Source organism: Opisthocomus hoazin, chromosome Z, assembly GCF_030867145.1.
Source record: "Opisthocomus hoazin isolate bOpiHoa1 chromosome Z, bOpiHoa1.hap1, whole genome shotgun sequence".
Taxonomy (NCBI): Eukaryota; Metazoa; Chordata; class Aves; order Opisthocomiformes; family Opisthocomidae; genus Opisthocomus; species Opisthocomus hoazin.
Genome location: NC_134454.1, coordinates 63,296,703 through 63,526,508, shown reverse-complemented (window position 1 = coordinate 63,526,508; position 229,806 = coordinate 63,296,703). Strand labels below are relative to the sequence as shown.

The 229,806-nt window shown below is 42.5% G+C and overlaps 6 protein-coding genes across 8 annotated transcripts; 1 reads left to right on the top strand and 5 right to left on the bottom strand.

The window, feature by feature from the left end:
- Nucleotides 1–1,301: 1,301 nt before the first annotated feature.
- On the bottom strand, nucleotides 1,302–10,363 carry CRHBP (corticotropin releasing hormone binding protein). Its single transcript, XM_009941826.2, has 7 exons — nucleotides 10,220–10,363; nucleotides 9,697–9,790; nucleotides 8,900–9,057; nucleotides 6,607–6,817; nucleotides 5,139–5,287; nucleotides 3,678–3,795; nucleotides 1,302–2,145 (listed from the first exon to the last, which is right to left on the bottom strand). Exons 1-7 carry the CDS (start codon nucleotides 10,298–10,300, stop codon nucleotides 1,988–1,990), a joined length of 969 nt encoding a protein of 322 aa, XP_009940128.1. The 5' UTR covers nucleotides 10,301–10,363; the 3' UTR covers nucleotides 1,302–1,987.
- A 12,903-nt stretch (nucleotides 10,364–23,266) lies between these two features.
- Nucleotides 23,267–24,695, bottom strand: S100Z (S100 calcium binding protein Z). Its single transcript, XM_009941827.1, is given in 2 exon segments — nucleotides 23,267–23,425; nucleotides 24,555–24,695. Coding segments are annotated over 2 exon segments (300 nt in total).
- A 21,847-nt stretch (nucleotides 24,696–46,542) lies between these two features.
- On the bottom strand, nucleotides 46,543–53,125 carry F2RL1 (F2R like trypsin receptor 1). Its single transcript, XM_075410841.1, has 2 exons — nucleotides 53,039–53,125; nucleotides 46,543–48,551 (listed from the first exon to the last, which is right to left on the bottom strand). Exons 1-2 carry the CDS (start codon nucleotides 53,106–53,108, stop codon nucleotides 47,446–47,448), a joined length of 1,176 nt encoding a protein of 391 aa, XP_075266956.1. The 5' UTR covers nucleotides 53,109–53,125; the 3' UTR covers nucleotides 46,543–47,445.
- A 33,019-nt stretch (nucleotides 53,126–86,144) lies between these two features.
- F2R (coagulation factor II thrombin receptor) lies at nucleotides 86,145–95,768 on the bottom strand. The gene is made up of 2 exons (XM_075410764.1): nucleotides 95,681–95,768; nucleotides 86,145–87,619 (listed from the first exon to the last, which is right to left on the bottom strand). Exons 1-2 carry the CDS (start codon nucleotides 95,766–95,768, stop codon nucleotides 86,424–86,426), a joined length of 1,284 nt encoding a protein of 427 aa, XP_075266879.1. The 3' UTR covers nucleotides 86,145–86,423.
- Nucleotides 95,769–99,792: 4,024 nt separating this feature from the next.
- IQGAP2 (IQ motif containing GTPase activating protein 2) lies at nucleotides 99,793–228,609 on the bottom strand. Of its 3 annotated transcripts, XM_075411839.1 has the most exons (38): nucleotides 228,556–228,609; nucleotides 207,613–207,712; nucleotides 161,834–161,990; nucleotides 160,496–160,573; nucleotides 158,623–158,699; nucleotides 155,169–155,236; nucleotides 154,690–154,803; nucleotides 150,597–150,775; nucleotides 149,923–150,010; nucleotides 149,204–149,367; nucleotides 148,596–148,683; nucleotides 145,958–146,121; nucleotides 145,266–145,426; nucleotides 142,783–142,907; nucleotides 140,555–140,718; nucleotides 131,977–132,067; nucleotides 127,349–127,510; nucleotides 125,986–126,128; nucleotides 124,817–124,987; nucleotides 123,401–123,484; nucleotides 122,624–122,695; nucleotides 122,392–122,461; nucleotides 121,850–122,058; nucleotides 121,017–121,166; nucleotides 120,062–120,225; nucleotides 119,200–119,424; nucleotides 118,457–118,597; nucleotides 118,055–118,139; nucleotides 116,202–116,434; nucleotides 114,058–114,190; nucleotides 110,299–110,401; nucleotides 109,319–109,460; nucleotides 105,826–105,913; nucleotides 104,759–104,971; nucleotides 103,205–103,365; nucleotides 102,195–102,338; nucleotides 101,203–101,311; nucleotides 99,793–100,719 (listed from the first exon to the last, which is right to left on the bottom strand). In XM_075411839.1, exons 1-38 carry the CDS (start codon nucleotides 228,599–228,601, stop codon nucleotides 100,606–100,608), a joined length of 4,980 nt encoding a protein of 1,659 aa, XP_075267954.1. In that variant the 5' UTR covers nucleotides 228,602–228,609; the 3' UTR covers nucleotides 99,793–100,605. The 3 variants fall into 3 exon arrangements, with proteins under 3 accessions (XP_075267954.1, XP_075267955.1, XP_075267956.1); XM_075411840.1 differs by lacking the exons at nucleotides 148,596–148,683; nucleotides 149,204–149,367; XM_075411841.1 differs by lacking the exons at nucleotides 142,783–142,907; nucleotides 145,266–145,426; nucleotides 145,958–146,121; nucleotides 148,596–148,683; nucleotides 149,204–149,367.
- F2RL2 (coagulation factor II thrombin receptor like 2) lies at nucleotides 134,056–138,123 on the top strand. The gene is made up of 2 exons (XM_009941832.2): nucleotides 134,056–134,279; nucleotides 135,967–138,123. The coding sequence occupies exons 1-2, from the start codon at nucleotides 134,222–134,224 to the stop codon at nucleotides 137,052–137,054; spliced, it is 1,146 nt and encodes a 381-aa protein (XP_009940134.1). The 5' UTR covers nucleotides 134,056–134,221; the 3' UTR covers nucleotides 137,055–138,123.
- Nucleotides 228,610–229,806: the final 1,197 nt, after the last annotated feature.

Genomic DNA, 229,806 nt, shown 5'->3' with positions numbered 1-229,806 from the left:
GAAGGTGCACTAAGCAAGAGGTTGTGAGTTTGTCTTCATTGGTGATTCCTGAGCTGTTGAACCTGAAATCCGCTGATATTTCAACTCCTCCCATGTTTCTTCGTGATCAAGGAGCAGACCTCTTCCTCTCCCCAGTTTGAAGGTAGGCATGTGAATAGGTATGGTCTGATAGAGAAGCCCCTGAGCTTGTTCCCAAGCTTCCCAGCCCAGAAACCTTCCTGGGTTCACCAAAGGGTGCCCAGAAAAGGCACCAGGTGGGGTTGGACATGGTTAGGGCTGCCCTGACAGTGACAGACACGCAGAAAGGATGAGCTGATGAGGATGGTGGGGCACAGAGATCCTCTATCCCTGCAAGTTTCCTCAGGAAAAAAGCTGTTTCATGGAGTCCTGATTTTTTTTTTCCTGATTTGATGTCTCTGGTGCTGGGTGGCCATGCCAGAGCTGCCAGCATCACACTGGGGGCCCAGGAAGTCCACGGTGGGTTGCACAGGGCTGGAGGAGGGATGTGGCGGCCAAGGACCTCCCACTCAGAGCCCTGAGCCAGGGCTGCTCCATGCCTTGGCGTAGTCAGCAGTGTTTTTGTCTGATTTTTTTTTGGAACAACGCGAAACATTTCCACAATCCCCAACTTGTCCATAAACACAGCCCTGCAGAGTGGACATGCTCGCCTGAGTCTGAACAGGCTGCCAAACACATCCCTCTTGATGAGTCAGTCACCAAAACTGGGGTCCCAAAACCCTGAAGAGTAAGAGTCTGAGGTCTCCTGTATTTTCCACCCATGTCAGATGGGGGGGGGGGGAGGGGGGGGAGAGGGAATTAACTTCACGGCTGCTGAATACTCAAGGCACTCCATCTTTGGTGACTGACTATGAGATGAAAAGCTACAAATCAGTGCTGAAGATCTCAGGTGTGCAGCTGGCCTAGTCAGTTTTGACCATTAATTGAACATCAGAAGAGGACCAGTTTGCTCTCATTATTGCCAGGTGGCACTCCCAGAAAAGATACAAATCAGTCCATGTGCTCTCCAATCTAGGACACAACTCTGGTTCTCTGCTGAGCTGTGCTTCCTAGAGGCTTCCAGGCTTACACTCTTCTTCTGGGTCACCAAAGGTCTGGAAAAAATTAATCTACATTTCTATATCCCTGCCTCCATGCCTCAGCAGGACACCTGACCAAATAGAGGGAATGTTCCAGTAAGTGTACAGCTGGAACTTACTCTGTGTGAAGCTGTGTGCAACATTGGCAAACCAAACTTCTTCCCATCATGCTACTTTAATAGTCCCTAGTTTTACAGCAATGTGTGTTCAAAATTTTCATTTCCAGGAAACTGCACAAGACTTAGGAAGTTTAACCAGAATGTTTAAAGAGCTCTTCAGAAAAATACAACATAATAGTGTTTTGCCAACTCTTTGAATGTATTTATTTATGTTTGGATTTGTGTAAGGAATTTTCCATGCTATAAATTTTTATTAAAAACATGTCATTAGAAATAAATAGTACCTTTATAATCATAAACAAACCAGTGCTTTTTACACACACTAATGTTGGGTTTCCTCTTACAAAACTGGACATGTGTTCCACCATCTATTTTTTTTGTTTATACCTGATATAAAAGGATAAAGTTGCTGCATGAACTTATACTTATTATGGATTTCTTATGTCTTCAGATGAGATACACAGAGGGTTTGTGTCTATATCCCTAATAATATTTGTATGGGAAACTTAGCCTTCTGTTCTTGCTATTGATTTTCGATGTGCTAGATGAGCTTAAATACTGCAGAAGAAATGTAATTGTAATAACAAAGATTAAAATATTGGTTGCTTTTTCCTGCTTGCTCAGGGGAATTACTGATCTGTATGAAAAAAGAAATATGCTTGTACCATAGAAAGGCTCGATAATACTGGCTGGTTAAAGGAAAAATACATTTTGTTTAGTTCACCAGAACCTTGTTTTCATTTGCTATGTGAAAATGTGTGGTCTGGTTTCTCAGATAGTAGGAAAGCAGAATTCCTCAATGCTGTTCTCCTTTCTGTTTTCTGTTTCCTGCAGATCAAGTTGACGATACTCAAATGTCACGCGGTTGATGTGTTTGCCACTGGAGACCATTCGCAGCACGGTGTTGTCACAGCCAATCTTCATTTGGGCTGGTTAGGGAAAAGAGATATAAAGATACACTTATATGAGAGAGATGGAAAAGAGATATAGAGTGTTGGGAATTACAAAGAACCAATACATATAATCTTGGAAACAAGGCAAATTTGTGTGTAGTAATGACCAGCCAGTGGCAGTATTGCTGACTAAATACCTTCTTTTGAATTTGTTAGTTTGATGTTACAATGGCTTGGGCATTTAATCAAGTGTTGTAACCTTTGCTCATGCAAATGCCAGGCACTTCCCATCCCCCTGCAGTCTCCTGTACACATAGATAGACGTGATGCAGAGGTCTGTACATGTTCGCACTTTGGAAGGTATGCTGTTAGGTACCACAAGTGGTGGGTATGGGTAATGGCACCCTGCCCTGCAGATATCCAAAATTCACAGTATTGAAACGTTTTCTGCTAGAGGAATGAAAGATTTTGTGCGTAAGGAAGTTCTTCACAGTAACAAAGGCATGTAAGAGAACCACCAAGACAGACAGAAATGGCATTGCCCAGCATATAGATACAGTCTGGGGGAAATCAAGCTGCTGCTTTAGGTGAGCCATATGATTGGGGATTTAGCAAAGCCGGTTTCATCTGGTGAACCTGGAGCACCCTCCTCACTGGAGGAGAAACCTGGTGGGTCATTGGGAGAGTGGGGGCTGCAGAGATGGGATTTCCCTGCTTTCACATGGCTAGGAAAACACATTTTAATCTCAGCGCAGTGCTTAGTATTCACTCAGCACCAGTGCTTGCTGGTTAAAACTTCGAACAATGCCTGGACCATGAAGTTGTGGTGTGATGAAAGGCAAGGGAGACCACAGGGGCGAAGTGCCAGTCACGTTCCCACTCTCCACCCTGTGGAAACACTGCTTCTCCGGTGCACCTGTTCATACTCCTGAAGTACAACACATGTCCCACAGGGGCTAGTCTGTCACATCATTGCAACGCTTCATACTCTGCTGTACTGAATATCAGGGAAAATAGGAATTCTTATTTTTGTGGGGAGAAAGAGGTCACTGACCTGACATTATAGTGAAACAGGTTCAGAGCTCCTCCAAGGTTCAAAGCAGAGAGCGGGAGCTCTGAGACTTTTGGAGTATGTGTTACTCCTGCAGCAGAAAAGGAGGCTTTGGAAACACTGAACAGGTGAGAAAAACCTCCTTAACTGAGAATGTAACCTTTCTGCCTTCATTTATTATGAATTTCCAACTCATTTATCTGTTGACACTCTAATAATCATATGTGCCATAGGACAAGCATTTTAAAAATATGTATAACTTAACCTTGTTATAATGATATAACATAACAAGGGGTAAGTGAAGGTGGTCGTGGGCACGCTGAATCACACAGCCCAGCTGCAGGCTTGAATAGCTTTAGCTGTCATGTTCTGCTACTTGTGAAGCTCACCAGTCTAGCAGGAAATCCACGTTCTGTCGGGGGGGGGGGGGGGGGGGGGGGGGGGGGCGGCGCTCTGCATGACTCCCTGTGGTTAATTATTTTATAATGTGCAGGTAAGTGGAAGAAGGAGATCTTACCAGACCCATGAAAGGAGTGACAGAGATCAGCTAGTGGAAACATCTTGGAGGGGTCTAAGCCAGTTCCTCCTAAAAGCTCTACAAAATCTCCCACTCCTGCACAGCCTGCTGATGGTTTCTAAAAAGGCAGAGATTAAAAGTTTTTTATCATTTATCTTTAAAAGGTAGCAGTTCTCTAGACATGACTGCAGCCAACAGTAGGTTTTACAAGTCCTGTGTGCTCAAACCTGTGTGAAATCAGGCTGTTCCCATCCTGAGCAGCACTACTTCAATTTGACTTTAGTCAGTTAATTTCCTTAAGGGATTCCAAAAAGAGACCTAAGAAGGCACTGAAAACTACTGACAAGTAGTTAAGGTGTTGATTCAACTGATTCTAGTGCAGATAAGTAATCTGATTCTGGATGCTTAGACATGTAATCAAATTAACACAGGCATGGGCTGCACGTGTGCCCACACGCAGCTGGCAGGCAGGAACTTCAGTTCCACTATACCATACATATTCCTAAGCAATAAGTGTTGCTAAAATGAGCTATTCTGGCAAAGTTTAGTTAAAGTAGGATTTCACCTAAAGGGCAGTTTTGTATGACAACAATGGCTCACTGTGTGTTAGACTCAAAAGTGTTCTTTTCCTGAAAATTAATGCTTTTTGTCAAATACATCTTGCATGGACACCTTGTGCACCTTTGGGCTGTCACCCATATGCTGCTGTTTAAGTGCTTGATTTCTTTATCATTCTCCTGCTGTTGTCCCTTTTCTGCCCAATGCTGAATAAATAAACTCGGACACTGGCAGTCCCCATGAAGGACCTAGGCTGCCAGATTCACTGGCAGCAGAAAACAAACTTTCTTGCTCTTATCCTTCTGGCTATTTTCGAATTCGCACCTTCTTAGGCCTCCGAGGCACAGTGTGCCACCAACAGCTCTTGTCCTTTCCTGCCTAGTTATCACCAAGCACCAAATGCTGTGGCCAAACCCAGCCCTGTGATATGCATCAGAGCAGATGGAGCAGAGGATGCTCAGCAGGCTGAGCAGGGAATCAGTTGTGAGCATGTCTCTATTTTCTCCATGCTAATTCCTCACTATCTAACCCATGTCTCCTTTCTCTGTTCAGCATGGTTGCTGCTTTCATTAGTTTAAATACAGACAGATAGCTCTTCAGGAGAGCAATCCTTTCTTTCTAATGAAATTCTTACCCTTTGTTGTGGCAAGCAATATTTACAGGCATTAAAAATACTTGGCATAGTTTGATTGCCTCTTCAACATTACAGAGACAATATCAACAGAGACAGACCCAGCCCTCATCTCTGGGGGGAAACCAGAGCCCCCAGCGTACGCGCACATGGTCTGGAGCACAGATGTCCTAGAAGCCAGTGCCACAGGCTACCCCTGCTTCACGTCCTTCCTTCTCCCATGCCCAGGAAAACTGCATGTGGTTGTATTTTTTTGGAAACAAATAACTCACCTTTAAAAAGAGGCCATTTAGATGTCCCAGAATAAGATCAGATATTTTTATCACCACTGGGTAGATTATGGAGAAGCTGCAGTTTCTGTGCTGATGAGGAATGACCATGGTAAACCTTCCTGAGGGAGTCTGAGAGATGACATTGCAAGCTGGGACACGGGAGAAGATACAAGAGTTACTTGTGCAGTCCTCACTGCATGTAGCAAAATGATGTACTTTCAGCACTAACAGAGTATTTAATTACTGAGAGTTACAGCCAAACACTGAAAAATATGCATATGGCATTTTCTGGGGTTCTTGCACAGCATTTGTTCCCTAAAAATTCCCTGCCCATTCTTTACTGTGTAGCGCAAGGCAGAACTTCAGCGTGAAGCGGTCAACGGGAGAACTCACACCCCACATCCGTACATCAGAGGCTCATGTTGTTGGGGGCTCATACTGTTTGCCAGTTTGAAGGGGGCTAAAGACAGATGCAGGGATTTTTTTTTAGCTTTGACAGGTTATCACCCAATATTGCCAGCAAACACCTATGTCCTATTCTGCTTCTCTTAACGGGAGTGCTTTACGCTGCAAAACGTCCCATTGAAACTAGAACAAGTACATGCTGATTTCATCTTGAAGTTCAAACTTAACAGTTCAGGTAAGCGAGCAGTTTATCATCTGCGTGTGCAACCCAAAGGATCCTCCACACAGACCTGGGCACCAGCAGCTGCTTCAGCACACCGGTGAAGGACACCAGCCACCTCCAGCAGCTGCACACAATAATCATGTCCATGGGCATGAAGCCACGTCAGCGTGGAGACCCAGCTTGCAGGCTTGTGTCTGAACAACTTGGAGTAAGGACAGGGCAGACATGCCATCATCTTCATACTTTGCATGGTGAGGCAGATAAATCAGACTGGCCTGAACAGTAACTGTTAAATGTCCTTCCCCTCTTGGAAAAGCGATGCAAGTGACCATTAATTGTACCTTGCCAGCCCACAACCTTAGGGAAATAACTTGCAAATAGATTCTCGGGATCATGTATCACTCATAACTATCACAGAACTATTCAAGACTCTTTTTTTGCTGTTGAACTTTTTCAAATATTTTTTCCTCATTGTTGACCCAGATCTAGAAATTTCTGAGATTAAACTCTCTAAATTATTACTATGTGTTGTAGCCAAATGTATTGAAACATGACAGACTGGAAGAGATCTTCTTTGAAAGAAAGAGCCTTCTGGTCCTGAGTGAGGCTTTAGCCATGCCTAAGTTATCTCTTACATTTCACTGTCTTATTTTTTCCTTGAGGCACACACTGTCCCTGAGTCAAATCTTCAGGTGTGCAGGTGTATGTGGCTCCACTGGCATTACTGGAGCCATGTCAGTACAGATAATGCCCGCAAGAAAATTCAGTGAAAACCAACACATTCATTTTGCTTCCTGCCCCAAATGCAAGCCCGTTTGACAGTATAAAACACAGACTTACGAAAGAAGTTGGTAGTTTTCTTGACTGTGATGGCAAATCCTTTGCCTGGCTGGTGAATCCTGAAGAAGATCATTGCCACGTTCTGTGATGACTTGATGCTCCCCTGAATACTGCCACTTTCACAGAAGTCTACATATCTTTGGGAAGTGGGAAGGGCATGGTCCAAGGAACTGGGAAATTTCTCTCCTTTGAGTATCCAACCATCAAATACCTACAGGCATTCAATAATTGAAAACAAGGATTTTTCTTATCGCAGAGAGAACAGAAACATGAAGTATTACAGACACTGTTTTATTTTGACACCAGATGGCCTGTTCCAAGCCACCAATTAAAAACAAAAGTTCTTTGTATTTATTGATTTCCTATCATTTAACTAATTATACATGCTTCAGTCTGTATTTAGGAAAGGGATACGTATAAATTTTAACATTGTCTTTATTTCCTTCAGGTGACAATTTTCGTGACCTTTTTTTGAGGGAAGCAGTTCTTCTTGGTCCAGCATCATTACATTTACATCCTTATTTTTATTTCTTACTATTGCAATTTCATTGTTACTATGAGAAGTTTTTGACCAGATTGATTTGGACGCCACATGAAACATAAGCCGCCCTCTCAAACTCTGGCATTAAATTCATTGATCTGGCCTGTAATTTTCTGCCATCCATGTTTTGCAGCTTGTCATTAATGGGCCCAGAGGCCTTCCAGAGGTGTTGGAATACCATAAACTTCAGGAAGAAATTATTGGCAGAGGCATTGCTCTCTCCTGCATCTGTTCTTTCAGCTTGTCCTAACCACTAGAAAGCAGAACAAATGCTGCCTACTTGGCTGGACCTTAAGCAGCAACCTCCACAAATCTTTCCTTCACAACAAAAATAGCAAAAAATGGCCCTCACTATCTTCAGGGAAGTGTGTCAGAAATGTGTCAGAACTGGAAATCTGTATTGTGTCTAGCATAGCTGTGCAGTTGCCTGCCTTGTTGTTTCAATTCCCTCCTAGCTACTCTCACCTAGTAATTCCTTCTACACTCCAGTCAATACTTTGAAATTACAAGGACCGGATCCTGCCATTGCTTTGGTGAGTAATCCTAATGTGAGTATGTGTGGGACTTCCTCACAGAAAAGCTGAAGAATCAGTCTCTGGATTTGCCAGGACTGTGAATTTTCTGAAGCAATGAGATGTGTGTGCCCAAATTTCACCAGGGAAAAGTTGCCTGTATAAATACAGTAGTATAATGCAGAAACCGGGGACCCCGTGATCAAAGGAAAGAAACCTCTATAAAGCCTCAAAGATCTCTTGGCATTTTTCTAGTCTCCATAAGTGGCTGTAAGTCTAGATACAAAATCCTGGGACCCACAAGAGGCCGAAATCAGCTTCACTGTAGCAACGTGGGGAGACATCCTAGACAGGGGTGTGGGATGAAGGGACAGGATTCCCCAGGGCAAAGCGAGCAGGCAGACAGCATGTCTCCAAGAGAAGGAGACAAAGAAAGGGCTGAAGGGAAGCTTTGCTCCTCGTCCCTGGAGCTCAGCTCACCACTGGACAGGATGGGGTCTGTGCTGTACACAGCCATGGCAGCACAAAGGGCAGAGCGCAAGGTGAGGGGAGCAGCCAGCGGCTCTTGAGCCTCCCCTTCTCTCCTGGAATGAGTTTGGTTCTGGGTCAATGCTTCTGTCTGCCAGCAAAACGCGCTAGTAAAGTTTTTTGATACTAGAATATAAATGGCTCTGAGCCATGCACCTCTTTCTCTTCAGAGCCAACATTGTAAAAAGCTCTAGCAGGGCCATTTGAAAGAAAGCCTGCAATGATCCACTCATTAATAAGCTGATGCTAAGTGACCTGCGAGCGGAGGTCCTGGAGCAGTAACAGCCATTCAGAGAGCCATATCATTATCTGCATGGCTTGGGTGATTCATGGTGTAGTGAGAAAACCTTCCTAACGGGGCTGAGGGACTCGTACTGACCAGACTTTGATTTCAGTCCCCCAGGTATAGAAAGTCAGTAGAGCTGCTGCTGGAAAAGTTCAGAAGAGCCAGTGTTGCATTTTGGTGAATGATCCTCAGCCTGCATCCAACTTTGCTTTTGGAGGTTGATGGTGGTGGGGACATACCCAAAGTGCCTCAGGGAGGAGGAACCACTGTCCCAGAGATGGCTGCTTTGTGAAAGCCTGTTCTGCACACACAAACACACACTTGCGCACACACATGTTTGCTTGCCCCTTACACACGTAGCAAATACCTCACACATCAGATGAGAGCAGGGAAGGGGAACTGCAGCAGGACTTGCAAGTTTCTTACCTTCAGGAAATCGCCCGCTTGGCAGTCAATGTTTATGAAGTTGTAATCTATTGTAATGAGCTCCTCAGGCTCCCCAATAAAGAAGGTTGCACAGTGCAGCTGTGGTTGGTCTGCGGTGAAGGTGAACTGCCCCTCTATACTCAGCATGTCGATGCACCCTGCAGAAACAGAGACATGGGGCTGCTGCCTCAGCCTGCTGGGGACGGAGACTCAGCACCAGTTCCCGCAGCGCAGGGAAGGAGGGCACGAGGAGAGAACCCCACGCAGAGACCCAGCTGGTGGTGGGGAGAGAAAGAACCAGCTGAAGCAATTAGGAGCCTGGTGAGCATTGGAGGATGAATAGTAATTCACAGATGTGAGAACAAGCGTGTGATGAGGGGGTGCAGGGGGGATGACATGTCAAAGCATCTCTGGGCAGAAAACTCTGTGTGTGTGTGTGCACAAGTGCACAAACACCCCGCTCCTTCAGCTTTCTCTCTAATCGTAGCTTCTCCACCCCTGCCACTTCCCCTGGAGATGTGACTCTGCCCAGGGACATGAGTGGACAATCCTCATCCTCCTCCCACTGTTGAGGAACCTCAACTCTGAGCCCCAATCTCTTTTCAGAGCCCCATTTCGATCTGTCTGCCTTAGTCACAGTTTTTCTGAGATTAGAACACTTTGTCTTTCTTCTCTCCGCCCTTGCAAAAGGCATTTGCAGCTCTACCATGCTCAAATATCCTCTTTCTCTTCCCTGAGCTCCCTCTAGGACTCTCCCACCCACAGATGATCCCCAGCAGAGCATCAGAGAAACTCACGGAGCGACCGCCGGTAAATCTGCCCTGCAGACAGCTCTCTCTTCAGATCTTCACTGAGGAGTAGGAAGGGCTCATCTTCACTGGCATCCCTCACCTGGTGAAGAGGTTAAGAAGAGGCTGAGGCAAGGAGAAATGCAGCCCCCTCCCTGCATGTCTCAAGAACAGGCACCAGATTAAATCCCTCCTCCAAGAACAGTGCAGCTGTAGAAGAGCTGGGTCAGAAAGCTGCCAACCTGCAGCAGAAGGGAGCAAACCTGGCACCTAAGAGGTGAGCCCAGCAGCTCAGTGAACAGCAAGTTTCTTAAATCCTCAGCAAAAATGCAGGTTTGATAAAAGGGGAGGGGGGGAGGAGATGGGGATGGGATGGTTGCATTAGTGTAACCCAGGTGTAGGTTAATGCAGGAGGAGTGGGAACAGGAGGGGAGAGAAGAAAAAGCGCAGTGCTTGAAAGCTGAGAGTACAAGTTAGAAGACAGCAGCTAAAAGCCCAGTGAAGTGCTTTAGTCATCAGCCCCATTGCTCACCTCTAGGTATCTGGTTTCCCCCTTGGAGGCTGCCAGGAAGATGAGAACAAAGTGGCATTGAAACTGGAAAGCAGACGGCATGCTGACAGCTCCTCCGGCGGCCCTCCCTCTCTTCCCGCGGCCAAGTTTCTCCCAGTCTGCGCTGGTAGGCAGGAGCCACTGGGCTATCTTGGAGAGACTCTTTTTATAGAGCTGTTGGGAGGGGAGGCACTTGGTCCCCGTACTGATAGGGTAACCCATGGTAACTGAATTCCTCTCTCAGTGACACAATACGTGGGCATGACAAGGGTCCAAATCACAGTCGCAAATTTTCAAGCCAGTCGAACTCCCCTCACTGGCAGATGTCTTTTCTACTTATCTGTCTGGCAGAGCTGAAAAGCTCTGGGGAGGAGAGCTTGTCCCTGTGCAGCCAGGGCACTTGTGCAGTGTGTTTATTTCAAGTTACCCCAAAGTGAGGAACGAGGAGTAACCCTCCATCCTCCTCCTCTTCTGCTTTCCAGCCCCAGGGCATTTTGGACCTGCAGAACTCCCTGCCTCCCTCCTGCTACTCTGCGACAAGCAACCCTCTACAACCCCGGTGCCAGGTGCTTCCCACCAGCCAGGGCTGGGTGAGTGCCCCTGCATCCCAGCCGGGCTTGTACTGTGGAGCCAGCATACCCCTGGGGCTGGTGGACCTGCTGGCTTCCAGGTCCTGCGCCTGCAGCTGGGGCACGAGGGCTCTGCAGCAAGTACACAGGCAACAACCAGAGACCTCTCCCCGCCAGACACAGCTTTTGTACAGAAATTAGGAAAACTTGGGGTTCTCTAGGGCATATTCCCCACAGAACAGCTGATACTGCTCCAGCCCTGGTCCTCAAGGGAAACCTGAGACAGACCTTCAAAAGATGAACCTGGGAATGAAAATTCGTAACTCTGCAGAGTACTAAAAATCAGGAATTTAGTGGAGATACTAGTTTTAGGATATATTATTTTCCCCTGACCCAGGATGAACCATCAATACTCTGCAATATATACAGCATACAATAACTACTCTTTCCCCACCTCAGGCTTCTTGCTAATGTCTCCTTCTGCTCTATGCTTCCCAGTCAAATTGTCACTTTTGTTCAGTAAAATTCAGCAACAATGTCATCCAGACTTGCAAAGCTTTAAGTTTGCTGCTTCTGATTTCATTGTTAGGGCTTGTGGACAGAAACATTTTCTTGCTGTTTCACCCAACTTGTTGGCTGAACAATAAATAAATAAATCTTAATTTTATTCTGTCTGTAAACCTGTGGTTCTGACCTTATTATGCTCTAATTCTTATTCTTACAGTTTACTTTAATGTAAATTTCTCAATATCTGCACGGCACTTCTGTGAATTTGTTGTATCTGTGTGAGTTTCAGGAGCATTAAAAATACCAAGGAAGTGGAAAATATGTTTTTTTGAACTTTGACATCAAGTTGCATTCCAGGGTTTCTAAAGTTGCTTTGGAGAACTTGAGTAGGCTGAATTAATTAATCTTCATGTACTTGCCTTGAATTGTTTAAATACTGTGATATTAGGCAAGGATTATCAGAAGATTATCCAAGGGAGTTCAGAATCTGAAATCCAATCAAGTTCTTTGGCAATTATAAGTTTTGTTGGAAAACTCTAGGGTTTAGTCCCAACTTGCATTAGAGGATGTCTGGGAGTTTAATCAGGGTTAATTCCTGGAGACTACTGGGATCCTGCTGTACTAGGAGGTGCTGTAGGGAAGCCCAGCCTCATTTGCTTTTCTTATCACACATTCACTTTCTGAAGAGATGAAGAAAGAATTACAACATGACCTCTCCACTCCCCATGTTTGAGGCACTTTGCAGAACTCAGTCCCAGTTCTGGCTGGGGTGTCCCGGTTTGCCCTGCTGGTGCCTAGCCTAGACCTCAGATGCTGAGTCCTTGAATATCTTGAGTAAAGGAGAGAGAATGTTTGACTGTGTGAGAATTTGACAAGTTACTGAAGATTTGGTTAAATTCAGCTCCAAAAATGAGTGAAGGACAAATGGCACTGCAGCTAAATCTATATGACTGTCTGTTAAACCAGCTGTGAGGTGATCTATTTGGAACAAAACATGCTATCAATAATGTCAGCCTCTTTTAAACTCTTGCCCATGAATAGTTGAGGTCAGGGTTAGCGTACCACACTGGTGGAGGTGCCCAGACAAGAAGGTAACTTCAGATGCTGGAGGATATCCCAGCAGATGTCGTGTGGGGACTGTCCTTCTCCAAACAACAAGGTGGTGGGAGGGAGGATAGGAGCCACCTCCACATCTGTTGCAATTCCTTACTCACACAGGACCTATGGTGGCTTTGTGTTTCCCCTGCAGGAGTTTGCTTTGAGCATTACAAATGTTCTGTATAACATTAATGCAAAAGCTAAACTCAGATGCCCCTTGCTGTGGATGTGGAGCATGGTATTAACAGAGATGCTAAGACAACCTGTCATCTACTCTGCATGATCTTCCACTTTACATTTCAGCTCTGGGCTCGGCAGGAGCCGATGAAACATGAGGACATCCTGCCCAGCCTCATCGCAAAACCTCCGAGTGCCTGGGGTGATTCCCAGGGTTGCCTTCAGCCCCCGAACTCTTATAGAGTGCACTTTGTGCAGCTCTAATGCCAGTGGAAGGCAAATATTTGGGATGGGGATAGGAAACCACATACAGAGGTGCAGCTGCTACTGCTGGCAGGGCCTCTGCCCTGCAGTGCCTCCACACCTGACTGAGGTGGAGCCTGGGCAGACAGACCTCCAAAGGGGACCAGTCCCAGGGGAAGAAGGCGGCTCATCTCCCAGCCATACATCCTGGCTGTGAGAGAGTGAGAGAGCAAGGGGGACCACCTCCTCATCCAACTCTGCCGCCTCCTTGCAGGGTACCATAGGTCCCCTTCCCCTCTGCACCTCCTTTTGCCTGCTGCAGCACTGTTTTGCTTAAGGCCATTGACAGAGACTGAGCTCGTCAGGAGATGAGATTGTGACTAACAAAACAAAGAAAAATCAGCAGTTTAAACAGGGTTCAAAATATCCCTGCAGCATTTCAGAAAGGAAGAGCACCTTCAATGTGATATAAACTCTTGGGTGAATGAGGACGGTGTCATTTTTCTTTCATGGGATTGAGACATGTTAACAGTTTGTAGGACAATTTTTTTTTTCATTAATATTGGATTAAATAACACAAAAAAATGCATTCCCAGTCTGACCCTTTTAGGCGCTAGATAATCCCGTTTCTCTCATGCTATGACACCTTGACCCTGCTAGCAACCATAACTCATGCTGGGAGCAGCCCCTTTTCCTGGCAGAAGCGATGGCATGCAGTCGTGCTGGTGAGGGGCCAGGCTGCATGCAGGGTGTCACCCACCCCGCTCTGCTGTGTCTCAGGGGGTATTGCTAGGGCACCCCAGACTTTGCAGAGCCTCAGGTTGTTAAAGCAGTGCTCATGGGTGAGTTTTTTATGCTGTTCAACTACATGCTTGGGAGGACCTGCCTGCCCCGCGGTGGAAATCCTCCACCTCATGCTCAGAGCTTGTAGGTGTCTTGTCAGCTATTGTAGCGGAGAATAGATCCCAGCTGTAGCGAGAGGTGGAGAAAATACAGCTGAATAAATAGAGTAGTGAAACAAAACCTGTTTACCCTCCCCCGTGGCGATCAAGCGATGCTCTGTGCTATAATATAGGTGGTAAATGCAGTTTTGTCTCCTCAAAGGTAAGGTAGTTGGTACAGAAAGATTGTGGATTATGACCTTAGTAGTGCGATTTCTTAGTGAGCAGTACTTGAGCTACAGACACTCCTTAGCTATCCCTCCCTGAAGCGAAAAGAAGCCAGTGTTATGAACCCTTTCTGCTCTCCAAAATGGTCCCTTGAGTCTCCAGCTCATTAACACAGCATCTTGCCATGCCTTAAGTCCTGCAAAAGATTATTTTCTTTCAGCACTCACTTCACCACAAACCCACTGAAGGCTGTGGCCCCCATTCCCTCCACTCAGTGTGGAAATTTCACCTGCAGCACATGTCACCCTGCACCCAGGTGCTGCATGTCACATGGGGGCTCCTCTGCTTGTCTGTGCCCGGTGGTTTCTTGAAGTGATAGGACTAGCAGTGAATCCACAGTGCTACATCACCAACTGCTCAAACAAAGAGAATTTCTCCTCCCTTGGGCACTCCATCCTCCACTGTTGATGCTGTTTTCTCACTGCTGCCCAGCGCTGGCTGAAGAGATGCGGTGTGGAGTGATGCACAGTGTGAGACATCTGACCGGACTTTAAACTTCCTATCATGTCAGCTGCTAAACATTTTGCAAAGTTAAATTTATTTCCCTTACACTCATCACCCCTCTAACTTAGAATTAATTCAGGGACTAGCTTTTCCTTTCCCCCATGGTGTCTGGGAGACGTAGTACTAGCCAGTCCTTGCTTTTTATCGTGTGGCTGCAGGTCTCACATGGATGTCCGTGTGTTTGCAGGGTAGACAATTGCTGCACATCACTTGTATTTTATTATACTGGTAAGCCATTCAACAGGCTGCAAATCCTTCAGTATATTAATCCTGAACAGTGGGATCAGTTAGCTCAGATTAAGGCAAAAAAAGAAATCTAGTGGCTCTGAAGGGTCATAAATGCTACAGCGAGGCCTAAATTTTTGATCCCATCCTTGCTAAATTACATGTTAGCAATCAGTAATTGCTCTGAAATAATGCTACAGAAAAGTAAGCAAAGGGGGTTCTGTACAGCATATTGCAGCCCTGGAGGTCATTAGGATATCATATTCTCAATACAAACTTACACAAGACTCTGCTTCAAAACCGGAGAGATGGAGAAGCTAGAGCCAAACACGTATGGAGCTCCTGCTTCTGGTCCAGTTCCCTCATCCCATACATCACCACGGAAAACACTGGGGTAACTAAATCCACACTCAGTACTCACTCACCGTTACCAAATACTTCATGTCAGTCCTGAGGAACTTTACAGCCACATCCTGTCAATCAACCATCAGGTGTCCTCTCCACTTAGAGGTTGCATCATGCTTCATGTTATCATTGGTGATAAGGGCAAATTCAGTATCAAGATACCTGCTGCCAAATCACCTTGTGTATCCAGCACAGACTCACCACCACATGCCATTGCAAAGGGTCATGGCCCCGCCCAGGACTCACCCAGGAGGCAAACGACAGCACAGACTCAGAAAAATAGATGCAGAGGTTTATTCGCATCTCCACAGCTCCCGTTGGCTGGGGCACCCAAACTGCGATGGCCAGATCGCTCAGGACTGTAACTGTGGCTGTGATCATGACTACATTTGGGGACTGTTTGTGGCATATAGGAAATTAGTTCAATTGCTGTCATGGCAGTTATTGATATGTAACTGCCCACTCTATAAAACTCATCAGCTAACTACTGGAAACAGTTTGAGCAGCTAGGCTGTGGACATACAATAGGAAAGGCAGAGCTCAACATGACTGGAGTAACTAAATTGACCCTGTTAATGGCTTGATAATTTCCTTTTACAGGAACCCAATCAGAGTTGCAATGACAGCTGAAGGAGCGCATTCCCAGCAGCAGAAATACCAAGTCTGAGATCACATTTTGTGCTTCATTGCTTTACTCTTGTGTTGGTTTCAGCATCAGGCAGGTTTCCCAACAGTCCCTGATCCAGCCTGCACACAGGACTCCTCCCTCTGAGGTCAGTGGATATCTCCATCACTGACTTCGGTCGCTACCTGTCTCCCTCGGCTCTGTGCTGGGTACAGCAAGCCTCTTCTGAGCCTGACCATACATCTCCCTCTAATGACACTTCCATTACTTCTTTGTGTGTGTCTCAGTTGGCTTTAAATAGAGCTGAACTTTCCATAAGGTGAAGTAAACGTAGATTGTTAACTCTGGGCAGTTTGACACAAGAGATGTGTGATTTTTCATGTTGAGTGGTTTAGAGAAATGACAAATTCATGCGATTTATGAACTGAAAACCTATCAGCATCATGCAGGCTTGATGATAAGTGTTGCATTAACACTATTTATGGCATTGAATAAGAGCAAAGACTGTGAAGCTCGCAATTTAGCGGGTTACAAATAATCGAGCAAACATTATATTCAGACACCGAGATTACCCTGAGGGCGGTTATCACTACCAGCTCTGCCTGTGACTCAACCCAGCGTCTACACAAAGCATTCAGGGCCAAGAAGTGGGAGTGGAGAAAAGTTTTCACCCAGGAAGGAGAGAAGAGCTGTAGGAGGGGGTGACCAGTGAAGGCTCGTGCCATTGTTCTGGCATCAGGAGAGGAGCCGGACATTTGCCAAGCTGTTTAATTTTAGCCTGGGCCTGCCTCCTCTGTGGATCCCCCTTGTGGTACCTCCCCTCTTGAGGGCTGGTGCAGGAAGACCTCAATACCAGAGCCACACGCGTGGCTCCCAGGCAAGGGATCTTGGCAGATCCCTCTTTTTGGTCCATGTCTACAGACAAAAGTGAGCCATGTTTGCCTTCACCAATTGCAGCAGCTGCTCTGATCAGTCCCAGTGCCCTTGCAGAAGAACAATCTCCTTTCCAAAACACAACAGTTATTGCAGCTGGACTTTGCTTGGAGGTGTACCCGTCATGGCCCAGGTCAGGTCCTGTGCTGGATCTGCAGAGGACACAGTGCTACAGCCTCTTCCACTGCTGCAGCCTTCTCGCAGTGACTCTGCCCCAGGCAACAGCTCCTGTTCCTCTTCTCCCAGTTTTCCCATTCAGCTCTGGGGTACTAGAACATTCGTCACTGTATTTTCAATGCTGACGTCACTTTATTATATAGAATATAATTTTCAGATGTATTGAGAAAGTATTTCATACATGTCATGTTCCAAAATTCATTAGCTCTGGATCACTATGAAGAACAAACTTTATCTTTGACAAAGCACCACTTTGATATTTTAAAATATTTTTCCTATCCAAGGACAAGTATTTCTCAGCTGAAGTGACTATCTCCCTGATTGAGTCTCTTCTCTGGGAAAAAAGAGATTCAACACAATCGTTTCTGGTAGTGTTAGACATCACAATAATGGGCCCATTTCACAAACACCGTGGAGTATTACACAATTCAGCTAGTCAATATGAGTCAGAAAAGAGATGCTAGCATACCCAATGTAATGGCGTATTTATCCTGTCAACTGCTCCTATCACTTAGTCCTTTATTTTTCACATGCATGTGATTGCTTACCAGTTATCCTTCGTACTGTACCGGCTGCAGTGCCAAACACTTTAATCACTTAGACTCCAAACACTTTTAGGTGAAAGTACTGGAATATTTTGTGTCAGTGTAAAAATCATAAACATTGAAGGACTTTGAGATCACCTGGTCAGCATTTGTCAACCTCCTGAAGTCTAAAGACAGCTTCACCTTTGACAGCAATGTCACAGACCATCTTCACCTAGGGTGTGCCAACAGCTGTTTTCATTTCAAACAGAAACTGTACTTAGCTTTCAAAGGCTGGTGATTCTCCTTCACATAATATTATTCCTGGAGCACCAGAAATGACAAAAAAATTTTCCCTGAGTGAAAACTGTAGAATTAAGTCATTAGTGCAAGGGCAAAAAGAACTTTGGTTTCACCTAGCCAAGGCCTTTATGGTTTAATAGGATGCAGTTCTCCAACCCTGCACTTCATCCAGCCATCCAGCCACGGGACTTGTTTGCTGCTGCCACTTGATGTCCCCAGATAGAGCTGGAGAACCTGCATCTGTTTGCAGCATTCTCAACTTCTTTCCGTTTTTCAGCTCCCAAAACACAACATTAACTAATGCTCTGTGTGGTTCAGTTCTTCTGCTCTTTGCAACATGTTCTACCCATGTTTTCTTTCCTGCTGTAGCTTTATTCTGTTTTCACAGAGTGCGTTTTTGGGTTCACGCAAATGCTGGAAAGGTAGAGTCAGAGCAATACATGGAGTTTTAATGCAGACTCCACAGATAGGTATTTGCGAGCTACACTATGACAATTTGCTCTGCAACCCATGAAGTCAACCAGGACTTGCGAGAACAGCTTAGAATTTAAAGTAGATATATCACAGGAGCATTTTCCACTAATTTTCCCCCAAATACCTGTGCTCTGAGTAACCACTCCTCCTGTCTTCCTCTTAACTGCCTTGTTGCAACTTTTGCAGTTTTACAGACATGTCCTTATTTAGCCAGCCCACTAACAGAAACACAGATTTCCATTCAAGGCTAATTTAAAGTCTCAAGAACATGTACTCAGCTGTTGCAAAATTATGCCACTAAGAGCAATAGGCTCTGTTGTTTTACATCAGCTGAGGATCTACTTGGAGGGCAAAATAAGTGGATGCAGCTGCAGTTCTCTTCCTTGGGAATTGCCCCTCATGCGCAACTGATTGCAGGTGGCTGAGAGTTGGTATTTAGAAAGGACAAGGTTGCGGGTTTGTAGGGTTGGTTTTTTTTAATGTATCTGATGAAGTTCATTCACGTGCTCTCTGATTGCTGCCCAGGGCCTGTAACCCACCATACACCAATGCAGAGGAAAGGATGTGGGTGGAGCAAGCTTAGAAAACAGATTACCTCATCATAAATAAAACATTATCTCTTTGCCTTATCATCTGGCAGAAGAAATATAGAACTGAAAATGTGACCCCTTTTTTCTTCAAATAATACAGTGCCATTCAACAGACTTAATAACCCATAAAGACACATCTAATAATTGTTGGTCTGTCAATCAAAACTCTTATTAGACATGCACATGACGTCACATCACAGTCTAACAAATCCTCCTGCCAGTCAAAAACCTTTATATAGATTAATATGATTTCAGAGGCAAGTTTTGTGTTTGACCTTTCATTCAGCTTCTTTGGGGCTGAAATTGGAGAGAGCACGTTGCCTGGAAGGATTCTTTGCCTTGGATGGCTGAGTGACCTGGAATGGATCTGCAGTGCTACAGGAGAGCTCTTCTCCCCCTTATTCTGGTCTGTCTGTACCACAGCATTAATTCCCTGGCTGCTTGGGATATCACAAAGCTGTGCTTCACTGAAGTAGCTGCAGTGGGTTTTGAGATGATACAGCCCACCCTATGCACCTTGCTGTGGCCATGCACCCATGGCAGTGATTGCTGTGGTTTGCTAAGGGAAAAGTGTGTGAGCCTGAACAGGGAGGCATCGTGCTGACAGCCCGGGCAGTTTGTCAGCCGGTGTGTCAAGGCGCCGAGAGTGAGAAGTAAGTGCCCTAACTCACTTCACTACCACGATTTGAAAAGCAGCCCCGTCCAGATTTTCCAGACCAAACAGTGGGTATATCAAACTGCTGCGCTGTTGTGCCACCCTCAGCAGCTCTGGGCTGCATTGCACATGCTGCATGCGCAGCTTTGCGCCTGCCCAGCAGTTGTGACAGGCTCTGGAGATGCCAGATTGCCTTTGCTAGAGAGTGCAGATTAACACGGATACTCCATGTATTCAAGGCATCCCTGCAAGTGCAGCACTGGATTCCTATCTGTAAATATAACATCGTCACTGACAATAACTTTCAGTTCCTTCTCAAATGGCATTTAGTAGAAAGCAATTAATGACATTTCTGACTTCTGGAAAGATCACCTCTTCTGTTGGGGTCTCCTAGTGTCACTTCTCTCTCGCCTCCCACAACCCCATGCAACTTTGTTTCTCACCTTTATGAGGAGGAACTAATGCAAGATGATGATTATCCCATTGCACTCGACACCCTCTACAGTGCTGTAGCGTGAAAAAGGTGGTGCCTTCCCAGTGGGCTTGGCTGGCAAGTCAAAGCTCAGAGGGACTGATCCATCACAAAGCACTTGTGATCATGGTAGTGTCATATGCAGCCCTTCAAGATCTGTAGTTTGATACCAAATCTGAAGAGGTTATAATTTATCAATAGTGCATCAGACTTCATGTACCCAGTTGCACTGGCACTTCAAGTCTCTTTTGAACTGAAATAAAAGCAAATGGCAGAGACTGAAGCTTTCAAGATAATATCATTTATCTTCTGAAAATCTGCTTTTTAGGTGTCAGCCAAAACAACTTCACAATAGCTTGAGAAGATCTTGTCTGGCATTGCTGTATTTTTATTGGTCTTTAATGTAACTTGAAAATATTAGGCCTTATGGTGGTGTTCAATTTTCTATAGATTTTCAAACAGTCTGATAACACAAATGAAAAAAATGCCTGTAATTAAACATCACTCCAAAAGCTGAGACACTTTGGAGAAACCCACACAACAAGCTTCCTCTGCATGTAAAACTTCAAAGTGCTTGCTAGATTCATGAACTACAGGCAAACTCTACTGAGCAGGAAAAGTGTCAGTAAACAAAGAGAAAATATACTGCCTTCATATTTGAAGGATATTTTTCCCTGCTCAGAGGAGCTAAAACCAAAATATTCACATCTGCAGGACAAAGTGGCCGTAGTGAGGTTGACTGTGCAAGCACGACCTTCTGCAGCCAGTGTAATGGCCTCAATGCAGTTGTCTCTCCTGAGGATTGCTTTAAAGAAAAGAGGATTGCTCACAGCTTTTTCAGGTTCAAAGGCAGTTCAAAACTTTCAGATGAGCTTCAGGTATCTTCCTCAGAAGTGGTACCTACTAATGCAGATCTAGCTAGCTCCTGTGGGAAAGGAATGGCAGAGGAAGGACCCACTAGTGCAGTGGGTCAGCCCACGGTTAGCCCAAGATTAGGATGGCAGGATACCCCAGGATCCTAAATTGTGCCAAGGCTTTGTGTTTTTGAGCATCTGAATGTGCTTCGAAGCATTTTCTTCATTTTCTGCTTTGTCTCCAGTCTTTGTGCAAAAATATTTCTTCCTTAAAGCTGATATATAGTTTAACAGTTGTCCTTGAAGATAAGGCAGCGATAAGAAAAACATAACCAGCAAAGCCAAAAAGGGTGATACATGAGGTTTTATAAAACATTTGCTGGAATACAGATCATTTGAGTCATTCTCCTCTGATTCACCCATAGCTTGCAAGAAAGCTCTTTCTGCAGAGGAATTAGGCTGCACTCAATCCCTAATAAATTCAGCTGATGAGATGGCTCTACTGATCCTCTCCATCATGGCACCAGCTCTCTCTGCCTGACTCTTGGGGCATGTTGCTGCTACCAGCTGTGACAGCATAATTCTGCTCGGCACATGGGCTGTTATGTGTCCAGGGGCTCATCAGGGATGAACAGAGGGTTTATGAACTTTCTGGAGCTCATTTCCAAAAAGCCTCTTCCTCAACAGTCATAATGAAGAAACTGGGCCTTACGGGGACACTCCTTTTCGCTTGGGGTTGAAGGTTTAAACTGCTTTTCTCTCCCTTCCCTTTGGAGGAAGGGGAAAGGCTTGGAGATTAGCAACAGTCTTCAGGACCTATGGGAAACCATAAAAGCAGTCTTACTTTTTCTGGCTGATACTCCTGGCAACGGGGTCCAACAACTGCAATGATACTGAGGTGTACGACACTGCAGGGAGCAAAAAGTTGTGCAATTGTTGTCAGTTTTACTTCAATATTTTTTCTGCTGTGTTGGCCTAGGATCTTCTGTGAATCCTACCTAACGTCTGCCTCTGAAGAGTTAAAGAGGCAGCACATTGTGGCTCTGCCACCACCGAAAATTCTCCTTTTTTCTGGGATAACGTCATCTGGTGGTGGTGCCCCTTGCTTAGGATGATGCCTGACCCTTGTTATATTTATTAGAATATTTATTAGACCCTACAGAATCCCCTTCTTGTAATAAATTATATCCTCTTAATGATATATGATTTTATACAAATATTATAGTCTTTACTGAATTATGTCCAAGGGTCTGGGGAGAAGAGACAAGTGAAATGCATTCTTCAAATGTTGCCTAGAAGGGCACATCTTCATTGGGGGAAGTTTTTTTATTAACCCCTTACACAAACAGAAAATCACCATTTAATTCAGATGCCTTTTATTATAGTTTGAAGATGCCAACAAAATAATAAGGAACAAAAGGAGTTCTTTGTGCAAGAAAAAAGAAACGACACCCTGCCACTGAGGATTCAGAGGGCTTTGGAAGTGTGTTTCATTCAAACAGGAGTGTAGAAGTACTCTTAATTCAGCCCAAGAGCAGGTTAGCACTGAAAGTGATTGTCCTACTCTCTCCGTGCCTGGCCATGGGGTCCCACTGCTTCCACACAGTGGGTTGGATCAGTATGAGATGAAGTCATTGTTCTGTAAGATGACTCACATTACAAAGCTGTACCCTGGGATCCTGTCATTAAATCCCCCACAAGTGATCCTCTAAAAGCCTGCCTCTTAAGGGTGTCAGCATAGTGAAAGCAGAAGGCATTTACATTTCCCCTGAAGACTCAGTCCTTCCATCAGCCCTCAGACCAGTTTGCTGACTAAATTTTCTGTGTATTTGAATAATTTATCATACAAATAAACTGATTTATGCCAAGTGAAGAGGTGGACTACTGGGATGCAGTAGTGCCAACACAACAAAATTGAAGCTGGGGAGGTGGGGATAATGAACCCTTAACAATGGCAAGTGATACCGTCTGCTCAGGCAGCAGGAGACAGCTGTGACCACATCTGAAATAGGAGAGTGTGGGGAGGTACGGAGCAGCATCTAAACAGGGCTTTAGACTAAACAGAGCTGAGCGAAAAACAAGTTGCTCTTTTTGAACTGCAAAAATATGGTGGTTATAAAATGACTGAAAACTAAATAGCAAGTTCTATGTCTCATTCAAAATTTTCCAGTTCAGAAAGTATATAAGTAACATTCCTGTGCCTTTTACTTCCCACTGATATTTAGGAAATAGAAGCCTCAACTTCAGCCAAACAATCTGTCACCCCAAACCATTGACCTGGGCAATTGATGAATGCATGTTACAGATGCATGCAGAGCAAAAACTGAAAATTTTAAAAGCCAGATCTCAAGTAGTGTAAAGTAGCTTTGCTCCAACTTAACACCAGATGCTGATCTGCCCCGTGTCTTACACCAGTAACAGCTGGAGGAATGATGATTTGCATTCACTAAACCCTGATGAAGTCTACCTAACTAGGCATGATTTGCTCACATTTGTGGCCAGGAGATCGATTGTACCAAGCATTTTTAAAATCCCTCATTCTTTAGCTGTTCTTTGAAGAAATCATTACATGCCACAGTCAAAGCAGCGACCAGAATGACAAATTAATTAAAATCCACTTCATTGTCTTTATTGGAGTCCAGATCTTTCATAATCTCATCAACCAGAAGGGGGTCCTTTTGGCCCTAAAGAGAAAGAAAAGTGACTTAGCTGTGCAGATCTTGAATGCATAGCTCTGACACACCCAGCGCAATCCACCGCTATGTCACAAGCTCTGCTTCTATTAAACAAATGGCTGCATGGAATATGCATCTGAATATTAATATACCTCTAGCCACAGCATTAAAAATATAGGTCTGGAGTGCACAGCAATAGAAACCAAAGACAGTGCAGCTCTTAGAAGGAATACAGGTACTAAATGTGCACTGAAATGAATCTAACAGGTTTCAGTAGCTGTATTTAGATTTTCAACAGGCTATTCATAAGTGGTCATATTATTCATCTATTCATCACATTCAGAAGATCTCTACTTAGCAAACAATACATCCTATTCAGTGGGAGTAAGAACAGTGAACTTCATGATAATAAATCAATAGCAAGATTAAAAGAAAATGCAATTCAAGGAAATGGATACAATGTAAAAAAAAATCCTGCTGGTGGTGTTAGGGTCCACAACAATTTTTACAATTAAGAAGATCCAGAAAAACATCTATGAATCTGGTCATTATTCCATAAAAAGCATCCATGCTGTGTAATGCAGAACATAACAAATGTACAAAGTGGTACTCAGATCAGCAGCTTATTGCTGAAAGAATTTTCTTATCATCTCTCTGTAGCGCACACAAGCAGCTGTGCTGTATCTGTGGCCAATGTGCACAAGGTACTTTCTTGTCTCATGAGAACTAGTTGCTGTATTTAATTCTTCAAAGGACTTATCTATGTCCTGTTGTTAAAAATGAACAAACAAACAAAAAACTGATTAAACCTTGATTTAACATGTATTTTTCTACTGCTTCTAGGCTGCCCTTGCCCTCCTGCTCAAAAACACAGAGGAATAAGTTGAGCACAGGTACCTGGCTCTGCTGCTGGTGGCACGCAGCCTGGCACCGGGGCTGGACCACCCTGTGAAAACACAATTCTCACATGGGATATTTGATCTCATCTCCTTCTATACGGCTCCACAAAGACAGCTGTTATCTGAGAGGCTGTGGCAGCATGTGCCTTGCAGAAAGAGATGCTATTCCTGACCACCTAAATAGCTGCTTATCCCACCCGTGAAACAATAACTCAAGAGGTTCAGGAGCTGCACCTAACTGAAAGGAAGTCAGTGAGCTCACTGGTGAGGAGTTCCTTGAGTTCTCCTTTACTGAGCTTGTATCTGTCTCTTTCTTTGCCAGAGTAGTGATGGAAAACCCTGATCAAGGTGTCCATCGCCTCCTCCAGTGGTGTGGACATAGCAGTGAGTGGGAGAACTGCAGAGCAAAGATCCAGAGTCATAGAGATTGCACAGACGCCAAACAAAAGGCTGTTCTCGGGTAAGGGACGGAGAGCTAGCTGAGGAAAGAAATTGTTACCAGGGCTGAAAAAATGGGGTTTCAGTTGATCCATCCTGTTGGCTGTGTGTGGGTAAGGTTAGACTGTTATAAGATAAAACATTGTCCCGAACTCACTAGTGATTACTTTAAAAATTTCAATGGAAAGGAAGGCCTTCTTTAAGAAGGAAGGCAAAGCTACTGTAAAAGGAAGTCTCTTGTACCTATAGTTGAAAACACAGGCAAAATGAAGGCACACCCTGCTACCTGTTCATTCAAAAGTTCTCTCAAGAAAATGAGAACAACAAGGAACAGCAGTCAAAGTGGATGCTCATTTATACAGAAGGCTCTGCATCAGTTTCTTAGGTGGTTAGAGAAAAGTCACCAAAGCAAAGTTGCCAGTAATAAGGATAGAAGCATCAGCTTTTGATTTGTTGGTTCACGTTTGCTTGAGTTGATTCTTTTTTCCTGTAAACTACCTGGAATAAACAAATGTGAGCTAGGCACCCCCAAGGGTTTGCTTCGTCAGGCATGCAGTAAGGAGGTACAGAGGAAAGCACTACCAAGAAAAAAGACGGAAATGCAATTAGTTGCTGAGTAGCTGACTCAAAAAATAACTCAAAGCAGAAATGAGGTGAAAGGGAAACCTTGTGTTGATTAAGCCCTGGGAGACAGATTAAAAATCCACAATGAAATTCAAGGTAAGACTGGAGTCCTGAACAGTATCTCCGTGCAAAGGGTAAGACTTATCTGCTTTACAGGTTAGCTGAGGCGTATGCAAGAAAATACTCAGATCACAGAAGGTGATGGTCACCTGCCTTTCAAAACCCATGCACAGGCTCCTGTTTATCAGGCTGAGAGGGTGGATTTCACAAATAGAGACAGACGTATAATTGTCTCAAGGATGACGAGTCTTCTGTTTCCCTCTGCATTTGCCTGCTCTGTTCAATAAAAGCCACTTGCTGAAAATGGGTCACTAAAATATTCACTAGGCAGAGCAGAGGGCTGTGTGTGGAACATACGAGATATTTTTTGTCATTTGACCTTTTACAAATGTGTCCATCTGGGAGCCTCAAGGTCAAAACTAGAAAATGCTAACAATCTCCAAGTCAGTAGAAAACAATTTTCCCCCATTTTCAAAAGAACTCTTTTGAATCCTCCTCTCTGCACTTCTATAGCTGAGAGTCTAAATGCCTCAGTGCTGGAAGCCAGTGTTCAAAGATACTTCGAACCCCATTGTACCTAGGAGTAGGCTTGTAGATGAGTTTACCACAAATCCCCTGAGACATCTACCTTTATGGTCAGATGTGTCCGTTGGCTCGTGCTGAGTGATATTCTCGCTGTAGTACATGTGTCCTCGGGAGGAAATGAGGAAACCAGTTTTAGAGGAAAGTGTGCCTGAAATTACGGTGTGCACTGATCAACAGGCTTGGCTTCATTTTTACTAGTCATGCACAACAACGGCAGATCAGCATCTGTCTTATAATAAGTGATCTTCTTCCAGGAGGCCTTCCCCTGCCCTGGGCCCAGGGACTTGCTGGCCCCAGGGGCAATAGATGGGGGACACAAGAAACAGCAACTTCACCATGGTAGGGCCTACTTACCATGCAAAACACCAGACAACCACAGTTTTCATGACAGCCACATGAAATGGAAAACTGTCCAGCGAGCACAATTATGCAGATAATCAGCAAGAGGGCACACAGCTGCAGCTCTTTCTTTTATTCCAGCCAGGGGGAAAGCGAATGAAATGGCCGTTGTTTTTGGCTCTGAAAGCCTCCAGGCACTCGTAATGTTGAGTGCCACAGTAGATCTCAGCCCACAACTCTGCCTGCCTCCTATGCCTCCAGACATGATGTTTCTTCTGTCATCGTGACAAGTTGCCACAACCTGAAGGGTCTTGACTGTGCCTCTGTGAGAAGGAGAAGGGAAGGGGGGCCAACATAAAAATGCTGGATCCCAAAGGTACGGGAGGTGATGGTGTGTAAAACTGTTTCCGAGACAGTAGGCAAGCCCTTCTGGTTAGAGGTTCCTGTGGACATGTACAATACTGCGTGCAGGGTGTACACCTTCACCTCCTTCCATTGTGGTTGTGGTTGTGAGTGCTCACCAGGAATGGGGAGAGACAATGCTCAGGTAAATTTTAGAAAAGGTCCAAGCGGAAACCAGCCTGAAAATCTTGATATGCAACAAGAGGAACCTAATTCCTCCTGGAGTCAGAGGAGAGCTGGGAAGGAGAGTTGCTGTCCATACTGTATTTGGGGACAGCTAATGGGTGCCCAGTTTTGTTCAGTGGGAGTCACTGTGCTACAGCAAGCACAGCAATCTAGCTGGACCATATGCAGCACGTGGGAGAAAAACATGGTTGGTGTCAGGCACAGCACAGCTCTCCCACTCAGATCCTGGGCATTCTCTGTCTTTGCAGATACTAGCTACAGCCATGTGGGGCTATGTCTTCCCTGTGATAACTATTGCATAGAAATATTAATCACATAAATATGAAAATATTGAGGGTTTTTTGCCATTTATTCAACAACAGTTTCACCCACAATAAGAAAAAAACCCACAGCAGAGCCAAAATGTAAGTACAAAATCTTTCTGTTTATCTATACATTACATTAATACTCTGGCTGGTGAATATTGCAAATTAATTATCTAAGCAGAGTCTACAGGAGGTACAACTTCCAGGAAGCAGGTATAAACTTTAAGAGCTGCCATCCTCAGGACAGAAGAAAGAAGGGTTTCCTCTGCCATCTCCAAGATATCAGCTCAATAATTTATACAGTGATATAATCTATGCATTCTCTTTCAGTAGCCACTTTCACTCCAGCTAATTGTGTAAGAAACTCTGTGTTCCATGCTGTGTTCCATGCTAGTGGTTCCACACAGGAAATGGCTGCACTGAGCTAGTTTGTTAAGAGGTCCATCCAATTTGCTGTGTCCATCTCTTTCCTCCCTGGCTAGTAAAATCCTGCCAGTGTCTCCAGTGACAGCAGCGATCTCTAACTCCTGTGAGGACAGGTCCCAGAGACTACTCAAAATTCATGATTATCAATCAACTGTTTATGATCCTTCATCCAAAACTCCAGCACAATCTGGTTTTGTATGATATCTGATAGGTACTGAAGATAACTAAAGTCAATGCAGCCTGCAAGCACTTCTGTATCAGGGCAAGACCCAACTCCATGTCAGCAACCACCATTCCCCTATCAATCCTCCCCTGCACTCTGGTTTCCACCAGGCTAAACACAGGAGCAGCACCAGACATTGGTGACAGAGGGAGTAGGACTGCAGCATGACTGTAGACGTGGTGAAGATTGGTACCTTCCTCACTCATGACCAAACTCTGTTTAATCACAACCTGCCAAATCATGGCAGTGTTGTTGGGAAGGCACCTCTGGAGGTGCCTAGTCCCAGCTTCTGCTGAAAGTGGCATGATCACCAGTGCCAGACCAGGTCAGCCATGGCTTTGTCTAGCTAAATCTTGAAAACTGTCAAAGACAGAGGTTTCACAAGTTCTTTGGTAACCTGATCTAGTGCTGCACTACCTCCCTGGGGAATATGTTTACCCTAATATCCAGTTTGAGCATCCCAAGCTGCAATCATGGCCGTTGGCCCTTTTTGCACCATCTACTACTACTACAAAGAGTTTGACTTCATTGACTTTATAAATTCCCTTCAAATAGTCTTGGTTTCTCACTCAAACTCAAAAATAAACTTGAAAGCAGCCTGTCCCCTGACTCACCCAATCTAGTTCCATGTTTTGGAGTCCCTTTCAAAAGCGTGCGCTGCAAAATCAATACCTGTCAGAAGTAGAAGGGCAGATTTTTCACCTGGCATGGCACAAATACTGTATAGGGATGAATTCTGCCATCATTGCTCAAGCAGTAAGAGATGCTAGGCTTACAGAATGAGTCAGGCATCTGATTTCCCCGGAGGCTGCTAAGAGAGGCAAAGGTTGTTCCTTGCCCTTTAAACGTAAGAAAGGACCCAGTCAGCTACAACTTCTTCCTTTAATTTTAGTTGGGGTAATGTAGAGGTACACCCAGCTGGAAGTCTCTGTAGAACTGCTCCTCCCTTCCTACATGGAGATGGGGCAGTCAGATCACAGGCAGAAAATCTTGTCGCTGGTCTCTGCTCCTCAAAAAAATGATCAGAATTCTGCCCTGTGTGAAAGCAGTCAGCCCTTGACATAGGCCAGTAGTCTTCTTCCTCCACAGCCAGGAAGGAGAAGCTTTGGCTTCCTCACCAGGATTTTTCCTTTGTCTCTTCTTGACACAACATAACACAGGCTGCCTTTAAGCCAGAGCAGCCCATAAAGTGACAGTCTAAGCCACAGTAAAATACTGCTCAGCTTAAGTAGGAGGATCTCATACTTAGGGCATCTGGTTTTCAGCATTTGCCAGAATGCACATGAGGAACATTTTCTCACAAATAATTATTGCGCTGGGAAAGTCAAGTGAGCCTCCCACCCACATCCTATCATTATTTATTTTTCACAAACTCATACTGTTCTTAGCATGCACATCTTTTGAATCAATGTTGTACCCCCAAAGTGGCAAAAGGTGTGATGGGAAGCAACAGGGAACACTGCAAGGCTCAGAAGGACGTATATACTACACACTAAAGGGCTTACATTAGATCAGAGCCTAGATTAGACTAAAGAGCATAATAATATAGACTAAAGAGCTTATGAGAGACTTGTATTTGAACCAGTATTTCTTGTTAAGTTATAAAGAGTATTTTTACACTTTTAGGATTGTTAGCATTTTCATTTGTGTTTTATTTCCATATCTGGGTGGTTGATTGATTTATCCCTTTACGTAGGTGTGTCCCACTTCCCCACAGGTTCCGGTTCACATCTTCAAGACTCTTTTAACTGCCGTGATATCACAGGCAGCAGAATAGCAAAAAGCTATTAAAGCTCTTGCTAATAGCTTTTACCACCTTCCTCTGTAGGCATCTTTTTTTAATGGGTTACACTTCAAACGCTGCCCAGCTGAAGTGTATCCTGATCTCATTCTCTGCTGAGTCCTGTTTTGTACAAGATTGTACACTTCTTTTCCAAATACATAAATGACTTTTTCATTGAAATGTCCAGGTCATTGAAGTCTGCTTGTTCCCACAGTGGCCATTTCTCATATGATACTCATATAGGACAGAAGTTGGAGAATTGTCTGTACTTGAGGTACTGACTGGGGCTACCACCTACTGCTCCCTTCTCCTCCTCCCAGAAAGTCAGCCACTATTTCCTCCCTCTGTGAGCAACCACCTGCTACTGGCCTGTGATGGCAACAAGTTGTATAGGAATGTATTGTTACCTAGAAAATCGCCTAACAAGCATTCATTAGTCCTAAACTGGAGTTTTGAAGTGATATTCTGGCTATACAATCCTTTCTTCATACAATCCTTTATTCCTTGTAAGCTTCTGAAGCAGATGTATTCATCCAGATGTGTACCAGCCAAGCCATTTATTACTTTAATGCAGTCCATCTACACCAAGGAAGGATATTGAAATAGTGTAAAACATGCCGGTGTAGACACAAAGTCGAACCCAGCTCTGCCTCAGGTAGTGGCAGGGGGTCCCATTGACAAAGCAGCTCTCCCCCACCCCGTACCCAGAGAACACGCAGCCAGTGCCAGCTGGCTTTGATAGCTCACTTTCCAGCTAGTATTTGGCAATATGTCACCTTCTGAACACAGTCAAGATAGTAATTCCCTTTGTGTTAAATCCTCTGATCAATAAGGCAAATTCATTCTTTTGACACATGCTGGTTCTGGCTGACTCGTGTCTTCCTAATTCAAACCTGTATTATCATGCAGCAGTCTTCATCCCAATTCACTTCAACCCCCAGTTCCTTCCACAAGGTTTTCGTAGCTAGGTTCAGGTTATGTTTCATGACTATTGGGATCCCTCCTTGAAGGGGGTGATTCTGTGTCACAGGATGGTGGCCAAGTCACCTACCAGGTTGTAGTGACAGGAAAACCTTCCATGGGTTTTCCCTGGACCTGGGTGGACTGTTGAGTGCCTCCTGCCTCCTTCCTACTCTCTAACTATCCACACAGCAGCTATAACTTTGGGAATGGGTTCGTAAGGCTGGTGTGACTAGCTGTCTGGTGGCAAGGAACACCTCTGAGCAGCAAAGGCCCCTGGTGTGTACAGCTGTGTGCTTGCACATGCACTTGGCCATGACATGATGCACAGCTGGCCACCAAGGCTCCAGAATCAGAGCTAGCTGCATCTTTTCCATCTTCTCTGCTCTGTCTGTGAGCCGTATGCTCAAGTGGGCTTGTCTTGAGATAACTGGCAAATAAACCTATCTTCCTTATCACCAGTACCAAAATAAATACCTACCAAAAGATGCAACATAAAGAACCCACTCCAGACCAACTTGGTTCAATATTACTTGGCACTGCTGATGTTAAATCAATATAGAAAAATGAGGCAAATAAAGTTTTCTCTTAGTATGTATGTATAGTAAAAAAATGAGAAAAACGTCTTTTGGTCTGGGGTTGCCCCTTAGTGTTCTACATAAGAACTGCTGCTTCGAGATCTCAAGCTAGCAAAGACTACCAAAGTTGCAGGTCCCAAGGCAGACAGACTCCCATCTGACTGCTCCAGAACACACACAGATATTTCACCACTGCGTGACTACGGCAAGCTCCGCATAAGGGTCTGCATTATCAACAACAAGCCAAAAGAGAAGTAATATAATTAAAAATTACAGAGAAAAGAAATACCTGTTGCCCACAGCTTGTTATCTATAAATTCTGCAGAGAATTTAAGTGCTTAACACAGGTCAGTGTTAAAATAATAGGATTTATGCACACGGCTTGCTGAATTCAGGCTGCATATTCCACTAATGGCCCTTAAAAATGCATCCCAAACTAATCACCTGCTGTGGGAAAAAGAAAGTTCAGAAGCACATAAAACAATTGCCACCATTTGGAGAGTAAATGGAAGAAAAGACCAGAGCTCCTCCAGAGCTGTTGCAGAACGCTGCAAACAGCCATGAATTCCTGTCCAAATGCAATGGGATCAAGAAGCCTGAAGAGGGCATTGAGAGCCAGTAGATGGTTAGGGTATACAAGGAGTGCTTAAAGAAGATAAGGCCATAGCAGAAAACCTAAAGAAGTATTTTGCATGTGTTTGCACTATGGTAGAGCCTGGGGAGGTTCCTACAGGATGGAGAAAGGGACATGCTAAAGGATCTCTCTCAGACTGAAATGTAGGTAGAAGATGTCGTAGGGAGGAACCTCAAAATAAGCAACAATAAGCCAGGTCTGTGTAGTATCGACCCCTGGAGCTCTAGAGGAACTTGAGGTGGGTGAACAATGGGAGTGGCTGGCTCAAATCTGCCTCAGGACCACAGAAACCTGGCAGGTACAATGCCAAGTGGAGAGGTGCAGTATCCAGAGAGCTGCTTAACATGAAGTCTGCCATCCATATTGGGTAAAGAGGTAGAGACCAGCCTGAAAACCAGAAGGGTGGGAATATGACAAAACACAGTGCACTGGGGACAAGTAAAGAAGAGTCATAACGCAAACCTACTGGTGTTCCCTGAAGGAGTCCATGGTGGGTGACCTCCCTGATTACTGTCCACCTTGTTCCCAGAAAGCGTTCCTCACTCTTAATGAAACTAGGCTGCCATGGGATACAAGGAAGAGGCTCACATAGTAAATGGCTAACTGAAAGATAGGAAATAAAGAATGAATTACTGGGTTTTACAAGTGAACTGACACCACCAGTGGGGTCCCACAGGAATCTGCCCTGGGGCCAGTACTATTCAACATACTCATCAGTGATCTGGGAAAAGGATTGAATAATGAATGGGATAACATTTTTTTTGTTGGTAGAAAGCTATACAGAGAGAGGAAGTTAAAGTCCAGCTGTGAAGAACGCAGAAAGGCCTCATGGAACTGAGCAATACAGTGTCAGATAAATTCAGCATAGATAAACACAAAGTGATGTGGGGAAAATCAGTTTTTAGTACACAGCTGTGAGCTTTGAGTTGGTGATTAGGATTCATGAATGAGATCTTGGGATTACTGCAAGGTAAAATGTTGGTTCAGTATGAAACACACAGGATTAGGAAAGAAATAGAAAAGAGAAAAAAAGAAGTGTTTTTGTGCCATTGAGTAAGGCCAAGGGAAGCCCACTTCTTCAATATCATGGTGGTCCTCCTACCTTCATCTTACAAACAGAACAGCAGGATTAGAAGAGATAAGGAGAAGAGCAGCAAAGAAACAGCTTCCATCTCAGAAACAGCTAAATACACAAGGAATCTCGGTATGCAGAAGGACGTAACTGGAGATAAGAAAAAAGTCCATACCTTCTAGAGCAGCATGGAGCAGGCAAGCAATTATTCACAGTCTTTTCCAATACAAAAACAAGGCGGGGGGAACCCCAACCTAGTACAAAGCAAGCAGAAGAACGTTTTTAAGCTGATAAACTGCTTGCTGTGACAAATTCCTAGGAAATACTTGTTGAGAGCTACTAAATACAAAAGCTTGTCTCATCAAGACACCTCCAAAACACAAATCAGAACAGACTGTGTTAGTATTCTGGGGAAGTACCAGCCTTGTCCCACTCTATTCTTCTTTCATACATACCTGCATCAGCCACTGTTCCTAGCATGTTACTAGGTGAGAACTACCTTTTACCTGACAAGAAAAGCTGGTTATATTCTTACATTATCTGAAAAAAAGTATCTCTCTCACTACAATATTGTGGGACCAGCACTCGTTCTGACAAACAGTCTCTGCTTTCCTAGAGGACTATGAGGTTTAAATAGCTATTCCAGTAATATTGGAATAGGAAGAAAATTCATTAAAAAGTGCAAGGTAGACAAAATGTTAATTTCCAGGACAAGGCTATAGGAAAGCAAAACTCTGAAAGCAGAAAGTGCTTGCAGTCCTCTCTGGATGTCCTCATCGCTATTACAGCTGCAGTTGCTCTGAGGGATCTAGAAAAGTCAGTTTTTGATGATACTAGGAATGGAGCTGGACCAACACTACAGGAGCAACACGTGTCAGCAGGAGCCAGACTGAGTGTTAAAAACTGATGTAAATTAAGAGCCAGGGGCAGACGTTGTTAAGGTACAATTGGTTTATTATTTGTCTTTAAAAGACAAGGAAATTAGGTGGTTGTCCATGTTTAATGAACACCATAAATGGCCTAGAGACATGTTGCACGCATATGCAAATGAAGAACATCTGAAATGGTAGGAGGAACAGAGAAAGCCAATGGGAATAATTTCCTCTTCACATCTTTGAGTTTACTTCAGACTTGTGGCTGCATATTTTCTCTCTGGAGCAGAAACTGGGAATACACTGAGCTGTGCAGATACGCTCAAGTGTATTAGCAAGGTACAGCACCTTACTGTGATGCCTCCATCCTCACTTTTGCAGGGCAGTAACAGGGGCTGCTGGCTGCACCAGCCCTGGAAGGTACCTTGTCCAAGCCACTGGCCAGCGGTGGGGTTCCTTCGTGTTGTGTTTGGCTTCATGTTGGTCTCCTGGCTCACACCCCAGTCACACAATCCCCTGTCTCATACCACAGTCCTGTGTCACCTGGCATGCCAGATGCTGAGAGGCTAGATGTAAGCAGAGAGTGGTGACAGAGAATACGCTTGCACTTATGTGTCCCTGGACACAGCTCACACAACAGCAAAACCCATTCTCCAGCCTTTGCCAGCCCTTGCTGTGGAGTGTTGTCCTGATCTCTCTGTTTCACGTCTCCTTGCTGCTTTTATCCTCGCTTCTGCACCTTCCAAGCATAACACTCATGCAGCTTTTCAGCCCCTGTGTTTGCAGGAAGGGACTCCCTCAGCTGCAACACACCTCACCGGGTCTCAATCGGCAGCATGAGGTTCTCTTAAGAGGTTGTGCATCATTTCCCATGGTCTTGCTATAGGAAGCCTGTTTTTTGTGGCTGATCACGTAGTTCAATTTCAAGTCCACTGTATTAGGTGCACAGAAGTAGTCTGAATGGAACTGGTTTCAGCAAACATCTCTAGTGTGTAAAAACAAAGACATTAAGGTAGATGTTGGAACAGAAGAAGTAGACACAAGTGACCGCAGAACTATTACTCAACCAATACACATTGCAGTTTAAATATGTTATCAAAATCTGGAAATAAACTGGAATAAAATCACCAAGTGAGTTAAAATGGGTGAGTAAAAGTTTTGACAGAGAGAAAGCCCTCAAAGCAATTATCTATTTTGTCTATGTGCCACTAAAAATAGTCATCATGTCTGCTGCAGAAAACAGTGATCGTGCATGAATCCACTCAGAAATTTACTGCTCTGTTGCCTTCTAAAAGGATGAACAATGTTTTATTGCTCTTACCCCATTTTCCAAGTACCCCAATAACAAAGCCTTGAAAGAGCTGGTGTTATGGTGTTGCATTCACAGAGCTTTCTTCTCAACTCCTCCCTGCCATGCCAAACAATATTCCACCTTTGATCAGTGGGTCTTCTCTTTACTTCAAAGAGCCATAAAACACCGTTGAAAGCCTTTTTTAGCCACAGAATGTTGTATAGGTTGCCTTCAAACTCTTTGATTCTGGTGAGCTTTCCACATTTGTTATCCCTAAGAGTTTAATAACACTTCTATTGTACCTTCTAAGAGGTGTATATCTCTGTGAAAAGAAATTCCTTCATAATCAGAAATATATGAATTTCTGTTGTTGGCTTTTCAGATATTTGACCAAAGACCCTGAGCTATGAAAAGGAGACTGTCAGTAACGGATATAATGTGTAACATTTTTTCAACTAAGCTTTTCTTTCGTCTTCAAGTATTTTTCTGGTTTTTTTTACAGCAATTTTAGAGTGAAATCAGATTTTACCTTTACAGAAAGTCTTTTCCAAACTAACTCTTTTGCCATTGTTTAAAGGTTGTTCAAAAGTTCATCATCCCTGTAGTATTTCCAGAGAAATCAGGACAATACCCTGACACAAACACTGAGACTGGTATTAAATGAGATTTCAGATGTACATTTGATAATACAAAGCACTGCCGTCCCTGAACTAAAAAGTGTGATGATGATGTCACCATCCTTCCTTGCTCTCTTTGTCTACAGAATTTCTGTTTCTTGGGGTAACTGGCAGATAAAAAAGGCTGACAGGTTTTCAGGAGCTATCATCTTGTTTCCATTGTGTTGAGTTGGATGTTTAAATATGTTCATTTTGGTACAAAAGTGTAAGTATCCTTGTGTTCAGATAGAAAGATGCAATCTGAAACACCTTAGGCTGTTAAGACTCCTTGGAGTCATACTGTGGCAGCAGTATGGCAGAAACCAGTACCATAGCAGTAGTGATTTCTGCCTTAAGCATACAGCCCTCTAATTATGGTACCTTTATTAGTTACACACACATGTTGTGTCTTCTAGTGGTCGTTGAAACAACAAGTGTAAAAGGCATTGATGTCTTATATTTTAAGGGTTATCTAAGTAAACATGCCACTTACACAGCAAATGAACAATTACTTTCCAACAACCAAAATTACAGATGTTGGTGAACCATGGAAAGCTCCTAAATGATGATATTACAAAGTATTTACATTTTTTTGTCAGGGGACTGAGTCCAGGCATTCCCTATTCTTCATTCTTCAGTTCACTGTCTTCAAGAAGAAGTTCACGAACTTCAGGAGAATTTTGCAGTAAAATGTTTGGGATTTTTTTTTTGCTTTTTGCTTTCACATCCTGCTTAGTTCTAATGACACACTCAATTCATGGAGGGGGGAGATTTTTTGTCTGATTCTAGTCTTTCCTTGCAATATGCTGTATGCTTACCCAGGGAAGTGGTTGAGTCTCCATCCCTGGAGGTAGAAGTGGTGTTTGGGGACATGGTTTAGTGGTGGACTTGGCAGTGTTAGGTTTACGGTTGAACTCGATGATCTTAAAGGTCTTTTCCAACCGAAATGATTCTATGAATTTAAATGCTCTCACCACCTCCTCTAACGATGCAGCCCCACTGATGGGACAGGTCCAGGACTCTAAGCTGTTCCTGACTCACCTGACATGGCGGGTTGCAGCTCAGGAGCTGCATCCCAGCCTCAGTCCTGCCTTTGATACCAAACAGAAGTGTGCTTGCAGCATCTTGCAAGAGTATTACAATTCCTCACTGAGGAAAATGAAAGGCTGGTAAAAAACGGTACAAATTGGACTCTGCCTTTTCTCGAAGAGTGGAGAAGATTCATTCCTTACTTAAAAAATACATTTACGTCTTATCTGAGTCCACTCTTGTGAAGCAGCCTGAGTCACCACCCACACCAGCACAAAGTTATTCATAGCTACAATAGCCATGGTAAATACAGATTAAGCTACAGCCAGACATTTGCCAGTGAAGCAACATTTCCATGACTGCAAACTTCATGTGGGCTCAGACACTGCGAAAATAATGAAACAACTCAGCTATCACTGACGATAAACTTCTGCATGTCATACTACTTCCGAAACCTGGGAATTACAGGAGATGAACAACACCACCTCTTCTTGTTCAGATAAGATCATGTTTGGAAGACTTCATTTTAACAGTGGTTTAGATCCAAGAAAAAATGGGCAAGACTGAAAGATACCGTGAGAATATCCTGCTTCAAAAGATATTCTGCAGCAGCCCCATATCTCTCCTGCTTCCCTGATCCCAAGCATAGCAGGGATATAAGATCATCTGTTAAGTCCTTCTCCGTCTCTAACATCAGATATATGAGGGTGTTTTGAAACGGGGAATTACAAAACTATTTGCACAGCACAAGAAAACTTGGATTAAGTTTTTCACAGTTGTGTTACAGAAAATGTGCAATAGCAGCTAGAAACAGAAGAGGGAGCCTTTAATCACAGTTTCAGCTCTTTTTGCAGTTTTTCAGAAAACGAAACAAAACATGATTCTGTCTATAAAACTCTTCCCCAGCTGATGAATAGAGTCCTCAGCCAGCTCCTGAATACCATCAATCTCCAGGCCCTTTGGCAGAGAGTTTGGTAGGTATATGACACATACCTCTGCCCCTATGCTGAGAAGCCACGCTCGTCCTTCACTGTGCCCTTTGTGTGCTGAGATTGTGCCATTTCGTTGTACCGCCAGTCTCCTGAAGCTAGGATTTTTGTATGTAAAAGTCAGGATGTGAAATCAAGGTGGATGCTCTACTCCATGGAAACACCAAGAGCCAAGGAGATGCTTGCATCTCAGACTTTAATGAAGCGATGTTGGCTCCTTGTGTAAATGGTGGAGAAGTGGATGCTCTGGGAGGAAGGAGGGAGGCTGCTAGGTTAGACATGCTGAACTACCCTCTGCAGATGTCTACCAACCCATAAAGGATGCTTAGACATCAAAGCAGAGATGTGTGTCTTGGCTGCCCTCCTAAGTGCAAGTTAACTGTGAGGAGCTCTCTCTCCTTTGAAGAGGGAATGAACTACCTAGCAGAAAGGCACCATGAGTCCATGCTAAGGGAAGTTGTGCATTAGCTGGCATAGGATACATGCCACGTGCACACTACAGTGACACCACAAAGTGGACAAGCCCCCAGAATGGTCTTCAGGCCACAGCAGCCTGTGGAGCCGTTGTTCTTCCTGATCATGTCTGACAGGTCTGGTTCAGTGTCTTTCGGTGCCTGTGACCACCAGTGACTCTAGGGTTGGTATTTGTACCAAGGGTAGTTTCAGCTTAAATCACACATAGAAGACAAAAGTATCTTGAGACAACAGGGCTGCTGACATCTCTCTTGTCTAAAGTCCTGTTATCTTGTTTTGAGGTGTAGGCAGTGGAAACTGTGACCTTAGCAGCAGAGTCAGGCACTGCCATTTCCCTGCTTCTGGCAGAGGTATCTCCACTCCATGCTGTCCTGTGTCCAAGAGCCAGGACCTTCCCGATGCACCTGCCCACGTCCTGCCATACCACAGATACCAAAGTGAAGGTAGCTGTGGGAGGAATCTGTCTCTCCTCTCTCTGCTGCCATCTCTCCTTCTCCAGCCCCTTCTCGTCTCCTGCCGCAGAATTTAATCCTGCAGATGTCAGTGTTGAAGCCACCTCTACATCCTTCAACTATCAAACTCGAACAAAGTGATCTGCAATCTTCAAAGACATCAGACCAAACAGCCACCTGATGAACCAGCCATTGCCTTTAGCAACCTCCTTTGCCATCTCCATCATTGGCCATGCTAACCAAAAACTCGTGGGAGCTGAGCGAGGGTCCTTGGTCTTTGCTGCTTACCTGGGGTCTGGCAGCAACTCGGACATGAGGATTGTCTTACCAGCTACTATTGTATTCATGACTCTACCAAGTTAGCCACACGTAGTGACATGGGGAGCTTCCAGGCGACCAGCCTAACACGCACAACACAGTCTTCATAAATTATGACAGAGCAGTTCCATAATTTCCTTTTAGCGCTGCATTTTACAACCAAATCACTCTTCAAACCAATGGCACCCTCCACACCAGCTCACAAATAGCATTATCACAATACAGCCATCTCCAGCATTTCCAGTTGTACTCCTGAAGTTAACAGAGAAACACTAGTGATTTTGCCCCAAAGGAGGCAAATTCATTTGAATGTGATACAGAACCACTTGCTCCAACATGTCCCGAATTAGTGCCAAGGGCTCGCCCTCAGTATTTTCACTCTGTGAACCTTAATGTTCAGTTCATCAACTCACAGAAAGCCAGACAGGTTTGCCTGACTGGGATTTGAAGATGAAATGTCAAAGGGTCATGATGTGTCAGACTGGAAGTATGCGCTAGTCCTGAGTCACCACCAGCTAAATCCAGCGAGCAGCCGAGCATGGTGCTCCCTCCCCAGCCGACACTGCCATTTTGACTCCTCAATTGCTTCTTGTGTTTTCTTCCTAGACCCCTGGCTTTTGTAAATGCATGACACAGGAGACTCTTCAGGACTCTCAGGAAACTCCCTCTACCCATTGCATCTTACTTTTTAAATTTATGTTCAAGTAAATTATTTCTTTCTTTCCCTTTTATTCAGTGGGTGAGCCTCTCCAAAGAAGCAACATATCCCTTGTTTTCCCATGTTAAATTGCTCCACTATCCCAGGTGCTCAGAAATACAGACACAGGCCATATGCACATGGACTCTACCTCCCCGCATCCTGCAGTGCACAGGATTGTGTGACAGCGCAGTCCTTGTCACAGATATTCAGCCAGGGGAAGCATGGGCCCAGCTGCTAAACCACAGCACCAGGAGTACATACCGTTCTGAATTTAGACTCTGTACGGAGAAAGCATGAATGCTGATAGCGTTCACCACTGCATCATGTCCATGCGTTACGTGCTTCCAGCAGCTGAGAGCTGGCAAGCGCTGGGCAAGGGGGCGGGATCAAATTAACTGCACGAAAGGTTCAGTCTCAAACATGCTGAACATTGAATTCCCAGCACTTTGCTGCTTGAAATTGAGGTACAAGGTTGAAGTGCAGTCACCAAACAAAATGTAGCTGTTAACTGCAATAGAGAGACATCCACTCGTGCCAGCTCATGCTCGTTCTCAGCCAGAGCACTTGTCACTTGATGCATGCAAGGTTTGGCTATTACAATCCTGCCAACCTTAAGAAGTACTATACATCAATTTTTATAACTGCCATAAAATACAGAAAACATCACTCTTGTCTGCTGTTTCCACAGAGCTGTCTGCGTTAACTGACACGTCATGGGGGCTGCAATACTTGGAGGTGACCAATTGATATACCTGAGAGTTGTTTCTGGGGCATTTCTCTTAACTCCCAAATGTAGGTCAAATGTAGGCTTTTCTTCTTCTCCCACACTTTGTTGTCTTGTTTCATTACAGAAGTGCTCATTGGTAAAGCACTCCAAATGCAAACAGAACTTCAAGAGCGGGACTGTGCTTTACAATCAGTGTAATAATCCCATGGAGACCAGACAGAGCAAGTTTTGCAAGCAAGATGCAGTCTCTGGGTTACAACTACATTAAGGCTCTTGCTGACATGGCTCTGGCAATCAGAGATTGCATCAGTTCTCTCCTGTGGGCACTCTATGCGGTGGCAAAATGCAATACCCAGGTAAGCATGAAGCCGACACAGGTAGCACACAGCTTTCAACAGCTGGCACTGTAAGTGACAGGGAAGCAGGGTACGCAGAGAGATGGGAGTGGACTCATTCTAATTATCTTTGCATTTGGGAACGCAGCCTCTATATTCAAGTGCACACTGTGGAGCTTGGCTCTGGCAGAATTTCATCAGAGACAATCCCAGGTAGACCATGGTACCCTTGAGCTGGTTCTGTTCTGGTGTTTGCACCACATGAGCAATCCCAGGTGGTTTACAAACTCCAGTGCAGCTATGAACCTACCTACCTCCATGTACGCATGAACAGGTACGCCTTTCCCCCTTTCCTTGGCCACCAAAGTGCCGTCTGAACCACCAGGGAAGCTGGCTGCTGACACACTTCAATGACTGTGAAGCCCAGGTCACACAAGCTGAATCAGTGGATCCTGATGGATCCAAGGAAGTTGTCACATTGTCTCTGCATGGCACTCAATGCATCCTTCACAATCATTAGTTTTTTTCCATTATCTGAAACATCTCCACCTCCTTCGGCCTAGATGACAGAGAGCTGACTATGTAGTCAGCCTGTTGTACACGTCCTGCCAGCAAACAGTGCCTGGAGAATGTTTATCTGCAAGCCTACAGAAGGTTATCACTCCTGAGAAAAAAATGTAGGTAACACATACTCTCCTGGCTGTTTTTCAGTCAAAATGACCATGACTACTGTGTTCATGCTGAATTTAACATTCATGCTGTATATTAACCATGTTCAAAGTGCCCACGACAGATCAAACACATCTGTAATGAAACTCAGGTCCCAAAGGTCTGTTATGGTAGGTAGGCATTCCGCTGCTTGATTCTCAGCACAGCTACATATCTAGCCATGTTCTACATGTCTTCAGTGATCACACCACAGTTAGACAAAATTAATGCTAAACTTGGTGGGCCCAGATCGCATTTGTTGAGGAGTTCTGAGAGAACTCAGGGATTAAATAGATGAACTAGTAACAGAAGTGTGTAACCTCTTGCCAAAATTATACTTTAATACTAGCAGCCAATGCTTTAATCAATCATTAAAAGAAAGTTCTGAGATGTCCAGGGAAATAAGGGCCTGTGAGCCCAATATCTGTACTGAGCAATTAGTGAAGAGTCTCAGCAGGGACGTCACTAAGGAACTTCTGGACCTCTCTGGGAAAAGCCACCACAGCTTTTGTAAAGAGAAGTCTGGGTTTAACAGCCTTGTGGAGTTCTGGGAAGAGACCACACACAAATGGAGGAAAGGGTGATCCAGTGGATTCAGTCTACCTTGATTTCGAAAAGGCTTTTGGCAAAATTCCTGAGCAAAGGCTTTTAAAGAAAACTGGGCAGCCATGGAATAAGAGGGAAGGTCCTCTTGTGGAGAAATAACTGATTACAAGAAAAGGAACACCGGGTAGCAGAAAAAATAGTCCATTTTCAAAATGCCAGTTACTCAGCAGTGTGGTGCTGGGTCTGTAATGTTCTGTATATCCATGAATGGTCTAAAGAGGAACAATAGGTTGCTGATAACATAAAGAGTCAAGACAGCAAGGACTTAGGCAGGCTGCAAAGAATTGGAGAAGAACCTTGTAAGACTGCCTGAGCAATGTACTGGTGGATGAATTGAGTATAAATAACTGCCATGTGAGTATAAATAACTGCATTGTGAGGTGCATGAGGGAAAACCATCCTAGCTTGATATACAGAGCTATGGCTTGCAAAATGACTGTAATAACTCAGGAGAGAGACACAGTTACAAGCAACTGCATGAAAACATCAACTCAATGGTCAGGAGTAGGAAAAAGTAAAATAATATAAAAGTCAATCTTAGGGGCTATTGGGAAAGTAACAGGGAGTAAAACAGAAGTCATCACTATACCATCCATGGCTTGAACACTGTGTAGCTTAGTGACCATGTATGGGAATGGGAAGGTCTCAGAGAAAGGAAACAGGATTATCACATGTTGGATAGTGGCTGTACTGAAAGGACTGAATCAGCTAGGACTCTGCAACCAGGAAAGCAGCTGTGGGAGAGGGCATATGGCACTGGCCTACAAAACTGCAAGTGGCTGGACAAGTCAGGGACTTGTTCACATCCCCTTCTCCTTTAAGAATGAGGGGCCACAAAATGAGGATAGTGGATCTTGGTTCAAAGCAAATAAAATGAGGCTAATTTTCACAGCGAGATACCCAACAGGTGTTACTAATTAGACCAGCCAAATCAGACCTAAAGAAACTCTCATGCTGAAAATAGCTGGATGTTGGGAGAGTACTGTGGGGGATATCACATGTGTCTGCACTGTTTTTACTCCTCCCTGGGTAGCTGCCTGTACTTACTATTGTTGCTGTTATACATGCTCTGAGTTACAGATTAGTCCTTCTCAGCAGCAGTTTCTTCACAGCTGACAATGAGTTTAGCTTCCCCAGCCTTCATTTGTCTCCTTTCTTTCTGAACTTCAGAGCACATTTCAACGGTCCCAACAGCAGAGCACTCACATGGTGCAAAGTGACAAACTTCCCTGGCCACATCTTCTGTGCATCTGGTATGTTGGCCAAGTGGCTTGTGCAACAGTCCTACAGTTTTTTGACATGTCTCTTGACACCCTGCTGACTTGTTGACCTCCAAAGATACAGGTGAGCAGTTTTCCCTGGCTGAACTGGATGGACCCTCGGTCTGAGCCAGCAAAGCCATTCATAGTCATGGGTAGAGGCTTGCTCCCTGCTGCTTAGGTTAGGGCAGAGGCTTCGGAGCTCCTGTGCTTCCACTTGCCTCGTTTCTGGTGAAAGACGCAGTTTGACCCTCTCCCTTGTGTTGAGCCAAGAGCCCATCTAGCAAACCAGGCAAACGCTGCTCCAAGTCAAAAGTGAACTTTCCTTTTTCCTCCTGGTTTAACTTCAACCTGGGACTGATCCAATCCACTCCAAGGTCACACATGGTCGTCACAGTATGAGGGAACAGTGTGACCAAGCAGTTGGGGCAGGGGAAAGACTAGTCTGCATCTCTTAGCTGCAGCCCATGCTTGAGCTGTTTGTGAAACCACGACGCTGTGCACAGAAATTACACTGATTTCCAACTCCCGATGTTTTCATGGATGTTGCACTGATTATTTTTGTAGCATCTAAACCTAAAGTCAGCCATATTTTTTTTTTTTGTATCTCTTGATGTTTGAATTGCAAGTTGGCACTGTTCAGGAATATATTTATTGTTAGCTGAAGACGACCACCTTTATACCAGTCAATCCTGCCTGAGGGTACAGTCCCCAAAAAGGTTAAGCAGCCAGCTCCACCCTGCTGGACTACATGTTCTTGCCCCTTCACTACCTGGCCGCACAGGCACACAACTGTCAATTCAAGCAATTAATTCAAATTGATTGAACAACTGCTCCAGTCTACCTGCTCTGTTAATTGGAGCAAAATAATTCATACTAAATACAAGATGAAGATTTGCAATGCAGCTACAGATAGGAAAAATTTCCCACAATTTGTACTTGTTTCAAGGACAAATAAAACAAGAAAGCAAAAGAATTCTTATAAAAGTTCCTCCTCTTTATCTGCAGATTGGTGTCGTCTTCATTGCACTTGGATTGCGGCAAAGACAGATACGCTTGCAGTGTTGTGTATCTAGAAGATACGGATTGTAAAAGCAATTGGATGCCTGATTAAATTCAGAGTACCAGTTCTCTTCCTCCCCTCCTAACCAAACAACAGTTAGAGGCAGAAGAAGATGCCTCTCCCTACCTTCCCCCTAAAGATAGGAATCCAGATAGTACCATTAAAAAAGCAAAGGAAAAGCAAAAAGGGTATTAGAGATTTTTAATCACAAAAAGAAACTAGACTTAAAAGATATTCTCAGCTCTCAGTGAGCATAGTTTGACGGAATAAGTGTCACTTAGATGACTGTGGGGCTCCTTGCACAGTGTTCTCCAAAGTTTGTCACACATAGTACAAACTCCTTTTAAAACGGATAATTTTATTAATTAAAACTTTTCCTCAGAAAGCTTTCAACAACACTGCAGTAACATCTAACTCTGACCTGTGTCATTGGCAGACCTCTGCTGCTGCTGCAGGCAAGAGATGAAAGATTCTTCCTTGCACCCTGCTTTGGCAAGCCAGGGATGAAGAAGCCTACACGCGAGAAGAGTTCAAGAGGATCAGCACTCCCCTTCACATGAGCTGCAGTGGAGTGGTCCGACATTGCTTGATACTCCCCAACTCTGATGCCATCAAAGATGGGAAAGGAAGAACAACGAATAAATGAGAGTATAAATACAAGCATTATTTGGTGTACTTCTGATTAAGTAACAACCACAAACAAATCTTGTCCCCCAAAAGACTGACTATATTAAGCATATTATTTTTCAGCAATTTAACAGTCATCCATGAATCACAAGCTGTATCTTTGTGGTATTATATCGACAAACACAGACAATTCATCATCTTTACAACATACAGCCTGTAACCCTTGGACTCCTGGCAGAACACTGGTAGTGCTGTAATCACATGAACTGGATGCCCTTCCTTCGTGTTATTCACTACCGTACACAGAGCAGAAAGCACACTGGGCTGTTCAGCAAGATAAAGGACATTCTCATATTCTGGTGGTCACACACAGGCTAAGGGAAGAGTTCAGATACCAGTTTGTAAAGATGGTGCAACCCTCTTCTTCCCAAATCCTTCCAGTGAACTATGGCATCTTACATACAGTTTTTTTCCAGTCATGATGCTGCATTACATCTTCAGTTCAGTAGTAAATAAGCATTTATTTCCCTGCATTTTTGTCAGGAAACAGGAAGAGCAAACTGTTTATGCCTGAGAAGCATTTGTGTTCCATGTCATCTAAAGAGCTGTAAACTCTCTGCTCCTCAATGAAACATTCGTTAATATGAGCTGCTATTTTAGCCCGGACCTCTGAAATACCACCCCAAGACGTCCTACCTTCACACTAAGCACCTGCTAAGAGTTAGTAGACAAGACTGCAGCAGTCAAAAGGAGACCTAGAGCTTAATTAATCCTTCAGATTAGAGACCAAACATATTAAACAAACCTCTTAGTCTTTATTATGTATGGGGAAAAAAACCCTTGTTACTCAAGTAGGGGGAGAATGCGGAAACCAAAGAAAGAGACAAGCAAAGGAACAGACCAGCACACACACACACAAAATTATACAAACACTTACGGCCTTTAATCTGTACAAGACTGCTCAAATTCTTGCTGCAGTTCAATCTACCCCCTTCCTTACTCTCTGTATTTGAAATGGTGAATATTTCTTATCTACATACCAGCTGTCTCAGAGTACTTTTTGGACCAAGGGCTTTTCCACTTGCTTGTGTTTGTAGGTACCCAGCTATGCCTAAGTCTCAGATAGGTCACTTGGATGCGAGTTCAATGTACAATTTGGTGAAACATATCAGCACTGCAAGGTTTGAAAAAAGTGCATTTAAATCCTACCACCAAACATATACCGATCAGCTTTTCAGATTAAGAGTAAATGTGATTCCATATTCCTTAGTGGTCACAAATATTCTGGGTAAGGGAAGAGGACTTAATGTATTTCAGAAATCTGCTGGGGCTGAAGTTTGCTGTCTTACTAATGTGTTTGTTTATATCTCATTATTCCCCCACAGTTCTGAATCATTTGGTTTTAGTTATCTGCTAATAAGATAAGGAAACAGATTCACTCTAATGAAAGGCGTCATTAGGTAAATTTTACTTAATCCATTTAGACATCACAGCTACAGTTGTCAGACTTTTAATTCACTGTTAGGAATAATACCTTTGTTACCTGAAACCAGGCAAATTGAACTACTCAGCAATTTGAAGAGCATGTAAAAGCATAAAAGAAAGCACCCAACTCAAATGTGTTATATTAAAAACAAAAAATCTTATTTTGATATCTTAAAAAATACAAGGCACATTACATAAAAATCAAATAGCTATTCATCAAAGCTTTGTTAAATATCCCCATTAAGATCATGTACTGGCAAGCACTAAGTAACGGTGTATAATCTCAACTAACATTTTATCACAGTGCTAGCTGATAACAAGTTCAGCTTGTCAACTCAAGGATAAGCTTACAGGCTTCAGTCATGTTAGCATTTACAGCATGATAACTTCGAAAACAATTCAATATTACATTATACTAAAGATAATATGCAGTCTACACAAAGATGGTAAAATGGATTCCCCTTTCCTTCTCTCTATGGTTTCAAATCATGTTCAGTGTAAGTACACAGAGCAAGGTCCTACATACACAATCTGTTCAGCTATTTAATACATTACAGTTAAAGACAAACGAAACAGATTTCTCTGTTAACTAAGTATACCAGCAACACTACGGAACATTTCAGTGACATTTTGCTTTTTAACAACTTTGATATTAACAAAAACGTCTTCAGTCACAACTCACTTCTGGGTCAACAGCATTTTTGCAGAGCATCTGAAATGTCATGATTTTTTTCCCAGTCTAGTGGGAAGATTTATCTGCTTACGATTTCTACCCATGGTAAGCAGCTTGCAGTTCCAAAATCCAGGCTTCAATGTAATAAAAAAGCAGAGACATCTCTTTATAGTCTCTCCTACAAAATAACTGTCCTGTCACTTACATCCTTTCAGGAGTAGGAATAAAAGTTAACTTCTCTAGGATCAAACTCAGTAGGTTGATTTAGTGGACCCATTTGATTTTGAAGAATAAGAATTTGATTTCTTGGGGTATCTGCTTGACGAGAGAGACACTTGCATCCTCTGTGTAGTTCGCACACTTCGGCAAAGAAGAGCATTTTTAAGGTTGTCTCTGAAGTCTTTTGAAACATAGTAATAGATGAATGGGTCAATACAACTGTTCAAAGTAGAAAGACACAGTGCAGTTATGTATGACACATACAGATGGCTCTCGTTCTGGGTTTTGAGGAGCAAATAGTGCACAACTAGCAGCACATTGCTAGGTGTAAAACAGATCAGATACATGGACAGGACAGCAATAATGAGCTTGATCGCTCTTTTTCGTTTCTTCTCAGTACTTACAACTAAGATGGAAGCATTCAGAGTCTTAATCATTAGTATGTAAGCGACAGCAGTGAGAAGAGCTGGGATTAAGAAGAGTCCAACTGCAAGTGAGAGGAAATAACTGAACATATAATGAGCCAAGACATTTTCAGGCAACACATCATGACAGGTAGTAATGTTAAGATTTGAAATATATGCCGTCTGATTAACAAGATACAATGGAATGGTGCCCAACAGAATCAGTATCCAGATAGCAAGGGAGATGCCCAAGGCAGTTTCAGATTTCTTTCTTGAATGCACTACGGGGTTCACTACAACCCAATACCGCTGCACACTGAGACATGTTGTAAAGAGAATGGAACAGTACATATTTCCATAGAAAAATCCAACAAGTACTTTGCAGAGACCTTCACCGAATAGCCAATTATTGCCGTTTACATGGTATGCAATCTTCAGCGGAAACCAGACAACAAAAAGAAGGTCTGCCAGTGCCAAGTTAACCATATAAATCACAGCTGGATGTTTCTTCTTTGTTCGGAAAAAAAATACCCAGAGGGCCACAGCATTGCTGGGCAAACCAATGATAAAGACAATTACATAGACAATGGGAAGAAAAACTGTAGTCAGCTTTCCTGTGAGGGCTTTTGCTGCAAATTCATCCACCTTGTATAACTCTTCAGAGTCATTATTTGTATTTGGAACTTTCTGGCCAGCAAAACTTCTTCCTTTTGAACTGCTGGTTCCACTGCTCTCTAAAATTAAAAAAAAAAAAAAGAAAAAAATTAAGAAGTTACTGAAGTACAGACTTTTTGTCCTTTTCAATAATAAACTAGACATCATGATTTACTCTGAAGAATTACAGAGGGGCTCATCAACAGAAAAATTAAGACTGGTTTGCAAACACTTTACAATTTTTATTACCTTTATTTTATTATCCAAAAGACAACCTATACCGCTATTCACGGATTGTATGAGCAACCAAAATGCTTTTCCACATCACCAGTGATATTAAAATATCTTGTTAAGATGGCTGTCAGGTGCTCCTACCATCTGAACAGTTTTACAGTAAGAACTACCTCAAGTACCCCAGGGCACCATTCTCCTTTCACATGGCAGTGCCAGATCATCCATGTGCTGGGACTCCTAAAACTTTGCAGCAGGCTCATGTAACTGCAGTAGAAGTTTCTTCAGTTTAGATGGTCTGAAAATCAGGTATGCAATAAGAAAGAGCATGCTGCCCTCAGACGAGCTAGAACTGAAACTCGCAATGTCATGCCAAAAGCTATACACAAGTGATCTCTAGGGAAAGGAAGATGTGTGTTACACCGTACCTGAACTGAAACTTGAACAGACTAACGTTGTGCATGAAGGTGCAACAGGGCCAGTGCTCTCGTACCTCCTTCCAATTCATGGGCAAGATGGTCAGACAATCTCTGCAGTTTCCATGCAAAGTGCTAGGCAGTAGAGCTGACAGCTACGGTTACTTCATACACAAGACAGCTATCACTTCTAGTTTTGCTCTGCCTCTTCGAACATCACAGGAACTTACAAATCATACAGGCAAGCCAGACATTCCTGACAGCTCTGCCTTGTACGACAGCCTTCTGACAGCTCAGTTCAGAACCCCTCCAGATCCAACACAGTCCTCTTACGCTAACAAGTTTAACTGTATAAGCAGATACTGTCCATGAACTCACACTGTTCCAGAAAGGTCAGACATCCACCAAGCTAAACTGTATGGATGTGGAACTTGATTGTTTGTAGGAGAATTATTTTTAACCTTATCTCAGTTTCTATCAGTATTTGTGGATTATATTAGCCACACTCCCTCCCACCCCCCCTCTGGAGTATAAAGGAGGGTATTCTTGAGCAAGCAGGTTTGTGTACAACAAGCCATGAACAGCCTTGAACATGAATAAGGATGAGTGAGTTGGGGTGATTGGCCTGGAGTAGAGACGGCTGTGGGGAGACCCGACTGCAGCCTTTCAGTACTTAAAGGCGGCTTGTAAGAAAGATGGTGGACAGACTTTTTACGTGGGCCCTTAGTAACAGGACAGGGATAACATTTTTAAATTAAAAGAGGGTAGATTTAGACTAGATATAAGGACGAAATTCTTTACTATGAGGGTAGTTAGGCACTGGCACAGGTTGCCCAGAGAAGCTGTGGCTGCCCCCTCCCTGGCAGTGTCAAGGTCAGGTTGGATGGGGCTCTGAGCAACCTGGTCTAGTGGAAGGTGTCCCTGCCCATAGCAGGGGGTTGGAACTAGGTGACCTTTCAAGGCCGCTTCCAACCTGAACAATTCTATGATTCTATGAACAGTGCTGAAGGATGGCCCCTTTGTTATTCAATAGAGTTTTGATACAGTTCCAGAATTAATAATGCTTACACCTTACATTTTAAGAAAATAATTTTCACTCAAGAAATATGTAAATACACAAATATGTGTTTTCCAGTATAGATTCTCAGAAGTAGCACAACTTTGGATAGCTGTTCCTTTCAAGTTATTACCGCAAAAGTCTGATGTACAGCATTAGCGTCCTGTCTAGACTGTGTGACCTCCTAAAGAGGTGTACAGAAATACAATACAGCATATATTGATGCTCTTTAAGAGTTTTGAATTAAGTTACCCTAGCTCCACTTAAGTATTTGACAAGCTCCAGGCACAGGCAGGCTTCACTGGGAAACAGAGGTGTAAGAAAACTTTTTGCCAGTACAACGACATGAACTAATCTTTGCAGCAGACTGCATGAAGACTTATGCCTAAATTATACCAACAAAACAACAGTCTTAAAGAAAATTAATTCAAATGCCAAACAGTCATTTTGGCCTGTATGTGGTGTAATTACAACAAGGCAGAATTACACAAATCCTACTCTCAGATCTTCAAGCCACATGATTATATCAGCAACACTGTTAAAGACTGCGAAGTTTACTTGTATAATACAGAAATCCCAGATCCCTAACCCAGGCTGTGAATAATAGAAGCCATGAAACCAGCTTGAAGAACATAGCTTACATAGATACCAGACAATGTAAATGTGTAACTAGCTAAGGCTTATAGCTTAGCTGAGAAAGATCCCAGAGATGCTTGGAAGCAGACCTTTTATTCTAAGCTGACAGCAGTTCTCAGAGTAATAAAGCGCCGTGTTCAGTGCTATGTTAAGCACATCTCCATCAGTAAGTAGTTGATAGTATCAAGTTGCTGTCATACTATTTGTATCCCATTCCAAAGACTTAAATTATTGTAGAAAACTGGAAAAGCAAATAATACCACTTTGTTCTTATTAATGTTCTGTGATCAGATATAAAAGCAATGCTTTGCAATTGATGTTCACAGGTTGCGCTGAAATAAAAAATGCTCACCAAAAAGCCCATAAAGTGTTAGGGTGACACATTAGAGTAAGAGCCATAACAAAGTGGATTGAAGGATGTGTGAACCACAGACAGGACTCAGCATGGCAGAGCAGAGACAAAGGTTTGTTCTACTGTATTTTTTGAGACATAGCCAAGCTTAATGGCTAATTTCAGAGACCAAGTCTTGCTTTTATGCTGACTTCAAGTAGTTTCAGCTCAAACGTTCTGACTGCAGATAGTGGAAGCTTTTGTTAGCCCAACTGGCACCTACATAGGGAGCCAGTTCAGTACCCCGGCTGCCTTTGCAGTTAACAGTCCCCTCATCGAGCAGCCAATTCTTTGTTAGGTATGTGCATTTTCCACATCCTTTTCTTACTCTTTCTGTGCTTGCAGTTTTCCATAACAATTCAGTTCTTTTCCAAGCCGAGTTTCACCCTGCCTGACTCACATACAGAGAATGCAGTTGACTTGCTAATCTGCCCACGGGGAAAAAAGGCTTCCTTGGCATCACGGGGAAAAACATACTCCCCTCCAACAACAAAAGACGGTTTCAACACCTTTACCATTTGTACAGAAGATACAACCTACTGTATGCCGAACGACTATGCCTACCCTGCAGACACAAAAGTGACAGCAACAGTGTATCCACATTAACTAGCTTAGGTCATTATAGTAATACTCACACAGGACCAAGGTTAAGTTTACCCTGGTTCTTGGTATCTGGTACCCAGATTCACCACAACCCCGTAACGGCATTAGCTTGTTGGAAAACCGCCACAAGAAGATCCTGGCTTCTAGTGCATCTCCCTTGGTAGGCACGGGATCACACTTCACAGTTGATTTCACCTCCCCACTCCACAAGATCAAGCACCCAGCTAGAACTTTTAAGCATACTACTCCTCTACGCCCTGAAAAGTATTCCAAATTCCTCTCCCCTCGCCAGGCCAGGCAACTAGGCTATTTAATTTCAGAAACTCAGCTCTGAACAACACAATTATTTGCAGCTGTCTAGTAACTATTTGTTGAGAAAATCGGATCTCCCATAAGCTTAGCTTCAATATTTACAGTCTTTATGCATATAGTTTTATTATCTAAACAAACCCGGGATGAACAAACACAGAAAGACACAGGGCAAAGCCACGCACAGATATGGCAGTGGGGTTTACTGCAACAGGCAATGAAACATGAACTTCAAGGCAGTAAAATATTAACATGAGTGTTTTCCCCAAACTGCACTTACGTTCAATAACCAATAATATAAACTAACAAAGACAAGAATTAGGATTGAAAAGCTAGCGCTTTTTTTTGTTTCAGAGTTGGGTAAAAAGCGACAACACGGACTTCAAGGTTTCTTGTGTTTACATACAGCTTTTAGGCAGGTCGCTAGCCGAGAGCCGGATGAGGTACTGCACAGACGCGGGCGAGGCCAGGCCCGGCGTGCCGGGTGCCCCGAACCCCCGCGGCCCTTCCCGCCGCTCCGGGCGCCCCAGCAGCCCAAGGCAGGCTGGAAGCCGAGCCCAGCCGCTGGCCCGTCGAGCCGCCCTGCCGCGACACCCTCCGCGCGGGCCCCGAGAGCTCCACGGGCGCCGGCCCGAGCCTCCCGAACCCGTTCGACCCCGCGGGAACCTCGCCCACAACCCCGCTCAGGGCTCCCCGCACCCCAGCCGGGGGCCAGAGACCTGCTCCTCGGAGCGGTTCGACCCCGCAGAGAGCCCACACGTGCCCCCCGCGCCGCCTCCCGCCTGAAGCTACGCGGCCCGCAGCCCATCCCGCAACCAGCGCGGCACCCGCGGAGCCCTGGGAGGGCTCGGCCGCCCCTGGCCGATGCCAGCCGAGCCGGCGGCTCTGGCACCCGTCGGCGGCAGCCCGCACGCCTCCTCTCACCTGCGGGAGCAGCGGCTCCCAGCAGCACACAGAGCAGCAGCAGCCACCGCAGCCCGCGGCGTCCAGCCATGGCCCCGCCGCGCTCCGGCCACCACCACCTCTCCCGCACGCCCAACCGGTTTCACCCGATACCTGAGATAGGAGGGGGCAGCCAGGCCGGTACCAGCCTGGCGGCGGGCGGAGCCGAGCCAGGCCGCGCCCCCCACCCCCAAAGGGCTGCGGGGCTGCCCCTCAAATGGCGGGTACGCCTCACCGCTGGGACCTCTGTGTCCGCCTCAAAATGGGGGGGGGACCTCCTCCGCCCTCGAAGGGGCTGCTAGGTCCCGCGCGTCGCCGCACGCCCCGTGTCCCCGCTCCTTGGCTGTGGGGGCTGAGCGGGAGCCGCGGGCCTCGGCTCTCGGCTCTCCCTCCCGCCCTCTCAGGCTGGCCCTCCGGTGTGTGCTCGCGGCAGGTGCCCTGTTACCGGCTTGTCACGGAATAAAGCTGAGGCGCAGCGCTTGGGCGGCCGCGAACTAGGAGGTGGTCGCGGTTGACGCCGAGCTGCTGCTGGTTCTGGGGCCGGGGGCAAGCGGGCGGGGAAGCGGGCTGGAGGGGTCCTCCGTGTGACAGCGTTGGTGCCGTCGGCTCGTAAGGTGCTGCTTTGAGCCTGCCGGGTTTCCTGTTCCCCCTCCTCACGCTGTGTGACGGGCGGGCAGCGAAATGTGTCGTGGCCGCTGAACCCGAGTGCGCTGTGCTGGCATGACCCCAAGCAGGAAAGGGGTGTTTTCGCTTGTCAGCCCCGCTTAAAACTCAGAGTACACCGGCTGTCTTTTGTTTTTGCAAGCAGGGATTTCAGTAACAAAAAGGCACAATGCAATGCCAGCCGTGTTTTCTATTTATCCATACCAATATGAATTTGAGAAATGTTTTTAGGTTTGTGAAATCAAGCACACAACTTGTCAAATTCCAAAATTAAAACCACATGTCCAATCCTGGTTGGCACCTCTAGACCAGTTCTCCAGTTGCATCAGTAATGCTCCCTCCGCCTCAGTCTGCAAAGTGCTCAGTGTTCAGTTGGTGATAAGATTGTTAGGCTTTTTCTTTTTGTTTCTTGGAGTATGTTGTGAATATACTCTGTTCTGTGTTGTTCTGAAGAGAAGACGTTTCCTTCTGTAGGCTTTCTGTGGTGGTCATGAAACGGCTGTGAGTTGAGGAGGTCTGCATTGTTCCCATTTTACAGGTGGAAAATGAAGAACAGAGAGATGAAGGTAAATGCTCGTGGAAGTTTTGGGTGTCTGAGTCAATGTCAAGGGCCTCTCTTTTTTGAGTCTTTGTTATAAGTTACTCCATACTCCAAGCACAGTTCCTGTTCGTCATCCATCCAGCTAAGACTGTTTACAGATTTGTCATCTGGGTCTCGGCCTGCTTGCTGAGCACCGGGAAAGCCATAGCCCATCCCTCCAACTCCCTCCCGGTCTCTTTCTGTCTCACTTGTGATGCTGTTTTGTTTACTTTACCATTACAAACCGCTTCATGGGTACTTAATTTCCTGCTCCTAACCACCTTGTCCAGTGAGCTGTAGTCTTTTCATCTGGCATTTTATCTAATCTCACATTCAAACAGGCATGTACATATGTGCTGGCTACCGGTCTCTACAGTGTTTTCCGTCTCAGATCTCTAGTACTAAGGAGTGGTCAGTCCTTCTCTCATCTGGTGCTGCTGTAGTTGGTGCTCTCCTGCCAGCACCCAGTCCCAGTTTTCACTGTTTGTTTTCTCTTGATTTATTCCATCCAGTCTCTCTTTTTGTCCCTTTTACACTCAAAGCAGACAGCTCCTTCCCTCGTTTGCTTGCATCCAGCAACAGTGGAAGGGACTGAGAACGCAGAGGAAAGGGGTTCATTGCTGTCACTAAGCAAAATCTGCCCTAGGCTGTCCCATGACAGGTCAGAGCTGTAACCGGAGAAGTTCTGTGGCTGTGTGTAGAAGCACGTCACCGCAGGTGCATCTGCTGGAAATGCAGCTCTGGACTTAGCCTCTGCTGAGTGTAAGGAAACCATGTTAACAGAGGTTTATAATTTGTCTAGGTTTTCATAGAGATGTCAGAAACAAGTAATTGATGTGAAGATTATCTCCCTTCAAAATCTTCATTAGATTCCCAAGCAATTATTAAAAATGGAGCTTCTAAGAGGGAGTGTCAGGCGACTTTAATACATGAGAAATCTATCAACCTGCCTTATAAGAGAGATCTTACTACGGCCTTTCATTATCTGAAAGGGAGCTTACGAGAAAGATGGGGACAGACTTTTTAGCAGGGCCTGTTGCGATACAACAAAGGGTAACATGTCTAAATTAAACGAGGGTAGATTTAGATAAGATATAAGGAAGAAATTCTTTACTATGAGGGTGGTGAGATACTGGAACAGGTTTCCCAGACAAGTTGTGAATGCCCCGTCACTGGAAGTGTTCAGGGTCAGACTGGATGTGGCTTTGAGCAACCTGACCTAGTCAAAGGTGTCCCTGCCTATGGCAGGCAGGTTGGACTAGGTGATCTTTAAAGGTCCCTTCCAACCCAAACCACACTCTGATTCTATAACAAACTAATTGTAAGCAGTAGTTCTGGTGCTCTGTCTGCACCTTGCTAACAAGGCTTTTGTTCTGGTTTTGTTCTATTTACTTTTATTGAGAAGTTGGTGTTCCTAGCTAACATCTTCGGCAGGAATAATATTGGCTAGGAACATTCCCTGTATATAGTCCACAAATGAGTTCTGCCTCATGACTTAAAAAACATTTAATAGAAAGTAGAAACGGTCTTGCCCCTGTTCAAGCCACTGGGACCTCTGTATAGAGCCATGTCAAGCCTTTATGATTTTTAGTTGCCTTTATTGAAGACAACTGTTTTGTCAAACCTATTACAGTTCTAGTTTGCCTTTTATCAAATGGTTTGGAAAGAAAATTTAATGATTTATAAATAATGACAAAATAATGATGTTTTTCTTCACATGTCTTTATCATTGGAAAATAATTGCAATGAATGCAACTGCTATAGGAAGAATAAGTACATGACAATAGATGCTTATTAAACCCCAATTCTCCTTTACAAATTGGTAGTTTCTTAGTTTTTCCGCTGTACACTTTTTTTCTGCTGCAAATACATATATATGTGTGTATATGTATGCTGCTATATTGTACTGTAATCAGTTGGGAAGAATCATCTTGCAATCAAGTGGCTTGAAGGGAGCTTTGAACTTGCACATCATTGGTTACTGATTATGAAAGCACACCCCAAGCTGACAAGAACGTAAGTAAGCATTGGCTCCTAATTCCCTGCTCTGGCAATTTTTGTCTGGGGCACATTATCAGGAAAGTCTTGTGCTACTTTGGGCAAAGGGCATTGTTGGAAATGTGCTCTTCCTTGCACTTTGAGTAGCTGGTGGGTGTGGTGGTATTAACAGAGTTTAGTGCAGGGGCTCCAGAGGAGGCTTTCCAGGGTATACCCGTTAAGTCTTGATTCATTTTTAGCAGGATAATGATGTGATGTAATAATGAAGATGTATGTGACTTCATTGCAAGGCACTGTGAGTGCTCATGCAGTTTGTGCTAGCATAAATGGGTGAGAACATTTTCAATATACGGAGCTTGTTTTGTGTGCTTTGTGTCTCCTTGGGAATTTGTGAAATCAGATGGCAAATGTGTTTTCAGTGTGTGGCTTATTGTGATCATACCACATGTCTGTTGGGAGAGAAGGTAAGGGATGGCTGTTTTGCTGTATGTCTTACACAAATATATGGATTTTCTTTTAAGGCACAAGAAGAGCTTCGTTTTGGAAGGGAAAGGAAATAAAAATCAGTGCTAACTTTAAAAATCACCATGTCTTCTAGGGGTGGCACAAGCACATAAAATATCATTTAAATATTGCAGTTAATGTGAGAGTTGAAGTAGGGAGAGTGAAGTTTGGTTCAAATAAAACAATGTGAATCATTTACATTTTAAAACGGACATAGTTTTTGATTCAGAAGAAGCTGATGCATCATCTCTTGGTGCTTTAGCCTGCCCTCAGGGTAGCAACCTGGCATCACAGAAACTAGGAGAGTACCTGGGTATGAAATTACTGCCAGGCTGTGCTTTCACAGTGCAAGACCAGGTCTCTGGGTATAATAAGCCTTTTTGATAACTCATTTCAACACAATGAAGCCCTCTATCCTTCCTCATTGTTTTTCTCATGCATAAAAGCCCCTGTGCCATCTTACACAGTCTCTCTCGCTTGTTTTCCTGAGCCTTTGAACAGGTCTTTGTATTTCCTGCTCAGTTCTTGTTGGTCTTGCTGGCAGGCTTGTTAGGTACCACGTAATGGTTGTCGCTAATGACCTTGATGTTCTATGTGTGTCCAGGAAGGATCCTAGGAAACAAGAGGGGTTACAGGCAGCAGCTGTATATTGTTCTGTTGCTTTGGTAGCAAAGATCCATTTTATTTTACTTTGTATTTAGGAAGTCATTTCCATTCCCTTTTGTACCAAATCTATGCCAAGATTCTTGCAGTTTTTTGGAAATTCTGGCCATGGCAAATAAGTGCTTTATGAGCATGTCGTGCTGATATACTCTGGTGTTGTTACTGCTAGGTGTGCCAGTGTGTGCAACATATTAATTCATGGCATTTTGGAGTCACTGCATTGCGAGGAGGGATAGGTAGTATGGATTGTTTAAGGCAGTCTCTTAATGGTTATTTGGTGTCATCCTGGTGTTTCTGACCTTCTGTCAGCAGTGTACTGTGTTTGTTCCTGCTGTTTGGCCTTTAAGTCTTCCTGTGTTTTGCTTTTCTCAAAAGCAAGGAGATCCAGGGCTTGGGCTGGAGGCATGACAAAGAGAAGTGGCAAAAGTCTAGAACATAAAGTTAGGTGTGCCCAGTGCCTGGGGGGGAAGAAACACAGTTGGCCCAAACCTGACTCCACACTGACGTGGAAGTACAGCTGTGACTCCTGTTCACCATGACCTTGCAGAAACAGAGGACATGCAAGTTTAACAAAACAACTTGGTCTAAGGAGAACATAAAGCAGTGCTTCTGCACTTGTGTTGACAGTTGCTTAACTTGTGGTACGTCTGTCTTCAAGTGTGCCTACAGTTACATGACTAAAAAGCATGTTAAGGTGCTAAAATCAAACAATTGAAAGTCAGGAAATACTACAGTTTGGGCTTCTTATGCAATCTTAATTCAGTGTGCTTGTGCATATACATTTTGAAAAGGGTTTAGTTATGACATCCTGTCCAATCTTTTCATGGTGCACTGCATGCAGTGTGCTCATGAATAAACAGATAATCTTGTACTCAACACCTCTACTTACATGTATAGATATAGTCAAGGTACCACCATTTAGCTAGTGCTGACTGCTTATCCTGCTACTGTTGTAAACTGCGGAAGTACTCTCTCTGCATAGATAGGAATGCAGAGAAAGGGATGTGCAGGTTGCTTGCAACTCATCAGTGCAGCCATGAGTTTAGGCTGAGTTTGTATCTGTCTGATGTATGTAGTGTTACCTGTGCTGAGGAAATGAAACAATGGATCAGTATTAAGCTAGGGTAAAAGTATGTAATAGCTCAACATAATGAAACATTCTTATGTGTTGGCATGTTTGTTAGAGTGGGTGTTACTGTGCCCTTTTTAATAGCCAGCTAGTCTTCAGAGCAAACCAACTGCAAGCAGGCAATGATAAATGGGAGCTTGCATCAACACATGGAGTATAAAATAAGGTCAGCTTTACAACAGAGGAAAGAAGATTATTAATGACCTGTACGTTTAGATACACAACCTACTTGCAGTAGAAATATAGTGGACTAGATGATCCACAGAGGTCCCTTCCGACCCCTACGATTCTGTGATTCTGTGGGGAAGGTTGTGGTGTACAATTAATCACAGTATTAGTTGCAATGAACTGGGTAAGGATTTTCCACATCTTTCTTTTCCAGAATTTTGTTGGTCCATCTCCCATAGGAAGTTTATTGATGGGTTATCACGCAGGTAACTTGGTTTGTATTGACACTATGAGACTATCCAAACACCAGATTACTTTTAGGAATAAATCTTTATTATGTATCCATTAAATGTAATAACTGAAAATGGTGAAAACATTCTGAGACATCTTAAAAGCCCATAACATTTCTCAGATAATTTCTACTCTCTGTATTCCGTGTAGTAACATAACTAAACCACACTGGTTCCAAGGAGAGCTTTAACTTAATTTTTACAACAAAATCTATCAGATACCAGGAAAAGGTTGCAAAGTCTGATGAGTGTAGTGAAATGTTAATCCTAGCCACTGAGAAGAAGTAAACAGTTTTTCCTCCTGGAGATTAATTACATGAATGTTGGGATACATTGACCAAACTGAGGAGGGATTTCTGTTTCCTTTTTTGCCTTCCATTTCAGCTGACCTACTTGGTGTATGTACTAGTTTGTAAAACTGTTTTGCAGGGAGTTTGGTTTGGTTTGGCCTGGATAAATGCCAGGTGCCTACCAAAACCGGTCCATCACTTCCTCTCCCCAACTGCACAGGGGAGAGGAAATACGATGAAAGACTCATGGGTTGAGATAAGGACAGGGAGACATCATGCATGAATTACCATCATGGACAAAACAGACTGAACTTGGGGAGAAAAGTAAATTTAATTTATCACCAATCGAATCAGAGTAGGATAATAAGAAATAAAACTGAATCTTAAAACACCTTCCCCTCACCCCTCTCTTGTTCCTGGGCTCAGCTTCACTTCCGTTTCTCTGCCTGCTCCCCCTGAGCAGCGCAGGGGGACGGGGAATGGGGGTTGCGATCAGTCCATCACACGTTGTCTTTGCCACTCCTTCCTCCTCAGGGGGAGGACTCCTCACACTCTTCCCTGGCTCCAGCGTGAGGTCCCTCTCATGGGAGACAGTTCTGCACAAACTTCTCCAGTGTCAGTCCTTCCCAGGGGGTGCAGTCCTTCACAAACTGCCCCAGCATGGGTCCCTTCAATGGGGCGCAGTCCTCCAGGAACAGGCTGCTCCAGCGTGGGTCCCCCATGGGGTCACAAGCCCTGCCAGCAAACCTGCTCTGGTGTGGGCTCCTCTCTCCACGGGTCCACAGGTCCTGCCAGGAGCCTGCTCCAGAGTGGCCTCCCCATGGGGTCACAGCTTCCTTCAGGCATCCACCTGCTCCAATGTAGGGTCCCTTCCATGGGCTACAGGTGGAGATCTGCTCCACCATGGACCTCTATGGGCTGCAGGGGGACAGCCTGCCTCACCATGGTCTTCATCATGGGCTGCAGGGGAAAACTCTCTGCTCCGGTGCCTGGAGCACCTCCTCCCCCTCCTTATTCACTGACCTTGGTGTCTGCAGGGTTGTTTCTCTCACATCGTCTCACTCCTCTCTCTTGACTGCTGTTTCACTGCCATTTTTCCCCCCTTCTTAAATATGTTATCACAGAGGCACTACCACTGTCGCTGATTGGCTTGACCTTGGCCAGTGGTGGGTCTGTTTTAGAGCTGGCTGGCACTGGCTTTATCACACATGGGGGAAGCTTCTCGCAGCTTCTCACGGAAGCCACCCCTATAGCCCCCCGCTACCAAAACTTTGGCAAACAAACCTATAACAGAGTTGAAAGTTATTTTCATTATGGGTCTATTACAATTCTGGTCTAGTTTTCCTACACCTGCACTGGAGGGAATGGTGGAGTGTATAAAATAGCAATTCCTCTTAAGGTAATCTGAATCATTACAGTGAATCATAAATGCAATGGGAGTTAACAGTATTGTCTTGCAGCAAAGAGGGTTGTTGTCTGTAATGTATGTGAAGAAGTCTCTGCTTCATTCAGCATCAGTAAGTTATTTGTCGGAGGATATTTTTAACTCAGTGCATATCTTTCTTAAAGAAAACTGGACAAAGTCCAGAGAAGATGTGAACAAGTGGAACAATCTGGGGAATGTTTGGAGCAATTAATTTTGTTTGGTCTAAAGAAGATCATGGAGTGATGTGATGACATACTCAAAGTATGTCAGAAGCTGCAGCATGTTTTCCATGTTCACTGAGCAGGCTGAAATGTTAGTAAAGTTAAGCATTAGGAAAAAGGTTCTAACAATAGGCACGAGTTTTACTGAGCTCTCATTTTCTAGGGAATCTGTAGGACCTCCATCACTGGTAGTTTTGAAGTGGTTTAGACAAACAGAAATTATGTAGGTATGTATCGTTCATCCTGGCAGGAGAAGAAGGTGATGCCTTGAGTAACTCTTCCAGCCTAGCTGTTAGTGACTTTACAACAATGTTCCTAGCAGAATAAAAACCCAGTCCTTTATTACACTGACATCAGTGGTTTTACTGTTGTGTGGGATCTGAATACAGTAACATTTGACATGGTATTCTAAGTTGCTAGTCAAGCTCAGTGGTTTTATGCTTGTGTATCTCTGTTCAAAAACAAATACTACTGAAATGCTATCTAGGCCCTGTCTTACCTGATTCTAGCTGGGAAGAGTTGAGATCCTTAGGTCATGCTCATCATTACTGAGCAATCATAACTCAGGCGACAGCAAGGTCTCCTGCTGAGATCTATCATGTTTTTGCCTCTGGGGAGAGGAGCTTGTTCAAGCCTCCCTGCATTCTTGCTTCCTTGCCACACAGATGACAGCAGTTTTCCAACCAAATGAAGGGCCAGGAGCCCAGAGGGAGAAGCATCCCTGTGGGGCACTGAGTGAGCAGAACACCAGCTAGGTTTTAGGGTAGCAGTGGACCTCTGGGAAACCCCATGGAATTTGTATCCATTTTGAAGAGCTAGACAACAGGTGTGGAAAAATGCTGATCATGAACCCAAAGTTTGGTGGATGCCAGGGAGGACTGTGCTTTGTGAGTCTGAGATAAAGAGAATGGAGTGACACTGAACCATACACCTGGTCACCTTGAAAGAGCAGCATCAAGACGCGGCCTCAGAGACTTGGGAGCTGACTAAATCATAGCCAGATTTTGGAAGGTGGGGAGGCACAACCCAAAATCTGGGTAGGGGGCCATGGGCGGTCAGTGATGGATATTTCAGTAGTCCCCTGACAAGAAAGAGCTTTGTAAGAAATTAATCCTGTGTACAAAACAGATGCAATCATAGTCATGTGTGACTTATGTTTTTCCCCAGAGGGACAGGCACTGTATTGGGGGGGGTTAACCACTGAAAAACAAAATTTTTTTAGTGTTTGTTTATTTTACTTCTGCGTTTAAAACACAGAAATCTCTAAAAAAATACGTGGTTCTTAGACACTGCAGGGATACTATAACCTCTCCTCTCTCCTTCTGGGCAGTAGGATTAAATGTGTAAATAATTCTTTGGTTAAGCAATGCAATTCCAAAACAATCTCTAAGGATTGGTGATTTTGCCTATGTTGAGGTACTCCAGGTTGGGAGAACACCATACAAGCAAACTGGAGTAGGACAGTTTCCTTGTTTTATCATGGCCTTTTTGAACTGATTCCTTCTCTGCCTTGTGGGTGTGTGTCTCAGATTATTAGCAATCTGAGACACACAATCTAAGTAGTAACAGTAACCCACAGTAGAAATAACCTACAGATATGCTAATGCAGTTACTAGTCTGATTATTGATTTCCCTGCTGCCTTTGTTTGTTTGCATTGTTTTTCCTGCTCCTGTCAGCCTGCAGAATGGGATTGCCTATCTCGTGCATCTGCTTTCATGACCCCTTCTGTGTTTCCTGGTTTAGTGGAAGCATGCATATTTTTCTTGTGTTGTTCTGCTACTACACAGTTACTACTCCTTACACCACAGTTCCCAGAATGCTCTCAGAAGAGGATATTTTTTCCTCCATCTTCTAGCTCACCTCTGGGGGATGCCTATGGAAAAGGAATCCACAAATGAAGGAAAAAAGCAGTGACTTGGAAATACTTTTTTCTTTCCCCCTCAAGATCCCTTCATCTGCTGAGGTCTTGCCAGAATTACAACATACTGTGCATGGCAAATCTGCAGACGAGAAAAATGTAGGTGGAGATTTAGGGATGGGTGGAGGAAGAGTTGTGTGAAAGGAATAACAGTCTTCCTCAGAACAGTCTCACAAAGTTAAAGCTGTAGGCTTGCTCTAGCCTAACCATAGTCAACAAAAGCCAAGTGGTGCTTTCACACATGTGGAACTGCTGAAGTGAACAGGCAATAGAATTTGAGCTGTGATTTGGCCAGTAAATTCTGCCTCTCTCAGTTTCAGAAGGTGTTGGTTTCGATTACCTCAGTTTTATTGACATTATGTAAACATCTTGGTGTAGGTAAAGCCTGGGACAGTTTTAGGGTTGGATGAACTCTGGCTAAGAACTGTTGATGGCTCTCAAGGAACTTAGGATTTGCCTAGGCAGTAATGCTATTCTCAGTTGTGAATGGATGCCCAGAGTCAGCATCCAGGAAGTTATTTAACAGCAGCAGTGAGGTCCCATCTCACCATTAAGCACTTGTTAATGCTGGGATTCATCTAATCGGAGTGTCTTTTTAGATTCCAGTTGATATTTGCAAAAAACAGAATGGAAATGAATTCTGAGAGCTTCACAGAAGGTTTCTATGCCAAGCTTTTAGTTCAATTGAACAGATAGAAATGTGACATTCACAACAGTGCCAGGCTGATGTAAGGATTATGTGAACACTTACAACTTTGTAAAGTAAAGGAGGACTTGAGAACAAACTATCTAGATCTGAAAACCTTCTCACTCTAAACAGAACTTGTGTTTGTGATTTTGTAATTGCTTAATCAAATTTCTATTTTTAGGACCTGTCTCTTACTCTTCCTTGAAAATTGATACTTGTAATAAATAATAAAAGTCATATCTGCTTTAATAGATAAAAAATATGATTTGTTGAAACACAATATCATTTTCCTAACTGGAAAATGAACTTACTGTAAGGTTTGTGCAGTATCCATCCGTGACCCCTTTTTTATTCTGCAGTCCTTGGAATTTTATGGTATGCTGCTAGTCTGAATTGCTCTCTAAGTTACATGTATGAAATATAGCATTTTGACCACATTTCCTGACTAACTGTGGAAATTTTAACAGAATCATGCATTTATTAACTTCTGTCCATGAATTCCATTTGACCTGACTGTTTAGCTGACCTGTCTATATCTGTGATGTGTTCTGGAGTCTCATCTATGTTACGTCCATATGTTCTTAATTTATCAGTGATCTAATTAATACACAAAGAATTACAACATTGCTAGTCATCACAATAGTGAAATATTGCAATAGCCATCTGATGAGAGTATGGGGGAAAAAGATAAATACTTCTGAGGCTATAGCTTTTTTCCTCACCATGTGAATGGACCTGCACAATCCCACTCCACCCCTGTGTGCTAGCGCATAGGTTGGTACAACCACACAAGGACCACGGGATACTTATCCCAAGAGGCAGACTTTTAACAGGATCAGTTCTCTAGTGGATGGCATGCCTGTGTTGATGTAAAAGAAAGCGTGTTTTAGAGACATGCACAAAAGTTCAAGGGCATTGAGTGGGTTGGGCAGTTCCTGTGGCAGCAGTCCTGGCTTATGACATTTAAATAGTATATGGCATTAGAGTTCAAAAGGCAGCATGGCAAATGGAAGGAATTATTGTTCTGGCATTGCCTGGTTTGGCAGGGAATAATATCTTGCCTGTTGCACTTTTGTGCTGATAAATTGAAATGAAGGAAATTAAGCAACAGACATACAAACGTCTCTTAAAAGCTAGATTGTATGGGATTTACGTTATACAGCTGGGAATAATAGACAATATGGTGATGCAGTCACATTACCAATTTATGCTCTGATAGAACCCAACAACATTTATGGCACATGGTTGAAAGTATTGACTAACTTCTGTATGAGACCTGACTAAGCAGCTAAGAACACTTCAGTCTGCCTGTGCATGTCCTCTGCTACACAACTAGGGGCTGGGGCCATCCAGTCAAATACAGGGAGCCAAGTTCAAACATAAAAAACATTGCACAAAGGACACCCAGCAGGTAGGAGACCTGTGGAGCTCCTTACCAAAGGATGCTGAGGATACAAGAGATTTCCATTAGTTCCCATGAAGACTGGGCAACACTTGCAAGAGAGATCTCTCTACTAAAGAGACAAAGCATAACAGACTTGGGAATTTCCTTGACCAGAGTATAGTGTAAGAGTGAGAGCATAACTGTGGAAATACCATTTACGTTTGTCCTCCTCTTTTCTGTGCATCTGCTTATGGTCACTGTTGTGGCCGGCATCCAGGTCAGTGGGCCTGCTTTTGAAGAGTGTGGTCATTTGCCCTGGTTCTCAGGCTCTTCTGACATGTGGGTTAAACTTGAGTTAGCCAGTTCATCAGCTGCGAATGTGGACATGTGGCATTATGGATGCCATTTGGGTCCCACTCTGACGTCCTCCAGTGCTTTTCTGTGTTTTCTCCTCCACGTCTGTCAGAGACAGTTTGTTAACAGAGAGGACTCCTGGAGCAGCTCCATGTTCTCCAGGGAGAACAACCGTGTCATGCATTGGCAGGACCTGTGGACTTGGCTGGGCAAGCACAGCTGTGTCCTGCAGCAGCGGACTGCAGTAAAGCTCACAATTCGAGGGAGGTGCTGGCACTTCTTAACTTGCCTTTGCAGACCTCCCTGCATCATAAGTTATCTGAGGAAGAGCAGGGCAGGTCTGTCCGTGCTACCTTGTGACATACCGTACCACTGGTTTGAGAACAGATACTGTTAGTTGTGGCCTGGGGATGGGAGAAATAGAAAAGTTGAAGGAGAAAATATATCTGTGCTAGAAACTGGGCATCTCCCAGCACTCTAGCATGGAAAGGATGTGTCTGGTTTTGAGCGTATATGGTCTTTTCATAGTTTCAGTGTCACCCTAGCTCTAATAGACACTGTTTTACCATAGTTCAAATGGTTTGCAAATTTAGGGAATTCCTGCCATCATTGTCACTGAGGTGAAAGGGGAGTGCTTTTGTCCTACTTAGGGATATTTGTTAAAAAGCACAGAGATTGGAACCATTTATGTGATTATTTTATCAGCGAGATTGTGGTCTGTCTGGAAGCAGAGGTCCACAAAGAAATTAGTTTAATGGAAAAGGTATGCCGGTTTGCCATGACTCCAGAAAATTATTTGGAAACTCCCTATGCTAAGAATGGACATGAGGAGGAGATCCATGCAGCTGTGCTGAGTCACACGCTTCCCACACAGTCATCCTGTCTGTTCTTGCAGTGTTTATTCAGTGTGTCAGTATCCAGCCTCGTCCCCTCCTAGCATCTCAGCCCACCTCCCACTGTCTGCACGATCAGGGGAAAACCACAAAATCTTTATCAGATCCAGTACAGTTACTTCACCCCAAATTGAGGACTACCACACCATCAAAAAAAGCTAGCATTGTGACCAAAAATAATTTTATTATTTGATCATTTCCTTTTGCAGGGGGAGTTCTATTTTTGTAAAATAACTTTTGTGATTTAATTATTTAATTTGCAATTGGATTGCTGAATTTATTTTGAAATTTAGTGAACTACATAGCCATAATTATTATTCATATTTAGAAAAATAGTTCTTCTACTTAGCTGAAACCTGTCAAACATTTAAACTCCAGATGCATACATCTCATATGATCTAGGTGCTGACTATGAAAATGCTTAGAAGTAGAAGTGAACTGAACAGAGCTGTTAGGATTTGCATGTTATTTGCTGCACATGCACAGCAGCCACTCTCACCATTAAAAAGGTGAAAGTGAAAGACCACAAGAGCATGAGAAGGACAGAAAAAGGTGCTTCCTTCTGCCTTGCTGCAGGGCCATGTAGGAACTTTGCTGCAGCCTCCAAATACCACGTTGTCTTGTCCCTGCTCCTCCCCAGGCTTGTTTTGAGGGTGGCAGGGGAAAGCGATTCCATACAATACTGTAACCCAACAGCCCTACTCTGATCTTCTGAGCACAGCACATCAGTAGAGGTGCCCACCGCAAATGTGGGGCTATTGCTGCAAACCATTCATTGTCCCCTCTTTCTGCCTAAAACTGTTCAGTGTCTGCGATGGATGCGCAAGGTGAAAGCAGGCTTTGGATAGTTAATCAGCGCCTAATGCAACGAGTAAGCAGTTAATTCCTTCATGAGGGGTGAAATATTTTCTTCTGACAGTTGTGCTTATTCCAGTTATGCTGGATTGCACCAGTTCCAGGCAATTTTCAGCCCGTTGGTGGCCAGATGACTGCTCCTTGCAGAGAGATGCTTCACCCCAAGCCACAGGCAAAACAACGCTCAGGAAGAGCCAGTCCTTCACCTGCTAGTAGCGAGGGGAAATTCTCCTTCTGTGCTGGCCAGTTGTTCCCAGTTCCCAGTTCCCGGGTGGTGGTTCCCTGGCAGCAGCCAGGACCTCTTACAGAGGCTCCTGGTCCCTGCTCTTGTGGAGGTCCTGGCTCAGTATCCACTGTAAGCCTGGGCTTGGCTTCCTCAGGCACAGCTCCTCCAAGGTCCCCCTTTCTGCTGGGCTTAGGGTGACTAAGCTCCCAATTCTGTCTCTTGCTGAGGGAGGAACAGTTTTGCCCTTTCCCTTCCTCTCTCCCAGCTGAGCATTGCTGCAGCGGGGTGAGATCAGAGATCTCCTGCCAGATTCCCCCACCGGTGGGGAAAGCTCCCTCAGGCTTGGTCATGAACTCACACTCACCAGCTTCCTTTGCTAAATCCCAGTAAATCTTTTTACTTAATTATTATTATTAAATTAATCGACTAGTCATTTTACATTTAAACAAAGTCATCTTACCTCTGCATAGTCTTCTTGCAGTTGACAAATGTCTTTTTTTGCAAAACAGTATAAAAGACTGAGGTGCAAGAGCAGCAGTACTTGCATTTTAATTGTGTGAAAACTCTGCGTGGTTGTTACCAATATTCATTTTATAAGCTGTCGTTGCTGGGTTTGATGACAAATTAACTAGGAGTGTGGGCGTGAGAATTAAGAAAGTCTAAATGTTCCACAGATGTTTGCGCAGTGAAAGCTATGTTCCTAGGGTTGCAAAGGTTAATTCCCCATATTTAATTCAATGTATCACTCGATGATGACACCTTCAACACTAGCCTTATTGCTGTGCGTTTTCTGCAAAACTAAGTGCAATACTTTTCTACCTATTCTTGATCTACTTCAGTACCAGGAATTTGAAACAATGAAAATTATGGATTTTATTCTCCCACTGTGTTTAGGTTTGTTTATGCTCTGGCATGAAAGCTGGTTGATCTAGTTTTTCTAGGATGGAGTCATTACTGTATTACCTTTCCTGACTTGGTGAAAGATCTCTTTTTATTCTATAGCATGTATATCATGGCCTACAGACAGAAGTAATTGAAATATGATTAAATTACCTCTACTTATACAGATAAATTACATTTAAGATACGTAATTAAATACTCAGTACAGGTCATAGGAGACTACAGTGTTGTATGAAAATCTGGAGGTTTTATGAAAAGTAACTAGGTGGTTCAGGGTTACAAAGAGCTAAAACTCATGGTATCTGGCCTCTGACTCCCTGCAAGGAGTATAGCCTTGTTCCTGCCAGTCTCCCAGGAGGCAGCCCCTGCGAGCTTAGGCATGAGCGCTGGTAACCTCTGGGTGAACTGCAAGCGCAGGCTGTCCCTGCTGCCAAAAACCAGCTTCCTCTGGCCTTATCAGGAGTTAACTGCATCCTCTTGTGGAAGAAGAGAGGTCAAGACAAGCCATGTGAGTGGAGCTGTGGGACAAAATGTCCTGCTGTCTCTGCTCTGTAAGAGCCTGGTACCAGGGTAAACACGCTGATGGCCAAGAATCCCAGTGGAAAAAACATCTCTGCTTTGGAACAGGATTCCTGCAGGCATTAAGCCTCGATGCCTAGGGGCTGAGGCGGCAGCTGCTGAGAGGAAGGGTGCAGCCTGCCCCATGCCTAAGAGGCATCAGGTGTCTAACCCAGAAAACCCTGTTTCTGCTTTACAGCACTGGATGTGGCAAAACAGAGTTCTTCCTTGCTCTCAACCTTCTTCTCCCCAGAAGAAAACCTACAAAGGAAAGAAGGAAGAGGACCAGTGCTCTTTTTTACCCATTACCTTAAGGATTGTGAAAATCTAGGATCAATGCATGAAGGGTATTTCAGGTCAAGTATCTCCTTATTGCAAGACACACCTCCTACCTCCAAATGAAAAGATACTATAGTGCCTGGACATTTTCACTTTCTCCTAGTGAAACGTCCACTTTGATTAAGGCACTCAGGTGTTCATTTGGCACATTTGCATCCTACATCCTGTTTATTAACAATGACATGGCAGGATATGACGTAACAACACAAAACCTTTAAAAATCTGAAATAAAACCATGAAGGGACAATCTCTGCATTGTTTTCCGTGTGCTCAGTGCCTATAACAATGACGTGAACAATTAACATGCAGCAAAACTTCACAACGTTTTCAGGTTCCTCCCCAAGAGAATTCCTGTTTCATCATTCATTTCCTAACATAATGGCAAATATGACATCGCCATGCAGAACCAGCCTTTCTTAAGAGTGCTTGGTTGTGGAGCTGTAAAACAGTGCTTGACTTTCATCTGAGCTTGATAGTTTATGGCTTTTTAACTAGTGTGTATTTTCACTTTCTTAAAGCCTCTCTCTGTAGTTCCCAAAACGCTACCCTGTACCAGGCAACTGGAAAAAAATCAAGTCTGTTGAAAACTAGGCAGTGGTAACAGTGCGTCTGTAATCAAGAGTTACAAAGAATGTGTTGACAGTCCCCACCCAGGTTCATATTACTTTGCAAGTAATAAGCATCAGCTTTTCATTTATTGTCTGTAGCTTGAGCTATTAAAATATACACAAGTTGCATTTTTAAAGGACTTTTGTTTCTTCTGGGAAAATCAGGACCTTTTTATTTTAAACAAAATCTGGATTCTCATGTAACTAAAATAAGCATTAAAACTTTAAGAAAAAGGCACTAATTATTATAATCCGCATAATAAATCCTCTTGGATGGTAATTGTCAGCTCTTCAGGACAAGGATAGCATAGCAGCTTACTTAGTAGCTGTACTGTTGTTGCTTGAGTTTTCTAGGTACTAACAAAATATACGTTCAGCTCACTTATAAGGAAAAACACAGCCTGAAGTGAAGAAACAAGGAGGTGGCCTGGAGCAATGCCAGTGTGTGCCTATGCCAACTCTGAGCTGGTGGTACAAGAGCTCACTGTGCACAGAAGGCAACTGGGATACGCATTGCTGTGTATACCTTTCTCTCTTCTGTTTTCTGTTCCCCACCCATGTGTAAGTATTCCTGTTACAGTAAAATGAGTCAGACGATACTATGCCATATCTTCCTTTCTACAGGACACAGGAACTCTTCCCCATTGGACAGTGCTAAAGGAAAGGACTATAGTTCTCTCAGTTCACCCAGTAAACCTGTGCCTGAGTACACTGTCTGCCTCTTCTGATGATTTCCAGCAGTGAAATAGGACTAAATGATAGGCAATTATTTTATTTATATTCGTAAATTATTAGATTTAAAAGAACAATTAGTTGTTTGTAGTTAGTGTTATTCCTCAGAATGGTTTATTATCTCACTGTTTTTGTCATAATGAAGGTAAGGTTCCAGTAGATGTCAACAGATAGTTTCAATCATCTGCATTTCCTGTAGTCCATATATTCTCAGTTCATCATAACTGTGTTTGAAATTGGGATTGAGAACCTGGCTAATGGGAGCTTTTGCTCTAATTTATAAGCGATGAAAATATTTCACTTGATCCTTTACTGGTGTTGGCCTCTAAGGAACTGAGGCTTATGTATTAAGTGGCACACATTGTACCTATTAATTGCTTTCAAAGGACTTGAAAAACATACTGGAAGACAATTATCTCAAAGTGCTTCACCAAATAAAATACTAAATTTCAGATAATTCAGAAAAACCTTTCCTTACTAGATTTGGATATATGACATGATAAAAATTGTGATGAATTATTTTGGGGGATTGAATGGATCTCATTTCATCATATGCTTTATTAGAGTGACCAGTTATGACTAGAACCATTTTTTTTAAAAAAAAAAGGACAGACTTTTGAATTTGGCTGGGAAACATAAGCCTGAATATGATACTTATAGAACAAAAAAAGGAAAACCTTGAACAGTAGCTCCAGTTTATGCACCCTTAGTCTGTTGTCCTCCCAGAAGTTCAAAGGGACAGATATCTGTCTTTCTGCATATGTTTTTTTTAATGCTTGTGAAATGTTAAATCCAAACATAGAGATTAAGATATTTTAACTAGTCAGTTAAGATACACTACAGGTTTTCCCACTGTTTCTTTCCCACCACTATTTTTAAGCCTGTGGTGTGCTCAGTCTGAGTAGTGTAGTGGCCACTGGAATACAGTTACAGTGGTAAAAATATCTTAGTCCCAGTAATACTAGTCACTGTTGTTGCAACAAGTAGAATGGCAAGACAGAGAACTTAAGTAACTAGTTTTTGCTGGTAAACAAGTGCCAAGCGTAGTTTGGTTCCTCTCTTTGATCACTGGCAACACACACAAAGGCCATTACGAAGTACTGTGTATCTGCTTTCTTCTAAGGCAGGTTAATTAAGAAAATCTGTAGAATTGATGTTTAATTTGGGTCTGGGTGCTACTACAGCTGGATTTCCCATACTGGTGCTTGTAAGTAAGAAATTTAGGCTACAGAGCTGCTTATCAAAAGGGCTGTCTATAGTGAACCAGTTCTTCCCCCACTGAGCTTCCAGGTCCCAGTTACCATCATCTCCAATGTGGAATGCAGAGGAACAAAAGCTGATTATCAGTCAGCTATTATCATGCTGTTACAAAAAAAAAAGAAAAAAAAAACAACTAAACAAAACCCCCCCACCTTACCAGGTATAGCAAGAAGAGCACAAACTGTAAAATGAACCATACCAATATATTTAGCAGCAACAAAGCCTCAGCTGGCGTATGGTGCCAGCACCACATTTCAGGAAAGATGTGGACAGAACAGAGCGTCCAGTGAAGGAGAATGCAAGATCTAGAGAACAATCTGTTAAAGACAGTTTGAAAGGTTGGGAATTGTTTAATCTAGAAATAAGAAGACAACTAGAAATCTTTATATACAAAAAAGATAACTGGGGGGAGTGGGAGGAAGGAAAATAAAGAGGCCAGCATCAGATGCTGAGGGAGATCGTGGAGTCCCTCATCACTGAAGTTTTCTGGAAACAGGTTAGATAAGCATCGATGAGGACTAATGTAGGGACAGCTGATCCTGTCTTGTGGCAAACCAATAGACAAATGCTTTCCTGAAGAGCCTTCCTTCTACCCTGTTTTTAGTGACACTACCACATGAACACTACTGTTCCTCTACACTCCATAACTTATGAGATGGGCATATTGACATGAAATGCTAGAATAGTCTTTGCGAACTCTATCTGTCTCCTAATTTTGTTCCTTGTGCTTCTTTTTGGCCATACAAACTACAGAAGTAGAATAGCTGAACATATCCCCTGGCTATAACAGGACTGCGTAACTCCTGACCCTGCTCAAAGCACATACCTAGCTATGGATCCATTTGTTCTCTTATAGCAATTAGACATTTCTAAAACAGCTGGGCTCCAGAGCTGGGAATCAATGTGCCTAGAACTGGGGTGGCTAAGTATTTATTAGAGGAAAAGGTTTTCATGGCTATTAACTTTGTTGTGTTGCTGTATGTGTGATTCATAGCTTTTCTGACTCATTAGGACAACTGCCATTACACAATAGTCTGAGTAAGCCACTTATTTTGTAGGTGTTGTGGGTAACAACACAGTTAGAACAGATGAGTTCATTGATATTTGGCTAGAAGGACACAACTGTGAATGTGGACTTGCTCCTACAGCATTTGAAGACAGGAGGGCTTCTTAAGAAATTGCACTCCTGTGTGCCTCCTGAGCGCATGGTGAAAGAGAAGAGAGAGAACCAGAGTCCCCATAACCAGTATATGGTGACAGCCAAAGAGAGTCACCTCTTTTGGACAGGAGCCCTAAGGGCTGTCCTCTTCAGTTAGGGCATTTTGGTTGCTTCCAGAAACTTCAGTGGGAATGGGCTAAATAAACGTCTTCTATCACCAGAAGCACACTTGCTTTTTTTCCTTTCACCCTGACTATGGAGGGACTTTGAGATGGGTGCAGAGCACTAACCTGGGCTCTGACTTGGGGAGAGACCTCCCCGGGTCTATGCATTTAAGTAGGAGGAGACACTCTTTGTGGTACCAACTGAGAAACCTGCAAGAGCTGCACTTTAGCACATGGTTAAAAGCAGAGCAGGCCTTCAGCAGGTAAAAGGCTCTGCAGTCCTGTCCAAGACTGGGGAAAAGGAGGGAAAATCCCTTGAATGCAGTAGTGAAAGCTAGTGAAAAGGTGGTAGTCTTGTGGTTATTAATGATTAACATAGCCTTTATTTAGATCAGAAGATAAATTTATTTTATGAAATGGTTGAGAGTGTTTCTTTACTATAAGCTTTTCCCAGGCTTGCTGATGCGTGGAGTCATAATGCAGTGACAAGAAGCACAGCAAGAATAACGTGGAAGGAAGTAATAGGCAAAACAGCTTAGTGTTTGGATGGTTATGAAGTTGTGCTTTCTACCTGGCAGGCAATTTTACATTAGCAATTACAGAGTGAGCATTTCTGACACACTTGGGAATGCTGGTCTGCATTGTGCTGAATCTCACTGAAAGTGCAGGGTGTAACAACTTGCCTTTAAGTAAGAAACAGTTTTACATGATAGAAGTGGCCGCTAGACCCTGCACAGAAGCCCATGATACCAAAACCAAGCAATGTGCAAAATGTGTTGCAGTTGACTCGCACACGAACCTCAGCAACAAAGCCTAGAAAGCTTTTCTGGTTCAAACACCGACTACACAGCAACAGCAGCTGTGAGCAGAGAAAGACAGCCCTGCTATTCTCTAACACCTTCAATCTTTGTGCAATTAAAATTTTTAGTCCAATGAACAAAATTGCCACAGTAAACATCCAAATTCATCATATGTACCTTTCCAGACAAACTGCTCACAAGGCTCAGTAGGGTCTTAGAATAAGCCGCAAATGTACTATATGCTGAAATTTGGTTATAAAACCAGGGCTGTGATAACAAGCTGCCTTGGTCATTGTGGAAATCAAGCAATCCTTACTATGCTCCACTCAAAACATGTTACAATTATGGTAGGTTCTTGTCCAACACAACAAGCAAGAGTAAAAAAATTCTATAACCAAACTCTTATACAAAGGACAGCAATGCTATTTGACCCTACTTTTGTCCCAAACCATTTGTTTGATGAGTTTAAGGAGCTACCACCACCTGCAAGGGCCCTCACACATGATATTACAACTTCACTTACAAAAGTGAGCTCCAGATATTTTTGCATGTGATATTTGTTCCCAGTGAACTGTATTGGAAGATCATTCTTAATAAGTTCTTCCTTTTGTTGCATACAGTCTTATTGTTGCAGAATGTAACTTGTGGTTTGCTGGAGAAGCGCTGGTTTTATTTTATGGGACTGGATGTCTTTATCAGTGTCGTTATGGAAAGAGATCGACTCCCGTTATGGCTCACAAAACATCTGGTTTCTGTATTTGAGAAAGGAATACTGGAAATGCCTGCTTGATAGTGCTGCTGTCACAGTTACAACAATGGATTAAAATAAAACTGGTAAGTGACTAATACATACACATATACATACGCGTATACGTGCTGGGCACAGGGCTGTCAGGGTGGGTTCCCATCTTGCATATGCTCCAGAGTGGCTGCATGTTGCACATCAGCAGCGTCCGATAAGACTGCTTTGTAACCTCACGTGTCTGCAAGTCCCACACCAGTGGAGGGGCTGTTCCAGTTCACTAACCCTAGCTCCGTGGTCCCACCCTCCTCACGTAGGTCCTTTCTCCTCTTCCCCCATTGTAAGGTCTGGTGCAGGTTGTTCCTGTTAGAAGAGGACTAAGCCTGGGCTGTTGGTACATTGCTCACACAGGAAGATGAGATGCTGAAGGAAAGCAGGAGGCTGCTAGGCTTTTTTCTTTGGCACTGTGACGAAGAGAGGTTATTCCTCAGTCAAAGGAAAGTCCTAAATTAGCCTATCTAAGATCACTTGCATCAGTAAACCCATACGATTTTAGGCAGGAGAAGCTCATTTTCTGTCTCATTAGGCTAAGTCCTGTTTCCTCTCACTGGAGGTGGCTAGGTCTTAATGAAATTGTCTTGTAAAACTCAAGAGCTGTGCCTGGTTTGCGGCACAGGCAAGGCTGGCACCTGCCTGTTAATGGGGACAGCAAAAATGCTTGCCCTGTGCATGCTAGGGGATGCCCAGGCTCTGCCTGTCCCAAGAACCCTCAGGCATGGCTGTCTCTGCACTTGGGACCAGAGACTGTGCAAGCTCCTGAGCCCAAGAAAAACGTGAGGCACAGGCTTGCTTGCTGCATACTGCAGAGCTTGTATGCTGCTTCATGCTAGAACCCAGGCTGTAGCAGAGAACTTCAGCCATGGGGATGGAGGAAGGCGGAGGCTGCCTTCATCCTGCCTGCCACTCCTCCTCAGTTTGGGTGTGCGACTGTGCTCATGAGAGTTGCGTGGGTAGACAACTGAAGGGCTGGGAGGGCCATGACAGCTGAGCCTCAGCTGCAGAGGCACCCACTGCCACCCCAGCTGTTCCCAGGGACCTGGGGGCTGCTTGTCCCCAGCCTGAGCTTGGGGAGCTGATGCTGGGTTGCAGGTTGTCTGCCTGCTCTGCTGAGAAGCATCTCACTAGTTTTGCAAGACCAGATTGGCCTTTCTTTAATGGTTGTGAAAATCATTACAATTAGAGAAAATTTAAAATCCCATTTAGATTCCAGTATCCAGCCACTACAGGTACCTCTCTCCCTTGAGCACCTGGCTAAGCATGCAAAAGTTTAAAAGAAGACACTGTTAATATCTTTGTAGAGTTTCCCATGTATTCATATGAGAACCGTAGACCTCATCTCTGGGCAGTGCTTCTGCAGACCTCAGTCTACCCCATGTCAAAAAATAGCACTGAATACTTCTTCTTGATGCTGCTCTTTGCTCAGTTTGGTGTTTACATGCTAGTTCGGAAGGAGGGGGTGAGGAAAGGAAAAAAGAAACCCATGAAACGGGAGATACTGTGATCAAACAAAGATGAAATATTTTGCGCAAAATAGCAATAGCTATTTTCAAGTTAGGAAATATTTTTACTGCTTTAACAGAACATGTCAGTAGTTGTACAGATTCTGCTGCACTACTGACCTTCGTTTAGAAACTAAGAGAAGAAAACACAAAACTGGAAAGCTACCCAGAATGGTTTAGAGTGCCCAAAATATTGTCTTTTTTTTTTCCCCACCACAATGGATCAGTCGGGTGAAAAATAATGTACAAGCCTGTCTCTTAAAGAATCTTAACAATTTTAATGTAATTTTGAAACAATTTTCAGTAATAAAACTCAGTATCTCTGATACAGAGCTCTATCCAAAAGGCTTAGAAATATTTTCACAGAATCACAGAATGTTCGGGGTTGGAAGGGACCTCTGTGGGTCAGCTAGTCCAACCCCCCTGCCAAAGCAGGGTCACCTACAGCAGGCTGCACAGGACCTTGTCCAGGCAGGTCTTGAATATCTCCAGAAAAGGAGACTCCACAACCTCCCTGGGCAGCCTGTTCCAGTGCTCCGTCACACTCAGAGGGAAGAAGTTCTTCCTTATGTTCAGACGGAACTTCCTGTGCCTCAGTTTGTGCCCATTGCCCCTTGTCCTGTCGCTGAGCACCACTGAAAAGAGCTTGGCCCCATCCTCCTGACACCCACCCTTCAGATATTTATAAGCATTTATTAGATCCCCTCTCAGCCTTCTCTTCTCCAGGCTGAACAAGCCCAGCTCCCTCAGCCTGTCCTCATAGGAGAGATGCTCCTGTCCCCTCATCATCCTTGTAGCCCTCCGCTGGACTCTCTCCAGTAGCTCTTCATCTTTCTTGAACTGGGGAGCCCAGAACTGGACACAGTACTCCAGATGGGGCCTCACTGGGGCAGTGTAGAGGGAAAGCAGAACCTCCCTTGACCTACTGGCCACACTCCTCTTGATGCACCCCAGGATCCCATTAGCTTTCTTGGCAGCCAGGGCACACTGCTGGCTCATGGTCAACTTATCATCCACCAGGACACCCAGGTCCCTCTCCACAGAGCTGCTCTCCAGCAGGTCTGCCCCAAGCCTGTACTGGTGCATGGGGTTGTTCCTCCCCAGATGCAGGACCCTGTACTTGCCCTTGTTGAACCTCATCAGGTTCCTCTCTGACCAACTTTCCAGCCTGTCCAGGTCACGCTGAATGGCAGCACAGCCTTCTGGTGTATCTACCACACCTCCCAGTTTGGTGTCATCAGCAGACTTGCTGAGGGTACACTCTAACTCTTCATCCGGGTCATTGATGAAGAAGTTAAACAAGGCTGGGCCCGGTACTGACCCCTGAGGGACACCACTAGTTACCAGCCTCCAACTAGACTCAGCACCGCTGATGACACCCTCTGAGTTCTGCCATTCAGCCAGTTCTCAATCCATCTCACTGACCACTCATCCAGCCCACAGTTCCTGAGCTTCCCTAGGAGGATATTATGGGAGACAGTGTCAAAGGCCTTGCTGAAGTCGAGGTAGACAACATCCACGGCTCTCCCCTCACCTACCCAGCCAGTCATGCCATCGTAGAAAGCTATCAGATTGGTCAAGCATGATTTCCACTTGGTGAATCCATGCTGACTACTCCTGAGAACTTTCTTTTCCTCCACTTGCTTGATGATGATCTCCAGGATAAGCTGCTCCATCACCTTTCCCAGGATGGAAGTGAGGCTGACCGGCCTGTAGTTCCCTGGGTCCTCCTTCTTGCCCTTTTTGAAGATTGGAGTGACATTGGCCTTTCTCCAGTCCTCGGGCATCTCTCCTGTCCTCCAGGACCTCTCAAAGATGATGGAGAGTGGCTCAGCAGTGACATCCACCAGCTCCCTCAACACTGGTGGGTGCATTCCATCGGGCCCATGGATTTGTGGGCATTAAGATTGCTTAAGCGATCCCTCACGCAGTCCTCCTCGACCAAGGGAAAGTCATCCTCTCTGTAGGCTTCTTCTCTTACCTCTGGGGCCTGGGATTCCTGAGGGCCTGTCTTGGCCCTGAAGACTGAAGCAAAGAAGGCATTCAGTAGCTCTGCCTTCTCTGCATCCTCTGTCACCAGGATACCCGCCTCATTCAGCAGCGGCCCCACATTGTCCCTAGTCTTCCATTTGCTATTGATGTACTTGAAGAAGCCCTTCTTGTTATTTTTGACATCCCTTGACAGCTTCAATTCCAGGTGGGCCTTGGCCTTCCTTGTTCTATCCCTGCATGCTCTGACCACATTCCTGTGTTCTTCCCAGGGGGCCTGTCCCTCTTTCCACATTCCATGGACCTTTTTCTTCCACCTGAGCTCCGCTAGAAGCTCCTTGTTCAACCATGCAGGTCTCCTGCCTCCTTTGCTCGATTTCTTTCTCAGGGGGATGCACCGCTCCTGAGCATGGAGGAAGTGACGTTTAAAGAGCGACCAGCACTCTTGTACCCACCTGCCTTCGAGAGCCCTGACCCATGGGATTCCTCCCAGTAGCTCCTTGAAGAGGCCAAAGTTAGCCCTCCTGAGGTCCAGGGTTTTGATCCTGCTTATCGCCCTGCTTCCTCCACGCAGGATCCCGAACTCCACCATTTCATGGTCACTGCAACTGAGTCCACTTCCAGCCTTCATATCCTCAACAAGTCTCTCCTCGTTTGTTAGTACAAGGTCCAGCAGAGCGCCTTTCCTTTTTGGTTCTTCCACCACTTGCATCAGAAAGTTATCATCAATGCTTTGCAGAAACCTCCTGGATTGTGCTTGCCTATCTCTATGGTCTTCCCAGCTGATGTCAGGGTGGTTCAAGTCCCGCATGAGAACCAGGGCCTGTGACTGTGAGGCTACTTGCAACTGCTTGTAGAAGGCCTCATCAACTTCCTCCTCCTGGTCAGGTGGCCTGTAGTACACACCCACAATAACATCACTTATATGAGGCTGTCCCTTAATTCTAACCCACAAGCTCTCAACTCGTTCCTCATTTGCCCCCAGGCAAAGCTCAATGCATTCCAGTTGCTCCCTCACATACAGAGCAACTCCACCACCTCTCCTTGTTGGTCTGTCTTTCCTAAAGAGTCTGTAGCCATCCATGACAGCATGCCAGTCATGTGAGTTGTCCCACCACGTTTCTGTGATGGCGACCAAGTCGTAGCCGTCCTGCTGTATAATGGCTTCCAGCTCCTCCTGTTTATTGCCCATGCTACGTGCGTTGGTATAGACACACTTGAGCTGGGCTGTCAATCTCACCCCTGACACTGGGATGCCAAGCCTGGGCTCATCCCTAGTGAGCTGGGCTATGACCCCTTCCCCCTTCGAACCTAGTTTAATTTACCCATTTAAATTAATGTTAATTTACCCATTTAGTGGAAAATGTCCATGCAGTTCACAGCAAATTTACAAGTCTGTTTCATCTAGTGAGCGAAGTGCAGTAAGTCCCTCCTTTCAAAAATTTTGACTAAAGTTAATATACAACTAAAAATAGGTAAAAAATGTTAAAGCAAAGTAAGAGATCTAAGCTGAATATCAGAGCTTCTGTAAATACAATTTTCAGTGGTAGGAGTACTATTTTTTTGATCATGCCTAACTTGTGTTTGAGTGGTAGGTAGCAGAAATCCTCAGCACATTTTCATTTTTTTGGACAATAAAGCTGTGATAACTAACTATATGGGTTATATTCTTTGCTGGGTTGAATTGCATGTACCTTTTAGAGCTGGCAAAGGTGGACACATAAACAAGAGTGAAAATAAATTGAAATAAATTCTACAAGTGGCACTGATATACAGGTTTATTCCTTATGTGACCTATAGGAAAAGCATGCAAGAAAAATATTCTTGAATTCATTCTGAAGGAGGGAGATCTATTATCACTTGAACAGGCAGATAAAACAATGTAAATGTTTGTGTAGCAAAGTTTTCTCCCTCCCTCTCTCTATTCTTCCCCATCTGGGACTGAGTTCTCAGTCCTATGTGCTTTAGGCAGCTGTAATGCTTTATCTGCATACATGCTATGCAATTATTCCAGTTATGCTAGCTGACCTGATTTTTGAACTTAAAAAAATGTCTTGCATTTTATGGTTCCTGGAAAACATGTCAGATGTGAGTGGTATCACTTTACAAATCTGCAAGTTTGCTGCAGGCAATGCATGTTCTTCTATTTGGCTTTGCAACACTATTGATAAGCAACGAAAGATTGGAATAGGCAGTAAAAATTGTTTGTTGTATAAGAGAAAAAGAGAAGAAGAAAATCACAGGAGCGACCGTATCAGAAAAGAAACATTTAAATCAGTGTGTTGAGTTGCAATGAGAGAAGACTAACTAATTGACCCATGTGATTTGAAAGTAGATCCCCAAGGCACTTTGCTGTATAAAAGGTGGGGAGGACTGTGTGGGATATTGTCTTGGACAAGAAACACTCAGTGTTAAGGGAAGTTTCAGTAAACAGGACGTCATAGTAGGAGGTGGCAGCGACAAAACGCACCCTCTGGAGCTGTGCGCCTGTTTCTAGTTAAGAAGTGCTGTTCTGCAGGAAAGGAAGCAGACTCCCACAGCATGTGTTCAGCAGCATCATTTCCCGTCAGTACTACCACTAGCTTCTGAACAACCGCGTCCCCTTCTAGCAGGTACACAGGGTCCAAGGGATGCTCCACACCCACTGGAGTATAAACTGAGTAGGTGGACTTTGGCATCTGGCTGAAACAGAGATTTGAAAGGTTTGGTCTTGGAATCCTGACCTGCTTCCTGTATTGCTGATGGTGATTGCTCTTTGCTGTTTGTAAGCCAAAAAATTGAACTATTTAAACATTTATCTGAAAAAAAGGTGAACACTATAAAGCTCTAGTAGTGATAAAATATTTATAGATAATCAGTCTCTGAAAGTCTATCCAATTATTTTCCTTTTCTGTTCTCATGCTTCTGAGGGAAGCAGCGGTGTCCTGTCTGCCATCTCTAGCTGAGCTGAAGGGAGAAACATGGCAAGCCAGCGTCAGCAGGCTGCGAGCCCCATGGGAAGGTGAGCTAGGAGAGCCCTGTGCCCAGGCCCTGTGGCACCACCTTCGCTGCTGCCTGGGCACATGTGGATGGAAAAACATATGGGAGAATTTCCCAAGGATTGCTGCCTCTAGTATGTAATAGTGCAGCACAAAAAAAACACCAAGAAGACAAATTCCTAACCCAAAATCCCAAACTGATGAAACAAAGGCAAGGACAGCAACTTTCCCAGGCTTACTAAGGAAAACAGGTGAATTTGACTCAGTCATTCATTTTTATTTTGGTGAGGGAACACCAAGCCAGATTTTCATTGTAGGTTGACTTTATCAGCTCTGACCTTGATGGAGTTATGTCGCTGTGTGCAATGCATTTGAGCTTAGTGCCACGCTTTGGATGTCAGGCCTTGCTTTTAAGGAGAGAGGCTTGTTCGTTGTGCTACAGTCACCACTATTATAAGGCTGGTAGCACAAAGATAAGAAAAATTATTCCCAAAAACTTTGCTGAACCTTTTTACATGTTCTGTTCAAAATAAAGTCACCCACTTTTCCAACACAATTCCAATATTTTTTCACCTTTCCAAATCCACATTTGTTTAGAGGGCTAATCAGTATTTTGCAGTTCAGCGTGATGGTCAGATCTGGTTCCTAATGATCTCCTCCCTAACAAGCCGAATTACAACAGCCATACCTAGTTATTTTTATGCTCTCTAGTGTTGACTTGGATTATAGCATGCTATTTGTTCAGCTTCTCCAGGTGTATATAGCTATCACTTCACCATTTCTGTAGCAGTTGCAAAATGCAAAATGCCATGAAAATGCACTTATGCGGGTCATTAATTTTCAACGTGAGAGGTTACTTTAATTTTTTAATCTGCTCAGCATCTTGCAAGATCAAACTGTGATCAGATCAAAATAGATGAAAGTGATCAACAAAGAAGGTCTTACCCAGGAATTTACTTAAATATTGCACCCAGCACACCAGGCCCTTCTTGTTCCTCCCCCAACTCTTGGAGAGTTCCAGTGCAAAGCCATAGCTGGTGATATACTAGCTGGGTCATACTCTTCTTCCATTTCTGGGTCCCATCTCAGGTAGTGAGAGATCCAGTGGCCTGATCCAGTTTGCCCGATTAAAAACATTATGAACACACTTTGCAGCCATGCTCACATTTCTGGCTAGGATTCAGCTAAATAGGGAAACAGAGCTAACAGCCAGAAGACCATAATTTGTCCACAGTCAAGCTGCAGGGAGCAGGTTGTAAAGCAGGTGCATGCTTGGCATTAACTGATAAAGTGCTTCTAGTGTGAATGCACCAATCGCTGCAAAATCCTTACCATGCTAAATTTAGCAAACCTTCCCCTGTGAAGTAAGTTATACCAATGACAGCCACTATCTGAGGTATTTTGCCAACACAAACCACGCTGATTACAAACCTTGCCCCTGCCAATGTTGTCACAACATGAAGCTGGCATAGCTGGAACGTCAGCAAGCTTTTCATGCATGTGTAACACCTGACATCTCCTCATCACCAAATGTTATTTGGCACAACTTTGTTAGCTTGCTTCATATAGAAAATGATGCAGCTGAACCCTGACATTGTGCAAAAAAAAGAACGAATGAGGAGGAGAAGGTATGGGTGAAACAGCATGTGACATCAAGGGGTTTAATTTCTTTTGGTCAGATTTTCACTCCTTCCCCTTCCCCCTGAAACAAGCTGTTCATTTTCCTACCCAGTTAGAAATGCAAGGGTGTATCAAGCATGAAGAGATGGCTAGCTTTTCCTGTTTGCTTAAACATGTCAGTCTGGGTTGTGGTACTTTTCTAGTTCAGTTTCCTCAAAAGGCTACCACATTGTGCTTTCCTGCATGGCTATGCTCAGTAGTTATAACCTGCTTTGCAAATGCTGTTTGTGCCTGATGTTGGCTCCATAAACTGCTGCTGCTTTAACAGGTCCTGCCTTTCTTCTTGCCATCAAATACAGCAGCAAAAGCAGACACTGAGAACTGTAGCAAGTTCTGACTAACCATGTGCACAAAAATACCAAATTCAGTAAGAGCTGAGCTGCAGTTGCCTTGGTATGAGACCCCTCCAGTCATGTAGCAGTTTGCTTGTTTTTGCGATCTGATCAGGCTCAAGCCTCAACAAAATAAAAACAGAAAGCAGAGGTGTGACACTGACTGTGGGAACTAAAGAAGGAATAACTGTTGATGCTTCATTTGCTATGACAGGGTGATATCTGCTGTATGAGTTACAAGTATTTATGCTGTATGGCAAATGACTTATTAATCACCTCTCCATATGTAGCAGAAATAAGCATTTGCAGGCTAGCAAGAAGCTTGCTAGAAGCACCTGCAGAGCATTAGTGTGAGTTGGATGCCTATGCATGTATGATTGAACGCTTTGGGTTTGGAAGGCACCTTTAAAGGTCACCTAGTCTGATGCCCCTGCAATGAGCAGGGACATGTTCCACTAGACCATGTTGCTCAGAGCCCCATCCAACCTGACTTTGAACACTTCCAGGGACAGGACATCCATAACTTCTCTGGACAACCTGTTCCAGTGTCTCAAAACCCTCACTGTAAAAAAAATTCTTATATCTGATCTAAACCTACCTTCTTTCAGTTCAAAATTGTTACCCCTTGTCCTGTCACTGCAGGCCCTGGTAAGTCTCCCTCTGTCTTTCTTGTAGGCCCCTTTAAGTACTGAAAGGCCACAGTAAGTTCTCCCCGGAGCCTTGTCTTCTCCTGGCTGAACAGACCCAACTCTCTCAGCCTTTCCTCACAGGAGAGGTGTTCCAGCCCTCTGATCATTTTGGTGTCCCTCCTCTGGCCCCGCTCCAGCAGGTCCATGTCTTCCCTGTGCTGGAGGCTCCAGAGCTGGATGCAGGACTCCAGGTGGGGTCTCACTAGAGTGGAGCAGAGGGGCAGAATCACCTCCCTCAACCTGCTAGCCAGGCTGCTTTTGATGCAGCCCAGTACACAGTTGGTCTTCTGGGCTGCGAGCACACACTGTTGGCTCATGTCCAGCTTTTCATCCACCAGTACCCTCAAGCCCTTCTTGGCAGGGCTGTTCTCAATCACTTCATCCCCCAGTCTGTATTGATGCTGGGGGTTGCACCAATCCACATGTAGGATCCTGCACTTGGCCTTGTTGAACTTCATGAAGTTTGCATGGGCCCACGCCTCAAGCCTGTCAAGTGCTGTGTTTTCAAACATGCTTAGGCAACATAAAAATACTTTCCAAAGGCAACTTCAGCATTTATCTAGTTACCAAGAAGTCAATAAGTCTACTTAGGTTTGTGAGGCCTTTTTATTTAAGGGCTTTGTGCTGTAACTGCCTTTCCTGTTTTTTTTTGTTTTTTTTGTAATTTGCGTGCAAGCCAGAATCATCAGCAAACCCAGCTTCAGCAGTATGCAGTGCTGGGATACTGGTTTACAAACATGCATAAAATTCTTTTTAGGCATTCTTATTCAGGGTCTTTGTTGATACTCTTAGCCATGAGGATAAACAGTCCCTACATAGCAGGAAGAAGTTGCTCATTTGCAAATGTTCTTGAGCACACAGAGGTGCACACAGAGGTTACAACTGAAACCACCCAACCAAAGAGCAAAATGAAATAAATAATCACTTGGTTGCCGAGCTGTTTTCCATATACAATTCCTTCCCTCCTAGCATGTAATACTGCCCCTTGCAAAGCAGACTAGATGGCCTCTTTTGGTTACCTAAAACCAAACCACTATCCTGAGACAAAATATCATTACATTGAAACAAATATCAACTAAGTAATAGATCTAAAAAAAAATTCCCCAGCCTGTAACTACAGGAAGCACAGAGGAAATTTCTTCTGCTAGCAAGAAGCAGGTGTTTATAGTTTTAAGATGCATTTGGGTTTTGCTGAAAACCAACACCACCCTTAATATGGTATTAAACAAAATGAGAATGTAACTGAATATGTCTCATAAACATTTGTGGGGTTTTAGCCTTACAAACAACATACACATATATTTTTAGTGAGCTCATGTACTCATAAAGCGGCAAATACTTGAAAGAGACCCTGGTCATGCAATATATAATCATGCTGAAGTCTGTTAAGGAACAGACACAAACCGACAACAGATCATGGTTAGAAAGAAGTTTCTTACTGTCATACTGTGTGCAGAAGGATTAGGTATCTTATCACTTGTGCTGGATGGAGGCCAGCTTTTGTTCCTATTTAGTTCAACATTAACCAAACTCCTACTTAATTTGATTTCCATTTTCATGTACAGTCCTGTTACCTACATGCTCATTTCTAAAACTGAATTGGTTATTTGGCTTTAGCGTCCCTTGTAAAAGAATGCTACACAGAGTGGAGTTAGTTATTGGGCTCTACACCACAACATTTTAGTACATGTGGACACCATGTAAAATATAAAAAACATCCACACTTGGCAGGTATAAAGGATATTCCCAAGTCCTAAGCATATGCATAATGATTAATCATGTGCACACAAGCATGTTTGCAGCTGCATAACAAGAGCATGAATGCTCCTTTTCAGTATATTTCCTCGAGAGACATTCAACATTGATTTACTGTGAAATTAAATTTAAATTTTTTGTGAAACTAGTTGTGAAAAATACCACATTCCTAACCAAGACACCTAGCATAAACTGATGGTAGGAACATCAAAAGAAAAGCCAGTTCTAGCTGTTGAGAATTATTTCCCCTGACACACTGCACCAATCAATAGCTGGTTTTCAGTTGCTCACATTCCTAAAACCATAAAGACTGTTTTGAAGTGGAATATATAAAAATGTAAAACAAACAGCTCCAGTGTCCAGGATGAAGAATAATATTAAGAAAATGAAGTTTACAGATAATTCCAAAAATAATGACAATTACAAAAAAAAAGAGCCTGGAAAGGTATTTTCTCTTTTCTTCAGGAAGTACTGGATAGATAGAAGTGAGTAAGTAAGTAAGAGTAACTTCCATAAGTAAGAATTTAATCAACCTGATACAGCTCAAAATCCTAAAATGGGATTTCATAAACCACTGCAATAAAGTGAACTAACAATGCAAAGGATTTGTCTGAAAAAAGGAGTTTATTTGAAGAACACTCTAACAACTATTACTAAGAAATTACTTTTCCCCTCTACATAAACCTATTTACATATACTATATATATACATATACAGAGTTATAATTTGAATTGTGCATTACTATGCTGAATCCATAGAAATATGTATTGTACAACTTGGTTTAAGGTTTTTCATTTCTTGGTTATAATAGTCTTTTTTTTTTTTTTTGTCCAAAATTGTCTAAAAATTAAGCATGTGTAAGACACGTTATCTTAATGCATTACCAGTAATTTCCTGTAGGTACTGTTATTCACATTAGTAGAGCATGTAGCCCTTCTACTAGTGGTAGACATTGACTGGCCACTGCTGTTACTACTGTTAGGATCAAAAGTGTTTTTACAATTGAAGAGACTGAAAAGTTGTCTCTGATACTGAGAAGAAGCATAGTAGTAAATAAAGGGGTCAATGCAACAGCTAATGCTGCTGATACAAACACAGAGTAGATAGGCAAAGTAGAGATACTCTAAGCTGTCGTCATAAGAAAAATGGATATAATGAATTAATAGGAGGACATTTGTTGGTCCAAAGCAAATAACAAAAACAGAAAAAACAGCTACACACAAGAGCAAGGCACGCGTCTTCTTATTTTGCTGTGCAACAATGGTGGAAGAACTAAGACATCGGATGATACACATGTAACAGACAGTAGAAATTATAAATGGCACTACAAAAAACACAGAAGAGAAGATGGAGAAGAAGTGGAGGTAATAGCCGCGAAGTTCAGATTCTCTTAGCACATCATGGCAAGTAGTTATATTTAACTTGGGTATTTCGATCGTTTGCTCTCTGATGAGAAAAGGTATAACCCCAGTTATTGCTACAAGCCATATGATGAAACAAATCAGCGATGCACGTGTTAATGTACGCCACCCAAGAGACTTCATGGGATACACCACTGCTAAGAAGCGATCAACACTTATACTCGTCATAAGCATTATTGAACAGTACATGTTACAGTAGAAGGCAGCAGTGATGAAACGGCACATTTGAGGTCCAAAAACCCAGTCGTTTCCAGAAAAGTGATATGCAATCTTAAAAGGAAGCACGCTTACAAACAGGACATCTGCAAGGGCTAAATTCAGCATGTATATTACTGCTGGCTTTTCAATTTTCATATTTTTCAGAAACACAAGTATTGCAGTAATGTTCAGAGGGAGACTCAGCACAAGCACTAAGGTGTAAACTGAAGGAACAAAACGCGTCAGCCATGGACTAGTGAGGTATCTTGCTGTCTGCACCGACACTGCTCGTTGTTCATGTAGGAACGATCCAGTCTGATTGGTGGCTCCTGATCCAACTTCCAAGTCATTTTCAGTGTCATCTTCAATAGGTATAGGGTCATCCTGGTGACTTACAGAAGAGAGTACAAAACTTCTGCCCCGTGCTATGCTGCCATTGTATGGTGAGGCTGAAAGATAACAAAGTATTAGGATCAATAAGCAAATATTTACATGCTATGGGGAAGCAAAAACGTCTTTCAGAATGGAAAGCTAAGATCATATTATCAACACAAAATAATTAGGTCAATTCCTGATTCAAAATGCAGACTGCCCACAGATGTTAGTCCAGCCCTTTCTATTTTAGCTCCTGTTACAAGTTTGGTTAAGATGTCCTCCTTTGTCTTGTATTTCTTAGCTTGGAAGCTTTTAATGGTAGGGACTGTATCTGTGCTTAAGGACCCAATCTCATCTGTATTCTCTTTGGGCTACTTTAACACAACAGTAAATTTCCCACTCTTGAACAGTCTTTGCCAGACCCCTCATACGGTGTGTAAGAAATGAGGTGCTGGGACAAATACTAGCGTTCGTACACAAAATTCCCATCAGAAGTACTCATCACCAAGTAACAAAAAGTTGGAAGTGCAATTAAAACATCAAGCTATTGAAATATTTCTGCATGTTCCAGAGACATCTTACTTAAATTGATGGCCCCCATCAAGACAGATGGCAGAATTCTGCATGCAGTTTTCAAGGTGGATGTGGATCAACCTTTTGCTTGTATCAGACAGGCAGCAACAGATTACAGAGACACTTCCCCAGTTCTACTTATCTACCCCACAGCATGCATCACGGAGGACAGCATATGTCTGGTGTGCCCTTTGGGCACTTCTGAAACCTGCCACTAGTGCTCCCTCTACAGCAGGGTCTTCTGCAGCACGGTTCAGTGGCTGTGACTGAGAAGAAAAGTGTCAGGACAGGGTATCTCTGCTTTTTGCATGTAGCTGTAGTGAGTTAGGAATTTAGCATGACAACATGTTGAATGTGTGGTATGGGCTTATTTATGTAAAAAACCCCAAACAATCAAAAGAGCTACTTCACATTATTTCAGAAAAGTTGTTTGTATGGAGACTTATTCTGGAAGGCTGTTGTCTTCAGCTTTGGCTTGATCCAGTTAGGCGCGGGATAATTCAAACATATTATGGGCAGACAGAAGTGAGAGAGTTACTACTACTTAAATTATCATTAATCTACTGCAGTATCTGTGCAGCTGATCCTTTGCTGAATCCTACCCAACTAAAATAAAAATGAAGGTGTGTTAGCTTAAATCCGTGAGCTGGTAGTACATAGGCATGGTTTACCTGTCTGAGATGCTACTCATTAGAAGCAGTTATTTATTTGTTCTACAGTAATTCAAATGATTTTTTTTAGGAAGATGAGAATAAAGGCATCTCTGAAGGAGGCCGAGAGCAAAGAGAGGATCAGCTCCAGCTTCAACCAGCCAGTTACCTCTGTTTGTGCACAGGCTGTGCGAAAAGGGCCCTGCCCAGCTTGAATTTCAGTGAAATTCAGACTTGAATGTGGAGGAGATCAGAGGAGTTGTAGGGGCATTTGGGGATGTTTTTAAAGCTGCTGTACTGTACGTATCATGCTGCGGCACAGCAGCGTGCTGGGGACAGCGGGAACAAAAGTGGGGAAGTGTCTGAGATAATGGTTTTCGTATGCAAAGTGACTAGACTGCAACCTCTGCAGGCCAGAAAAAAGATGCTAGATGAAAATTTCAGCCTGTGAGCTTGTTGCATAGACTGCAGTAGGAACAATTTAGTACTTTTACTGAAAAACACATGCACAGGAGTATGTGAGATTCAGTGCTTGCACTGAAGGGCACTAAACCAATTTATACAAGGCTCTATTCTGCTGTCTAAAAGAGAACACTAACAAAAGGTAAAACTATAGATCCTTAATCTTTAACCTTACTTTAGTAGTTTAGTCCAAGCAGTTGGGTGGCTCAAGGAGTCAGCTCCTAGTTCAGCAGTTCAGGTGCAGCACAAGTTATATTTAACACCTCTAACTTCAGCCTGTGGCTGACATCAAATAGCTGATTTGCAGTACTTCATGATCATTGCAATAGAAATCTGTCACAACTGACACCGTTGGCATTTGTCTCTTTTGGGAGGACTGTAACTATACTTGAGTGAAAAAAAAACCCCGTAATTTCTCATGCCAGAGGTTTGTCTCCATGGTAAAGACGTCAGTAAGAGTGATGATAAATCTTGAACAGTACCTCTGGCATCTCTAGTATATGTAAGTTTTATGAATTCAAGACTTTGAATGTCGTGAATATATATTTCTTCCACTAATATTTCTAAAACAGAAAATTTCTGAAACAGAAGACAATGATGATCCTAGTCCCCACAGGTCATAGAATCATAGAATCATAGAAAGTTTTGGGTCAGAAGGGACCCCTAGAGGTCATCTAGTCCAACCCCCCCGCAGCGAGCAGGGACACTGCTAACTAGATCAGGTTGCTCAGAGCCCTGTCCAAACTGGTCTTGAATGTTTCCAGGCATGGAGCCTCCACTACCTCTCTGGACAACCCGTTCCAGTGTTTCACAACCCTCATTGTAAAGAATTTCTTTCTAGTATCCAGCCTAAACCTACCCTGCTTTAGTTTAAAACCATTACCCCTTGTCCTGTCACTGTTGCCTCCACTAAAAAGATTGTCCCCATCTTTCCTATAGGCTCCCTTTAACTATTGAAATGCTGCAATCAGGTCTCCCCGGAGCCTTCTCTTCTCCAGGCTGAACAAGCCCAACTCTCTCAGCCTGTCCTCATAGGAGAGGTGCTCCAGCCCTGTGATCATTTTTGTAGCCCTCCTTTGGACCCGCTCCAGCAGGTCCATGTCTTCCCTGTGCTGGGAGCTCCAGAGCTGAACGCAGTACTCCACGTGAGGTCTCACCAGAGCAGAGTAGAGGGGCAGAATCACCTCTCTCGACCTGCTGGCCACGCTTCTCTTGATGCAGCCCAGGACACGGTTGGCCCTCTGGGCTGCCAGCGCACATTGCTGGCTCATGTCCAGCCTTTCGTCTATCAGTCCCCCCAAGTCCCTCTCAGCAGAGCTGCTCTCGATCCTTTCATCCCCCAGCCTGTATTGATAGGGGGATTACCCCGACCCAGGTGTAGGACCTTGCACTTGGCCTTGTTGAACCTCATGAGGTTCACACAGGCCCACCTCTCCAGCTTGTCCAGGTCCCTCTGGATGGCATCCCGTCCTTCTGGTGTCTCAACCGGTACCACTCAGCTTGGTGTCATCTGCAAACTTGCTGAGGGTACAGTCGATGTTGCTGTCCATGTCATTGATAAATATATTGAACAGCACTGGTCCCAGTACGGACCCCTGAGGGACTCCACTTGTCACTGGTCTCCATCCGGACATTGAGCCATTGACCACTACCCTTTGGCTGTGACCATCCAACCAATTCCTTATCCACCGAACGGTCCACCCAGGTCTACTTGTCCTTCTTGGTTTCTCCACCACTGAAGAACGGTGTGGAGAACCAAATGAAGAGGTGACATGGCTTCATGTGAGGAAGGCATTTTTTTGGGGAACACAGATATAAATGGACTTGATGAGAGGGAGGGTAAACCCGTGTCTATATTGCCAAGTTGACCTCTGCATGACATGGTAGCTGAGGGGCTTCCAACAAGCACCTCTCTTACTGCAGTAACCCTGAACTTTGAAGGGCTTCACTGTGCTGCCTCACCTGAACTAGCAGTGCTGCAGTGCCTCACTTTTTGAGGACTAGTCTGCAAAGCAGTCAGAGCCACTAACCCTTAATGACTGAGGTTAAGTCACTTAATGCGGAAGCCCTTGGTGGTAACCTGACCCATTTCTCGTCAGTGACTCCTAACTTAGAACAGTATGAAAATGTGCTAAAGGAAAAAAATGATGATTGGGCCAGTAACCTTTTATCGACTACTGACCTTTGTCTTACAGCTACTTGAATATTGCTAATAATTTTAATTATATCCTGAATTCTTGGAACTAATTTATTTACAACTTTCTTAGATGAAAGGATTTAGAGTCTGTATTACTCCATTATCAAACTCTTCTAAAATTAGAATCCTATTACAATAATTCAGGACAAAAACATTTCATAAATTATTTTAGTTCAGTAGAAATTCTCTGGAATAATACTTTAACTTGGTGAAAACTATGTGTTCTTTGTATAAGCAAAGTTCAGAGTTGAACTCAATCTTGGTGCTGTTAACAACACCTCCATGCAGTGTCCTGTGCTCCATCCATGTCTCCGCCTTGAACTTAGATTACATGAGGTACTACTTGAAAGGCAGCTCTATAGAAAAATGCAATGAGACCTCAAACTTGCACTTTCTTCATCACTTTATAATATAAAGAGTGGGAATTTAAACTTCCGTGATGAAACTAAATATAATTTTAATTTAAAAGATGGATAGCCATGTATCATTTCTTTTCCTGTGCAAAGCTGCTTGTGTATTTGTATGACACAGGGTCTGTGCATTATTAGAAAAAACAACAGCGCCCTTCATGCTTTCTGAAACAGAAAAGAAGGTAAGTTATAGCCCTAAGGTTCTGGATTCCTTTTGTGTCAGTGTTTATTTGAAAAAGCCGATGATCAGAGATTTATACACAGAAAGGAAGAGGATTAAATGATGTCATATTATTTCAAAAGATCTTAATGACCCTTGACAATAAACATAAAGGTCAATAATGGGAAACAGGCATTACCTATAAGCTGAGATAGTACAAGATAAACAATACAGAAACTCTACAGAAAAGATTTTAAAACTACTCTTACATGGCTACAGCTATACCAGAATCTGTCAGATGTTCCTTTCTAGTTGTTTTAAAGTTACAGATGCCATTTGTCTAAAACATATTTCACTACAGCTTAAGTAATTTTTAATAATACAAATAATCTGTTAGGAAAACAGAGGTGAAGCTTGTATAATGATTGTAAATGTTCAAACAGTCATCCTATTGTTGCAAGGCTGTCATCCAACTTTTTTTGGAAGAGGTGAAACCTGATGGATTACTATTTTATGACTAATAGTATTCTCATTGTTGATATGACAGAATTAATAGCTATACCAAAGTACTTGTAAAATGTAAACAGGTGTAAAAGAACAGGACTAAGAAACTATGAACAAAGAAAGATCACGATAAAGCACTGATGTTTTATCCTCATGGTGTGCAGTCAGGACACTGCACAATACATGTAGAGTCTTTTCTTTGCTTCCAATAACGACTTTGAAAGGCAAAAAGTACATATAATCAGTACGATACTCAAATTGCCTGAAGTTTTCTTTTGCCACCTTTGTACTGATTCTCCAACATGGACACAGAGAAATGATGTAGAAAGCTCAGTCAGTTTGGGATTGTTTGATTTTAACAATCTATACTGTGCTGTTTTTCATCAAGTACTGCATATTGTTGGTCTCATGATCAGCATATGCATATCCTGCTTACCCTGAAAGACACTGTTTTTTTTTTTTTTTTTTACACAGAGTTATTTTATCATTTCCTTTTAAGTCTACTTTCATATTCAAGGGGCTACTGCGCATATCGTTCTGTGAAAGGGCAAGCAGAGAGCAGAAAATGTAACAGCTTCAATCAATCTTAAAAAGCACCCTGGAGCTCCAGAAGAAAGTTTCAGAGTATTTCTGTACACCCATAATCATGGATAGGATGTTACAAACCGGCAATGTTCATGTCCCACGGGATAACTTTCTGAGGTGGAAAACTAAAGAACAGGCTCCTACTCAAGCCAATTAAATATGTTGCCGATTTGCTACTGGACAACAATTAATACTGATTTCTGGGCATTACTGATGACAGCTGCACGCATACTACTCGCTTATAACAAGAAGCTGGTTTCTCATATCTCCCTTTTGTATAATCCACAGTGATAAGCATCTAGAATCTAAATTACTCACTGGCCCGTAAGTTAGGTACTCGCAGATAGAATGTGAAGTGCGTGCCAGACACGTTTATAAACAAGGCAAGACACCATCTTGTACAAGAGATGACAATTATTTGCTTTTGTAAAAATAAGCACCATATGGCCTTTAAAAAAAATCTTCTTTAGCTCACACCTTTGTTTATACAGAATTCGCTATTGTATTACACAAGTGACGTAGTTACAATCTGAACACATTTTCCTGATGCATTGTTTCCTCACAACCAGATGTCTGCTCCTTTCTGCTTTCCTTTCTCAATCTCTTTCACCACCAGTGCTGGCTTCAAGCAATGGTAACATCTCTCTACCTGGCTGTCCATGTCCCAGCGCAGGCAAGCCTTGGCAGGTTCAGACCTCAGCCAGCCACCTTGGCAGCTCCTGCTCAGCTGATCTGCAGCACGCACCCAGCGCCAACCGACTGCCAAGCCGTTGCTTTCTCACCTGCACGCAGGACTAGCACAGGGTGGTAAGCGGTAACTGTGAAGGACCAAGGGAAAAGCAGGGGAGAAGCTGCAGGTGCAAGGGCAGAGCAGACCTGGGCATACGGCAGTGCACGGGCAATGAGGTACACGGTGGTGCAAACAGGGAAGGTTATCTGGCATGGTAAGGAAATGGCATTATTACAGTGGGAGCAGGCACAAGGAGAGCAGAAGACAAGTTCAGATGGCCAGGCTTTATTAGTTCTACTGCGCAGGAAGTAACTTGTTTTTTCTTTTCCTAGTGATGTAATACAGTAACTATTTCAATCATTGTTTCCTAAGGAAGCAGCAAATAAATAGTGTAATTTGAGGTGCTCTTTAATGAAGACTATAATTGCAAAAGGCAGGAAAACAAGTTTGAATGTTTCCATGAACTGGAAGAATAGCACCCAGCAGTACAATCTTTTTTCTAGCATTAACATGTATAGTTTGTCTTGTACATCCCTGCTCCCTTCCCTCTTTTCTTTATGCGGACATTTTCCTTACATTTCCAAGATGAACATGATTGTAATCTCTTCATTCCCACTTGTGCAAAGAAGTTGTTTAGCCAAAACTGTTTGCTCTCTCTGGTACTTCCATCCCAGCGTAATTACAAACACTAGCTCTGTCCTCTTTCAGCCTCCATTTTAGTAGACACAAGTACGCTACAGTCTGAAATTTGCCCTTAGCCGATCCTGTAATCAACATTTCTCTGTATGTTGAGCTTGAATCGAGTCTTCCCAGCAGGCATCTCATAGGATTACGCTGTATGTAGAGCAGCACTACGATCACTATGTGATCGAAAGAAATGTTAAAACTGAATTTTACAGAAAAAAAATGTTGCTAATCTCTAAATAGCAAAATCCTGCGCCCTGTACTGCTGTACCTCTACCAGTAACTGGGACGTCATGTCCAGAAGACGCCCGTCTTCCCTTACCTTCCTCATCTCAGCATCTGCACTGTCAGACAAGCTCTGAGCTCATCAATTCTAGCACTGATGCTGCTGTTAGTGCTGCTTCTAACTGAATAACCATGAAGGTCATCTATTTCAGGTAGATATTCTGAACTATTTTGTGTTGGCAGATCTTCCAGACTTTGCGCTACTTACAAATTCACCTAGCACTCTGTCTTCAAGTTGTTAATGAAAGACAATGCCAATTTTCTAAGGAAGTCCACCTGAATCTCTTCCCAGCCAGGTCACTTCTTTCCATCACAACCTGCTATTGCCCAGCTACCTCCCTAGCCACGGGACAACTGCAGACCACCGATAACCTTACCTGTGGCACCGCGTCCTTCTCAGACCTATGTATTTCAGGTCTCTGACGGCTTCCTCTACTCAGAAAAGCAGTTCTCGGAAAGCATCTGCCTGACGTTGCTTTGCCCAGACTACCTTTCTGTTTTAGCCTGTTCTCTTGCCGCTGATACGAGAACAAACCTGGAGCAGCCCCTTCTCCCAAACCTGGAGCAGCCCTTCCCAACGCCGAGGACAACCCGGCCCCCAGCTCCCACCGCCCCCTCAGCACCGCAGACCCCCGACCCGGCGACGCGCGGTCCCACGACGCTGCGCACCAGCCTGCGTTTTGTTTACTTCCCTCTGCCCCGGCGCTCGGCTCCGGCCCCGCTGCCCCGGCAGACGGCGGGGCGCCGCCCGCAGCTCGCCGCCCGCTGCTCGCCGCCCGGCCCCCGGTTCCCAGGGAGCCGCACCGGGGACGGGAGCGGTCGGCCCCGGCAGGGCCGGGGGCGCCGCTTCCCTCCTTCCCTCCTTCCCTCCCGTCCCGCCGGGGCGGCGACTCACCGACGCGGGCCGCGGCGGCGGGCGGCGGGCGCGGGCAGCCGAGGACGGCCAGGGCGCAGAGCAGCGCGGGCAGAGCCCGCGGCCCCATGGCTGCCGCGCCGGGGAGGGGGCGCGGGGAGCTCCGTCCGCCCGCTCCGTCCGCCCGTCGGCGCAGGGGGATGCGGGCTCAGCCGAGGCGCAGCGGCCGCCAGGCGGCAGGAGGGTTTCTGCGGGGGCGGGGGCGCCTTCCTGCCGCGCCGCGCCGCCCCGGCCGAGGGGGGGCTGCCGGCCGGGCCAGGCCGGGGGCCTCCGCGCTGCGAAACCGGGGTCGGGGAGCGCTGGCACCCGGCTGAGGCGTGGGAGGGGGAGGAGGCGCGGGTGCGAAACAGGGGGTGGTTGTGGAGGAGCTGCTCTCGGCCGCGTTAGCCAAGCTTTGTTTGTGCGGCCCGGGCCGGTGATGGCCCGCCGGAGCGCAGCTGCGCGGCTGGCTGAAATACCTGCGCGACCCGTGGCTTGAGAGGCCACGCTCGGCCGGGAAAGCTCCTTGGCACACAGGCCCGCTTTGCGCACCGCGGGCGAGACCGGAGCCTGCTGGCGGTGCTCGGGCGCGGGAAGCCGAGAGGCGGGACGGGCTGAAAGCCGTCCGTTTCCCAGCCGTGCGGTCCTGGCGCCGGCCCCTGCCAGGCCCTCGGGAAGGGGTGCTGCTCCCCAGCGCCGGTGGGACGTGCCGTGGGCCCCAAAGCTTGCTCTGCCCTGCGTAGCTGCTCCTCAATCCACCGGTGGTTTGAGCGCTTTGTGTTTCTTAGGCCTGGAGCACAGTCACAAGCTTCACAAGTGGACACCCCTTGGTTTGCTACAGTGTGCTGCCCCATCCTCAGCTGCATATCCTTTTGCTTAAAGCAATGGAGACAAAAAGGAGGGGACGGTGGGGAAGCTCCATTTAGAACCTATTCATATGTATGTGGTGCCTTGACTACTGCAGCAGCAGTGACCTTTGCTCTTAACTCAGAGTGAAAACCGTGGAAAAGAAGTGCTCCTGATCACATGTACTGGTTCCCAGTAAGTTCTACATCTCTGTGATGTTCTCCCCACAGTCCTACCACTTTCTGCATCATAGCACTGTTAAGGCTGCCTCCAGTTTGCATAGAGTAAGGACAAGTAATAAATACAGTAATAAGTTTTACAGCCAGCCAGCCTTTCTACAGCTGTCGCTCCAAACGCACTAGAGAACCCACACAAACCACCTTACACTTTATCACAAACTATTCTTCACCTGTTTAGAAAATACCTTAGTCAGAGATAAATTCATCTATTTGGGAAGAGAAAGTGAAGCTATTCTTGGGCGTTCCTGTGGTCTCACAGCTCTATAAGCATACCCAAAGGTAACACTTCAAAGTTTCTAAACCCAAAATAGAAAGCTTTCTTAAAATAAATGTGTATTTGTAAATGTTATACCAGACCTCAAACTTAAGAAATACAAATACATTTTCAGTATTTGTATTTCTTAAGTTTCAAGAAGCCCTAACCAGTAGGCCGGTGGTTGAGGGATAAACCAGTCTACCGCATTTGTGAAAGATTCAAAGGGAAACTCAGATTTTATCTGCAGGGAGTACCTTAGCTGCAGATGTAAGGAACAGTCATAGGGCTGTGTCCTTTCATCTTCGTAAACTAGATTATTAAAGAGCGAGTGAATAAAAAAAACCCCATTTTTTTTAAATTTTCTGTCTGCGTATGGGAACCATATGTAAGTTAACTTTTGTATCCTGTAGTTATACAATTCAGCTTGCTACTCTCTCTCTATATAAACTGGTTGTAATGGAGGTGAAGAGTTCATGACTTCCAAAGCTTTCACCAGTTACCACTTTTTAATTCTACTTCTTGCACCTTTTTCAGAGCTTTGTTTTTTGACAGAAGCATGTTACAGGACAAAACTTCATTCCTGCTAAACACACTAGGTCTACCAAAAAAGCCTACAACTAACTAGGGAGATTGCTGCATCATTACTGTTTGGGGAAGGAGCCATCTTTCTGCTGTTTGATACAAACATTACCCTGGTGTGTGCCTAGGGCAAGTAGTTACTGCTCGAAGAGGATGAGGTCAGAAGCATATCTGAGAGGCGAGATCGGTCCTCCAGAAAGAGGGCTGTCTGTCTAGTTACGAATGCCTTGAAATCCAAGGTGACTGTCACACTCTGGATTTGCTGTTGGAGGGAAGTTTGTTGTACTGCTCTGGTGTTCTTTTAAAAAAAGGCAGCTAAAGGTTTGCAGAGCAGTGCAAAGTGAAACAGAACAGAGCTATTGCTTGTGACCGTTTCTGTCTGCATGACCAAAGAAGATAGATGTTGGTGTGCAATTTTGTGGATAGTTTTGGAGCTTCAGAGCCCTGTCAGGGTGGAGAAGTTCCAAAATAAACTAAGGCAGCTGCCAAGCACTCTTAGACAACTCTAAAGACATAAGCAAACTGCGGGGCTAACAGACTATTGGCTATTATAATTTCTTTTCACTACCACCATTTAAGAAAGATAAAGTTGAGACACAGGCATGTCTTTCAAGGAAAGCTGCATTTTCTCCTGTGGTGACAACTGATGCGTAGACTCTATTCATCTGTACTGGCTTTTTCCTCAGGTTTTGCACCAGCGATGCAAGCCTTTCCACAAGACTGTTTTCATGAATGAAACTGGTTTCAGCAAGTCCTCTCTAACTTTGAAGACCCTAAGTTGCAGCTTACGGCAGCCTCCAAAAAGCCTTTCCTTTTTGTTCTATTTAGTAGCTGTCAGCAGCGTAGGACAGGAGTGGGTGCACACAGAATTACTTTGCTCATTTGCATGGTACTTGGTACTACCATCAATCTTATATTTAGGATGGAATCATTGTCATCAGTCCTGTTTAGCAGGGTTCATTGTTTGTTCAGTCACAAGGCCCTAAACTGAACTAGTTAATCAAGAAAAAAAGCTTCTAAAGGAGTTCAAAGAAATTAAATGGAGGTGACTCTTTGACGTGCACTAGAAGAACAGCAAGCCCAAGAAATGGTTGGAGAAGGTGACTGCTGGCACACAGACTGTGCCTTTCATACATGTCATTACCTGGGAACCAAATAAGCTTTCCTAAGCTTGCATATCTCAGGAAATAACTGAGGAACGTGCTGTTTGTATTGGAACTAAGCAGTCACTAGATGTGTCAAGTGCGCTACACAGACAGCATATCCAGGAGTGACTTATTCCCACAGACGCTGTAGGGCTCTAGTATGCCACACCAGCAGAACTCCAGGCTGTTGACACATTACCCCAAAGGTCTGGTCTTCGGATCGACATCCCGCCCGTGCAGATTTACCTGCTCAGCTAGAATTTGCCAAAAATACACAGGGATTAGTAAAATCTGTTACAAATAAAAAGGGAAACAAAAAGATTGTGAGTTTAATTCATACTCAAGTACAATTCACTTTTCTCCTTCAGAAGTAAAGTGCTGCTTTTGCCTTCCCATCCAGCTATTTTAAGTCAGAGTATTAATACTGCAGCATTTGTGTCATGTTAAAATTGCTTAAACATAATGAGCTAGAAGAAAAATGGAAGCGTGTAGGAGCTGTTTTAATTAGGGATATTAGCCATTTCAAAATAGTCAAGTGTTTGAATTTAATGCCATGTATAAATATCTCTAGTAAATGTAAGAATTTTTTCAGCTTCTATAATACCACAAGTCAGTATACCAACTAAACTCGTAGTCTGTATATCTGCCACTGACTCTACACTTGCTGACTCCATCTTCAGAATATATTTGTTTAATACTTGCTTTTACAATGCATTCCAAAATGCGTCACTGTCCAATCTTTTAAAACATTTGTCATGAGGAAAGTGAGAGTAGGAAATATTTTCTCTTTGTTTATGTATTTCACATTACCTACTGTACACATTTCTGCTCTGTGGAGGTAGTTGGTAGTTCCATCAGCAAAATCATCATCACATTCAATGGCATAAAGGCAGTGAAGTCTTCATTGCTGAGCAACCTTCCCAAAGTGTACTGTGAGGACAGTCCAGCTTAATTAGATTCAATTTTATAAAACCACTGAAAGAAGTTCTTTCACTACCATGTGGATTGCTGCTTTAATGACTCTTATATGAAATTTAGGAACAAAGCCAGTTTAATTAGGTAATGTTTATTTTATATAGAACAATCTCCAAAGAATATTTAAAAAAACCTAAATACTGATTTTATTGCATTTATTTTCTTACAAAAAAAGACAGACAGGCACAATTTACGTATTCAAATACTTCAAACTGAACAACTGTTCACTCTGAAGATTTTCCCCAATGCCACTCCAAAGGCTGTGAAAGTAGAAAATGTTGTTTTACATGAGGCAGTAGTGCATTTAGTAGGAATGAATCACAAAATATATTTTTGTACAGCAAGATGTTATTGTCACTTTATAATTACCTATAAAAATTTTTGAATTGCACAGTAAGTTTGCTTTACAATTGACAACTGCCAGAAAATAGGCTTAGTATGTAACTAAATATTTGCCCAAACTATCCCTTAAAAACAAATTAGGGTTTCTTTTGGTAAATACTTAAAGCCTAATAAGAACTATATAATGTATCTGAGGTCATGTAAAAATGTTTTAATAGGAAGAGGTTTATATATTCAGCTAAATTCAATTTCTGCCTAGCTTAAAATCCATACAACCACAATAACAGCTGAGTGTCCTAAACAACATTTTGATTTGAAAGTACCAACACCAATGCAATCTGGAACTGTTTAAACTAATCTATTTCCTATTTTTCTGCTTCATTATCAATGCTGAAAAGGCACTGTGTACATTCCTCTGAACATTTGGTGTTTTAGGGTTTTTTTAGTTAAAAGCGTCCAACAACAAACTTCAAACAAATGCGTAAAAGCAAAAAATACTGAATAGACTTCCGAATGATGGATGCAGTCCATGATATCTGAAGACACTCATTTTCCATAGAACTTCTTGTTCAATAAGAATATGAGCAAATTCACATTCACTTTAGCTTTGTCAAACATTTTCATTACAGCCACACCTTCATACTGCATCTGAAGCAAATCCTGTAATCGGAAGTAAAATCATTAGTCTCTGTCTGAATCCATACCATACAGCAATAAAATGGAGTAATTTTCATCATGTGATAACCATCTCAAGTTCAAGGTCTTTCACAATTTAAACAATTACAAGCAATTATTGGATAGGTATAGAAAACACTACGTGTCCTCTAGATCCAAAGTTGTAGACTGTCAGTAACAGCAAACAAGAAGAAATACTGTTTTCTCTGTATTTTCATTTTCTTTTGGTATTTGCTGCTTGCCACTGAATTAATGTGGCATTTGGTTTCATGGAGCTGGCCTAATATAACCATTAGGCTCAAGTCCACGCCCAGCATCCTACAGAAGTTATGTAGTTATTACCCACATAATCTGCTGCTCATTGCTGATGGAATAGTTCATGAAAACATATTAAAAAACTGAAATAGTTTATATTTAGAGGAAATGCAACAGTGACTATATAGCAAAGTAACAAAATTCAAACTCTACCTGGAAATGAAGCTGCACTTTTTCCATCTCAACCCCCAAAAATTTTGCTTTGATTTCAAAGTCACCCACTTCTTCTCCAGGTGTGATATCAAACATCACATTCTTAAACCTCAAAACAAAAATAAGGGTAATTGATTACGTATGCTGTGCAGTTTTATATAGTCCAGAGACAGTTTTTGGGAAAAAGCCTGCAGAACACAAAAGAATTTTGACTGTAAGCAGTGTAAATGGTGTCAAATGAACCACAATGTCTTCTTGGAGACTTTCTGGTGTACATATAGTATGGAATACAGGGCACTCAAGCTTTTTATATCAGTGGGAGATTCAGGGAACAAAGATGACCAAGCGTCCAAAGCACAGAAACAGAGCAGCCAGATTTTCATTCTTCTGGGCCTGAGTGCCTCCTTGCAGGTGTATACGCACTCTTCTCTGGTTTCAGTTTGCCACATGTGGCTTCCTCTGTCTGATGAATCCACTTGGAAAACAACTGCAACCTAGAAAGCTTTTATCTATGCAGAAGATGAGTGGAAGGGTGCAGGGGATGGAAGATTTTTCACTACAGTGGCCTCAAAATGGATAGATACAAAAGGGATGTTACACCACCACATCCATTCACCTTGTCAAAGTGGAAGAGGAAGGCTCTTATCTGAGTAAAACCAAGTGTTTACTCAGATATATGAAAGTTATTGGTCAGTAAATGAAAAAAACACCAACCTGCTACAACTGCTTAACAAGTCAGTCATTAGCAGTGGGTGTGCTGCCGTACTTGTACTGGTTCCATCTAAGCTAATGCCAAGGTAGACTAATTCAAGTATTTTCCCAAGGTCATCATATATAGCAAGGTACAAGGGAAAACATGAGTTATGACAATTAGGCTTTATCATTCTTCTGAATGTAAAAGTCTGAGGTAATTTTAGGTGTGACAGGAAATTGTGAAGATTTCTTTTAACAAAAGTCAGGCTAAGAAGCTGTTGATTAGAAAATGCTCTTACTGGTTGGTTTGAAGATCTTCAATTTCTAGGATGACACCTTTTTCATGAAGTCTTGCAGCTGTGTACTTTAATGAGGCCTGCTTCAGCTTTTTGCTTCCCTTCACCTCCTCTTTTCCATCTAGTTTAATTGACCTCCGTGAATTTCTGGGAAGAGAACAAGAAAAATGGCTTTTGATTTATCTACCAGGTCTTTTATATTTCAGCTACTCTTCTAGCCATATTTAGCTTTCCTTCACTCTTTGCCTTCTTGAACTCTATTAATCAACAGAGTTAACATTCAAAACAAATTATGAATTAGAGGGAATTTTAGCACACAGTGAATAGTCTAAACATTTTGGCAGTGATTTTGAATCAACATTTTTTAGAGTTTTTTAGAGTTTAAACTCTATTGTGAAATGCAGCCCTGATCCAAGACAGTCCACAATTGCCACTTTAAAATAGTGTACACAGGTGTTAAAACAATACAGTGACAGAGGTGTTAAATAAGATAGGCCATCAGAGTTCATTTTTGGATCAATGAGGTATGTGCTGGGAAAGCTCCTGTTCATATCAGTAAAATGTTTTCATTTTGACACTTCGGTGGCATTGGCAGGGGGGGCTTACTCTCAAGTAACTGCATCGTATCTGAAAAGTAAAATTCTTTAGGCATATATTTCCCTCTATTCCACTCTAAAGACAAAACCAGTCCTTTTAGTGAAGGAAGAAAATCAATAATTACTTCCCAAAGCTGCATGACTTCAAAAGATGCTAATGGATCTGCAAAGTATCACCAATTAAATACACTGAAAACATGTATCCATCTCAGGCCTCTTTCCGTAAGGCAGCTTTAAATAAATGCAAGACTTTGCTTTTCAGGTTTTGTCTTGGGTCATAGTGACAACTCCCATAGACTTTTCAACCTGTGGACTGTCAATCTTTTGGGATCAAAACTTTCAAATACTGATTAACACCTGCTCTCCCCTCCTGATAAAATACAGTGAAATATTGAAAGACAAGACGACTCAACTCACTTTCTTGTTAAGTTGTCTAAACAAGTTTTTATATAGGTGTTGTAATAATTAATTTGTTCTTCATAAAATGCTGTCTTCGAGTTAAGCGCATTCAAAGTCTGCTGGAGTTTCACCAATTCAGCTTTTCGATGATGTCTGTATCTTCTTTGATTCCGGATATCCTAAATAAATTTATTAAGGTAACTGGTTTATTAATTTGATATTTTAAAAAGTCTCAGCTTATTACCATTCAAATTTGTAACTAGGCAACCTGATTTAATTACTGGGAGAAAGCACAAACATTCACATTGGTTCTTACAAGCCCAGTACCAGTAGTGAGTACTACAGTTTACATCACTGTACAGAAGACAGTCACATTGCTACTCATGTATACAAGTGGTGACATCTTGAACTCTGCTATTGTCTCCAGGGCATGACAGACAGAAGTCATAAGGAAGACGTCATCTTCATGCTATAAATGGAAGCTTTCTCATAGCTAGTTTCTGGTTAGAAGCCTAAGAAACAAGAGCTTGAGCTTCTAACAGGTAAGAACTAGCTACTGCTAAACTAGAGTTTGGTTTGAAGGTAACAGTTGAGTTGAGGTAGTCAAAATTAAAACAAAAGAAACTTCGAGTCTTAAGGCTCATCCCAATCTTCAAATTGCTGTAACAGTTCAGAACAAAGCATCTGGGCTTATAGAGAAGAAATAAAAAATAGGGCACCGAATACATATGTAGAATGGTTTTGTCTCAGGTAGAAGCAGATGCAGACATCTGAACTGAGCAGGGCTTTAAAACGGCACTTCAGAGTAGGTGCAAGATGGCATACTCTAATTATATTAGAGACTTAGCTCGCATGAGTAATTTACTCATTTATATATTCAAGTATATTTGCAACTTTAAAAAGATACATATTTATAATATGTAAATCACTCATGTGAGCTATGAGTAATTTACTCATGAGTAATTAAAGATAATCCAATATTACTCATGAGTAATTAAAGATAATCCAATACACTATGATTCTTACAGCCAGTATTGGGTGTGGATTTGGAACAGGATTTGCTGATTTGTACACAACAGGCCCAGTGCTTTATCAACCCCAGGATGGGCACTGCATTGACCCACCATTCTCCTTGTGTCCTACCCAACCACTGCAGATCGTTGTTAATACAAATCACAGCATCTTTTGGAGTTTTTTAAGGTATTTTTAAACTTTATCAAGACTACATTAATGATTAATTGAAAAACTGATGGGTAATGGATAATTCTGATTCCTTTATATATATAAAAAGCGATACTGAAACACATTGTACCGGAGAAGTTAAACTAGTGACCATATCAAATCTGGATAACAAAGTCTACAGTTGTATGCTATTCAGTTCAGGTAGTTATGCATGAAAATATTCTTTCACTTTTTTTGTCAGCAAACAAAGATTATGTGTTTCTTGTGTGTATACTTCAGTGACTTAGTGTAGCATTCTCTAGTAAATGTATATTGTATATCTCTAGCTGAAATGGATTTAGGCTAGACACGTAAAATCCATCAATATACAGGGAAGCATGTTCCATTTACCTTGGCAATCTCATTTATAATTTCTTGGTACTTAGTTGCTGAAGACACTAGTCCTGCTTGTTCCAATGTCCGGAGATTTCTCTGAATTTTCCTTTTCTTTTGTTCTATTGGTAGCTGCCCATCTTCAAAAATAGACTGACTGTGCTTCATTTTCTCTGGAGTTTTGGAATCCAAGATGGCACGTTTTTCTACAAGTTTCAAGTGCGCAGATTCCTGGGTGCAAAAAATATCTGGAACAGTTATTTTCCAGCTGACGATAACAGTTAAGTTTTCAAGTACATTGAATTGTCAAAGGAGATTATCAAGAATGAAAGTATAGGCTTGCTTTATATCCTCTCACCACATGGTTTAAAATGCTCCATCTACTATGCCTTTTGATATATGTTAAGGAACTGATCACAACACCTAGGGGTGTATTTCAATTAAAAACATGTCTAAAAAGATCCAGACAACTCAATGACTTCACTTCGTTGTGGGAAGACTGTCCAAATGTCACAGGTGTCCCCTAAATACATACTTGCACACTGAGGTGAGCTAAAATGTGCACATTGAGATGTAGCTTTGTGTGTCGGTATCCACTGGGAGATCTTCCCACTCAATTCTCATACCAAGGATAGCAGTAGTTTCCCAGGCAGATGTTTGCTTGTATTGCTTAAGCAAATAAACTAGGTGTCAGGGAACTTGAGTTAAGATACTGAATTTCATGAGAAAAAAAAAAAATCTAGCAGAAAGATTCACCCTCAGGCTATTTGATTTTATTATAGCATAGGAGAGAAAAGACCCTGTTCACAAAAAATGTAAAAGAAAAAAATTACTATTCTAGTTGTGCTAGTTGACAGCAAGACTTCATTTTTCTTTTCATCTGAAGCTGTTACCAGTTATGAAATGAAAGAAAGTTTGCAAGTCTCACATTTTTCAAGGCTCTAGATCTGAATAGTCTAAAACCAGCAACAATGATTTCATCATTATAACGTGGTAGAAAAAGCTGTCAGAGCCTCTTAAGGCTTTCAAATAGCTATAATAAAATATGTACTTTCTTCCATATTCAGGCACAGTATAGCACTTACCTGTTGTGCAGTGGCTGGTATTTCTAATATTTCTAAAAGCGTATCCCCTGGCTGTGTTCGTATCACATCCACAGTAAGTCTTTTGGTCCTTTTAAAAATGATATATGGATATTACAAAACAATTGTTGCTGGATCAGTTGTGCACTTCATTACTTCAACAGTAAAACTAGCAAGCTCCCCCTTTGTTACGGATACTGGGTAACACATGTTTCCTAGCTTTTTATGTTTCAGAGCTTCCATTAATGACATTGAACATCTGGCTTCTACACAGTTCTGAATAGAGAAATACAGGCATACTTTTCCCACTTCTATTTTAGAAAACAGTTAACCAACTAGCACAGTAAAACAGTTACTGTTAACGTAATAAAAATCCAAGCAACAACTCACATGTGGGTTTAAATGATCATGACAAAACAGCAGACAGGAATGTAATATTTGCAAAGCCTGAGCTATGCATAGTTCCATTAAGAGTGATATTTACTGAATAAAGTGGAAATGCACTCAAAACTACTGAACTTCTGAAGGAATTTTACATCCAACAGCGCATTTCCGCACACAACTTAAGGGCAGATAGTGCTTTATGGCAATGGACAAGGAGCATTTCCTTGCTAAAAAAGAGAAGCTGCTACACCCCGATATGTAAACCAATACTTTTTTTGGTAAGAATTTATCTCCTTCCTGCTGCCTCTTCATCCATAATGCTTCCAAGAACATCCTGCTACAGAATTCTGTTAATTTAGAGGACACAGTTACAAATGAGGTGTAGCTCATTATTCTTAAAAATTAACACAAACTTGAAGATGCAGCTCAAGTTTCCCCAGAAAATGCCCCAATGTGATAAAGACTTCTGTGACAAAACCTCATAACTTGGTTTAAAATGATAGTTTACCTACGTAAAGTTGGGGTTTTTGTTGGTGTTTTCAGAACTTGAATTTCTCATAATAATGCAAAGAAATGAGACAAAAGATGTACTTTTATATAGGCAACATTATCCAGAAACACTGAGTATTTGGGTATGGATCCAAGCTTCCATGGAAGGGGCAGCAAGGTAGGAATGACTGACAGCACAGGCAGACCTGAAGACTGCTCCTTCTATGTTAAAAAGCAACCTGCTAAACCTCCTGGAAACTAGTTTGCTCGTCCAGAATTGCTGTTAACTGCACTGAGTGGTTCCAGCCCATTCAACAGCTTCTGAAGGACTTCCATTAAATGTATTTTTCCTTCACAAACTGTCTTGGAATCCCCTTCAGTTTGCCAGGCAAAAAAAAAAAAATCCAACCAAAAACAAACAAACAAACCAACCAACCCAACAAACAAACCCAGAAAGTTTTCTTAAAGTTGGTTCACTTGGGCTACGTCAACACATTGCTAGCGTTCTCTGCCTGACGCAAACTTTGTCAGTCCTTGGTGGTCACCACCACAGACTACATTAACATACGTGGGATGGCATTATCGTTTTATGCACTGCCTTAGAAACAGGTGCTGATACGGCTGGTAAGACACGAGGCTTATATCCCCTTCCTCTCCCTGCGCACCCGACCTGCTCAGCTCTGTTGTATTCCAGAAGCACCTCACTTGGGACTGGATGCCTCCCCTTTCACCTGCCACTTGGCACGCAGCACCTGCCCACCTTACGCAGAGTCCTCTAGACAGGGGTCCCAGCAAATCTCAGGGTTCTTCACAGAAGCTTTAACAAAAATGTTTGAAAAGCAGATATATTGATAGTTCTGCAGAAGAGGAATGTCACTTGCAGAGAAACAAGGAACATCCAGTGAGTCAGCTGCGACTTGAATTTTAGCCAGGTGCTAAAATTTCACAGTTGCAGTAAGAGACTTCTCTGCAGCTAAGGTAGGAAAGCTAAGCATCTGTATTTACACATCTCTTGTGTAAAAGGTAGCAGTATGTATCTGAAATTTCAATATTGTTGCAAATTAAAACAGATTGCTCATTATTGTTCTGTTATATTATTTACTAAGTTTCATCAAAATATAAGAAATATTACTTGAAAGCACTTACGCAACAGAGAAGTTAAATTCTTTTGTTAATTCTCATGCTATTGTTTCAACATGTTTCCACACAGTGTGGAGGACTAAAGGCGTTTGTTTTGGCCTTGATTTTGCATATTTTTAGAGATTCCATTAAGAGGTAGCATTTACTCCTACACAGAGGAAAAAAGAACAGGAAGCACTTTTTTTTTTAAAGGGACAGTAGCAGACATATCCATATTACGAAACCAGCTTGGGAACAGCTCTGAAGCCTTGATCTCTGGAATACCAAGTGACCAACACAGTTTTCATTTGAAATTGTCATTGCAGTCCCTTTACTTTAGATCTCAAATCATATTTGATAGCAAGTTACAGAAAAATGTCGATATTTTCTTGTTTAAGATTCAGATCAAATATACACAATTACAGTAGAAAAACTCTTCCTTTTGGGATAAATAGTAAGAGTTTTCTTGCGCTTAAAATTATATTTCTTTTTTCCCCCCCAGACTTTAAATGGCCATTTATGGCTTTTGTAGAAATTACACTACTTACTACAGACATTATAGATAAGAACTTTCTTCAAATTTAATCTGAAATATTAACTAATAAATTCAGTTTACTGATTTTTTGATTTGAAAAAAAAATACCAATAATTAGAGGTGAATTACAGCCTGTATCTCTGCTCCTAGTGCTTGCAAAGGTGTAAAATACTTATACTGTATTTCCCTTTAAAGTGAACTTCGAACTTTCACACTTGTGGGGTAAAAGTAAGGATAGTAATAGAGGAGAGTAGCATCCCATTCTCCCCCTTGTTCAGGAAGGGCCAGCATCTTAAATAAGCCAATTCTTCTGGACAGCTTGAAATAACTTCAAAAGAGGGTGCTAATAGTTTGATACTGAGTGATTTCATAAAAATATTTTTGACTCTAAACTAACTTATATCCCAGGGTATCCCAGCAGCCATTTCTTAATTTGCTCACCAAATAGAATAAACATCATTTTCTTTCCCTGGATAAAAGCACGCACTATTCCTGCTGAAGTGACAGTCACACCCTGTTCAAATGCTTGATGGCCGTATGTCGGGAAGAGTTTTCCTTTGAGGGGAGGAGAAGACAGTGTGATACTGTCCGTCCCTTACAAGGATACACAGCTTTTCATCTCTGCTTTCCCAAGGCTGTGCTGTTTTAAAGCAGAATGCTTTTACAGCATCATCAAAAGCACTTACTATGTTCATAATGATCCAGTCACTGTCCAAAACACAAGTGGCAGTCTGTTCATCTGTAAGGTTTCTGGAAGAACTGACAATTTCTCTGACTTTTGCAAAACTTTGAGTAGGACTGAACACAAGCTGGCTTTTGAAAACTGAGTGTACGCAGCACCTCAAAAACGCATCTAGGTCGGGCAGCAGGGTGGAAGCAACTTTGTTTTTTTAAAAAAAAGAAAACAACCAACAAAAAGACCACAAACAAAAAGCATCGCCAGAATGTAGGCTTTTGAGCAAAACTTACTTTATCATGAGGCTTTTGAGATCCTGATCTTCACCTTCTCGTAACTCATATTTGCTTGTCAGAGACAGTGAAATCTCTGTTTTTGCAAGTTGATTCAGCGTGCTTTCCCTGTTGGGATCGTTGGGATCAACAGCTCCTTCCCCTGTAACGAAACATCTTTTACTTCAAGTTTGCCAGCTTTCCCATGATTCAATTCATGAAGTAAACAAGAACCTAGATAAATAACTGTAAATCATCAGCAATATTAAGTTTATTAAATAGCACACCCATTCCTACTGTTTAGAAACAGTCTTTTTGGGACATTGAACAATCAAAACTATAAGCCAGCTACTCATAAGCCTAGTTAGATTATTTTGGAAATGCCGCAGATTCTCACTTTTCAAGCTAAATATATGCAAGATGGTTACATATCTTCTCAAAGAAGAATACGAACAATTTAACATCTTTTGTCTTAACATTCAATGACAGTATTATCCATGACATCCTAGCTACTTTCTAGACAGTTCACACCTTACTACAATTAAGGCCAATTAAATATCCATCACATTCCTTATAATTTCCTAATAAATTTGCATCATTTTAAAACCTTCATTTTTAATTGGATAATTGTCAAAATAAAAATGGCTTTCTTTAAGAATTCTCCATGCACTTTTTTGTAAGTTTCTAGCAAAAACACTAGTGAATCTTAAGGTTATTAAAAATCACTGGTTTTCCATCTGCAGTTTGAGCACAACTGGATCATTCTGCTCGAAACATTATTAATGTTTGGATTTTGAATCACATAATGAATCTTTAGAATGAATATTGCAGTTAGAAGAAACTTCAGCTACAGGGAGTGATGTTATAAAAAGTCCTCAGAAAAGAATTCTATTGTAGTTTAAGAAGCTGTCACTATGAGAGATATGAGGGTATTTAAATCAAGTCCCCATTTAATTCTGCCTCTACAGTGAAGTCAACCATAAAGATGAAGAATGGCATACCAAGGAAAGACTCTACATCGGGAACAGGTCCCAGCCCTTCCAGCAATTCATTCAGCAGGTCATTCGGCTCAGTGGCAATAGCGTCCTGGTGTTCTAATAGTAGCTATAAACAAATGTAAATGAAGTCATCATCCAAAAAAACCATTCCCAGTGTCTTTATACCTGTAAATGTATCTGGAGACTAAGCACTGAAAAATACAAACCTACTGTGATCAGGATTATGGAAGACCCAAGGAGGACAAGTATGCTTAGTTCTGGAATACAAGATTAGAATTGCTCTTGCTGTAAAACAGCTTGCTGTGCTCCTCTGGCAATCATCTCTGGAGTGCTGAACATTGCAGCTGAGCAGAACTTTAAGATTTGCCTTTAAGACTAACAAAATACAGAGTAAAGGGCGATAATTCCAAGCAGAGCATTTCACTGCTGCATCCTGAACTGAGCACACAAAGGAATGAAGACAGGGTTGGCAGTCTGTAGAAAGATCCCGATTTTCTGTGTATCCATTACAGGATCTTACAATAGCATCAGTGATACCTTTCAGAAATAACTATATTTTGTAAGTGAGAAACAAGGTATGCAGCACCTGGTCCACAGTTTCTAATAGACTTTGAAGTTGCAGGAGATTTGTAAACGTATTCACAATAACTTCCATTGCACCTGGGCACATTCTCAAAACTTTAAGCCACAGAAATATTGGTAAGCCAAGTTAATGAATGGCATGAATATGGCAGTAACATTTTTCTTGAAAGCAGGCTCTTGTATCTGTGAAAAAAGTAACCTCATGCTGAGTTAAATAAAGCCAGCAATATTAGTGACTGCCAGATTTGAAGTCCATTTCCACAGAAGCAATATTCCTTACTTGGAGGACTGGTGGAAAGACATAGTGCCACCAAGCTTCACTGAAATTTAGCTACCACAAAGCATGCACACTAGGCATGGCTTCTAAGTGTTTTAAACACCGCAAGTTATAGTCAGTCAAAAGGTACTGGTTACTAGAAACTTACTGATAAAAAGCTCATGTCCAGGCATTTCAGACCTGCTTACAAGACAGAAGTGAGCATTATAAGCCCATAACTATTAACTTGTTTAAAACAAGTTTCTCTCCTATGTGCAGCAGCTACAACACACTGAATGTAATGTTGACTACGATACCACAAGAAATGTTGAGAAACACTATGTGTACTGATTAAAACTCCACCATGCTTAATGCTATACAAGCACAGAATGAAGAAGACATTCACAGGACAAACTCTTTGGCCTGAAGGCAAGAGATACATTGGGAAGCACCAAAATATAAAGCTGATGAATACAAGAGATCCCTCATTCCTGTTACATCCTACACAGAAGTGTGCAATGAAAACTAAGCTCAGGCAAGTGCCATAGGACATGAGGACAGAACTGAGAATTTCTGCTAAAGCTGAGCCACACACGACAACAGACAAAATATTTATGCATCTCTTATTATTCAAACTCTTTTTTTTTTTTGAGCTGTATGACCAGAATGGAAAGTTTAATTTACCCTTGCAGGGAAGGTGCAGTGGGAGAAGACAACTCAGGTGAAGGCTCAGGCTCTCAGAGAATGTTTGATGGAAGAGGTGGCGTGGGGCAAGGAGGATCGGCTGGTAAATATACTGCACACAGATACTGTACGGTCTTCTCACCTAGTTGCTTTCTTCCCTGTTCTAGGCAGGTAAGTGCACGTAGTCACGTTATCAGAAAAGACCATCTCCTTGACCTCCTTTGTTTGGCATTTTACTTTCATTAAATTACTTCGTATTTTGTAGAGTATTTTATCAGCTAATATAAAATTGCATAGTAATACTTTGTCACATTAGGATCAAAGAACATATTACACATGCAACAGACCCACTAAAAGAAATATTTTACCAAGACTGGTGTTTAAATGTAACCCCTGATGATAAACATGCAGGCACAGGTCTATGCCTTAAAAAATTAAAAGAAAGGATAGGCACAAAGACAATCCAGCAAATATATTTTTATCAGACTAGGCTATTTGTTTTCACTTGAATAAAGCTAACTTGCAATGTGGTATACTGGGAGTTGGATGTTCTACTTTCTCCATAGCGTATCTGACAGTATTTGTTGGAGGTCCTTTATGGGCTTTCTGGAGGGGTGTTGGGGTTTTGGGGAGCTTGGGGGCAAGGGGGTGGGGGCAGACAGGAGACAGTTTGCAAGCCAGAAGACAGATAGTAATATCTGAGCTTTTGGAGGACCATGTGGTAGACATTTAACTTACACCCTAATGAGTCATACTACAGACTGCAGTTAATCTGTTCTTTACTGATTTTTCCTCTATTCCCAGAGTCAAAGGAGCATCTTCAAATTGGTGTCACTTTCTTAGCCAAGACAGGAAAGTATTTGTAAGTATTTAAGAGATGGATTGAGAACTGGCTGAATGGCAGAACTCAGAGGGTGTCATCAGTGGCGCTGACTCTAGTTGGAGGCTGGTAACTAGTGGTGTCCCTCAGGGGTCAGTACCGGGCCCAGCCTTGTTTAACTTCTTCATCAATGACCTGGATGAAGAGTTAGAGTGTACCCTCAGCAAGTTTGCGGATGACACAAAACTGGGAGGAGTGGTGGATACACCGGAAGGCTGTGCTGCCATTCAGCGTGACCTGGACAGAATCACAGAATCACAGAATCACAGAATCACAGACAGGCTGGAAAGTTGGTCAGAGAGGAACCTGATGAGGTTCAACAAAGGCAAGTACAGGGTCCTGCACCTGGGGAGGAACAACCCCATGCATCAGTACAGGCTTGGGGTGGACCTGCTGGAGTGCAGCTCTGTGGAGAGGGACCTGGGTGTCCTGGTGGATGATAGGTTGACCATGAGCCAACAGTGTGCCCTGGCTGCCAAGAAAGCTAATGGGATTCTGGGGTGCATTAAGAGGAGTGTGGCCAGTAGGTCAAGGGAGGTTCTGCTTTCCCTCTACACTGCCCTGGTGAGGCCCCATCTGGAGTACTGTGTCCAGTTCTGGGCTCCCCAGTTCAAGAAAGATGAGGAGCTACTGGAGAGAGTCCAGTGGAGGGCTACGAGGATGATGAGGGGACTGGAGCATCTCTCCTACGAGGAGAGGCTGAGGGAGCTGGGCTTGTTCAGCCTGGAGAAGGCTGTGAGGGGACCTAATAAATGCTTATAAATATCTGAAGGGTGGGTGTCAGGAGGATGGGGCCAGACTCTTTCTAGTGGTGCTCAGCGACAGGACAAGGGGCAATGGGCACAAACTGAGGCACAGGAAGTTCCGTCTGAACAAGAGGAAGAACTTCTTCCCTCTGAGTGTGACGGAGCACTGGAACAGGCTGCCCAGGGAGGTTGTGGAGTCTCCTTCTCTGGAGATACTCAAGACCCGCCTGGACAAGGTCCTGTGCAGCCTGCTGTAGGCAACCCTGCTTCGGCAGGGGGGTTGGACTAGCTGACCCACAGATGTCCCTTCCAACCCCTACCATTCTGTGATTCTGTGATAAATACGTTAGAAATGTCACACTAGATTAGGAAAATGTTCCTCTCTCCCATCAGAACATATTATGTTCTAATTCTAAGATGGTGCTTTTACAGGGAAGCAGTCTTCTAGAAAAAATGAAATCTAACACTCAATTCCAGACCATTTCAGAGATGAACTGAAGAAATTATTTCAAATTGAGGAACAAACACTGAGCCTTTCCCAGAGACTTTTTGTTGCAAATATTTCACAATCTGTATGCTTTGGTCTGTTGACTAGTATATTTTCATTGACTTACTGAATGGGTATTGATAATTTCTTCGATGGAGATATATATGACAGGTTTGCTAAGGGTCACCATGTCAGAGTATTCATCGATATTGAATTTCTCCTCTGGTTCAGGAACATCACATGCTGCTTGAAAAAAGTTCCTAAGAGAAAATAAGAAAGACTTGAATAATTGTCCCCAGTAAACTCACTTCAGTTAGCCTGTATTAAAAAAAACACAATCAAGTCTTTGACATACATTATATTTCTTTTTTAATGTGCAGTCTACACTTAGTGTTTGAAAGAACCTTATAGAGGGAACGCATTTACACATCCACACAAATGATGAAGCGTTCCAACTGTGGTAAATTTTAAACACTTAGAGAAGTCTGTAGTTAATGCTCTAGAAGTTATGAAAGGATTTCCCTAGAAAGACTTTCCAGTCTTATGAAGGTACTTTGTAGTATGAAGTGTGCCGAGAAGAAATTTTTTTAAATAGCTGCACAAAATTACCACTTGGCCTACAAATGTTTAAATTGCTGTTACTCAGAAATTGAGCTGTTTGTAACGACAGAAAATGTGGTATTGTTTATAAATGCAAGAATCTTAAGAGGAAAAAATGCAAAATAAAATATGGTTGAAGCATTACTTTGACATGACTGGCACGTACATGGATAGCCGAGACCTGGTCTCAGAGAGACAACAGATGTCTCTCCAAGCCACTGACAGCTTCCGGGATGTGCACAGACAACCAAGAAACAGCAAGATCCTTCTGTCAGAGGACCACTTTGTTTTCCAAAGGGAGAGGACCTCAATTCAAGCAGCTGGGAAAGGTAGGGTTTTGAATGAGGCCTACCTACAGTGATACTGCAGGAGCTGTCTTGCCTTCACTGTGCCAGCCCTGCACTGTTGAGGACAATGCATGTTTCAGGCTCAGAAGTCCTTTAAAGTTGTATTAGGGGAAGAAGAAAAAAGAAAAAAAAAAAGGCTGGGATTCCTTAGTTTGGAGATGACAAGCTGAGAGATATGCTCAAGTTGCAGAAAATGACAGTGGTGTTGCATGAGATGGGTGCAGAATTCATTCATCAAATCCGACAATGGACAAGGGGGTATGTAATGAAACTAGCAGGAAAATATTAATTTCGAATAATGAAAAGAAGCACTATTTTAACTGACACGTAGCAAACTTCTGAATATGGCTACAGAAGGACGTTGTGAAGGAAGAAGGTTTAAAAAAGTTTGGCCAAATTCCTGCACAAGTTCATAAATGCACAGTAAAAGATCTATGCAGGGCTGGTAACTTTAAACGTAGCCAATACTGCAATTGCAGTTACTGGATGAGAGCAGCCACTGTTGCTGCCTAGGGAGGGTTTGGTTAAAATATAGAGCGCAGTCATCCAGAGACTCAGTTTTGTGTAAAGTTAGCTTAATTAGGAGACAGATTTTTCCTTTTGTAGTGACCAAAGGGCCAACTAAAGAAGGCTCACTTTCATTAGCATTTGGTATTCTAGCTAAAACACTTTCTACCTTGTTGTTTCTTCAGGTTTAAGTCATGCCCTTAAATACTTCAATAAACAGAATGTCTTAGTTTAAGTATCTTTGTGTTCATGGCTGTTCTCTCAAGGAAATGCATTCTATGAACAATGCATTTGCTTTCAAGAAGGGCAGACACTAAAGGTAGAAGTTCTGAAAGTGAGTTTGTCACAAGACTCAACACTTCAAGCAAATAACAGTAATCACCCAAAAAGGTGGGCAATAATCACAAAGAACTTGTGACCTAGAGTGTAGCAAAACATGCAGTTTCCTATGGCTGTGCAAGGTGAAAGAATAAAATCTGTGAGAAATCTCTCAGCAAAGATGAAAGAATAAAAAAAACCCCACAACTTTTTCCTGATCAATAAGTTTTTTTCCTCAGACAAAACATTCAGCTGTGCTCCCAACCCAAAGAACACATTATTTCTGCTGGATAATGATTCACCCCACACTGCTCTCATAGTCTGTGTTTGCAGTAAGGAAGCCGAAAGGCTTCCTTCCAGTGAGAATTTCTTTATGGTAGATCACTCAACATTTTTAACTGTGAGCCAGGGAATTCCTATAAACAAGGAGTCCCCACTGCCTTACTCATCCTAGAGGAGAGATCTTACTGTGTAGCTATCTGTGAGGGACTTTGCGTACCTGAACTTCTGGTATGTCTGCGAGAGGTAAGTGTTCATAGATGACAGATGTTCATTCTCTCCTTCAAAGAGTTTATTAGAAGCAGCATGCTGAAGGACTTTTGCCACACAACCTAGGTTCCTCCTCTGGTCAGGGTGTATCTGGCCCCCAGCTGTCATATCAATTATATCAAAACCATCAGGAGCAACAATGGCAGGGTTCATGTAGCGATAGTACAGGAGGTTGCCAACAATCTAAAAGAAAAAAAATTAAGAGATCTTTGCCTTGCATACAGTAATTACATGTTATAAAACATGATCAATCATTTCTACTTCTGAATTAGACCATAGGAACTGGTGCTAGAAGAACCCCTAAGACATAGGTGTTACGAAAAAGGCTGTGGTCTTTTCTAAGATGTGTCTCTTACAACAATACTGTGAACATCAGTTATGGACTTTTACAACCACATTTCAATTTTGTACTGGCTTTAGGTCAACAAATGCAAGGCATTGAGTTGAACACAAACACAAATACAACTCTCCGCTCTTCTAGATTTTACCAGGTTCAGCTCCAGAGGCTTATTTCCCTGAAGTGCTACAGATATCTGCCAGCATTTAATGCATTCATTGACAAGGGACCCATTGTTTCTTATGAGGACTGCATCCAGCCCTAAAAGACTCTGGAACAGATCTTCCAAACTGCAGTTTCTATAATGATGTTACAGTAACTTGTATTGTGCTGATGGTGGCTTCAAATTGTTCCTTATCTCAGAAACAGGCAGGACTTTTCTTTCTGCAATTTGCCCCAGCTTTTGTGTAGTTTTCTGCAGAACTTCCAACTTACATACTTAAAGTCTTTCATCTGGGTGCCTTATGCTCCATTTGCTACTTATCTTTTTTCATAAGATGAGCAATGCCTTAATCTATATTGCTGGAGTGATGGACAGAAGTGCCCCATAAATGCTGCTTGTAAGGATTTCCAATGCATTGTTAAAACACACAAAAGCAGAACTAGTATTTCAGCTGAGGAGTCTGAAATCCTCTAGGCACCAGGATATATGTATATATGTATCTTTTAAACATTGAACAGTATCTTTTCGAAAAATAACAGGGAAATCCTATTGAAATGAATACTTTGTAATTTTAGAACTATTTCATTAAAGACTAATGAAAACATCTTTATTGACGTGCAGATAGTGCTAATTCGAGAGTTGTGAGACTCTCAGCTGGCTGGAAGGCTCATGGAGCAATTCCCCTTAGCCCTCTGAAAAGGCACCGTGGCTGTAGTTGGTTAGCAATGGCCAGTGTGCTGGTACCATACTTATCACTCTTTACTCTTCAGTCTGTACAAATGTTATTCCTACAACATTTACAAGCATCTTAAATAAGTGTAATCTAGTGATCCACTGGCAAATAATTTTTAGAGCCCTTTCTCATTGTTTTTAAATTACAATATTAATGCAATTTAAAAAAATACTTTATGTTTTAATATGTGAACAACTTCAGTTGGGGGGGGGAGGGGAAATGAAGACCACAGTATTCTCCATGAAAGAACTGCTGGTGGTAAAGACCATAGTACAAAGTCAAAACCCAAGATGATTCGGATAAACTCCAACCCTGTAACAACAGTTACTATCCACAACAGGTTGAGCACTGCCTTCCATAAGAATTGCTGAGCACCCAGATTAAGAAAGCTAGGTTGTGGCGACAGGATTCCCTTCTCCTCCCCTTCCACCACCGCTTTGCAACCCAAGAAGAGCCAAATTCCTTCAGTAAAGGCTAGTGTTCTCAGTTCACTATAATGCTTACTGTCAACAAAAATCCCTTTTGGCATTAAAAGAACAAGCAGTTGGCAGTTTGCACTCAGAAGTTTACCTTTAGTAGTTCATCTTCTGTTGCATCTGGGAATTTCTCATGGAGCGAGCTCTTCAGAACTTTGGCTATATATCTCATTCCATAACTACATGTAGAATAGAAGAAAAGTATCGGAAAGACTTAGATGAAATACAAGACAGTCATTCTATTCAGTCAAGTCACTTAGAACACAAAACTAGATGATAATGGGAAATACAGTAAGTTTCAGGTACAGGGAGACGTTCACAAGGTTGCCAAAGCAGCGTAGGACGAGTGGCGAAACCACTCCCTCTACTGGTGAAGCAATTCGAGAGGTACGTATCACAAGCCAGGTAATTTGAAAGGCTCTCCATTGCTGGGTTTCAAGTGAAGCTTCACTGTGCACTTGAACTGCAGCTTGGAGAGTCCTAACTCAGCACTTACGGCATCATATTGAGAGAAGAGAATATGGATGTGAGAACTTTGTCAGTTACGGCTCGCAAACTCTGAATCGATGATTCCAGTTTACTGATCACTTCTGTGTGTGTTAATGCTTGTTCTGTGGTTACATCGTATGGCAATTTGCTGCAAATCAAACAGAGATTAAACCAAGCTAAATGTATTTGAGAATAAAGTACCTGGTTTTTTGCTTCATAAGGGCCATCAGTGAACAGAGAAACAGCAGACAAATACAGTTGAAGTTGGCTAAGTAACGAAAGTCTCAGATGCATTATCTTCCTTTTTTTGTAGAGGGTAGTTTAAGTGGGTGTACACATGCCATCATGTACCTCCCCTTAATTACAAAAAGGGAATCCTAATTTAAGGCATGCATCTCCACATCCCAGTCCCAGAATAGCTCCTCAAAAGCCTGGGACACTACTAACAGGCTGTTACAAAACCCAGGAAAATGGCTATAAATTCTTCCATGGCATAGTTACTACACTTGTAAAGAGTAAGTAATTGACTTTTGAAGTTCATGACAAGGAAAGTGATCCATTTTTTGTTCAGAACAGGTTAAAGCACCTGTTTTTCAAGCACCTCTCCCTAAAAACTATAATTGCACTGCAAAAAGATGGGAGAGAGATGCATGGGCACAAGCACAATTTGTCAGAGAAGGGAAGGGAGACCAGAACTGAGGGATCTCTCAGGTACTTAAATGGTACAATATGTCCAGCTTCCTCACTCACCTGGCCTCACCGGTCTGCATTTCCAGCTGGTTTACCCATGACTTGTACACATCCACAGGACTAGTGTTGATTATGAGGGACTTGTCCTCCATGATCTCCTTCACCACCGGGGCCAGGAGCTGGCGCAGTGTGTTCTGTCCACGAGCACCTCGATTGAAGCTGACAACCATCTTAATGACGGTGGGGTTTCCAGTAACAATATCCTGTATCTGGTCTACCTTAGAGCTGTATCAAGAACAGAAGACTACTCAGATCTAACTTATGTATGCAGTTATCCATGTTTTCAAAACCCACACTTTAAAAATTATCCTATTTCTATGTAGAATCATGTTTATGCAGTCGCTTTCTTAGGCTTTTATATTAAACAAGATATAGAAACTGCTACCTGAATTCTGCATGTGTTATAACAACCTCCCTGGAACATAGCATAGTTAGTGGCAGCTAATATATACCTGATTCAGGCCCAAATGCCTGTTCAGCAAATATCTGTTAAGAGCATAAAATAAGATTTTATTGTTTCAGGATAAGCCACCACTCTCCACTTACAGTACTTACATTTCCACTGAGAAAAAAAAAGACTTTCTCCACCCTTAAATACTCAAGCACAAAAGCAAGAAACACTAGTGTATTTTTTTCAAGCAATTTCTCCATACAAGAATATTATCCACCATAGAAGGATTTTTTCCTGATTGGAAATAGCTTGAATTAATGAGTAAGTTACTCTAAAAGCTAATTTCTCTAATAACAAAAATTTGTATGAAATTTTACAGCAATTTAGACATCAAATTCTTTTAGGTATGAAGTATTCATTGAACTGTCTGCAACACAAATTAACTGAAGTTTTCTTGTTGAGTGCACATACTTTATCTCCTCTTCTAGAGCAGTTTTGAAGAGTTTGAGAAGCAGATATTCTTCTCGTTGATTTGAGGCATAGTTGTATAGAGTGAAGATGACTGTATCCATAAACTTTGTTGATTTATTTTGTGGCATCTGGAAAATCAGCTTTGCCAGATACGTGGGATTAGTCTACAAAACAAACAAATGACTTGAATGCTATTGTCCAGGACAAGCTACCCTCACGTGGGGGGCAGCGCTCTCTACATTTCTATTAACACCAAGAGCATTTATGTTGATTCCCATATATGTCACTTTTCCACACTGGCTTTACTTGTTTCCAAATCCTAATGGATAAGAAACACTGAATTACTGCACAATTAGATATCTGTGAGTAGCACCAGTAAGGATTTTATTTGTAGTCTCAGAACAGTACCTCTGTCTGTTGGGTCTGTGAATCTGATGACAATGACAATTTACTAAACGACAATGGCTATGTACCAAGAAGACATTGCATACTACATCTTCACTTAAGTACTAGAAGGCATCTGCCCTTGGAAGGTCTAAAACTCTTCCAGAAAAACTTCAATGAGATGATGAGATAAAAAGAGCACAAGAACAGATGCATTGTACACTGTCAGCTGCATAGCAGACAACTTCCTTTCCACAACATCTAAAGCACAGCAATAGTGACAGTAATTTACAGGGACTAAAAGACATATGGAGGAAAACATTTCTTTTTGGCTTCAGTATGGACTGAAGTTACTTTTAAGAAAAAATCAGCTATATTTCTTGCACGATTTACAGCAAGGATTTTCTCAACTACAGGAAATATTAGAAGGTGATGATAGTATTTGCTGCAGTCTGCACACTACTTTGGAAATCTTTTTGCAATCACTACTACATTTTACCAAAACAAGCGAAGTATTTCTAATTTTTCCTTCGCAATATGTTGCTATGTTAATTTTTACATTAAGATTTACCTGTAAAAGGTAGAATAAATGTTGATAAGCCTCCAGTTTCTTTCTTCTCTCTTTACTCAAGCCTTTGATACCCTGTTTGTCAACCATAACCATCTCTTCCAGCTGACTTTTGCTCTTTTTGTTAAGTTTCTTACTGTGCAGTACCACATCCTGCAGACGGGTGATCAGAAGTCTAGATTATATATTCACAAAAAAGGCAAACTGGAAAAATCAACATTTCCATAACTATGTTAAATGCGATATTCCTTCAAGGGCTTTTAGCAACTTTTTATATTTTGCAGCTCTATTTACTAACCAGTATTTTGAACATCTTTATCTTGTCACCAGAATGGCTGTCTGGGCAACCTGATCTCTTCTACAGACTCGTTCATTATTTAGTTAACAATGAACGAGCTCTTAAATATCATCAGAAGTCTACTCCATTCTGCCACAGAAAAGATGCTTAAAATCTGCCAAGCAATTACTATTGTCCACAAGTAGCAAAACAAAGAGTGACATTCAGTAGCTAACTGACATACCACTCAGGACAACAGAACCACCTCTACCACAAGGTATTTTGACAAGATTACTCAGGACAGGGGTATTTATCTAACTGAGGCCAAGCACTGGCACAGGTTGCTCAGGGAGGTTGTGTAGTCTCCATCCTTGGAGATATTCAGAAGCTGCCTGGACACGGTCCTGGGCAAACTGGTCGATCAGAGGGGTTGGAGCAGGTGACCTCCAGAGATCCTTTCCAGCCTCAGCCATGCTGTGACTGTGTAATCCTGAGCTCCTGCAACACATGGAAGTGCTCAGTGCATGCTACCAAGGGAGCCCGAACAGAGCCTGCTGACCTGGAGAGTGATTCTGTTTTTCACCAGCAGTCCAATCTTTATATCCATTAAGTTCAAGTCCTTCTCCAGCTGTTGATTGGATCGAATTTTTGTAACCACTTCTTCCCTTAACCGTGTTACTTCTAGTTCTTCTTGGAAGTCTAAGTCACTTTGGTCCAAGAGGTAGGCAAATTTGCGCAGGACAGTCAAGGGTGGATTTTCAGCACCAACTACAGTTGAAGTAAATAGGCTTGTTAGTTGACATAACACTGAACACCCCTAAAACGCCCAGGAAACTGAGCACTGTGCAGAAAATTTTGGAACTGCAGAGAGAAGTTTATGCCAGACAGAGAAATATCTTCGTCATACTGTGCAAGTACAGCTATCCAAAATAGTTTCATCTGTAAAACAATTGTTTTACAAACACCTGCACTTGATTTTGAAGGGGAATAGGAGACTGAGAAATCCCAGGTGAAAGTTTTAAAAAAAAAAAAAAACAACAATGGAACACAGTAATATACTTCTTCCCAAATACACACAACATTCAAACTGTTACCACTTACTTAGTGTTCTGTAGTCCTCCCTGGCTTTGTTTGCTCTGAGAAATGCTTGTATCTTCACAATTTCATCATTCTGGAAGGGACCAAGATTAGGCAAAAGAACCTAGTTATGACACATTTCTACTCAGAAACACAGTGCAGAACCTGCACCCTTTCCTGAGATTCCCAAAACTGCCCATGCAGTCATATACCCTATTTTAACACTTCATGTTCAAAACAGAGAAAAAAGACTTACATGATCCTTGAAGTATTGCAGCCGTTTCCTGTAAGCTCTCTTTGCTAGCCACATTTTGACCCATGACTGAATCTGAAAATTAAACAAAATTAAATAAAAACTTAACAGACGCTGCGCAAAATGTTTTGTGTGTGTGTGCCTTAAGCTCACTTCTGACAGTTCTGTTCTGCAGACATGTTGTTCTCACATGCTCAGGGCTAGAGAGGACACTACCACTGGGCTCCTACAGTCCAGTGACCAGATTAATGGGCTTCGACTGAAATAGCAAGTTGAGTTCAAGGCTCTTAACATCCACGTGTAGCATTATCTTTGGAAGTAATTTCTACCTTCAAGTTTCAGCTCTCAGTTGTAAACCAGACTCCTGCAGAGACGGGAGATCAATATCCCATCTGCAATCTACAATCTACTCATGACATAGTACACTATTAGCATCTCAGAAAAGTGAACACTTTTCAGACAGATAGACTTGACAGCTTTTAATGAAGTGATAACACACAGTCAGCTCAAATATTTTCTAATTTCGTGTTATCAAAAGGGAAGTGTAAGGAAATCTCTATTATGAGCCACTCAAGTTCAGCAAAGCCTGATAGAAGTCAAACACAGAGCTTTCAAGAAGCAGTTTTATTTAAGGTGTCAATTAAATGACTTTCAACACCGTGCGAATTTCTAGAGCACAAGTCCCTCCAGTTTGTGTTCCCAGTCTCTGATTCCCAAATGGTGGAGGACCAAGCCAAAGAATAAAGCACGCTCAATGCCCAAAACAGAGTGGGATCTTACCTTAACTATAGCAGCAACGTTGCCTTGAAGCACCTTTAATCTGTCAACATATCTTTTCCTTTGTTTGACTCCTTTCCAGAAAGCCTATTTTATAAAAGACAGGAGACCATTGTTACTAATCTGGAACTAATATTTATTAAAATCCACATATATACACTAAAATCATTAACTGTGTCTATATCTTGTAAAGAAAAACTGCCATTGTGGTAAAAAGGTAACTACAGTGTAAGCAAGCTTTCCTCTATACTTTTAAGGTGCCTGAATACTTTGCATGTTAATTTTGGCCAATCTCAGCACAAACACTTTGTTTTCCCATGCTATTTATTTCCCTCCCCTGAAGACATCCTTACTTTTATCACCAGTACACCCACATCCTTTAGCACCTCAGTCACTTGCTTCATTCCACACAGATTCTGCTAGCTCTTGCCCATTACATCCAAAAGCTGTCCCCTACCTAGCTGGCCCCCATTGTTCTTGGCCTGGACTCCTACCCAAGTCTCTGGTCTTCCACAGTCACTCAGGATCATCTTGTACCACAGATAACCACCTCCCAGTTCCCTCACGTGGCTCTCCCTTTGCTAGTTCAGAAGCAAACTCTTGGCCAGAAACACAACGACAGGGATAATACAGACACTCTTACAGCCTTTACCATATTTTACCTTTCATCCCTATCCAGACAGAGGCACCAATCTTGTACTCTACTTGCTGTCTTTTCACAAGTTATTTCTATTTTAATGCCCATAAAAAACAATCAGAGCGCAACATTGTTTACCTGTATTTCTCCATATGTTTGAATCCGTTCACAGACCCTGAATTCCTCAAAGAACAGTACAGTCATTTACTGGGCTCAGACACCATGCCAGAAAATGAAAAGTCAATCCCAATGACAGCTGCTAGCGGTAATGGTATTTATCATCATGAATTGTTAAATTGAGCTACTATAGATTAAAAAAATCAGTTGTACGTTTTTCTGTATTTTTTTTGGGGGGGGGGTGTCACTGATTTTTTCCAAAGACTGGAATAAATTGATTCTAACAGGAGATGGCTATTTCACCATTTTAAGCCAATGTGCATGCATTTGTCAGTGTTCACACCCTCAGCAGAAAGTTTTCTTTATACTCCTTTGAAGTTCAGCAAACTGAAGACATACAAGAAATACTGCCAGAGCTTGAGAACACTGGGAAAGCTGCCACTCCCTACCCCAGCTATGACTTGATGGAGCAGAGGCAAACCACTTCCAAGAGGGGGTAGTCTAGAAAGGAGCGTATTTCTTAAGTCATGCTTTGAACTGCTGCTAAATGAAAACAGGCAGACAGACCTATTTGAGAATTTTATCAGTGATGGTAATTGGCCACATCACTGGTCACACGCAAAAAGTTACCCAAGCCATGTTACCTTCTTGTTCTAGAACAATACCTGTATTTTGATGGCAGATGGTTCCTGGTTTTGAAGGTACGCTTTTCTCTCCCGATAATTTTTTCTGACTAAGAATCCCCTTGCTCGGGCTTGCAGCTGAACAATCAGATTTTCATTAGCAAGCCACAGCTGCTTTCGATTGTAATCTGCCATAACTTGCCCAACAATGCTCTGTTAAGACATCATGGAAAAAGGTCATTTAAAAGCAAAAAACCCCAAGCCAAAACCATCCTGTAATTTGGTCTGTATTCTTTCCATCATCTGTACATCTTATGTTCTTCCCATACAAGCCTCTCTGATTTATCCCTAGATTTTAATCAGTATCAAGGACAAGTTACTTTGCCACCACTGAAATTTATGTGAAGGGTAACTAGACTCTTTTCAAGCCTCAGTTATTCAGCTGGATATGCTATTTTGAGACAGTTTTTTTTATACTTCAGGAGAGTTCTGCTTTCCTAATACTTAGAAGATTTTCATAGAAGTCCAACATCTAGAAATACTGACTGAATCAGGGGGCTCTCTATAGAGAAGCACACTCAAGTATTGCTGCAGCCAGAATTTCAGAAAGACCTACACTGTGACTTGAGCTGTTTGTGCAGCAGAATAAACCTGTCATTTTGGTGGGCTGCATCAGAATAAAAAAAACAAATTGCACAGAAACTTGTGTGATCTACTTTGTTCGAAGTTATATTTCATGTTAACACAAAGCCTCTACAGTAAGGGAGTTTAGGTATCACATTCATCCTATTGAACTTGGAGATACAAGAGTGCTGTCAGATGATTAGATTTAAACATAAAACGGTGCTTTCACCTGCCCTCAAATATGGCATGAAATTCCTGGTCACAGGCTAATGCGAAGTCTAAAAAATATGAAAGGATATGAAAGCAATCAAACTTTCCTCCATCAGTGTCTGCTGGTGGCCATTAAAAGGAATGCTGTAACTTCCAGTTAGGAAGTCCCTGAACCATTGTCAGACATCAGACAGGAGGCTGTGCTATCACTGTCTGCTTAAACTTAAGTTGCTGCTATTGTCAGAAGCAGATACTGAGCTAAAGTTATCTTCAGTCTCACCCAGCACAGCCTTTTCCCTTGATATTGCCATGTCTTGCTATCTCTCTCAAATGTTTACTTTGCATTTGCAATAAAAGCAAATGTTTTGGTCACTTACCTGTATTTCTTCACCAGTTAACCATGAATTTTTTGGTACAACTCCTTCAGGGGCAACACAGGTACCTTCCTCAGTTTCCACATTGTAATAGTAATCATACATGTTTTTCATTATCACTTTAATCCATGGACTTTCATTAGAATCTAAAAGTAATACATACTGTTAGCACAAACTTGTGCCCTGTTATGCTGATAAATTACAGCGCTCTCTACCCGTTTCTCATCTCTGCATTTATTCCGAAGCCATTTTACATGCAAAGCCACCACATATCTTGGGCCAGTTTGTAATATGGATGTTTGCAAAATATCCTGTTAGGTGGATCAGAATCACTCTTCTAGAATGAAGCAGCTATGAGGCTGGTACAGATCCACTGCCAGTTTCTCCAAACCCCAACGTGCCAAGTTAGTGCTTGCTCCTGAAACATCACGTGCTACATCTTCCATCATCATTCACGTAAGTGGAAGTGAGACTAGTGTTATAAAAAATGTTCTTGTCTTCTGGCCAAATGCTGGACTTATTGACACTTAGCTCACACTGAACATTTCCTATATCCACATCACTGTCTTGTTTAGTGCTTTGGTAAACAAGGCTGTATCCTGACAAGCAGGAAAAGCCTCATTTCCTCGTGGATGAATGTCCCCAAGGTAAAGCTGATAAGGTCAGTTGTGCAAAATGCCCCCTCCAAACTAGTGTTGCAGGATGAAACTTGCCCATCTCCTTTAAGAAAGTGCACTACATTAATGGTAACTTTTTTTAAACTGTTAGGTAATCTTGGCTGCGTTAGCTATGACCGGCTTGCAGCTCTAACATGACAGAACATCCCATCATCTTGCTATGGGCGGATTCTAGCCCCAGCTTTTGTTGATACCTGCTGCTCTGGCAACGCGCAGGGACTATAAATGGGCCATGGACACTCTGGCAGAGCCTGGCATGATCTTTGGCAGTAACCCACAGGGCTGAAGTGTGCAGCCTAACCCTGCTAACATCTGCTAACAGAGGGAAAAAAAAAAAAAAATATCAAGGAGTAATATGATCTTCTGAGAGGATGGACTAGTCTATTGACAATCACAGAGAAGCTGCCCTAAATTCACCCAGAGGCTAGTTTGAGATGATAGAAAGTCTTGGCTGGACTCTGGAAATAGCTAGATTCATTTCTCAGCATGTACTGTGGTCTGGATAATGTGTGCAACAGTTCAGCATCACGTAAAATGCACTTGGGCTAATTTAACATTTCTCAAAAGATTTAAAACCAGCAACTATCTTCCTCAGTTTGCAATGATTTTAGGTAAACTTTCTATGCTAGTTTTCTAGTTGCCTCAGTGGTATTAACACATGGAACTGTCCTATTTTGGAAGACTTTTACCTTCTCTAGTTTTCAGTTTCTTGGCTTCGGAGAGGTTCCTGAAGTAGGTTTCAGCACACTCAGGAGTTACGCGTAAACCAAACTTGGACTGCAGTATCATCAGGATTGACTGTGAATCACCCTTCTCCAAGCTCTTGTTAATCACTGATGTTCCAACAGCCACTAGGGTAAAATAATGGCATAGAAAATAAAGTAGTTTATGTTCTATATACCCACAACTCTAGCCTCCAGCAACTTTGATAATGGACTTCTAAGGCTGGCACACACAGACAGCACAACATACAGGGCAATTCAGTGCTTCACCCATTTGCATCCTCCTTCATGCTTGTAAGGACAAGTATTTCAGAGAACAGCAAGCTTGTTAGATAGAAAGCGTGCACTCTGCCCAGGCTGGGATGCAGCCAGAGCACAACAGAGTGGTCTGAGAGCATAGCTCATCATACCGTAAGTGACACACCAGCACAGGGGTTGAGTGTGGCAGGTACCCTCCCCACTCAGCCTGCCTTAACAGACAGCCCATCATCTGCTGATCACTTGGAAGCCTTCTAGAGATGCATGAAATCATTAGGTTATAAGCTATAAACCTTAACATTCACTTCTACTGCACAAAATGGGAATAATGCCTTGAGCAAAGTCTTGCAACACTAGTCAGAATCCTGAAGTGACCCTCTGTTGTCCTCACCCGCTGGGAGATTGTTTAAAGCTGATGCAGCACATTCACGTCCTTGAGTTTGACAGAGATGCAGCTTTTGCTTCCAAATCACCTAAAAGTTCCCTGAGAAGTGATGCTGCGAAGCATGTTCAAACTGAGTCATACAACGTTACCCATACTTTGATTCAGGACCTCCTAAGTGTCCTTTGCTTTGTGCAGGTCCCACCATCACCGAAGGAGCTGATACCACCACACCTGACAGCACGTAGCAGCACACGCCACTTCACAGTGCCTTTTACACTAGAGGAGTATGCTGCTTTAGGAACTGCTGCTCTGGTCTTTAATGGTGTTCTTTCACATCTAAATTCAAGATCCATGCACAGAGAAACAAGTGAATAGACATATGGCTAGAGCATATACATTTCACATTGTCTTAAGTGAACCTGGATACCTCTGCATCCCACAGCTGCGCTTCATGCAACACCACCTAACACTTTTCCTTACTTTGTGTGTATACAGACGAATACAAAAGCGGTCCCTCCCCACAGTAAGTGGTCTCAGCACAGAGCTGACCCAAAAGGTGCTCAGTATCAGGAGGCACTGCATGAGACTGAGCTAGCAGAAGAGCATTTCAGCAAGAGAAACAGTTTTTCTTTGTGGTTAGTTTGACTAAGGTGGAATAGGTAGCTTTGGCTAGACAGCAACACATCAATCTCTAAACACACTGGCAGCCAGCTAAGAAACAAAGTGAATACACAACACCACACCACCACCATCTGGATTTTTACCAGATAGCATCCTGCTATTTTTCTGCACTTTGCCAAGCACGCACGTGCGCCCCACGAGACTGGAGATGACTTTGTACCACAACTGTGGTATCACAATGCCCAGGCATCCGGCTTCAGCAGTGAGGAAGCAGGAAACTGAGAAGTCACACACATTACCAGCTTGCTGCTGCTGGCCCAGGTGGCTCTGGGGGCTCAGCCCTACTCATACACAGTCTCTCGTGCCTTGTGAACTCTGGTCACCAGTATTTGCACGCTTGTCTTCCTCCTTTTCATCCTATAGTTACTGATGCTGGAAAATATTATTATAAAGACAAAAGAGCACACAACCTAGCTAAAAGTTTTTTATGTAGGTCCTCTGCTTCCTGGCTTTTTCTCATCTTTTAATTAATTCTGCCTCTATTTTTGGAGGAAAATGTAAGACAAATGTTTAGTAGTGGAAAAAAGCCAATTCTACAGAAATTATTCCTTTCCATTGAAGTGCTAGCAATTAATACTGCAGCTGTTGCTCTAAATAAGACCCATGTGAACTCTGTAAAATTGTAAGCTAAACAGAGCTTAGATATCCCCAGCTGCAGGAGAACTGTGAGCTCCAGTCCGCTTCTGCAGCCGTTGGGATGCCAGTACCAGATCAACACTGAAGGGCTCTTTTCTGCACCCATGCTCCCTTCAAACAGCTATGATACACAAAGATGCAGCTGCGTGGTGTGATAAGCCTGAACTCACCACAGGGCCAAAGATCAGCTTTTTCGTATAATATGGACTGTCTCATGACAGATCCTGCTTTGACAGATGGCTGCTTCCTGTGCAAGACTAAGCTTAGTATTGGCGTCCATTCCTGAAGGCTACACAGCCGATATTTGGCCAATCTCACTTTGTCCTCCACTTAGATAAGGAGTACAATGGCTGAAGTGAATCAAGAATTGAAGCAAGGCAGTGCAAACTGCACAGCAAACACCACAAAGAGCTAGGAAGCACACCAGCATTTACTGAACACAACTTCCTCAATGAAGATACAAGATAGAGTCCTTTACTGAGAGGGAAGACAGTTTGTAGAAGCCTTTAAAAATTTTAATACTGTAGTATTTAATATTTATATAAGGTATAAAAATCAGTTTGGAAGGGGTCAAAACTGTTTCACTACAGCTATCAGTACCTTCTCTTATTTTACCACTTATTGCCTTTATTGCAGCAATTTCAAAAATACCCTTTGTTCTGACTGAAAAATAAACCTTTGACTGGCTTGCAAAGTTTTTGGAGTGGGACATGGGGAGTTGTTTGTGTTTCAAAAATAGAGTCTCAGATCAAAATAAGAGTTCATTTCCAGTTGTGATCAAGCTGAACTTTAAGTTTAGACCTATGTGAACACAACATGCTAACTTCCTGAGACAGGAAGTGTTTGTTATAGGAAGTATCGGGTTCTGTGCCGCGGCGGAATTTTAAATCTTAGTTTTTAGCTGCAAAAACTTAGAGCTCTTCTGAAGAATGTGCTGTGCTGACACTGCTTTCTTTCAACCCAGAGGGCAGAGAACAGGAGATTAATAGTTATTTCCACAAGTGATTTGTCCAAACACTTCTGCAGATTATACTTGATTGTGAAAAGCTGTGTATTTACTACAAACACAGATTATATGAAAAGATTTTACTACAACAACTAGCTAGTGGATAGAGCAGTGGCCTATCATTAATAACATTGTATGGTGTTGGCATACAGATAATGCTGTACTAATTTCTGCAGGCTGTTTACAAGATGTATTCTTCATGCTTTTACACCAGTGGACACAAACGAGGATGTTTTCAAGTTGCTCTTTAGCTTTAACTTACATCTGTTTATAAGCTATGCATTTCCTTCCCTACTCTACAATCAGATGTTTCCTCATGCCTCTGAGTGACATTGATGGGAAGCCATTTTTGTGCACAAATGAAGGTATCAGCACTCTTCATAAAAGAGATTGGTTGGGACAACGTACATGCATCTGACCCTGTCTCAGAAAAAACAAGCCAGGTGCTTTTCACTGCAGGTGTGTGACCTACAAAAATACTTCAAGTGTCTTCAGTGTATCTGGCTGGTTACACGAAGACTCTATTGACTAAATCAGTTCAAAAGTAACAGTAATGGTAAACGCAATGTTTCTGTAGCAGGAATAGAAGATTTTGTAAAAGCTAGCTGCATTTGTTTTCTTCCACCCACAACTTCCCAAGCACTACCTACTGACATAGCCTGTCTGTAAGTAAACTGGCTGCCACACTGCACTAACGCAGGCTGAACACATCGCTGCAGGAATGCGCCGACTTCAGCAGTTGTATTCACAAGCTCTTAGGGTGCAAAAGAAGATGACACTGACTCATGCAAAGCCAATTCAAGCAGACAGTGAACCAACACCTAATGACAAGTTAACAGCCTTGTCTCGTTCCTGCTGGCCCCAGGCAGGAACAGGTAGGGATGCCATCATACTCTCTAATGTGCCCCAAACACCCAACTACACTTGCTTCTGTATTACTTGCCAAAATTTGTTATGGATTATGAATTTTTTTATAAAATTATTATATTCAGTCCAAAGTTTAACAGAAGGTGTTAAGTGCATCCAGTACACAATGCTCTGACAGGATAAGCTTCAGCATTTTTACTACAGATTCCCTCCTCTTTACAGATTAGAAGAGCATGCACTTCTTTGAAATGACCGAGTGCTCTCTTTGCACTACTTTTAAAGTTATTATGGTCCAAATTTTTTTGTTTTTTAGCACTTAATAAAAGGCATTATAATGAAATAGGAACAAGTAAAGTTGTAAACATTAAAGAATTTGCTCTTACAACATGCATCAGGAGGTTAGTCTTACATAAACAAAATAAGCTTGTGAACAGTATATCCCTTCTCATTCACATATCCTTCTGTTTGACCAGCTATGTGAAGATACCCTGACACTAGAAATCTTGTTCATGATGTTAACCTATATAACAACATCCACTAAATTATTAGCCAAGCCTTAAGGATTACCACTTTAGATAAAACCAACACCACCCCTGGAGACCTAAGTTGCCCTAATATCAGTATGACATAGAACATGCATTCATTTCTTTTGATGTATTTAGAGGGCTGCTACACATCCCTGAAGTGGGAAAAAAAATTATCCATTTCAGTTTTTCAAGACTGAGAAAAACAAGAGCAATGCAGATGCAGATTAATGCTTACAGATTGCTGCTTCTTTTATATTGTTATTGGCATCACTGATTCCTTTTTGTATTTCATCCAGCCACAGAAGCGCTGATTCATCTCGGGATTCCTGGAAAAGGATAGAGAAAAGCCTTGAAAAAGCTGAATTATAACAAAAGTTGTCTGAACATAGTGATAGAACTCCAATATACTTTCTTCTCTTGTGAAGCCCTTGGACATTAAAAAGAATTTGACTGCTTAAAATCAGCAGTAAAACATATTCATATTCTATTTAGTGACTTGAATAAACTCCTGTTCAAATACAAAACGCTGGACGCTTTCATGTATACAAGACACCATCCTGCTAAAGATCAATAAAAATTTTGAGTGAAGCTAGAAACGTTTTCATTTCCACGATATGAAGGCAAAGTAATCTGAGTGTCAGATAAAACATCACATTATCAGGCAGCACTGTGACAGTAGCAGAAAGAGCACGAAAGAGAAAACTGCAGGAAGCCGGCTTTCTTTCAGAATCCCTTATATGGAAGAGATTCTTGTGTATGCCTAAGTACATATCACATTAGAAAATAACAGCGAAAACTGACATAGAAAGACAGCTCAGGTTTAGTAATGATGACTTAGCTCAGGTGGTGAACGTTTCAGGAATTAAGCAGCAGAGCAGGTCTCACTCTTCCCACTGTCTTAACAGTGCATGGCAATAGACCCAAGTTAAAATAGAAGGTGTAGCAAAGTGGGCTCAGTGTCCCCACTAACCAACCATGCTCCAGCTGCCAGGTTCATAGATGAACCAAAATTTCAGCTAAGAAAACAGGGTTTCGGAGCTAAAGTGACATTTGAAATCTAATCAAGTAGACGGGGGAACAAAATACATTCCAAAGAGGAAGTAGGAGTGCCAGGTCTAAAATACACTAATGATGAGAGAAACTGGAATGTACTAATTCGATAGAGATCTAGGAGTGTATACACACAAATATTTCAGGAAAAAAACAAACAGAAAGTCTCTCAAGCTAAAATTGTGTGGACAAAGAACCAGCTTCACAATGAACATCCCTGGTTTTTTGCACCCAACTCCAGGCCAAAAATCCAATAAATCTGTTATCCATAGAAATTACAAAGATAAAACAGGGTAAGAAACCCTAAAGACAGACTCTTCCGTTTACATCACATATGTAAACAAGATAGCAGAAAATCTAAAGAAAATCAAATAGTGTCAGGCAATCGCATGGCAGTGAACACACACCACAAGTTTTTCTAACAGGAAACTTAGAGAGGGAGTGTATATTGAATTCCCAAACTACAGCTAATAATTTTGAGAAAAGGATTGAGAAACTGAAGAGAATTCCTTATCTGGTGTCCAGCTTTTACACACTAAATACAAAAACAGACACAATTACTGCTTTGGAGCCAAGTACAGCTCATGCTGAGCCTCAACGTTAGCTTGGAAGCCAGACCGAAACTTGGTCTAATTTTGTCTGCTGAAGCAAGATGTTGTAATTTGGCATTCGGGGGGGGGGGGGGGGGGGGGGGGGGGGGAAGAGAAAAGAAAAGCGAGCAGAGAAAAAGAAAAGTATCAACAAAACAGCAGATGAAAACAAGGGAAAGGTTTTAGAGGCTGCAGGCTGTGGAGGGGTGGGAACTGTCTGACAGCTGTATCGAAGGAGCACAGACAGCTAACAGTGGGCAGGGAGGTAGAAGGCAAAGCAGAGCACAGTTTTTGTAAGGCATGTTTGTATATGCGACTTGCTTTCACCTTTACATTTACTAAACCGAGATCACCACACTTCTCCAAGCCTGCCTTCTTCCTCGAGAAGGGTACAGAGATCAGTAAGATGACATTTCAGTCTGTGGGCGAGACCCTTGAGGATTTACTAAACACACCCTTTCATTTTTCCAGAAAACAGCTTTTTACCCCAAATATGTATATATACAAATTCAGTAAACTACACCCCCCGCCCCCCACTGGCTTCAGGCTCGTGGTAAATTAGGAGTTAAATTGCTGCTGTAAAGCAATTTTATCTCTGTGTTGGGCAGAGGCTGAAACTGAGTCATGTGTGCATATCTGGGTACGTCACACCCTCTTGCTGTTGTAGACAAAGAACAAACTAGCTCCTTACCATAAACCTCATGCCTACAGGATGCCTCTGGAGGACAGATCAGTCATTTTTTAGCCCTTTACAGAAAGGAGAAAAATCCCCCCTAAAATGCTTCTCGAGATGAACTAGAACAGCATCGTTGTTTGGCTAGCTGGATTTCACGTGCTACAATGAAGATAGTGATTTTCACTGGACTGCTCTCTCTTACCTCGAATCTTTTCACAACAGGTGAGTCCTCCTTGCTGTATCTACTCCATATTTTAGTCAATAACACGGGCTTTTTGATAGTGTTGGCGCTTCGCCATCTTAAATGGGCTGTATGTACATAGTAACTGAAAATTATACTCTAGGAAGCCTCACTTAAGGCAGATTTCTATTCTTCCATTTCAGCAACACCTTACCTCCCTCTAGTCACTTTCTATAAGGAATTGTTTTTAAGGAATCTTTCTGCGCTTAGTGAAGACACATCTTCTGTCTAGTATTTCTGCAGTGATATAATCTTAAACCTGTAGAGTCTTGTTCTTTCTGCTTTGAAACGTTCAACAGAATTACAACTTCACAGATGGTGCTATTAGAAGGAAATGCTCAGGTAACTATTGTGACCAAACTAACTAAAGGAAATTTTCAAATAAGCCCGTTTTTTCCTCACTGGAATTCAAGCTTTTTTCAAACCAAGCTAATTTTAAAAGCTATTTTATATATACACACTAAATATATGTACATGCATGCACATATATGCCTTTTAAAGACTGACAAATTCATTTTCTGGGTTAACCATCCAGAAAATTATTAAAAGGGATGCAGTCTGCTAATTATCATTTCAAAACCTTCTACCATAAATCCACCAGTGAGCACTGATAAAGCTGTTTTCCATATTATATTCCAGTGTGGAGGGGTAAAAGAAAAACCCACAGGTTTTTATCTGAATTTCAGTTTAATTCTGAATTCCAGTTTCAAGATGCATGCTTTAAGCTTCACACCAAATGTTTTGTCATTAAACACATCTAAGAAAATGTTTAAGTAACAAAATTAATTACACAGCTGTTTATTCTGCAAAATATGTTTTTAAACGCTTCGTTTTAGAAAGTGTTTTGAACATGGTTGTGCTTCATATGGAAACATCAATGTGTCTACAACGTTCTCTACTAAAGACTGAGGAACAGGCATTAATAAAAGTGGCATCATTGCCTTTACCCACATGCTATTGATGATATTTACTCACTGAAAATTTTCCTGCTGCGTGAAAAGTTCTATTCACTTACCAATAAATTTGACATAATATCAGCCCAAGCATTTGTTTTCAGTTCTCAAGACTAGCGGCCCTTCCTCACGTATGAGAAGCTGAAATCATCTGGCTTGCTGTAGTCAGAAGCTGAAGAATAACATTCATTTTATATGAGAGACCAATAAACTAAGGGTTATTTAAATTTTCTAATTTGAAAGTTTTAGCCTACGTAAGGCAAGACATGCGCTTTTTGCATCTTTTGCAGCCATGCGTTTCATCCACGAAATGACAAGGATAGTACTGTTGTTTGCTTTGGAAATTCTGATCAAACCTAGAACAAGGCTGCTGCTCGTAAGATGAGTTACCAACATTGCTACTACTGGGAAAAACCCTCCACAGGTGATAAACATTACACAAGTATCTGATTTTTTTGCCAAAGATTACTGAAAAGGTACAAAATGCAGAAAGATCAGCTTAGCACTAAATTCATGACAAATTTTCAAGATAAAGTGAAAATTATCCTTGTGTACATTTGATATGAACACTCAAAGCAAAGGAGAATGCCACCAAATCTTTTAAACATATATTGCTTTCCACATGGAGGTGTTTACCTTTCTCAATACCTGAAGGTGAATTATATTTGCTAAGCCAGTAGTTTTCCCTTTTTAACAATTTTAACTTTCTTTTAAGCTTCAGAATTTTCACTGAATGGCTCTGCAATTAAAACTGTGTCTCTTATCAAGACCTTCCGTGGAATTTCAGCAAGAGACTATGATTACATCCCCCCTTATGTTATAGAAGGGGAGACAACGACCATCCATATCAGAGAACATAAATGCTCTTCAAAAAAATCAAATGACTCCACTTTAACAGAAGTGAATAACACCACGCTGGAGTACCTGACCAGTTCTCTGAGCACCAAGCTAATACCCGCCATCTACCTCAGTGCTGTTTTATTGGGTGTACCATCTAATGCCATCATTTTGTGGATGCTGGTCTTCAGGATCCGGTCTGTGTGCACTGCCATCCTCTACACAAACTTGGCAGTTTCAGATCTGCTCTTCTGCATCATGTTGCCCTTCAAAATAGCATACCACATCAACGGGAACAACTGGATTTTTGGGGAAACGATGTGTCGAACTACCACTGCAGTGTTTTATGGCAACATGTACTGCTCCATTCTGCTGCTCACGTGCATCAGCATCAGCCGCTATGTGGCCATCGTTCACCCCTTCACCTACAAGCGCCTGCCAAAGCGTGCCTATGCCATCATGGTCTGCGCTACTGTGTGGACCATTGTCTTCTTGTACATGCTTCCGCTTTGCATAATGCAGCAAAGCTATTATGTGAAACAGCTGGGCATTTATACCTGCCATGATGTGCACAATGCCTGTGAAACAATATCTTCTTTCCAGTTCTACTACTATGTTTCTTTAGCTATCTTTGGGTTTTTAATACCTCTTGCAGCTATCGTTTTCTGCTATGTCTCAATTATACGAACACTCAAGACTCATGAATGGTTCTGGTACGTTAAAGTCAGTCTTTTGATACTCACCATCTTTGCTATTTGCTTTGTGCCAAGCAATATTATCCTTATTATCCATCACATCAACTATTATTATTATAAAACAGATGGGTTGTATTCTTTTTATCTAATTGCTTTATGCCTTAGCAGCTTAAACAGTTGTCTGGATCCTTTCCTTTATTTTCTGATGTCAAAAATTAGAAGTCAATCCAATATTTATCTAACAATGGTTAAAATATCCAGGGAAAAATGAAATTAGTTCTATATTTATATTACTAGAGTTATGATTTTGTGTAGTATTAACCCAGGCAGCAACAAACCTCAGTGCAACAAACTTAAATTAAAAAGTGTTAAACCCCACAATCTGAGTAAAATTTACTTCCTTCTACACAAGGAATACATTCAGAAATAAACTTCTCCAGCTTTGTAATTTTACCATGTATATTGCAACATTTGGTGTACTTACATTCAGGGAAGTGGCTCCGCACCTCCCTTTCCTTCCGAGAAGATCACTTTCATGGCCATAGAGAAGAAACCAGAATATCGATCACCACAGCCTCTGAACACCAGAGGAGGAATCAATATCTGAACAGCACTTTTAGGCCCATTCATGATTTCCAAATACTTCAGATTAACTCTGAGTCCACAATCACTACAGGAGCAGTGATCTGAAAGCAAATTCTTGGTCCAGTGGAAACTGGAACAAGTAAAAGCACTTTCTACGTGCCTGGGAGCTGTTGAGATTTGTAGAAGCTCCCTGTCACATGGCCAAGAGCAAATACTGCCCTGGATGTTGGAAATAAAGAGCCAGAGTCCTTGTAGGTTCAAGGATTAGTAAGTCTACAGCCATAGACATGGAGCCTGACACTTCCAAGGCAGCATCTCCTCTGAGGCTGCTTAACCAGCTTTGCACTGGAGACTTGTTCTGCCACTTCATCAGCACCTGCACTCCTCTAGCCCATGATGATTGCCGGCAGACAACCCTTATCAGTGTGAATCCAGGCATGTATTATTCTTGCTTGGCAAGCAAAACAGGGAAGCTATTTTGTAGTATTCTCTATTTCCACATCCTCACAGGAAATACCTACAGTGTTACAAATACTGAAGCTAGTTATGATTTATTGTCCACGTTAATAAAGCAAAGCATCAGCTTTTACACTTAGAGAAACTCAGAAGCTACATATATACTAAGTTCCTACAAAATGAGGTCAGCGGCTGGGCATTTGTATTTGTAACTGCAGCATGTAAGACAGCGATGACAGAAAACGTCTTACATCAGTTTTAAAATAGTATTGTAAAAACACTTTACTTAAATAAAATCATTTGCACTGGAAAGTGTCTTCATGGAATTTTTTAGCCTAGTGACACTTCTCCAATTTCTTCTGGTTCCTAATTTAAGTTAGTTTTAATCATGCTATTCCCTCAACATGCACAAGAACAGATTTTAAAGATAACTTTAAAATAATCCAGATATTATACAACTATTGTAAATACAAAAAACGTGAACCTAACTGTAAAACCTGTGTGCCTATCACTCAAAAAAAAAAAAAACAAAACCCAAACACAGGAACCATTTCAGAGTTTGGCACATCTGTAACTTTTCAGGTATCCATAATACACTCCCTAAACAAGGGGTTCCTCTTCACTGGGACCTGAGTACAGTTGGTTTGAAAGGGCCTTTGAGAACCATTAGAACCTGTGGCTTAAGATTACAGGAATAAATAAATTACAGGTTTGCATTTTCAGTTTCAAGCAAAGAACAAGTAGGTGTGATCTGAGATTAAGACCTGTAACGGGTACTAGGAGATTTCTGTGCAGATTCTACTTCCCCAAAGCCACCACAGCTACAGGGTCATGACAGCTGGCTGGTTAGAATAAGCGAGGAGGTTTGATCCATATGTTTTTCCAGATGCTGGGGAACACAGGAAGTTCACAGGCAGACCTATCTGATCCTTGTAAATCAAATACTTCCTTTTACCACAGCTCACACTTAAAACACGCTAAATACAATTAAAGGCAGATCTTCTTTACCAACAGGGCTCAGAAGAAGTGAGGAATGCAGAGACTTTTGGCATTGCACTAGCTTTCCAGTTCTGTTTGGGTTTTTTTGGTGTGTTTTTGTTTTTTGTTTTTTTTTAAGGGAAATTCAATCTAAATTATATCTTTACCTAAAGAATAGAGATGTCCGTGTGATTGACCAGCATAGACAGTAAGTCAGATTAATTATCTGAGTATTTCTTTTGGGAGCACATATTATACAGTGTTCTGCGCGCTTCCTAAACAGGAGTTTCCTAAACAGGAATGCTCCTGGTACACAGGAGACGTTTTAAGTAGTTGTCAAAGGACAGCAAAAGCAAAATTAAGAAAGGCCAACAGCAGTCTAGGAACATCACAAATTTTTGAACGGGAAGATTTCAAAGAGATTGCACAAGTTTTGTTCCAAGACTTGGAGATGCCCATTTGTTTCCTGTCAGTGCATTCACACAGGGACAGGAGTAGGCACCGGGTTTGCACCCGGGGAGAACAGGGGCAACTGGCAGGAGGGAAGCAGGGCAGGGGCTGCTGTGTGCAGGCACATGGGTGGCTGTGGGCTGTAGGTCTCTGCCTCGAGGACACCCCAGCTCGCTATGAATGCACAAGGGTCTACCACATCCCGGGCCAGCACTACATGGCCACCGCCTGCACGGACACTGCACACAAATAACAAACCTGGCCCTTCCAGGACAGGTGAAGTAGTCAGCATGCACTAAACCCTCCCCATCACACATGGCAAGGGAGGAGGCTTTTCAGCATCCGGGGCTCAGCCCTTACCTGGGAACTCAAGCAAGAAACAGAGATATGCAAATACCTTTTGAAAGCTCTGACAGTGGATTGCAGAAACACACGGTTTCACAGCAGGTACCATAGGTGAGTTGGCAAGGTAGCTGGAAGATAATTCTACAGGCCAAAGTTCAGGGACTTTCTCCAGCTGACCATATTACTTTAAGAAAGCATTACGTGAATTTTAAGTGTCTTTTCCAAACACTGGACATTAAGTTCTGTGCTAGCAGCTTTAGCTAATCTTGTGTTCAGTCATATCCTGCAAGCTGTTAGGCTGATCTTTATTTATGCTTCCCTGAGCTGTGATGCTAACCAGGGCACTGCTTTTGGGGAAATCAGATAGCAATATCCTGCTCAGATAGGTTTAAACTCAAGGCACATACAAGACGGCCAGCTTATTGTTGCATGATAAAGCCAGAACAGAAATACGTGCAAAACTCCCCTATTATAAAACACCAGATTTAAGCAACTGAGACTTCTCAAAGTACTTCCAAGAGGTTTGTTAATGAACACCATGACTATGAATCCTTTCTAGGAAAAACCTCAATTCCCATCCATATTGTAACTAGCTGCCCAACAGTCTAGAAACTAGATCCTTGCACAAATTCACCACTATGTCAGGGCTGCTGCTGCCCACATTTTGTAATAGCTGCAGCAGCCTAGCTCAATTAACAATTAGCAAGGTTACGTCAAGTCAGTACGGACACGCATACAGAATATGTCTTTCTATTAATGCGTTGAGAATTGATCTCTTTTGCCAGTCAGAATAAGCTGTAGTGGAAAATTACCTAGTGCCAGTTTGTTGTCATTAGCTTATTTACAACCCTTTGGCACAGCTAATCCAAAAATTGGGAGAAAAGGACAGGGACACACATGTAAATGAAAAGAATCGGCATTTCAGTTCTGACAAACAGCAACAGTCAAAACTCTAACCTTGCATTTCTGTGCTTTGGCGTGGTGTAGAACATCCTGATAATGCCTTGCATTCACTGCTCTCACATCTTGCAGTTTGGCTGTGGGCAACAGTAGAGTTTCTAGAGTTTTCTCTGGATTTCCTTGGTCAATTGCTTCATTAATTTGGCCAATTGCAATGATTCCTATAAAATGGAAAAGTTATTAATGATGTAGACATCAAAGAAAGATGCAACTTATCCAATATCAGGTACAAACAAAGAGGTAACATGAAGAACAGAAAAATCAAGTAGCATGAAGCAGAGGCAGCAACAGCAGCTAATTTTAAATTATTTTCGCTCAAATGTTCATGTGAAGCTATCAAGTTGTTCAGTTTTCCTTTCTGCCACAGTTACTGTTTCATCTGAATCTAGCTCTTCATAAAAATCAAATCTATCCTTGCTAAAAAAAGGAAAATAGACTTCTCTGCTTTCAGGCCAAGAGTATCTACATGAAGCTTAATGAAAGGCTGTGTGTGACATCTAAATGTGTTCACCTACATATTGGCTCACAGTGCTGAAAGACTAATTTTCAAGTGATTTCAGACCAGATTACTTGAAACCCTGATTTGGACAAATACATACATACTGACATCCCAGCTACAGCATTACACAGCAACTTAACCTCATTTCTTTAAATTTCACATTAAATAACCAATCTGATAATGTTCATCTTCTGAGAAATCACTTGATTGTTCAGATTAGTGGAACTCAGGCCTTCAGTCAGCAAGTACCATGACCAAGCGTATTTAACAAAACCTCTAACTCATTTTCTTCAGACTGGTCTCAACGTTTGAAAATCAATTTCCTCTTACCCCCAAACAGTGCTGAAATGCACTGCTCAGGGTACTTTCTCCCTAAAGCCACCCCAGAAGGGCACCAGCCACCCATCACCTGTGAAGGATGCCATCCCTGCTGGCAGAGGATCGTCTCTCACAAAGCCTCTCCCAAACCTATTAAAGTCCAGCTGGTGGGGTCACAGATCCATGCCCTCATAAGGTTTTGGGAATGAGCAATTTTTCTGTGGTGCTACCAAAGAGGGACCATGCAGACATGCAGGCTTTCTTACGGAAACAGAGGCCATCCTCTTCCTCCCCCTCTCTGCCCCAATAACCTCTCTGCCCAAAATAACCATCCCTGGGCAGAGGTCAGCGTCACTGAAATCAAGTGTGTTTCAGTACCTACAGACTCTCCTAACGTAAGACCACCTTTCTTAAGGCCTGTTTCAACTCCTAGTGACTGCAGAGATTCAGATAAAAGTCACTATGTCGATTGAACGAACTGCTCAGATTCCCACCCTGACAGAGGGCACATGTTGTGAGCAACATGCAAGGGTCTAGATTTGGGAAGCAACAACCCAGTCACAGTTTTAGTATTTCTGTAATATAAAGCTTCTTTTACCAGTATGAAAGAGTAGCACGCATGACATTGGTGGCAGTGTGGGAAGGGCACATGCACCATGCGTCAGTGCCACCCTGGAAGCTGCCTGCACCTTATGAAGGCTCTCAAAGTATACTCCACATTACTTCCCATATGGCAAGCAGTCTGAAAGCTGCCCTCTCCTTTCCTTGCTCCAGCAAAATGGGCATAATTTAACAGCCATCAGTGGAGGAACTTAGTCCTTTAGCTGGTCATTTGGGACTCAAAAATGCTATCACCCTTTTAGGGCAATGCAGTTATATTCAGCTTAAAAATAAACACTAAATTCATTTATAATAAAAAAAATGGGCGTAAGTAGCTACTCTCAGGTAGGAAATCAAGTTACCTAAAAGGAGAAGAGGACAGATAATTGCACTGCATAACTTCTTACCAACTCCATTGTGAAAAACAAGGGCTTGGAAATAATTTCATACTAAAAGCCTCTTTTCCACGGATCACTGCCTGTAATTTCTTCCCCTACCCACCAATATGCTCTTTGCTTACAATTTCTGCAAAATCCCCACAGCAAAACCATACTGAAAGATACTGCCAAGAGGGCAGAACCATGGCATTTGTAACACTGCAGAAGGGCAGCACCCTACGATGATATCCTTCAGCCAGCCAAAACATAACCAGGAATACTTCAAGGACATTTAAAGATGAATGGGTGTTCAAAATTATTTAATGCTCTTCTCTCAAAGAGTGTCTGTACAAGGCCATTCAGCACAGAAATTTATGCACCCAGGATCAGACTGTCATCTCTGCGGGCTGTGTAGGGGAAGAATTACTTACTTTCGTTTTCTTCTTGAATTTGCATATTAACCATGTCAATGCAGTTTTGGATATCATTCCAGCTTAAATAATCCTGGCCTTGAGATGAAGCCTCTGACTTAATAGACAATAGTGTATCAGCATAACTATAAGAAGATATAAAATACATAAGTGTATTTCATATGCAAGATAAACTGCCATAAAGAATTAGTCAGATGTAATCACCCATCATTTAGTGCCTAGTATTTTTTTCAGTGCATGAATTTCAGACAAACTCGTCTCTTGCCAGAAGTTATACAGACATGCAAGCTGCCTTGCTGGTTCTATACATGCATTTCAGGATCTGAAAAAATGGCCCTGTACACTAATTCAGAGCACTTATCCTAGCAATGTGAAATGATGGCAATACATACACTGGATATACACTTTGCTATATGGAGCTACAATAAATTTGGGAGAAACTATGGTGGTGGTCTTGGTATAGTAGGTCAAAAACCAGAATTTCTGCCCTACCATCAGGTAGCAGCACCTCCTGCTACCTCCATGCTCCCTGCATGCCGAGAATGATGGGCTATGGACAAAGGAAGGGAAAAAAAAAGTGACGCTCTTCTCCCCATAACTCAAGGCCCTCCAAGCACAGGCTCTATAGCCTGTGTCTACTCTTAGTTAGAAGGATTACAGATCAAGATGAGCTGGAAACCTTCACATTAAACTCCTGTATACATAAGTTAAATAATTTTCATATTCCTGAATCAAGCCTACAAATTCCACAATATGTCAGATCAAATACCTGTCTTCTACTTCCAGCAGAAGCCTGAGAAATGAATGTTTGCCAGAAGAAATACAGAAGACAATCATTTCCTGCTCTGATTTGCCCTTCCAGCACTCAGCAGCTTGTTTAAGGGCTTCCCGAGCTGGAGGCTATGCATCACTTTAATAGCCGCAAAGAATGCTGTGCTCCATTAATTTGTGTCCTCCAATTTGAAGCCTTATATATTCTTGAGGAATGAGTCCCACTTTTTAAGTGTTTTGTGAGATGGCAGTTCCTTAAATTTTTAAACTTGATATTTGATAGTGTTCAATCTTTTCTCACTCAATTCTCATAAGAGAATAAAAACTAAAGTTATAAAAGAAGCTAGTAACTTTTATTATTCCCCACAACATGTACCCTTTTACAGACTTATGTCATATTCCCCTAAATTCTCTCTTCTAGGAAACATATTCCTAACAAGTTCTTCTCTTCTGATAGAAAGCCATTGAACACCATTACCCTCGCTGAACTTTTTCTAGCTCTACTGTATTCCTTCTAGTACTGCGCAATCAAAGCTTCCTGCAATATTCAACATTTGGTTGGTGGCACAGATTTACATAATGGCATAATAACATTTTATTTCAACCTCTACTCCCAACCAATTCCTAGTGTTTCATTTGTACCGACTGGCAGCTTAATCTAAATATCAGGCCACAGTAACATCAGCCAAAAATGCAGCACTTGGACACTTTGAGGCCCATTTCTCTATATTTGTAAAACTGCTTGTCTTGCCCACAAGCACCATCTCACATTAGCAGAGGCCAAGTAGCAGATTAATTTGGCTCCACCTTATGGCATTCTGCTTCCTCTAACCAAAACACTGGCCTCTTATTCCTGTCCTGACTGCCCTCCTTCCAGCTTTGAGACATCTAGCAAGGGCCGCTCTTAGAATCATGTCCCCTGGCAGCCTGGAGAAGATCTTCAGCCACTGTTGTCCTTTTTGCCTAGTAATGCCTTCCAGCAGCACATGGAGTTTTCCCACCACCTGCGCCTGAGAGGCAAGAACCAGCTGATGCCCCCACGGTCTCTGGTCTCACACAAATCAGTGTTGCCTGATATGTTTTGCACATACCCAGAAGAGCACAAAAGTAGCAGCACACTGTGACAAGTGGCTGTGACAAGTCAAGCATGTGGCAGTGCAAACAGCTGGCCACTGAGTGAAGGCTGTAGTTTCACACTGAACATGCATGTGCGCCACGCATTGTACTCAGCATTTTAGCAAGCAGGACTGTGCTACGTTTTTCAGACCTTTGCAATTCTCCAGCAGAAAAGGGGTCAGCAGTGGTTTAAGGGATCTCCTGGACCTTAAGGCATTAAACACTACCTCATTCCAAAGATCCTTCAGTATTGCAGAAACGTTACTGATTTAACAGTTTCCAGCTACAGTTGGTTCATGTTTTAGTGCTTGCAAAACCTCTTGTCAGATCTTAATGTTTGCTTTCCAAGGTTATTTTCCCTGCACCTCACACATTCTCTGCCCTCAAACATCTGAGATTGTGCAATTGCTCATACTTATGGATATACAACTTCACAATTGTCACATTATCCCTTATTAACTTTAACACAGATGGTTATCTTGCAGCTCTTTCAAATTCATAGCCACAACACAGGACAGCCCACCTAGTAAAATGCCTACTTATCCTTTTGCAGAAGTTGCCAAGTCTCATCCAGATGAGACAAAATGAACCTTTACCGTTGAAAGTTTTCCTCTTCCAGATTATTGAAGCCAATGCATGGATTTCTGAGATGATTCTTTATCATTAGGACATCCTTATTTTCCAAGGCCTGGTTTAGCAACACAACAGCTGACAACATTTCTACTGCAATAGACAGTTCATCATGTGCCAGGTAGTTCTGTAGAATGATAACGTACCTCAGTCAGGAAGTCAAATAAGCAGTGTAACAATTGAGTTACACAGTCTAGACACAGTCAAGGAGATTGACATGATTTAAAAAGCCTAGCAAATTCCCTAGCTACAGGCATGCCAGATTAACACAACACTGGTGATAGAGCTCACTGAGTTTCCTACACCTCCCTTCAGCCTTTCCTTCTTTTGCCCCACAACCCCATCTATTCTGGTCTTAACCTCACAGCAGGCAATTACTCTTCTACACAACCTACAAAACAGAGTTAGTCCTCATTAAGAGCATTCAACAACTAAAAATGTCAGTGGATTTGTTGCAACACAAGAGCTCAGAGCAAAGTGTGTCAAGAAACAAATTCTGTGATTCAATATTGCCTATTCAACCCAAACCATTCGTGCAATATGTAACAGCATGGCAAGAGAATTAAGTCTCATTTTACACAACAACATGCTATGTTTGTGCTCTTTCATGGTTTGACTACGTAACATCGGCGAGCAGGTCGCAAGTTTTCACTCTTACCACAGCATTCTGTTGTTGGAGGTTGAACAGCTCAGTCTGATAGACAGCAGAAGCAAATGAGTGAACAACAGGCAGCTGCGCCTCCGGTTTCATCAATGCAACCAGTGTTTTACTAGGATCACAGTTACGAATTGCAGTATTGATATTGTCAACTGCTATATGTTCTAGAGAACAGCAGGGGAAAAAAAAAAGCCTATTAATTTTCATTTGCCATTTGCTCTTTATGCCATGTAGATGACAATGAGGTTATTCCAAAGAATATAATTTGCTGTCATTAGAGAAAAAACGAATTTGTGTCAGATTCTTCGAAACACAACTGCTGAATGCTGCAAAACCAGTGTCTATTCAGAGGTATGCAGCAAATAATTGCCTGGAAGACTTTAAAGTTTCTGGACTTTTAGATATTAGAGACTCCTTAGTGTACCTTCAACCCAAAACAAGGAGCTGACCCCATCCTAGCACAGAGAAAGACCTAACACCTGTCCTGGGTTTGCTTGCAGCAGGTACTGCTGGGTATGCCAGCTTCAGTGCCTCAGTCTTGCTTCACCCCAATGCTCCTTTCCTCCTGCGCCCTGTTTCCTCCCTTGCCACCTCTTTTTTGGCAGGACCTAACTTAGCTAGCTAGAGCAAGCCTGTCCTGCAACACCAATGACATTTTTACCGTCCATTTCAGGAGGCCTGGTAGAAATCAGCCATATATGCTGGGAGGCTGGGATTTTCAGTAGCTGAACTGATGGAAAACCACCTGCTACAGCTTCTAGGACTTCCTCTGTATGACATCACCTGTTCGTTTGTCTAACAGTATGGAAGATTAGTCCTCACAAGCACTACCATCTAGAAATCCCTTCTCTACCGCTCAAATTTCAAATGAAACAGACCACCATAAAGGAGTATGAGCATAATCCTCTTCAGTACCTGAACAACTCGCCTGTTTTGCTTTTTGCTGAACTGACTTCAACAGAGGTTTGAACACCAGAAGGAAAATGCAGAAAATCACCTCCCACTTGGGCAGCTGCAGAAACCTTACAACGCCCCGTAGCTTAGTCACAGCCACCATAATTGCACCAGTGGAAGAGCCAACTTTGAAGAAACCCAGGCCAGAACACACCCAGGAACACCTTGCACAAGGGACTGCTCTAGTCTTGTGCAAAGGGAAACAACCTTGAAGGCTGGAGCACAGGTGTCTGAGTAAAGAATGACAATTATGTAAATGTCATTTCCATCAGCAAAATAACCCCTATCTCCTCCACCTTATCTTACGACTTTTCTGTATACTATTACCCAGGGAATGTTTTTAGTCACCACTGGCTGCTCAAGTCTGTACAAGACTGCTTGTACAGCAGACACTATCAGGTTCATATATGCAGCAACGTTCAGATCTTACTGTACAACACAGACTTTGAAAACCTAAGTAACCAAGACCACCTATATAAGCCCCTCGCCTCTCATTTCAGTTGCTCTGAAACATGGTCATATGGGGCCACGTTGTTCTTGAAGGGTCTCTCTATTGGCTGTTCCAGAGGTTAGAAAAAGGAAAGGCTCTCAAAGCTACGGTGTACATGCTTTTTCAGAGAAGAGAGCAAAACCAAGAAGAGTCAGAATCCACAAATGGACTAGACTAGCTCTATAGTCAATAGCCAAGCTACTGATTCCTAATGCAGGAATTAAGCATGCAGCATGCAGAACACACTACATTGTCCGCATTCCAATAAAAAACCCCACTATTTTTAGCTTTTCAAACCAAACATAAGAAAGAAGTTGCTCTCCAGATTGCTGTTACTGCTTTTCATACATCACATTTTTCCTTTTCATTTCCTTTACCAAGGAGCAGCGCTTTTGGAGAAAGTACTGCTCACCATGCCTAACCAATCTGAAAGAGAGTAACATTTGCGGTAGCAAGTCAAACATCTTCTGCCTTGAGTTGACCTCACAGTGCAGCCTTTAAGTCACATTAAAAAAGCAGTCAGCCTGGATTCAAAGCATTGGAAATAATACCAGAAACAAAAGAGCCACTAAGCCATGCCCAGATGTAGCATGAAATGACAGCAGTTTAACCAAAGACGAACAACTTAGCAAAGAAGTCTCCAATCAAAAGCAGCAATACATGCACTGCAAATTTAGATCCCCCTTAACTATATTTTTTTTTTACCGACTATAACTTGTGTCTTATGACATTAGTAACAGTCTAAGAATAGGTTATATTTAGACATGTGTGTCTAAAAATGAGAACAATTTTCCTCTGATGTGATTGCAAAATATTCTTCCATGTGATAATTCTATTTTAATTCTACAAGAATGGTAATTGCTCCCAAGTGAGGATTAATACTGCACTGATAAATATTTGTTCAAGCCATCAAGCCATGCATTGCCTTCAGTTTTATCCAATGTGTTTACCAGTGACTCAAGTTATTCAAAGCAAAAAAGTGTTAGCTACCTCTGATAAGAGTATATCCAATGCAGCACAGATTGGTGACTTGGCAATTGTGACACTGAGAAGAACAGTTACAAAAAAGAAATGCAACGCATATGGTTTCATTTAGAGAAACCTTGTTTACATGCAATAATGGTGGATTCAGTTAATCAGCTTAACATAATTAAACAGTCATGGTAAAAAATGAGTATTAAAACAATTACTCACTAAGCTTGTGAGCCTCAGCTTCCGCATTGGCAACACTAACTTCTTTCTGTATTTCACTTTTGTCGAGCATATTTGGAACCCCTGCTATCTAGCAGATTAGAAAAAAGGATTTAATGATGTTTTTAAGTTTGATAGGAAATAAGGTACAAAATGCCTTGGTGAAACACTAGGATTTCACTGTACTATCCCCTGTGCATCAAATACCATGTCACAGTAAACACAGCATTAGTCTTTTCCTTGTGATTTTCATCTTAATCAAAATGATGGATTTTCTCCTTAAAACCCAATTAACTCTTTCATTTGCTGTTAATGATTCAATATTACCTTTTGTTCTACTCAAGTTATAACTCATTTTCAAAGCAAACATAATATTAGAGGCTGCATGCTATATCTCGAATTTCCTTATATCTTAGCAACTACTTATAAGGGCATCACACTCTTCAGAGCACATGCAGCTACTCTGGTGTCAATAAGTACACCAATTATTTTAAAACCTTTATAAAATTGTTTCCTAAGTGATGCTGAAGGCAGAGAAAAGGCAATTTCCCTGTGGATTAACATCAGTCAAAAATGCGAACTGATCCGTAGTACCTGTTCCATTTAATTACCTGCATTTTCTGTTCTTTAGAATCACACAATTGCAATAGGTACCATGAGGAATTTTGCGGCAGAACTTCAAGTAGGCTCAAAGCAGGACGGTTCAAACCTGCAATCAGTGCCACTTCATCTTGCCGGTCAATAGCCTCATTCACTTCGACTAAAGCTATGTGAACTGAAATGAAAACAATGCTTAAAGAGCAAATACGCTTTTGTGAAAAGAAGTCCATCGCTGTCAGCATCTCACTTTTTGTAAAAGCCAGCTAGGATGGCAATCTTTATCCAGCAGAGGATTGTCTATTTCAAGACCAATCCTACAGAGGGAGTCTCTGGCTCTGTGCGAGCCTGCGTGGGAGCACTTCAACCATGGCTAACCTGAAGCTTACGAATGAATTTCGGTTCTATATAGAAGAGGGGGTCAAAATTTACAGTATTCTGCACACAAAAGGAACTCAAACATAAGGAAACAGAGCAGGCAATAAAAGATTTGATTCTGAACTGAGGAATCCTTACAGCAAAACCCATAAACAGACATCATCCCCCTCAAAAGATTAGTAGAGAAGGAGCAGAAAGAAAAAACTGGTTTAGACAGACATTAGCTACTTCCGCATATTTTGTAAGTTTTCACAGAAGTATTTTGTTTGTTCCTGTGGATTCAAGTTGTGTTCAGCTGGAATCTGGGAGATCACATATTATGTGCACACTTCCATAAGGATCCAGAATGGCTTACTGTTTATCTTATTGATATTGCCTTGAATCTCAGCTTGTGTCAGCAGCTCCTCGTAGACATCTCTCTCTTCTTCAGAGATTGTGCCATTCTAAGAAAACAAAATTGTTGCTAGTACAAACTTTGCAGAGAGAAAAGCTGTTAGTGGGAGTCATTAATATTTGTTGACCATGTGAACTGAAGAAATGAGCACTTTGTAGTAACACGCTGAGCAATATTTAAAGCATTTTCTGCTTGCCGTAAAATAACATTTTTCAGCTACAGAGAGAATTAGCTTTCATGTAAAAAACAAAGCAAATAATTTCACATTAATGATCTGTGGCAGAGGTTATACTTTATGCTCAAAAAAGGTACCATTTGTTTTGCAACTTTATAAACTAAAAATTTGTTTTTTCTAAAGTAGCTGATAGAGGAAAACCAGTCTTTTTTTGTTTTTAGTCTTCCGATATTTGGTCAAAGTTAAGCAACATCATACTTATAGTAATCATATTCTTATTAAATTGCCTGCCAGCTTGTTGCATTACCATTATTTATCTCATTTAGCTTAAAAGTGTTTTTTTTCCTAGTTGCACTAATTATAAACATTAATTTAAGTTAATTTTTAAAATGGTAATACTACAGCTTAAGAAGCATCATGAAGGAACCTGTATATTGGAGTGCTAACAAAATACCACTACCTTAAGTCTTGCATTTGATTCTTTTCTCCTTTTAGCTTCGAAAAGTTCATTCTGATAGTCCTGTGCAAGTTCTTCATCCACGTTTACCAACATTGCATTTGGGTTCCTCAGAGTTGCAATGGTTTGCTCAGCTATTCCCTTCTCAATAGCTTCGTTGATTGCTATTACTGCTGCATGCACTGAAATCAAAAGCACAATCCTAAATTTCAGCACGCAAAACATTCAAAATTGCCACTGTCTCCTTTGATTTATTTGAAATGAGCTTGTAAGATATGCTCAACAGTTTATATATTCCCCTTCAAACATCCCACTCCTAATATTTCACCTAGACTGCAGCAACAAAAGCACTTGGTGTTTGCTCAAAAATGGCAGGTTGCCGTCTGTTCCCTGTTTGCCCTTCTCCCAACTAGGGGTTACTGTTTTACTAACAGAAAATAAAACATGAGTTACTTTTTATTGTTCAAGTCCTATGTCATTTAGAAGGCAATTGTAGGCAGGAATTAAAAGCGTTTTTGTAGTTTTTCCTCTTAAAGCTGATTTCGTGTATATAAAAATATGAGAAATATGAAAGTATTGTCTAAATTAACTATATCTGAAAGATACTACATAAGAATAAGGAAATTCAAACTCTGTGACACTTGTCCTCCAGCAAACAGAGCTAAGACTCCCCAGGCAGGGTGCATCCCTGCACACCACATCTAAGCCTGTCTGGGATGAACTGGCTCCTTTCCTGAAGATCAATATGCGCAGCTGGGGAAACAGAGAGACAGTGATGTAATGGTCCCTACTTCTGCAAAGCCACAGGACAGCAAACTTCAAACAGGGAGAAAGAACACCCAAAGAAAGTGCTCTGCAGGATTCCAACAACCTTCTTGAACAGGAAAAGTGGAAAATTGTCACAGGGCTCACTGCAGCCATTCACCAGCATAAGTGTTAAACTCTTCCTTTGAGAAAACAAGAAAACTTGATTCTTGATTCCATGATTTTACAAGTCAGGAATGCTCTTGTTACTCCACACAGCAAGTTTACGTGAATGTACAAGATCAAAACCACTTGCAGGTGAATTAGGTGTTGAGTAATGGCTAAGCACACCCTCACAGTTATTTCCTGCACACATTTGGCCCTAAGATCAGTCTAGATGAAGGATTTTCACTTGAGCTAGTTTATCCAGACCTTCATACCTCTAAGAGACCTCAACAGCTGTCTGGTGGCACATTCAGCTAAAAGATTTTACAGATGTTACTATATAAAATGTAATTCCTGAGAAATGTTTATCTAGATCCTCTCCCAAAGGAGGAATACAGCAGCTCCCCACTTATCACCACAGCAGCTTGCTAGGATTTACTTTCATTCCACCAATGAGATGTGTCAGGGAAAACATGAGTGATGTCTTTCATTATTCTATACTATTTACTTGCTACGTGGCCTTGCATGGATCTGCTAAACTGGAGAAAAGCATTCAGTAAAAAGCACTTTTTGAATTAAGTTTAAGTGAGGCTCTACATATCTGAGTTTAAAAGCCTTCAGTTTCTTTCAGTATATGAAAGAAATAAAAGATGCTTGTCAATGATTAGGAAATTTGAGTTTTAAGAAAAACAAAATAGTGTACAAATTTAGGAAAGTAGAACAGAACATCAGACCATTGGAAGCTCAACATAGGCAAGCGAAGCACACAGTAAAGATAAACACTCTCAGAAAGCGCAATTACTGAAACAATTTTCCTGGCTCTTTCTTGGTGGATAATCCATTGCTTAGCATTAAATTCAAGGTAGAAAGTTGTTCTAAAATTATTACGCTCTAGCTTAGTTCAGCACAGCATCAGATGGGAAACATAAGCAGCTGACACGGTGGAGAAGCAAGCAACACTGGTTCCTTTGACACTGAACTTTCTGAATAGGCGAGGTTCAGATTGGGCATCAGAAGGTTCTTCACCGAGAGGGTGGTTGCCCACTGGAACAGGCTCCCCACGGCAGTGGTCACAGCACCAAGCCTGTCAGAGTTCAAGCAGTGTGTGGATGATGGTCTTAATCATATGGTGTATCTTTAGGTCATCCTGTGAGGAGCAGGGAGTTAAGACTCGATCATTCTCATGAGTCCCTTCCAACTTGAGATGTTCTATGATTCTGTGAACACCAAGATCAACTTCTAGGGGCTAAAAGACGACTGCCATTCTTGGACACGCATACCACCCCTGCATCCTCATATAACAAAACACATAGGAAGTATGTAATCTCTTCCACAGTTGTGCAAGAGGCCTCCCTGACGTAAGTGGAGCTAGCAAAAAGTAGTCAAAAGATAGGTTCAAGGTTAGCAGAGATGTGAATAGGTATGGTGGATGTTGTGAACCCATCTACCAAAGAAACAGTGAGAAGCCTGACTGGGCTTGAAAGAGTAGTCTAGAGGCACGGAATAACAGAGTAGGCTACTTGCAGAATAAACTTGCTTTGAAAGCACTTAAGCTTACTCTTTTCATGCTGATTTCTACTGTTGCTGACAGCATAGCAGGATTCATCAGCAGTTGTTTCACTTCATATCTTGTTGTGCTCACTCTGATTTGGAAGGAAGGTGGTTGACCCTTTCCTCCAGCAGGATCTCCACATCCAACCTCAGCAGTGCGTGAGGGTTCCCATAGCAGATGTTTCCTGTTCTGGGGCAGGGCATGTTATCTACAGCACACTCCTTGCCCAAAGGGACAGAATCAGCATCAGGAAACCCTGCTTTTCTATGGAAGACTGAAAACAATTCAGAAGTTAAAGGAAACCCTACATGCACTATAATAAGGCTTTCAGAGAAGGAAGTTGCAGCCCTTTTTGTCTTCAGGGAAGGAAGAAAGCTCCCTGGAAAAGTGCTTGGTAGTCACTAAATCTCTGAAAATTTGCTAAAAAAGGAGACAAACTACCCCCACTTCCAAAGGCAGTACTTTAAAAGTTAGCTTTGCAGAAGCATGCACATATTCAGCTATAACGGCCTCCGAGACATACAACACAGACAACGTGAATCAACATGAGGAAGTGTGTTTTAAGTTAAGGTCTGGAAATTTCAGCACATCAAGTAACATAATGCATCAGCTTGTTCCAGTTATGTTACTTTGCAAGGTTTAGCAAAGTTGTAGTGGAACATAACTATAATACAGTCTTTATTCCCCCCACCTCCCCATTTACGGTCTGCGATACTATTGCTGGTTTCTATCAATGACCCACTGTGCCATTGAATACACTCAAGATAGCCCTTCTGTTCCTCAGTCTAGCCCTCTGAAAAAGGCTAAGATTTTGATGAAAATAAGTACAGCTCCAGTATGGATTTAAGTGGAAACACTTCATGTCATTTAAGTTCAAGCAATTTTTCTTTTTAAATATATAACTTCATTTCACAAAAAGAAGAACTAGAGAGAAAAAACAGATTTACAGATAGACTCGGGCAGCAAAAAAGCATTTAATTTTGGTTTTGAGTGGAAGCTGTTCAAAATAGACTGAAAAGGACCATAACTGTGTATCAATCCCCCTAAAAATGAAAAGCTTATTTTGGATGCACCAGCAGGATGTGTCCTCTAGCAGGGTTCTATCATGCTGTGGGTGACACAGATCGAAAGCTACTCATGGAGGCACATTGTTCCTCTGGATATGCACCACCATATGTGAGAGAGTTGTCTGTCTGAAACAGTGCCTTGTCCTCACAGCAAATTGACCGGCTTTCTGAGGAAAATTGCAAGACCCCAACACAGGAAGCAGGCAGAGAGAACACACCGTCTTCTCATGACTGTCTCCGTTGTAGGCCCTATGGTACAGAGGCATGCACAGAGCTCAATTTGTCATTCTACAGAAGCACTAGCTACAAAAACATTAAACCCATGCAAAACATAGTAAGATGTCTTTGTTTCTGGTAGCACTTCCTATGGTTCAATGGAGATGCTCAAACATGCAGACTGAAAAATTGCAAGAGGTGTTGTAACAATGATGCAGTGTCATAGTGAAAACATCCTTGCTTTACTTGCTATTTACTGAGGTGGCAAACTAGGTGAATTAAAACACAGAAAATATTTTGTTAGCATTCCGTCAAATTCTCCAATAGAAAACTGAACAAGAGCCACACTTACAGGCAGCTTCATCCACTGATAATTCACTGGCCAGAATCCCACCAATTTTACTAAAAGATGGCATCTGTATACCATATTTCTCAAGCTCCTTTCGCATGTTGCTGATTTCTTCCTCTGTTCACATATAAAAAAAGAAATATTCTCAGAACAAAACCATACGAATTTAGTTATGGATCACGATACCTACAAACACGGGTACAATGTTTTTGAAAGCGCTTGTGGCCAGGGCTTCTTAGCAGTTTTTCCTCCCCGTTTTGAAGGAATCTAAGTTATGACAAGTATTCCATGCAAATTCACTCCCTTCTGTCCTTTGGAGGCTGACATCCATTAGAAATAGCAGCCTCCCACCTATTTAATTAGGAGGTGCTCAGGACAAGCTTGTGGGAGGAGAAACACCATAACAGAAAATATGTACAATGTTAGCAGATTTACTGGGTGAGGAAACCATCTAGCATATGATTAGATAAGCAATTTATTACCTGTGAAGTCTACTTTTCCCAATAGGTCCTGGATCTGTGGTGCTAATCCTAGTTTGAACAGATACAAACTGTAAAGAAGAAAATTCGATTTTAAAGTCCTGCATGTGGTCAAGGTGTTTGCTTTCTGTACAAGAGAAGAGCACTTTTACAAAGCTTGTCCTTTAACCCTTGAGTTTCGTGAGCCAATACAAAATAAATTAACCCTACAGTTTTCTTTATGCTGTATTTTTAAGTCTTACAGAAAGCGAATTCTTTTTTGACTTGACTTTTCAGAGACATCTCTAAGAGAGCGGCACTGTCAGTGTATCTCAGATCACAGGGGATGTGTAAACAAGTAGGAAACATTAGTGGAAGACAGAGAAATTCAAAAGCTAGTTTTGGGAAAATAAAAATCAAGATGTGAATGCACTTTAGTATATCCTATAGCTTTGGATCTGTGTACTGTTTTGACTTGCGTTGTTACATCCCTGTAATTAATAGCTGAAGACACATAAGTCACTGACAACCTTTTTGGTAAGAGTAGAGGAACAAGGACCTGTAAGTCCATCCAAGCCCTTCTGAAATATATTTGTGTCATTAGCTATTTAGCTTTTGGAAAATGAAGAAAGCTCAAAGTGCTATCCAGGAACTAATATTTTTCTTTCAATATAGCATAAAAAAGTCTATACTCATTATTCCTAGAGCTCTGGGGTGTTACCTGAAAAAACAGTAGAGTACATCCATATTGTCTCAATATCTTCCAAACACAAGGCATGTATTTATCTACAAAAGTTTGGTGTTTCTATAATTTATCAGTGAAATTCAATAAACAAGTAAGTTTCACAAGCAGGCTCAAAAAGGTAGAGTTTAAAAACAAGGCTTAAATAATGCATTCCTCCAAAAGGATTATTTTGCACCTCTTTTTTAAATGACTTCACCCCAACTTCATACATTGCAAATGTGCCTTGTGGCTTGGGCTTTTTGTTTCCAGAGGGGCACATTTCCCTTTTTATTTTGTTGTCGGGGATTTTTTTGTTATTAGCAAATTACAGGATGATATTTCAATGCAACTTTTTGTAGCTTTCACATTTATTTCAGAGCACATAGAATCAGCATTTCATCTTCCATGCTACCACAACTACTTCCCTTCACTGTCATTACCTAGATGCACACAAAGGCACATCTCATGTAGGTCACTCTTGACTGCTGCAGCCCTTCAAAATCATGACTGCTGCCATTCTCACCTTTCAGAGCAGTCTTAAATACAAGTTAGGTATAGCAGGAAAAACCCCATATGACTGTAGTAATGAACCAGGTCCCTCCATTACCCTGACCTACTAGACAGTCTTTCCTTCTGGGCTTTTAAAGAGATTTTACTCTTAAGTTTGAGACAGGGACATAGGCCTAGCTGAAGCACTGGATGTCATACAAAGAGTGAAGGAGATCAGCAGCATCACAGTGCCATGGTGGCCTTTTTTGGGGTCACCACAATAAAAAGATGGAGGAAAAAAGGTGGTATGTACATTAGAGATTCATATTTTTGCTGTTCAGCAGTTCCAGGAGGATACTGAGCAGTGAGAGTTACTTCCTAGGCTCCTTTGTTTGGATAAACTTCTGAACCACCAGGTGGTGCTGAAAACATGCTTCGAGTCTTGCACGGAACACAAAGATGCTTCTACTCTGTATTAAGGTATAATTTCACTTGAAACAGCTCGCTTAATGCTTTTATAGTGTAACTTGAACCTCAGGGAACTCACATCAAACCAAAAGCAGGGGGTCTTGGGGTTAAGAAAGCTGTATATGAGGCATCAGGAGCAAGGAAGAAGCAAAGAGGAAAAGGGCAGTTCCCAAGTGAAGTTCCCTTTGCATCGCCCATGCAGAACTGCAGTTCATGTCAGGCAGAGGTTCGTGGGTCTTGTTTTAAGCTTAGCTCATATGTAACATGCTTTAAAAAACAGATCTGAAAACAATGCACTTTTTCTTGAAACAAATGCTTAGCATTCTACTGCTTCCTAGGAAAACATTTTGAAGCCATCCAGCTTCAGAGGGATAGTTTGTCCAGGATGTAGCAGTGATCTGCTTGTAAAGATGATATGAAAACTATATTTTTCAGGGAAAAAAAAAGTCTTACAAAGACTACTATTTAGGAAGGAGAATCACTGTCAGCATCCTAATTTAAATGAAGCAGGTCTTAACCACTTTTAGTGCAGGGCCAAATCTACATTGGCTTTCACAAGAAAACTGGTGCAAGAAATTAGAACTATAACTTTATATTTTTCAGGTCTGGCTTTAAGGACTGACAACTCCACAGGAGAAAAGCAAGAGGGTAATTATATTCAACAGAAGTCTAGAAAGTGTTTGTTAAGTGACTCCTTCCTGGCCAGAGTAGTGCTGTATTTGACAGTGCAAGTTGTTCCACATACTCGAAGTACAATGGACTTCATTTCAGATTTGAACAAAGACATATCTTAAAAATATATTTAAACCATTTTGCTTAGAGTCACTGTCTATCTTCAGGCCCTCTAGCATCTCAAATATCAGCAAACCCACAAATAACCAAAGACTTTCCCTTTGAAATATTAACATTTCAGATGTTAAATAGATCCTTTGGACAGAAGGAGATTTTTGCTCCTATTACCTACAGTTAAGGCTATTTCATGCTTCTTAAAGAGGTAATTAAAAATAATCTTGTCAAATTTAAGCACTTAAGTTATGCACACTGACTGTACATAAATGAATTAACATAGGAAAAAAATCTCAACTAAAGATGGCATCAGGATTTCCAAGAACGGAAGTAAGAAAATATCTTCTCTGTGTTAAATCTACATAGTTCTGTTAGAAAGCTCAATAACCGCATTGCTTCACACCCGGGACAGCACAAAGCAGACGCTTGTTGCTTTTAGTTCTAAACATCAAGAAAATACTTAAGTTAGGTCATAAAAAAATTTTCTGCTCTACCTTCAGTGGTGTGGTCAAAGCCTTCTTGCCTTTTCATTCAAAAGTAAGTTGCTCAGAACTTTAAAAGCTTGGAAAATGTTAATTTTCACATGAATGAGCTCAGAGTACAGCAATTATTTGCTCCTCTTTTGGGACAAAAATATGTCACTTCATCATCGTTTTCACTCTGATCAGCACGCCTGCCCCATGTTTACATTATTATTTTGCTAAGTTTTTGCTAATTTATGCGGTTTCTGTTGCAGTTTGTGTTTTGAAAGAGATATGTGTGCTTTGTGAGGGGATGTACTCCTTGAGAGGGATGTCTGCGCTAAATTCAATAGTCCTTCATTTGTATTTTGAAAACAATTTGGCCATTTGGCCATTTGTCCTGAAAAAGTTGAACTTTTTTCTCCAACTTTAAATTAATGAATTTGTAAATTTTGTCAGATTTTGATATACTTGTTACCAGAAAGCCACTTCAAGACTTATGCTCCTAAATATAGCAGTTACTTCAACTTTCACTCCCGTCACCAGTTACCTTAGAGCATGAATGCAATATATCATCCTAGGGATGTTTTTCCTGTCATAGACATCTGTAGTCTCTGGATAAAAGATCTAAAAGCCAAAGAGCACACAGTTAAAGGAGAAGACTCATTACTGAGCAGAAAAGTAGCTAAAATAAGCTTTCTGCAGAACCATACCTTAAACTTGCAGATAAGTTCAGCTATTACTTCTATACAGTTATGCATCAAATCTCTTCTTTTAACTTGATCACTAGTTTTCATAAGGAATAGTTTACTAAAGCACAAAAGCTACTTATGAAGAGGGGAGAAAAGGAAGACAAGCAGACAGCATTTCAGCAAGATTTTTAGAAAAGATCCTTTGGCACAAGCTCAGCCAGTAGGGCTTGTCCTTCTTACAGACACCCAAAGCTTATGATGTAGTTACAATCTGCAAAGCCTCACAGAGTGAAACCTATCAAGTGTGTTTTAAAAATGCAAAATTCTAATTGCCAGCACCACTAACTGTGTGGATACATCATTTACAGAGAAAGATTTTTCAGAGAAGAATATTAAACAATTTAGCCAAAAAGTCACATCATAAGTTCCAATTCTGGTTCTACCACTAATTTGTTCCTGGCCTTGGTCCCAGTAACTAAACACTGCTTCTCCACAAAAATAAAATAAAAGACTTAGCTAACCGTGAGAGTTGGCAGCATGCTTCCAGCCCAGGCCCAGCACTCAGGGCTATGCGGTCCCACGGTTAATAGGACAAGACCAAGTAAATCAGGAGCGCAGTGCCCACATTTGCTCACAACAGGTTTGGGAGGGAGACTCAAGACTTAAGATTTTGGCCATGGCCATCCTCTGCAACCAAGGCAAAATCTTTCAGAGGAGGGATGGCAGGGTGGAAGTGAGCCAACTGAATGGAGGACTCAAGTTAGACAAAAAAAAAATAAGCCTGACCTGAGAGAGGCAGGAGTCTCCTCACCTCTACTGCATTTCTGATGGCAGTCACAGGTCCCCTTTTCTACTTATGGGCACCTGTGGCACATTTGCCCACAGTGACTGGCCACTAGCCCCTGCAGCCCTTCAGGCAGCTGTCTGAACATCCCCGCTGTGCCCAATCCCACAGCACATGGGGTAGTGCCGGGGCTGCCCCAATCCAGGCAATCCGGGGCGGCTGCTGGGCAGTCTGGGCAAGGAGTACTCACCCCAGGATATGGGTGGGTGCTGAAATGTCCAAACAAGCAGACTAGGTGTTTTCACGTGGCCCTTTTTTAAAGGATTTTCATCTGAAAAGACTCACTGGTGCCCAGAAACAGCAGCAGAGGGGGAAGATGACAAGTGAAGGCCCGCAAGGAGGAACATAGGTATGAGAGGTGACCCAAGAAAGTAGCTGGTGGAAGAGGAGCAGCAGCATAGCCACGCAGGCACACTGGAGCGTGCAAGGAGAGTCTGGAAACAGGGTAGAGGCAGAGAAACTGGGACGTACATTAAGAGAAAGAGACAGCAAAAGACACAGTGAGAGGTAGTAACCTAAAGGAAGCAAACATTTAAGTTTTCAGTTTGAAACCATATTCCTTTCAGGCCCCAACAGAGACTGTACTAGCAACAAGATATAGCTAAAACACTGCTAGCGTCCCCATTTGTCTTCCCACAGGAGAAGCACCCTGAGCATTTCCACCCACAGCACTCATTCACAGCAGCCTCAGCCCACAAACACCATCACCAGTAGCACATAACTGACACTGCCACTGCTTTCAGCGTTATCTTCTCTTCAGATTTGTTTCCTGAATTACCCCTTCCCTGTAGACTTACTGTAAGCAACCGTTTACGCTCAAGCAGATGAAAGAAGGTCTCTGAGTCAGTGCCTCGAGCCAGTTTCTTTCCTAAAATTTAAAAGCTTACCTTGGGCAGACCAATGGACTCCATTGCTCTTAACCACTGCACAGTGTTGTCAGTGTGCCGAAAGTGAAGGCCAGATCTCTGTTGGAAACATAGAGAGAAAAGATGATAAAAATGACAAAGCTAGTTATTTACTGATCCTCCTATTGCTTCCCAATTCTATATCCTGAAGTCGAGTTCAGGGAATTTTCCCTCATTTGAGCCTGGAGACCAAAGCACCACAGCTGCAATCCTGCTAATGAAGCATCCTGACAGATCAACAGCCCCACACTATCCAGCTCATTCTTTTATGAAACCTGAGTTGGATTTGCACCCAGAGGTGGACTGTGACTGAAGTGGCCATTTATACAGCCCTTCAGTGGTCTTTGGGAGTAAAGGCTGGCTGTCGAATATCAGGAACCACTGCCTCTAAAACACAGAACTGGTAACACTGCTCAGCACTACTGTGAAGGAGAACAGATAAGGACCTCTTGGTCACTGTTCACATCTACTTGAATATCTGACCCTCCCCACAGCCTACACAAGCAGCAGTTAGAACAGCAAAGTGGGAAAGTATTATAATTTTTCTTTTACATTGACTCTTTAAAAATGAAAAGGGGAGAAACAAGCCTTAACTCAGGTTTTGGAGATTTTCAAGAAAAGCATTTAAATACAACCAGGATTCTTAACCAAGGTTCTGTTAACCATGTGGGACCTAGAACAGCTTAATTTCTCAGCTCTTGAACAACAGCCAGTGATTACACCTTAGAAAAGTTCATTTTGATTTTTTTTCTGCACCCTCTACATGCTGAGATAATGTATTCCACAGTGGGGCTACTCTATACGCATATATTTATTTCTATATTATTGAGGATCTTGGAGTTAACGAACAGCTTGCACAGGTAGCAAGTTAAACTTAATTTAGCTTTTAGCTTGTTTTGGCTTCTCAGTGTTAAATTTGGTAAAATGAACACACAGATCTAATGAAGTGAATGTCCTTCTATACAAAATGAGGAAAATTCTAAATTGTTATCAAGTTTAATTACTGAATTGCTTTTGGTTCCTATTCTTAATGAGAAATAATTGTATAAATGGTAAAGTTTACATTCTCCCTGGAGCCAGAAGTATAATTTGTTCAGCTTGAAAAACATGAAGTGACACTAACATAGGTTTTCTAAGGGTAAAACATTTCTAACTTATCACACTGGCTGCTCAGTGCTGTGTGTCTTCCATCTAGTCCTGACAGCCTTATGGAAGAGATACAGAAAGTTAGCCAACCACGCTTGGGTACCTTTAAGAGTTGGAAAACAGATACTACATTTTTTTTTATCTTGTTAGTGAGAGAACTGAAAAAATTATTACCTTATAGCGTGTCTGCTCCACATCATAGATCTTTTTGTCTGACACCACATTAGGGGCAAAGAATTTTGCAAGCTTGGCAAGGTAAACACCATTTCTTAAGCCTTCCTCCAGCTCTGTAGTTGGGGGCAGCTCTTCATCCAAGCAGACCTCCATCCACCTACAGAGACATCATTTCAGAAACATTGCTATTTGTGATTAATAGAAGTGACATCTTTCATTCGCAACCATCATACTTTTAATGTCACTACCACAGCATAATCATAATCAGCAAGAGAAAAGGGCACAGGCTAAGGAAAAAATTCTCATATTCATTCACATGGCAGATCAAAATGACTAGAGAATCATATCTGCACTGCATGGTTTTGACCCTTCAATAACCAAACAGCATGCTTTGAAGTATATTCCCCCTAAGGGGTCTAATTTATTTTGTGTTTTCACACCCCTGTGATCAGGGGCTCAGATCTTTTGAATAGCACTAGGCTTTTAAATAGCCAGTACTCCAAGCGGAAAACAGAAGAAAACACTGAGTGCTGTGTACTATTGATGTTTGCACTTAAAAAACTCTGTGATAGCTATGCTAGGGCTGAACCCCAAGAGCATCAAGGCCAGCAATGTGCTGGGCAAGGCTTTTTCCTGCAGCCGAGGTGCTCCGCAGCCCAACCTCACAGCAATGCTCGTCTTGGTACAGAGCACTCCTGCAGTTCGTCCTCCTCCCGCATCATGTGGCAGCTCTCCATGCTCACCTGTGAAACACATGGTGCTGGTGCTGAAGGAAGGAGTGAAGCTTTTTGTTGAAACAGCCCAAAATACTTCATGCATTTGATGTCTGCCTGACAGTGAATTGGCTGAGGCATTCCCACTGTCCATCGGGTGGGATGGCCTCCTGTCAAACAGTGACTTAACTCTTCAAGGTGGTAAACTAGTTATGTTTTTGAGACTTAGATGTGATAGATACAGTAGTAGATTGAGAACAGTAATTATTAAATACATAACCATTTCAAAAGGTTAGCAACAGACATAAAGCTGTATTAATCCAGTGTGTTTATATTAAGTAGCCAATAGAAACTGCTACCAAAGCACTCTTGAAAAAGGTTAGCATCCTAATCCCTGGACCCAAAGTTCCTTACATTGGTAGTCTAACTGTTTTGGGCCTCTGATATTATTCTTATTTCTAGCAGCTAAATCACATTACAAGAGCTGTAAATCTTGTCAGCTCTTTCCTAATATCCCCGCCCCCGCTTTGGCAATCTTTGCTGTTGTTAGAAGGACATTAATACTATTACAAATGGACAAGAATAGACCTGAAGACATTAGTTCGCTTTACTTACTGTCACTAAGACAGTGTTGCTCTATGCTGCGTGAGACAGCATTACAAATCTAACATCACCTCCACATGGGTGACTTCAGAAATCAGAAAGCTGGGATCCAAGTTGAAAATGAACCAGTTTTTCCCCCACCACAGAGAAGAAAAAAGCTCACCACATCACTTTATTTTGCATTAAAACTCAAGACAAATGACCTACTCCATTACACATTTGGATTTGTTACAGGACATATGAAAGTTGTTTCACTGGAAGCATGGACTACCCAAATAGCTCTTCAGGAAACCACCAGCCATAAATCTGGGACAGTATCGCACAAAGCTGTGTGGAGCAACTGTTATTAGGAGAACTGTAGTTTGCAGTATAAAAGCTTCTTTGGTGAGGAGAGTTTTATCCCTGACAAGTTTCCCGTCTCCGTCCTGTGTTGTGTGTTCAAGTGTTATGGGTCCATGCCAAGGGTCCCAAAAGTCATCCTTATTAATGACATTTTATAGACTAAATAGATATACACACTAAGACAAAATGTCACAGCATTTGTCTTCTACAAAACAGAGGGCCAGGAAGAAGAAACAGAATGTGTAGTCCCAGCAAAAGTGGGTTTCACCTGAGTCAGCTAGCTCTTTCTACAGAATTTTATTCCTAAAACGTGTCTTCTAGACAAAGAGTTGTATGCATAGCAGGAGGAGCTCGCTGAACCACAGGAGGTATTCACCATGACCTGAAGCTGACCCTATTGTCCAATGGACCATCTCGAGTGAGATGAACCATATGCCCCTAGAGCAGCATTTGGTACTTTGCACTGGATTCATTACTCTTCTAATTCTCAGTTTTCGTGAAACAATTTTTCTGACACCTTCAGTCCAGGGCACCAAAAAAACCCCATTACTTTGGAACTGTCTTTGAAGATACACACATCAGGTCCCTTATCCCCCCTTCTAACGGCTTTTCTTTCTTCTGGTTCAAAAGTTTACTACTTCCGTTACAAGCAGCTCTTCCTCAGGCTTTCCTTCACCATACAGGTGAGGTTCACCAGCAGAAAGAGCTCCATGTGTCAGCACCAGCCCAGGTATTACATTTAACCACCTTACTGTTGAATGTCCATTAGGAAGTCATCGCTTCGTGCTTCAAAGCAAGGGCTAATAGCAACCTGTGCACAACACTAGCAAGAGAATGGCAGTCTCCAGAGCAGGTCTAGGTTGTAATTTATAACCCTCCGAATTCCTCTTCTTGTGACATAAAAAACTTTATTCATAACCTGCTGCTGGTTTTGGGAGGCAGAAGAAAGGATGTGTTTGGGTGGGTTGGGTCTGGTTTTATAAAAGGGTCCATATAAAATTGAGTCATTATCCGAGCTCTGAATAAGATGCTGATCCAAGGTGAAAGCTACTCCCCAGCTTTTCAAACCTCCTGTTATTTAACCAGAGCAGAACTATTTTGGATTTATTTCCAGTGTGGTGAAGAGCCTTGAAGATTAATCTGGAACCATCCTATTCTGGGCAGGGAGGCTACCCTGTCTGGTGGGTAAGTGCAGTACACTGAGGAATAAACAGGAAACAGTATGAGGAAGCAAAGAAACCAGCAAAAAAGGAAAAAGGGTAATGAATAATACAGTTATCCATCCAACAAGTCCAGATAAACATACAAGGAAAAAAGCCTCTTTTTAGAAGGTAAATGTTAGTAACTCAGTGGAAAAAAGGGAAAAAAAAATACAAGTAAATGGAGCAGACCTGGAAGATGCAAAGAGTTTCTTGCCCTTTATAGCTACCAATCTGTAAGTGATATCCATTCTAGAAAAACTCACAGGTCTGCAACAGGGCAACTAACTTACAGCTTTTAGGAATCAGTCTCCAGGACAGAGACCACAGCTACAGCTGTATTACATATAAGGCAGGCTTTACCAATGTCTGGAAGTTGCAGAAATTAGCTACAACAAGATCCACTGTGAGAGGATTTATTCTGTTTTGCACATGTTTAATCAGAGGAGGGAAAAGCCTCAGGATTTGCATAAAATCCTGCAAACATACAGACAACCTTGTACGTTTTAGTTATGCAAGCAGCTGCCCAACTCTATTACTCTCTCTCCTAGTATCTATTGAGACATCCATAGCAATTTTCTCCTCAATGCTTGAAATTGTAGTAGTTTTGTTCCCTTTATACTGATTCAGTTGAAAGGGAATTGTAGTTTTAAACAGAAAGAAACATTACTTTAAGTTTGTGAGGTTCTGCTTTTCGAGTCACAGTTCGGTGAATTTATGAAAGTTATTATATGATATGGTGCTGACTGCAGGAACAGACTGGACTAAAAAAAGCATAAATCCTTCTATGTCTGTTTCTTAAAGTGAAACAGAGAATATCCACCTGACCATAAGGATTTATAGGCACCTTTGGAACAATTTATTTTTCTTTGAGGGTAAAAAAAGTGACATTGCCTTTGGCTCACCCACTGTTTTCCTAAGCGCACAGTACTGCAGCATCAGCATCAGATTTAAGTCTGTTGCAGCAACTGTTCCCCACAAAAACTAGTTAATATCATGGCTACACAAGAGAAAGGGCCTATAACTCAACATTAGACATTATGTTTTTCTTCCATACGAAGCTTGTGGAATAAGACTATTATAGCTATCAAATGTACACATGCATTTCTGCCATTTTTTTCTACAATGCAATCCCCTAACTAATATTGAGTTTTTAACAACTTTATACTTACTGACAGATGTATGCCATGAGAAACTGCCACAGTGCTGAACATAATGGTCGCTCATTAAGTCTAAACCCAAATTGCACTCCATGATGAAGGGACAAAAGGCAGTTGCAGGAAGCAGACCAAAACACGTAACATCCCTGAAGTCCTGGGTAGGACCATGAAAAACTAGGTATGATTACAGCAGCCCTGCAGAGCTACCAATGCCAGTTTTAGTCCTACCATTTGGGTTCAAACATGCATGAATAGATGTTTTCCTGAAGAAAGATACTTGGGATCATACCACACTACGCATAAATACAGCCTGCTTTTATTTCAATAATACCGCGGTTCTTGCCAGTACAGAAACTGCTTTCTGATTTGCCTTAGACAAAACCCCAAACCCAGACCTCATCAACAGAAATAAATCTGCAAAATTTTAATTCTAGTATATCGTACTGGAAAGACTACCAGGAGTGAGTATTGAGGTACAGTTTCTTTTCACTTTGCTCAGTTCTGTTTTGACTCTTGGCAATCCAAGACAGAGAGGTTCAGCAGAGAATTTCTGGCAAGATAACAATGATGACTTCTGTGCCAGACCCACAAGCAGTAAACATCATGCTACTCACCAAGAGATTTCAGTTTCCACATCTGACCACACAAAACAGCAGCAGTGTAATGAGCTCAAGCTTGCACTTTAAAAGCAAAACAACCCGTGAATCTCATTCAAGGCAAGGGTCAAGGGAACTGGAAGCACCAGCACTGCACTGTGAACTTAACCTGTTAATGAAGTTGTCATTGACAGTCTGTGTGGTCAGCAAAGCACACGCTGCTGGCTAAGGGACTGGAAATGCGGGAGCCAGTATTCAAGTAGAAAAGAGCATACATTGTATAACCCTAAAGCCCACCACATTTGGCACACACTGGATATTGCAGCAAGATTTATACTTGTCCTGCCCTGTCCTTTCGGGTTTATGCTGCCAGATGCGGATCCAAGGGCACCAGGTTTTTACCTCCTGGGAAGCAGACCTTTGGAGAAGCAAACACAGGACTCCAGAGCCAAAACTCAGAATGCTGGATGCTGCTATGAAAAAAGCATAGTGAAGACAAGGTAAAAGGCAAGTTACCACCCATTTACTACCTCCCTGGCTCACAACCACAGCCTTTCAGTCTGGTTCAGCACACACGCATACTGTGAGGAAGTGAAACAGACTGTTGACCTAGAGATTACAATACAGCCATCTCATTCCAAACAAAGGGTGAAAAAATCTTGTCACTAGAAAATAAGAGTAACAACAATCAGACCCAAAGCAAAATGTTACATTCTAACTTTAAATGTTGGTGAAACAGTGGGAAGATTTTTAAGTCAAAACCTTTACTTGAAGGTACTTAGAAACATACAGTAGTCTGAAGCATGAGAAATCACCATTTAGAGTTCCACATTATTACCTTTCTGGTTTCTGAATCTAAAGATTCGTTATGAGATCTCAACTCTTAACTTCTCATTTGCTTTTTTTTTGAATGCAAAAAAATAGATACAATTTTTCCAGCAACAGTCCCATAAATATTGCTTTAAAAAGGAGGGTGAGTGCAGCAGGAGCAAGATGGGTTTATTGGTTGGCTGAGCAGGAGTGGTGGTGGTGGTGGCATGGATTTGTTTATAAGGAAAGACTGTGTGTTAACTTTGGAATTTGTTCTCATTAGACTGCAAGATTTAGCATGATACATCTCCTAAATCAGAAACCTTAGAAAAGGACTGTTTCACAAACAGCCACATGCTATTTCCAGAGCAAAAACATGCAAAGCTCCCAGCCATTCCAGGAAAACAGATACAGACAACTCAAATATCATGGCCAGAAGAGTTGTAAAAAAAAAAAAAAAAAAAAACAAAACCACCACAACTGTGTAAGCTTGGAGACTCAACTTAGAGGCTGTGGAGACCAGTGACAGAGCAGGCAGCTGAGAGAACTACTTTCTTCAGATGTGGTTTTTCACATGCCGGTGCATTCAGCCCCAGATCTTTCTTACAGCTAGGAGCTGTGGCTCAAGTCAGAGCTGCAGCCCTCTGCTGCCAACTTGGTCCTGGAGCCAGACACCCTAGAAACATCATCTTCTAAATTTGAGGCTCTAGATTGATAGTGACAGTCTCTACTGAACCTCAAGTTTTATCCATCCTAAAAAACATACTTTGTCTGAAAGAAGACAACATTTTGTGATCATGTGATCATGGGTCACTGGAGCAGTGGGGGGAAGGAAGGTGTGGTGCAGGTCATTCCAGTCACCACTTCTCTTGTGTTGCATGCAGGTAGCAACAAGAAGATAGCATTGTGGAGGACACCGTGACTCACTTGCCTATGCAAGATCTCAGAACTCCAGCACATAAAATGAGCATCAAATCCTTCAGCAAGAAATTCTGGGATTAACTTGTAGTGCTCTAATTTTTTTTTTTTTTATTCACTTCTGTAAATCAGTTCATATTTGAAGTTGCAGATCTCTGGGCCCCCAGTTAGTGCTAGATTTAGCAGCATCTCAACTTATTTTCACGATCATGATTTCACCAGGGAGGATACTGACTTTCACAAGAGTTACACTGAAAACTATGAAATATTCATGTATGGATTCTTTGTGCGTAAGTATTAAAATAATATGGCTGTCACTGTGCATTACTGCATTTTGTTGAGTTGTGGACACCTGTGTGAAGTTTGTTGCAAGATTCATTTCCCTGATCAAAGCCCTTCCTGTGCACTTCATATTCAGTTTAGATGAGTAGACATGAGCAGTAGTGACAACTTGCCCACCCTGTACAGCAAACTAAACCAGCAATAAATCATTTCAGCAACATTTTTCCGCACCAGATTTCTGCTGCCATGGCAATGCTGCCATATTGACAAAATAAAAGGTGTTATAAAATTCTTGTTCACAAGATGGCAGCACAGATGCTATTTGTTGGTTTAATCTCTTTTATGCCAGCCGTCCCTTATGTGGGTTAATCAGTGATTAGAGTCCACAAGGCAGGGTGCTGCTCAGGAAACTCACTCCGGAGCCCTGGCACTGCCCCACGGTCGTCACAGGCTGCGGAGTGGGGGTGGGGGTGGGGTGGGGTGGGTGTGTGTGTAGAAAAAAACACCAGAAAATAATTAGAGACTCTCCAGCAACATCCCTACAGGTAACAGCAGCACATGCACCTGAGTTTCACGACAGGCCCCCAGCCCTTGCGATCAGAATAGAGATTGTTTTGCCGTCTTCTGTGTTTACAGAGACATTAAGGTTTAGCATTGGCTATCAACCACAAACTTGACTGCTCTGCGAGATAAGGTGCTGAGCAGGGGGCTAATGCTAAGAGCCAAGGCTGATGGTCACAGGGATGCCTCATCTTATCCCTCTGCTCTTGGCCTGGCTTGAAGCTGCCAGGGGCTGGGGACAAATGCTGAAGAGGCAGGAGATGAAGAGCCTACTGGGAAGGGAGAAGAAGAGCCTACTGGGAAGGGAGAAGAAGAGCCTACTGGGAAGGGAGAAGAGCCGCCTACTGGGAAGGGAGCTTGCCACAGTGGTGGAAGCTGAACAGCCACAGCAAGTATTTTTCCGTAAGAAACCTCACCTAATTCTTCTCAGCAGAAAGAACAGCACCCAGCAGATTACCTGAGCAAATGAAGTGGAAATATTAAGACAGTGCTCATATATCTTGGGGGGTAAAAAAAAAAAAGGTATCTGGGGAAGATGTGGGCTGAAGTATCCCTTTTTACAGGAGGCATTGGTTTTTCATTTAGATGAAAAGAAGAAAAAGGATGAAACAGACCAGTTCTCTCCTAAAAACCTTGCAAACTCTGTGTGACTAACACAATTCAGATTCACATGCATCACCCGGCTGCAGAGTCTAGACCTGTTTTAATAGCCCTCTCTCTAACAGGCAGCAGAGACCACAGCAGCAGATACAGAAGTCTTTCCTGTGTTAGTCTGGCAGTGGTGGCTCAGTGGCCTCTGGAAAGCATAATTTCATACAGATGACAGACTCAAACCACTAATGAAATTTCAGGTAGTGCAGACACAAGCTCCATAGCAAGTCCCACATGCAAACGCAAAGGATCTCCATCCAACCCTACAAATAAAAAAATGCATTTATCTGAAAAGGAGGGAAGCTGAATTTGACACATGAATTTACCTCAGCTTAGTATTTCGCTAGTCTGTATAGACACTGATTTGATAAACAGAAGTAGGCACAGCAATTGAAGCATTTTTATACAGTACAGCATTTGTTGGTGTGGAAATGTTGCAAAACAAGTTCTCTGAAACACAAAATGTTTGCTTTGAAAAACACTGTCCTTGCAGACTCCAAGAGCATAGTTTAGACTTGCACATTACACTGTCTTGCTACACACTACTGCAGCTTGCTTTGCTCTATTAATACTTTCTACAGCTGCAGTATGGTAACACAGTTTAAGGCACCATCTCAAGAAACACAGCATATGGCATTTCAGATTTACCAATTTAAAGGGTTCCAGCCTGCCATAATCTAATAATCCTCCAATCAACTCACTTAAGTGTAAGAGTAGCAGAAGATACATGCCCTTGGGAAGCCACAAAAATGGTACAGTAAAATAACCAATAACGAATCCTTCAGATAACCTTCACAATTCCATCATGCAATAGCCTTACTAACCTTAAGTCACAGTTACAGTAAGTCTTTACCCAGAGTCTACACCATGCCAGACCAGTAGTTACTATCCAAATCTGCAGAAAGAGAGCTGTAGTCTTTACAAAGTGATCTATTCAACAGTGACTTCAATGTAGCAACTACTGAAACTAAACTAAACCTGTCCATCAGGGAACCTGCATCTGTTGTTCACCCTCTCTGAAACTTCAGTGCATCACCAGATGTGCTGTTTCTAGCAGCTGTCAGGCTAGTGACACATAGAAGGACGCCTAAAGAAACAGCAAAACACCATAGTCATTTTTAAATAGAGAGCTAGTATTTCATGTGTTTTGCGTTTACCACTGCACAGTACCTTCCATGGGAGTGTAAGTCCTCAGCTGTCCAGAGGGATATGCTAATACATTTCTTTGCAGGTAAGATGACAGGCATAAACATTACCACCACATCTATAATCGACACACTTTTCTAGGGTAGAAAAGTGACCCAGTGAAGCACCTCCAGTGTAGATTTAGCACAAAAGCCTATATGTGTGTGGATGTTAAAGCCAAGCCCATGATCCAAGATCAGCAACAGAAAGACAGAGCACTACCTGCAGACCTGCGTATTTATTTGTCAACTGATGCAGCTGGGTCAGCAGACACCCCCAAAGGAGGTACAGACTAAACAGTGTGTTGAGGCCACACAGGAGACCTATGGCAGAGCAAGAAACCAAACTCAAGCATGGCAGGGTGCTGTTCTGACTCCTTGAACTGTTCAAATCCACTGGATCAGATTCAGGTATTTATATTTTACTGTCTAACATCTGACAAAGGTTACTTTTGCAAAAGCAACTAGCAGCAAGTATGCAGGTACGGAAACCACAAAAAGGACTTAAGTACAGCTACTAGACAGGCAGCTGGGACTCTTAAACAAGGGTGCCCGACAGCAGCCAAGTAAGAATTAGAAGACACAGATGCGAGAACAAGATGTAAAAGAAAAGACTGGAAGAGCCAGCTCATGAAAGGCTGAACTGTTGTTAAAAGCATGTAGTGTTATGTAAACACTGCAAAACAGCAACAAGCAGGAGTTTGCAAAGTTTAAGCTTTGTTCCATGTCAAAAAGAAACACACAGAGAAACAGAGTTAAAACAAAGTAATTCAGGTGAGAAACACTATGCACAGCACCTGCAGTTATTTTTTTTCTGTTTCTTTCTTCCCATGGTAATACAAGCAATGCTCTCCTCCCTCATTCACTTCAGTGGCTGGAAAGACAGTATTCCCCAACCTACTCAATAACAGTCTATAAAATTTTGAGAAGCATATGCATACAAATCAGGCCTGCAGTAGGTGAAAAAAATGTACGCAGCAGTACAACATCCAATAATCCACAAAGAAATGAAAACCCAAGAAATTCACCATGTTGCTTTATACTGGTGAAGATATGCAGCCCTTCTGTAACAAAAACAGCAAAACAACTAGCAAGTGCTCTGCAACCTGACCTCTACCACCAGAACAAAGTAAGAACTGTTGAACAAAGCTCTGGATGCTGCAACACCACATCATTACCCCAGTTTCAAAACTAGATAGCGTTTTCTACAGAGAGCTGAGGCAGCCAGTTCGCATCAATTTACACTAAGGGCAGTATCTAAAATTTCTATGCAATGTATAGATACAAGCTTTTGGTGTAGACCTGGCTACAGTTTTGTCAGTGCAAGTTGGAATTTTTATTGAAGACGTACAACTACAAGCTGCATAAAACAGTCATGGGCATGCCATACACATCTTTCTAGACAGTATTTAAGAGTCAGGAATAAAACCATTACTTTAAGAAATGGACTTGAGAAACTAAGTGTTAGAACAAGCTGATTTTGCTGCAAAACTCTAAAATATTCCCTTGGAACAGCTTATATTAATGCACTTAGGTAGCAGCAGCACTGAAAGCGAAGCTGTAGTTAGACAACCAGGCTGGGAAAAAAAAAACTGATTGTGATGAGTGTGGTGAAAATTTAGATGTCATTAATAGTATCTCATGCAACAAATACCTGTTGTCTGGTGACAGCACATCAGTTTAAGGGTTTTGAGATTACCATTCCCAACATCTGCACACACAAAACAATCTCATCTCAAAGAACAAACAGTGAAATATCCCTATCAAACTGAGTAATCACCAAGTGACAAAAGTCTACCATCTATGCCCCAGTACTGAGGTTACTCAAGACAGTAAGAGAGGTTCAAGAGATACTTAATCAGCCAAGAGCCTGCCAATCACAAGACAAGACATTAGGCACTGGCAAAAGTGAGCTACCGGGACACCGCTTGATTCAAAGGCAAGGAACAGGTCGATGGTATATCAAGTCCGGCTTATGGCACCTTGCACCAACCAAGAACACCACCACCACATGACTTAAAGTACCAGTACATAAAAACATTTACTTCTATTCTGTCAGAAAACAGTTTTTCAATAATTTGAGTGGGCCAACCAGCTATCAGCACCTATGCCGTTGGCTGACTCTCCCCAGCCAGCCCACGTGCTCTGCCTAGCTCACCCTGTAACACAACCACCGCTCATCCACGGCTGACCCAGGCTCTGCCACCCTGTAACACCATTCCTGCTCTGGCTACCGCTCAGGACAAGCTGTGAATGCCTCTGGATATTCAGTGTCGTCACGTCAGCCATCAGCAGAAAAGCAAAAATGCAGGTGACTCCTTGCCAGTGGTACCCCAAGCCAACAGTGTTGCACACAGCAGCTGCACAACCACAGCCAGAATGGTATAGCCATTACTAGTCACCCTGTTTAAACACGAGATGCCATATGTGAGAAAAGTCTTATTAAACCCACTTTCGGATGTTGAAGACTACTTATGGGAAACCTCAGTGTTTTACACAAAGTGGCAAGTGTAAAACAAAGTGCTCCTTTGTTTCTTTGTTCATGCATGAAGAGGCAATAAAAATGGAAGAAGTTTAAAACCAGAAGGAAGAACTTGACAAGTTTTAAAGACTATTTCAAACTAGTTATGGAGCTTATACACTATGAGAATTGTGTTTCCAGAGATATTTCAGCTAGCTCTAATCCTCTAGCAAACCTTCAGGTGCATGAACACTGAAGAATGGTTTGCTCATTGATTTCTACAGAAGTAGGTTCTCTGAAAAACAGAAACTTCAGAGAAGCTCAATGGAAATAAGCCTGGTAGAAACTACTTCAACCAACACAGTACCGTATTTGGAAATACTCCTGTAGCACCTCCCCCAGGATCTCCAAGTGTTTCCAGGCACAGGAATTAACGTCAAAACCTCCATATTAGAAAATGAAAGTACCGCCAGTCATTTTTATTTTGAAATTACCTGAGTGAAACACAGGACAGGCACCCAGGCATGCTTATCAGTCCCCTTTCATTAGGAAACTAATTTTTAGGCTATTTAAGCTCACTTCACTATTGCCACAAGAAGATCATCTTAAAAAGGCATAAGGGACTATCATGCAAGTTCACATTAAAAAGATGACACATTACAATTATATTGACAATTCTCAAAAGATACTTAGTACAACTGTGTTTCCTGAAGGGGAAACTACTAAGACAAGAGAGGAGAAACATTGAAGTGCTTTACAGGAGCACTGTCTTGATTTTCTTAATAAACAGCAGTTAGCTCAGGATCTCTGAACCGCAGTCAGCCATCAATTTAACACAGAAAAAACAAATTCCCTACACCCATGAACTTGAATCAAAAAATAAGTCAATTTACCTCGCTGCCAAGCCTGTTAATGACCTAGACACTCTGATGAAGTTAATCAGGAAACCATCACAGCTTGTTAACTCTCAGCTCTACACTGAGAACTAAGTGACTTAGGTTGCTGTTCTGACCTGTGAATTTGTTCCTCCTTTTTCTCTTCCCATTTCTCCACACTTTATTCCAAGCAAGTACAGCACCTGCACAGTGCTGATTATGGATGCTGGGAAGATGCAGTTACAGCCAGAAGCCACACAACCCTAAAACTGGATGCCCACCTCCCCCTATCATCTTTAGGGCATGTTTTTGTACGTTTTTAGGAGGTCTTCTGTATTTTGAACTACTGGTAGTTCCAGCCTGCAGAGCCTGACTGTTGTGGGTAGTATGAGTCCTCCTATAAGAGGGCCACAGAAATGCTACTAGCTTTCACAGAAGTCTCTCCTGCAACATGCTGAAAGTTTAACCGAGAATACTAGAAAAGCAACACGAATACCTAATCAACCAGCCTGCAGGATGGTAGACAAGGTGGTAATGAACAGGGTGGAGATGCTAGTCATCCACCAGTGCTGGGAAAGCAACTGCCACGGAGGAGAGGAAGAGGACTGCAACCATCACCATGCCACACGGTTCCTGTCAAAAAGAGAAATGGGCAGGAAGAGAGAACGACAGCAGCAGCCAGATAAGGGGGACCAGCAGGATGGATGCCAGTATAGCAAGATTTACAGTGGGGAAGAGAAAGACCAGTAGACAGTGTTGACAGAGGTCTGAAAGGGTGTTTGGACGGCTGGTGTCGCTTAGCCCAAGTCATGAACAAGATGCAGCAGTACACCAGCAAAAGAAAGATTAGCCCAACTATAAGGAATGCACAAGATCTATACAGTCAGACCAACTGAACGAGTATTATCAGAAGTCTGGACATGAACACTGGAAGTGGTGCTTGATCCAGGGAGGGGAGTTGCCTGTGGTCACAAGAGATTTTGCTGAAGTATTGAATCTAAAATTGCTCAAGAAATTCTTATGAAAAAAGAAGGAAGAGCCCAAAAGACAGCACTGAAGTATGTGCACAGTTGCACAAAAAGATACAACTTGAAACTAAGGAATACACAGTTCTAACTCTGCCACAGAGCGCCTTCATCCTTAGACATTTGCCTTCATCTAAGACTTAAAAAGCATGTCTTGCAGAACTTCTGCACATTTCCTTTGATACCCAGCCAAATCCTTAAGCAGCATATTTTACTTCAGCTTTCCATATGAAGATGCAACATAATCAAAATAACTCCATACTCTTCTCTTCCTCCTCAGGAAAACTAGTATGTGTATTCAAAGAAACTTAACAGCCCAGTTGGTCCTAATTTTGAACATCAGTGTTACACTCTAAGACTGCATTTCAGGAGTGCAAATATTCTTGCAATGAAATGAAAAGCCCAGCTGAAATTCCATGCCCACAGATGCAGATTTTTCCTGTGCAGAGATGCAAGTTTTTTCTCAGCAGGCTGCAAAAACACCCAAAGACTCTCAGAACAACTTTCTTTTACTTCATATGGAAAAAAGGGAATGAGCATAGTCCTCTTGCCATTCTTACTTCCTCATAACAGTCAGCCACTAAAACTTCAGCTGCTTCTAATACCAGCTTACAAGCCGGACGCATTTCTGGAGACAGCCATTTCCAAGTGTGCCTAGACTGGTGGTGCATTTTCATCACCACACTACAGTAAGCGGAGTATCTCCAAAGTGAAAAACCAGACCTCCTTCTGGTTACTAAGTCATATCTCACCCAAAGGCAAAGTGATCCCATCTTCCATGGCATCAAATCTCAAACAAACGAAACCTTTGCAACAGAATCCAAAGTTGTAATCAAGCATTCAGCTACTTTCAGCAAATTTCCTATCAGATGACTGTAGGTTTAACCTAGTATCAAATGTCCAGTCTCTTGAAATTCAAAAACTGTGTTCAGAAGATACCTGCATATGTCTTTCCTTGTACCCAGCCCAACACCACACATAGCTTGAGCCTTACTGAGACTATGCAGTAGCATGCTAAAAGCTTCATAAAAAAAAAACATCAAACCTACATGTCAGCTGTTATGGATCTGTCAGAAGTAAGCTTCTCGTGAAGCAAACTAATAAGCATTCATATAGAAGAAGCTAAAAACAGCACTACGAAATTCTTCAAGGCAAATTAAAAATCCAGTATTTAGATGGGAAGGATGTTTATAGGAATACATGTATAGACGTTTGAGGAATTTTGATACCAACATGCAAGACAAATATTTGGGGCATGGCAGTCAAGCAAAGCAAGCACCTAGTCAAAGGGTACTCAAGAGCTGACAAAACCCCAGGCATTGCCCACTCCATGACTCAACATCTGACCAACTTCTATCACCCATAATACACCTCTGCTGGGCACTGCTGTGAGCAGCAGGCAGTCTGCAAGCACATCAACATGGCAATTTAAGGTGGGAGGTGTGGGAAGAGTATGAAAGTAAACCAAAACCTACATCCAATCTAATGAGCCAAAACATGATGGGAAATAAGTAGGCAGGATAAGGCGTGCACAGCTCTTGCCTGAGTGGCAAGTTCGATGAACTATCAATAGCTTGATAGCTATTGGAAACCAAAGTATTTAACAGCAACTGCTTTCCACTAAGACTACTCTAACTTATGTTGTTATCCAGTAAACATAATCTAAGTTTATACACAGTAGCAGACAGTGAAACCAGACATTGAGAGAAATCCCACACTAATTTTGTGTAAAAGTACAAGTAAATTTGTACTGCAAGTACATAGCCTTTACTTCTCTTAGCTCTACTGAAAAATAGCAGAATGTGCCCAGTATACACACAGCATAATGTCCTAACTTAAATATATCCCCCTCACTTGGACAAAGAGATGTAAATTATTCTTTTCTAGGTATCTGCACAAAAGTGCTTTGTGTTCAGTATGGATGGCCAGGGAAAGAATGCATTTATCCTTCAGAAAGAAGGTTTTTTCCTTTGCCAATTGATTCTTTTACAAACACATTAAATGAAAGATAAGCTGTTCTTTTCAATACCACTCTGGTGGCAGATGTAGTCTTAAGATACAAACAGCTTGTTAGTAAAATCCTGAGTAACTTAATTCTACATTTATAAATATATATGTTATTCTTGAATTATAGCACGCTCTTCTCACAGTTTGCTTTACATGAAGGCTGCCTCTCTGCTCCATTCTGGCTTGCCTTGAAAAAAAAAAAATACTTTCCTGCCACTGCAGCACTGTACAACAAGCACACTACATCTTGGGCTGAAGTATTTACAACAACTGGACACAAAAAACACCAACTGTGTGGAATCAGAAACAGAGCTAAGGGAATATTACATTTCAAGGGAAATTTTACTTAGATTTTTTCAGAAAGTTTTCATTTTTCTTCCTTGCATTGCATTTTTAAACCAATTTTTGTAGATGTGTAGTCTACAACTGGCAGTGCTTACTGGCAAATGATCAACTCCCAATCTCTCTTATTTTGGGTGTTATGGTTAGTTAGACCTTCCTATATGCAAGTTTTCACAGCATTTCTATGAGGCTTCTAATCAAATATGAATTTTATAAGCACAATTTCTTTTTTTTATTAAAACAAAGATATTTACTTAAGGGGCAGCACCATACATTAGAGTAACTGCTAGATAGCAGTAACCACACATCTGCCTTTACTTTGAGGAGTTTTATTAGAAAATGATGGTAAGCAAAACTGAAACACTGTCGTTATATTGCCAATTATCACCATTCGACTGTGGCCAGAATTCAAACACTGCTTTCATATTATTATTTGTATTGTATCATTTCTGCTATTTAGATGAAACAGCAGTGCTGTATACTAGAACAAAAACTAACTTGTAAAGAATTGTAGTTCTTTGGTTTAAGGAGTCTTTTTCAGTGTCTACTTGATTCTCTGTTAAAGTGACTTAATTTTCTATGACAAAATACCTACACAAAAAAATCTTAATCCTGTTTATTTTCTTAGTTTTCAGCAATTGCCACTGCCTTCATCTTACATATTCTCAAAAGGCCAGAAAAGCTTTTAAAAAAAATTTAAAAAAAAGAATTTTTGACTGTCTATTGCTATTTTACCAAGGCTAGAAAGAAATTTTTAGTGTTGTCGTAACTTCCATTAGTGGTACATACACTTACAAGCACATGCAGAAGGCTGCCCAGCAACCCTGTAGTTACCCAGTTTTGGATCCACTGATACCTTGTATCAGTGAAGCTCCAGTCTAAGTGCTGAAATTGTTTCAGCTCTGTTCAACATGACTCTGCATTGCCAGAAGTTTTAGCGAGGAGACTGTACATGTCAAGGGAAAGCAGAGTGCTTACTGACACTCAAAAGCATCTAGAAATACTGAAGTAATATGGATGCAACTCAGGATCAGGGCTTGAAATAAATCACTGAGATGATGAATGCTTTGCAACCCATTTTACTTTTGCAGAGATTGTATGAAATCGTTCAGTACTTTGCTCTCCTAATGCCTAACACATTTGGTTTCCAGGTTTGTTTTATTTCTTTTAAACCTATTTAAAACCATGCACTGTGGACATGTCTTGTCCAATGCATTTCTGACCTCTGCAGAACAATTATCTGCATTGGGATGAATGATATCCAGTGTTCAATGCTCTTTAGTTACAGGCTAGTAGAAAAATAATCTGATGGTACCTGTCACATGAGTGTGTAGGCAGTCAAATAATGACCCTGTCTAACTCCTTTTAAGTTACAGGTCCAAGATGTGATCTGGGTTAGGCGCAGCTGAAGGGCAAAAACCTCTTTCAGAAAGAGTTTTAAACTATGATGAATTTGAGTTCAACGCTACATTTAACAGTCTTACCAGGAACATCTGTTTGTATTCTGGTTGCAATAATCAGGAGCAGCAGGAGCAGCAACACACAATGCTCAAGGAGGCAGGGCCAGCACTCTATCACACAGGAAAATGAAGTGCGCAGGCTGAACATGTAGATTTACCTTGCATAGTGCTGTGCTTAATACAAGTGGGTGAGTTACATGCCAGTTTTTAATACAGAACACAGAGACAGAGATGAAGTAATAAGAAACATGCTGCTCAGTTCATTTATCTTGGGGATACACTGTACACTATATTTCCAGGCCAAGGTCAGACACCTGAAAGTGATGGTTAGTAGCAAATGAAATTCCACATATATTCCCAAAGCATCAAAATTCAACTTGATACATCTGCCAGTGACAGGAGAGAAATAAAACAAGGAAAAAATAGAGTTTATAAGACTGTTCATTTTCCCACCAAATCTTACCTGTTGACCTATTTTGCCTTTGCCATTTTATAAGGCAAAATGCTGGCCCCAGTTTTATTCGATGCAGGTCCACAGCATTTCACCTGCCCATGCTGGGCACTGGCCAGAAGCCCGATCTGCAGTGTCTCAGGCTTAGAACACCCTGAGCTGTTGTTGCAAAGAAGTCCTGGGGATGGCAAGCTACCTCACCAGGGCAGCCCTTCTCCAGGTCCCACCAACAGCACAAGTGCCATTAGCAAACATTGGCTTTTTGGACCGTGTGGCAGGGTGGGGTAGGAGACATAGAGAAACATCTCATGTCAACACATGAGACATTTACATCTGAAACTATGTTAAACCACTCTAGAGAGGCTAAGGCCATCATTTCAGGGTTGCTTTAAGGTACTGACAGATGGCCTCTGGACAACTTAGCATGTTTCCCCCCTTCCCTTCTCATTCTCTGCTGCTCATTCTTCTCTGTATTTTCCCCCCACTTTTTGGCAACACCAGTGCCCCAGGGGCTGTGGGGAGAGTGGGACCAGGGAACAAATTCTGCTGAGAACTAATGCAACACCACGAGATACATATGTTAGTGCTTGACCACATCAATTCCCTGGTCTGACACAGCTTGGCTGCGTAAACTACTGCTGGCCCAAGACAGACAGGAGAACAGGATTACCCACCCTGCAGTCATCTGAAAACATGGTTCAAGGAACACTGCACCTTTCCTTTACGCCTTTTACACTACTTCTGTATTTAATCAGTGCACACACAATTACGCTTATTTAAAAATTGAGATATGCATCTGATATGCAGCTATTTCCTTTTTGTTCTTGTCAGCCCAATTTCTAAGTAGTCTTTGGTTTGTACGTGGGATATTACATTACCCAAATGACATCATTTTCTGGCAACTGTGGCAGGCCTAGGCCTGTGAGTCACTTTCCAAAATGAGGGGAAAGTCACACTAGGGAAAAATGCGCGATTCAAAGGTTTGTATTGTTTTAGTAGACTACAGGGTCCACACAAGTTCAGTTGCTGCTCAGTACAGAAAAGCAGCTAAAAGTCTCACTATTGACTTAAATGAAAAGGAGCATTTGAGAGAAGCAAACAGGCAGATACAATTGCACAGTCCCAAAAACTGGAGCTATGTGATCACATGCTTCCATATACTCATTTATTATAATGGTCGATGCATAGCAGGCTTGTGAGCACACACTGAGCTGCAAGGTACTTTACCTGCATTTGCTAGCTGAGAGTTTCCACAGCTGTAAGCAGCATACAGTAACCCTGTGAGCAATGAAGGGCCACGGGACTACAAGAAGACTTCTCTGCTCAGCCTTGTCCAACCCTTCAATTAAGCAATCTGATAAATAGATGGAAAGAGACCCAAAAGACTATGGAAACAATTTCTCATTACAGACTGTCTTGAGGAATAATGCTAGTTATCACAGAAGTATTTCCAGTTCTTCACCAAATCCAGACACTTATCCACCCCGAGAAGAATGTTTCTCTTTAGTCACTAATTGGATCCTATTTGTAAAGCCAGTCTTTGTTTCAAAGTCTGACACAGTTTGGGAACCAGACTATAATGAGGGCAGAAGATTAAAATGCCTCTCCACAGCTGACAAATGAATAAAAGGATGGTGCACCTTAATGTATGTTATATTCCTTTTTGCTTTTATTTTGTAGCTTAGGTAAGATCTGATGCTAAATCTTTTCAAGGTATAGTGGAAGCATCTGATCTTACACAACTGCAGAGTCTCATTTAAAGTATTTACTAACCGGGAAGGCCATCTGCATGCTGAATCAATCACTTTAAATACTAAGCATTAATTGCTTTAGTTTGAGAAGTTTAGGAGACAGCTACTTCAAGAAAGAATAAGTACTGCTCATTGAAGACCATGGCGCATACAGGAACAAGAGATAGTTTGATGTACTGATGTCTCCCCACTTGGGACTCAACCCACCGTTTCTCCTCTCCCAGATAACGGGGATACCTGGAAACATCAGAAATGCTGTGGCTGAGTTTGCTGCTGCATGTGTATATCCTCTTCATGACACCAAAAAATGGGACTTCTTCCAGAAGTTGCTACTTCTGGTCACTAAAGGAATAACAACTGTTTAAAATTAACCACAATTTTGATGATTTATATCCAACTTATCTGCCTTGCATGTGGTTCTGATCTTCACAAGGTTAGCAAACCAACACAATTACCATTAAAAAAAGCAGTATTTTACAGTATTGTATAGTGTGCTTCACTTTCTTTTAAGGCACTTACTGCTTCACCTTCCTGACCTCTAGTCAAGAAGAGGCCAAAAGTACACTATATTCTTTCAACACTAGCAGAGCGCACAGCATTTTGAAGTATGTTGGGCTCCAGTCATGGAGCACACAGATTTCTCCCAGACAGACAGTGCTAGATGAGTATTCAGACACATGTACCAGATCCGTTTCATTGGCTAAGAAGTCCTCAGCATAAGCAGGGTACGGAGCAAAGCTGGTGCTAAGTCAGCTCTGCCCTGTCCCATCTCCACCTTACCCTGAGTCAGTTCACACCAGCCACTGAGGCATCATCCAGTGGTCGCAACCTCTCACCTCCACTGCACCTGTGCCTCTGACAGCAGACAAGCAGCAGAGGAGCTTCATCATCTGTGCCTTTAAACCTATCTACAAGAGAAAATTCACATGTGCCAAGCTGTCACGTCAACTGCAGCATCACTCTGCAGAAGTGCAAAGCTGACAGGTTGCAGCAGGACCAGAAGCCCAACATCCCCGACGTCCCCTGCTAACACCACATTTAGTTGCTGAAAGCAGAGGACTTCATCATACTTTGGTTTTTGTATCACGTTCAACTACCAAAAAAAGTCCCTCAGTTCCACCTCTTGCTTTTCGCTACACTTGTGGAATGCTACATCAGCAGTAAATTCCTTTAAAAAATAGTCACTAGGAAGGCTCCCCAAGCTAAGCTGTTCTACATTTAGACATTTTTAAAGCTCTGTTTCTGAATGTTAGAAAAAATTTATTCCATCAAACCATGACGGTGTGTTTTCACAGTGGGGTGGAACAGACTTACCAATGCACAGTGCCTTTTAACAAAAACATAAATGAGGATTTCTGAACATTAATTATTTTAATGCCAGGAAACCCTACTGTTTCCTGTATTTTACAGCAAACTATTCAAAGAAAAATGCCTCAAGACAGACAAATTCAAGGTTTGTTTTCTATCTGCCTTTCTAAAATGGAACACCACTGCCTGTGGCTACACCCCAACACACTGAAATTGCATGGTAAGCTAAAGGCAAAGTCAGATAGACCTTGTAACTTCTCAAAAGGGTGGAAAAACAGGTTTTCTCCAGACCTGTCAAGGTGGCAGAAGATGAGAGGTGAGCATGGCTCTCAAAGAAGCTGAAAAAAGGCTTTGTCTAATTCCTGTACTCCCTGAATCTGGATGCAGCAATCATTCCTACTCCTACTAGGCAGATCAGGTCTTGGATTAGAGAGTAATGGCCCCACAGGCTGCTTGCTAGCTGAAGGAGGAGCAGTAACCAATTCCCACCTGGGTGAGTGGAGTCTAATCAGTCGAATCTATCATACCTATATGCAAGTTAAAAATCAAAAGAGGAAATCACTGTATTCCTGATGAAAAACTGGAGATCTAGAAAAGCTACTCAGCAATACCATTTTGGCCTTTGTCAACCAGAATAAAATGTCACACAGTCTTGTACGAACTATTTATCGTCATACTCAAAGACCAGTACTCAAGCCAAACCACTGGACTAGCCAGATCTGTTGCCTGCTTTGTTAAATCCTCTCCCAACACTTAAAAAAGCACTTTCTGTCTGACTGTATTTGATATTGTTACTTCTAGGACCAGGTTCTCATCTATTTATGAGACACAATATCTTAATTTCTCATTCTTAAGTCACTCTCAGAGAAGGATTTGTCATCATGATTAAGTGTATTGGGCTCTCAGTATCCAGAGGTGAAAGCAAATTGCATACTTCACAAAGCAAAGTCCAATGCAACAGAGTTTCCTCCTACCATCAGGAAGAGACAGGTACAGCATCAGCAGACTCAAAACAAATAGTTTAAGACAATTCCAGTACTGTGTCTAGAAGGTTGCCTTGTGAATGGGATATGTTTGTGTTAATTTCAAACTTTGTTGTGAAAATCCTGAATATCAGGAGCATGCCAGAGAATACAAATTGAAGTGACAGTTACACAGGCCGGACAACAGATCCCATAGCTCTATAATTTGCTCCCCAACATGTTCAACACAAAGGTGTGCAAATACATTTACTAATTAGTCTCAAAACTGCTTGAATCTCAATTTCTTAGAACTTAACAGACCAATTTTTTTTTTTTTTTAAATATGTCATTTGTCTGAAATACCTACTTTAGAGACCAACTCGTAATACCTATGGACAACTTGTGGATGCAGGCATAACCAGAGACTATAGAAAAGCAGCAGGTTAGTAGCCAGCTTCAGTTCTGAGTACCTTTAGCCCTAAATTTAAGGTATAATAATACAGGCTTTCTTGCAGACAAACAATATTGGACACTATTCAAACAGCTGTTAGAGAGCACAGTCATTTATTCCAACAGTTGCACTCTGAGAATGCACAGGTGTGTGCAGACGGTGCACAAGAAAAGCAGCATTCCCAAGGCAGGCTCAAAAGTTACTCGATTTCTTCCAAAGACATTGAAACACAGCAATTAGAGCTACTTCAGGCTAAAATTCAGTCAATACTTTTTTTATAAATATGTCTAGACGTTTTTCTGTGCGTATACATGGAATGTACAAACAACTAAGAGGGACTCGTCTAATTATCCTTAGGAGAGTTCAGTTGCTCTCCTCAGCTGCTGCTGCTGCTCAATTTTTTGGCTAATGCAACAGATGAGAACTCCTCAGCTCTGTGGAAAACAAAGTCTGTCATCAAATTATAGGTCATTACCCCAACATCTTAAAGGAGATTTACGTGCTGGCTCATTGTTGAAGGGGTCACTGCATTTCACTAGGAGATATATTCACAAGTCAGCTGTTTTACCTGATTTGAATACTTGTTCAATGTATGCTTGCTGTTTAGCATCTCCTCTACAAACATGAGTCCGAGGACAGTGGTGCTGATAATCTTCTGGAAATGCTTTACTCTGCCCTCAAGGCACAAATGGCCAGAGCCAGCTAAGCTGTTGTGCAGCTCAAGGTAACTTTACATTCCTGCTTGAATTCTTAGCCTCGGATTTATGAGCCATATCTGGATTATTAACAAAAAAGTGACACCACATACACAGCACCTGAAGTTGATCATCTGGACACAGCAAGTTAGATGCTGCAGCTGTGTAACCCATCCACCTTCAGCAGTGAGAACAAGTACAGAAAGGGTGTGTGTCCCTGTGACTACCCATTCAAGCAACAAGCACAATGATCTGCAAAGGCTGCTTTCCAATGAAATGGCTCAACACTATTACTGAACACACCAGACATATTGCTCTTTTTATGCTTAACCTGTATTTAAACCCTTTTTTCTTGTAACTAAGTGGTATTTGATTGCATCCTAGATGGGAATAATTTTAAAACCACAAGAATTATTTTCTTAAGAACCCAAAGCTTATGCTTTGGAATTATTTCAGACTGAAAAGGAGAATATGGGTGGTATTTCTGCTTCTTTTCAAAGCCCCAAAAGAACACCTTCATGACAAATTTTCATCTGCTCAATAGCGCTTACTCAGAGGGCTTCTCTGATATATCTGTTTCATCAGAGGAAATGAATCTTGGATGGAAAGGAGCTTGGCAACTGCCTCTAACCAAGTGTGGTTACTCAACAAAACTAAAGCAACAAAGCCTACCCCATTCTGATCCAGAACAGGCTACTACAATTGCTGAGATGCCTGCAGATCTCCACAAGTACGCTGATGGAAGCAGCAATAACCTCAAACAAGTGATTAGTACCTAGGGAGAAACCTTGGGGTCCAGCAGAAAGCTATTTTCATAAAGTTTCATTATTGGTTTTCCACGTATTATAACCAGCCTTTAACTCACTACTGTAGTTTCTAGTACTGATCTCCACCTTACCAGAGAGTTCTGCAGTAAAAGGGAAGCCAAACCTCTCCTTTCATTATTTGAGATAACACTTATGAGAAGAATAGTTAGGCCAGAAATACTAGCATTTGTTTAGACACTTCCTACTTAATTGTTGTCACTCTTCACTGGCAATCTCTCTTCCCACACATCTCAAGTGGATGGACCGCAAGATGGGAAGAGGGGGAGCAAAGTCTCTCCCACTGTAAGAGAAGCTCAGGTTCATGACTACCTGAGGAACCTGAACGTACATGAGTGTATGGGACCTAATGACATGCATCTCAGAGTCCTGAGAGAACTGGCTGGTGTAGTTGCAAAGCCACTCTCCATGATACTTTAAAAGTCATGGCAGTCAGGGGAAGTCCCTGCTGACTGGAAAAAGGGAAACATTGCACCCTGGAGGGTGGAGGAGGACCCTGGGAACTACCGACCTGTCAGCCTCACCTCTGTGCCTGGGAAGACCATGGAACAGATCCTCTGAGAGGCTATGTTAAGTCACAGGGAAGACTGGGAGGTGATTCAAGACAGCTAGCATGGCTTCACCAAAGGCCAAGTACTGCCTGACCAACCTAGTGGCCTTCTGTGATGGAGTGACTGTGGAGCGATCAGTGGACACGGGAAGAGTATGGATGTCATCTATCTGGACTTCTGTAAGGCCATTGACATGGTCCCTGACAACAACCTTCTCTCCAAATTGGAGAGATATGGATTTGATGGACAGAGTGTTCACTGGTTGAGGAATTGGTTGGATGGTTGCATCCAGAGGATAGTGATCAACTCGTCAATGTCCAGATGGAGATCGGTGACAAGTGGTGTCCCTCAGGGGTCCGTATTGGGACCAGCACTGTTTAATATTTTCATCAATGACAGACAGGGGGATTGAGCGCACCCTCAGCAAGTTTGCAGATGACACGAAGCTGAGTGGTGCAGTCGACACGCCTAAGGGACATGATGCCATCCAGAGGGACCTGGACAAGCTGGAGAAGCGGGCCCATGTTTATCACAGAAGGTTCAACAAGGCGAAGTGCAGGATCCTACACATGGGTTGGTGCAACCCCCAGCATCAATACAGACTGGGGGATGAAGGGATTGAGAACAGCCCTGCCAAGAAGGGCTTGAGGGTACTGGTGGATGAAAAGCTGGACATGAGCCAACAGTGTGTGCTCGCAGCCCAGAAGACCAACCATGTCCTAGGCTGCATCAAAAGCAGTGTGGCCAGCAGGTTGAGGGAGAGGATTCTGCCCTTCTGCTCTACTCTGGTGAGACCCCACCTGGAGTCCTGCATCCAGCTCTGGAGCCCTCAGCACAGCAAAGACATGGAACTGCTGGAGCAGGTCCAGAGGAAGGCCACAAAAATTATCTGAGAGCTGGAACACCTCTCCTGTGAGGAAAGGCTGAGAGAGTTGGGGTTGTTCAGCCTAGAGAAGAGGAGGCTCCAGGGAGACCTTAAAGCAGCCTTTCAGTACCCCCCTTAAAGGGGGTTTTATAAGAAAGATGGGGAGATAATTTTTAGCAGGCCCTGTTGTGATAGGACAAGAGGTAATGGTTTTAAACTGAAAGAAGGTAGACTTAGACTGGATGTATGGAAGAATTTTTTTATAATGAGGGTGGTGAAACACTGGAACAGGTTGCCCAGAGAGGTGGTAGATGCCCCCTCTCTGGAATTGTTAAGGCCAGACTGGACAGGGTTTTGAGCAACCTGATCTCGTTGAAGATGTCCCTGCTCATTACAAGGGAGTTGGATTAGATGACCTTTAAAGGTCCTTTCCAACCCAAACTATTTTACAATTCTGTGAATTGTGACAATGTCATATCAGCAAGTCATTGATGGGTATGTGGATTTAAGCATACGTGCACTCATGGGGAGAATCAGATGGGACTACAATCTGAAATATTAAATGTTAATTTGATTTCTAGATGAAATGAAAGCTACAGCCAGCACTATTTTTCTTCACTGCCCAATGAACTTACTGTTTTGCACCACTCACCATTCCTACATCAAATGCTAAACTGAAATACCAAGTCAATCTCAATAGCTTCCAAATTCAAGGATGAAAGGCAATCATTGTTTTAATGCCTGGAATGTGTGGGATGAAGATTAACTATGACTAACATCTGGCTACCATCAAACCACCCTTTGAGGATCAGAGGAGAGCATTAGCTGAACCAAAAGTATCTGGTGTTTCTACCTTCAAGTACAGCAACTGGAAAAATCAGTCATCAATAAAGCATCCCTTCTGCTCTCCACGGTAGGTCCAAAAGGTGTTGCACAGATTAATAATCCACAGGACAGATATAAAGGAGCACTGGAGCAGCAAAGAGCAAAGAACAGATGTAATTTGACTCTGGATTTCCACTTCAGGGTGACTTCCTAGATAAATTCCAGGTAAGTAGCAACAGATGTCTTATTATCCCTCCTCAACAAGGCTGCCTGCAACAGGAATGGGAGAAATGGGAACTGTGCAAACAGAAGTGAACCTAGTGTGTATGTCTATTGTGAGAAGGCCTACATGTGGCTTACACCTTCACTTCAGCACGGGTTTTCCTTGCCAGAATATATCGCTACCACCACAGCTATAGTATCTGCCCTGCACAAAATAATGAACAGCTGTACTTAAGCCAAATCAATTCTCTCTTCCAGGGATAAATAACATCAGCTAGGAAGGAGCATGGCACAGGAGCCGCAGCAGTGCCATGACAGCTGCTTCCTACCCCATGACCCAACAGCTGTAGTCAGGAGGATAAAAACCTCTCCATGTTGCATCACAACTGCTTCTCTCCCACGTTGCGTCACAACTTCTGGGGTTCAGCTCTGAAGGAGGAGGATAGCTGTTCAGGCCAGGGAGGCTTAGGCTGTAGCAAGCGTGATTTGCATGAAAAAGAAGCATCATGCAAGGTGTAGGCACATGCTTATTAATAAATACACCGAATGTTTAGGTGCTTTAGTTTGAGAAGTTTTGCACCTATTAAGTCTCACTCTGAACATCAAGTGAGAATCAACAGATGCAGATCTGTTTTCCACGTCATTATGCTTGTTCTCATGCAAAAAGTGGCATTCTTGATAGCGTGCAGTTATGGGGTAGGATGGCTTAAAAGGACAAATATTACACAATGATTCCTTTCAAGCACAGCACATTGGCAACCCTCCATCCCTTGCAAACAAGTTTGACCTGGGGGAATGAACTTTCCTAGAATTTAAGATCTTATTAAAATATATAGTTACCGTTGCTCATTAGAGCGAAAAGCTTAAAATGTGAACGCGATGTAACTTACAAGTATCATCAACTTTCAGAGCATGCAAACAGATTTCTACAGTGCTTTAGTCATCGTTTACTGCCTTTACAAAACCAAGAAGATTATATTGATTCTGTACACTTCTGCTCCTGCCATTCAGGATAAAGAAAGACCCATACTTGTTTGAGGCAAAACAGGGAACATCGGTAAAGGGTGGAGGCTAACTGTCAAGTTATACAGAGGTAGCAAGTCTCTTGACCACTCCAAATGCAGTGGCTGAGGAAGATGCAACAGTGGGACGAACTGGGTTTGGCTGTAAGAGAAGAGCAGGATGGGAGCCAGAAGAAAACTTGTTTCTTAAACTGAAGATGAGGAGGCAAACCAGGAGTTATAAAACTTCAGATTTTGATTTTCCTTTGTTTTCCTCAAAAAAAAAAAAAAATACACTAGCTAGAATTCATCTAGGCTTGGGAACAAGACCTGCTCCAGGGAGACCTTAAAGCAGCCTTTCAGTACCCCCCTTAAAGGGGGTTTTAAAGAAAGACGGGGAGATAATTTTTAGCTCACTCCCACAGCCACCTTCCTTCCCGACAATGAGACACACATCTTAAAAGGGTGCTTCCCTGAGCACACTTTAATTTTCATGCTTGACAGTGGCTAGCAAGCAGCTTTTAAAATATTTCTCCAACCATCCAAATAGTCCAGAATTTTCAGCTTTCTTTAGATCAGGCATACCAATTTGAGGCAGATGGGAAAGACAGCAGCTAGGGAAAGACTTTGAAGTAGGGATACAGCAGGCAATGTTGTGCTTACAGGGGAGTAAAACTCTTCATCAGTTAGTAGATGGCAAGTAAGAAAAAGAGCTCTTGGGTTTTAGGATTCTTAAAAAAAGGAAACCAGAAAAATAGAAACAGAATAAAGAAATGCTCAATATTGTCACACAGATTATATTCCTGCTTCTCAGTGTTACGCAGAACTGCTATAATTAGAAAGAAGACACACACTTCCTATGTTCTACTTAGGAAATATTGCTTGAGTTTGCACAAGGTACATCTGTAGTAAGCCAAATGCTCAGAGTTTTTCTCTCATGCAAAGTTAAAATAAGACGAAAACCACAGTGCAAGAATCAGAACATGTTTCACATTCACATCTCAGAGATGACAAACAGCAAGTCAAAGGCAGATTCAAAGCTAAGCAGGAGGCAGTGAGTGATCCTGAACAGCTGACCCAGGGAATATATCACAAGGCTTTGTCTGGCTGAGTTTTCTGTTTAGACAATTCACAGGTCACAGATTTTACCAGGACAGTATGAAATATCGGCCAAGCAGACTCTGTTTGTACCAAGAATGATGCTCATCCCAAATTTTGATGACTCCTCAGGTTTTTTCCTCTCTTCTCATTCTCATACTACTTAATTGGTCTGATGGCTTTTTAACTGTGCTTCTATAAGCAGCACAAGTCTCTATCCTTCAAGTGCTATTTTGGTAAATGTTTTGTTTTGTTTGCTCTAAGTGTCTTGGCTATTCAGTCCTTGACTATAAGTATAATGCACATCTTCAAAACAAAAACCACTGCCAGAAAACACATTTACATTAAGTATATTAACAATGTACTTTTAACTTTTAGAATTACTACAGCAAATTACCATTTGATTGTCAGGTATCTTGGTTATAGAAACTGCTTAATCTAACACGAGCAGAAGTTGTTTAAACTAGAGGTCAGTGACTATCAGGTCTTATGCACCCCAAGAGATGCAATCTAGAGACCCATTCACAATGATGGGATGACTTTGCTCCTCTCTCTGTAGCTAAGTACTCTAGCAAGTACATAGCTAATATTCCGTAACAATTACATAGCTAGCATACATATGCTGAAAGTTAAAGCACATCTAAGCTACTTTTAAACAACAAGGAAGGCAGTGTGCTTCAGCAGTTCATCATTAGATGCAAATCGCTGTTTACAGCATGAGTAGGCAAAGTTTACAGCTCAACATTTGATTGGAGCAGAACAAAGACCTTCTTATTGCTACAGAAGTGAGCACTCATTAGCACTTGTTCTGAGGGAGGAGTAATCTTTGAACTGTACCATTTCAGAATTTCCAAAATTGGAAAGAATTTTTAAAAAATCAAGACTAATATCTCTGTTCATAGCATGACATAAAATATTCCTACCTCAGCTGCTAAGATGAAAGAGGGTTCCATTAAGACTACGTGCTTGCAGCTACCAATAGCCCACCATAGGCAAGCCTGCTCCACCTGATGGTCCTCCAGGCTGCTATCTCCCTGCATACCATGTTACCCCCTGTGTCCTTATTCATCCCTTTCAGGGCAGCTCCAATGAGACTAGGTGGAGAAAGATGACAAGTCTCATCACACTAAACACCAACTCTTTCTGCCCTCTCCTTAACAGCACAGCCTTGCACTCCTATCTGTCCTCCTCCCATCTGCCTTTAAGGCAGAGAAGAAACAATCTATTTTCATTCTGAGGCAACTTCTCGCCTCATCCAAAAAGCCATCTTCAGGCCCACAGGTGGTCCTTCATTGCTTTTTCTTGGACTGTTTGACTGTGATCCATTTGTGACAGGCTCTTGGGAGAGGCTTGTCGAGTTTGCTGGAGCTGTTCCTCTTCTCCCTGCGTGGGCCACTCCTACCCCACACACCACCAGGCCACATGTTTGCCTCTGCTCTTGATCTGTTTCCTCTCCTTCATGCTCACACTTCAGTTTGCCTGACATCATCGTGGTCTAATTTCTGCCATAAAGACCATTCAAGACTTTGCGAGCTGATTTTCCCAGCACATACTCTGAGGCTAAAGCATATGAACAGCAAGACCAACTTTTCTCAAACTCAGGAACAGGCTTTATCAGTAGTGCCTACAGAACTGCAACCCCTGACTCTCTCCCTAATCCTCGGATCCAGGTGATGGGGCAAAAGTGCCCAATCAAGCCTCATATCCAGAAGAGAGAACTTCATCTTTCTCTTCCTTCCTTCACTATTGTTGAAATAAATTGGTTGCAGTATCAGCAGAGGGAACATCTGATTTTTTTTCACCTGTTTCTTCTAATAAGACACATCCAGTCTTAGCATTGCTATTTCCCTCTCCAAATCTTATGCTCTGGCACAAATAATGACAGCAGTAAACCATTTGGACCACACTGTGTTCAAAATTTTCATTCTCCACCCGCCCAGCAGAAAGCCATGTGTGTTACAGCAGCACCATACTTACTGTGCAATATCTTTTGTAGATATTGAAACAGGATATTCGCTGTATTCATCTCTAACCTATTAAACGAGATCACTAAAAGTTCAGTGTTGCACACACCACTGCCAGACAGGGTATCTGGAATAAAGTGTTTTCTTGAGTACTCGGAAAAACCATGACAAAGATAAGCCTCAATCAATGTGACTACCTGTAAAAAAGAAAATATAAGCAATACAATAACTATGTCAAAGTCTGACTCTTCAGCCCTCCTGATCTGTAGATTTATTTCTTTAGATGTAATAACATATTAGTGAAGCACTCTTAACATGAGACCTAGTGGGAGTGGAAGGAAAGAAGTGACAAAAAAAGACTGAAATACTTTAGCAGCTAGCATCAGGTCTGTACACTTATAAGCATTTTAGTCCCTCCAATACATATGATCAGGGGTTACAATTCGCCAGCTGTAATTCTTCTACACTGGAAGAACGGAGCTGCTGCTGACTTCAACAGGGCAGGCACAGAAATGACCGTGTGAAGAGCCTAAGACTGCATTTTTGAAGTTTCAGGAAAAAAGCTATTAACAGGCTCCTTAGCGACTTGGGTGCATGTTTCTTTACCATTCACATCATGGAAAACTGTCAAGCCCACTGCCTACACGAACAAGTCAAACAGAACAAAGCTATCGATCCCCTCTCGTGTATCCTAGTGTCTTCCCAGGGCGACAGGAAGAACAGGTCGAGTTCACTACAAAGCACCTACTGAGTGTTTCTCACACAGTTTTGCTCAGCAAAGTGGCAGGAGTCCATCTTTGACTCCCGCACAGGTATGCCAAGTTTATAATTCAAAACACTTCTTCCAGTCTCCAACCTTGAAAATCCACCATGGGACTGAAGCTATTTCACCTGTTATTTGCAGCTGTTAAAAAAACCCTTCAGCAGATCAAGTCATAAGTCTTTAATCTGTCTTGACAGGTTTACATGAATTAACAAATTGTAGTTTGAAGTCTTACCTCTAAGAAAACCCAGTACAGTTCGCTTGTAGCGCAGTTAGCCAGCACAGCTAACAGAAGCTAACAAAAGGCTCAATTTTATCATCAGTTTGAGCACTTTTGACCTTTAAAACATGCCCTCCATTCAAATCAGGATTGCACTTTAAGCTCATTAAGTCACTTTCTAGTCTTTCCATGCTATGTCAGGGTACTTCATCAAAATTTCTGAATGTGAGCCTTGAGAGAATCTTTCCAATAGATGATGCAGCCGGAGAAAAAAAATGCCTGAGGTTATTCATTTTTTTGGCTCCTTGATCAGACTCCTCAGAGCAATATGGTCATCATAAAAACATTCTGCAACACTGACTCAATCGTATTTCAATGTTTAAATGTCAGACATGGATGAAAGCGGCATTGTGCAAAAGCTCTAACAACTGTTATTTTAGAAAGTGCTTTATCAGACATTACCAAAGCTGTACTTCTAAACAAAGCAGTTTTCTTGTTTTCCTTGCATGCTCTAATGCTCCCCAGACACAAGTTTCACTAGTAGGCAGCCATGTGAAAGGATTCACTGCTTCAAGGTGATAGCCATTTTACACTAGACACATGCTTCTTTTAGTAGTGGCACCTAAAGTTGAATGCCTCCTGTTAAGTATTTGGACACCTATTTCAGCTAACAATTTACACATCCTTTTCCTAAATCCTTGGTTGGCCATCTTGAGAACAGCAAATGTTCCTCTTCTGTAGCACGAGGAGGAAAACCCCAGCTGCAACTTCTTCTGCTCTACTTCCCCTGGTCTGCTACAGATGCTCAAGAAAATGAATGCCACTCCTGCAAGATACCCACTCCATTGTACTGCAACATGTCCCAGCACAATTCTCTAGCCTGAAAGAAAAGGCTAAAAGAAGAGTAAATGACCAGCAGAGAAAGGACAGGAACATTGTTCACCTGCCTCTTACAATGAAATGGAGAAGTGGGAGACCTAAGGCCAACAAGAGAAAGTCATTCCTTCAGTGCCTTCTTAGCACAGATATCAGCCAAGAGCTCAAAAATTTTTTTTTTGAAACAATGGGCTGATTTTCATGTCTGCCAAAAGCACAAGAAGCTGTCATAGCATTTAGTTTACAATCATTAAATGTTTGTTTCATCTTATTTTGTCACTCTTTTGGTTAAAAAAAAAAGGGGGGGGGGGCTATCTTGGTGTACTCTTCTGGAAGGCCAGAAAGCCATTTTCATAGCAGTTTTCATTTTCATCAATTGCATGGCAACCAGGAAAAAAAAAGAAAAAGCAGTGCCAAAAGGAATTTACTCTTCCTTAAAACTCCCAAGTGGTCCTCACACTTTCTCTCAGCCCTACTACCTGCCATTCCTGTAAGCAAGAGAAAGTTCAAAACTCAGGTAAAAACAAAATATTCTACAAATTTCTTGTTATGCTATTTTTGTTGCTAATGAACCAAAGCCTTTGATATGCTGCAGACAAAGACATTTTTTAATAACAGTCACCGGCTTGTTCACGTTCTGGATTCATGAAAGGCCACATAGCAGACTCAGCATTAGTTATTAATCTAATCAAGCCATTGATGTACCAGCTAAGCAGGATCTTCACAGAAGATATGATTCCTCCAGTGACACCTATTTCAGACAGCACTGAAACATAATGACTGGAGAACTCTGAACTCTGTCCAGAGAAAGTGACTTCTTTTGTAACTCTAGGATCTTGACATTGGTTCAAATCAAAAGTACTACATGCATGTTTCATCTTTGAACTTGCCAGAAACTAAAGGATTAACGAAAATTCTGCACTACAATATAGGTATCAAAGTTTTTAGGAAGCCTGTGAAGCAACAGCAGAGTTCAACTGCATGTTTTTAAATCTAATGACAAGCAACAAGAAAGGAAAAGTCTTTATACAGATCCAATTCTTTCTGCAGTAAAGCGGAACCCAAACAAAAACTTCATCAAATACAATCTTTTGCCACTATACAGATTTTGGTCTCACTTTTAGGAAGCTGAGTAAATCCAAATAACAGCTTTGCTGACCCCAGTGAATGCTCAGTACATCAGGACCCATTTTCAGATTTTCAGCAGCTGCAGTCGCCTCTTCCTTGGCATCTCAGGTTATTAAAGGTCATTTTTGTTAAATCCTGCAGTTACCCCTGCTTTCCTAGTCTTTTTTTTGCACTGCAATGGACAAGTCCAATCTTTTTTTAGACATTTTTACAAAGGTCTGAAAATGCTGGTTTTCTAAGAAGCAAAATAATTACTGTTGACATCAAAAATACTGTTGCAATCACAGTCACTAACCACCACAGCAAATGGGTGTGTGGTTCAGTGCCCTACCAGTTTCAGGTAGTGAAAAAATACAGGGAGACCCCATCTTTCTTGCTTATAGTCTTCTCTGATGCTAAAGAGCTTTTAAACAGAACACAAAATGCCAGAAAAATATCAAGAAGTCTCCCTGTACTCCCAGTTTCTTCTTAACATAGTAAGAGTGCGTAAACCCATGAGTAAATAACACCTTCTGGAATAAATTCTTGTTTTAAAGTATGCTGTCTTCTATTGCTTCTCACTAAGGAAAACAATATGTGGTACTAACTAACCATCATGTGATACCACTTTGACCTCGAGGAATCAGAGAAAATGTTGAAATTGGAATCACAGCAGAAGTATATTTATTTAGCAGCAGCAGACGAAGGTATCTCTCTGTAGGGAGAGAAAGCAGCAGGAATATTAAAGAAGTATCTGCCAGATTTATAAACTGAACACAGAATTATGCCAATACCATGCAATACTTTACTCTCACATTTAACAAGACTTCAACGTATAAGCTCTCCCCCCAGAAAAAATAGTAGCCATCCCAGTATTAAGTTAATCAAAGTTAGATCAGTGCTCTTGGGTAGGAAAGCTAGGAGAAGGACACTAACAGGCAATGTAAAAATAATGTAAAATCATGCTATTAGAAATTCGAAAACCTGCAAACATACTGCTCTTTCAGTGCCATCAATACTTCCTAAAAAATCCACTTTTTCCACCTCTCCCAGAAGCTCATGTTCAACATAAAGAAGTGAAGAGTTTTGATTTCTGTTTCTGAAAGCAGCCAAAGAAAGTGCAGCTTAAGATTTACTGGGTGTATCAAGTTGACTCTCCCTTATTCTGTAGATGTTCATATGAAAAAATGGGAAGTCCTAAAATCCAACTTCAGTCACGAATGCCATTGAACTCTGTTCCAGCAAAAAGAGCGCAGCTGAGACCAGGGGCTTGCACTCCCTCACACACTGCAAAGCAAATCCCACATGACCAAGTCTCTACATAATGTAAATGCAGGCACGCTCGACTAAAACACGCTGGGCTTTCCTTGGGCCTGACAAGGGAGGTGATGCAATCTGCAGCTTGGAAGCAGTCAGAAAAGGAAAATGTTCCAGCTTTTAACATTCACCGATGCCGCGTTATTTCATTGGTTTTTTTCATTAACAGAGAAAATGAGGTTTGGCACAATGTGTAGATAGATGTTTGATAGTCATGCTATTTACGGATCTTAGAGGAGCCTGTGTGACAGCCAGGCTTTAAAGACACTCCTGCCACAGAGCATGACTTACAACGCATCTGATGCTCTGATGCTTCCTGTAAGACCAGTGACAGGGTGCCCTGTGGGTGAGCGTGGCTGGCATGCAGCAGCACCCTCCATGTACCCACCCTGCTTTGCAGTCCAGAAGTGGCAGCCAGGGTCCATACCCTGCCTTCAGTGGCTCTCCACAAATTCCTCTCACTTTTAAGCCTCCAGTCTGGGATACTTTTTGCACAACTGCAGTGCACCATTCCCCTTTCTTTGCTCCCACTGCCTCTCCCTATTCCCTGCACTGGGAAACAAACACACCCATGCCCTGAGCATAACTACACTGTAGCAGGGCAGTTCCTGTGCAATGAGGGGTGTTTGGCTGTAGGAACCAGTGTGGCTTTTACTGCCTTCATGCACAAATTCTGCGTTTGGCCCTGTAACAGACAGGCTGTCAGGGAACAGAATGCTACAGGTCATGAAAAGCATTGATTTAAGGCAATTTCATTCATTACACGAGTTCATCTTAGACTCGTACTTACCACATCAGATTTTATAATACTGCCATTTGCTTTGATGGTAACCAGGTTTCAGAAATGGTTGACATGCTATAGATAGCAGAAGAGCTCAAACTGTCAGACTGGCTTTATCACTTCCCTTGCAGGGTGAATGCACCACCAATAGCCCAAAAGCTTTAACAACCCAGGTGGGAGCAATAAGAGCCAGGATCAGCATCTAGGCTCAGCTCTCTGCTTAGACAGGGAACAATACAAGTAGGGTACTCCTGCACTGAAGGCATTGATAGCACATCTTTACAACTGCAAATCTACAAGCTCTCACTCCATAGCAGGCTGTTTGTCCTCTGGGTAGCTGACAAATTATGCATGCAGTTAACCATCATCCTGCCAGAATAAATCTGTACTCAGTGCCACAATGACAACTCACTTGTCAACACTTCTCAACCCAACTCGAATAAAACCAAAAGCCTGCAGGATTCTCTGAACTTCAAGCTGGTATAGCTGTTACACTTCCAACTAGTGGAGGTCTCTGCTTCCAAGCCAGGACCCGCCCATCATTTACCATCACTGGAAGCCATGTGAAATCCTTCCTACCACTTCAAGCTTGAAAGCAGCTCTGTTCATTCACTTGAGATGATTCATTCACAGCCGTTCCCCCAGACTCAAATTTTTCAGGCTAGAAACACATTCACAGCTCTCAGTCTCTACTCCCGAAATCAGTTTCAGGCCTTAGTTGTCAAGTATGATTCTTGCGTGCAGCAGAAACTATGGAATACATTAGGTGATCACATGTGCTGCTGCCACTGCAGAAACAGACAACCATTATCTCTGTTCTTTGTCTTGCAGCTAACACAAGGCTAATTCTGAACACATACACTGTGGGCAATTACAGCAATGATGTTTTGGGCCACTGTTCTCTCTTAACAAACAGAAAAAGGTAACTCCATGGATTGTTTTCGCATCTATACACACACCACTTCAAGAGCCTCTGACTATCTCATGTAATTTGTAACTGTAAAATAAAAACCTTGGCAAGGATTTTTTGGCTCCTCATCAGACCTTGGTTTCTTCCTCCTACTTCTGCCCCTTCCTCCAGCCAGTCATCCTCTCTTTTCCCCCCCACAATGAGTTTCACTCCCTTCTTGCAGCTGCTAGCAATCTCTGTGCCACATCCTCAGCTCAGCTCTTATACCTCAACTCTGCTTTCAGAGTAGCCTTTCTCCATTGCCAAGCACAGCCTATTGCTGCTGCCACAGGCAAGAACACAATGCTAAAAGACTCTTTGAAGAATGTAGTTACACTCCTGGACTGAGCTCTACAAACTCACGTGTTGCCCATGTGGGTAACATGGACAGATTCATTTTTTGGTTTTAATTTTTTTTTTTTTTTGTGGATTTTAAAGAAAACATGCCTTTTCACATATGATTGAATAAGTTTAAGTCGTACTAATTCAAAAATGCAAGCCAGTTCCAGAACTTGGTTGAAAAACAGATGCACCACTTTTATTTTGCAGAGTGTCTTGGCTTAAAGAACATTTTGCCTTGTCAGTGTTAAATCTGGCATTATCCTGAATCTCTCCTCCTGTGCACTACAGAAAGTGCATAAGCAGTTGGAAGAAGCATGGGCAGCTGGAAAACAAGCCAATAATGAAGCACCAAGAGCCATGATGAGGTTCAACAAGGGCAAGTGCAGGGTCCTGCACCTGGGGAGGAACAACCTCATGCACCAGTACAGGCTTGGGGTGGACCTGCTGGAGAGCAGCTCTGCGGAGAGGGACCTGGGTGTCCTGGTGGATGACAGGTTAACCATGAGCCAGCAGTGTGCCCTGGCTGCCAAGAAAGCCAATGGCATCCTGGGATGCATCAAGAAGAGTGTGGCCAGCAGGACGAGGGAGGTTCTCCTTCCCCTCTACACTGCCCTGGTGAGGCCTCCTCTGGAGTACTGTGTCCAGTTCTGGGCTCCCCAGTTCAAGAAAGATGAGGAGCTACTGGAGAGAGTCCAGCGGAGGGCTACAAGGATGGTGAGGGGACTGGAGCATCTCCCCTACGAGGAGAGGTTGAGGGAACTGGGCTTGTTCAGCATGAAGAAGAGAAGGCTGCGAGGGGACCTTATAAATGCCTACAAATATCTGAAGGGTGGGTGTCAGGAGGATGGGGCCAAGCTCTTTTCAGTGGTGCCCAGTGACAGGACAAGGGGCAATGGGCACAAACTGAGGCACAGGAAGTTCCGCCTGAACATGAGGAAGAACTTCTTCCCTCTGAGGGTGATGGAGCACTGGAACAGGCTGCCCAGGGAGGTTGTGGAGTCTCCTTCTCTGGAGATATTCAAGACCCGCCTGGACAAGATCCTGTGCAGCCTACTGTAGGTGACCCTGCTTCGGCAGGGCGGTTGGACTAGATGACCCACAGAGGTCCCTTCCAACCCCTACTATTCTGTGATATTCTGTGATATTCTGTGATCTTCGTAGCCCTCCCTACCTCAAGTGAGGTGGGGAGAACTTCAGGGTTTTACTTGGCCCCACACAGAAGCCTGCACATGTGTATCTCTACAACTATCAATAAAAATAGCAAGAGCAATTATGGGACACTGCCACACTATCAGCTTCAAATGACAGTGGCTCCACATCAAGAAGAGAAGGTCTCAAATATCTGAGCTCCTGCAAGGTGCATACGTGCTCTTAGCAACCCTGGGACACTGCTATACCTCACCTCTTAATAGGTCCTTGAATTTAGATGCAGGTGAGCAGGAAACCATCTTTCTTAAAGCATGTGGAACATTGAGACTGGTAACAATCAAAAATACCAGACAGTACACACAGCAAGCCACACAATCCTGCTACTTAGCCAACTTGGTTATAAGTCTGGCTACGTGTTGCTCTAAAAAGCATCTTCCCAAGTCATAACTCAGCAACCTAGTCCCTCAGAGGACTGTCACTCATCTCATGGTAAGGAATACTATGGGGTATGCAATAGCTGTATCTACTAACACAGGATTCACATGGTCTGTAGTGAGCAACATCAACAGCCAATGCACTTTTTAGCATTACTCCATACCTAAAACAGTAGGCACAGACTGTCACAGTGCTCCTTCTCCAGTCAGTGAATTGCTGAGGTATTTGCATCAAAAGTGATTTTTAAGGTAACCCAAATCTATACCCCTCAGCAGTTACCTTATCTGATAAAGGGTTTGCCTACGGTACCTGGAAGGCAAAAGCCAGGTGCAAGGTCACACCTACACATTAAATGAGCACTGACCCCTGTACTCCCTGGGTTGTTTATCCAATCCAGAACTGGAGGTATAGCAGCACATTCATTCTTTTGCAAATCTCATCAATTACCAGATCAATCTGAGGATCTCCAGCCCCAAAGCTGTAGGTAAGCAAGTTGTAGGGACCTGCATTTCCAGCATCCACAGAGCTGTAGCAAAACCCTCCTGCTCTAGAAGCATGTTTTTTATGAACACGCAATTTATTGTTTCCAGTAGAGTGACATCCCACCAGCACATACCTGTGGGCTCCTCACCAGCAACAACGGTCTACATAAAGAAGTGTTATAAAGGTTACCCAATGAAGTTGCTGCCTCGCCTCTTCTGATCTATGAAGAGCCATTCATATGTCCCCACAGCAGCTTCTGCAAGAGCCTGAATAAACACTTCTTCCAAAGATCAACAGCTGTCCAGGACATGGCAGTTGGGAAAGGAGGATCTCAGCATGTGAAAAGTACACTTCTGCAAGGGAGCTGTTAAAAAGCAGATTCCATCAGGTAATTTCCTCCTCTGGTCCAAAGCAAATAGACACACAACCACACAACAAAATTTTTTGAATGCTATACTAAGGTTACAGCACAATGGGATACATGCCAGGCAGAATGCACCACTTGCTGGTCAGCTACACCAGCAGTGCAGCATAGAATCATCACAGCCAACACTCCAGCATGGGTGACAGGGGCATACAGCATGCATGCTCTAGCACACGTGCTGTGACTTATTTCATCATTAACATGCAGGGAAGCAAAGTCCTTGGCTGCTCTCAGATGAACAGGAACTATGCCTTGGACTTACTAAGCAGAGTTCCAATAGTGCAGAAGGACCTACCCAAAGGTTAAGAGCAACAGTTAAGCCCTTCAGCACTCAGGAAAGGATAAAATGGTACCCTTCCATCCCCCAGTTACTGCCATTGGTTCTTCTCAACAGCAACTTCATATGAATACCTTAGGCAAGGTGCAAACTTCCAGTCCATCTGCTACATCTAATGCCCACAGCTGCATTCCTGCCTGCACAACTCAGCCTCAAGCTTCCCTTTACCATCCTTCCAGATGCATAAGTTTTAGTCAGTGATGTGCAAGAATCTCTGCCAGTCTCCCCTGGCAGCCTACTTCCCCACTGCCTGGTGTGCTCCATATCGTGCTGTAACGACTCGACAACTACTGACACCTTTGTGAGGCCACCTCAGGTTACACTTAATATTAACTAGGAGCTAGTCAGGGTGTAAAATGAAGCCGTCAGTTTGATCCGACAAGCAGCTAGTCCTGTAGGCGGAGTACAAAGTCAAACAGGCTTTTGAGTTGCACTGCAGATAAATGAAGTTGCAAAAGGGAAAGTGAAGGAGAAACAAAAATGCCATGTTGTCTTTTGGTGAAGCTGAAACTACAAACTACACCAATATGAGGGCAAAAGAGCATGAACTAGCTTTGAATCTGTCACTCTTCTTTTACCAAAAAAATCACAAGTTGTTTTACAAGAGGGTGGTGCCTAAAACAAGGTGGAAAACTTTGGGAAAGAGAACCACTCTGAAGTGACTGTACTGTTAGCTCCAGTGAATGCTATGGGATAAATGCCATATGGTGTAGTCTCCAAAAAAAGGTCACATCCATCATTATTCTGCAGCATTATCCAGCAACTATACACACTGAGCAATGACCCATAACACGTGCACAGATTACCTCAGCATCCCAGTGAGCAGGTCAATGCATCCTGTACAGAAACGTGAGTTCTCTCATAGTAGCACAAAGGTTTCTCTCTCCTTCAGATCTTGCTGTTAAGACTTTTCATATGCAAATATCACTATCCAAGCAATTATTGGATTGATTGATATCACTGACACTTGCATATGGAAACTCCAGCACATTTGCACAACTGTGTAACTGTCTGGAACAAGTAATTGTTCAGCTCAATAGCTAAGCAGTCTATCTCCTAGGTACGTAACCCTTGAGGATCAAAATACAAAATGACAAGTATACTTGCTGATCATTACCTCTGTGTGGACTGAGCTACTTCAGAGATGAGTATGCCCTGGCTAAGTAGGATTCTTCCAAGGATTTTATCTCTTGAAGCATCTTAATTTCAAACATTTGGCCTTCAGAGCTGCAGCCAGCCATGTTCACTGGTGCTTTATTAGGCTTAAGGCAGACAGAGGGGGGGAGATGAGCCAAAGTTCATGGTTTACACAATGTCAATAGACTCCACTACAAGAATAATAATTTTCTTGACAAACCCATACAGGGAAGGTTATGAAGAAGTACCTTCACATTTTCTGCTTACAGTCAGCTGTATTACAATTGTATGCAATTACCTCTAATCACAATGCTTTAAAGATTTCCTGTAGTCTGAAAGAAATGGACTTAAAATAGAACATTTGGGTAGGATTAATTCACTCATGAGCTGCTAGGGCTGCACAGTTACCACAACTTTGCTCACAGTGCAACAGCAGCACACAGCCTTGCAGAATTCGTTTGTACCAAGTCTCCATAGGACCTAGGTACCCCAACAGGAATGGGGTGGGCTCCATAGCAAATATTTATGGTCCCATAGTCCTGGCAACTGGAGAAACTTGAGCTTTCTATGGTGCTATGGTACTGCAGAACAGTTAGCTTCAACTGAACCCAGTTGGGCATTTCAGGGCTTGACCTTTTAAGTATGCTAAACTGCATGTACCTTTTTACACAGCAGCTTCCAACTGGGATTTCGTTAGTGACCAATACCACACCTATCCAGTGCAAACCAGTTTAATACAATGAAGGAGGCAGGTTTTAGAACCTGAAATGGATTATTTGGTATTCTATTGTAAAGAAACTGGAAAAGAATGAGGATTTACATTTTCAGTGGCTTCTATAAAGAAATTTCCTGGATAATTTTCCTTCTCTGTGTCTTCACTGTCCAAATACTGAAGGTAAAGATTGTGTTTCACACAAGTTCCTGTCCTACTGAACAGCTAAGTAAGAGATGTAAAAGGAAATAAGACAAATGCTAGCAGTTCCAGTCATCAAATTGCAGCATATACACTGTGAAACAAAGTGCATTCCATTTCATGCAGAAAGACAACATCAATAAAATGAGGCCTCCCATGGCTCAAATTCAAGCTTAGTGTAAGAAGGAGTAATATCAAAGCAGCAAAGAGAATAGTACCTGCTTAATTATGGGTGATTATAAACCTAGCCAGTCAACAGATTTACTGTAAACTTGATTTGCATTATATGCCAAAGCTTCAATCATGGTTTAAAACCCCTCAAATCTACATTATAATTTACAGCAAGCTAATTGCACGTTTGCAAAGAGACAAACTCAAGGCAGAATCTGACATTCTGAGTATTACAAAGATAATCTCTGGTAAGGAGAATTTTCTGGTAAACTTTACTTGTTAAAATTAATCTAATCCAGTAAGACATGAGGGCTTGTGACACAGCTGTTCGTGCCCACCTTAAGCCTTTGTAATTTAACAGAAGATTTCCCCAAGTGACACTGGAAACGTATTCGTGTAATCTCTGGAGAGCTTCTATTTCTTGAAGTGAGTAAATCCCTACTTGTGATTGCTTATTCTTGATTTTGTTCTTCTCAGGAGTTCAAGGATACTGGAAACAATCCATTTATCTCTACTTTTTTTTCATATGTAACAAACTTTCCTTAAAGACAAAAGTAACAAACTAAATGACATCTGAGCAACCAAAACCTCAATTTATCAGATGTGTGATTTGGGGGAGAAAGGGACCAGCAATTTAACATAACAAAGTATCTTTTCTCTATTATTAAATATAACACCCTATTCAAACATTACTGACCTCTGCAGGTATTACAAGCCTGCTCACTGTGTTTTAAAAACAATTTCCTATGCTGTATACATATAACAGACACTGTGCCTAGCACAGAAGGTATTTGCAGAAGCACCAGCTACCAGTGGCAGGATTGTCCTTTCATGTTAGACTTGGAAAGCTTTTATTAAAGCTGGGCTACAGGAAATAAGTGTGCAAACAGTGGTCTGAAAAGCAGCTGAAGGCACACATTCTTTACCCTTTCAATTAACTCTGGCATTTCAAAATGCAGAGCTGCTATAAAATAATATTTTTATTACAAATATGGTAAAAACAACATAACTCCTGCCATAATACTGTATATAAAGCCATGCTCTGCCCCAGCCTTTTCCTATTTACTGCTTATTTAAGTATTTCTTACCCTTCAGTAGGGGCCAAAACACACTGTTTGCACACTACTGATCACCTGAAATAGTATTTGCTGTCATTTCAGCAGCTGACAGTTGAATGGAGAAACCTCGCACCTTGCGTTACACATTTCAGTCTATTTGTCATTGCTATCTATAGAGTCCTGAATACTAAAAAGACCATCTCCATGCATTCAGGTTTTATAGAAGCAAAAAAGCTTGTAACAGTAAACAGAAATCAAATATGTGAGAGAGGCAGTACCCACTCCCAGGTTTTCCCCAGGTAGGCACTGCTAGAAGCAAGCAGGCAGCAGCTGAAGCTCCATGAGATTTCACAACTGGCTGCAGCACCTGGGTCCAAAGGCACCAGCATGCGTCCTTCAACTCAGCAGCACCACCACAAGCACACAGCTGGGGAGGGAGCCCTGTGCATCCCAAGGGGGCTGCTCCAACACTGGGGAACAGGGACAAGCGCCCAACTGGGACCCCTCCATTCAACAGCAGCAAAAGATGATCCATCAGCTGGATCCCCATCACGGCTGAAGGGCCGAACCTGCTGTGTGCAGTCGAGGTAGACTGCGCCCTACACCCAAGCTTCCCAGGCTCGCCCTGGTCTCATTTTGCCACAGTTTGAATTCTGAGCCTGTTGCTCCCTTTGAGGCCGCTTTTTCTCTTTCCAGAGTCCCCAGTTTTGTTCAGTCTCTGTTGTGGCAAAGAAAATGCTATAACCATTAAAGTACAGAACAGAGACCGAACATCAACTCATTTCAGCCCTAATCAAGTACACAGAGAGGGTGATAACTGCACAGTAAGAAGAGATATAGCGTTTTCTCATGCCACTGTTTTGCCAGGTTTGGCTGGGGAGAACACAGCTGCACACCGTTTCCCAACCCAGCCTGCCCCTGCCACCGGCACACCCCACACAGATTGCGTTCCTCGCCTCCTGAGGAAGCAGGGCTAGGGCCTACACAGCTGTGAGACACAGGCATTTCTGCAAGTGTTTTGTATGCGTTCACCTCCAGGTTGTCGTCACATTAGCAAGTCTGTATTGTGGCAAAGTCTCATTATACAACTGAATTATCCCAACAGTTTGCTGTGAAGGGAGAAGTTTCCCTTGCCCTCTCTTTTCCCCCACAGCAACTCTGTCCACTTAAGAGCACACCCAGAGCCTTCACCACTCCCAGCATCACCACCCTCTCCTCCCTTATGAGCACTGGGGCTGGTGTGCTGAGGCACCGGAGGACATTCAGCAGCATTGGGCTGCTGTGTCAGCTTCATCTGTGACAACCCAGCCCCTTGGTGGGCGAAGCACAAGGCTCCTTACACCACAGCACTTATCTCCAGCTCATGCAGTAGCAGGCATTGGTCATGAACATTACCAGTGAATTCCAGTTTTCCAAACTGAGATCCAGAAATGCTTCCAGGTACCTAACAACTCTAGGAGTTCTGGCTGCAAAGTCCCATCACAGAGCTAAAGGAATGTTTCTTCTAGAGAACTGCTAATGGCATGAACCCATATGAAAACAAATACAAGGAAGAAAAGCAGGTTACTCATATCAGATGCTAATTTAAGTCATTAACTGTAAAAGTAACTTCAAATTTCCTTGGGAGATATCAAGGGAGATGCTTCAGATGAACCAGAGGATTTGAGTTCAAGATGACAAGTAGCCTTGGGAATGGAGGAGGGTGAAAAAAGCTGGGAAGATAAATTAATAATAATAGTAATAGAAAAGGCTGGGTTTGGACACTAATGGTTATTCCTATCTTGCCAGAAACCAGCAGGCAGGTGAATTGCAACAAACCAAGAAGGAATCTTGAGTAAAATCAAAACCTGGCTCAGTGAAGTTTCCCGAGATGGTGAAGCTGATCTAACATCTCAGCAAGCTAGGTGGAGACCTGCTCCCTCCTCTCAAGTGTGCAGCTACATCCCATCTCCTTCCTCTTCCCAGCACCGATTCTCCTCTGACCTCTTGATCAGGCTAGTCAGCTCACTAAACCACTAGAAAACTAACTCAGCAAAAGAGCTACGAATTTCCTGCCAGTATAGCAAGCTGAGTCAGCTGATCAAGGGCAATCTCTTGCAATTGCATGATGGAGGCAACAGGAACGTGAAGGGCAGGACAGTCCTCTCTGGCAGCAGTAAGACACTTGCCATCTTAAATATGTGAATGGGGAACCACTCAGCAGTGGAAAGAGGAAGAGAGAGCAAAGCAGGCAATGTTTGCTACAGCAAATGGGACAGCATAGTGAATAAGAAGTAAGAATGGCTGATTTTTATAACAAAGGGGCAAAATCATTGTCAGCTAGCTGCCCCACAGCACTTACCAGTGATGCCCAGAGCAATAAATTGAGTACAGCAGGCATCTCTGAAAAATTCTGACCAGACTACATAAAATATGCCTTTGTGTACTATAGTAGCAGCACTTCAACATACTCCAAAGGCACAAGGATATTGCAACCCTGTTTACTTGCTCAGTATTTGTGAAAATATTGTTGAATATTTGTGTTAGCAATGACGTACACATAGCACGGTACATTTGCACAAAGGTGATAAAATCCCTGTGCACTTGCAGATCAGTGCCTCAATCACAGGCTTTCATTTCAAGAGATGAGTACTCTTGACCAATGGGTTAGAGAAACTACAGAAAGAGCAGAGTTCAGGTTATCTTATTGCCCTGCCTGCACTTACCATTGAAATACAGAGATGATATGGATCATTAACCCAGTAAGAGCTCCAGCGATTTTCTGTCATCTTGGCAATCTGAGTCACTCCACAAGCACTAGCTCCAAGAAGGCAGCACGACCGCGCAGCCAGGAACAACAGACATTCCCCAGTTAGTCACACAGGCCTGACTCACCTTCTCACAAAACCACATCCTTAGGTTTTAACACCCAGCCTTTACTTTCATTGAAGGCGGTCACCAGAGTAATTGAGGCGATTGTCTTGATTATTTCTAAATACTCCTTTGAATTAAATGTCTCACATTTGGCACTAGTTTCTCATACTGCATGCTGTAAAATTCCAACATTAAGTTAATCCAAGTAATTAAAAAAGTTGAGTTAAAAGTTACAATGCTCAAGAACACAAGAGGCCTGAACTTCTGTATTCAAAGACCAGGTATAAGTGTGCTTTCATTTACTTACCTTTTTGCTTCTTCTAAGTGGCACAGGTACTCATAAGCAATGTTCTGACGCCTTCTCTCATCCATTTCCTCTGCTGAAAGCCTTTCATCATCCACAATAGCTGCAAACAGAAACACATATCAAATTACACGCAAGTCAGAGGCAATTCTTCGAGCAATTTTAGAATCATAGAATCATAGAAATTTACTGAGAACCTAGGCAAATTATGGCAGAAAAGAAATTAAAATAGGCATCTTCTCCTCAAAAGAGGCTTTTTATAGCATGGTGCACAAAGATATTTAGATCACCAAGAAGATAGTGGTCTCTGTATGGTGAATTCTTCATGTTTTGCTTGTTCAAAACCGAGCATGTATTGCTCTTCGTCCATTGCCCAGTTTGGGGGCAGGATGGAGCACTCAAACATGTGGGGCTGAGGCTGGGACCCAGCAGAATTTCAGCATACACATCCTCAGAGGAGTTTGAGGACTCCCATGTGGAACCTCAAAGCAAGCAGCAGATGAAGCAGCCCCATGCTAAGCAGAGCATCAGCAGTAGAGATGGACAGCAATGCACTGCAAAAGTATCTTCAGGGTAACCTGAGAACCAGCTGCAGCTTCAGCAACCTGTAAGACTGCAACAGACAGAGCTTGCCTCCCACTGATCAGGCTGATGAAGGCTGTAATCAAATAAACAAGCTGTTGCGTTCACACCCCTACTAACTGCTACAACCACATCACCTCCCATAAAATCACTCTCCTAGCCTATTAAGGATGACTCTGTGCACATCATCAGCTGCAGATGACCCTGATTATTAACAACCTCTACCCCATGACTGGTGTTCCTCTCTTTCTAGGGTACAGAGGGCCTCTGAGCAAATCTGCAATTTTGCCAAATGTTTCTAGCAATGAATCTGAAAGACCATATAGTAGTGCTAACTTCTGGCGGAGTTTCAATCACAGCATGTGAGACTTTTGGAAACAGCATTCAGCATAAACCAGTAACCAAAATTACACCCTATTTGTGCTAGCGGCTGCCAAAAGAGCTGACCTTGCCCTTCCTCATATTTCCCAGCCACATACTCCCATCATCTCTCATGTCAGAGCCAGCAATCCTGCAGCTGCATCAGTGAACAAGAACAAGGGGCAGCCCTTGCCAAAGAGCAACAGCTACAAAAAAATCCACTTCTAGTAAGATCAGGTCCCTAATCAGAGCTGCTGAGCACCTGTGGAGGTGCTGGTGGAGGCACAAGGGAAGGGACAGAAATGCAGGGCTGGGCCAGCCACTTTCTGTGGCGGCCCACAAGCCGGTTAGCTCAGAACATGAAGATGCATCCCTGGTGGAAAAAAATACAGGCCCCTCTCCTCCTCAAATGCACTGTGAGATGCTTTTTTAGTTCAACTTGCCACACAGATTGCATATGTCACAAGCAAGTTTCCAGCACGTCCCTGATACAGCTGCCTCATGTAGTGGGTAAACACCTTCCAGTAGGTGATACAGGCAATGCAAGTAAAAGGCACCGTAATAAAGCAAGAAGATGGGCTTTACAAGTACGTGCATATTTTGAAGGCTATAGCTCAAAAAACGAACATAGAAAGGATCCCACATGCCTTTACTAAGGACACAAAAGAAACGACACTACTCACCCACATTTTGGACTCATGCTACCACACATTTATTAACATATCATATAGCTGCTTTAAGCTTTGTACTTTCAGTTTTGATCACCACAAACATTGACATCTCTTACCCTCCTTTGCTTTTAAGATGGCTCTTCCTAATTACCCAGAAGTTTCATACACCGATAAAACAAACGTGTGTCTTGCTCCGAGTCTCTTTTAAGTCTGGTAGCTCCAATAAGTGTGACTCACTCTAAAATGAGTTCTCAGATACTGTAATCAGATCATCACTTGCTATGAACCAAAACATTAGTTTGGAGGCAAATATGAGATGCAGGTAATAAAACACCCCGACTTGAGAGCTGGCCATGGAGGCTGTTCTTGACCACACCACTGTCAGCATGTCCAGGACAGGCTGCTCCCACTCCCTGACACAGCTCCTCTGCTGCAGAGGGGTCCTGGCTCCCCAAAGTGAGAGAAGTATCAACGAGCAACCATGCTGAAATTTATTATATCACTTTACTACTGGTCACATAGAGCTCTAGGGCCACGTTTCAAACGTCATAGCTCTCCCCCATGAGAGCCCCATGGATGAAGACAAGTGCCAGAGGAGCCCAGCTGACCATCTTAGTCAGCTATGGCCCTGTCAGCCAGGATGAGACAGCCAGTACCAGATCAAGCCTTCATCCTCCACTTCACAGCTCTCATGCTCTGCTCCTCTTAGCTCATGGAACAGACATACACCCCTGCCTTCCAAACGTAACTCACCACAGCCATAAGCAAAGCAGCAAAAAAGGCAGCTTGTCTGAAAGTAGGAGTGAGAAAACCACACAACCCATTTGATAAGTATCAGTCCAGGAATTTGCGTGACTAACACTAATGACTAACAATCTAGTCCTGGATCTACACATCCACAGCTCCCTCCCATCCTCAACAAGGACATCACAGATCGAGAAGTGCTGGCCAGCCTCAAATCTGTTATTAAAATTATTTGCCAAGATTGATTCAGATAAAGGCACTGACAGATATTGTGGGATAGTAACAGTTGTTCTGCTTAGGAAACCCTCCAATAATGAGGGAAAAGGCAAGTAACTTGTAGATACTGAAAAGCTGAAAACCCAGATCCTTTCTGGAAGTGACACTGTATCAGCAGCTCACTTGTAGGAAATTAGGCTTCTTTCCTGCCAGGAGCAAAGCGGCTGTTTCTGGGCTGAATATGCAAGCACTGAAAAGGCAGAGCACAGGCAGTACCAACACCTATAGTGGTGATGCTAGGAGGAGTCTCTTGCAACATCAGCTTCCGATAAGACTGATTACACGCTTTCCCCCTCCAGCGTATACTGGCTTCAAAGCAACAGTGCTATCACATCAAATAAGCAGTTACAGACACTTTTAGAAACAGTAATGACAACCTGCGGGACAGAGGTGGCACCAGGACAGAGCTGCAGAGGAAACTACTTTGAAGGCTTGGGTCCTTAAAGTCTAGCCTTCTATAATATATTTTTGGCAAAGGCTTCAGTCTTTGACTAGGGCTTTGCATATAACTTTCCACAACTGCAGACAAATACCCCATGATTGCATCCATCAATCCACCCTCACCAAGTTCAACATGCGAGTGTTTGAAGACAGAAAACTTTGTCTTTCTGCCTAACAGGGTAAATGTTAGTCAGAAAACTGGGAGACCGGTGAAAGAATAAACACGTCTCTGCTGTATCAGTAACTTCTTGATAGTGCTCAACTCAAGCAAGTGAGTGTTGTGATAAAGGATGCTACAGGGTAGAGTAAGCAGAACTGGGCTTCACATGAAGATCTCCAGCCCACTGGTAAGGCCAAGAAGGATACAGGCAGACACAAAATGTTTCAGCTGAAAAGATCCAAACACCACAGAACAAGGCACATGCACGCTACATGGAAGCTATACAGGAAAAAAGGCATCTAAAATAACATACTGTTCAATTCATCAATTTTGTGACTTTTGATTTGGAATTAAGAGGAAAAATATCAAATATTCCCTCAGAGTGGGAATTGTTAAGAGTATATCTGGACTATTGACAAGAACTAATAAAAATGCCAGTGTAGCTAGCCTAAAAGCTCTCCATTTCAGTTCATTTTAGATGTTGCCACCCTGTTATAGTCAACAGTCAATACATACAAAGCATGTGTGCTAAGACAGCAAGTTCCCTCATTATAGACATTCCTTCACTGAAGAACACTAGAGGAAGAGCGTGTAGGAAATACTGTATGGAGCAGTGACCAGCACTAAAGCTTAAATTGCCACACCTAATTTTGAACAAACACGAGAACAGACTTATTCTGCACTCAGTATGATGCAACAATTGTCCAAGTAAAGTTTTCCCACAACCGATTCAATGGAAATAGTCACATTCTAATAGCAACATCCAACATACTCTCATTCTACATATTTTTCACAACAATAAGTCTGTTTATCAGGGAGTATTCGTAAATTGAGATACTTGAGCATCTTACATCAGCTGACGTATTGTGCTTACATCCACATCATCTTTGTCTGAAATATTTGTCCTGTGTGCCACCATTATGGAAGGAGCAGAACAGGCAAGGCAGTAGCTATGACTAGTGGATGTTTGGGATTTCATTAGAGATTGCAAAAACTTTCTGATGTGCCCTGATCCAAGTCAGCCACTCTAGTTGTTGGCAAATACTTGGAGCTGTCAGCTGCTGACCACAGGGCTGCCACCGCAACCCAAGGTGCTCCACGTGCCTACAGTCAACATGGCACAAGCTGCATTTGCTGAGTCTGACTCAATATTAGTAGACAACATAAAAGCATTTCAACCTTCTGTATCTAAGTTTTCAGAAATGGGGCCATGGCTTCTGAAGCTGCAACATAATTACTGAAACCAGTAATCAGCCCAGGTGTGCAAGAGCCACTGGAGCCATGACCTCACTAACAGTGTCTGGAAAGAGATTCAAAGCTTCAGCTTCATATAAGATATGCTCAGTTTACACAAGAATTCTAAGAACAAGTGCTGGCTGTGTAAGTGTTGCTCATGTTCAGAGTTAACCCTCTTACCACAACCATGGAAAGGATTTTGGAGATCCCAGGGTCACAGAGATAATCCATATCACTGGGCTTACCAAATCTCTCCCATTAGTAAATTTATACTTAGGATGACATTTTACAGGTCTAATTTGCAACAGTTTTCAAATGAACCCGTGGATCCATGGATTGTATTTTTAAATGAAGCTAAACTTGAAACTTCTATAATGCGCAACCAGAGAGCATGCAAGCAAAAGTAGAGTTTGTTTTAATTTCTGAATGCAAATTTATAGAACACTTTGAATAATTTAGAATTATGCCCACAGTTTTTGTTGTCTTAAAAAAATGAGGTTAGAAAAAAATCCCCTGCAAAACCTATAGCAGCTTTTAAGGCTCCCTGGTCATTCATTTGCACTCAGACATATGACTATCTGCAATAGCTGAAGAACTGCATGTGGTTGCTTCTAGCATACAGACCCTTTAATAAGGCATTTGCCACAGACATACCAAAAGACTTCTTATACTGAAGAAGGCAAAGAAAGGAACAGAGGCTTTTATTTCCCAGGGCCAATCCCCCTCAATTTCCTGCCACCAGAGACATTTTCCCATGGAAAGTGAGACGTGAGCAAGGAGGAGGTTGGCTCTTTTGGCACTACAACACGGAAGCTCAATACACAGGACATAACAGAGGACAGAGGGAACAAAATCCTCTTACAGTGACAGAAAAGAATTTGTAAAGTCAGGATTGATGGACAAGAAAAGAGATACATGAACAAATACTGTAGAATGCTGGAACAAAAGTTTTTCACCAGAGTATTTGAATTAAACATTAGCTAAACCACATTTGGCAGTCCCAGCTATGTGCCATTCTGGCCACGCAGTAGGCAAAGCAAGGCAGTGCTGCAGTTCACTGGTGAGAAATTCTGCAAATTCTGCTTATCTCCACCTCACACCTTCCTACCTCCTGCACCCAAGCCTATCCCCACATCCCCAATATTAGCACACTGAAAAGCATTTAACAGAGGCATGCTGTAACAGCCGAAAACATAAAAACAAAAGCTGAGCCCCTCTTGCACAAAAACTGACTGACAATTTGCTGGCCATAGCCAGCCCTGGTGAGAGTTGAGCCCTCTACAACAGGGTGTAGGCAGCATCCCGCTTACATCTGCCTGTACCATGAGGACGAGCCGCAAACATGAAGCACTTGCCATCTCTCTTCAGTGCTGTAGTTTCAAGAAAAAGCTAGCTGCAGTTTAGATGGTCGAGGTGACCTAAAACCTTAGATTATATGAGAGCATGTAACTATTTTGCCCTAGTGTGAAAGAGGCCAATAAATTCAGTGCCATATTTTATTCCTAATAAAATTTATACTTTCAGGTATCCAGCATGGCAGGAGTGCCTGCCCAAGGCAGTTCAGCTCTGTGATCACTCCTAGGTTGGCAATTCAGGTGCTGCTACTGCACCAACACCACACCAGCCCACCCCCATAACCAGATCAGGTCTGAGCTTGTGATGCTCTGAGCCACGCTTGCTGCTACCTGAGCTGCCCTCACTGCAGTGGGGCAGGAGCTTACAGCACTACCAGACAGCTGGAAAATATGGGGACAGGACTACATGTACAGATATCAGAAAAACACTGTTCAAAGCTACAGAGTTGAAAAGAGTTCACTTCTGAGCCTTCACTCCCAATAATGACTCGCAGGTATCTAATGAAATAGTTTATTAAATATGCAGAAGAAAATACGCCAGCTTCAGCTATGTGAACAGAGATCATTCAATAGGCTACTAAGAAAAAATGGCTTTATGGCACCAAACACCTATTACAGTTGTTCTGTCAAGGCATTTAGTACCCGCAGGTCTATTGTTACACTGGAAGATATTTATCTTTGGATGAAAAATGTAAGGCTCCAATCAAAACAGTTTTTTGTAGACTTCCTTGTCAAACAGCACAGTCACAAGCAGCTAGCACATGTCCCATAACAATAAAACCAGATGGCCTGAGCCTTTTTCTGTGGCTCCAGTCAAAGGAATTCAGTTCATTCCCTGAACATTTGCCCCAAGAAAGGGCTCTGGACAAAGGCACACATTGCAAGCACTCAAAAACTTACCACAGCTGCGAAGAGGGAGGGCAGACTCACTTCAGATCATGAAAGTTTGTTAAAATTTTGTGAAATTATGAGGCTCTTCTGTGTGGCATTTCTCAAATCTTTCCAACACCGAACTACTCTCCCCCTCCCTTAAAAATGGCTATGTTTCTCCTAATCTAGTTGTTGCATGTTCTAAAGCACGCAGGCACAGATCTTGACACAGAAATACGCATGCGTCTCTCACAAGGAACACACAGAATCTACAGGGCTACTGTTCTGTACCAGATCTCACTGCTAGACACTGCAAATGGGGAAAACAAACAAATACCATTAACATGGAAGTGCTGACAACAGAAATCCAGTAAAAAGACATTTTGATGTAAAATTAAAAATGCTTGCTAAACCAGACTTTCCCTGGAGCTTTCTCATAGAGCCTCATTCCTGTGTATTTACTCTGCTGGATCCTCCTCCCCCCATTTCATTGAAAAAGGTCATATTTCAGTCTTATGTATCTGCTACCACAAGTCCAACCACATCAATTTAGAGAGACTGAGCGTTATTACAACACATGGACCTTAGGACTATCATGCCAAGGAGACAGTGATGCAACAGCAACCACAGCCAGTGCTCCTGAAGCCAAGTGTCAAAACCGCCTCATTTCAGTGTGTTAAAGTGCTGACATGGCAGAAGGCTGAAAGACTCCTCAGACATGTCTCGATACTTGAATTCCCACCAAGTTTAGAAAAAGTCTCCTTTAACCACAGAGACGCAAGACAGTTTTAGCACTCAGCTAGTAACCACATGCGCTGCCACAACATCTAACATTAATTTTTCTGATTGTATGTATACACATCCTTTACTCTACTTTTAAACCTCAGGCTTTCTACAGTATCACCATGAGACTTTAGTAGAGACATTACATTAAAAGACATTAAGTAGTTCTGACATTATCTTATTGTACAATGGTACCAGAGCATGGCCATCTCTTTTCTAGCACGGTCCTTTAACCTTGCGCAGAAAAATAACATGGTTCATTTTATCTTAACTTCAATATAATTGTTCTGTATATTTGGAAGAACAAGGAGACAGTGTAATGGAGTTGAAAGGAGTGTATGAAAATCCAACTCCAAACAATTCCAGTTAACTTGAAGTGTTGCCACCTACAATTGCAAACATGAAATGCAATTTATCAGCCTGTTGCCCAGCCACTGCCACCTACATTTAACCGCCAGTGTCACTGTTTCCAGCAATACTTCATGTTACTCATTAATAAAATTGTAACTTTTTATTGCTGCATACTTTGCTAGCTGGTCACTTCAAGGCACACCAACTTTCCCCAAGCTTCAGGTGCTCAGAGAACACCTTTAAAACTCTATGAGCTATCCAGTAGACCTTAAAACTCTTTGCTAATAAACTCTCAGTCTATGTTCCTGAAAATATTGCAAGCCAAAGGAAGCACTCAGACTCATAGATCCTGAAGAGGCAGTAAACACCAATTACAAGTTATTTCTACTCTTTATGGGCCATCCTATACTTGCCTAGTCCAAAAGCTATTAACACGGCCAAGCTTGCAGGCAGCTTGGAAAAGGCTACGCTGGTAAATATTTGGTCTCATCGGAAGGTTTGCTCATTTTCCACATGCTTACAGCAAGAATGACATTTTCCATACGGGTTTTTTTAAAAAGTAATTTTTTTAAAAGGCTGGTTGGTCAGATTAGCACATCACTGGAGGCATTCCGAATAATATTGCACATTCCAGCAGTAATTTCCAAAATGGTTTCCTTCTCCAGAGGTTAATTCATGAGCAAACAAATAGTAAAGCATGAAAGGTTCCTCTGTCAGCTTTATACCTTCACTGCTTCCTTAAATAAAGAACTTGTGATTTGAATTCCACATATTTTGACACTTTTACCATTTGCTCTGTTCATTTCACTGGAATTACTTTAACCTGTTTGCTTTTTATTAGCAATATACATTAACCACCTTCAATAAAAAAGCCAAAATTTTACCATATGGATTCAATTTCCTTACATTTTACCTACTGTGACCTCAGTCCAACGTAACACAAGCAGAATGTAAGCAAAATAATGAAAAGGACAGTTTAATATTGCCAGGCTAGTAAAATGCACTACTCAACTATAAAAGACAGAAAAATCTTAGCATCTACAGCACAGCTTAGTATCAACCCTGTAACTGGGTTTAGTCAGAATGAAAATGCTAAGCTTCTTGACAAAAAACGTCACCAAATTGATTTCTAGCATTAGAAAGTTTATATTTCAATTTTCTCTGAAATGAACAGGAGGTATATCAGTAAGTCAAATGCATATGCACACCTACATAAAAGGAGTCGTCACTTTTGAAGGGTAAAATACTTTGAAGGTTACCCAAAAAGGGTGAAAAGCTCATCTAAAAGGCATTCATCCCTCTCCAAGGAGCTGGAAGCAGCGACAAAGAAGATAACAGCAAAAGGAGATGTGACTAGCCTTCTGCTGAACTCCAGAGGCAACTTTCGTCATATGTAGTCACAGCACCACTACCTGTGGCCACAACCCCACCCGTAAACATCTGTGGATCAAGTCCAGGACAGAAAGCCACTGCAGAAACAGAGTGGAAGAACAGGAAAGAGGGGCTGGAGACCATCATTGGGAAGGACAGGGTGCAGATTGAACTCACCACGGTGGCAGCAGTAAACCCAAATTCAGGTTTGTCCACCCCTCATCTGTTCACACGCATTGATGTTGACCCACAGGTCTATTGCACTCCTGCTGCTGCCAGTTTAGATGCTCTCCTGTGCAAACAGCAGCTGAAATCATTTTAATGAAGTTGTTTGAGACATCTTAGCCAACATGCAAGAACAGAATAAAGTACAAGGCTTAATGAGGCAAACGGGGACCCTAGGGACTAAAGAAGATAAGCAAGTCTGATAAGAGCCATTGATGCTTCACCAAAAGGGAACTAGTTGCAGTCCACAAGAAAAAGCATAGCACCAAGGTTTTCAGTCACTGTTGTCATTCTTTCGTAGAAATTAAAAAGACTGATGGCCATTTACACAGTAACCAATTAACATAACATCCTGCAAATGCTGCACAGGATTTTTGGCTAAATCAGACCCTTGTTTGATTCCTTTTCATCTTGAAATTGTCAAAAGGCTCATCTGTGTTACAATCTGAGACCAGAACAGTGATTTACAGATACAGTTGTAGCAAATCCCTACTACCTGTGGGCTACACTTGGTTACCAGAAAGGAGAAAGACAAGAACAGCAGGGACACGGGGAGTGAGAGAGGGGGAAGGGAAGAACCCCTCACACCTCCTGAAAAAAGTCCAGCACTATATTCTGTTTGGGAGGAAACAGTAGACAAATGGATTCAATATTCAGATCATTGGGAGGCTGACTTCAAAAAGCTTCCTACCAGCAAATTCACAGTACAGTAACCAGCTGGAAGAAATGTGGTAAGGTGTAGCTTAAAGAACAGAAAACAAGGATGACAGGCAGGAACACTGGAGTGAAAGACAAAGAGAACCTGAGAAGAAAGCTGTGTCTGAGTGTCACTGAGTAACTCAGACAATAGCTACACGAGTCTCAGGGTCTGAACCATAAGACTCAGAAGGACTGAAACACCTGTCTAGCAAAAGCCATAAGCATGAGCGTCACTCAAGCACTGAGCAGATTTGAAATCACCATGAGAAAGACTGCAGTGTAGAAACCCTCAGCCCTGACATCTGGTCTTAATTCTTCCTCTGAGAATTCATCATCCCCTGCTCCTTCCCTAGCCAGTCTGTTGCAGAGTCGTCCTCCTACCAAGGTCTAAACAAACCATTTGCTTCACACTCTCCATACTCTGAAAGGAACTCCAGAAAACACCTGAAATTTCAATACAAACACAAACAGGCAAATAATAAAGAAAAGTATGCATGCTGTGAGGTTTGCAGCCTTGAACTTGGAGAACACATTTCCCTGCCTGCCTTGCTTTTTGTTCCTAAATAATTATTACAGTCACAATATCTTTGAAGGTTGCAATTTAAATTCTTTGATTTACAGGCACAATTTTTTTTCTAACCTTCGTGGGGAGAAAAAACTTAAGCATTAGGGATGACACATCTGAAAATTAGTTTGTATCCACAGACCCAAAGAATGAGACTGAAGAATTTTAATACAAAACAAATGGCTTAAAATTCACAAGAACATAAATAAATATTATGTGGAACACCAATCAGGTGTGTTAAGTTTAGGTGACGAGCAGGACCCCTGGACACCCAGAGGTAGAGACTGAACAGAGCCATGGTGGTTCATGCCCTCCCTCTGACATTCCCAGCTCCCCTGGATAGGTAGCTGAGCGGATTGTGAAACAATCCAAAACTGCAGCTGTGTCTGCAGCTGAGCTGGCCTAGCACAAGCAGGAACCACAAAAAAAAAAAGATGGAGGTGCAGCATCAGGCTCACAAGCTAGGATGTCACCCTACATCTTCCTGGCCTTTCTAACTGTGTCAGTCCACACAGGTGCAGAAAGTCACAGAGGATGGAGATGCACCTTTTTTGTTCCCACTTTATGGGTGAAAAGCTACATTCTTGCAGAAGAAGGCAAACTCAGTGTATCCATGCAGGTAGCAAGTCCAGAGGCAGTCCTATGTCAGCAATGACCTCAGTTATCACCTGAAGCCTGCTCTGCTGCCTCCACTGCATAGTAGGAACGCAAATGCTTGCAGAGTTATTGAAGCTGGCACTGCTGGCTCCAGGGTAACCTCCTCCCAGTGCTCCCTGCTTGGTCACTTCAGGATCACACTGCAAAGGTAGGCAGACATTGCTTTGCAGGGCAATTGCCCACATTGCTTCTGGACAACTCCAGCCCTTATTGCTCATTCACTTACATACCCAGTAACAAGAACTAATCTTTCCTTCATTATCAGGAGTTAGAACCATATGAGAGAACAGAAGCACATAAGACTTAAGTGTCTAATCACAGGCCTTTGAGCAAGGTTTGAGAAGAGCAGGCAAAACCTCACCCTTTCACTCAGTGCATCCAGTACCTAAATATTGAGTCAAACTGCTCTGGGTGACAATGACACATTTACTATTGTACATATCACTGCAAAATCAGATAGTGACCCTGATGTTCCTCCAAAATTATCAATAAACCCAGTACTTCCATTTCCAGAACAAGCCACTGACAGCTGTGCTCACCAGACAAGTTTTCGCCCAAATCATACAGTCACAAGTTTTTAAGTACAACTGTACTAGTTCTACTGAATTCATATTTCCTCTAAACTAACACAAAACTTTGTCAATCTCCCCTTGAAGAACTTCATTTTTCAGGTTACTTCCTTGTGTCTATTCCATTGCTCACTCCAAAAAGTAAAGTTTGGGTTAATGTAGCAAGTACTGACCACAGGACAGTCTCCTCACAGCCTTGAACCCATTTCCATTAATGAAAGCACCAGAGTAACAATGTATCAATCATGAATAAAAAATCAGGAGCATATTGACAGCACTGTGTAAAAACCTCAAAACAAGCATTCTGCTTGAAATAGCAATACTAAGACCACTAAAATAAAGGAAGTGTAACTAGCTTTTAACCACTGTTATGGCAACCATGGTACAAGCAATGCACATAAACTTAAATTAAGCTATGCGTTTGCAAATTTTGAAGTCTCTACCTAACAAGGAAATTCACATCCTCAAGGGCCGAGCACTGCGTTTTATTATCTTTCATGTAGCTGCAGTCTGTTTCCTTTGTTGAAGCAATACTTCAAAAAATCAAGACTTCTGCTAGGACTTGTAATGGCTCTTCTGCAAAGCTTTGTCCCGTTTCCAACTTACACTCTATGGTTAGTCTCCTTATAATTAGGCATTTACAACTGCTACAGGGAGCACAGCAGTCTGAAAAAATAGCTACTCTCCACCAGCAGTATCTTGCCCCAGGTGAGTCTCTGCCATTCCTGCTCTATATGGGAAATATTTCTGTAGAGACCAAGGGTCACAACAAGCCTTGTTCATCAGCAGTATTTCTGCTCCTCCTGGCCTGCACACTAAAGGCTGTCAAGAGTGAGAACAAGTGAAATACTTTTACCTAATTGGTAACAGTTTTCATGCAAATAGTCAAATTCCAAGAAAGTCTATACTTTATAACTTGAAGAAGTTAAACTGAAATTACTTGATCGGATGTAAATTTACGTCTCAAATGTGCCCAAGAAGCTAGTGCAGAAAAAAATCCACTACTGTTACAGAAGCCCAAAAATCTCGACTGCTCATTTCTTCGTCCTTCTTGGGAGTCCAGACAGACCCTGTCAATGGGCATCATTTGCAGCCTCGACAGAAGCAGCCTACGAGTCAGCACCCTCCCACCATAGTTTTCAGAAGCAGGATACAGACGAATGTTAGAGAAATCCAGCTCTATTTTTACCAGAAGCCTCTGTAAATGTTTATGGAGCTACTTAATATTGTTTAGGTGTGGCAAAAAAAAGGGAAGCTGCTGAATGTTATTGCCATGGTTCAGTGTTATAGGAAACACCAGCCCTCATTTTGCCTGTTACTACCCACAATACTAAGAAATTTGATTCATTTTGTTCTAAAATAACTCACATCAGTGAAATCTTCAGCAAAACCATGTGGTCTTACTTCTTGTGATCTGTATGAAGATAGAACTTGGAACGCAAGCAAGGAGCTTGCTTTGCATATGATAAAATCTGTATATTTTCTGGAGTGTTGTAACCCTTGTGTTAGCCATCATTACCATAGTCAGAGGTGATGTAAATTCAAAGCAGCAGGCAGTCACACTCATTTCTTGCAGGTAAGCTGTCTACCCACCCTCAGTGGTCAGCTGCCATGCAACTTCAAATGCCACACCAAGGCTGGTTCATCTCCTAGCCTCCTCTAAATCACAGTGAAGAAATCCACGCTTTGCTCTGGTCTGAAGAGTAATATTGAAAATAATATCTAAGCTCAGATGTAGTGAAATCACATTTACTGTGTGCCTGGTTTTGTAAAAACAGCTGACCATTTTTCCTTGGTAAAAACTCTGTCCCGGATACATCTAAACATAATCACTGCTCTCCCCAGGACTCCTTTTCAGTTACACCACCATAGGCCCATGTTGGTATTTCAGTGTATTCTGCTACACTGTATTGAGAATATATGGAATTTAAGACATTTTTACCACTGAACAGAGGCCAGCCACCTATCGATTGAGTGAATCAGTTGGGCTTGAAAAAACTAAAAACCCCAGAAATAAGCAGCATACACTGCAAGTTATATCTCATCTCTACAGTTTTGAGGCTCTGCAAGTCAAGAGTAATTTTACCAGCAGAAAAGGGTTGGAAAAGTATCCTGAATCTTTATGTACAAAAGTTTTTCTTTCTTTTTCAAATAGTCTAGCGTTTATACAGTTTCTTACAATTTTCTTACCGCTGAGGCATTGCCTTGCGAACACTGTACTGCCTTCACTGACACTTATATGAAACCACAGCGCTGGAGATGAAATTCCCTCAAAAACATTTCTGTAACCCAAAATTCCCTGGGCAGCAGGAGACCTGAGAGCAGCCCCAGCCCTGGCAGGTAGCAAGGCACCAGGGTGGCAGTGACACCACAGCAGAGACATCCTGGGGTACACCATGGTGACACACACAGCTCCTTCTTGTGTGCTGACGGCGCTTTTTGTTGCCCCACTGCACCCACACTTTCCAGATCTGTATGTGCAGCAGTAACACAACTTCAATCAACTCCACCTGCCATTCCTCCAGTCACTTGTGCTCATCCATTCTTCAGCTGCTGCATCATGCTGGCAGACCTGCCTGCGGGTTTTTGCTGCGAGCCAGACCAGGGACCTAATCCAGCCAAAAATAACCCCATGGAAGGAGCTGAGGTTGCTTCTCCCACCAGGAGAGCTGACTGAAAGCACATGTGAAACCACAGCTTCAGGGTGCTGTTCCAGAGCAATTTAAACACATTAAAATTCTGGCTGTCACAGTCCCACCTGGCCAGAAAGTTCTTCCTGCCCCTGGCCAAGCAGGAACAGCTGTGAGATCTGCAGCCAGCCCCTGCAGAGACAGGAAGCAACCGCAAATCCAGCAACACAACTCAGCTCTGCAAAGAGAGATTAGCTTCCTGGCAGACTGGGTCTTCGTGCCACTGTATGAGCATTGGCAAGAGGGGAAGACCACAGAAGCCTGACAGAGCTGCTGAAGGCACCTCGGCAAGTTCAAGCTGCTGAAACCTCACCAGCTGCAACAGTCTGCAGCAAGGCAGGAGCTGGGGTCCCAATGTAATTAACACCAGTTAAAAACAGCAGCTTCTCTCACAAACGATGGCTCTAGATACAGGATCATGGTTTTGGCACGGAAAACCTGTGTCCTTGTTTAGTTTTCAGGTTTATCTTGATTATAATGACTTCAACCAGACTATTAGTCACAGATATCCCCTGTACTTATCTGTGATTCCCCAAAACACCTTTGAAACACCCCTTTAAGAACACAAGCAAAACATTCACTGGCATACAGTTTGTCATTACAACCCTGTGAGAGTGATTGCCTTAATGAAGTACATTTCCATATAGGGTTTGGACATTTCCTGTTCCAGCTGCCCCTGGACTAATTTGTGCTGTGTTCCTAGAATCTGTGAGGCTCCAATCCTGCAAATGTAACAAGTGTACTCAGTAGCTTTACAAATCAAGCACTTTGTGAGAGGATACCACTAATTTTCAGAAGGAACGGCCAGTAGAGGATGGGTAGCATTCATGACTGCATATTTCTCAGCAGACTTTGAAGCCTGGTGAGAATTGGTTTAAATACCTTGCTAGATACCATGACAGCTTTTACTGTACTTTGAAGGAAGCAGATCAGAGTCCACAGGGGAGGACTGGCAGAGGCCACATCCTTCATCACCCTCTTCATCTGAAGCCACAGACTGCTTAGTCTGATACAACCAAGCCAAGAGAAGCAGCAGCTGGGACAAGGACTGCAGTTTATGCCGGCTTTGGAGCCTGGCTGGCAGGCACCACACCTTGAGGCAACAGGTCCTCAAGGGCTGGCAGCAATTTTCTAGTAGTTGTGAGTCAGAGCTGTACAGTGCTCCTTGAATCTGACTCCTGAGGAATTTATACCTGGCCAATGTCTTAACTTGGGCAATAAGCGATAACAAGGCCCCTGCCCTCCCTGATCATGCTCCCCAGGACCAGGTGGGCATCACTTCTCCCCTGTCCAGCACCTGTGCTTTCTTTCCACAACAAACTGCAGTTCAAGGATACCTGCTCCAAAAAAACATCAAAACAGCCTGAACAAGTGAAGCAAACACAGCAGGTTAATCATTTCCTGCAAGGATCAGGGCGCAGGAAAGCACACTCACTTATCATACCACTGAAACATGACCTAGAAGTCCTCCCTATCGCTGCCAGGCATTTTTTTTTCCACCTTATACGTAAGGTTATTACTAGTAAATCTTGCTTCAATTAGCAACAGTATCAAGCAAATCTTGAGCTAGAACAACTACATAACTGAAACGCCACTTAACAGAAGAGGCAAGCTGCAAATCTGCATACTTCTCATTCCCTGCCTTGCGTATTGGACTTGATCTAGCACACTCACATGTGCTATAAATCCCGTTTCCAGCGCAACATTAATATTTCCTGTTACAACAATGTTCAAGTAGCTTTAAGCATGCTGTAACATAGCTCTGTCCTTGCTTTACCAAGAGACTTCACGGGAGATGAGTCTGCTTTGTACAAAAAGCACACACAGAACCACTCCTACCAAATGAATTATGTGCACTTGGTTAAACAAAGCAGTTCAACTTTTCAAGTTCTCATTCAGCAGTTTAATTATTAGCAACCTACAAAAGGGTAGAAGAGATAAACAGTGTATTTGGTTGCCAAATTACACCCATCAATAAAAAGAAGAAAAGTGTTCTCATAACCCACAAGCACTACGAAAAAGTATACACCCAAAAGAACATATATGCATAGGACAGTTAAGCTTTTTTTTTTTCCCCTTAGCTTTAAAAAACTGCATCTGTTTTCACTTAGAAAAATCCTATGGAACTTTTACCAAAAGATTTTTTTTTTTCCCCTCTTCAGTTGAAAAGCAGCTATTTGTTTCCCTGTGCTTAATAGACATGCAGAAAAAACTATGGTTTCTGAAGTTAAACACTTTACAAAAAGCCACCAGTTTGCAAGATATCACATCCTGCCAAAGTAAGAAGATAGGTGCAGTTTCATAGAGAGGCGTAGGCTGCGTTTCACTTCATGTTTGCCCTGCCTGTCTCCACAGGCAGGGCAGGGCAGCTCTCCCCCACAAAGCTTCTTGCTGGCTGTTTGTCTCATCCCCTAACTCCTAGTGCCAAACAGAAGCTGTCCTGTGAGCCAGGACCAGCAGCAGCACAAGCAACGCCCTCGTCACTAGATACTAAAGCCAAATTCCCCCCCCCCCATTCACTCATCTATGCCCAGTGAAGCTGGCTTTCTGGCTTCAGTAGGAAAGATGAAGACTTCTTTAGCTGCTTGTCTCCAAGGGATGTGTTTGATGATGATGAAGCATCTAGTTTCTCTCCCACTCTGTATGCAGGGACCTGGGGCATACATTAATTCAGCTGCTCTGAGCATGGAAATGCCTGAAATCCTCTGCAAATCCAGACACTCCTGGCCTCACTCACTGTAGCTTTATTACATTCCTTGAAATGTGGTGAAGCAATGCAGACATTTCTTACAATACTTGAGCATTTGTATCTGCACACAGGTTTCAGGGAGACCTAGCTATGAAGGACCGGAAAGTGCTAGAAAAAAAGGCATTCTCAAAGGTACACCGCTGTCTGATTCACTATCTTCCCATGTTCAAAGCTTCACAATCTGTGAGGCACATCCAAGATACATAGTTTTACTCTTCGTAATCTGTAACAGCACCAAGCATTTGTGTCATAAAAATGGCTCATACCTTGAGTTGTATTACAAGTCCCAATTCTCTGCAATTCTGTGAACCTCTGCATCTGATTGTGTTGTGATTGAGAAATAAACCAGCCAACAGCAGTAGCCAGACTGGAAACCCAGCTACGTAAATTCTGTTGCAGCGTGCCTGTTAACGTGGTTTCTGCTGTATAAGCTGCTTCCTTGTACTTGGATGGTCTCACTTTAGTTGAAGCTGGACACGAATATCTGAAAGATTCAATGAGGCACCAACAGAAATTTCTTCAGCATCTTTTTTAAGCTATGGACAGCACGCAGAGTTGGATCACCAATAAGTGGTCCAGGAAGCCACAAGGCTTTGGCCATAACAGGCTAAGAGAAGCATCAAAGACTTTGCTCTGAGCTCCTGTTTCTCCCATGAACCATGTTCAACCTGAACTAGCACCCACCCAGAAAGGCATCTTCTTTCCTTGGTGTCATTCATCTATTTCCTGGCTTTAAAGATGAAAATGACCAGCTCTAAGATTTTTTTTCTAGATGCGTATCTCTGAGTTACTACATCAGCAAAACTTGCACTGCAAAGCTAGTTTTTAATATATGTCATCCCAATTACTCACTTTGTGCTGCAAGGTCTTATGCCCAGGGACACTTTTTTTTCCCAGTGGTATCCATCAGGCTACAAAATGTAACCAAGATTTGCATATGTCTTCCTCTCTAATTGTCAAAATGAAATGCTACTGATAACCAGGCACTGGTTCTTATATTTTCTAGCAAAGAATTATCATAGTAAAATGTTAACCTTTTTCAGAGCAACACAGAAACTCTGCCAGGAGCCTGAAGCCAAAGTCGAAAGTCCAAGTTAAGCTAAATGTTTCAAACAGTACTAGGTCACTAAAGCAAGGAGTCTTAGCAATTTGATAGCCTAACTTGGACAACTTATTAACTGTTCTAGGAAATCTAGCAAAGATGTGGTGTTCAACATGAGGAACTGTTTGCCAGTAATCCGAAGCACAGTTTTAGTTATACAGAGAACCTACCACTTATGATGGGCTTTGTGAGAGCTCAGATAATGCAGGTGTAAGCTTTCTGTTTAGGAAGCCTTTTCTTTTTTATTGGCTTTTTAAGATGCTGCTTCCCTCCTCCTCCTAAAACCGGGGGCAAGTACTGTGTACATAAAGTGTACTTGGTTTTCTAGACACAGGCTAAAAAAAATCAAATATGCACCCATACTTTTGATATTGCTACAGACAAGGCTATGGTTTGTTCTTTGGTGCATGGAGTGTTTTTTTTTTAAATTTAGGCATCAGCCTGGCATATTGGAGGAGCCTCAGCCCAGTCCCTTGAAGAGAATGTTTTCTCAAAAGTTCCTGCAGCAAAGAAAATCCATCCTAAAAAAACAAACGAGGATGTGGTGCGGTACAGCAGCTGCAGCCTCTCACACAGGGGAGGACAGAACAACCACTGCAGCCTGAGCACGCAAGCAGCATCAGTCAGAGGGGAGGTGGCATCAGAAAAGCCAAGAAGGGTGCTCTCATCTGCTCGTGTCCCTGGGACAAACGACCAAGCACCAGGAGAGTGGCTACAACTCAAAACACCAACTTCTTCCTGGTCACCACGGCAAAAAAGCTTTGAACTATCATAACAAAGCATAAGCACTGAGAGGACAGACCATACCTTCAAAACTATATACATCATCCTTAACGCGGTCATTCTTTCCCCCCAGTAAAGAAGGCCTGAGGTTCTTAATATACTGTGAGCAGCTCTGGCAAGGAGGTAACTTATCCTCATTACCCAAGCAGGAACCAAGGCACAAAGCATGAGCCCTTTAAGTCAAAGCCTCATCTATGGTCATACCGGACTTTATGACAGACTAGCAAGTGCTGCATGTCCAGACTCACATGTTCTGATACTAGCCAGACCAGATCTGCAGCGGAGAGCCCTTGTTGCTAGGGGTCCAATGGGCACACCACATACATTTGCAGAGTTTCTGCATGTCAGGCAAGCAAATTGCCAACCTGGGGCTGGAGCACTGTGCAGCACACTGCCCGGACACTGCCCTACCATGCAGGCAACGGCACAGCAAGCTGAGATGACTGGGAGATTGCCTTCACAGTCAGAATATTCACCTTTGTGAACATGCCAGCATGTGCACCCTGTCTATGTCTCTAATAACCACTCCAAAAGATGTTGTAAGTACTGATAACAGTGAACACGCCTTCAGAAGTCTCATCCACCTCGCACGTAGTGCAAACAAAAAGGAAACCTGCAGGCAGGGTCCACAGACTGCCACAATCGGCAGGCATCAATAGAGGGAAATGCTCAGGAGGGCACAACATCCTCCAAGCTGCAGGTGTCACCGCCAAGCACCACCTGCTCTGTCTGCCCTGGCTGGAAGCGAGGTGACCCTCCCAACACTGTCACTGGTTTTTGTGCTTCTTTCGAAAAGGTGGTTTCAGAACCGGTTTTAAACAAAGCTGCTGTGCTAAGACCCGGGAAGCTGCTCACCAGACCACAGGATGCCAGGGTTGCGGTGAGCTTTTGCAAGCGATCTGCGCGTTTGCATTTTGTGACGCCTGAAACGTTCAGAGGCATTTCTTACAGGGATGGCAGAGTCGGGGGCTCGCACTGCTCTGCCCACTGGAGCCGGGAGCAAGCGCAGCCCGGTGCGGGATCCCCCCGCACGGCACAGCGAGGCCTGGAGAGCCCCGCAGCAGGGGGCGTGGGGGGGAGGCGCGTCGGGGCTTTTCTCCCGTACGGGTCGGGGGAGCGAATGCATCTCTCCTCCAGACGGACACCCGGCACCTGCACGGCCCCTCGCCTCACCCCGGGTATTATTTAAAGTCATAAAGCTCTAAGCCAAAGTTATAAAATTGGAAAGCAAAATTTTAATTTTGTAATCCGAAGTTCAGAAGCGATAGTGTAAAGGTCACAACGTGGGGACCCGAAACTGTAGTCACAGTCTCAAGCTAGGAAGCTCCAACCCACAGCGGTACCCGCGGCACCAAGCTACAACGTTCAAACCCAGAGCGGTACCTGTAACACCAAGCCACGGGGTCAAAACCCCCAACCTCTACCTGGAACCCGAAACTCCCAAGCCGCAGCGCGGAGTTACAGCGGCAGCCCGCTCGGAAAAGCTTCGGGGCGGAACGCGGCCCCGAGAAAACCCGCTCAAAACCCATCCCCAGCTCGCTGCGGGCTGACCGGGAACGAGCCGGAGCGCGGCGCGCCGGGGGTTTTACTTCCCCTCAACCCCCTCTTCCAGCGTTAAACCGCGAGGGCCGGCGAGAGAGCGGGAAACAAACCCCCCCCCCCCTCGACCCGAGCGGGGCCCGCCGCGCCGCCCCCAGCCCCACTCACAGCCGTAGCGGGGCCGCTGCAGGGCCGCCAGCTCCTCATGGTGCATCCTGACGCCGCCGCCGGAGGGACGGCGCGCGCGGCCGCCCGCCCTTCTTATGCGCGGCCCCGGCCCCGCTGATTTGCTGCCGCCCGCCGCCGCCGCCCCGCGCGCCGCCGAGGCCACCCGTGGCGGCCCCGCGCGGGGCGGCGGGCTGGGGGGGGGGAGGGGAGGAAGCGGGGCGCGGGGCGCGTGTGGAGAAACGGAAAGGGGGAAAAACAAAGAAGAAGGGAAGGGAGAAAGAAAGAAAGAAAAGGGGGGGGGGGGGAAAGTGGCAAAAAAGCAAAAAAAGGAAGCAAAACAGAGTAAAAACCCCTAAGACCAAAAAGAAAAAACAGCAAAGAAAAGCAAAAATGGGTAAAAAAAAGAAAAGAAAAAAGAAAAAAAGAGAAAAAAACTAAAATCAAAAAGCCCCCCCAAAAAAGGCAACGCACCCCCATCCCCCCAAAAAAGAAGCAACCAAACCCCTCAGCCCCACAACGGCCAAGGCGCCACCCCTCTGGCGTCTTTGCAGCGCAAGGCTGTGAAGAGAGGTGAAAAACTAAGCCCAGGCCTCCCACCTGCGATTTCGCTCGTTTGAAACGCCCCCACCCCCCACGAGGAGCATTTTCTCCAGGGTGGGAAGCCAGCCCTGCCATCTGCAGGGCACCCCTGGAGTGAGGCGCACCCTGCCCCATGTGGGTGCCCCTTCCCGAGGGGTTTAACGAGGGCGCGGGAGGAGATGTGCCTGCGTTCACGGCTTCCCTGCGAGGTGTCCCTGGTGTTCTCAGAGAGGGCTTTGTTTCAGACGGCAGAGCAACAGATCCATGGGTCGAAGGTTCATGTTTTGTGGCCGCAGCCTCCCAGGTGACATCTGAAACGCACCTGGAGAGGGGCAGGGGCAGGGGTTTCTCAAAGGCAAGTGTATTACAGGGCCACCCCGCATCTTCCTGAAGGTCGCTAAGCCGTGACATGAAGTTTACCGGAAGACAGAGAGTGAAACAGCGTCTGTGCACAGCCACAGCCTGCCTCGCAGAGCTCGTGGGACACGACGCACCTGAACATGCTTCTGGTTTAATGCATAGCCAAGTGCCAAGTGACTCCCGATGAGCGTTTGCAGATTGTCTGGAAGATTTCCTTCATTTCTGTTTCAAAATAAGACAGTGCTGGATCTACAGAGTCTCCCCTGTGGTTTTCCACAGGTTTGAGGATGTCTGTATGCTGTTTGCAAGGCC

Excerpts from the sequence above, each read along its gene's own strand:
- CRHBP (XM_009941826.2), bottom strand. The coding sequence starts at position 10,300 with ATGCCGTCTGCTTTCCAGTTTCAATGCCACTTTGTTCTCATCTTCCTG. Across the intron at positions 9,058-9,696 it reads GATTTACCGGCGGTCGCTCC|GGTGCATCGACATGCTGAGT; the intron begins GTGAGTTTCTCT and ends CTGTTTCTGCAG. Across the intron at positions 6,818-8,899 it reads AAGCGGGCGATTTCCTGAAG|GTATTTGATGGTTGGATACT; the intron begins GTAAGAAACTTG and ends GAATGCCTGTAG.
- F2RL1 (XM_075410841.1), bottom strand. The coding sequence starts at position 53,108 with ATGGCTGGACGCCGCGGGCTGCGGTGGCTGCTGCTGCTCTGTGTGCTG. Across the intron at positions 48,552-53,038 it reads GGGAGCCGCTGCTCCCGCAG|AGAGCAGTGGAACCAGCAGT; the intron begins GTGAGAGGAGGC and ends TTTTAATTTTAG.
- F2R (XM_075410764.1), bottom strand. The coding sequence starts at position 95,768 with ATGGGGCCGCGGGCTCTGCCCGCGCTGCTCTGCGCCCTGGCCGTCCTC. Across the intron at positions 87,620-95,680 it reads CGCCGCCGCGGCCCGCGTCG|CCTCACCATACAATGGCAGC; the intron begins GTGAGTCGCCGC and ends GTTATCTTTCAG.
- F2RL2 (XM_009941832.2), top strand. The coding sequence starts at position 134,222 with ATGAAGATAGTGATTTTCACTGGACTGCTCTCTCTTACCTCGAATCTT. Across the intron at positions 134,280-135,966 it reads CTCGAATCTTTTCACAACAG|CTTCAGAATTTTCACTGAAT; the intron begins GTGAGTCCTCCT and ends CTTTCTTTTAAG.
- IQGAP2 (XM_075411839.1), bottom strand. The coding sequence starts at position 228,601 with ATGCACCATGAGGAGCTGGCGGCCCTGCAGCGGCCCCGCTACGGCT. Across the intron at positions 148,684-149,203 it reads CTAAAGAACAGAAAATGCAG|ATAGCAGGGGTTCCAAATAT; the intron begins GTAATTAAATGG and ends CTAATCTGCTAG. Across the intron at positions 122,462-122,623 it reads TGCAATACTTCAAGGATCAT|AATGATGAAATTGTGAAGAT; the intron begins GTAAGTCTTTTT and ends GGTCCCTTCCAG.